The sequence below is a fragment of the Ursus arctos genome, unplaced genomic scaffold, assembly GCF_023065955.2.
Source record: "Ursus arctos isolate Adak ecotype North America unplaced genomic scaffold, UrsArc2.0 scaffold_12, whole genome shotgun sequence".
Lineage (NCBI taxonomy): Eukaryota > Metazoa > Chordata > Mammalia > Carnivora > Ursidae > Ursus > Ursus arctos.
Window position 1 is genome coordinate 22,392,021 of NW_026622786.1, and position 248,638 is coordinate 22,640,658.

At 38.8% G+C, this 248,638-nt stretch overlaps 2 protein-coding genes and 1 long non-coding RNA gene across 13 annotated transcripts; 1 reads left to right on the plus strand and 2 right to left on the minus strand.

Moving 5' to 3' along the window:
• Positions 1-5,657: 5,657 nt before the first annotated feature.
• Positions 5,658-11,350, minus strand: S1PR1 (sphingosine-1-phosphate receptor 1). Of its 4 annotated transcripts, none has more exons than XM_057310429.1 (3): positions 11,154-11,350; positions 9,976-10,200; positions 5,658-8,352 (listed from the first exon to the last, which is right to left on the minus strand). In XM_057310429.1, exon 3 carries the CDS (start codon positions 8,189-8,191, stop codon positions 7,043-7,045), a length of 1,149 nt encoding a protein of 382 aa, XP_057166412.1. In that variant the 5' UTR covers positions 8,192-8,352; positions 9,976-10,200; positions 11,154-11,350; the 3' UTR covers positions 5,658-7,042. The 4 variants fall into 4 exon arrangements, with proteins under 4 accessions (XP_057166412.1, XP_057166410.1, XP_057166411.1 ...); XM_057310427.1 differs by having other exon boundaries at positions 10,607-11,169; XM_057310428.1 differs by lacking the exon at positions 11,154-11,350 and adding an exon at positions 10,444-11,120.
• Positions 11,351-32,719: 21,369 nt separating this feature from the next.
• LOC113254340 (uncharacterized) lies at positions 32,720-205,997 on the minus strand. 7 transcript variants are annotated; one of them, XR_007190328.2, is made up of 7 exons: positions 205,812-205,996; positions 120,282-120,471; positions 82,968-83,059; positions 76,620-76,725; positions 57,430-57,495; positions 40,393-40,483; positions 32,720-34,924 (listed from the first exon to the last, which is right to left on the minus strand). It is a non-coding gene; the product is annotated as an uncharacterized LOC113254340 (long non-coding RNA). The 7 variants fall into 7 exon arrangements; XR_007190329.2 differs by lacking the exon at positions 82,968-83,059; XR_008958759.1 differs by lacking the exon at positions 76,620-76,725 and having other exon boundaries at positions 205,812-205,971.
• Positions 205,998-206,045: 48 nt separating this feature from the next.
• DPH5 (diphthamide biosynthesis 5) lies at positions 206,046-241,271 on the plus strand. Of its 2 annotated transcripts, none has more exons than XM_026497506.4 (8): positions 206,046-206,182; positions 206,408-206,565; positions 213,918-214,042; positions 220,559-220,667; positions 231,453-231,573; positions 234,313-234,352; positions 236,185-236,288; positions 237,843-241,271. In XM_026497506.4, the coding sequence occupies exons 2-8, from the start codon at positions 206,431-206,433 to the stop codon at positions 238,049-238,051; spliced, it is 843 nt and encodes a 280-aa protein (XP_026353291.1). In that variant the 5' UTR covers positions 206,046-206,182; positions 206,408-206,430; the 3' UTR covers positions 238,052-241,271. The 2 variants fall into 2 exon arrangements, with proteins under 2 accessions (XP_026353291.1, XP_026353292.1); XM_026497507.4 differs by having other exon boundaries at positions 206,051-206,119.
• Positions 241,272-248,638: the final 7,367 nt, after the last annotated feature.

Here is a 248,638-nt window from a genome sequence, read left to right on the forward strand (position 1 = left end):
GGCATTCTCTGGGATCCTCCTTATAAAAACTTGAATGTGAGAGGCCTGACTCTGGTTCAGTGGGATTGGTGTGTTAGACTAGGGTGCAGAGTTCTTGGGCTGCTGGAAGTGAGACCCAGCTCCCTGGCAGTAGGCACTGAGACAAACAGCACCCAAAAGGGCCTTTCTCTAGCCCTCTAGCTGATTTGCAATTGCTCACCATTAGATGGATTTGCTCAGAATGATATTGATAATTAAGGATGTGTCATGTTTCCTCTTGATTTGTGCATTGTGGTCTCCTTTCTCTTTCATCCAAGTTAAATAAAGGACACCACCTAAGATGTATTCAAATGTAGGCTTCAGTTGTTCATTTTAACCCAAGTGGCTCCACCCAAGTTCAGAGCAGTGTTCTAGAAGAAAAACACAAATTAAGTGAGACAAAAACTAAAAACAGTGTTGAATGCTTTGATTTCACATGGGGCCTAGAACTTGAAAAATTGAATACAAATGCTGATATTCCCAACAGCATCCAATAACATAAAGGACTTGTCTCCACTCCAAATCTAAAAGTTAATGCCCCATTATCTAATTTTAAGTTATTTAGAGATATTGGTTAAATAGTAGCTGCGAACATGAATCATATTTGCTAAATAAAATTCTTTTACATTGCTTAAGAACTCAATATATTAAGGGAATGGTATAGCAGTGGCAAACTCAGGTTCCCTGGACCCCAAAGAGAAGGAGGCAGTGAGGCATCAGAGCTGGAAGAATGAATCCTGTGAACTCTGGGAAGGCAAGGACTTTTTTAATCGTCTGCCTGATAACCACAGCACATAGCCTAGGGCAAGCATTCTTGGTGAAAGGATAGGTGAATGGATGGGTGTACCCACCACGAGGGGTGGGAGCAGGAAGCCTGAGCCACACCAGGCTTCCTCCATAGGGCTGTTCTTTCTGCCTTGTATCACAAAGGCGAGGAAAAGTGGAACGGTAATAGGATCAGAGCTGACAAGCAACTACCTTCTCCTCTTGGTCATCCCTGGTATCACTGCCCCTTCTTTCCCATTCCCATTTCTCCTCATATCTAATCAGCCTGACCAAGGACCACTGCAGCACCTGAGGCACTTCTCCTCTGCCGAAGCTGAAGGAAGGGATCTTTCGACAGGGCTGAGCGCAGGCAGTGTATCTAAGCCACAAGCTTATAAAGGCCTCAAGAATGTGAGCCTGCCTTCCGTTCATTTTGTGTCTCTTCACATTTCTTCTAAAAATGCAGTGCCTGCACTCCGGACGAGTGTTATTATCTGACTGGATGCCTTTTATAGGTTTGGTCAGGTGGTAAGAAATGGTTTGGCACTCTCCGGTTTGTATGTCACCAATACTAATGGGTGTCAGTCTCCTTGCCAGTGTGTAAAAGCCCATTCTTCATAAGGTTATTTACAGTACATTATATATTACTAAGACTGAAATCTGAATGTTAATAGACTTTTATTGTGACAGTTGCATTACAACCCTAGACTCTTCCAAGACAGAGAAATTCTTTAGGGATTACAAATACCAATACTAAGCCAAATTCTCATCCTATAGAAGCAAAGAGAATATCATCAGGTCACAATTATTTAGCATTTTAATGTTTTGGTTCTGGGACTTAGAAGAATGCTAAAAGAGAAAATGTTCTTTCTGTGGAACACTTTGGAACTTTTGCCATGTTCTCTTGAACTCTTTGGAACCTCATTTCATAGCTTCACAGAGAAAGTCCCATATAACCTTCATATTCAGATGGAAGTCTACCATACTGATTTTTTAAAAAAGTTCATAGGCCTTAATATGGTTGGATAAGTTTAGACAAATGGACACACCCAAGTAAACAACATCCTAAAAATAAAGATACGGAACATTGCTAACAATCTATAAACTTCCTTCATGTTCCCTTCCAGTTTATCCTCTCCGGGAGGCAACCACTGTTCTGATTTCCAGCATCATAGATCAGTTTTGCCGGCTCTTGAATTTTGCATAAATGGAATCAGGCAGTATGTTCTCTTTTGTGGCTGCCTTCTTCAGCTCAATAGAATGGTTTCGAGATTTATGCAAATTGTTGCAAGTATCAGTAGCAGTTCCTTTTTAAATTTCTGAATAGGATTCTGTTGTATGAATTTACCACAATGTGTTTATCCATTGTTAACACAGACGCTGGTTGGGCACTTAATGGTGCTCCAGTAAAAGAAAATGTAGCAATTCTTGTTCATTCAAATATGCAATCCACACATACTTTTGCTAATGATTATACCCAGAGCTAAATCTGATTTTTAATCCTTCAGTCCTCAAAGGGATGAAAAAGAGAGCATGAGAAAAATCACTTGAAAGTCTGATTCTAAGAAGCAAGCACAAGGAGTAAGAGATAGGATGTATTAGGCAGAGTATCTTCAACATGAATGAAATTTGCCCTTGGTCCTTGCTCTTGTCAAGGACTGTGAAAAGACTGAATTAAATGCAGGTCTAACTCTCCTTCACTGTTATCTTCTCTTATCTCTCCTAGCTCTTTTGACCACTGGTTAAAAATTCTTTTTCTTTGTAAACAACCTAAAGGCTTTTAGTAATTCAGGTAGACCTTGCTTGCTTGGGCATTCTGGAAGATGCCTCTAGCTCTAATCAGTGTGGCAGTGCCAGCAATGGCATATGTAAAAAAAAAATATTTTGAGTCCTTTTCCTTGGACCATGTGAAAGACATCAAAAAAGCAGGAAGGTTGGGGGAAATGATGGAATCTATTATGATTTCTGATCATCAAGAACTTACTGTGTCCACAGGGAAAGAGTACTATAATAGGTCCTATGAAAGTTTCTTTTGGTTGTGATTCCTCCCTCAAGATGTTTTAAAACTATTTAGAGAAAACATAGACAAATCTAGTTTGATCTAATTAGTTAAGTGTCTGCAGGAAACGTCATTCCGGCTGAATATGGAGCAAACAATATTAAAGAAAAGAATAACTGAACATTACACAGAGAGCACAGAAAATCATTATTGCAAATAATGTAGGTAAATAAGAGCTCCTAGTTAGAGATTAATTTTTGAGCCAGTGACTACAAGTTCAAATTTAACAGTTTTGTAATTAAATATGTTTTTATTGTGTCACTTGAGTATTATCTCTTGCTTTTCAATTGAATATGGGGTAGCTAATATTTACAATTAAAATTACCAAGTCCTCACTTGGTAGGATTTCCCCAATAGAGCTAATCATCTTTCTGAAGTTGCTTTTTCAGAGTAGTAGCTCCCAACCCAAGCTATATTTGCAGTTACCTAGAAAACGTGAGAGGTCTCAGTGATATAGTGAATGGAGGCATGAAGGGTCAAATCATTCAAAAAGTGCAATCTGGGTTAGAAGTACTACAAGAGTATGACATTGGGCACATCCTTATCATAGGCAGTGTGCACGGCAGAAATTAATCCAATTTGAAAAGAAGCTAAAATCTTCATAAGACTTTTTACATTGGGGGAACATTAAAGATGCCGTAAGTCACAATCAAAGTGCTGATATTACTAAAATAAAATCCAGTCTCTAATTAACATAAATGCAAAATTTCTATTACTATAATTTTTTTATTAAATCAACTTTTATTAAATAATTTAATTTTTCTACTTATAATGAGGCTAAAAAGCCAGAACAAACATTTGTCTTATATAAGAAATCTATTGAAATGTTCTGTAGAATTGTAATCACATTTAATGTTGTTGGAAATAAAGTGTTCTTTTTTTTTAAGATTTTATTGTATTTATTTGGGAGAGAGCGCGAGAGTGCGCATGTGCGCATGCATTGGGGAGTGCAGACAGAGAGGGAGAGAGTCTCAAGCAGACTCTGTGCTAGGCCTGGAGTCTTACACGGGACTCAATCTCAGGATCCTGAGATCATGACCTGAGCCAAAACCAAGAGTCTGACGCTCAACTGACTGAGCTACCCAGGCACCCTGGAAATAAAGTATTATTTGATGCCAATTTGTAACTTTCCTGAATATTTATGAGTCAGAGGCATTTCTACAAGCGTATGTCAGGCATTGCTCAGGTTGCCTGTTTTACTTCTCTTATAAAACACTACATATGTCTTTTAATCAAAGCTTTACAGACATTTGTTTTAGTATAAAAATATGGTTACTGAGTTATTTTTTTTTTCATCCACAATTCTCAGGATACACTAAATTAAAACCAGATATTCATGTTGAGAGAAAACCAAGGATTCCCTTATCTTGGCCAGAGGTAGGACTCTGTCCCACACCTGCCCAGGAAAACTACAGTCCATGACTGTCTAGCTCTCTTGGAATGAAATGCATGGTCTGGAATTTCCAGGAAGAATGCACATTCAATGATTGGATAATGTGCTCACAGGTGGGCAAGTGAGGCTGTCCTTTATGTCATGACTCATTGTCATGATCTCCCCAATCTCCACCAGGGTCAGCTGCCCTACCTCATCTTCCCCAAGTTGCGTGAGTCATTGCTGTACTTATAAAGATAAAACCAAGAGTAGGAACACTTATCTTCCATAGAAACACAAAATGGACATGCTTTTCCATTATGCTTGACTCTGTAATGAAAGCGCTAGGAAGTGAGTGCAGCATGAACTCATTCCTTCCGCCTCAGCAGACAGATGGATAGAGACATTCCAGTTTGTTTCCAGTCTTTTGTCTTCAGAGCATTTTTGGCATTTCCTTCAGGAAACTGGAGGTTGTGACCTAAGGTTTCCTTAGTGAACACACTTCTGTTTCCCACAGTTAACCTTACCCAGAATTGACATCTACACTGTTAGGTGAGGTTTATCTTCATGTCCCAACTGTGTCCTGTGCATATTCAATGACAGTTGAAAGCACAAATTCTGAAAGTAATAATAGGACTAAAGAGTCAAACACACCAAAATCCTTTGACTGAATCCCCAATGAAGATGACAAGAATGTTGAAATAAGAATGAACTATTACAGTAATTCTGTGATGCTTACAAAGTGCCCTTGCTCTCATTGTATAGTTGGAGAAAGTAATGGCTAGGATGTTAAAACTTTCAGATACTATTAATTGAAGGTTTTCAGATATGAGGTGTATACTACTCCACCTACATTTTACAACTTGCTACTTCATTAAAACCATATAGTCTCATATTGTTCAAAGGATACTCTGGGAGAAGCCAAGACAGTGTCCTGAAAAATATTACGTGATTTAATATATTATCTCCCATATCCATATCCCCATTTCCCCAGCATGTTGGTAGAAAGCCAAGGATATAAGCTTTTGTTGATGGGTTTGCAATGACCATTGAGTTTCATAATTTAATTAGATTTGCAACCACACTGTTGTATATATATTTTTTAAAACCCATGTTTTAGGACAACAATTATTATATATAATTTCGTTTGGCTTGAATGCAATTTAAAACTCCAATAATTACATCTACTTGTCAAAGTGGTATTTAGAGGTTGGTGGTTTTCATCGCATTTTTTACTACTCTTCAATGTTAACTTATTGAAGTTTCTCTTCCTGAAAAAGATAGAGTGGTTTTGAACAAACCACATTTTTTTCACACCCTGGTTTATCAAGGTAAAATCCTTTGAAGAGTAATAGAAATTTGCCCATAACTTTGATTCTAAAGAGCCACATAGTCGAATAGAATCTTAATAATTATTTTTTAAAAATGCTCTTCACAGAGGAATATTTAAAAAAATCAGTTTATTAATGTTTAAACGTTGATAAAGCTATGTGCAAAATGATCCACAAAAGTCAGAAACCTATTAAATACTATTTTTTAGAAGACATTTCTCAGTTTAATTGCACTGAAAACCATACTAAAAAGACAGCAATATATCTTTATTTTTTGTAACATTTATACACATCTTTAACTGACTATTTAATGAACAGCTGTATTGAAAAACTTCTGGTATTCCCTATCAGTTAAAGTAATGCTTTAATGGCACAAGAGGGTTGTATTTTCTTAGGAAATACACGTTCAACGGTGTTAACACAAGTTAGAAAAATCCAATAAAATGCTGAAACAAATACATTCAAAAATCACGGAAAAGTACTTTTAACATAACAAAATAACCATCCTGTTGGTTGAACTAATTCACACAACACTCTGAAATAAACATCAACAAAAGTGCCAAAGACAGATGTATTTGTTAGATTCATTAAGAAATCTCTCTTGGTTTACAGTCACCCCACCCCCCAGTCAGTTTTCACCTCGTTTTGCTAGTTTGTTTCTCCTATGACACAAAGGATCCTGCCTGATACCATTAAGATAAATTGGACTTCCTTATGCAGATTTCAGCCACAACGGGTAACAATGCTGTAACATATTTCCTTGTAAAGTTGTTAGAAGAAAAAAAAAACAAAAACAAAGTGACTTTAACCAAATTCCAAAAAACTGATCCAGCTTACATGGAAACTTTGGCCTCAGCAAACAAAACTGCTTTACATCTCCAAACCATCTCCACTCCTCACAGTTTACCTCCTGGACACAGCCTACCTGCTACAGACCATCAAGAAATGGACCACGCCACAACCCCAGCTCTGATGAAGGCCCGGTAGTTGGAATATAAAGTAACAGAATTTTGAGGAGGGGTGTGAAGGGGAAGGGAGAGTGGGGTATGCAGAGCATACCCAGAGAAGCAGAAGTGCACACAATCACTGGGGCTGGAAACTCAGGTGAAAGAAAACATCTCCTCAAAGCTCCCGACACACGCTTTCACACTGGGACGTTAGTCTGTCTTCCAGGAGGGACCAAATGAACCCTTCAGGAGCTTGACGATGCTAGACCTTTGGCTCAGTGCAAAATCAAAGCTCCAGGGCGGGAGGGTGGGTAGGAAATAGATTCCAGGCGACGACCTGATCTCCACCCTTCCCAGTGCATTGTTCACAGGAACTAACCCACCAACACCCCGGCACCACCAGGCTGCTCTTACTCTGCCCGCCCTCCCTCTGGCTCCCAGCTTCAGCTCCTGGCAGCAGTCGAGACACAGATTTTTTTTTTTTTTTTCCAAACACTGGGTGGTGGGTGACCACGCAAGAACTCTCCCCGTGGGTCGGTAGCGCTCAGTCTTAGGAAGAAGAGTTGACATTTCCAGAGGACATAATCGTCTCTGGGTTGTCCCCATCGTCCTTCTGCGGGTGGGAGGAGTTGTCCGACTTACTGCGGCTGAATTCCATGCCTGCGATGATGGGTCGCTTGAATTTGCCCGCGGAGTCCCCGCTGGGGCACTTGCAGCAGGACAGGATCCGGATGAAGGCTCGGCGCATCTCCTTGTTGGTCAGAGTATAAATGATGGGGTTTGTGCCGGAGTTGAGCACTGCCAGCACCAGGAAGTACTCCGCTCTGAAGAGGATGTCGCAGGTCTTCACCTTGCAGCCCACGTCCAGCAGGAGCAGGATGAAAAGGGGCGCCCAGCAGGCGATGAAGACGCTCAGGACGATAATCACGGTCTTGAGCAGCGCCAGCGACTTCTCGGAGCTGCGGCTGGCCTTAGAAATGTTCTTGCGGAAGGTCAGACGCCGGCTCCGAGTCCTGACCAAGGAGTAGATCCGGCAGTAGAGGATGACGATGGCGAGCAGGAGCAGCGTGAAGACAGTGGTGCAGAAGAGGATATAGTGCTTGTGGTAGAGCGGCAGGACCGTGGAGCAGTTGTACAGCGCGCTGATGCAGTTCCAGCCCATGATGGGCAGGCCACCCAGGATGAGGGAGATGACCCAACAGGCACTGATCAGCAGGAAGGAGCGGAAGCTGTTGCTCCCGTTGTGGAGTTTCATTTTCAGCATTGTGATATAGCGTTCGATGGCGATGGCTAGGAGGCTGAACACGGAGGCAGACAAGGCCACAAACATACTCCCTTCCCGCAGAAACCACTGGGCGGGGGTGAGCTTGTAGGTGGTGGCGCCAGACAAGAGCAGGTTGGCTGTGTAAGCCACCCCTGCCAACAGGTCTGAGAGGGCCAGGTTGCCAATAAAATAGTACATAGGTCGGTGGAACTTCTTGGTTTTCCAAATGGTCAGCAAGACAAAGATGTTCTCTAGGATGATAAAACAGCAGATGAGAATGAACACCACCGAGCTCAGTTTAATGCCATTCTCCTTGTCCGCGCTGATATTCAGCTTTCCTGTATAGTTATAATGCCGGACGATGATGTCATAGTTGACATAGTCGGAGACAGGACTGCGGAGGGCCTTCACCAGCGGGATGCTGGTAGACCCCATGGTGCGCAGCAGTCTCCAGGAATCCTTGGGTGGCGCTTCTCCAGATGAACGCTAGAGGGCGAGGGCGAGGCCGAGCGAGCCTTCGCTTGCTGCGGGGGTTCCCTCTGATCCAGGCTTTTGTGTCGCTTTTCCTTGGTCGGAGAGGGCCTCGGAAACCGCAGCTTTAAACAAGTCACAAAGAGGAGAGAGTCAGAGAAAAAGCCACAGCACACTGGCATAATTCATTCTAGCTAAGGCATTGCTCCAGTTTTGTCGTGGATTTGTTTTAAGGAAACTTGGAGAAAGCGCAGAGTGGGATTTTTTTAAAAAATCAAATTCGCATTTCTTATCCAAAAAGGGGGAGGGGGGAAGGAGAGGTAAGGGAGAAAAAACAAAAATTTACCCAAACTGAAAACTCCAACTCCACAAGAGGCACATCCTGTGTCACATCCAAATGGAAATGGGAAAACTAGAGAAGCTAGCCCCATTTACAACCTCTCCTGCCCTCTCCTTCCCCACCTCCAACCCCCTCCAGGCTTCCAGCTTGGAGGTTCTCTGAAGCGTTGGTCCGCTCACCAGTGGGTTCACCACCAGCTCTTGGTCTCTCCTCGGAAGAGACCCAACCGCTAATATGAGGGTGGAGACGTACACCACCTCTGCCTGCCACCACCACCCAGCTAAAAGAGCTGAGAACCACCCCCTAATTGCCTTGCAAGACATTAGATTTGCACGAAAATCATTTGACAGAGTAAGCCATTCTTTGGGCTCTATTAATAACTCTCTAGGAACAGGTGTGCTCAGGGTCCGAGGGGTGTGGGTAGCCAAGCCCTCCCTGGCCTTGCGGTAAACAGGAAAGCTTGCTTCTGTGAAGCAACTGCCTTTTCTTAATTTCTTCTTCTAGTTTTTTTTTTCTTTCTTTCTTGTAATCCAGTGCAGGAAAATATAAAGGTATTCAGTGAAAATCACTCATAAGATTGCAATAAATCCCAAGCATTGAGTACTACATTCATTGATTGTATAAGGAGTACGTTTAGTTACTGTGGGTTTGGCCAAAACACACACAGGCACACACACAAGAGAGAAGTTACACTACTGATGATAACGGTACATGCCACTACATTCCTAATTCCAAGTTCAAGGCTTCTGTCCAGAAACATAAATATACGTCTGGTGCACTGGTGAACTAGAGCCGGCCGTTTCGTTTACTGCCCTCCCCCAACATGTTGCCTCCTCTCTTAGAACTAGAAAGTGTGGAGGGAATGAAACATGGCACTGGTTAGCAGAAGTCTACTTGTAACGTTTCAGATAACGCAGCAATGTGAAAGAAGTGGAGTAATAGAGACAGCGCTCCCGGGACAGTAGAGGCTGCTCGCGCCCAGAAGCTTCGCTTTTCTCCCATCTGATTCCGCACGCTGCTCGCCCCGCAGTGCAAGTTTAAGCCCTTACCCCCCACCTCCCATATTCTTTGTCTGTAGAATTTCCAAATATAAGCGCCTTCCCTCCCTCTGCGACCAGCCGCAATTTCCACTATCCCCCACCCCTGGTCGGGTTTACAATTGGACTTAACCCTTTTCCAAACTTCATAAATCAGAAGAGCCCCGAGAACAATCCGATCGGGTTGGGCTCCTTAGCAGCCCAGGGACGAATGTTTCCAGCGCCCAGAGATGAATGTTTTAAAAGTTTGTTTTGTTTTGTTTTGTTTTTGCTTCGTTCCGGTTTAAAAATTAGTTTCTAACACTGAAGACCTCCTGTAGCCGGGGTCCCCCGCGCCCCCAGCCCGCGCTGGCAAGGCGCGCATCCCCTACCTCGCTCAGGCAGGACGAAGTTGCGTTGGGAGAGCTCCGGGTCTCCACTGCGTGCTCGGCATCTTGCTGCTGCCCCGGACTGACTGCGACGCTCTCCAAACTTACTGGAGTCGGGGTCCCCTCCCTCCGCAGCCGCACACTCCAATGACCAGCCCCGCTCGCCGCGGCCCGCGCCGGCCCGCTAGCTGAAGTCGCCGAGCGCCCCGCTGAGGCTGGGTGGCTTCTCTAGGAAGAAGCGGGGAGGGGTTAATATCTCAACCCCCACGCCCTCCGACAGCGGCTGGGGGCCTCCGGATCTCGGCTGCTGAGACTCACTGTCCAGGAAAGATCTGGGGCAGAAGCGCGCGCGCGCACACACACACACACACACACACACACACACACACACTCCTCCCCCCACAGGCAACCGAAAAAAAAAAAAAAAAGAAAAGAAAAAGAAAGACAACAGAGAAGGGACAGAGGCGGTACCCCTGGATTCTGATGCATAAATCACGGCCCTCGCGCTGCTGTCCGCCACTCCCAGAGACCATTCTCCCGAGTGTTACAAAAGAGAGGAGGTGGGGAGCCTTCGGAAACTTTTCTCCTGAAAAGTCTTAGGGGGCAGAGGACAGCCCGGCGTCTCGCAGCGCACCTCTCTGGTCCCCTACTCGCTGGATCCGAGTCCGGAGACTTTGGCGGGGCGCCCCCGGGGCCGCTTCTGCGCAGGCAGAGAAAACAGGGGCCGAGACCCCGAGAGTCCCGGACGCTCTCTGGGGGAGGAGAAGCTGGCAAGGGGCTGCAAGAGACACGGAGGAGATATGCAGCAGCCTAGAAGGGAGAATGGCCTCGGAGGTTCCTTTACTTCTCCCCACCCCCATCCCGCTACTGCCCTGAAACTTGCGGTCTGAGGGGCAGAAAGTGGCTTTCCCGGGACGCGCGGTGAGAAGGGCCAGCGCCTGGCGAGACGTTGGGTGGGGGTTTCCCTCATTCAACTGGGCGCAAAGTCAGACCGTGTGTCCCAGATTCTGACCAGTGGGAGACCTTTGGGGAGATGGCAGATGCTGGGGCCTGAGAGATTTAAAAAGCTTGGGCAGCTCCAGAACTTCCAGCAGGGAAGAGCCGCTGGGCCCAGCCAGCCTAGTCTGAGGCCGGTGCCCTTCTCTCCCTTTCTACTCGGGAGAACTCGGAGGCCCACAAACCTCAATGCTGCCAACACGCCCACTCTTTTCTTTCGCTTAGATGCTACTTCAGAAGGTGAGACTGGAGGCGGCCTTGGTCAGCTCCGCCTAAATGACAAGCTCGGAGCACTTCTGCCCTGCCCTGCTGCGACACGGAAGATTCTACCCAGCCCCTGGTCGCACTGGCTTCCCATCCTGGCAGATGTGAACGCAAAACTTCTCCGTGTGCAGTTTCAATTGACTGACACACCCTGTACCTGAATGACTCAGAAGGAAGCAAAATGAATAAACAGACCCCTGGCTTCTGGGATCTTATGAGTTTGCAAAAGAAGAAATTAAACGACAGTTAAAATCAAGTTCACAGCTGCCTGAAAGTCTTCATCAACCGAGTTGCACCCAGCACATAGCCACAAATTCAACAGTACATGCCTACAACCTAGAAACTAAGATAACGGTCCTCTAGACTCTGGAATAGACTCTGATTGGGTGTGAAGACTTACTTAAAAGAAGACACATGTTGAGTCTACCCTGCACAACATAAAGTGGGGATTTGGCAAAATCCACCCCATCCACTAATTTATGAGTTCTTTAAGGGAAAGGAATTGAAATGAATTGCACACCCAAACTCTATCTATCATGATAGATTATCTAATTTAGGCAAGCATTTTTGGTCATTTTATTGATGAGAGAAATGTCACTCAGCTTAACCCACTAGATGCCCCAGCTACTACATGGAACCCAGCTGGGTTCCACAACTTAATGCCATGTCTCCCAGAGGTCATGTCTCCCAGCTCACCTTCAGTCAATAAACAGTTAAGGAACTGAAAGGGTATGTTCTCCAAAGGGAAGCAAACCTCTAGCTTTAAAATGTTTAACTTGTACAAATTTCTTGACTATTTATATGTATAAAATGTATACAAATACATGCTAATGAATGTCCTTTCAAAACCACTTATTTTCTGACTATGCAAGTCTTTAAAGACTTTAAAATTTTTTAAATTTTATATTAATTTTTTTTAAAGATTTTATTTATTTATTTGACAGAGAGAGAGGCAGAGAGAGAGGGAACACAAGCACGGGGAGTGGGAGAGGGAGAAGCAGGCTTCCCGCTGAGCATGGAGCCTGATGTGGGGCTCGATGCAAGGGTCCATCCCAGAACGCTGGAATCGTGACCTGAGCCAAAGGCAGACACTTAACGACTGAGCCATCCAGGCACCCCAAGACCTTTTTTAAAGAGTGTATTATTTTTAGATTGATTTGAGAGAGAGAGAGAGAGAGAACACAGTACATTTGTTACATTTGATGGGTCTATGCTGACACATCATTTTCATCCATAGTCCATAGTTTATGTTATGGCTGACTCTTGGTGTTATACATTCTATGGTTTTGGACAAATGTATAATGATATGTATCCACGATTATGGTATCATGCAGAATATTTTTACTGCCCTAAAAAATCCTCTGTGTTCCAGTTATGCCTCCCCTCCCCTATGAATGTCTTTTTTAAAACCACTGACTTCCTGACTATATGTTTCCTGACAAAGTGTATACAAATGTATAGTAATGAACATATTTTTAAAAGTTCTCATTATCTACCTGTCAAATCTAACGTAAGGTTGTACATTTGGGTAGCAGATTCCAAGTATTACACATATTAACTCAAATAATCCTTCCAGTGACCCTACAAATTAGGAATGATTATTACCCTAATTTTACAAACAAGGAAACTGAGTCCCTGGCATATTAAGTAACTTGGTTAACGTGGGCTGTGACCATAGATTGGCTGTAGCCTCTTAACCACGAGTCCAAACCACCACAATAAACCTCAAACATGTCAAAGAATTACGTGTGGAAAATCAGTCTTTTTCTTGTGAATACTGCTGCTGAGGACAACATTCATTCAGTGGTATTAATCCAGTGTTTTAAAAAGCCCAAATACTTTGCAGGTGATTACTTAGAAAAATTCATCCTTAGTACACACCTATAAGACGGAAAATGCAGATGACCACTCTGGCAAAATTAGAAAGGAGGCAAAACTATTTGCAGCAATGGCTTCTCTGCCAATTCCAAGTCTCTGGTTCCCACACATATCTCTTCCCATTACTCTCAGGAGAGACCCTAAGAACTGCATCCTCAAGCTATCTCCTGGCTCTCAGCCCAGCTCCCTTTCCGCTGCTGCCTGGAAGGCTGGCCCAATATCTTACCTTACTTCTCCTGGCAATGAGGTTACCATCTGACGCCCAGTTCATACTGAGGTTGCATCATTCCACATTTCTTATTTCAAAGCAAATTTACTTGGTATTTATGCATGCTTTACAATCTCTTTTTAAGGGTTGCCAGAGAAAAATACCATGTCATATTTGGGACTAAAAAAATTATTTGTCGTTAATCTGCAACTCCAATTTAACCAAGTGAGCTGTGTATTTACTTGCTAAGTCTGGCAATTCTACTCGCTTTCCTAAATGCTCCAGGTACTTTCCAACTCCCTCTCCCCCCACAGTCCCCTGTAAAGATCCAGCCCTCCCCTTCTCCTCTATTCCTAGGAGAGTAACTAGCCTCCTACTTAGTGGAGAAAACAGTGTCACTGAGCTTCCTTTCCTCTAAGTTAACAGCAACTTCACCCACCCTTATTTCCTGCCCGTAGCTTTACTCCTTCCCAAGGCAAACCCTTGCCCATATCACTGTGCTAACTCCCCCCAAACTTTCAAAGACATGGCTCAAGGACTCCTTCTTTCTCTTGTACTTTCAATTCTTGGCCTCTGATGACTTTTTATCTTCAACTTACATTAGTATTTATGTGTTTCCTCTACCAAAAACTCACTGTCTTCCCCTCATATGAATAGGTCCTGACATAAATCTCTCTTCTCTTGTTTGCCACCACTCAAAACTATGCAATGGGAGATGACAGTCTTGGGTTCAGCCATCATTCTTGCCTGGTCCCAGCTGGCTAACTTTGGGCAAGTTCTTTAACTTCCTTCAGCCTCAGTTTCCTAAACTTTCTCTCTTTCTCCACAGTGTTCAAGAATTATACAATAACGTATCTGGGTTTTCCAAGTCCTCTCCTGGACATACAATGGGAGCTGTAGAGTCGGAGAAATTATCCGAAATTATTTCTCTGATAACTTCATTTTCTCTGTTTTCTCTGGTCTCTCTTTCTGGAACTCCTACTATTCAGATTATGGACCATCTAGGAAGTTTTTATATTAAATATTCCTCATATTTATTTTCCATTTCCTATATCTAAATCTTTTTTCTGATTTCTGGGAGACTTCTCAACTTTATCTTTCAACTCTTCAGTTAATATTTCCCTTTGTGTTCAGATTTTCAGTCTAAATGCTCTCTTCTTTTTTTTTCCTAATATTTCATTTTTGCAGAGCCCTGTTTCTGTTTCAGAGTTCCCTTATCTTTACTTATCTCCAAGAATATTAGACTGTCACTGCTGTTGTCAAGATTTTCTTCTTCTTCTTTTTTTTCTTATCATCTCATTTTCCTGTTTGTTTTGATCTTGGTTCTTTGTGTCAGCGGCTTTCTCAACTGTCAGGTGATCTCTGGCTGTCCATTCCTATTTCAGACAGAAGCACTGAAAACTGACTAAAACTCTTTGTGGGCGGTTTGTCAATAGAAGAGTGCTAGGTAATCAGGCTATGTTCTTTTATTGGGGGATCCGAAATATCAATATTTATAGATCTCTAATCCTGGACTGGTCAATTTTGTCAGCAAGGAATTCTAAAATCTCTTGTCTGCCTTCTACTATTTTCTGAAGTGAATCAAGGAAGGCAGGGGAGAGAAGGAGAAAGAATCTGATCATTCAGTGTTTCAGTTGGAACTGAATCACAATGATGGGGGACCTCCATGCACATGCTCTCAGCCCTGCCCGGTGTCCCTGTGTCCAAACACCCTAGCCCATTTAGAAAATAAACCTCCAGCCTTCTGCTGGAATGGGGGATTGGTCCGTGTCCTGTTGTACAGGTTGGAGACAGAGGACTGTAGATTGGTTGCTAATCTTAATTTGATAAAAGAGCATTTTATTCAAAAACAAAAGGAAAAAGAGCAGAAGGTAAGATCTTGAAAACAATGTGTATAGCAGGGTTAGAGAGAGGTGGGGGGGTGGTGTGTGAAGAATCTTCTGTCTACTAGAGTCGATGCTTCACCTTCAGTCTTCTTGTTTTCAGACTGGCATTTACTGCCATGTCAGAAATAATAGAGCTTCCATTTCCTGATCCTATTTGAGGATCTTTAGTGGGAAATTCACTTGTTTCTGGATCCCCCTGCTTCTAGCTTAAGTTTCAACTTTCTCTGGTATGACAAGCCATTTACACACATTAATTTGTTTTCCAAAATTTCATTGCATTTGTCAGAAGCAAATTAACGTTGAAGCTAAATGTAGCTTAAACTTTAGAATTTCATTTCCGAGGTCCTGGAAAGAATCCTAGCAATATGTCCACATGATTATATAAATATTAAAAGTAAGGAATTTTAACCGTGATTGGCTAAGCTTGCAGTCTCTTTCCATTAGGAAATCTCCACTATTTCATTTCCCTGTGTGTAGGGGTGGTTTAGGAATTCTATATGCATTTTGGGATCTGACTGAGGGGAAGTTGAGTTTGGGCTACATTTAGATTGAGTTTAGAAGAATATGTGAGTGAGATTCCAGTTGCTTCCATATTATTACCAGCCACCCTAGTGTGGAAATGACTTTCAAGACTACTTCCACTGCCCCCATGGCTACTGATGCTGTCATGCTATAAACAAGCAGGACCAGTGTCACGTGACTCTAAGCCAGAAGCTAGTCTGGGCAAAGTTACTCCAGGGATGGCATGTGTAAATTGTAATTGGAGAATCTGATTCTCATTGACACCTAGTTTAAGCAGAAGTTCTCCTCTCTCCAGAATACATTTGGTGGTTCAGTATATATAATTATTAAACATGTCACATGTTTTTTCCACTCCTTTTTTTTTGAAGATTTTATTTATTTGACAGAGAGAGAGAGAGAGCACAAACAGGGGGAGCAGCAGGCAGAGGGACAGGGAGAAGCAGGCTCCTTGCTGAGCAGGGAGCCTGACGTGGGGCTTGATCCCAGGACCCCGGATCATGACCTGAGCTGAAGGCAGCTGCTTAAACAACTGAGCCACCCAGGCACCCCTGGTTTTTCCACTCTTGATGGAATTCACACAAAAGAGAGTGATCAGAATTTGTGTATTTGTCTGGTATTTGTAGGGTGTAACTATTGCAATTTGGAAATAAATTTAGGATAATTTCAATAAAGTATGGGAGAAATTACAGACTTCTCATTTGGATATACATATAAAGGATACTTTATTTGTCATCTATAAATTATTTAATAAGGATTGAGAGCAAATCCATTCTAAAAATCATTGAAATATGAAACAAAAGCAATAAAATGAGCAATTAAACCAATGGGAATTATTCTGATGCAGGGAAACAAGTTGTATCAAAAACCTTTCAGATCATACCAAGAATACAGTAGGACAAGTACAATGCATACAAGAGGACAAGTACCAACATCCCCATTCCATTATTAAAAGGAAGATACATGTTTTGCATAGAAGCAATGGATATGTTCTTGGAGTGTTGATAATGCATGTAATGAAGGGGAATGAATCATGAGAACTAGAAAAAGATACATTTTCTGCTGATTTGACACACAAAAAAAAACTGACACAGAGAAAGGATCTATCAAGCTCAAAATATGTCACTATGATGCAAAGACATCAATAACAAAATGACTAATGGTAATCTCAATTCAAGTGTATTTATAATTAGATCATAAGAAAACTCAAAATGTTTTGAGCTTCTACAGCTTATATATGGAAAAAAGTCATGGCAATTTTCCTGAATTTGGCAGCAGTTCTGAAATCTCATATGTTACCAATAATAAATTTGGGGGTTTAGTTTTTGTTTTGTTTTTTTTAGACAGAGAGAGAGCGCAAGCAGGGAAGGGCAGAGGGAGAAGGAGAGAGAATCTTAACCAGTCCCCACACTCAGTGCGGAGCCCCGAGCCTGAGGCAGGGCTCAATCTCAGGAGCCTGAGATCTTGACCTGAGCCAAAATCAAGAGTCTGATGCTTAACCCACTGAGCCACCTAGGCCGCCACCAAAAATGAATTTTGAAGCTGAAAGAAAGTTTCCTAAACCAATAATAAAACACTTTTTTAAATTAAATGTACTAGAGGGAGGACTAAGTTACCTTTCGGTTCACTCTAAAGAAAATGATATTTTAACATTTGATCCTGTGAAGTAGAGATCAAAAGGCATATAGCCAAAGATATAAGAAGAAAAGCATTATAAAATGTTTAAGGCAATTAATAAAAATACTGTTATTTTTATAATTTCATGATATTTGTTAGCTTTTTAAAAGTAGTACTTTGTTGTAATGTCTTTTCTTGTTCTAAATTCATTTTCATACTTACTTCTGTATTTTTTTCTAAATGAGGACCCTCTGTCTCCAACTGCATAAGCTCCTACATGACTCTCCTTTCTTCTTCCATTCTCTTTGTCCTCCTAAATTGATTTATTGCTTTTCGTGGGATTAAGAGAGGAAGAAAACATTTGCAAATCTCCATATTTTGACAGAAATTTTCATTCATGGTTTTTTAAAATAGTAATTTTTATTTAAATCAACTTTGTATACAATCTTTAAATAAAATATTTCTATTAAAGTTATTAAGTAAAAAATAACTTCTCCAATTTTTGCTTCCCAATGGCAACTTACCTCTTTCACTTTTCCTTTGCCTATTTGCCTCCATATTTTCTAATAACACGCTTATGTTAGCTTTTAGATTATTTTCAATTTTAAATATCATATATTGAATTTGGAAATTAGAATCTAGCTCCTTTACCTACACCGCACCCCCACAATTTCCTATCCTCCAAGGAGAGATTAAATTTATTTTTTTTATTATTACAACTATGCAGATTTTACTCACAGCTTAGCCATGTGTGTATATATTTACTTTCCTGTAAATCTTTGGTTTTCCCTAGACTTAAATATTGCCTTTCTTGTTGTTTGCTCTGTTTCCTATGTACTTGTTACTAATCCATTCCCACACTCTCAGGGCATTCAAACACATCAGAAAATGTATCACATTCATGGGGACATCACCCCTGAATCCTCTGTCCTCCTCTCTAGTCCTAATCACTGCAAGGTTGTCATCCTAGGGATGGGGGTGGGGAGTTCTCTTCACTTCTCTCCTGTTCCGAGCCTCAATTCCTGGATCTTCTTCATTCTCCATTTATGCCTTCATATGGATGGAGATCCCAGAAGTTTCCTGGTTAAGGGTATATAGAAGATAAATTCCTTGAGAAGTTGAGTATATACAAATGTCTTTATCCTGTCTTAACTTTTTAGGCATAGCTTGGCTGAATGTAGAAATCTAGGTTGAAAGTTATCTTCCCAGCATGTTTTTAAGGCATTGTTCCATGTCTTCAAGCCTCCAGTGTTGTTAAGAATTTGTGATGTCATTGTCATTCCCCATCCTTTATATATAAGCTGTTTTTGTTGCTTTGTGTCCCACTCCATGTGCCCTTCTTACAGGATAATGACTTACTCTCCCCCCACCAAGGGTGGCGTCTATGTTGCCTCCAGTTGAACCTGGTAGACCTTTGTAAGCAGACTGACGTACAGATGATGCCGAGTAACTGCCAAGTCTAGGTCATCATTAAAGGTGATAGGACTTCTGGTGCTTGTTCTTTTTGGCTTTTAGCACTCACACCATAATGTAGACACTATATGGAAAGATGAGAGAGAGAGAAACACCCAAGGTACCATTCGTCTTTTGTTAAGACTTTTGACACTCCCGCAGAAAGACCATGGAGGCGCTATGTGCGTGAACATGGCTTGTTAGCTGATGGACGTCACTGGAAGATGATCTGGTTGAGTCATTTCATTGGTGGACCCCTAAATGTCAGTCTATGTCGGTTATCTCTTTGGGAGTACTCATACATCCAGAGAAAAAGGTTTCTACTCTTCTTCCCAGAAGATTTAAACCTGGTGGCAGCACCTGGCAGAAGAGGAAGAGAATGAAGTTGGGATGTCTCACCATTCAGCATATGGATTTCCACTTACCCTTCCTGTCATTACTGTGGTGTTGCACTGTCAAAGTCATTCCGTGCACCCTCTCTACCCCCAGCTGTCTTCCCTAGTGGGGGAATTTCAGTCCCTCGGGCTGCTCAGGGCTGGGGAAGGTCATGATGAGGCAGCACGAGGGGGTGAGGTTGAGTCTAACTGCTTCGAAAACAGACCTTCTGTTTTCATCTTCACTCTCAACCCCACTTTCAGAGACACCTAAAATCCCCAATTTCTGGGCCTTTCTGGGGTTCTGTAGAGCAACGCAGCTTGCTGCTGGCCTTCCCCTGTTGTGTGAGTTTTCAGTTTTCTTGGTTGTAGTAAGAAAATTAGCACTCATCCCTCTGCTTTTCAATTGCCAAAATTTTGTTGCTGTTATCTCTTGTCTTTTCTTTCTCTTTGTTTATGCCCAAAGCAAAGCAAAGCAAAACAAAACCAAAAAAAAAAAAAAAAAAAAAAACCTTACTATTATGTCAGTGGAGTGTAGGAGTGGAGGGAAGTGAAAGTGTTCAATTTACCAGCTCTGAACAGAGGTCATTTACATTTCTTTTAAAACATGCTTCTGAAAGCATGCTTCTAAGCCTGCCCTTTCTAAGGACACCAATGACTCCCTAATCAACAGAGCCAAAAACTTCTCATGAAGCCTCACTTAGGGGAACTTAGTGTCACATTCACACCGTTGACCACCCCTTGCTGAGAATCTGCAGTGTGCTCTCTGTAGCAGCGCTTTCTCACGTTCTCTTCCGACTCAGATTGCTCTTTCCCAGTGCTCTTAACTGGCTTCTCTTTTTCTATATTATCTTAAATATCCTTACCCCAAGAATATGAGATAATTATATAACCTGTATTATGTGCCAGGCACTATACTAGATAAGAATTTCCTTTTTTATTTATTTTTTTATTTAATAATATTTATTTTGTTATATTAGTCACCATACAGTACTTCCCCAGTTCTTGATGCAATGTGCCATGATTCATTACTTGCATATAACACCCAGTGCACCAATGAATTCATCCCCTCAACACTCTACACGGGAGGTACTATTAAATAACCCATTTTAGGGACGCCTGGGTGGCTCAGCCATTAAGAGTCTGCCTTCAGCTCAGGTCATGATCCCAGGGTCCTGGGATAGAGCTCTGCATCGAGCTCCCTGCTCCGCAGGAAGCCTGCTTCTCCCTCTCACACTCCGCTTGCTTGTGTTCCTTCTCTCACTGTCCCTGTCAAAATAAATAAATAAAATCTTTTTTAAAAATTTAAAAAAATAAATAACCCACTTTACAGAGAGAGAAACTGAGGCACAGAAAGCTTAAGTAAGTTGTTCAAAATCCCAGCTTTTTCCCATTATGCGTATTGCCTCTTCAAATGCTACATCCTCAGTCTTCCCTCTCATCCATTTGTACTTTCTTGACTTTTGTCATTTACTTCTAGGGCTTTATCTGTCACATACATGCAGACAACTCTGAACTGCACACCTCTATTCCCACCTTTCTCCTAAGCTCCAAACTCAATATCTAAGTATTTATTGGAAACCTCCATTTGTGTGTCTCACAGGCACCTCAAGATCAATAGATCCAAGACCCAACCATGTCATTCTGACCATTCTCTTCCCAGGGCAATTCGGCCCGCTCCCTGCTGTATGTATCAGTGAATGGCATCAACATTCACCTCATCAGACAAGCAAGAACATTCCAGACTCCATTCTGACTGCCTCCTCTCCCAATGTGAAATTTGCTGCCAAGACTCTTGTCCTCTGAAGGGCTTTCTGAATTCATTTCCTCATCCTCACATGCCCTTGTGAGGTCCTTACCCTCTGCTCCCCTTCACAACACTTTCCTCCTCAGGGTTCTCATCTCTGAGCGTCCGCACCATCATCAGAGCTGCTTTCCTAAATGCCTGAGATCTGCTCATTCTACTTACTTAAAGGTGACAAGTAGTCTCCATGAGAGGGAAGGGGTTCCTACACAACTAAGTATAGCGAGATTTCTTAAAGAAACATCTCTTGTATATGTTTACAGATCAGTAAACACATACCAAGAGAAATTAAAAGCTGTAAAATGTTCCAAACTATTGATGATTAAGTACCAATCAGAAACTAAGGTAAAACAACTCTGAGATTACAGCAATAAAAATGGGTGCACATTTATTTATTCAATTCTGCTTGAAAAAAATAGAGCCTATTAAATTTTTTTTTCACTGAAAAATTCCAGAGGCACCATTCGTTGCCTTCGTCTTTGGCTTATTCTCCTGTAGCCAGTCACTTTCGTCTCTCCTGATTCCATTATTTCAACTGCACTGGAGGATGCTAGCCCAGTCTTTTTGGGGTATCCTGGAACGCTCTAAGTTTTTGTGGGTCTCTTTTAAGTCAATCCACTTTAATCCCTCCTATTTTGAGAAAAATCTCTCTAGCAAGTTTTTGACATAAATTGCAAATATTATAGTGCCTGCCAATTTGTTCATATCAACATTGTAAAATCACCTGAATCGTTATCACCAGGAAAAAGCCGAATGAGGTTGCTGAGACATTTAAATTAGAAAGTATTTAAAAAGTAATTTCATCCTAATTCCTTTAAAATCCCCTGGCTTATAAGAATGAGGGTAACCAGGTATTGTTCAGAAGATAGCCTTTGCTGAATGAAGGGAAAAACCAGCTTTCATAGATGTGAGGTAAACACGCTCCTCAAGTGCTTGAGGGATCCTAATATGTTTACTCAGAGCCCTTACGCATTGTGTAGACGCAACCGGATCAGTAAACTTTGTCTTCACAGTTTATTTTGCCCTTGGCCCATTCTCATTCTTTCTGTTGTTTTTTTTTTTTTCTTCTTCTTCTTCTTTTTCTGTGGTAGAAGGGGAACTGATAACTGAACGGAGAGGCAAAAGAATAAACAGATAAAGCGACTTATTTGTTTCCACAATTCAGCCAAGGATTTCCAGCCACTGAAGTTTTGTCTTATCCCTAAATTTGAACTGCTGCAATCTGAGGAATTTTGGGAGGATACATGGAATCACTCTCCTGGTGTCTTGCTTATTCGACATAAAAGGGTCGACTTTAAGTAATAGAAAGAAAAATAATACAAGGCTGTTATTTAAATCTACTCACAAATAATTGTGTGCCAATCCCTCAACTCTGGGCCTTTGAACTTGCCATTCTTTCCATCTGGAATGTTCTTATGATCCTCAGCTAACTCCCACCCTCACTTCATTCGGGTTTTAGATCTAATATCATGTCCTCTGAGAGGTCAGCCCTGACCCCAGGAGCTAAAAATGCACACATTCTCTCTGCCTCCATCTCCTTGGACCTACTGCGTTTGTCTTTATAGCACTTACGCTGTCGCCCAACACGTGATTTTTTGGTAACGTGTTTGTCTTCTCCTACCAGAGTGCAAACTCTAGAAGTGAATTGCTTTGTGTAGCCAGCCCAGAAGAGCCCCGGTGACCATAGTCTATCAAATAGTTGTTAAGTAAATGAATTAAAGTCACAAAGAAATTAGTGATATTTCTCTCTTCTTAGACACCAAATGCCTTTTTTTTATATTTAGAAAGTGAATATTCTCTGATTGAAAGAAAAAAATTCTCATTAAAGACAAAATCATCAAAACCTCTAAAGCTCTAAAGAAAAATCTAGAGCTTTCATGAAAGTGTTTATGGACATACTCAATCTACACTTAACATGGACATTGTATCATCCTTAAAGAGGGAGTATCTGCTAAATTACTACTAAATTATTAAATTCAATCAACTCAATGAAAGAAATCAGTGAAGCTAGTTGTCTGCCATTGCATAGTGAAAACAACTGGCTGTTTGGTTGTAGTTGTTACTATCCACTTGACTTCTAGTAAGAGTACAGGATCTATATGAACAACCCAGTGGCTCAAAGCTGACTTTCTTCCTGGCTCTTCCCATCTCTTCTCATAGCTTATCTCTCTGTAAGGAAGGTTTATTTACATGTTACTCTAATACACGAATATCCAATACTGTATATATGCTAATGCCCGGGGAATAAAATCTCTGGCCCTTCCATGCTCAGTCTAGTAAGGATGAGTGAAATGGACAAGTGTGTACCATGCAGTGTAGTTAGGACATCATGTAATCCACGCATGGTTTTTCATCCCAGATGAGCTCGTGTTTTTATGCACCCAGGTTCCGAGAGCGTTCCTTCTTGCAGGTAACTACTAGAAGAAGAACTTCATACCCGAGCCTGAGCTATCTGAAACTTGGCCTCAAAATCATCAAACCCTCTGTAAGATGTGGAAATAGAGTTGGAAAAACTCATACCAAAACTGCAAGCAATTTTCTGGAGAATTTGACACTTGAGACATTTGAATCAGTTTTATCTTTAATTCTTAAGAAAAAGGGAGGGGGAGGCTACAGTTATGCAAATAAAAAGTTAAAAAAATCCAATCAGGAAAGGTCACTTTGAGAAACTATGGCATTAGAGAGCGAAACTTCTATTTCCACAAAGCAAAAGCAAACAAAAAATAATCTACTCACTATCTCCAGTAGACTACCTCAGACATCTCACACTCAGCATAACAATGGAACTCTTGATTTCCCCTCCCAAAAGCCCCCATGCACCACAGCCACCCCCACTCCCTTCCATCTTCCATTTCTCAGTAAATAGTATCGCTAGTCACCCGGGGGCATCCTTGATTGTCCCTTTCCTTTAACGGCAGATTCAACCCCTCTGCAAGCTCTGTCAGTTCTATCACCAAAACCCATCTGAATCTGTCCACCTCTCCCTTTTTCCGCTGTCACGCTTACGCCGGAGTTATTATCATCTCTCACTGAGTTACCAGGATGGCTCCTCCAACTCCCACTCACCTCCAGTCTGCTCTCCGCTCAGGAACAAGAAGCCGCTTCCCTTACTCCAACCTCTTTAACACAGTAGTTCCATTTTCTTTCCAATTAATACAATTTATTTTTTCGAGCAGTTTTAGGTTCACAGCAAAATGGAGTGGAAGGTACAAGGAGTTCCCATATACCGCCTAGCCCTGTCCATGTACAACCTCCCCCACTCTCAGCAGCCCCCATCAGAGTGGTACATTTGTTACAATCCCTGAACGTACACCGACTCATCACAGTCACCCAAAGTCCATAGTTTACATGAAGGTTCACTCTTGGTGCTGTACGTTCCATGGTTTTGACAAATAGGTGTGTGGTGGTATCTCGTTTTAATTTGTCGTTCTCCAATGACGTACGTTGTTGAGGATCTCTTGAGTATCTTTTCAATGGCCCATTTTTTAACTGAGTTGTTCATCTTCTTGTTGTTGAGTTTTAAGAGGACCTAAGTTTAGGTCCTAGCTGAACAAATGAGTGATCGAAACTTCTAGCCCATAGCTATGTAATCACATATACATTAGAACAATGTAAGTATGGTCCAAATGAGATCTGTCAGTCTTTTCAGGACTAGAATTCATTCACAAGAATAGAATTCATACATAAGGAATAATTTTTTTAGAGGAGAGAGGGGCAGAGGGAGAGGGAGAGAGAAAATCTTAAGCAGGCTCCATGCCCAGTGCGGAGCCCAACATGGGGCTTGATCTCACAACCCTGAGATCATGACCTGAACCAAAACATCAGGAGTAACACACCTAACCTACTGAAGCACCCAGGTACCCCTAAAGAATAATTTTTATATATTTGGCTAGTAATTAGGCAACATAAAACAACATTTTATTCTGGCTTTCTTGCTTGTGAAATGACTACAGCTATAGCAAAAAAGTCAGATAATATTCCTTTTCTCCTTTAAAATAGTTTGCAGAGAAGAAAATTATTCCCAGTTATAATGCTATCCTTAGATCTCATGAGCCTCCTAGAAAAAACTCAGCAAGAGCCCACCAGCCAGCCCTTTGCTGATTATATAAGAAGCAGGGCCCAACTACTACTGAGGTGGTGTTTTTGCCTATGGAGACAGAAAGGGAAACTAGTTCGTGGAGTATGATTTTCTTCATTCTGGCTTTATTTGACTCTCGAATACCTTTTAGATTTTCCTTAGGCATGCGAATGCATAATCCTCAACAAGTTAACTGATCTTTGGAATGTGGATACCCCTGTCTTTTATTTTTAATAAGGATTAAAATTAAGTAGGTATTATATTAAAAAGCAGTTCTAAGGAAACCTTTAGCGTTTTATTAAATGCTGTGAGTAAATTTTTGAACTATGAACTTGAGAAGGTAGAGGCACAGCAAACATCTACTCTTGGAATTGTTCTAGGAATCGGGAGTGGGAACAGATGCCGATGAGGCTCAAATCATGTAGGAATTCGGCAAATAGCTAAGAATATGCTCCCACTGCACAGATTGTTTTTTAAAGCTACCTTTAATTGAACTCATAGAACTAGAGAACAAAGTGACAGTTGCCAGGAGCTCGGGGCTGGGGAGAATTGGGGAGATATTGTTGAAGGACACAAACTCACGACTAAAAGGGAAATAAAGTTTTGGCACAGCATTGTCATTACAGTCAACATACTGTATTATAAATTTCAAGGTTGCTAAGAGATTATATCTTACATGTCCTCACCACAAAAGCGAGATAACGATGTGATATGATGGAAGCATTAGGTAACATTTTGGTGGTAATCATATTTCAATATATAAATGTGTCAAATCAGTATGCTGTACACCTTAAACCTGCATAATCTTCTATGTCGATTACATCTCAATTTGAAAAAGCTGTCTTCAGGGGCGCCTGGGTAGTGCAGTCGTTGGGCGTCTGCCTTCGGCTCAGGGCGTGATCCCGGCGTTGTGGAATCGAGTCCCACATCGGGCTCCTCGGCTGGGAGCCTGCTTCTTCCTCTCCCTCTCCCCTGCTGTGTTCCCTCTCTTGCTGGCTGTCTCTCTGTCACATAAATAAATAAAATCTTTAAAAAAAAAAAAAAAAGAAAAAAAAGAAAAAAAAAAGAAAAAGCTGTCTTCAATAGGAAGTATTATGCTAATGCTTCACTTTAGCAGCATCCTGGATAACTTTCAATATGTTTCTATAATTTGGAGGATAGGGATAGATTGACTTATATTAAAACATTTCATTCATTCGTTCATCCATTTGTCAAATATTTACTTGAAACAAAACATGTGGCAGGTCCAGTTCAAGGTACTTGGGATGAAACGGAAAAAGATCCCTGCCCTGTGGAGATTGTATTCTAGTAAGAAAGACTCCAATTAATCATCAATATAGAAATAAGCAAATTATGTAGTAATAAGCCATTGAAATTATTTATTGAGCACATACTAGAAGCCCAGAAGTAAACAGAACAGGCAAAGATCTCTGTCTCTGTGCAGCCCAACTTCTTGCATGGGGAGATAGGTAAAAGCATAATAAACAAATTATATGGTATGTTAGAAAGAGTTAAAACTAGTAAGTTTAAATCCAAAACAGAAGAAATAGTTGAAAGAGATCTTCTTTCCTTCCAAAAGCTTCAGTTTCTGCATAGTCTGAAAGAAAAACTGCCCACTTTTTAAAGAAATATTTTGCAAAACAAACTGTGCAGCCATCAAATCTATTTTGTTAACAGTAGGTAGACTCATTCAGTCATCAACAGCCTTATTCCAAAAACATACATCGAGTGCCTGTTTGGCACAGAAGATGGCAACAAGCATACAGACGCAATGCCTGTCATCAGGGGCAAATGCTTTATATTCTTCCCAGAATTCCGTGGAGAAGAAGTGGATCTGAAAAACACACGCATCTGTGTAGCACATGTACCCTAAAGTTTATAACTACTCTTTAAAGACTTACTTTGGGGGTGCCTGGGTGGCTCAGTCGTTAAGCGTCTGCCTTCGGCTCAGGGCGTGATCCCGGGGTCCTGGGATCGAGCCCCACATCAGGCTCCTCCGCTGGGAGCCTGCTTCTTCCTCTCCCACTCCCCCTGCTTGTGTTCCCTCTCTCTCTGGCTGTCTCTCTCTGTCAAATAAATAAATAAAATCTTTAAAAAAAAAAAACCCCTAATTAAAAAAATAAAATAAAATAAAGACTTATTTTGTGTTTGTTTTGTCAACCAAAAATCTCCTGAAATCCAAACCACTGCTAGTTAGGAGGGATGGAGAAAGGGTAACAGTCTTTGCTGCGGCCACTCCTACTTCATCTTCACTGACAAGGAAACCTTTGCTGCTTCTTAAAGAAGACGTATTAACTGAATCATGGAGCGAGGTGTCAAGGAAGCTGTTCCCAACTGCATACTTCTCAGGGGGTTCTAGGCGAAGAAATCGTAGTTTCTACAAGAATTTTTAAGAACCACATCTTAATGCCTCCTTATATGAACCCTAGGTTCATGTAATATTCTTAATGTCCCAATGTCCAAATTATGAAAATTATTTAAAGAAAAAAAAGGTAACATATCCAATCTTAATATGTCATAAAATGCTCTGCAGACTTTTACGGTAGAATCTGTTCTTCTCCTGGTTCTAGCACCCCACTTTTCCTTTGGCAAACAACCCCGCTTTATTCCACATGCCAGGACTGCCAATCAAGTGACCCAGCTCCCTTGGCCAAGCAGTGTGCCTGGGACCTGAGCCAGGAGGGGCTGATTCTCCTGGGATTTGAATCCTGAGCAGGGTGACTCAAGGTCAGAAAACATTTATAGCCAAGACTTTCCGATGGTGGAGCCCTGAAGAAGTGGTCCATTCACTCCTGCCATCTGGAGCCCCAAGCTTAACTGAACCTCCCCCATATACCCTTCCAGTAAATTTCCTTTTACTTAAATATGCCTGAGTTGACTTCGGTTGTTTTGTGACGAAAGAATTTTAATATACCTACCCACATTAATAGGTTGGAGAATGGAATGGAAATAATTATTGCACCTTGAAAAAGAAATTTGTTGAAAACGGCAAAAATGAGAATTGATTTTGTTTTTCCTTAAGTGTCATCCAGAATTTCACTCCTCAGGGCACAAAAGCATAGTTTAAATATATATGCAATGAACATGATTTTTCTTAATGCATTGAGAAAAATTTTATTCTTATAGAAAGCATTATTTTAAAGATTTATTTATTTATTTATTTTAGAGAGAGAGAGAGAGTATGATAGAGCAGGGCAGAGGGAGAAGGCGAAAGAATCTCAAACAGACCCCACGTTGAGTGTGGAGCCCAAATGAGATTTGATCCCAAGACCCTGAGATCATGACCTAAGATGAAATCCAGAGTTGGATGCTTAACTGACTGTGCCACCCAGGCATCCCTAAAAAATATTATTTAAAAAAAGGAATTATAAATAGGCTTACCTTTTTATGTAAAACTGTTAATGTTCAAATATATTTTGTCTTGAATATAGACTCCCACCTCCAAAATGAGATCCTTATAGCAAAAATAAAATGAGTCGCTGTAACAGCTGTATGTGGGAGCAACGGCTGTAGTTTCTTCACTAAAAAATGCATATATGTATACATGCGTCTGCACAAAGACACACACACACAAACATATTTAAAAAACAATACATGTTTTGGTTTTACATTTAGGCATCCATTCCTTGAGGATAGTGAGTTTAACTATGATTGGAAATCCTTCCATTCTGTTAACTATTCAGCCTTCTGACCATTTCCTAATTTATAAAGGGGAAGCAAACCCCATCCAAGCGCACCTTATTCAACATTACCTTGATCTGACTTCTGATTTTTAAATTTCTGGGCTGGTAAATATTTAAATAAACCAGGAAAGTTTTGCAAACTTCAGAATATAGTATTGATTGTGAAAATATGACCAAATAATAACACTAATTTGATGACCTATATCCTTAAGGATAGTGCATTATAGTTTTTAAAACTTTTTTCTTACTGTACCCTTCAGGCTCCGAGCAAGAAACAGCAGGTCCTCGGAAAGTTCAGTAGGGAGACTTTAATGAGGAGACTACAGACGTTGTACGCAGGTTGTACACAAGAGCCAACAAAGAACGTCAAGGACGCCAGACTTGCAAGAATAGAAAGACATTATTTCTCCTAGAACCTAAGGGCTAAGGGGTAGAAACAGTGTTACCAGAACTCCATGAAATGTCAAAGCCAAAGAAGAGAGGTCGCCAAGCTGCTGCTGAAGGTGAGGAACGGAAACAGTGAAAGAAGGCAGAATGACCTTGCTGCTTCTTGCTTCCCACCTTCTGATCTACAGCTAATGCCAATCAAAAGCCAGATGGCAAGGGCGTCCTGGCAATGCAGTTAGTAGGAGACAGCAAATCCTTCGGGCACAGAAAAGGCAGACAAGGGGGTCAAATGCATCTGGGGGAAAAATGGAGAATAACCAGCCACATACATTAACTCAGAATAGAACAGGCTCGGAGAGATTAAGTGCCTGATTATATTTACACAGCTCATAATCCCTGATCAGAGACTGAACAAGTCTCCAGACCCACCAAAACCAGTGTTTTTTCCAATATGCTTTAGTTAATGGCTCAGTTGCTCACGATTGAGGAGTACTATGTTGCTTGGGTCAAAAATAAGATTTTGGTTCAAACTGAGCTACCTCAGTGAGGATCCCTAAGGAGATCCTTTGTTGCGGATCTACCATGATAATGGCTCACAAAGCAGATTGTCTGCTGAATCCGGTGAACACAGCAACGATGGCTGTCTTGTCCTGGTGAGGTCAGTGCAGACACTGGGAGTTATGAGAGCAGTCGAGAGGAGAGAGGCAGCAAAGAGGGGGTTCCTAAGGCTGTCAGGGAGGAGCATCTTGGTGTGGGTAAGAGCCTGGCCATAGCAGTCAGCCAGCCTCAGTCCGAATCAACTCTTTCTCTCACTATCTGGGTGGTTGCGGATTAATCTGCATCTCCGTTCACTCGTCTCTTATTGGGGTAAAATACCTACTTCACTGAGTCGATATGAGGACTAAAATAATGCTTGTAAAGTGCTTAGCATGATGCTTGACAAAATAGCTCTAATTAACAGCCGTGTCTACCATTTACTGGGCTCTTGGTGTGCTATTGCTATTCGTAAGACAGTCTTAGGGTGAGTCTTACTATCCCTCATTTTACAAATCTGGAGATCGAGGCTCAGAATGATTTGCCAAAGATCACAGAGCTCACGCCGGCACTGAGAGCTGAATTTAAGAGCACATGCTCCTACTCCATTATCCAGTTTCAGACAAGATGGAGTCCAGTGGTTTTCCTGGTGGGTTTCAAGCCGGAAACTGTTAAAATGTGCCCAAACACACATTTTCTTGAATTTTCCCAGGTTGGTGTAATGTGAGGGGCGTGCATTACACACCCTTTTCTGGTTATTGCTCTCATCGGTTTGTCGTGTCCGTTGTTGACATTTCAGGGCTAGCACCAGCAATGTTACTGTTTTTTAAATAAAGCCCAACGTGCCCTTGAGGAATATGCCTTTCACCGGGGGATAATTGGTTTGGAATCCCAATGCCATTATTTATCATCACGTGGAGGTGATTTGCAAGGAACATGGCTTTGATGCTTGAGGATTGGCTTAGTGCCAAGAAGTCATTGTTGGGGATTCTGGCTGTTTGATGTTAAAATGCAATCTGCCGAGGAGCTGACTGGGCCTATTAATAGGAGTTCAAACACAGTGTCACCAGCTTCACTATGAGGGCCTGGAAAGAGAGGCTGCATAACAATTCTGAGAGAGCCAGAGGTGTCATTGGACAGGACGGTGTGACCTCAACACCATGATAAGAGCTCACAATGGCATCTGAAACATGCTGGCAGTCGCCTCCACACTCACTCTCGCTCAAGTTCACTGCTGTGGGCACGGACATAGCATGGGATGCCACAATTAGGTGTCTGTCTTTCCCACAGGACAGAGCTCCTCAGAGGCAGGGATTATGTCATTAATTCAAACAGCATTCAGTGAGTGTCTCTTGCCCCTGCCAGGCATTGTGTGAGGAGCCAGGAGCCTTATTCATCTTGTACCCAGCACCTCATACAGAGGCTAGCACATGGCAGGCATTCAGTGTTATGGATAAAATATTGGTCACGGAGGGGGCTAAACACAAACACAGTCACACGAATGTGTTGTGCCTTTCAAAATTTGCTGTAACACCCAAGCTTTCTGAATTAGGAAAATCAACTTGTGGCAAATAGAACTATTTAGTAGTTTCTGATTTGTCTTGTGGTTAAAGGCTAAAGAATGCCCGTTGAATATTTGGTTATTTAAGACTTCAGTCCATATGTGATCATAGCAATTAAAAAATAAATTCAATACCTAAACAAAACATAAATCATTCCTTGATATTGCCTAAAAGGCAAAGTGTATCTCACAGCTACCATTAAGGGGACTGAGAGCTTGGATTGATAAATGCTTTCCCTCTTACCGATATTATTTTTTACAGTTAATCAATGATACATAATTATGAGACCCCTGGACTACAGCCAATCATTTAAAAATCATAAAAAAGAACCCTGTATTAATGAAATGTTGTTTGTGAAAGCAACAGAAACTAAGTCTGACTAAATTAAACATAAAAAAGATTCACTTGAAAGATAATGATAAACCATCAATAAAGGCAACCTACGGAATGGGAGGAAACACTGTAAATCATGTGCCGGATAAGGGGTTAATATCCATAATATATAAAGTACTTGTACAACAAAATAGCAAAAAAAAAAAAATCTGATTAAAAGATGGGCAGAAGATCTAAATAGGCATTTTCCCAAAGAAGACACATCCATGGCCAACACACACATGGGAGGACTCTCAACACCACTCATCATCAGGGAAATGTAAATCAAAACCACATTGAGATCTCACCTCACACCTGTTAGAATGACCATATAACAAATACAAGAAATAACCAGTGTTTTTAAAAAAGATTTTATTTATTTATTTATTAGAGAGAGAGAGAGCCTGAGAAGGAGCAGGGGCAGAGGTAGAGGGAGAAGCAAACTCCCTACAGAGCAGTGAGCCCAATGTGGGGCTTGATCCCAGGACCCTGGCATCATGACCTGAGCCAAGGCAGACGCTTAACCAACTGAGCCGCTCAGGTGCCCCTGAACATTACCTTTTATGAATCTCCCAATGGATAAGGTTTATGGAAAGCAGAGCTGAAATTCTTGCTGTAGAAGCTCAAGGGGCCAGATCTTCCTTCCTCCCGTGCCCTGGCATCTGTGCTGTGGTCCTGTGGCCTTAGCTCAGCCCATGTGGGCTCCATGTCACAGAGACAATTCAGACATTCTTCACAGTAGGACAGGGGCAGCCAGTGGCAGCATGTCCCTACAGTTCCTGTGGCACAACCCCAGCTGTGCTTCTTGCTGCCTAATATCCCTTGATTCCTGCCATTTCTTTCCTAGCATGGGTTTCCAACTTTCCAAGAGCTACAATCTTTCTTCCTTCCTTCTTTCCTTCCTTCTTTTCTTTCCTTTCCTTTTCTTTTTTGCTTTTCTTCTTTTCTTTTCTTTTCTTTTCTTTTTTCCTCTTTCTTTCTTTCTTTCTTTCTTTTCCTTGATTTTTAAAAATTGAAGTATAAGGGGCACCTGAATGGCTCTAGTCAGTTAAGTGTTTGTCTTCATGATCCCAGGATCCTGAGATCAAGCCCCAAAATAAATAAAATCTTAAAAAAAAAAAAGGCAATGTCCATTATATAAACTGAGTGATTTTATTTTATTTAAATTCAATTTAATTAACATATAGTGTATTGTTAGTTTCAGAGGTAGAATTTAGTGATTCATCAGTTGCATATAACACCTAGTGCTCATTCCACCAAGTGCCCTCCTTAACACCCATCACCCAGTTACCCCATCCCCTCACCCACCTCCCCTCCAGCAACCTTCAGTTTGTTTCCTATAAAAACTGAATGATTTTTAAAATACTGTTTGTTATAATACCTTGTGATAGAAAATAAATATACAAAAATATAATGCAATAGTATAAAAATAGATAAGTCAATAAGGTTGAATAAGGCCTCCCCTCCCAACCAACGATATCCACATTCTAATCCTCAAAACTTCTGAGTATGCTCTTTATATAGCAAAAGGGACTTTGCCCATGAGATTAAGTTAAGGATTGAGGAGAGAATAACCTGGATTACCTGAGTGGGTCAAATGTAATCAGAGTCCTTATAAGAGAGAATAGAGGGATTAAAGTCAGTCCAAAGATATGTGATGGTAGAAGCAAGAGGATGGAGAGATGTGAGTAAGGGGTCATGAGCCAAGGAATGCAAGAAGCCTTTAGAAGCAAGAAAAGGCAGGAAATAGATTAGAGTGTTCAGAAGAAACTAATCCTGGAGCACCTGGCTGGCTCAGTAGGTACAGAATGCAACTCTTGATCTCAGGGTTGTAAGTTCGAGACCCACACTGGGCATAGAGATTACTTAAAAATAAATTCTTAAAAAAAAAAAAAAAAAGAGAAAGAAACCAATTCTGTTGACACCTTTGACACCTTGACTGTAAGACCCAATTTTGGCCTTCTGACCTACAGCGCCTTAAGAGAAGAAATTATGCTGTTTTAAGCTGCGAAGTTTCTGGTAATTTATTATAACAGCCATAGGAAGCTAACACAATGGGTAAGGGGAAATCCTAGCTGTTTAAACTTTCTAGGAAAACACAGAACTCCATGTAAATAGGAGATTCCAGAAAATGGAAAATAGACTACAAGGACAGTTTACGTTCAGTAATAGCAGTTCTTCATTCTTGTCCATGCCACTGTGGCTTACTTTAGTGTATTCTACCAGCCAAATTCTTTGACAATGCTATCAACATGGTGCTGTTTGGGCTACAATTCCCAGAGCCCATATGTTCCTATGACCTAGGAATATGCCTACAAGCATAGAAGAAAGAAGGTCTATCTATTACCAAACATACTGTGAGGACAAAAATTGAAAAAAACACCATTGTACTATGCTTAATTGTCACCTGGCTTTGATGAGCCTTCTGATATTGTTAAATTTATTTTAAAAAGTTTAAGTTTATAGAATATACTACTTTGAGCATGTTGGGGAAACAAAGCAAGAAGGGTAAATACTTTAACTTCATATATTTTTAAATAACTCAGTGAGTCATAGAAATTAGTGACTGATCATTAAAAGAGATAGAGACCTTTCTAAATATGTTTTTCAATATTTGCAGTTTAGTACAAGTTCTATCATTGGAGCTATTTTGAAGGAAGAAGACTTATAATAAATTTTTTCCCTTTCTCCCCTTAATAATTATTAAAAATGGTTTCCATCCATAAGAATAGGATCCTAGTCATGCTATGCTATCAAACCTCCCTCTCCTCATCTAGATCCCCTCTCAAATAGAAACTAATCATTCTAATTTTTATCCAGCGTGATATCAAAGCCCTGTATTGAAAGTGGTTGAGTCACTGAAGGTAAAACATATCTCTGGCTGCCAGTTCCTTTCCATCATTTGTCCATGTGCCTGGGTTACATGTAAGGATGTCCAAATAGACTTTACCATCTATGGTAGCTGAGTTCAGAGTAAGCACTTTAAGACTTAAACTACTCCTCTCTCTGCGGTGAAGTGACAATAGAGGGTTTCGTTCTTGAAAAGTCATTTGAAAAACTAAATACAATGAAATACAATATTCTGTTATATAGACATAAAAGAAAGACACATCAGTGACAGACATGTATTATATAAAATGAAACAATACTTAGCGCTTTTGAAAAGAAAGAGAACATGTTGATGGGAAATATTCTTCATTTTATGTTAATGAATTTGTTTTCTTGTGAAAACTAATCCTTCGTTTTCCATAATGGGTAGGTGAGACGAAGCAGCTTTTTGTTGCTGTTCAGTGAGTTTAACAATCCCGTGTCCTCTTTTTTGGAAACCCATTGGACATCTGATTCAAAGACAAAAAAAAATGCTTTAAGTTACATTTGATTAGCCAAGTCATGTAACACTCTTTGAGTTATATAGTGGCTTTAATGAGTCAAAGCCTAATGTTATTCTCCCCAAATTGTAACATTTTTAAAAGCACCTAATCACATCACTGATAAAAGTCGCAGTTTACAAAGAATAAAACAATTCTTCTATTTCTCTGAGCAAGACTTTACTCAGATAATATTTTGACTTTTAGTGAATCTTGGAAGCAATAGTTTAGTTCACAGAATTATTATACATTGATATATTTCAATGAAATATAAATGATTACTTTCTGTGGTAGTGAAGTTAACAATTTATATTTCCATGTGTTTCCTTTGACCTGAATACCCTGGAATTATGAGAAACCTCTGGGCGTGCTGGTTCTTGTTCCCCAGAGCTGAGACTCACTCTTGTGCTAGAATCAATCAACTGGGGCAGGCTGTATATGGTAGAAGCATCGATCCCGTTGTGCAGTGAGGCCTGGAACTGAGACTTGCTACGACCAGCCTGTGTATCTGGTAGACCCAGAAGTAGGCCTGGGCACAGGGAGCCTCGGGATTTCAGCATTTCTGGCATCCCTGTACTTGTGACTCATTGTCCTTGTCTACCCGCCACTTAACCACCAAGACCTGGGGTTCAATCCCGAGCACACACTTTGCAGTTACCTATCCTATCAGTCCGATATCTTTGGCTATTGGGGTGTATCAGGAATTTCCAGAGACACACGATACTGCCACCCCCCCTGACGTTTCGCACTGTCTTCCACCTCATCTTCCTTTAGAAGGATGACTTAATAGGTCTGCAGAAGACCTATTTTAAGTAGTATAACTTTATACACTGTTCAATCTGGGTGTTGGGGACTGAACTGTGTTCCTCTAATATTCATATGTTGAAGTCTTAACCCTACTAACTCAGAATGTGGCTGTTTTTGGAGATAGGGCCTTTAGAAAGGTAATTAAGTTAAAATGAGGCCATTAGTGTGGGTCCTAAGCTAATCTGATTGGTGTCCTTATAAGAAAAGGAGATTAGGGGCACCTGCGTGGCTCAGTCAGTTAAGTGTCCGACTCTTGATTTCGGCTCAGGTCATGATCTCAGGGTCCTGGGATCAAGCCCCATATCAGGCTCTGTGCTTAGGGGGGAGTCTGCTTGAGGATGAGGATTCTCTCTCTCCCTCTTCTTTTTCCCCTCCCCTCACTCGCCCTCTCTCACCCCCCCCAAAATAAATAAATAAATAAACAAACAAATAAATAAATAATAAATAAACAAACCTGAAAAAAAGAAGAAGAAGAGGTGATTAGAGCACAGAGCAAGACACCAGGCACATACCCACAGAGAAAAGTCCATATGAGGACAGCAAGAAGGTGGCCCTCTACAAGCCAAGGAGAGAAGCTTCAAAAGAAACCGAATCTGCCAACACCTTAGTCTTGGACTTCCAGTCTCCAGAACTGTGAGAATAAATTTCTGTTGTTTAAGCCACCCAGTCTGTAGTATTATAGGTCTGTTGTAGCAGCTCTAGCAAACTTACATGCTGGGGAACTTTTGAGAATGATCAAAGGGTTGCTATCAGTAATAATGCTGAGACAACAAGTGAAATTGAGATTGTTCTGGACAAATCAGGGTCAACAGTCAAACTAATGCTAAGCTTTAGGATAACCCACCCCAAGGAGAGGATGGGGGAAAAGAAGGGGAAGTCATTCCATGCTAAGGGAACTCTGGAGCATCAAACAACTTGGGCATGTTTAAGAAATGCCATAAGATTTGTGTTTTTGAAAGACCTCTCGGGCAGCTTGTTACAGAGCGATGGTTAAGGAAAGAGGGAGGCGGAAGCAGAAGGCTGCTGCAAGGGCATCGGGAAAAGACAATGGGAGCCTGCCTGAATTCAGGGGGTTACAGCGGGGTTGCGGGGGAGGAGACAAATGCAAGGAATATGGTGCAAATAGAACCAATAGAGCCTAGTTACTGCATATATGTAGGGGGCAAGGGAGGTCCATAAAACAAGTTTGGGGGGGTGGTCATCTGGCTGACTCAGTCAGTGGAGCTTGTGACTCTTGATCTTGGGGTTGTGAGTTTAAGCCCCATGTTGGGTGGGGAGATTACTTAAAAATAAAATCTTTAAAAAAATAAAAGAAGTTTGTGCTTGGGTTACTTTGTCAATGGAGATGCCATTTACTGAGATAGGAAACAGAGAAAGTTCTAGTTTGGAGAGGGTCTTTCTAAAATAGTTAATGGTGGCCCTGGGTATGTAATTATTAGGTTCTGACTATAGACTATGGAATATAATAAAGTTAGAGGCAACTAAAATTAGTTTTTGAAATATTTATTTATTTTTTTAGATGCAATAAAATTTTATTATTCTTAGAAACAACTTTTATACATTTGACTATATATAGTATATTCCATGCATCAAAGTGTAATGAACACATTCCTTCACTGAAATACTGTACTTATCTACATGCACACTTCTTTTTTATTTTTCATTTTTTAAAATATTTTTTATTATATTATGTTTAAAATGGAATAAATCTCCAACTCTTTTTTGAAAAATTTAAATAATCAGTAAAATGATGTACCAATTATGACTTTATATTGCTCAAAATTACTTGTAGACTGTAACAGTAACTTCTATATATGGACATCTCATATTATTGCTAATTGAAAACACTTCACCTCACTGGAAATGCAGACTGTCCACGCTCAGTGCACTGTCTGGCCATCTCAGGTCTTGGCTGTTTGGGGGGGCAGGACGATTTGGTCAGTCAACCTTGAAATCAGTTGTTCCCTTGCTTCTTGGATGATCAGTCACTGCGATCTTCCCTTTTCTGTGCCTCATCAGCTTCCCAGTAACTTTATCAGTAGGAGTCATTGATTTGTTCAAGAAATAAATGTAATAAGCCCACCTGCTACCTGGAAGACACTGATAGGTCTGGGGTTACAAAATTGGAGGGAGATATAACTCAAAATTGGAGAACAACTCAAGTTGTTCAGCATCTCATGGGGGAATGAGCAAGAAAATCGATGTTTTTGGATAGTATGGCAATTGCCTTGATAGAACTATGCGCAGGGAGCTCTACCAAATCCTTAGACTAGAAGTGGGATCATTCCTCACTACCCCAGGCTTACCACATATTCATGGTTTAAAGAATAAGCTCTTAAATCCTCGTGTTGCTTAGTGGGAAAAGAATGATTATGCGTAAAGTTGATTAAGAAGAAATCATATAGACACATTATCTAAAGATATGGAGCTAAGCACTGGAAGAAGTAAAAACAGAAAAAGTTTTAAGCGATTGCCCCCAGGAAACAAATGATGGTGGGGAGGGGTGGAGAAGAAGATCGGTGCTTTTTGTTATATACTTTTCTATTTTACTTTTTTACTGTATGTGTTCATTTGATAAAAATAAGAAAAATAACAAGACAGTTTAGCTCTTTCTCTTCAGTCCTTTCTCTAGCCTCCACATCTATCCCTCCAATGTTGGAGTGGGAAACACACTGATTCAGAAGTTCCCTTGTCAATTGTGTACAATTCCATTCATTTCCACACGTATTTGCTGCCTGCTTACTGTTTGCCAGACATGGGGGAAATGGTGATGGGCAAGAGGGACATGGCCTTGTTCCCGTAGAGCTTGTACTCTTTGCAGAGATGATATAAACAAGTCATTGTTTAAGTTTGGTCTCCTCTTCCTCTCTGCCTAGACAGCTGAGTAGTACGACAATGTCTATCAAGCAGTCCTCAGAAGTGTGTGAGCAGTCAGGAAGACTTGAGCCCAGGGGTAGAGCACCTACCACCACAGTAGAGGAGAAACCAAGAGATATGGTCACAAACACTAAATTATTTAACAGGAATGTGCACAGTTAACAGTTTCCTGCCTCAGTGGATGGGATCATAGAGAGTAGAGTGAGGCCTTTAAGGGTGTAAGCTCTGAAGCCAGACTTCCTAGGTCAGAATTCCAGTTCTTCCACTTGTTAGCTGGAAGTGGGACCCTAGGTATGTTAGCAAACCTTGCTAGGACTACAGTTCTTCATCTCTCTGAAGATGATGATAATAGTAGCTACCTAGTGGTTGTAAGAATTTACTTACCCGAAACATCCGAGTGACTGGCAGAATAAAATGTCAATACATGGAATATTATTATTATGTATATCTACATGCTTAAAATGATTAAGAAATGTTACCAATTGTGAACATTTTATAATATGTAAGTGTTTTTAAATTTAGAATTCAGCATTCTTATCACAGAGCATATGGTAATTCACCATTTAAGAACATAACTACTTATTCATGCAGGGACATGAACGCACAGAAACAGATCTGGGAAGATCTACGTGATGTGGCCGACAGTAACTCCTCCTTTGGAGAACTAGATTGGAGATGGTCAAGAAGCCTTTAGCATTTTACCAAATATTTTATGATGAAAACGTATTCATGAATTAAAAGCAATTTTTAAAACGTAAAAAAAAGTCTTATTAAGAGACATGCTGGTAGCCAGTTGGAAACATAAAGGACAGTATATCTACATTCAGCTGACATGCCCACATTCATGGATTAGAAACTTAATTTACACTAGGCACTGCTCTAGGTACTTTAGTGTAAAAGTCCGTGCAGAGTTGCCCAATCTCTTGCAAAAGCTCATGTCCCTCATTTGTAGCTGCTATGGCATGAATTGGAACTGGACCTTGTGGGATGGCGGTGGGGGGGGTTCATTTGGCGTGTCTAATTGTGGCAGGCAGTGTGTAAGCAAAAGCACAGGGCTAGGAGAGTTTGAGAAATCTCCAGGAAACAGCAAGTAGTTGAGTTTGGACAGGTCACAGGGTACTAGAAAGAGAATGGTGAGATATAAACTTGGAAGGGAAGGTTGCGTTCAGTGTATTGAGAGCTGCACATGCTGGGGGAAGCTATCTGGCTTTATTTCTTTAAATGAATGGGACTCACTGAAGGATTTTAAGTAGAGGACTAACACGATGTTTTAAGAGTATTTTGGCAGCAATAGACAGGTTGCATTCTTTAGGGAATAAGCTTCTTTAGGGAATTTTTTTAAAGATTTTATTTATTTGTTAGAGAAAAAGAGAGCGCAGAAGCAGAGGGAGTGGCAGGCAGAGGGAGAAGCAGGCTCCCTGCTGAGCAAGGAGCCCATTGTGGGACTCGATCCTAGGACCCTGGGATCATGACCTGAGCCAAAGGCAGATGCTTAACCCACTGAGCCACCCAGGCACCCCTCTTTGGGGAATTTTAAATGGTTCACGTAAGAGGCCATGAGGGCTTGACCTGGTGGATAATAGGGAAAAGATGGAAAAGAGATAGATGAAAACAACATGTGAAAGATAAGACAGACTGTTTATTGACTAAAAAGGTCCAAATATTGGCAAGCAATATAGGGAAGGGGATATACAGGCTACTTCGGAGTTTTTAGAAGTACATTTTCAGTAAAAATTAAGTAGATGTGGACTTACCCAATGATGCCATCCAAGAAATAGGGAAGTGACCAGAAGGCAATCTTAGATTTGTTCTGGAATATGTTGAGCGGACTTGCTGGCTGGGCCTCTAAGCAGAAACAGACATCAGTCATTGGAAGATGCACCCTCGAGAGCCACCTGTCCCGAGAAGATAATCAAAGAGGTAGGCATGGATAAGAGGGTTGGCAGAAGGGTAGAAGAAGAGAAGGATGATGACAGACTTGAGGAATGGTTTAATTTGAGGATGTTTGAATATAAGAAAAACTAGTGAGAAACAGAAAGTCATCCACAGAAGCAAGAGGACAAGGGTCATGTTTTTAATGGACTCAAGGAAGAAGAGTATTCTAAAAAATGGAGAAGTCAGAGGTATTCAATGTAGCAAAAGAGTTAAGGAAAATAAAGACAGAGATTGATTCCTTCTCTGTCACCAAAGATGCCTCAGTAAAAGGCAGTTCAAATAGTAGATGAGCCTGAGGACATTTGGCACAAGTCACCGCACATTTTAAAGGTGGATGGAAAAGTCAAGTCAAGGAGAAAATGTGAAGATACAACTGGACTAGAGCTCAGAGTAAAGATAGTAAAGGGTTTAGAACACAATGAAAACAAGGCCACGGCTGCACGGAAAGTTGAGTACCCAGAGCGGAGCCATTTTTCTTTGACCCATGTCCCAGAAGGCCTTGTTAAGGAGTATAGATTGAAAGCACTCTGTACCTCAAACCACAAGTCACATAAACCAACGATTCTGCCGTGGAATGTGTGTACGAGGGGGGGTAGATTTCCTTTAAAAACACAGATTACATCCTCCTTTGGTTGAATCACATTGAATAGCTCCTTGCAGCACACACAGTGCTTTGTAAACTTCTTAGCTTGGCATTGAAGAGACTCAATAGGTTGGGTCCCTCTCAATATTATTTTTCACTGTTTCTCAAAATAAGTCCAGGCTGATCTACTCACTGTCTCCCCAAACTTCTTTTTAGTCCCACGTCTGCACCTTTGCTCACACTATTTTCCTTACCTAGAATCTTCCTCTTCTCTCTGCTGCTGTAGTCAACTAAACACCTAATGCTTAAATGAGTCAAGTGCCATCTTCTCTGTGAAGTTTTATTGTCCGATTTCTGTAACATTTATTTTGGGGTTACTCACTTCACACTTAGATGTTAACTGCTATTACTTCGTATTATACCTTCTTTGCACCATAAGCTTCATGAGGCAAAAAAATTTTATTTGAAAAGCACCTAGCGTAATATCATTTTCCAAATTGAGGTTTTATTTTCTTTTTTTTTAAGTAGGCTCTATGCCCAGTGTGGAGCCCAACACAGGGCTTGAACTCACAACCATGATCAAGATCTGAGCTGAGATCAAGAGTCAGGTGCTCAACTGACTGAGCCAACCAGGTGCCCTCAAACTGACGTATTTTTAAATTGAGGTATCTAGACATATAATTTGATGAACTAAGCACTGCCATCCCAATCAGGGTGGAGAGCATTTCCAGCATGGTGTTTTGCACCAAGCAGTGCTCAGTAGACACCAGGCTTGGCACAGAGAGGAGTAGGCAGGACCAGGAGGATGAATCTTGCCTGTCTAGAAGAGTTGAATCATCTAAGATCAGATGGAGTGAAAATTGAAAGACGGAAGTTGGAGTGGGGGTGGTGGGGACAAGGGGGCAGGATTTAGTAAGTCCCAGCAGGTTCGGGGTGCTGCAATCACGGGCTAGCAGGCAAAGTTCAGAGACTGATGGGCAGCAGTGAAGACATCTGACTGCATCTAAGAATGTATGAGAAAGCTGATAGACTGATGTTAGCAGAATACTTCTCTAACCCGGTGCTAGATTGCTTCTACCTTATATTTAAACAGAGCAGTCATTTATCAGGTTTCAGAAGGCTCGGAGTGCTTACTGAATGCCTTTACCCGGCTGTCTATGGGGCATCTTGAATGTGTTCTAAGCAGAACTCTTGTTCCCTTCTCTCCTGTCCGGGCTTCTCTACATTATTAAATGTCACACAGTTGTTCACACCAAAGTTCTAAAAAGTTCAAGGAGATTGATTCTTGCCTTTTCTTTCATACTTAACATCAGCGCCATCGAGATCTGCCAGCTGCACCTTCGAAATATATCCCCAGTTCGTGTCGCGCACAGAGGAAGCCGGCAAGGTTTGGAGCTAGATCGCGGGGGTGGGACGCTCGGCTCTAAGACTTACAGCAGTGTAAGCTGAGCAAGTGCTTCGGGATCCGCATACGTAAAACAGAGAGGACAATATCATGGGGCTCTATGCAGAAATAATGTTAACACATACAATGTACTTGGAATGAAGCCCCAGTGGAGTAGGTGTGCAATTAAGGTTAATTCTACCTCTCGATCTACCATCTTCTCTCCATTGGATTACTGAAACCATTGACCTCGACTCAGGTTCCCTGCTTTTATTTTCACCCATCTTTGGTCTACACAGCTACCAAAGTGAACTTTTAAAAATATAAATCAGATCAAGTCACGAGCCTCTACAAATCGTTCCAACAGGTTCCCAGCCACAAAGGAAATTGAAAGTCCCTGACGTGGTTAACGAGGTACACCCTGGGCTGGCTTCTGCTGATAGCTCATCATCTCCGGCTCACTCGCTGCGCTGGCTTCACTTCATTTTTCACTTTCCACTGGTTCTCAGGTATGCTAGTCATTCCTTTTTTTTTTTTTTTTCTAGAAAGAGAGAGGGGTGGGGCATCGGAGAGGGGCACAGGGAGAGGGAGAGAAAGAATTTCAAGCAGGCTCCATGCCCAGCACAGAGCCTGGCTCTGGGCTCCATCTCACCGCCCTGAGATCCTGACCTGAGCCGAAACCGTCAGATGCTTCCCCGGCGCTCCATGCAAGTCATTCCCGGCGGAGACCTTTGCCCTTGCTGTCCTCTCCCCAGGAATGCTCTTCAGCAAGCCCTCTGCATTAAGATCTCCTCACTTTATTCATTACAGCTACTTAAAGAAGTCTGCCCAAGTCACCCTATCTCCCCCTTACCCATTTTATATTTCTTTCATAGTTTTTATTAATACCTGAAAATACACTCTAACTTAAATTGTTTCCCTTACTCAGCATCAGCTTTCACAGTCTATCTGGTTCATCAGCATGTCTCTGTGGCTAAAACAGTAACTGAACATCGCGGGAACTCAATAAATATTCACTGAGTGAATGAATGGATTAATTTTCATATCTTCTCATAGTCTCAACCCATCCACCCCTGCTCCAAATTAAACACCACAGACAGCAACTAGCTCAAGGCTCTCATTTCGTACGGGGGAGAAACCCACCAGCCAAGGTGAAGGTTGTCTTGGGACTACCTCCCGCTCCTGTCCCAGCATGCTTCAGTCTATCATGCTGCTGGTCACCTTCTTCCATCCATACTCTGGTGCGTTGGTGCTACTGACAGCACACAATAACCCAGCACAGGTAACTGAAGGCCTTCCACTTTTATGTTCTATCTCTATGAGGTTTCTCCATCCCCTCTCTTCCTTTTCTCCCTCCACCTTTCTTTTAGCTAGTCGTCCAAGTTCCGCTCTTGGCCCACCTTCCTCCTGGTCCCCCGGGTAGTCAAGTCCATTGCTGTGATTTCAACTATCATCAACGTGCCAATGAATCTATCCCTTCAGCCCAGATTTCTCTTGTCATCTCCAACCCACACTTCTAACTGCTTATTAGGCATCTCCAATTAGATGCCCCCCTCCTCCCAGGTATCACACACTCAGTATTTCCAAAGCAGACTTTGTTCTCCATCAAAATAGCTTTTCCTTCACTGCTCTCTAGCCAATGAATGGAAACACGTTGCTCAACCTGGCAACCTCCTCACTTTCTGCTCCCTTCAATCTTAAAGGCATGTTGACTCTACCCAAATAATTACTGCATGTATTTCTCTCATTTCCACTGCTTTAGTTATACCTATCATCTTCTCTTACATGGATTACTGTAACAATCACCTAATTATTTTTCAAAATGTGGTTTGTGACCCATTAATGAGGCATCCAATCAATGTACTGGGGCATAACAAGCTTTTGATAAAATCTTACGCTTACTCCTTTATACAATCCAGAAATTAGCAGGGTCAAATTAACAACAACACAGAAACATTTACTGGCAGCCTCTCCTTCTTTTTTCTTTTCTTTTCTTTTCTTTTCTTTTCTTCTCTTTTTTTTCTTTTCTTTCTTTTTTTGTTAAGGTCAAAATACTCAAAACATTTTCTTTTTTCTTTTTTTTTCTTTTTCAAAACATTTTCAATGAGCACAAAGAAACATCTAATAAAGAAAGCCAGTCTCTGCTCTGATACACCTAACGTGAGTGGAGAAATGCTGTGTATGAATAGCACGTAGTGGATAGCTTTATCAAATGCAGTGGCAATTTAGTTTTACTATGATTTATACATCCAACATGGTTGTGAAAGACAGTTTGCTTCTCTGCAGTGTTACTCTCCAGCAGCCCTACTCCTCACATCTCCTACTCCTTTGCTCCTTGGAATAAATCCTTTCCCCCTTTCTGCATATTCGCTTTAGCAACCATCTTGGATTTGGAATAGTCAGATATTCTTTCTTCAAGTTAGTCCAGTTCCAGGATCTGGACAGGAGCTAAGTTTTTCACTCACTGTGAAATTTTTTCCAATGGCAAAGATCCAAAGATCATGCCCCCCCCTCAAATCTTACCCCTTCCTGAAGCAAACTCTGGATTTGGACAAGAGTCTTTCTTTGCGTCCCTACCATCAGCTCATCAAGTTTCGTGTTCTAGTCCTTGAGAGCAATGTGCATAGGGTATAGCTTCCATGACTGGCCAGCAAAGGATGACAAGAGGTGTCTAATGTCGACTTGGCTTAAGACAGAACAGCCAAACCTGATGTTCCTTAAGCTTCCGGGCCCTTTAGTGTTCTCTTGTGACCTCCATATCTCACTTAGTTGTTTTCTTGGTTGTTGCAGCCGAGCTCCAAGAGGGCGGCAACGGGGGTGGGGGGGTGGGGGTTCACCGCTGTATCTCAAGGGCTTTACCCGATCTACTCCTCCCACTATTTGCATTTCTGACCATCTGCTTTTGTTGTCTGCTTTGTGGCCTCAGAGAAAACAGCCTTCCACTTGTCTCAATTTCTTCCTGTCCTGCAGAGGGCCAGGCAAACAAGCATCCCCAGCAAGGGTACTGCCTTCCTGTGGCAGGGGATCTTTTCGCGTTTTCCAGATCCAGCCGGCCTGCCATTCCTGGGAGACTGGGCCTATCCAGGCCTGTGGCCATGCGGGGGACAGTGTCAGCTCCCCGGGGCCCAGTGAGACCACCAAGGCAAGGACCACAACCAGATGAGGGCACTGAGGCCATGTAAAGACCACACCCTCCACACACAAGCTTGCTGCCAGGCGACCCCTGCCTGAGCTCGTCCCTCGCACCCCAACCACCTCCCCAGGCCCGCTGCCCGGCCCTCCATAACAGAATTTTTAAAAATGTAATATAGAACGGAATGGAGTAGCAGCATACGTGGAGAAGTCTGACTTTTTTTTACGGTTGTATGTGTTCTGGGTTTACAATGTAACACTGTGAATGAGGGCCGAAACATTTGAAAGGTACTATTTCAACTTGTTACTCTGCCTCTATTTTCGTCCTCTTCATATTCACTTTCCGCCCTAGGAATGACCTTTCTGAAAAGTGAGTGTGCTCCAGGGCATCTCCAAGCACTGTATATGGAGCCAGGCAGAGTCTGGCGGTGTGATACCTGCAGCATGGCATCAGCACCCACCCTCCACCTTCTCCTCTTTAAAGTGGCAATAATAGCTTCACGAGTTCAAGGCTGCAGACCAGCCCCAAGCCAAACATCTATCCCCAATCTTTGCAATAATCCCAAGGCACTTATTATTACCCTCATTTTGTTAAAGAAACTGAGGCTCAGAGAAGTAAAGAAACTGAAGTTCAAGGTCAGGTTGCCAATACCTTGCCAAACAAGGATTTCATTTCAAGATTCCCCAATGCTCTTCCCGGTGAGCATGGATTTCTACTCATATAAAGTCTGAAATTTGTAATCCCGTGGCAACTTCTATTGACTTCTCATACATTCATTCAGCTCAATCAATTCAGTATTTATTAAGCATCAATTAAGTACACAGCACTGAGTTGGGACTAGAGGGGAAAGAGAAGAGTAAACTGCCGTCTGTTCTTCTGGAATGTACATTTAACTTGGAGAGAAAACACTGATAGGCACCAAACAGCCACGAGTTTACTGTTGGTGCTGAGCACCTGAAGCCCATGGGACATTTAAAAAATTGCAGCAGGTGTCATTCTATTATACATCTAAATGATAGTTAATGAAAGAAATCAATTTATATTTTATGCAATGCCTAAGGATCCAGAGTATGGATATAATTTATAGATGAGGGCTCTACATGGATATAAATGGGTATAAGTTACTTTTTTTTTTAAGTTTAGCAGAAGACGTCCCATTTTAAAGACTATGATTATTGGACTAACGTAGTCTGTTGCCTTTAAAAGTAAACCACATATATTTGTGCTTGATTTAATTATCAGCATTTTTCCCCCAAATAAATTGGTCTGCTTTGCAGTTAAGAACTAATGGGGAACATTTTTTTAAAGATCATTCTTTGAAGGGCTCACAGGAAGCTGCCTACTTAGTCACTTAGTCACTCATCAGGACAAGCCTCGCCCTTCCACATTTTGTTTACTCTCTCCGCTGCCCCTATTTATTGTTTCCAATCGATTTTCCACTCCCCTAGTGAGAGCACCATGTTCCAAGCAGAGCTGGGAACTTCAGTTTATATACGCGCTACTGACTTACCAGCTTTTCTATCAGGAGTTCTTTACTATGAATAAGGTGGACAGCAGGATGGAAAGGATACAGTAGGAGAACTGAATCCTGAGAATGTCGATTTGCAGGGAACAGCCTGGAAGGCTGCTGTTGCTCTTCTGCAACCCAACCCTATAGTGTGAAGGAGATGGAAAGAGCCAACAATATGCCCTCGGACCTTTGCAGTGGTTGATAGGAAAGAAAGAGTTACACTGGATTTCTCTTTGAAGCATTAAAAAAAACCCTAAAAACTGACATGAGCTATAGCATTACCTTGGTTTAACGTTCACTCAAAAATCATACTACATTGTTATCATTTCCTGAGACTAAACTCTATTGTATCTTAGCTACAACCTAGGAGAACACCCAAAGAGGAAATCCCAGGAAGAATTAAGTTTTTAATTTTCTTCCTTTTAATTTCTTTGTTTGCAAATAAAATTAGTATTAAGGACTCTAGAACAAAATCAGTACTACTCATATCCTGTTTAGGTAAGCTACATGACATCCATGTTTATCCAGAAACCAAAAGTTCCTTTCACTTTTACTATTTTTTTCCGTGCTAGAGTTTCAAAGGATACCAGGATATCTCTCAAATAGATGGGAATTTGCCATGTAGGGGCATACACCCAGAGGTTACATGATAAACGGGGTTGTCTGGTTAACGAACCAAAGGGTTAAAAGTTTTTTAATTCTCTGAAAAATTATCAGATCCATGACAAAATATCTGGAAAAGATCTTTAAAAACATTGTCACAAGTCTGAGAACTAGACAAAACATTTGACAAGAAACAAGACAACTTGAACTATAACACATACAAAAACTCCCAGCTGCCACAATATCCCCAGCCAGCACGAGATAACAGGATTCCATTCTTGTGATGTGTGGGAGTTAATACGTACAAACGGAAACAATGGCTTATGCTTAGTGACGGCACAATATGAAAATTTACACATCACATCATACTTGACAGGAAGATAATACCGATCAGGTTTAATGCAGTGTAAACTTACTATAAGGTATATGTATGAGGCTCGGTGGGAATGTGAAGTAAAGGGCATCCTCTCATAGGGTGTGATGGTTAAACTCGCAAAATAATAAGTCGGAAACTAAGAAATGGAAAATAGACACCCTCCCTTTTCCAAAACAATCTGAAAAGTTCCAGGCTATGCGGAATAGAAGAAAAAGATTAAAATATAAAGAAAGGCACACACATTAGAAAAGCAAAGTAATAGACTTTAAAAAGTTACAATCAGACTGAGCATACGCTATCTTGAAGGATGTGACGACATTGGTTTCTCAGGTATGCCAAAGTCAAGTGACAGGATATCAGAGAAGATACAATCGCAAAGCAGAGAGCTCGGTTTCATTCACTTGGAAAACATACACTGAGGGCTTCCTATGCCTACATCGCTGTGCTGTATGTAAAACAATCGTTTAAAGGTTGAAAGTTGTGATTTTTGTGACCCATTCTAGGGTTTGCATTTTCATATGCACAATCAAATAGTTCTGAGGTTTGAATCCAAGGGTACTTTTTTAAAAGATTTTATTTTATTTATTAGAGAGAGAGAGAGAGAACAAGCAGAGGGGAGAGGCAGAGGGAGAGGGAAAAGCGGGCTCCCCACTGAGCAGGGAGCCCAACGCTGGGCTCCATCCCAGTACCCTGGGATCATGACCTGAGCCAAAGGCAGACACTTAACTGACTGAGTCACCCAGCTGAGGTTTTTTTTTTAGATACTAGTTTTAATTTTAATCATTTTTAGAGGGTACAGAAAATGAAAATGGTAATGTGAAGCAATTGCTGAACTAATCTGGGCTAAAAGTGACGTACGGAGGAAAAAGTGTAGTGTTGTTTGTATCCACACATGTAAGTGAGTGTATGTGCATGCACGTAGGTGCGAATGTGTTGAGGGGGCGGCCCCCAGTTTACTGAGTGTACTAGAAATTCAGCAGACCACCTCATCATATAATCACTGAGTTCGACACCTGAAGCTAATATTACACTATATATTAACCAGCTGGAATTTAGTTACTTATTTTATTATTATTATTTTTTAAAGATTTTATTTATTTATTTGACAGAGAGACAGCCAGTGAGAGAGGGAACACAAACAGGGGGAGTGGGAGAGGAAGAAGCAGGCTCCCAGCAGAGCAGGGAGCCTGATGTGGGGCTCGATCCCAGGACTCCGGGATCACGCCCTGAGCCGAAGGTAGACGCTTAATGACTGAGCCACCCAGGCGCCCCAACCAGCTGGAATTTAAACAAAAACTTGGAATGAAAAAAATTTCAAAGGACAATGGTCTTGGTAACCAACAACGCTTAGGTCTAAGGCATAATGAATCCTTATACTAAAAAAGTTGAGCATAACTTTCCCTGTTAATAGTTACAATGGGTGTGGTAGGTATCAGATAATTAAACACAAAGTTTTAAGATGTGTAACAAGCTTAATCACACATAAAACATTATTTGAATGTTTTACATCTAGTTCTTTAAATAATTATGAAAGAAGCCAAACTAAAAGGTGTGCATGCTGAATGGTTACATTTATAAACAATTCTAGACAATGCAGAGTAATCTGTAATGACAGAAAGTGGATCAGTGGCTGCCTGGGGGACAGGGCAGGGAAGGGGAGTGGTGGGGAGAATTACAAAGAGACACAAAGAAACTTTTGGGGTGCTTGACTGTGATGATGGTTTCACAGATCTATAGATAGGCTCAAGCTTCAAAATTGTATACTTTAAATACATGTAGTCTGTATGTCAATTATACCTCAATAAAACTTTAACAAATCCAACCTTGACTGTCAAGTTATTCCTGCCCAAATGAACTATGAAAATATAACTATATATTACGCAGATCTGGGGATTAAGGTGAAAAATAAAAATAAGAAAAAGAACCACAGACGTATGATTGGCAAGTCAGGTCTTTCTTTTAACGCTGTATATAGAGTTCATGTCTCCAGGGACTTATCACTTTATAAACTTTTCCAGAAACAGTGAACAGTTTGCTTTCATTACCAAAGAAATAGTACTTCCCAAGTCCCGGGGTAACACTATATCTTCTCTCAAGGAGCTAATGCTACAGAATATTTCATAGGATTGTAGCTGCATAAACGGCGGGGGGGGGGGGGGCAGATTTAGGAGCTTTTATCGATAATGGGGAAGGCCAAAGCAAGTAACAATTCAAGAACAGGAAAGAGAGTTTAGTCCCTTTATTTTACCACTAATATCTAAAAAAGGGAAAAGTCTGTTGGAAGAGAGGAGTTGGTGTTCAGAACACCCCTGTTATTCATTGTGTACTGTGGCCAAAGTGGTATTTCAAAACTGTGGGTCAGATCGTGTTGTTCCTGCTGAAAATCCTTCAGTAGCTTCCTCCACACCAATGCCTTTAGGGGAAGGCCTTAGCATGGTTTACCGGGTGCTTCAGGATTTGACCCTTGCCCACCTTTTCGGCCTCAGTTCCTCTCTCGGTCTCCCACTCAATCCACAGCCATCCTGAAAGGCGGTTAGTGCCTTAACTCATCAAAGCCTTTACGTGTTGTAATGCAGTTTGGGTTCTGCAGGAAGCAGCCTCGGGCAGAGTTTAGTGCTCAGGATGTTTATTAGGGAGTGCCCTGGAAATCAACACCCCTGGAAGGGAGGGGGCGGAAGCAGGACTGGGAAAGGGAGAAATCAAGCTGTGAGGCAAGCCCCACAGCCTCAGCCAACTGTGCGGGGTGCTGTGCAACTGAAACGGCCTCTCCGAGGGCCCGGTGTGTACGTGACCTTGAGCGAGTCATCTGTCTGCAGCTGAGGCAATGCCCAAAGGGGCTGCCAGTACTGCCACTGCCTGAGGCAGCAAATCCTTTCTTAAAGGAGGATCTGTGCGGGGCATTTTCATGCTCACCTCTCCTCGGTATTTACCTTGCGTGAAGCTCTCTTCTCCAGCTCACCCCAGGAGACTTCCACCGGTCCCTCGGTGTAGTCCCAGTGCAGTCTCACTTCTGAGATTTTCGCTGGTCTCAGTGAACTCCTCACGTCTTCTTTTTTTTAAAGATTATTTATTTATTTATTTATTTATTTATTTATTTATTTATTTGAGAGAGGGAGAGAGAGAGAGCGGAGAGAGCATGAGGGGGAGTGGGGTGTGGGAGGGGCAGAGGAAAAGGGAGAAGCTGACTCCCCGCTGAGCAGGGAGCCCAACATGGAGGCGGATCCCAGGACCCTGGGATCATGACCTGAACCCAAGGCAGACGCTTAACTGACTGAGCCACCCAGGTGTCCCTAGAACTCACTTCTTTAGAGAGCACTTCCTAAACTCCTGAACCAGCTCAAACTTCCCACACTTCTATAGTACCATCCTTGCCATAATTCTTACCACACTTAATTGTGATTAGCTGAAGATAACTCTGAGAGGGCAGAGCGAGCTTCCACAGTAATCACCTCGGACCCTCAAGCCCTATCACAAGCAGGTATATGCACACAGCAGGTCTCAGTACTGACTGAGTAAGTGAATGAACCCGAGGCCTAAAGAGCGCTGCAAGGAGCAAACACATTGTGTTTGCCAACACATCTAACATACTGACTAGTTGCAGCATGAGGCTGAGACAGACTTTCAGGTTCTGTCTTCACACTGCCCACACCCACCGTCAGTCCCAGGTTGATCACATTCTAGCTGTGTGACCTTGGGGAAGTTAACTAATCTTTCTAAGCCTTGATTTCTTTACTACTACTACTACTACTACTACTACTACTACTACTAATAGCAACAATAGTATTTTCCCCCTAAACCTCTTGGGAGGGTTCAATGACATAATCTATGTGAAGGGTTTATCATAGCTCCTGGAATATAGTAAGGCATCAGCTAAAGGTAGCTAATGGCCACTTATACCTTAAAAAAAAGAAAAAATATTAGAAAAAAATTTTATATTTGTAATTACAGTGCATCAAAATAGTGGAAAAATGGGGCGCCTGGGTGGCTCAGTTGGTTAAGCATCTGCCTTCGGCTCAGGTCATGATTCCAGGGTCCTGGGATCAAGCCCCACATTGGCCTCCCTGCTCAGTGGGAAGCCTGCTTCTCCCTCTCCCTCTGCTGCTCCCCCTGCTTGTGTGTACACTCTCTTTCTCTCTGGGTCAAATAAATAAATAAAATCTTGGAAAAATAGTGGAAAAATTAGAACTTTATTCATTTTCCTACACTTTATGGTTTAGGATTAGTTTTTATTTTATCTATAGGGGATGGAGAATAGCATTATCTTCTCATTTACTTAGGGTCTTCTAAAGTTTTAAATAAACCCTGTTCCTGTCATCTCCTCACACAATCTGGGCGCCTAATTCAGCATACTGACCGTCTCGTGCCTTAAAAATAGTGGGGGAGGGATGTGTGCATGTACGTGTGTGTGTGTGTGTGTAAGAGAGAGAGAGAGAGAGAGAGAGAGAGAAACATGCCTTTACTTATGTCTGGAATGTCTTTTCCTACCTTAGGAGATTTCTGCTTCAGTGTGAATCGACTCTTCAGCTCAAAACACACCTGCTGAACGAAGTCTTCCCTTACTTCTCCCATGCTACTCCTGCTTTTATAGCAGTAAAGGCTTTTACAGGTAAACTGCCATAAAACCATTTACACCCCTGGACCGTTGTGTTAATTGCCCCTGCATCACATGTCCGCACTAGACTGTGGGCTTCTTAACAGTAGATCTTCTCCATCTTTTGTATCTGGCACATTCAGACATTCAATGTTTGTTGAGTTGATTTGAATTAGAAGAAAAATACCAGATCTCTTCAGAAAGACACAAATGATAAAGAGGTTTAGATAATCTGTGATATGCTCAAAAACCAAAGTAGAATTTAAAAAGCAAGAAGTCAAATATTTTCTCTTTAATTGAAACATAACACTGATAAAGAAAAGTGCCCGAAATATTAATGGACTACACAATGAATCATCACAAAATGCACATTTGACCACGGACCAAGTTAAGAAATAGAACATTTAGAAGCCCCTCTTGTGCCCCCCTCAAGCAGCGATCTTTATAGAGCATTTTCTTTTATGTCGGAAAGCTTATCTGAGCCCTTAGAGGTTAAATGTTTCCCCTAATAAAGAATGTAAATAACTAATTGTCCCATATAAATAATTATTTGTTTACTTATGGAAATCATTTGTGGGAAATAAATAACTGTCCTACCCTGCTTTCTTTATGGGCTGCCATGGCAACAGGATGTCAGTCACTTATCTCCATCCTTTCACTGGTGTGTACTTTCACATTCTCTCATCCTATAAAGAAATAACACTCAGCAGCCCACTTCTAATGCCTTTCTGACTCATTTCTGGGGGGTTCTACTTCCTCCATTGTCTCCTTTTACTGTGTGTTCTCTGTCCCCATGTTCTTCCCAATTGAAACTTTTCACCCGGGGAACTGTGACTCGTTGGACCTCTCTTCTTTCTAACTCCACCTCTATTTATTATATGTTTTAAGAAATCTCCAACGGGATTTGAAGTTTTCACGAGTACTTAAAGGAAGGTCCAAATGTGAATTCTTTATTTAATCCAGCATGTAAAGATTAAGAGAGCACAATATATGAAGACGGGTCAATGACATAGTAGAAAAGATGACAAATTTAGAGAAAATGATTTATACCTTTCTGAGTGCGAGGTGTAAGAACATGAAGAGACTGAAACCACTAGCAGCCTCAGAAGGGTTAATAGTAAGAGTCGTACTCAGGATACATATGCCACGGTGATATAAACAACACTACTACAGAAAGCTTTAAGAGGTACAATTAACTGAAAATGTTATTTATTAGTCAGCTAGAAGAAAGAAAATTAATAATCAGAAGAACAGACTACTTCTCTGGAAATGTCTCATTTCTTTATGTGTCATTGCACGTTAGCTTTTTAAAATTATTATTCTTAACGGTTCTTTCCATTTCTTGTCAACCTTATGTCATTTAAAGAATTGGTATTTGCTGAGATTTGCGATTACGAGACCTTGCACGCTTGGAATCAAAGTGCTTCTCTTAAATCTTAATGAGATGCCTTTCATTATGTTCTTTAAAAATATTTAAAAAGTTGCACCGGTATGTATGTTTGAGCTATCCTTAAATATTAGGGATAAGTAACTGATCTGGGATATTTAGTGCTGAGGATACATGGTGACTACAATTAAGAAGAATAAATTCCGGGATCTGACAGCATTCACATCATTTCACAACAGTTCGGTCAACATGGCTTCAACAACTTATTCCTCCCATTTAAAAAAAATAAATAAAGGGTGATGCACTTAGAAAAATCCCACCTAGAATAGAAACCTTTCTACTGTGTCTATTCACGTAAGTGTGTTTCTCTGATTTTGAGACTCTCAGGGAAGAAAATGTGTCTTATTCATCCACAGGACCCAGACTGAAGCCTAAAATGTAGGTGTTTCAAGCCTTCTAACCTAAAAATCTCAGGATCTCTCTCTCACTAACTACTTCCAGCTGCCACAAAATCTTTACCTCGGAAGGGAAATGTCTTTGAAATCTCGTCTTTCTTCACCATCCCAATTGTATGCTAAAGTCTATGCCCTCAAGGTCAATTGCACTGGCTTCCTCACTGGTCCCAATGCTTCTTTTCTCTATCTTCCCTAGTCTATTTTCCTCATCACCCTCAAAGAACTTTCTACACCAAAAGGGAAAAAGGAAACTTTTCAAGTGTCAACTCCTTTAAGCACCATGTCAAGCATTTCAAATACGTTATCACCTTTAATACCCAAAATATGCAGCGAGTTGTATTGCTGTGGTATTTCAACTTGAAGAAATTAAGGGAGATTAAGTAATTCTAGCAAATATGGTTGTTAAGTGCTAGAGCTGACATTTGAACTTTCCTTTCTAACCCTAGCTGTCCTCACTCTCTTGCTGGTCATGTTATATTCTTGCATTAAAAATCACCACTGAAAAGAGTTTTTACTACTAGATCCTACTTATAGAATAAAATAGAAACTCTTTGACTTAACAGGCAGAGAAAAAGAAATCCTCCCCAGTGTAACTCCACTCACATTTCAAGCCTCCTATACATCAACTCCTGTACTGTATAAGAAGCCCTAGCAAGTCTGGACTTCTCAAAATTCCTCAAACTTCCAGGCCCTTCCCCAACTCTGTGCCTTTGCATGTTTCTGTCTGGAATGATCTTTCCTATCTTTGCCTGGCACAGTCAACCTTCAAGACTCAATGCATGTAAAAATCAATTGCTTGGAGGAGATTTCCTTGACTTTTCAGGCAGCTGTTCGCTCTATCCTATCGATCACATGAATATAAAAACATTCCGCATCACATTACAGCCCCTTAGAGAGACCTTGTGTTTCTGACTCTCTCACTGTGAGATCTTTATAGCTATAGGCTGTGTGTTTATTCCAATTGGCATCCGTCTTAGTTCAGGCTGCTATAACAAAAATACCAAAGACTGGGTGGCATAAACAACAGAAATTTATTTCTCACATTTCTGGAGACTGAGATGTCCAAGATCAAGGTATCAGATGATTTGGTTGCTAGTGAGAGCCTTCTTCCTGTTTTGCAAAAGGACACCTTGCTGTGTCCTCACATGCCTGAGAGAAAAATCATCTCTCTTCTGTCTCATCTTCGAAGGACACTAATCCATTCATGGGGGCTCCACCCTCATGACCTACTGGGCTTCTAAAGTCTCCACGGCCAAATATCATCATGACAGGGCTTAGGCTTCAACGTATGAATTTCAGGGCGGGAGGACATAAACATTTTGTCTATATCAGTATCTCTAACACATGGTTTAAAATTTTTGCTGAAGGATGGAAGGATTAAATAATACTAATGGAAAAAAATGTTCCTGACTTTCTTTTCTAAACCCCCAAGAAGCAGCTTAGAAACAAGTTGGTTGGTGAAAGCAATCTGCTTAGTTTTCAAAACGTTATTGCTTCAGTAGGCATTTAGTAAAATCATTAAGAAGACGGTACAATTAGCAAAGAATAAAAACTATTGAATCTAAATAAACAATGCCACAAAAACAGCAGCTAACATTTAGTGCTCAATTACTGCAGAATTGTTCTATTTGCTTTCATGAGCAAACTCATTTAATCTTCACAACAACCCTATTAAGTAGTTATTTCTATTGCGAGCTGCCTTTTGAAACTGAGGAAACTGAGGCACCGAAGGTTTCCCTGTGGACACATGAAGCTGATAAATGGCGTGACTGAAATTTGAACCCACATAGTCGGTTCGAGAGGCGTGTGCTTAGCTTCCACGGTAGACGAATAAAGAGCCACGGAAAGAAACAGAAGTCAGAGAGCGAGATTTTTCAAAAGATTAAAATTTCCCATCTCTGTTCTTAGGGGAAAGATTCAAATAAGAAAGACCTATGTACGAATAACTGGTAATGCTATTTAAGACTAAGCTGCGGGGTGGGGGCGTGCCTGGGTAGTTCAGTCAGTTAAGCCTCTGACTCTTGGTTTCGTCTCAGGTCACAATCTCGGATCATGAGATTGAGCCTCATGTCAGCTCTGCACTCGGCAGGGAGTCTGCTTGACGATTCTCTCTCCCTCACCCTCTGTTCCTTCCCTTCCCCCCACTCGTTCTCTCTCTCTCTCTAAAATAAATAAATCTTAAAAAAAAAAAAAAAGACTAAGCAGACCAGGAAAATCTATGTTTCTACAGATTGTGGTTAAGGAAGGCAAGTAAGACTCAAATTATAAGAATTAAATTAAAAGAATATAACATAAACACGGATTTATCCAGGGAGATTTTACACATACACAGCTAACACTACAGAAACAGGCTTCAGGGATATGAAAGAACCGTAAAATATGATTGCTGCCCCAAAGAACAAACAAACACTGTTGTTGCAGAAGTTGTGACTGTCATACACAAAGTAATTAGATAATAGATAATAAAATCTTAAATTTTGCGGTACAGGTACTAACTGCAATTATAGAACAACAAATGTATGTTAAATAGTCAAGTTATTTATCTTTGAAGGTAATTTTGAAAATTAAACTGGGAATTCTTTTTCTCAAATGCTTCCAGAATCATCCCCTCAACAGCAGTTTTATAAAATAAAATTGCTACTCCTATAAAATTCCATAAAAATTAAGCTTAAGAGACAAAGAACAAAACTGAAATACACAGTTCTAGACTGAATGTTGATTAAAAAAAAAACACACAACAAGCTTTGTTTCATGGTATGAGTAAAATGGAATAGCATTAGGAAAACTGCCTCAGGAAGTCAGAACACAATATAAATCAGTCAAACTTTCCATACCTTTCTAGTTGCAGGAAATCTTAAAATATCACTCCATTCTGCCCGTGTGTGCAGCAAAGACAAAGTCTGTAAGGCATTCAAAGCATTTTGTAAGGTAGAGATTTTGCATTTTATCAAATTAAAGTAGCGACTTACATGTTAACCTTATTTATAAATGTCATTTCAAGGAAGGAGAGTACACTATAAAAGACATAGGAAGTTTGACCGAAATGGAACGAAAGAAGAAATCCACAAGAAAAGGAAATTAACTAAAGTAAAGGGAATAAAAGAAAACAAAATATTTTCTGGCTGTTCGGGATGAAAAGGTTTTAAGCTCACAGAGATGATTATTAACTACAAAATCAGAACTACAGAGATTTGGCAGTATGCCCCTGAGGTGGAGGGGAAGAGGGTTTTAGAGACCCAAGGACTCCAAAGCGGACTGGAAAAACAGGCAGCCTTGAGAATATGATAGATACCTTGGCCAAAAATATTCTGGAACTTAGTTCTTGAACTGGGAAGTCCAGAGTTATTCAGGTTTAATTATCTGGCAATCAGATAGTTTGGAATGGCTTGCTTAATTAGGCATCTCAGGGCAGTCATTAGGTCCTTAACCTCCTGAGAAACCTTGCTAAAATAATTTAATGTCTTTGATTAGACCTCTAGGAGTTCATCTTAATTGTCACCTTAATTATTAAGGTCTTACCTTCACATATTATTTTATACTTGAATATTCATTGTCATTATTTTTAATTTTTATAGGAATATATATATATATATTTATCTCTCTATATTGTGTGCATTTATCCTCCAAATAAATTGTAGCTTGTTTCCAGGATGGCTACCATCCATTTCTTGCTTCCCTGTATCTACTCCCTTGAATCTGGGCTGGTTTGTGACATCTTTGCCTAAGAGAATACAGTGAAATTGAAGCTGCGTGACTTCTAACACTAATTCCCAGGTCTTGATGCCTCAACTTGAATCTCTTGGAATGCTTGCTCTTTAAGTGGTCATGCTGTATGAAGCCAAAGTCAAAAATGTAGAGTGGCCACATAGAGAGAAGGGAGAGAAACGCTCCCTCAGTCCCCAGCTCTTGTAGATATCCCAGCCCAGGAGCAAGACACATGAGTTTCAAAGAAGCTTTCAGATGATTCCTGCCTCAGCTGACCCCAACAGGGAAGTGCCCAGCTTTGTATGTTAACCTCCAGAGCAGAGAAACGTAATAATAAATTATTGTTTTAAGCTGCTACGTTTTGCGGTGGTTTGTTAGCATTGCAATAAGTGGGATGTACAACTAACATTTACAGCTAGAGCTAATAATTCTTTATTCATTCATAACGGTATAAAATTCTACACCACCCTGTCATTCCTAAATGTAACTAATTCTACATATCTATCATATGTTTAACTGCACAATACCATCATACTCTACTTATTTCACTGGGCCCCAACATAAGTTGTTATATTTTGTTTACATTTGTAAGGGCTATAAAATAATACAATAAAAGTGATATATACATGAATATACTCCAGAAGGTTATTAATGAAATATGGTTATATATTCTTTTTTATAAACAGACTTTATTTTTTAGAGTGGTTTTAGGTTCACAGCAAAATTGAGCGGGAAGTACAGAGCTTTGCCACATACCCAGAACTCTCTCTCTATCAGCATCTGCGTCACACTGGTGCCTTTGTTATAAGGGATGGACGTACACTGACACATCATTACCACCGAATCCATAGTTTACGTTATGATCACTCCGCTGTTGGATGACTTATGGGTTTTGACAAATGTACAATAATGACATGTATCCACTATTATGGTATCGTACAGGATGGTTTCACTGCCCTAAAAATCCTCTGTGCTCCGTCTATTTATCCCCGCCTCCCTTCTAACCCTCGGCAACCACTGATCCTCCTTCTGTCTCTATGCTTTTGCCTTTTCCAGAATGTCATACAGCTGGAATCATACAGTATGTAGTCTTCTCACATTGGCTTCTTTCACTTAAAATGTGCATTTAGGGTTCCTCCATGTCTCCTCATGACTTGATTACATATTCTCATTGAAAAAATACTGTCATGTTTTCTTATCTCTGACTCATTCTTTAAATCCTTTTACATTTAGTTTGTGTTTTCAGTCCTCTATGGAACCCCATGCTCTTAAAGGTCACGAAAGATTTTCTAGCTCCAAAATCCAGTCTTTTCTGCAGCGCTGACTGTTGCTGTCCACTATCTCCTTAAGTTCTTGCCTGTGGCTTTGTGGGACTGTTCTTTTCCTTCCCTTCACTCTTTCCATTCTCCTTCCTTTCGAATCACCATCCTACACAGTCTTCACGAGTAGGTACTTCCCAAAAGGCTGCCCTTGGCCTTGGCTGTACTCCCCATTATCCCCTCGGCATCTCTTTCTCTCACACCCATATTACCTTCCACGTAGAGATATCTAAGAATAATCTTTGGTAGTTTCTCTTGCTTCTCACATTCAGCCAGTTACCAAAACCTCTCAATTCTCCCTCCTTGTTACATCTTGCGATTGTTCCTTCTTTCCATTTCTTCAATCTCTCCCCTAGTCGAGGACCTCATTCAGTCCTGTTTAGATAATGGCAATCGAGTGATAGCCACCGTATCTCTGCCTTAAGCCTATTTCCTTCTAGCTCATTTTATTCAGTCCTGCTAGATTAATTTTCCTTGAATGCTTTGCTGATTAATGCCAACTTCAGTGTCATTTGAAGTAAAAATGGATATTTAGGATGATTGTGAAAACTGTTGTTTTTCTACATAATTATGAATACCTTGTAACTAGATAAAAATAGTTAAATAAATTAACACCTGATGAAAATGTAGCAGATGAAATAGAAGGACATCATAGTCGATAAACTGAATATCAGGAGAGGGTGAGTTAGATGACACAAAGAAGAATATTATATCCCTTTTGAGCCAACAAATATTTATAAAATTTTGAATTACATTGCAAGGCAGAATAATAGATATACGATAATTATAATATTTATAATAGTTCCTGTGTACTGGCATTCTAACTTTAATAAAATTTTTGTTATTTTATTCAATTTAGGCCAAGAATGTTTTGTGAAATCTCCTCTTTGGTATTATTCATATCTTGACAGGATGTTTTATAAAGCAAAATTTTATTCCTTCAAAATTTCCTCAAAACATAGAAAAAGCTACAAAGTCATGCATAATATGCATAAATTATCTTCGAGCCCAAATAAAGGCAGGTATAACGAAAGGGAAGTTGAAAAAATTAGAGAAACATCAATATTCAAAATACATTTATAAATTTTGTAAGTATATGACTAATTTTAGTTTGAGTACATGGAGGCTACAAATTTAAATTAAAATCTTGCCAACATTTTATCTTTTTTCTATAGTTGATGAAGACCGTTAGAGATTTTTCTTTTTTCTATAGTTGATGAAGACAGTTAGAGATTTTTCCCAAATGTAAGTGCTAGGTACAAAGTTCCTTCTAGGAAACGTACCAGTGAAAACCTTGTTTCCTTAATTGTATTTGATCCTAACAAAAAGGGTAATGGAGGTATTAAATGTGTTACTTCAGCTTCATGTGCTTCAGATATTTTGGAATGATGAACCATCTAGCAATAAGTTTTAATGGACAGTACGGTATATCAAGGATGAATTCAATTGAACTTCTGCTTTACTTGCTTGCTGAGAGATTTCTTGGTCTCAGTCAACTAATAACATAGTGAGTTGGACTGAAAGAATACTAACAGAATGGAAAATCAGCAAAGAAAATATCATCCAATTGTCATCGACACTGAAACAAACATGATTGTCTGTTGTCAATTTGGTATCACTGCTTTCCCATTTATGATCCATGCATCTCAGAGGAAAAAGAGAACTATAGTTCCCAGAATCCTCCTCCCCAGATGGTTCCAGGTCAGGAGTCTGCCAGGAACAGGCACTTACGTGACATTGGAAAGGAAAGGAGCAGAAGCTATTATTCAAGCAGGGCAGTGACAGATAGATGTGTGGGTTGACAGCAGACATAAGGTTCACAGCAGCTTCTGGATGAGTTCCAGCAAATTACCCTCTTTGGTTCTTTAGACAATTGAGTTGGCTAGTGGTAGCTGCTTGAAAATTACCTGCTTCAGTGCTGCAAGTTTATACAGCTGGTAGAGCTCCTGGAGATTGAGAGAAATAGAGGTTCTCAAGAAAGTTCTTGGAGCCAGCCACCTTGGCAATGCAAACCAAGATTATTGGCACAGCTTCCCTGATCTTTAATCTCCTAACCCTTCCAATGGTTGTGGAAGTTACTAATTTCCATATTAAAACTCTTTGTAGGAATGGGAGAAGATATTTGCAAATGACATTACAGATAACGGGCTGATATCCAAGATATATAAAGAACTCCTCAAACTCAACACTCAAAAAACAAATAACCCAGTCAAAAAATGGGGCAGAAGACATGAACAGACACTTCTCCAAAGAAGACATACAAATGGCTAACAGACACACGAAAAAATCCTCAACATCACTAGCCATCAGGGAAATACAAATCAAAACCACAATGAGATACCACCTTACACCAATTAGAATGGCAAAAACCAACAAAACAGGAAACAACAAATGTTGACAAGGATGTGGAAAAAAGGAACCCTCTTACACTGTTGGCGGGAATGCAAGCTGGTACAGCCACTCTGGAGAACAGTATGGAGATTCCTCAAGATATTAAAAATAGAGCTACCCTATGACCCACTACTGGGTATTTACCCAAAGGATACAGATGTAGTGAAAAGAAGGGGCACATGCACCCCCATGTTCATAGCAGCAATGTCCACAATAGCCAAACTGTGGAATGAACCAAGATGCCCTTCAACAGATGAATGGATAAAGAAGATGTGGTCCATATATACACTGGAATATTACTCAGCCATCAGACAGGATGAATACCCACCATTTGCATCAACATAGATGGAACTGGAGGGGATTATGCTAAGTGAAGTAAGTCAGCAGAGAAAGACAATTATCATATGGTTTCACTCATATGTGGAACATAAGCAATAGCATGGAGGACCATAGGGGAAGGGAGGGAAATCTGAAAGGGGAGAAATTAGAGAGTGAGATGAACCATGAGAGACTATGGATCCCAGGATCCCAAATAAACTTTTGGTTTCAGAGGGGAGGGGGGTAGGGAGAGGGAGTAACAGGGTGATGGATATTAAGGAGGGCACTTGTGATGAGTACTGGGTGTTATATATAACTAATGAATCATTGAACACTGCATCAAAAACTAATGATGTACTATATAGTGGCTAACTGAACATAATAAAAAAAACTATATTTTGTCTACATACAGTAGCTTTTGTGTTTTATATGAACTTTATTTAATACAATGTGGAGGTTACTATGCATTATCAACACTGTTTTGTTAGGGTCTTCAAAAATTACTATGCATTGTCATATAGTAATAGAATTATAATCCCAAACCAACAAAACATACTCCATATGAGAAATTTTTAAACTACCTTGTCATACACTTATACAACATGTTTAAATGAGATGGAGTAGGAGCTATAACGTTTAAAAAGGGTGTTTGAACAAAAGAAAGCTTTGAAAACTTTCCATATAGAAATATTAACATAGCAGGCCTTATAGAACTAAAAATATTGGCTGCTTTCAGAGAAAGTAACCCCTCCGCTGGAATCTCCTAAAGAAATAACCAAACTGATATGCCTCAAGAACATGAATGTTTCTGAGCTAATATGTGGTAAATATTCTCCTATTATTCTACTGCAGATGTAAACTCTAACTTTCTTGATTCTATTGTAAAGGACTTTCTGGACACACTCTCTAACAACCCATACTTCTACTTGCGTCGTTTGAGAATGCCCATTTCACCATATCCTCGCCTACGTTACGATAATTCTTTCCGCTTTTTAGCTTGTAAGATTTCAAAAGCATTTTAAAGAAAGTTGTTTCTTTTGGCCTTTGATTTATCTGGCTTTTATAATATTAGTCTTATCTAGGTAAGAAAACACAAATCTAAAAACCAGGAAACATGATATTATTCTTGGTTCTCTCGTGGATTTTTCAATCTGGCCAAATATTTATGTTTTTAGTTAAAAAAAAGAAATTTTAAAAAAAGGCTTGTTTGCCCTGACTCTTCTTTTTTTTTTTTTTCCTAAATAACCTCTATGCCCGATGTGGGGCTCAAACTCACAAGCCTGAGATCAGAGTGCACCCTCTACCAACCAGGCAGCCTGGGTTGGGTACCATACCCAGCCCTCACTCTTCTTTCTCGAAGTAGCAATATTTGAAAAATAAGAACAGAGGAAAGTTGATATATTTAAATATGTTAACTTGAAAGCACATGTTCACTGCCTTATTTATATTTGTTGGGTCTCACTGGGCGCTGGGGCAGCTTCAAGGACCCGAGGCTGACTGGAGGTCTCCCCATCTGGTGGGGACACAGACTAGCAAGCAGGCGTCAGTGTGGCTCCGCTGGTCTTTGTCCAAAGCCCTTGGGCCACAGGTGTTTCAGAAGCAATGCTCTCTGTGGAGTGTGAGAAGGGTGAAAGTATATATATATAGCATTTAATACATAACACCCTGATAGAGCCTAGGGCAGCCTCCCATAAACAAATACGACAATATTTCTGCAGTAAAACATAACATTATAAATAGCTTCATGTCAGTTCAAGTCAGATTTTGCTGCCAAATAAGACTTGGCATTAATCAGAAAATAAACTTTTGGTTTTCTCAACTGCAGATAAAGGACTGTGGACCTGCAAAATGGCATCATACGTTCTAGAATAAATGTAAGAACAGAGTACTGTGGGAATGTGTAGGTATGGTACCCGACCCAGGCTGGCAGGGGCAGATGCGTTGATGGAGAGAATGAATAAATTGAACCATAAGTACCAATGAAATAAAAAGAAATATAATTTATTATTGTTCCAGAGTTGTGAGAGAAGTTGAGGAAGAGATTATTGACTGATAATGAACTGTGAGAGACTGCTTTTGAGTTTTCTTACTTTATTGTTGTGTTACAAGCTGTCATTTACTTCCTACTGTTGTGTTACAAAGTTAACAGTGAAAACATTATTGTCTGGTCTATTCAATTCTCCTACTGATAGAATAAAAAATATTGCAAACAACATAATTTTTTTAAAGATTTTATTTATTTATTTGACAGAGAGAGACAGTGAGAGAGGGAACACAAGCAAGGGGAGTGTAAGAGGGAGAAGCAGGCTTCTTGCCAAGCAGGGAGCCTGATGTGGGGCTCGATCCCAGAACCCTGGGATCATGACCTGAGCCGAAGGCAGACTCTTAATGGCTGAGCTACCCAGGCGCCCCACAAACAACATATTCAATAGCAATGTCTTCATTTAAACACTCAACTATTTCTTGCATGTCTAAGCCATAGTTAAGGTTTTTATAATTTCTTACTCTTCAGTGGGTCTCTTTGGTCCCAGCCAGGCTCTCTCCTACCCCACCATACAGTTGATTATCTCACTTTGTATGCCTGAAAACTTTAAGAGCTCCCTGTTGGAAAAAATTATCATATATATATATGTATATATATATATAACACACACATATATGTGTGTTACAATATATAACACGTATACAATATATAACACATATATATGATATATGACATATATCATATATTGCACATATATGACACACATATATATATTTACACACACACTATATAGACCAGGAGTGAGACACACAAACTTGGGTAAGAGCACAAGTACTAGGAAGCTTTATCAGGATTGTGAACTGGGTGGTAAAACGGCAGGAGGGGCAAACAGGACAAAGGCCCAAGCTCAGTAGAGACGTACAAAGCACCATGATCCAGGCCACTCAAGAGCTTTTGCTAATGGGGCCTCTTAGAACTGAAGTGCATGGAAAGCATACCCAGAACTAGAATTCTCTTCACATGAGCTCAGAATATCTCAATGTGTGAAATATTTGTGTGTGAAGAGTCATTTCTAAAGTTTGTTTCTGCAGTATTTTTAACATTCCTTTTTTCCAATCTTACTTGCACAAATTATTTGCACTATTTTTCAAGGTGGGCTTTACTAAACAATGCAAATCCAGGACCTGATCAAGTTAGTTATGCCTTAATCAATCAAAAGTATCCATTGAGAATCTATTCAAATTGACCAGCACGTAAGAGAAATCCTGAGGGTGATTGTTAGAAAATAAAATCAGGAAAATTTGGTTTTATTACATTGTCTAATCAGCTTATTGGATGCAAAAAGTATTTTTTAAAAATCATAGAAATCCATAAAACAGCTTAATAGATGTACCTTTAAAATATTTAAAAGCTTTAGGGCATTCCTTGGTTTCTACATTGCAATGTATTTAGAAATACAAAATTCAAAACAACAGCTGTTCATCTTTCCTGGTTGGGACAAAGTGAAGGCACCGAATATTAAAACCTCAAAGCTGGTCATTTGAATTATGACTATGCAAACTAAAGGAGCTTTGCCAAACATAAAAAATGCAAAGTCTGTTTCATTTCTTGTTCCTTACCTCAAACTCAAATCTGCGGGGAAGGACAGAAAGAAGGCATGTGATGCCTTTCCCTTTCCCATTTTATTTGTTTTCACACTAAAAGATGGTGGGCCCTAATTCTGTTAGAGTCTCTTTACTGCTTCCCAACTCTTAGGTAAGATGTTCACCTAATTAGAAATTTATTTCAGTGACAATTTTAAAAAATCCGTTCCAAATGGAACCTAATTTTCCTAAGGTAGGGTTGATATCAACCGTGGATTGTGAGTATGTGGGGGGGGCATATAAAAGGAGGAATTAAATTCCTTCTTTGTGCAAACACGGGACTGCACTCCCTGAAATAGCTTAGTTTTTGAAGACTGTAATAGTCCTGCAAGATAGGTTTTAAAGATTAGGAAAACAAGGCATAGAGGTGGAACTACATGGGAGACTCAGTTTCTAGGAGGCCCAGAGAAAATCAGAATTCAGATTCCTGACTCCTTGCACCGTATGCTTTCACACCATATACAGCAGGAAATGCATTTTCTGAAATGCGTTCATGCATTAGCTCAAAGAAATATTTAGTAAGTAGTAATTAGTCTTTATACAGTCGTACCTGCCGAATGTCAGGCACTGCACAGGGATACAGGAGTAAACAAGTCATACAACAATCCCCGATATTATGGACTACATTTATGTGGAGAAGAGAGAAGAAAAAATAAAAGAAATAAGGAAAATATACAAGAAACCAGATGGTGGAAGTACTATGAAGAAAACTAAACCAAGAAGGGACCAAAAGTACCAATCAAAGGGAGACTGCAGATTTAACTGGGTTGGTCAGAAGAACCACACTGACAACGTGCATTTGAACAAAGACTTGAAGGCGATGAGAGACTCATACGCGGATATCTGTGGGGGAACATTCTGGGGAGGAAAACAAGTGCAAAAAACTCAATGTGAGCGTGTGTCTAGCATGTTCGAAGAAAAGCAAGAAGGGTGGTGTGGGTGGAGCAGAGCGGACAATGCAGGGGGTACAGGAGATGATGCCAAGTTGTGCCAGGCCTGTCTGGTTTTTACTCTATGTGAGGTCGGAAGCCATTGGAGTGTTTTGAGGCGAAGAGTGACAGGATGTGGATTACATGGTCGTCTCATGTTGGTTACTTTTTGAGAATAATCTAGAGGAGCAACTGAAGAAAAAGAAGACTGGTTAGGAATTTCCACAGGAATCAAGGTGAAATGTCAGGGAGGCCAGAGAGACAGGGGAGACGGTCTTGATAAGCTGTTAATTCTGGATAGGTGTTGAAGGTGGGGTAGGTAGGATTTCTTGATGGTTTGCATATGGGTGTGAGAAAGGAGGAGAGGAGTCAAGGATGACTGCAAAGCTTTTAGGTGAGCAACTAAATCACGAAGTTGTCAGTTACTGAAATGCGGAAGGCTGTGAGAGCAACAGGTCTGTGGAAAGACCAGGGAGTTCAGTTTTGTTTTTTTATTATTTTTTAAAGATTTTATTTATTTATTTGAGAGAGAGAGAGAGAGCAACAGAGGGAGAGGGAGAAGCAGGCTCCCCGCTGAGCAGGAAGCCTGATGCAGGGTTTGATCCCAGGACCTGGGATCATGACCTGAGCTGAAGGCAGACACCCAACCACCTGAGCCACCCAGGCACCCCAGAGTTTGGTTTTAGATACGCCAAGTTTGAGATGGAATTTAAGACAGCCAAGTAGAGGTCAAGCAGGCAGTTGAATATACGAGCGTGGTGTACCGGCAGGAGGTCTGGACTGGACATATGGGAGGTCAGCAGCATAGACATGATATTCAAGTTCCAAGACTGTATGAGCTCATCAGGGGAGTGATTATGGATGGAGAAGGGGCCGGGGACTGAGCTCTGAGCAGAGTAGTCCGTGGAGTGCAAGGTGAACTCTTTCAAATGCTGCTGATGGCTCAACTCAAATGAGGATTGAAAACCCGTCACTGCACGTAGCAACGTGAAGGCGGTTGGTGAGCTGAGCAAGTGCAGGGCCGGTGGAGCGGGGGTTCACTGGAGCAGAGTGGGTTTGGGGGCAAGGGCAGGGGGAGGAGGGGGAGAGAGTAGTCAGTTCCTGTGCGCTTGCCCTATTTTTGTGTGGTTGGTAACTATAAAAAAGTTTTAGTAATTATAACAAGAATTGAATTGTTACTGAATGCCCTATTATAGGCCCTGTGCTAAGCACTTTACACATTAAAACAAGAATTATTCCTCCCAACAAAACGTAGTTCACAAATGAGAAAAGTGATAGTTAAAAAGGTTGACTGTCCCGAGGTCCCATGTGTGGCAAGAGGCAAAACTGACATTTGAATTTAGGTCATCCTTAACCACTGTGCAGCATGGCCTTTAACTATTACACAGTTGCACTATGTAGCCAATTAAATATTAAATAGACACATAAGAGTGATTCTTTCCTGAGGTTAAAAACTAGTTTGGAAATGTTAAAAAACAAAATTCAATCAAATAAATGTTAAAGACCTTATTGGTTTCGTTCAACAATTCATGAATAAGGTAGCATACCATCTAGCAAATAAAAAGGAATTCTGAGGGGTATCTGGGTGGCTCAGTTGGTTGAGCATTTGGCTTTGGCTCCGGTCATGATCTCAGGGTCCCGGGATGGAGGCCCATGTCGGGCTCCCTGATCAGCAGGGAGCCTGCTTATCCACTCCCTCTGCCCCTCCCCGCCGCTCCCGCGCGCTCTCTCTCTCTCTCTCTCAAATAAATAAGTAAAAAATCTTAAAAAAAAAAAAAAAAGGAGCTCTGATGGGGCGCCTGGGTGACTCAGTTGGTTGAGCAAAAGACTCTTGGCTTCGGCTTAGGTCCTGTGCAATCACACCCCTCATCGGGCTTTGCACTCATGCAGAGTCTGCTTAAGATTCTCTTGCCTCAGTTGGTACAGCCACTCTGGAAAACAGTGTGGAGGTCCCTTAAAAAGTTAAAAATTGAGCTACCCTATGATCCAGCCATTGCGCTACTGGGTGTTTACCCCAAAGATACAGACATAGTGAAGAGAAGGGCCATATGCACCCCAATGTTCATAGCAGCAATGTCCACAATAGCTAAATCGTGGAAGGAGCCGAGATGCCCTGCAACAGATGACTGGATTAAGAAGTTGTGGTCCATATATACAATGGAATATTACTCAGCAATCAGAAAGAACGAGTTCTCAACATTTGCTACAACATGGACGGCACTGGAGGAGATAATGCTTAGTGAAATAAGTCAAGCAGAGAAAGACAACTATCATATGATTTCTCTCATCTATGGAACATAAGAACTAGAATGATCAGTAGGGGAAGAAAGGGATAAAGAAAGGGGGGGTAATCAGAAGGGGGAATGAAACATGAGAGACTATGGACTATGAGAAACAAACTGAGGGCTACAGAGGGGAGGGGGGTGGGGGAATGGGATAGACCGGTGATGGATAGTAAGGAGGGCACATATTGCATGGTGCACTGGGTGTTATACACAACTAATGAATCATCGAGCCTTACATCGAAAACCGGGGATGTACTGTGTGGTGACTAACATAATATAATAAAAAATCATTACTTAAAAAAAAAAAACAAAAAAAACAAAATGCAAAAAAAAAAAAAAAAGATTCTCTTGCCTCTCCCCCCATGCTCTCTCTCTCAAATAATTTTTTTTTTTTTTTAAGGAGCTCTGAGGAGCTGTACAAAATGAAAGATGTTTATAGGCCGAAGGAGGCAGAACAAGAAAGTTTCTAGCAAAGAGTGGATTGTTCCAGGCAAGGTCACCTTCCTTGGCGGAAGGCAGAGGTCTATCCGACAGATGACCTGACTAGTGCTGACCAGGTAATGCGATAGACTGGCCTAAGATTCCACTCCTGGGAGAGGTTGAAACTGTAATTAAGATAGGTATTAAGTCTTGGTTTGGGGATGTGGGCTTAGCACAAGTGACTCCATTCTAAACCTATTATGTTTTTTTTTAACAGAAGAAGGAATGCAGAACGGTAGACAAGAGTCTCCCTCCTTGTTGGTCAAGGTATTCTTAATCTCTGGCAGGCATGAGAGGCAGAACCACACAGGGCTGCTCCTCAGTTCAGCTCTCAGCCTGCTCACAACGGGTCACCATCTATGTAGCCCTTTTCAGTATACAATGACTAGATGAACCAATTGCAGCAATATTGCTAAACCCAATAACTGGGAAAGAAATTCAGCCCTATGAGCATTAATGAAAAAGGAGGACTGAGGTATGTGTATAAACCTAGTAAAGCAAATAACAAGGAAAAAGAAAAGCTTTTTTCCTTATCTGGTCATTTTCTTTCCTATCTGGTCTTTTTTCCTTATCTGGTCATGCATGAAAAGCAGTGATCCCTCTGCAGAGAAAGGTTTTGGGAGGGACAAATTTCATAATACCCTATATATTCACTCCCTTTCCGCACCCTCCATTAAATTTTGACTAGTATTTTAATTTACCCTTAGAGTCAGCTATTGAACACTCTGGCGTGGGGGCCCAGTGGGATAAGACAAAAGTAACATCAAACAGAACTGTGATGGAACGCCATATGGCTCTCAAGATAAACACCTGAGTGTCTTGACGGTCTCTGTTCTGACAGCCTGAGCTTTATAATTCTGTTGCAGCTTGGTCCAATACTTAAGGAAGAAAGCATTAAAGTATCAAATAGACCTTCATTAGAAATTACTGAAGAAAACAGCATCATGGTTTTTGTGTGTGGTACAAGGGAACGGAAACACTGCAATTCAATCTGATAATCACATATTAAGAGAAGAAAACTGAAAGAGCTAAGTAATAAATAGTAATAAATAATAAAGTGATCTTACAAATTAGGTAACGTAGGTGAAATCATTCTGGGAGTTTTAAAGAGCTTACAGACATGAGCTAGTGTTACCAGGTAAACAAAATCGAGGGGTATCATGGTCATAGCATAGAATCTATTGACCAGGCATTTCCTTTTAGTATTATGGAAATAGAGACTTCATAGTGAAAATATTTGCATTTGTAAAGCCCTTCTCATTCTTTTAAAAAAGCTATATATGTACAAGGAAAGAAATTAAAATATTACATTATAAACTGTGCAGACTATCTCTGGCTGCTAGGCCCTCAATTCTTTTCCTCAAAGGCAACCACAGTTTCTAGTTTCTTATGTAGCCTTTTGTATATAGTCATATTTCTTACCTATATCTCTGGAATAAAAAGAATCAGTTGTCACCTGAAAGTTTTCCTTTACTCTTTCACATTTTGTGGATTTTGGTATAATCATCACACCCTATTCTGAAAAATAAGTAGCATTCACTTTTTTTCCCCTGAAAATATTCAAGCAATTCATAAATACGCAAACATTTAAGTTGCAGTTTTGTCTTCAAAAGTTCACTTTACAATTTCCCAAGGCAACCTGCCTGACCACTATTGGAGGTCAGAACTTTAAGATCAGTGCTTGCCCAGATGAAATCCTTAAATGTTTGCTGCTTAGGGTTCCTGCTCTCACAGCATTCAGTAGGAAATCCAAACATGCTGAGAAAGCAGTGCTGATTAATTTAACCCTGGGCTTTTGAGGGAGCCTGCTTTTCTAAATACACCCCACAGAAGTTGTGTTAGGTGACTTTCCTTTGATTCCAGAGTCTTTCTTCTTTATGTAGTCCTTAGGTATTTTATGAATCCAGGGAAAATTTCAATACAAAACTGAAATACACAAGCTGGAGGAGGAGAAGAAAAAAATTTTTTAATTTTATTTTATTTAAATTCAATTAATTAACATACAGTGTATTATTAGTTTCGGAGGTAGAGGTCAGTGATTCATCAGTTGCATATAATGCCCAGTGCTCATTCCATCATGTGACTTCCTTAATGCCCATCACCCAGTTACCCCATCCTCCACCCACCTTCCCTCGAAAAATTATGTTCTTATATCTTTTGAATATAAAGTTTCAACTTGGGGCACAGAAGTGCACTGCATTGTGTTTGCCATTTCATTTCTTCACTGGGTGCCATGAATGTGTTTCCTCGACTTACCCGGATGCTTCAGCATCCGAGATCTGGCCAGCTGGAGAACACTTGGATGACTCAGGACCTTCCCTCTGACTAATGGTCAGTAGTCTCCCAAAATGTGTTCATTTTTTAATAATAATCTGGTAGCTTTTGAGGTCTTTGGAAAGGATGAATTGCAACCTGTTAGAGACTGGGGAAGGTGGGGAACCTTGAAAAATAAAGACCCACCATATTTATGTTATCGATTTTATAATTTAATGTGAGAAAGGGCAAAACACAACTATTACGAATAGTTAAAATAACAGATTACATTTACACATAGCTGAGGTATTTCAGGAAAGTGTGCGCAGAGCCCTCTGACATAGGACTTCCTCTTATTCCAACGTCCCCACCACCCCCCTTCCTAAAACAAGAAGCCCATTGACCTCATTTGTTTCTGAAATGGCTATTTGTTAAAAAATGAAACTTTCTCACTGAAACCTTTTTGCTATAGCTACATCATGAAAACGCAACTGTCAAGGTACAAAAAAATTCCCAAAATATCCGTATAGGCTGTTGGGGATCAGGCAGATAAAACAATAGCCAATTGAATTTTTCCCTCTTCACCTAATTGTTTTTGGTTGTGGAAAGACATAGGCAAAGCTTGGCTGAGCACCAATCATTCATTCTCTACAGCTACTCTTAAGATTTCACGCTGCAGAGTGAGCTGGAATAAAGAAGTTCAAATTGACATTAGAATTAATGCTACTAATGATAGCATTATAGCTGGAGAAAAGGATTTCTGGGGTTCTGTAAAACTGGAGAAAAAGAACTGAAAATATGGGATGAAATGGAGTTTGTCAGGTACATAGGATATAGGATGAAAAAAGATCATGGACTCAAACAAATATAAAACAATATGAAGGTACTTAAATTAAGTGAAAGAGGGAAAGAAAAGACACAGTCATACCTGAATTAAGACCTCTGCTTCTTGATGCTTATAAATCCAATCCTTACTTAAATACACTACAGAACTAAAACTGGTCGGCTTCTACTTTCCTCTAAACCGAAGACCGTGTACAATGTAGGGAAAAGGCTCATAATTACTGTTTCCTTTCTTTTCTAGAGTACAGCTCATTGCTTTTCACTGCTCAGGGGAAAAAACTACCAGATTTGTGGGGGCTTTTTCCCCCTCACCTCATTCCTAGACCCGGTTTAAGCTTTAATCCTCATCCTTTCAAAGACTACAGCATTTCAATTCATTTCAAAGCAGCGGATTGGTGCAGATGAGAATGGGACCAAAATTGAAAAAAGAGATTAGTTATGCTGAGAAATGTCCATTGTAAATAGTGCAAGAACGCTGAACCAACAAACCGGTGTCTACTGCTATTTCCAGGAAACCGTCCGAAGCATAGCACTCGAGCAGAAGGGAATAGGGTATGTGCCACACACTCTGAAGATGGAGAAAAAATTCATTGTAAAATAAATATCCTTAAAACCTAATTCAAAAACAATGTAAAACCCTATTGTGGCAATTTCAGGGCTCTATTCTTCGACAAGACAGATAATAAGCTAGACGCTCTACCCATGACAGTGAAGACAATTGTTCCAAAGATCTAGTCACTAAATGGTTTAAAAAAAAATTGAAAATAATTACATCAGCATATGGACTCTGGAAAATTTCTTCTACGGTAATAAGTTCAGATGGACATTTCCTGTTTCACGTTTCTAGTACAATTGTCTTTTAGACAATAACAGTGTGAAACAATAGTTTGGCATGAGTTCAATGCATACTAAGAAATGCCCCGGCCCTTGAAGGCTGGGATGAGTCAGCCTCCAATGGCAAAGAGACTATGATTTAAGAAGTTGACACATCTCGGACTTTAATCATTCATGTTTCTTGGCCAGTAAAGCGCTCTTAAGTTTAACATTTGCATTTATACAGACAGCATTTAGTCTTGTGCCTTCATAACCTGGCTTTGTTTTTTTTTTAAGATTTTATTTATATATTTGAGAGACAGAGAGAGAGAGAGAACACAAGCCAGGGGAGCGGCAGAGGGGGAGGGAGAAGCAGGCTCCCCGCTAAGCAGGGAGCCGGACATGAAGCTTGATCACAGGACCCTGAGATCATGACCTGAGCCCAAGGCAAAAACTCAACTGACTGAGCCACCCAGGTGCCCCTATAATCTGGCTTTTTAAAAAAAAATTGTTTTTAAGGTAAAACTGCAATCCTGAAAAAGAATGTGTTGGCAAATCCTCTTAAGTTGTTAACAAGCACTGGCTTTTGCTCCCACTACTCACCCTCCTGCTCCCACTCTGAGCGGAGTGCCCAGGTGAAATGAGCTTCCGTGCCCCTCATCAGACTTGGCAACCCCCTGGCCATCCTTACCCTCTCGATGGGCCTTCCTACTACTTTGAACGCCATGAGACAGAGCCAGCCCATCCTGGGCTCCTCTTAAACTTGGTAGTTAGTTCACACATCCATCTTTTCTGATGCCAGACTGGGACCTCCAGCATGTGTTGGCATCAAAGCAGCCCAGATCAACTCACGGTACTTGGGTCAGTCATTTCCAACGGCACCCCCATCTCTAATCTTCTGCCACTCAGTTAAGAAAGTAGATGAAGAAAGCATTCTGAAGTCGGGCAGAGCAGGCACGGGGCTCAACAGTGGGACCAGCGTTAGGAGAGGCAGAATGGGAGACGAGAAGTTGCAAAGTGTAAGGAACAGCAATGTGGCAGGCAGTGGAGGGTGGCCCTTCAACCAGGGCCAGAGGATTGCAAGGACGAGAGAACCAGAGGTAATCCTTGACCAACCCTTCTCTTTCACTTTCCAAATACAACCACTGGCCATGTTCTCCTCCTTTTTTAGTCCGAAAGACCTGCTGTTTGCTTTTTCCCCAATAATAAAGTTTAATTTACTTAAAAATGATAAATGATACGTGTCTGTTTTCAAATTTCAAAACAGTATAGAAAGATAAAGACAAAAAGTAAAAATCGTCTCCAAGTCTATGTAGAAACAGGCACTGTTTTAATATTTTGTTGAAAAGCCTTATAGATATCACTGTATACATACACGCATGCACATTCCTGCGTATGTGTACAGACAATTCTCCAGAAAGTGAGGCATGTTACCCAAGGAGTTAGAGAATCTTTTGTTTTCACTTACTAGTGGGTCATGGTGTCTATTTCAATTAATATAGCTACATACAATCATTATTAGTGGTTGCATAATATTCCATTGAGGGGATATGTCATAATTTATTTAACAAATTTTCCACTGAAGGAGATTATTATTTTTTTCAATTTTGACTGTTATTGACAGCACTAATGCTAATACCTTGTATACACACATGTGCTATTATGAGACCTTCTTTACTAATCTCATAATAAAAAAATAACTCTCATATTTTCGTTTCTATTTTTTGATCTTTGGTGAGGTTTTAACATTTTGCAGACCATTACATTCTTTGACAAATCGCTGTGTCCATTTTTCTATTGGAATGCTTTCTCTTACAGAGTCATAGATGTCTTTGTATATATTGAAATCAACCCTTTCATCATTCATAAATGCGTCACCCATTTTTTTTCCAGTTTGTTCTTCACCTTTCAGACTAAATTTTATGATGTTTTTGCTGAAACATTTAATTTTTACATAGTTCAATTTATCAGTAATTTAGTTTTTAGTTTAGCCCTACTGATTTAATCTCCTAACATTTCTACCAGCATTGATCAGATCCTTTGTTTTCTTTCCCTCAGATAACTAGAAGAGTCTGAACTAGCCACCCTGCTCTCTGTCTCCTGGAATCTGCACTCCACACAGCTGTCAGAGTGGATTTTTTCAATGAAAATCTAGCCAGGTCACTCTTCTGCCTAAGACTGTTCAGTGGTGTGTGTCTCAAATTGGCTATCCATATAGTTCTTCCAGGAGTCAATGAAATGACAACTAACTGCAGCAAATATTCCTGGAACATTATTTATTTGTGAAGATGTTTGAAGAAAGAAAGCACAGTATTTTTATATTAAGAAAAACACAAATATATGATGGAGCAGGATTCAAAATTCAAAGGAATTTTAAAAATAAACCAGAAGATTTCAAAGGAATCAGAATTTAAGTGGCAGTGGTTTAAAGGCAATGGGTACGGAGGACAAGGCTTCATCTCCTTCACATTTGCAGCAGGGAGTGCCTCAAATTCACCAAGATCCATTGCCTTTTCCTTCCCATCCCATAGCTCTCCCCGCCTCCCTTGAAGTCAGGTGTGACTATGTGCTTGAATTCCAGCCAGTGGAATGTGGGAGAAATTAGGGTGATCATATGATTTCTTGTCCAAATCAGGACACTGCTAAGAGTGAAAGAGGATGATATGAATTGTTGCCCTGGGAATTCAGGCATAAATATGGGCGTATGATCACTGCAGAAAGACATGAAGTGTGCCACTGCAGGGTGGGTCCAGGTCTAACTCCCCTGGCCTATCTCCAGTCTGCTGGTAGATGCAGAAGGTGCTAGCAGAAGACTCAATGCCCTGGCCAGAAGCAGGGGGCGGAAGTCTCATGCTAACTGTTCCTGGGAGTGAGAACTCTACTTCAGCATTTCAGACCCTTGCTCGTGACAGCGGTTCTTATACCACTAAGACAACATGGAGCACAGGGCTTCCGGTGGTGTGGCCTCTCCCTAGCCCTCCAGCCTTACCTTGCTTTTCTCTCTAGCTGAAAGGAAAGCTCTAGCAAACTGAATGGCTCTCACTCATACATTTTTAAATACCTGTTTAGGTGTCAATCTCTCCCACTACTCCGAGAACTCCCTGACGGCATCATCACCGTCATCATCATCATCATCAGAACGACATACTGCATGGAAGATCTTACATCTGCAAAGACAGGTTCAAACTCAAGACTTTGGAGAAATAAGCTACATGTTTTTGTAGCCCTCAAATATGAATGCAAAAATATTCTGCCTCCTAGCCTTCACCATTCCTTTATCTTCACCTCTTCCCCATCCCTTATACAAACACACACACACACACACACACACACACACACGTGCACACATGCACACATTTGCTTACTTCCTGGGGGAATATTTGACTTAATTAACAATAGTAGAATAAGTTCGAAGGAAAAGAAAGAATTAAGATTTTAAGTTCAGATCCTCATGCTGGCCAATAATCCCTACATGAGGTGCTTCGGCTCAGCAGGGGGATTTACCACTCCTGCTCCCCAAGATGATTAAGAGCTGACGTATAATTGACAATGAGGTACACTAGAGCATGTTATCACCTCAAGAAAGGGGCTTTGCCTGCATGATTTAATTAACATTAATGGTAGTTACGCTGCACACACAGAGCATAATGTTCTCTTTGCTCTAAGAAAAAGGAGGGGCTTTCACTGCCTGGATTATGAAATAGTGATTAACTCATATATACTCAAACATCCATCTAAAAATGGAATCATTCAAGCTGTCAGTCCTTCCCCCTCACCCGCATACAGAAACATAATGGCAGTTGTGAGAAGAACAAGAGTGTTGAGGGGGTGGAAATGAGGAAGGAGGGAAAGAGCAAAGAAAGGAAAGCACAGCAAACGAATATGTTAAGCTCCACCCATAGACAGACACACCACACCCACACACAATCACACACACACACAACACCCACTCTACTAATTAATGCAGCTTTGCTTTCAAGCCAAATATTAGGGAAACATTAATTAGAGAGAAATCTCATTAATCCATTTCCCAGTTCATTAATTATGCATCAATGCCAAGTTTGTGTTGGCCTGACATAAGGTAATCCTATTCCAATAAAGATGTCATGCTGCATATTACACAACAGCTACAGAGCTTTCCTGACTCTTTGGGATGGTATTTGGGATCTGCTCAATTCATATGTTGTATATATTTGTGTCCCCTAATAAGTATTCTGTGATTAACAGATGTCTGTCCTTTAAGCTGACTGTGATGACTTCTTAGCTAGTATTTCATCCATCTTTGTCACAGGCACATTAGGAATTCTGTTCAGCTAGAAAAAAAGTGATACAACATTGTGAATGTACTTAATGCCACTGAATTGTACACTTAAGATGGTTAAAATGATAAATTTAATGTGATATATAGTTTACCACAATAATACTTCTTAAAAAGCAAGGGAGAATAACTGTACATTTTTGAGAATGTTAAATGATAGGAGGACTATAAATGTAGGGGGGGGGGGAAGTAGTTTACAACAACAACAGTCTCAAAAGACCTAAGAGTGTATTTTCTTTTGTGCAGAGAAAATATTATGAGATGAACTTCAGAGCCCAGACAAGCTCACATGTGCTGTTTGCAAAGAGATTTTGGAAAAGCAAGGACGTCTGAATGGCCTCAGCAGCATATGTGCACTGAGTACCCATAAGATTTCTAGCACAGTACTAGTTAGTCTGGAGTTACCTACTTTTAATTAGGTCTAGTCTCCTGACATATTATTCCCTCTATTCCCAGCTCATTTCTTCATCAATGACAGGACGTCACCACTCCCTCTGACCCAAGTACAAGGAAAAGTTAAAAGGTTTACTAAACTTGGAGTCGTGAGTAGACAGAAGTCACGAGTTTCTTCCACTGATGGACGGGGTCACCCTTTCTACAGTAAGTTTCACTTTTGAGGAGGGTTTCAGATCCATAAAGTGCCACGTGCTTAATAAATACTACAGGGTCACACTCTCTGTGGGTACACAGTAAATGTCAGCTGACTCAGTAACCTTTCCCAACCTTTTAATCAAGGTCTTCGGTATTAAATGTCATCAAATCCTGTCTTCAAGGTGCAAACTGATTGACCCCGGCATCTGGAGAAGAATTTTCTACTCAATATCACACAACTGAATTTACTGCACCAGGGTTCTGTAGCATCAATCTGAAGCAAGATTCTGGCCGGGAAATCACAATGAGTGTGAAATAAGAAAGAAAAAATAGAAAAAGATACAGTGAAGTCTCTGTTAAGAATTCTTTGATTCTTCTAATTTTTCACCATGGAAATATTGCTAATTGATATTTTTATGAAAAGAATGTTGTACACAACCCGATGTTAAATCCCTCTAGTCACTTTTCCTTAACCTTCCCTAATTTAATGTCTTAATTTTGTCTACTGTATTTACTGAACAGGCTGACTGACTTAAGGTCTCCTGTTCGTGTACATATGTACCAAGTCTGCCTTCTCCAGTGAGGGCTTGTTTGTGATCAGTTCGGTCGGCAAGAGACCAGGGAAGACAGAAGAGCTTCTTGCACAATACCGTATCACACTTGGAACGAGAGAGAAAGCAGCGAAGATTATCTCAGGAGAGGCTGCTGAGAGAAGTACCTCTCAGCGTCCAAATGCTCATCAAAGCAAGGGGGGCCTACCGAGGTGAGCGAAATCCTTGCTGGGGAACCAAGCTGTCAGAGAACAAGAAGCAACAGCAGGTCTGAATGGGTGGGCTGCATTTTTGTACATTTCTTAGCATCATGCTCTGTAAGCAGACCCAATTTGTTTGACCAAGAGGGTTGGGACAGATGACATTCAATACCCTCAACTAATGGATCAACTAGTATTTGTGTAGCAGTTTTAAGTTTCCCACGAAGCTTCACGGGTATCATCCCAAATGACCCTTGAATCAATCCTGTGAGATAAATATTAATCTTACGCACATTTTACAGATGAAGATAGGAATGAAGACTGTCATTCCCTCATAGAAACAGCATCCGGAGCTCTGCTTCCACTCACTGAGTCACCTAGAAGCTACCATGACTCTGTCTAGATGCATGTCGGAGGGGCCAGGTCTATGGGTGTGTGGCCTGCTGACCACCTACTGACTGGCTAGTCAGAGAAGCAGCAGTCATGGGAGCTGCACTTGGGCTGAGAGGACAGTGGGATCTGGGAGGTCTTGGTGAGCCTTTTGAGATTTCAATTCCTCACTTAGAAGGTCCTAGAGGAAAGGAGACCTCGTTAAGTTGTCCACTTATCAATCTCCAATTTTTTTTTAAAGATTTTATTTATTTATTTGACAGAGAGAGACAGCCAGCGAGAGAGGGAACACAAATAGGGGGAATGGGAGAGGAAGAAGCAGGCTTCTAGTGGAGGAGCTGATGTGGGGCTCGAGCCCAGAGCACCGGGATCACACCCTGAGCCGAAGGCAGATGCTTAATGACTGCGCCACCCAGGCACCCCCCAATCTCCAATTTTTAAATCGAAGATTACCGAGTGATTTGGGGCATATGACTCAGAAGTAATGGAAAGAGTTTAAGTATATTCTCGTTTAAACAAACAAAAAGTCCTCCTTCCAGAGCTATCTACTACGTACGTGAATAAGGCTTCTTAGGATAGGCACTACAAAAATAACATTAGAGGTTTTATTGATGCTAAACCTGTCTCATTCCAGCAATAAGAGCTAACTCTTCATGAAGAGATACATGAACTCATTGTAAAACAAAATAAAAGCCCCAAAACAAAAGGGGAAAAAAGGTAGAATTTAAAATTCACCTCACATCCATCTCACTGACATGTATCTCTAATAAAATTATGTTTACTTTGAAGACAAACAGTATAACATTTTCTGCTCAACGGTGTATTAATAATAATTGTAGTGGTGACTCACTTCAGAAAAAGTTTGAGCTTCATGGTTACAGTAAATATTTTTCATTTTAAATTTCAATTTATATAAATATTTTTGTTGAAGTAAAACATAATAGGGTCATCAGTAAAAGATAATCAAGCATAAATATATATTATATTAGAATAAAATTCCATGGGTGAAGTGGAATGAAAACATAAACTTAAGGGGAAAAGTGACATAAATATCTGTAAAGAAAGCTCAATGATTTACTTTTTAAGGGGATTGTGGGAGCATTAAATTGCTACGGTATTTAGATCCTATTAGTTACTAATAAAAAAGGCAAAATAGCAGATTTATTTTTCAATAGAATATTTACAACAGGAAGAAAATTACATCCTCTGCAACTATTTGTACTCACCATAAAAATTTTCAGCTGTAACAATATGCAAGAGGGACACAAACTTTTTCAAAATCCTATTAGTCTCTATGTGAACTGTAAAGTTTAAAGACCACTATGCCATAGGAACAGAACACATCAGTATGTCTAATATGCATAAGAAATGCAGGTATTTCTAAAATCTACTGTAGAAGGCAGAAGATCTACCCAGAGAGTACAGTCTCACCGCAATTCATTATTAAAGCAAACATAACCTATCGACATTCAATGTCTCCTACAACTGTCTGCCTGATTCTTCTGTGTATACATTTTTAAACCTACTGACCAGCTCATTGCGTATATCAGGAGGAAATAAGAATGGAGGAAGCTGATATAAAATAATTATAATTTTGTGATCTGTAGTGATAAGTCACACTGTGATAAATGACAATTCTCTTACATAATAAAGGAACACACACACACACATGATCACATAATCCTTCACCCCTAACATAGCTCACCTGGCCGACATGTGCGATTATATTAGTTTTCCAAGAGTTGCTCCTGATGACTAATCAGGAAATTACTTACCCCCATGGAATGGCATAAACGTAAATAAAAAGGCTGACATTGTACACAGGAACAACAACACATTGAACGGGAAATGACAATCTCTCTACGTGTTTTAATTTATCTTTGGGGCAAAGTGACAATAAACCATCAACGTTAAAACAGAACTGAATTTTAATGAAAATTCAGGGGGAAAAGGATTTAAAACAACTTTGCTGGGGCCATCAGAACATGGAGTTCTATTACAAAAGTGTTCGGAAAAAGCTTTACAATCTAAACACATTGAAACTCCCTAGTGTAAAACTCTCCAGGCTAAATTATGGGAAAAGCCAATGTCGTATCAGCACCAAACAATCGTCCAGCATCAGAATGAAAAGAAGGAAATGTTGTTCTGAATAGCTTGCCAAGGCTAAAGAAAAGTAGAACAGTTGCCGAAGACGGATTGGTTGTGAGGAACAGACTAAAAGGATGCATTCTAATTTGTGTTTGCCACTTCGATTTTGAAATGGGTCATTCTCTTGAAACTCGCAGTAAATATAGCTGCGTTAGAGAAAAACAGGGAGAGGGGAAGAGAAAGAGAGGGAGGGATGAGAAAGGACTTAACAGGTGACAGTGAGAAAAGCATTTTAACTTTAAGGTTTTTCTCAATCAATATATCCTATAACCCATTATAGATGCATGAATGCTGTTTTCCCTTTTTTAATTCTTGGTGTGACATAAAGATTAGGCTAAGTGTAAAGACAGTAGATCTGGATACTCCCAGAGTAAACAAGTGATCGACAATGTATCTCTGGTGTAGTCTTTAGTAACCTATTTGATCTTTGCCTTGAACAACTTGACTGCTTCAGTATACAATGGAAGAATTTGTAACCAAATTACTTGACAATTTAATATAAAGCAGTGGTTCACAAACATTTGGGGTATAATAATTTTTTAGGTTATTTATAATAAGATAAATTTTCAAAAAGCCCCACAAAGTTAAAGGGAAGAGTATACTAAATCTCCATGTATCCATCATCCAACTTTATCAACTCATGACCAATATCATGTCATCTGTACCTCACCTACTCATTCTACCCCGGCTTATTGTGAAGCAAGTTCAAGATATGAGATGATTTATTTTTGTTTTTAATATGAAACATTTGAGGGTGCTCCCCTGTCGCATTAGAGTGGTTGAATATTTAAGATCACTCAATTAAGAAAATTGACATGGATTATTGCCCACCCACTCCCACTTCTTTGCTGACTCTGTGCCCCCGCTCCCCATCCCAGGGGTCAGCAGCCGGTGGTGAGGAAACTTCTGGCATAATGAAAATAGCTGGTAACATCGCTTCAAAATGTGCTTATTTATTAGGACTTTTACATATGCTCACAACACAAATACAGCTAATATTTCTTATTTCCTGGGAATGTACTTGTCATTACAGGTTTACAAGCAAATTAGAAAAGATAGTATTTGAATTCTTAACAGAACTGTTTTCCTCTTCACCCACTAAACTGAGCGTTTCTCTGCTAACACAGAACAAAGAACTAACACAGGCCACTGCTTTCTAAAAGTTGTTCCCCCCAACAGCTGTTTAGGGGCCTTTATGACATTGACATTACCTATGAAAAAAAGTCCAGATCTTTGTGGGCTGGAAATCCTTGCACAATACAGCTTGAGAGTTGGCATGCTTTTTGGCAGTCTCCCCAAGAAGCTAAGGAACAAATGAGCAAAGGCTGTGTTCACACACTTGGAAATGACAATTCCACACCAGAAGCCTTGGTACACCCTGTACATTTCCTTTGTATAAAAGACTCATATTCAAAGCTATTTAGCCAGAACTCCTCTTACACATGAAATTCTCTTTCGTAGGAAGAAAGAAAAAAAAAAAAAAGGAAAAAAGCTTCTCTTTTCTCCGTATGAGAGGGATTTCTTTAGTTTTCTTGGTAAAGGGCACAAAAGCAAATCTTCCCTGATTTCTGCTTGGTGCACACATGTAGTACTGATTAATGCTAATGTGATTCACATATTTTAAACATAGTATATTGTATCTCGTGATTATAAATATCATTTAGAAAGTTTGTGATTGGATTATTGGTAGGCACTTAATCCAGGTCAATTTCACCTCTTAAAAATTTGTGTTTAAATGAACAGAATTATTTCCATTAAATCATATTTAACCCTAATTTTAGCTATATAAAGGGAAAAAATTATAATACTGTTACATTTATACTTTACTAGAGAAAAGCAATCAACTCAAAATGAATTCTTTTCCTAGTTTCATGTAATATTCTGTTTTGTAATTATAAATTTCTGAAAAAAAAATGTCATCACTTGAAGATTCTAATTTTGACTTTATTTTTCTAAACATGTCCATCACGGAGCTGAGCAAATAGAATACATAAGATAACGAAGCCTTGCTTACATAGGACAATGGTTTTCTAAAACATAGTTCAAATGTGAAAGAAGGCAATCTAGTTTTCAACCAGGGAAATTACTATCTGCTTCATATGTACCGTATTAATTAGATTATCCCCAAATCCTAGTAGTTTGCATAATTGTATTTAATTTGCCAGAGGGGTGAAATTATAGCATTGGGCCTCTACTAAGAGGTAAGGCTGTTCAGTCAGTGAAAGCATATCACATGCTAAAGAAAGTGAAATGCATCTGTAATTTTAGAATAATAAAATGTAGTCTTCTTTTCAGGTCCCAATTTGAATAGAAACCCCACCCCCCAACCCCCGCCAGAAATGCACCTGGCTAAATATTTAAATTCATGAAATATGGTTAAATAGTAATTAGTAGCTCATTTATTGCAGCCCCTTCCAGTTTTCCTGTCAATTCCTCAAATGTATTTTCTGCTCATTTAGCTACAGTATCATTAAAATACAAAATTTTAGACATTAAGCTTTTGTCCATTACTTCTTATTATACTTCCTTCTCATGGGATTAATATATTTTCTCTGTATCAAGTAAATCTTTTCACTCCTCACTTTCACCCCTCAAAAATAGAAAACCCCATCATAAACACATTTTCTATTGTTATCTCAAGGGAAAAAAGAAAGCAACTGAGGAAGAAATTTTAGAACTTGCTTATAATGGAGAAAAGAGGAAATGAAAAAAATTGTAAGAAAAAACAAACATGCCATATAAGAATGTCAGGATGTTTTGGTAAAACAACGTTCTTCTAGATTTTATTGAATTTTACTTTGCTCTTAGACCAACAGTGCCCGAGCAAATTTTGTGATCTTGGTATTCAGTGACTGTGGCCTCCTCTGAGCTACCTGGTCTTCCACCAGCCACCCTGAAAATCATGTCAGTTATGCTCAAAATCACTAGCCATCAGGGAAATTCAAATCAAACCACATTGAGATACCACCTTATGCCAGTTAGAATGGCAAAAATTGACAAGGCAGGAAACAACAAATGTTGGAGACAATGTGGAGAAAGGGGATCCCTCTTACACTGTTGGTGGGAATGCAAGTTGGTATAGCCACTTTGGAAAACACTGTGGAGGTCCCTCAAAAAGTTAAAACTAGAGCTACCCTATGATCCAGCAATTGCACTACTGGGTATTTACCCCAAAGATACAGACGTAGTGAAGAGAAGGGCCATATGCACCCCAATGTTCATAGCAGCATTGTCCACAATAGCCAAATTGTGGAAGGAGCCAAGATACCCTTCAACAGACAAATGGATTAAGAAGATGTGGTCCATATATACAAGGAATATCACTCAGCCATCAGAAAGAACGATTACCCAACATTTGCAGCAACATGGACGGGACTGGAGGAGATAATGCTAAGCGAAATAAGTCAAGCAGAGAAAGACAATTATCATATGGTTTCACTCATTTATGGAACATAAGAAGTAGGAAGATCGGTAGGAGAAGAAAGGGAAGAAGGAAGGGGGGGTAAAAAGAAGTGGAAATGAACCATGACAGACTATGGACTCTGGGAAACAAACTGAGGGCTTTAGAGTGGAGGGGCCGTGGGGGATCGGGATAGGCTGGTGATGGGTATTAAGGAGGGCACATATTGCATGGAGAACTGGGTGTTATATGCAAGAAATGAATCATGGAACTTTACATCGAAAACTTGGGATGTACTGTATGGTGACTAACATAACATAATAAAAAATTTTTATAAAAAAATAGAATAAAATAAAGAGCCAGGTCTACTGTTTGGCCCAATTCTGGGTTAGCTCTCTGCTGATGTAACCCCCATCTAAAGCAGTATTATATTCAGATATAGATTATCATCAGAATCACTCAAGACACCTTTGACAAAATACGTATTTCCAGAGAACCAACTCAGGCTTATTAAATTGGAATCTTAGAGGTGGAGATTAACATGGCGTTGGGGGGAGGCAGAAGCCAGGAATCAGATTTTTTTTTAAAGGTTTCCCAGAAGATTTTTTAAAAAAGATTATTTATTTATTTATTTATTTATTTATTTATTTATTTATTTATTTAAGAGAGAGAGAGCAGAGGGAGAGGGAGAAGCAGACTCCCCACTGAGCAGGGAGCCCAACGTGGGGCTCGATCCCAGGACCTTGAGATCATGACCTGAGCTAAAGGCAGACAATTTAGCTGACTGAGCAACCCAGGCATCCCCTCAGAGGATTTTTAAAAAGAGCCTTATTGAGATATAATTTGCACACCACAAAATCACCCTTATAAAGAATATAACTCAGGTCTTGATCCCAGTGTTCTGGGATCGAGCCCTGCATCAGGATCCCTGCTCAGCAGGAAGCCTGCGTCTCCCTCTCCCACTCCCCCTGCTTGTGTTCCCTCTCTTGCTGCCTCTCTCTCTGTCAAATAAATAAAATCTTTAAAAAAAAATACAATTCAGTGGTTTTTAGTACTTTCACACATACATGCAGTCCTCGCCACTGTCAATCTTTGATCATTTTTATCACCTCACAGAGAACCCCATACTCTTTAGCTACTATCCTATTTATCCCCAATCCCCACCTTCAGCTCTAAGACACCATTTCTGATTCTATAGATTTCCCTGTTCTGGATTTTCATATGAATGGAATCATATATGATTTTGTGTGACTGGCTTGTTTCCCTTAGCATAATGTTTACAAGGTCCAACCAAGATGTTATTAGTACTCTATTCCTTTATTGGCCAAATGATATTCCATTGCATGGATGGAGCACATTGTGTTTATCCATTGGTCCGCTGATGAACATTTGGGTCCCCAGAAGATTTCATCTTTAGCCATATGTAGTGACCATTGATAGGAGAAGACCGAGTGTTGGTCTCAGGCAGTTCCAAGCTCTCCTCAGAAAGCAGCTGAGTGTTTTACACTGCAAGTGCAGAGAAGAGCATGGCTGGAAAAGCAGGACTTAGGATGGCGTTCTGGCTCTGCCCTTAGTCATATGACCTGGGCAGTGGCTTTCATTCTCTTTATCTCCACTTGCTCATTTGTAAATTAGGAATAATGATTCTACTTCAAGGAATTGTTGTGAGGATACGTAGGACAATCTGAGTCATGTGCCTAAAACTGCCTACAAGACTGTTTTATTCTATGCATTTGGTATTTTATACATGACAGCTATTCTTCTTATTCTTATTTTCCTTGTTGAGTAACAGAGCTCAAGCTCTTAACCATGACACTTGCAATATAGTTTTTCTTCCATGTGGTTGTATGTAAGATAATGGAAAAGATATTGTTCATGAACTACAAAATGATGTTTTTGCAGCTTGAAGGAGGCTTTGACAGTTACTCGTGAAATCCCCTTGATCTACAGGTGAAAAGACAAAGCGAGGCATTGAAGTGGTAAGCCCGGTGTGTTTATTTCAGTCTCCTGTCTTCCAGTCTAGTCTGCACCGCAAAACACTGTCCAGACAGCAAGGGTCCATGTTGTTTTTTAATGGTAATGTAGTATTAGAACGCCAAGCTACATGTTTAGGATAGCTACACTTTTATGTCTGCCTTAAACATCCTTACTTCACCCTCCTGCTGGAAAATTCCCACCCATTTTTTTTTTTTAATAATCCAAAAGACAGTCTTAACTTTAACTGATTTTCTATAAAAATATTTTTCCATATTATTTTTAATTCTTTTTTAAAATTTAAATTCAATTAATTAATATATAGTGTATTATTAGTTTCAGAGGTAGAGCTCAGTGATTCATCAGTCTTCTATAATATTCAGTGCCCATTACATCACGTGCGCACCCATTCTTAAGGCTCAGCTCAAATGGAATCTTTTCTATGACAATTCCTTTTCTCTTACAAAGTTCGGTCCTAGTTTCTTTCTTTTTGTTCCCAAAGTATGTGGCACCCCTTACACTATTGCATTTTGAACGCCGTTTAAAGATCCAACCAGAGAACAACAGCATGGTACAGTGCACTGGTTTTCAAATGGAGTTCCGTGGCGCCTCTTCACTGCAGACCCAGGGATTTGGGAAGGAAGGAGCTCTAGGCTTCACACTTTTAATAAGCAGTTCTGCTATTATCTATTTGGTTTATCTTCATCTCAGCATTGATCTATTTGGCTTATTTGCATTTCAGTAATTAGATTCTTGACAGGAAAGAAACAATTTAAAAACTCCTGGCATAGTTGAGAGACCTTGAGCTTTGGAGTCAAACAGGCCTAACTCTAAATCCCTGTTATACCACTGCTATCCCAGCTGTATATCCTTGGTTCAAATACTTAACCACTTTGGGCTGTCATTTCTACGTCTGTCAAACAAGGAGAGGACTATCTACAGTGCGGGGGGGGGGGGGGTGTCAATAAAATGTGTGTAATAGAATAGTGCTTGACCCATATAAGCTGGATAAATGAATTCCCTCCCTTATTTATCGTAATTATTTCTTTATTTCCCTACAGTTTGTAGGATCTTTACATTCTTTCTACCTAACATAACCTACTTCAAATAGACACTTAATGCATGTTTTATTGAAGGGAAGCAAATGTGATAGGATACTAGAATGTTTTCTTTTTCTTTCTTAAAATAGCTTGACTTAAGTATATTGGAAGGTTTTAACGTTCCTGTCTCAGTAATTCATAAAAAGAGGAAAAATTAGTAAAGAGATTGGATTCTAGAACAAAATAGGTTCAATATTGAGAATAGAGGTGGATGACAAAGAGCTTTGAATGCTTTACTAACATTTTAAACTGAAAGTTTTGAAAGGTAGAGGTGTGACAATATTTACTTTTTAGGAAAACAGATAATGTAGTACAGTGATCCTTTTTTTTTTTATGCTGTATTAGTCACCATACAGCACTTCATTAGTTTTTGATGTAGTGTTCCATGATTCAATGTTTGTGTATAACACCCAGTGCTCATTTCAACAGAAGGTGCTGGGGTATAGTTTGACTTAGCAGTTCAAAGTGTGGAATCTGCATTCAAATCACAGCTGTCACTTATGAGCGGGAAAATGTCTGGAAGGAGATTTTACTGAAAAAAATGCATAAAGTACAGTTGTCTTCTAGAGCAATATTGTGTGGCCCCACCCATGTGCTTCCTTATGTGTGGTAGGCAGAATAATGCCCATCACTTTACCCCCAAAGATGACTACTACATCCTAATCTCTGGAACTTGTAACTATGTTGCCTTGCATAGCAAAAGGGAATTTGCAGTTGTGATTGAGGTTATAGAACTTGAGTTTGGGAGATTATTCCTCCAGATTACCTTGGATAAACCAGGTGGACTCAATCTAGTCAGAAATCTTCCAGCTGTGATCAGAAATAGCAGCAACAGGGGCACCTGGATGGCACAGCGGTTAAGCGTCTGCCTTCGGCTCAGGGCGTGATCCTGGCGTTGTGGGATCGAGCCCCACATCGGGCTCTTCCACTGTGAGCCTGCTTCTTCCTCTCCCACTCCCCCTGCTTGTGTCCCCTCTCTCACTGGCTGTCTATATCTCTGTCGAATAAATAAATAAAATCTTTAAAAAAAAAAAAAAGAAATAGCAGCAACAAAGACTTCATGTACCATTGCTGGTTTGTAAGATGGAGGAAGAGGGCCATGAGCCAAAGAATATGGTGGCCTCTAAAAGTCAACAGTGGCCCTCAGTTTACAGCTAAGAAGAAAATGGGGCCTCAGTCCTTCAACCACATGGAATTAAATTCTATCAACACCTGAATGAGCAAGGAAGTGGAAACTCCCTTAGAACCAGAGAAAGGAGTGTAAACCTGAAGAAACTTTGATTTTAGCCCAGTAAGACCCGTACTGAACTCCTGACCTACGGAACTATAAGACAAAAAATTTCATTGTAAAAAAACAAAACAAAACAAAACAAAAAACCCAGAAACTTTGCATTGTGTTAAACCACTACATTTTTGATAATTTTTATAGCAGCAATAGAAAAACTAAATTTCACATTACTAAATTTTGGAATAAAAATGATTTCCAATGGGCTGTGGAAACATAGAAAATGCAATTTAAAAGTAGTTATTTTGTTTTTTATTTTTATTTTTTTAAAGATTTTGTGTATTTATTTTAGAGAGAGAGAGAGCACACAAGTGGAGGGAGGGTCCGAGGGAGAGAATCTCAGAGAGTCCCCAGTGAGTGTGGAGCCTGACGGGGGAGTCTCAATCCCAAAACCGTGAGATCATGACCTGAGCCGAAACCAAGAGTCAGAAGATTAAGTGACTGAGCTACCCAGGCACCCCTAAAAGTAGCTATTTTCAATTAAATATTAATCTGTTATTGCTACTAAGTGTGACTCTACTTCATTTTAATTAGCTTATGGGACTATGGGGAGCTTTTAAGTGTCAGGAATAGGTTTGTCTTGTTTCATGGAACACACTCATAGGAGGCAGGCCTACACCCTTCTTCTGACTGTTAGGTTAACTCAAGTTAAGAAACAAATACCCAGAGGCGCCTGGGTGGCACAGCGGTTGAGCGTCTGCCTTCGGCTCAGGGCGTGATCCTGGCGTTCTGGGATCGAGCCCCACATCAGGCTCCTCCACTAGGAGCCTGCTTCTTCCTCTCCCACTCCCCCTGCTTGTGTTCCCTCTCTCGCTGGCTGTCTCTGTCTCTGTCAAATAAATAAATAAAATCTTTAAAAAAAAAAAAAAAGAAACAAATACCCAAATGTTTGAGAAATGGGATGTAACTGAAAGGATTAATTAGGACAGGGATTCTTGTGATAGTAAATAGCTACAACACGTATAGGCTTAAGCAACAACACTAATACATTGATGACCATATTCAAAATGGTGACATGACAGGAACATGAAAGGCAAACAAGGACACTCAACAAAGTGAGGAAAGTAATATTTGGGGTACATATGGACAACTTGATTTTACAAGCCATGATTGGGAACTGCATAGGACTGTAATTTTTTACCTCAAACACGGCCAGTTCTTACTGCTCTTCCTCTCTAGTATCTCACACCCCCTCTGCACAACACCTTATACAATGAACTTTAAGATACTATCCCTGTTCGGCTGATAAAGTGTAGCAAACTTGATTTTAAATAGATGGCCTGTCACTCCAAGATTAGATTTCGATTTTCTTCCATAAAGGATTTCCTTGAAATAACATTTATTGCAACAAAATCTGAACTATAATGCTCATTCAGTTCCATAATACCCAGCGTTACAATTCCCGTATTTAATACAGTTGACATTCCGAATAGAATTCTGTCCATTTGTAATAAATATTCTATCATGGATTCGATCTCTGCTTAAGCTTATTATCTGATCATAGCTGCCATTCTAATCTGCCTGTGTATGTCCCCACAGGACTGCTATGCCCAGCTTCCCTTTGCTTATTCTGAGAGGAAGATGAGCAGTGCAGAGCCGGGAATGAATTGTGTAATTGGGTAAGGTTCTCCGTCCTGCCTCCAGGCTGCTCTGTCCCCTTCCAAGGGCCCACTGCCTTTTTGCCCTGCAACTCTCCTCCCCTATCAAAACAGGAATGAGTGTGATATCATCTTTTCTAACTAAGACTGATTCAGATATTTGTATTTTTAAGCGTCTTATCTCTAATTGTGGAATGAAAGGATTTATCAACAGTTAAAGTGATTTTTTTTTCCTTTTAGGCAAACAGTGGAAGGGAAATGCTGGGTTGAATGCTAACCCTGAAGGCAAAACAATTTTAGTTATAGTAGAGTGCAGTGTGTGTTGGGGGAGGAGGAAGTTGTAGTGAGAGAGGTTTGTGTGGAGAAAGACGATCAGATATCGGGAAGAACACCAGGCTATGTAAGAACCTTTCTTATTCTGGGTCTTCTCTCCTTTGAGCCTAATGTCTCTCCTTTCATTCTTTGGCTCAAGAGTCTCAAATTTTGGGGCTCTGGGGTCCATTCATTCCTCAAAAGCAGAGCCTGAGCATGAATTAAGGTGATTAAGTTTGTATGGGAGGTGCAATCCCCGGGCAGTGAGAGTGAGGGAGAGAGAAGGTAACAGAAGGTCACCATGTCGGTCACTACTCCATAATAAGCCATGGAGAGACTGAGACAATCACTTGGTAGTTTTCACCTGCTCAGCCACCCTGGGAAACTGTGCCTGAGAATGCATGAGAGAATTGATCAGTCTGGCTCCCTCTCGTCTCCCAGCTTCCACTGGTTTAGGATCCTATACTTCTGGATATAGCATCTGACTGATCAGGAAGCCAAATCCCATGCCCTGCGGTGAAGTGTTTCATCTGAGCCCATAAATGAGAGAAGCAGCCAGAGACTCCGGACATATGGGTGGTTACCTGGCTACACAGCAATAACCAAAGTGAAAGGCCAATATTCTTGGACAAGCAATTAGTTTGACTTCAAGGGGTACTATAATTTTAAAGAGAGTTAGCAGGGAAGAGCAAGAAGCAGAATTGAGCAAGACAGGAAACACTCAGCAGTTTAAACTGGATTTAGTAAAGAATCATGTTGGACTAGAGACTGATCAAAGAGCTGAGGGAGTCTAATTTTCCTGGGATATGGTAACAATGAAGATGCTAAAAATCAGGTGGTAGCGCATGATGGCTCCCTTGGAAGTGAGGGATAGCTAGTACCCCAGCCAGCAGTTGATGATGTAGGAGACAAGATCCAGTTCCCAGGAATGGAGCACAGGGTACAAAGATCCAGCCATTGGATGAGTGTCCATAGTAGGTTTCAGTTCCAGGCAGGCAACTGGAATTTTTAAAAAAAGGGGGACACCAAGACAAGGGGCCTCATAGCTGGGCTGTATAAACATGGCAGGATTTTTACAGACGGATGAAATTATTAATAGTATTTGTATTAATACCAAGAATTTGTAGTCGGTAGTGATGATGTACACTGGCTATTTCTCTATATTACTTAATTTTCCCAACGGCTCTCTTCGATAGATACTTTTATTATTTCCATCTTACAGATGAGGAAATGAAGAGTCAGGAAAGTGAAATAACCTGTCCATGGTCACACAGCTAATACATGAAGGGACTAAGACCTAAACCCAGAGGAGTCTGTCTATTCCGGAGCGTATGCCTCCAAGCACCATTGAAAATATCCAATGAATTAAAGCTCACAAAGTTCTTTTCTTTTCTTCTCACGAAGTTCTCAGCAGTTTCAGTCATATAGTAAGTACTCAGTGAATACTATAGATTATCAGTTATCATTGTTACTAGTAGTAGTATTTAATAGGAGCAGTACTACTGACTGTAGTGGTAGTAGTCAGGAGGTCACTAGTGCTGGGAACCGTCCTCAGGAGTAGGGTCCGAGAGTCAGGTGCGAGGGAGAAGTCCAGATACAGGGACGCACAATGCAGAACACTGTCTTTCTAACAAATGGAATTAAGAGGTCACATAGGATAGGAGCTAAAAGCATGGACTTTAGAACTACAAAGGCCTATGTTCTGTTATTGATTAGCAGCGAGACCTTGGGGAAATTACTCAACAGATGTGAGCTTCAAATAACTCACAACTGTACCTGGCAGAGGACACAGCATATAGTAATAATTTAAGCAAAGCTTGTAGGATAAACTCACTGCTTCATTTCCACACTTTCCCACTCAAGAAAAAAACCAAAAAAACAAAAAACCCAGGGGAGCCTGTTTGGCTCAGTCCATAGAGCATACACAACTCTTGATCTCGGGGTTGTGAATTCAAGCCCCATGTTGGGCATAGAGCTTACCCAGAAATAAATAAATAAATAAATAAATAAATAAATAAATAATCACTACCTTTAAGCAAGCAGTAAATCACTACTGTCTCTTAAAAAACAAAAACAAAAACAAAAAAAGCTCAAAGTCAAACCAAAAACTATCCTCAGTACACAGCTGCTATTTAAACTCGTAAATACCAAGGTGAAGTCATCCCACTGAGTGTAGCTAGTTTTTCAACAAATATAATTTGTCACCCACATCCACCTAACATTTCAGTAGCCTCCTAATCTGTGCCCCCCAACTGTCGCAGGACTAAAGAAAAATGTGTGATGTGCTGTTCCTCTCATCCTGATTCTGCATTGCCACAGCATACATTCTAGTGTTATTCATTTATCTGAAGCTATTCTGATTTGACAAGCAGGAGGAAAATTACAAAGAATGCATATTTATCCCCCCCCAAAACAGGTAACTTTAAAGAAAATAACTCTCATTTTAACTATGGTGCAATTATACATGAAAATAAATATATATTAAAAGGAACAGGTCATCTCTTTCATTAGTAACCCTTCACTGCAAATTTGAATTTCACTTCCTGGGACTCAAAGAAAATAATGCTTTAATTCATGAGGGAGGGAGAAAGGAAGGGAGGAAAAGGGCGGGGTGGGGGGGGGGGAAAGAGAGAGAGATTGAGAAAGAGAGAAAGGAAAAGAACGTTACTGCCACCTCTCGCTCACTTCTCTAGAAATGAGAAAATGCCCAGAAACCCTGGCACTCGCTTGCCAAAGGTTCACACAGACAGTCTGACTTTTGTTTTTACTTCCATGACCTTTGATGGGTCTGAGCGCAGTCAGACCAGCTTTGCATATATATTGACACTATGGAAACCACACAGATAAGCTTTGGGTTTGTGTGCTGTGCGTACTTTGGCACTTAACAATGATACACATATTTTCCTGTTAGAGTTCCCAAAGGCTTTGTTCTGATCTTGAGTTGCTTTTCTCTTTTATTCAGCTTTTGAATTTCTTCATAATTACTTCAAAAATGCATGTATTTTTAAACTGGTGTTTTCCCCCCCTCTCTCTTAACTATAGTTCCATTTTGTTTCGGAGTGCATTGTATGAATGCTTGCTTTAACAGAATTAGGAAGGGTTCTGTTCAAGCTGAGAAACACACACTCTCCCCCTGAGCTTCTAGAAAGATACAAATAAAGGAGTCTGAGTCTCTGGAGGAGGGTCACCTTCTCAGATACAGACATTCTCTATTTCTTTCTACCCAGGAGTTTCTGAGCTCTGGTTGACATCTCTGATTGTCTTTTAGAACTGGTCCCTCCTACCCTTCTGGCAAAATATCACTTGCTTCGGTTAGTTGACACCCCCTCATTGAGTGTATCATTGAGGACAAAGTCTGCACTCCTGGAACTTTACAGAGAGACATTTCAAGAATGACAATTTTTATTAATCTGATAGATACATTCTAATTTTTAAATTGTAGTTTGCTATGGACTGAATGTTTGTGTCCTCCAAATTTCATATGCTGAAGCCTAAATCCCCACTATCGGGGCATTTGGAAGGGGGGCCTTTGGGAGGTCATTCAGTCCTGGGGCTGGAGCCCTCATGAATGGGATTCATGTTCTTATGAGAACAGACAGGAGAAAGATGATTTTTCTCTTAGCCATGTGGGGATACAGCAAGAAGGCAGTTGTCTACGAGCCAGGAAGGGGGACCTCACCAGACACCAGATGTGCTGGCACCTTGATTTTTGGCATCCTCACCTCCAAGAACCGGGAGAAATAAATTTTTATTGTTTAAGCCATCCAGTCTATATTCTTTTTTTTTTTATTATTTAAGATTTTATTTATTTATTTGACAGAGATAGAGACAGCCAGCGAGAGAGGGAACACAAGGAGGGGGAGTGGGAGAGGAAGAAGCAGGCTCCCAGAGGAGGAGTCTGATGTGGGGCTCGATCCCAGGACCCTGAGATCAGGCCCTGAGCCGAAGGCAGACGCTCAACGACTGAGCCACGCAGGCGCTCCAGTCTATATTCTTTCTATTATAGCAGCCTGAACTGAGTAAGATATTGTTTAATATGTATAACAAAATTTACTCTTTTAACCATTTTCAAGTGTACCGTTCAGTGGCATTAAGTGCATCCATATTATTATGAAACCATCAGCGCTACCCATCTCCAGAACTTTTTCATCATCCCAAATTGAGATTCTGTGCCCATCATAAAATAACTCCCTATTATTCCTTTCTTCCATCCCTGGCAACCACCATACTACTACTTTCTGTCTCTATGAATGGGATTACTCCAGGTACCTCATATATAAGTGGAATCATACAACACTTGTCCTTCTGTACCTGGCTTATTTCACTTAGCATAATGTCCTCAAGGTTCTTCCATGTTGTACCATGTGTCAGAATTTCATTCCTTTCAAAAACTGAATAACATTTCATTATGTACATATGTAACATATATTGTATATATATCCCACGTTATATATATTCTAATACATATATTTACATACACATACATATTCACACACATGTACAGATATACATATCATTTTGTGAATGGACAATATCAATGGACATTAAGGGTATTTCCACATTTGGCTCTTGTGAATATTGCCACTATGAGCACGGGTGTACAAATATCTGTTCTAGTGCCTGCTTTCAATTCTTTTATATATAGAGCTAGAAGTGGAATTGCTATATCGTATGGTAATTCTATGTTTCATTTGTTGGAACTGCCATAATATTTCCCACAGTGGTTAGTTACATTCTAACTAATGGTGCACAAGGGGTCCAATTTCTCTACATTCTTGCCAACACTTGGTATTTTCTGTTTTGCTTTGCTTTGATAATAGCCATCCTAGTGGATGTGAAGTGGTATCTCATTGTCATATTCTGACTTTGAATAAAATAAAGGGTGTGGTCTAAATCTCCAGATGTTCTTACCAAAGATTTGAAGTCACCACTGACAATTTTATAGCAAGCAAAGAGTATTTTATAGGATTCTTAAGATGGTGCCATTTTACTGGAATGAATGAATAATTAAAGAACAATTAGCCAAATAGTTAAAGAACCAGGCAGGATAGATGACTATGGGAAATCGTCTTGAAGAGTTACTTTTGTAAGATGTGCAGGACTTCATGTCTAATTGGATTAGAAGAGGGAAGAACATAGAAACTCTTTCATGTTTCTGATATGGGCAATTGATAGATGGTAGTCCTATTTATCAAGATATGGAACACAGGGGTGAGAAGGACTGCTCTGGGGGAGGGAATTACAACAAAATATGCTGAGTGTCCAAGTAGACATGTTCAGTATGCTCATGAGTCTAGCAAATTGGAGAAAGCTGGGGGAGACTAAGAGATTTTGGGATTATCACTTTATGGTGATGCCATCAGCTTCGAGACTTCATTAATATGCAGGCTGAGAAGGGACAGCACAGGACAGATCAGTGGGATGCACGAGTAGCTGAGAGTGGGCAGAGGAAAAGTCAGAAGAGATGATTCTAGAGTGAGGAGAAATGAATGGTTCCATGGAAACCAGGCAAAAAAAAAAAAAAAGAAAAAAAAGATTTTAGCCCTAAGCGTCAAAGCTGCAGACAGATTAGATAAATAAATGATGAAAACTGCCTACTGGATTTGGCACCTAAGGGCCACAGAAAACATTCATAGAGCTGTTGCAGTGGAGTGGGGGGGGGGGGGGCAGGAGCCTATGGGGGTAGGAAGAAAGTGGAGAAAGCAAATAAAGCCCAGTCTTTCAAGAACCCTGGGAGTGAGTAGGAGAAATTCAGGGTGGCAGCTTAAGAAATGCACTTTTTTTTTTTTTTTCAAACTGAGAAAGACTTGAGCTTGTTTACAGGCTGAAGGGGAAGAGCTAAAGAAGAAAAGGAGGTTGAAGGGACAGGAAAGAAAAGAGACGGCTGATGGATCCAGGTCCTGAAGGAGGTGGGAGGGAATGAAAGCCCAAGCACGGGTGGCTGGATTAGGGGTTTGAAACCTCTCCTTTTGGAACAGGGAAAAGAGGCTAAGTTATAGCATATGCAGATATCTTTTTAGAAGTGGGGGGAAGGGCAGGAAGTTCAGAGTATTCATGCATGATATAGCCTTTATGAAATAGGAAGTAAAGTTATGTACTAAGAAAGGGTAATATTTTAGAAAGTCAATATGGTAGAATAGTGCAGTATATGTTGAATGAAGTAAGAATTAAAAGGAAGAAGGCAACTACCATAGCTGTCTAGGTATGAGGTTATATGGGACTTAAGCAGAGTGATAGCAATGAGGTTGGAAAAGTGAGATAGACAGCATGCTCTTTTCCCCTCATTTTCTTCTGAAAGTTAGAAGGATTACTTTTTTTCTGATGAACAAATCCCAGTAGACAAAGCCCATGCCAAGGGAAATGCTATATGACACCAACATTTAAAAACATCAGAGCTGGAACAAAGCATCCCTGGAGCGACAAGACTTTCTAAAGCCAAGTTGTTAGATTACAGAGATGAATACCAGTATTAACTTGCCCTACCTATTTCAATCTCGGGGCTGCTTATCTTAGCACCTTCCCTCCCTCTCCCTCTCCTCTCTCTGTCTCTCCTTTCTCCCCTTCCCCACATTCTTATGTCTGTACATATACACAGAGAGTAGAACAATTGATTTGGGAGGAACTAGGGTAAAGGCACAAAAAATCCCGACATAAATAAAATCCTATTGAAACCAACAATAAAGATCATGATTATGAATAACCCATTTTTTAAAATTGTGGTAAAATATACACAACATAAAATTTACCATCCTAAAAAATTTTAAGTGTACAATCCAGGGGCATTAAGTACATTCACATCATTGTGCAACCAATAACACTACCCATCTTCAGAACTCTTGCATCATTCCAAATTGAAATTCTCTTCCCATTAAACACTAATTCCCCTCTCCCCACTCCCCAGGGCCGCTGGTAACCACTATTCCACTTTCTGTTTCTATGAATTGAACTACTCTAGATACCTTTTATAAGCAAAATCATAAAATATTTGTCCTTTTTGTCTGGCTTATTTCACTTAGCATAATGTTTTCAAAGTTCGTCCATGTTGTACCACACATCAGGATTTCATTCCTTTTTAAGGCTGAATAATATTCCATTGTGTATGTATGTGTATATATATATATATGTATATACATATATGTATGCATATATATATATACACACACACATACATACGTACCACATTTTGTATATCCATTCATCCATCAAAGGACAATTAAGTTGGTTCCATTTTTTGGCTATTATGAACAATGCTGCTGTGAACATGTATGTACAAATATTTGTTCTAGTCCCTGCTTTCAATTCTTTTGGATATATATCTAGAATTGGAATTCTTGGATCATATGGTAATTCTATGTTTAATTTTTTGAGTCACCACCATACTATAACAGCAGTTACACCATTTTTTTCCCCCCACTGGCCATGCACAGGGTCCCAAGTTATTTACATCTTTGCCAACATTTTTTATTTTCTGTTTGTTTGTTTTTAATAATAGCCACTCTAATGGGTGTGAAATGGTATCTCATTATGGTTTTGAGTTGCATTTCCCTAATGATTAATGATGTTGAGTGCCTTTTCATGTGCTTATTGGCCATTTGTACATTTTCTCTGGGGAAATGTTTATTCAAATCTTTTGCCCATTTTAAAATCAGCTTGTTTGGCTTTTTTATTGGTAAGTTATAGGAGTTCTTTATATATTCTGGCTATTAATCCCTTACCAGATATAATTTGCAAATAGTTTCTCTCATTCTCTGGGTTGCCTTTTCACTCTCTTGATAGTGTCCTTTGATGCACAAAGTTATAAATAGTTCATTTTGACTCCAGTTAATACAAAGTGGTGTACTAAAAAGAGAAAATTTCCTTTGGAAGGGTTGTGAGAGATGGTACCTGACATGAAGTTCCAGACAGCTGGCCCTCTTGCCAGCTGCCTCACATTGAGTTCTTGCAAAAGCTCCCCTTGCAAGACCCTTTGGGGGCTGTTCTGCTGCCCTCAGGAATAAAAGCCTCTATGATCCAGAGTTGCTATGCACCAAATTTTGATGCCTTTTAAATACCTTGATGCCCGTAGCACTAGAAACGCTTTCCTATTTAAAATAAAAGTTAAATTTTAAAATAAAAATAAAATATAATAAGAAGTTCTCTGAAGTAAATTTGAAACAAAACCTTTAGTTACCATATATTTATTGAATACCTTATTTGCACCAAAAAGACACTGAACCTCTTTCTAAAAATTTCTACAAATATGGAACAATTTTTTCATTCATTCATTCATGCACTCAGTGAATATTTATTGAGCCTTTATTTTGCCAAGTCTTTCTTGTCATAAGCCACTGGCAGAAGATGGCAAAGAAACCACCCTAATGGGGGTGCCTGGGTGGCTCAGACATTAAGTGTCTGCCTTCGGCTCAGGGCGTGATCCTGGATCACTGGGATCGAGCCCCACATCAGGCTCCTCCGCTGGGAGCCTTCTTCTTCCTCTCCCACTCCCCCTGCCTGTGTTCTCTCTCTTGCTGGCTGTCTCTCTGTCAAATAAATAAATAAAATCTTTAAAAAAAAAAAAAAAACATCCTAATGATCTCCTTATTAGGACACAGTATTCTTCAGTCAACATGACCCAAATTATCTGCCCCAGACTACAGATGCCTCCAGACTCTGGCTTCCTGGGTTTTCTTGTTCTGGCAATAGCATATGATAGGCTGAAGAGAACAATGGCCAAGAATCAAAATAGCTTAGCTGGTTTCTATCATGGTAAGTCCTGTGGAGGAACTTTTGCTGTTCCTCCTGCTTTCCAAAAATACTGATACTTGACTAGCATTGAAAATCATGGAGGGGCCCCAGGGTGGCTCTGTCAGATAAGCATCTGCCTTCAACTCAGGTCGTGATCCCAGGGTCCTGAGATTGAGCCCCACATTGGGCTCCCTGCTTAGCTGGGAGCCTGCTTCTCCCTCTCCCTCTACCTGCCACTCCCGCTGTTTGTGCTCTCTCTCTCCCTCTGTCAAATGAATAAATAAAATCTTAAAAAAAAAAAAAAAAGAAAGAAAATCATAGAGGGAAAACTAGCCTATATTTTTCATCCTTGCAAATGTCTGACTTGACTACATGATATTTACAGATGTTTTATCCTGCAAGTGGACACCACACTGGGCAGGAACCATATTCCTTCTTGCCACCATATCAAAAAAGTTACAAAAATCTGGATTTCAGGCTTCTCTTGAAAAAGTAGAAGACCTGGGGGTGCCTGGGTGGCTTAGTTGGTTGAGTGTCTGCCTTTGGCTCAGGTCACGATCCTGGACTCCCAGGATTGAGTCCCACATCGGGCTCCCTGCTTGGCAGGGAGTCTGCTTCTCCTTCTGACCCTCCCTATTTTCGTGTGTGCTCTCTTTCTCTCAAATAAATAAAATCTTTTAAAAAATTAATTAAAAAGAAAAAGTAGAAGATCTGGCAACCCTCAGTCCATGTTCTCACCTGTCAAGAAATATATCTTTTTCTTTTTCTTTTTTGTTAACTGGATGACCATTTGTCCATTCATTCATGTTGAGTATCCACTCTAGAGAAGTCATCGTGCTAAGCATCAGGGATTATTAAACATTGTCACTGTAGAATTTGCTCCAGGGTTTTTGGGAATGGGATGAAGCAGAAACCAGATCTGGCTGACCCTCGTCAGGAAAACTAAACTGGCTTTAAGTTCAGCCTTCTTTAACAGAGTGACAAGCGTTTCAAACTGAAAGATTAGGCCCTACGTGGTTGAGCACTGGTCTTTAAGTTGGGGTACAAATATGAAGAGGAAGAAAGGAAGAGTGTTACAGGTCCTGTGAAATCCTCCCATTTGGGATAGGCTTCCCAGACAAGTGGATACAGATCCAGTTTCCAGAGAGAAAGGACTGGCAAGTAAAGATATTAGGCTCTAAACTAATAGGGATTGTTTTGGGTGGTGGTGGGGGCAACAGCGGTGGGCAGTACATTCACAGGTCGGTCTGAACTCACTGCTGGTTGCTCCATTGGTAAAGATTAAGCCTAGAAACTGAGCAGAGCTGAGCCTGCAAACTGAAGGCTCTCAGTTCTTACACCTGAGCAAGGTAAGAGAAAGGCATAACTGATTTAGTAGACTTGTTTATGAACTACTAGGTATCACAGAGAAGAGAGTTCCCCTTAACCTGCTGGAATCAGGAGGTTTTTCAAGGTGATATTTTAACCATTTTAACCTTCAAGGATTAAGCCAGAGTTTCACAGATTGAGAAGAGGATAAAGGAACAGGTATCCAACAAACACACATTAACCACCAACTGAGGACAACATGCTGGGTGTATAAAGATGAATAAACTAGGTACCTACTTTCAAGTAGCATAGTCTTGTGGGGAGAAAAATATACAGCAATCCTTAGAATAAATTAAAATTAGTGTAATAACATAAATATTAATATAAAGTAGGAAGGCAACAGAAAAGCAAGAGAAAAGAATTCTCCTAGTAGGAGTAAGAAGAGGTTCATACAGGAGGGGGGTTTAAGTTGGGTCCTGACAGATGTGGATGAATTCACCAGACAGACTGTGAGGGCGTTCCAAGCTGAAGATAGAGTGTGATGGAGCACTGGACCTTGAAAGTACATTTCAGAGAGTTGCAAACAATTCATCATTGCTGAAGCATAAGGTAAGAAGAAGGAAGCAATGAAGATAAAGTTGCCGAAGGATTAGGGCTGGAGGACATTGGCAGGTTGGAAGAATGCCAAGTAGTCTGCAGTGGCTGGAGTGTAAGGTGCACAGGATAGAATGACTTGCTGATGTTACAAAGATAGTATAGAACGGATTATTAAGGCCAATATATGTTATGGAGCTGTGGTTTTTAAACTTTTCAGAAACTATAGTCCCCTTTAAGTTTAGATTATTTCTGAGGACCCACTCCCAGAAACTAGGGAGGATCACAAATATCCTGAAGTCCATATATTGCTCTCCCAGGGTTCTCAGGTCTCAGGGAAGACCCCTTGCTTTAAAGAGGTGTTTCCAAACCTTCTCAGTAGAGGCCCAAATGAAAACCGGTAATATTTGAATAACATACTGGGGTCACCACAGAAGAAAGCGCTTGAGGTTAGAGATGATGAACTGGAGATCTGGCTATGCCCTTCCACCCAGGTATCTGAAGGCTATAGTGATCTTGTCACACCAGTAACCCATGTGGTGAGCAATGAACTACTCACTTTGGGTTTCCAAGTAGAATAAAATGATCAGTTCTGCATTTAAAAAGATACACTAGGGGTGCCTGGGTGGCTTAGTTGGTAGGGCGTCCAACTCTTGATTTGGGCTCAGGTTATGATCACAGAGTCCCGGGATCAGCCCCCTGCTGGGCTCCATACCTCCATGCTCAGCAGGGAGTCTGCTTGAGGATTTCTCTCCCTTTCCTTCTGCCCCTCCCCCCCATTTGAGTCCTCATACATGCTCTCTCTCTCTCAAATAAATAAATCTTTAAAAAATAAAAAGATAACTCTAGCAGCAAGGTAGAGAGTAGGCAGAAGGCAATTGGGTCAATTAGAAGTTTTCCTAGAAGAGCACAGGGAAATGGCTGCAAAGGCCCATCATGTACCATTGGTGGAGAGGAGTCTAGAGACTTTAAAAGACAAAAAAACCCAAAGATCTGGTGCCACTGATAGCTTCAGAATTTCCACACAGAAGGAGTGTGGGGTGTCCGTTGGGTTAGGAAAAAGGAGCAGGGGATTTGCAGAACCACCAAAGATGCTTAGGTACATTGCTTACTGCACAAGTCAAGTCTTACTGGTGTGTGTAAAATAATTTACCTGAAGCTCATGTTGTTTTAAAAAATCAAATGTAAGCATGATAAAAATCACTTAAGTCCTCTCTTAATATAGATGGTTCAGAAGATTTCAGCTTGATGAAAGGCAACTTGGTAAGCAATAACATTGTTTAAAATGTTACAAACTTATTAAGGAGTCTGTTAGATTTCCATTTTAGATATTTTATGTCTTATAAATCCTTCTAAAACACTGGCTGATGAATATAAGGGTTTTTTTTCTCCCTACATCATCATATTTTAGGTTTATCTGATCAAAAGGGTGGGGTTCACGATCCACAATAACCACAAAGCCACCTAAGACACAGCAGCATGGCATGTAAAAATCATTCAGGTGTGCAGTAGTGGGTATAAGTCTAGTAAATTATGTTCCGTGCTCTTGTACTTGATGCTGTAGATTTTAATAATCTAGTTAAAAATGTGGTTCAAAATGTGTCCACCAAGTTCTGCTCTTGCATTCTTATTTTTACTTGTCACCATGAAGGTAGTATAGGTGTGATTTTTTTTTTTTTCTAAATAAAACCGTTGAGGGGATTTCCTACTTCTTTTCTCCTTTACTCTTTTTTTTTTTTTTTTAAGATTTTATTTGTTTATTTGAGAGAGAGAAAAAGAGCACAAGCAGGGGGAACAGCAGAGGGAGAAGGAGAAGCGGACTCGCTGAACAAGGAGCCTGATGCGGGGCTCCATCCGGAGATCCTGGGATCATGACCCAAGCCGAAGGCAGAGGCTTAACCAACTGAGCTACCCAGGCATCCCTCTGCTTTACTCTTCAACACAAAAGTTTAGAGATTTTTTTTTTTCCACAAATGATTACACGGGTACTGTGAATTTTAAACCGATTTTCTTTTTCTACAGAAATCAAAATATCGTCACGTTTCCTTGAACTCTGGCTGTTGAGAACCCAGGGGACCCTCAGAAGAGCAGAGTACAGCTTGGGACGGGAAGGACTGATCACAGCGCTCCACAAGCCTGCACTGTGCTTACCTCCTATAGGCACCTGCTGGACGTCTTGCGCACAATTCATTTGAAAACTGCAAAACACATGCTGTAGTCAGGTGCGTGGAAGGTATGGCTGACCACGTCAACCGAAAGAATGGATATGAGCTAGTCTATATCTCACTAGGAGTGAAAAAAACAAGGCAGGAAAACAGAGTGGTTTCAGAGAGATTCCCACCCACCTTACTGCCGGAAGGAAACCCAGCCCTCAGAGACCCAGAGAGGAAAGGTGCGTTGGCTGGATTCTCCCGGGCAGAGTGCCCACGGGTACCTGCAGAGAGCGAATTTGCATAGATATACAGTGCAGGGCGTGCCGCACTTCCGCCTCTTATCAAAGCTACGGTGAGGCTGTGCTTCTCTGCCAAACTAATTGTGGCTGCTCTGCAGGTGACTCAAGAATCAGAGGAGAGAGGGGTCCCCACACAGAAGGAAGTATGACGCGGCTTCCCCAGCCAAGGCCAGTGTCAGAACAGTTACCATAATATTGCCCAGAATCGTGTCCTATCAAAAAAAAAAAAAAAAAAAAAAAAAAAAGGCCTGAAAAATCTATAGTCTTTAAAATCTAATATTGATCTAATTATCACTTGCACCCCTGGATTTTCCAAATTTGCCAATATAACACCATGGTTGGAAACACATTTTTGTTAAGGGATCTGAGCTCAGTCCTAAAATAATTTCACCTGGGCTTCAGGATAGGATTAACTTCCATCAGAAATTCTTGGTGTTGGTGATACAGTTAATTTTCTTAGAAGCAGTGAGATATTAGATCTATGTTCATAACCAGGTAATATATAACTAGTAATAGTACAAGCTGTCAATGTATCATAACCAAATCATCATTTCACTGCAGTGGAAACTCAAGTTCAGTTTTCCTCCTATTTTCTGGTCCTATTTCAGCATGACCAGAATGAAGGTCAGCCATCATAGCCAGTAATACAAATAAGGATCTGATTTTTGTTTTTAAGGAGAAATAAGAGGGGCACCTGGGTGGCTCAGTCTGTTAAATGTCTGACTCTTGATTTCAGCTCTGGTCATGATCTCAGGGCCATGGGATCAGGCTCTGTGCTCAGCAGAGAGTCTACTTGGGATTCTCTCTCTCCTCCCTCTCCCTCTGCCCCTCCCCCAATCTCTCTCTATCTCACAAATAATAAACAAACAAATCCTTAAAAGGAGAAATAAGATATAATTTCCTTAAGTGGTACATGTCTAAAATCTTCATATTGGAGATTTATGTACTAAAATATTTAAAGCTATATTATAAGTATAATTTTTTCATTATAAAAAGAGACCTAGAAATATAGTATGTGATATGTACAATTTGAGTTTTCTTCCTGACTAACCAAGAATTATCAATTATACTTTTCACCTAGAAAATCAGGATATTTTACTTTTTTAAAGAGTTTTTTATATTATTCTTAAGCAATCTCTATACCCAACATAGGGCTCGAACTTATGACCCTGAGATCAAGAGTCGCATGCTCTACTGGCTGAGTCAGCCAGGTGCCCCAAGATATTTTAATTTTGTTTTAATATGACAAATATGATTCAGAGTTAACCTTGATTAAAATCATCATGTGTTAAGTAACTCCACAGTATAAAATTGTGGAGAGAGTTAGGGGAAAAATGACCAAGAGGAAGTCTGAAATATTAGTGTAGACTGGATAACTCTGGTATTTAAGCTTTTTTTTTTCCCCCCCCCGAGAGTGAGGGAGAGAGCGCACGTGAGCCAAGTGCGTATAGGGAAGGGAGGAGCAGAAGGAGAGGGAAGACAGGGAATCTCAAGCACGCTCCCCATCCCGCGTGGAGCCCAACGCAGGGCTCGATCTCACAACCCTTAGGTCATGTCCTGAGCTGAAATCAAGAGTCAATGCTTAACCAGCTGAGCCACCCAGACGCACTTGATAGAAACTTTAAAAATTTGAATCACATGTGTTTTTTACCACTACATTTAGGAAATAAATTGTTCGGATTGAATGAATATTCTAGTTTACTGAGAATAAGAAAACTTTTTTGTTTTGACCTACGTTGTGGGAAACTTGATAAAATATATTAGTTTACTATCTTCCCTGAGGAGGAAAAATATGACAACCGTGAGTAAGTGACTCTGGATCTTAGAATGCTGAACCAGGGTTTTACTTTTCCCCTTTATTAATTCATTCATTTGACAAATACTTACCGAACATCCACTATATGCCAGGTACGATGCTGGGCAAAAGCTCTATTTGGTGGTCATTGTACATGCAATGGAAGAGGTATAGACAAAGAGTTCAACGTGTAGAGACTCCAAGTTATACCTTGGAAACTGTTAAAAATTCCTGTCAGCTTGTTTTTGGTAATATCGAGATTTTGCCTGAAAGATTGCAATGTCTTTTCGCTGCATACTCTTAAAATAAAATCTGCTTAAGTGAAATTTCTGGTTAATCACATTTTTACAGTAGTACAAGATAATTCTATAAAGCATTTACTACGATGTTATGGGAACCACTAATTGTTTACTTGTGTATGACTGGCAGGAACGCACTGGGTACCCAGTAGTCTTTTCTCGATGTCCACATGAAGAGGCTGTTTCCTGATAGAAAGGATAGGCCATGGATGTAGAAACAGTACAGCCTCAGAAGTCAGACAGACCTGACCATTCAACTCTGGGGTAAGCTCTTCACGTTAGCCTTAGTCCCCTTACTTGCAAAATGGAATAATACTGTCTAACCTAATGTTATTCTGAACATTTGAGAAGATAATTCATTCAACAGATATTCAGCAAGTGCTTTATCCTGAGCAATGGAGAATCATCACAAGGTCCTAAACAGAAGAAGCAAGATAATTAGATTTAAACTTTGGGAATATCACTCTGGCTGCAGTATGGGGAATGAAGGTGAGGCAAGATGGGAGGGAGGGTAACCAATTAGGAGCCTATTATTAGTCAGAAATGAGTGTAGCCTTCATTGAAGTAGAGGCAGTGAGGATGAAGAGAAGTTAATGGGTTTGAGCATTATTAAGAAATTAAAGGTACAGCATAGGGAATGTAGTCAAAGGTATTATAATAGTGCTGTGTGGTGACAGATGGGAGCTACCCTTGTGGTGAGCACAGCATAACATACAGAGTTGTCCAATCACCATGTTGTCCACTTGAAACTAATGTAACATCATGTGTCAACTATACTCAAATTAAAAAAAATTAAGAAAATAGCATCAAGAAGAGAAGGTGACATGCTGCATGTCATGGTAGGAGTGTAAGTCTAAAGGCACATCTAAGTGGATATCTTGGGTATCTTACTTGGATCTCTGAGTGGACGGAGGTGACATTAACTAGAAGAGAAAACATTAGAAAAGCAGCAGGTTGTGGGAAGAATGACAAATTCTGTCCTGGTTAGGTAAGGTCTTCTGAGGTGCCTTGGGGGGCCCAAGCAGTGACGGACAACATGAGTTTGGAAATACGGGTCTGGACATAATGCAGGGGAACGTGACAGAGAGTAGAAGCTCAGTCATCAATGACTATTACTGAACAGACCTCCTAGATGGTGGAACATATCTCTGCTTCCCCGAGTGGCCTGGAAACATCCACTTCTCAGGGACTATGAGCTACTCATCCTAGTGCAGCATAAGTAGTTCATCATTTGGAAATTTTCACAACTGCTTGCACTACCTGAATGCCCCATCTAGATTCTGTCTCAGCCTCTCAGTTTTCCAAATGCTGTTCAAAAAGAATGACTCTATTGTTTCATTTTCAGTGGACTATATGTTAGTTTTCCACTGTGATTTCTGAGAACTTCAAGCTTCTGGAACTGTTTTCAAGATGCGTTAGAGTACATACATACTCTCCCTCATTCTGGTTTCCCACACAGCCCTTGTGTGTACCATGTTGGAGCACATAGATAGACGTCATAACTGGGGAACAACATTCACCCCGGAGTGGAGAAAACACAAGGAGCCCTAAGAGAGAAGACCAATGTGCATTCCAGACCAATGTGCGCGATGGGGCAGCGAGGGGACAGTGCTATGATATGACCCTGGGGAGGCAGGCAGGAGTCCGATCACACTTGGAACATGCAAAAGTCCAGAGGTGAGAACGTCACTTGTTCAGGGAACTGAAGTTTCGGTAATTCGGAGAACAAAGAGGTGAAACTGCAGAAGCATTTGTGGGAAGAGGTTCAGATCACGCAGGGCCTTATGAACCACATGAGGAAGTGCGGACTTCATCCTGACAGCAGTGGGAAATTATTGAAGTTTTACAGGAGGGAGATTTGCAGTTTAGAAAGACCACTGGGTTCTCATGAGGAGGATGACTGGATGGGCGGTGGCAGCCCAGAGGCTGTTACAAAATGCCAGGGGGCATAGAAAGGTGGCCGAATACATGCCAGGGAACCAGGGGAAAAATGAAGCACATACATTCAAGAACTACTGGAGAAGAATAATTTGCAGACTGGTGAATATCTGAATGTGGGGAGTCAAGGAAGGCAGAAAGCATAGTGACTGTCACCCAAGTTTCCGGTCTGGGCAACCCATGGCGGCATCATTCTACTCTGTCCCTCTTTCTTCTACAGACAGAGCTGTCTGCGGGCGGAGGCCATTGCTCTCTTTTCCTCCAGGGTGACTGTAAAAATACTTATGTTTCCAGTCAGTGGATATTAAGTTGATACTGAAGAAAATGCCCACCTGCGGCAGCTGCTTCTCATGGAAGAAGATCTGCCCTAAGGAGTCAGTGACAAGCGGAGGTCTAGAAGGGAGGTTAGCAACAACCCGTCCGCTCTGCAGGGACACCATTCAGGACCTCCTCCATACTGATGTTCCCGGGTGGTCTCATTTTGAAGGAAATAGCACCAAGGGGGCCAAACCTGGTTCCTTAAGAATTTAAGTTCCCTACTCCTTCTGCCAAAGTTTAACAGATGGAGTCACAATTTCTTTAAAGTGATCATAAAGCATATTCCTTTTATCATACAACTGTAAAATTCTACAAATCGGGTTACCATGTAGCAATACCTGTACTCACCAATTCTAAGATTTGATTTATTGACACTCTAAGCATTTCTAATTCTTCATACACTGACCACTAGCAGGAACCACAACTTTCTGTTTAACAAGTCTTTTAAAAACTACTGTGGCTTACCACAGCCCCTTGAAGAGGTGCTTTTTTTTTTTCACTCTAATATTATTATACTAAAGCTTATCATCTGATATACTCAGAACATACCAGAACTTTTAGTGTAAAATACTTTTAAATTCAGTTACCCCGAAGCTCTTGCTTTTAGTTTGATAGTAATTCTGCTTCAGACAGGATGTACTTCATTTGGGGAGGGGGGGGGGAAAGATCATAAAGGAACTTCCAAGAGTTTATTTCTCTGAAACCATTTTAAGAAGTAATAAAGATTCACTGCTTTTTTCCTGAGAACTGAGAATAGTTTTTAGTAAATGCCGTAAAGAAAATGTGCATAATTTTATGAAAACACAGTATTTTAGGCTATATTAGTTAATAACTGAAGGTATTTGAACATTTTTAGTGAGGAAGAAAAATACCTAGGGGAATTTTAGGTGAACCAAGAAATCGAAACAAGTTGATTAAATTAGGTTGCAGATTTTCCTTTCTTCCTTTTTAAAAATGTTTATGTACAGTGTTAAGTATCTGATAGATGCCTAACCAATACATTTTTTTGACTAAAGGTCCTGCGTTTTTCAGTCTTAGGAGGTAGCATATTTCTGTTTAATTTTTGCGTTGCAACTGGAATTTACAGGTCTTACATTTGTTTATAAACACAACCAGGGCCCTCCTTTAGTCAATCAACACCATCATCAAGAGTCCTCCTTGCACAAAAGCATTTTAAGGAACACAAAATAAATGCTATTTATTTGTTTATTTATTTATTTATTTTTATTTATTTATTTGAGAGAAAGAGCATGAGTAAGGGGAGGACCAGGGGAGGGACAGAGGGGGAGGGGGAGGGAGAACAAGACTCTGCTGAGCAGGGAGCCTGACAAGGGACTCCATCCCAGGACCCTGGGATCATGACCTGAGCTGAAGGCAGACGCTTAACTGACTGAGCCACCCTGGAGCCTGCCTTTTTTTTTTTTTCATTCTGGGACTACAAAGCAAAAAAACCTCGAAGCACTTTATTTCCACTGAGAGCAAATACGTCACTTTAGAATCTTTTTACTTTTTTTTTTTTTTTTAAAGATTTTATTTATTTATTTAACAGAAACAGCCAGTGAGAGAGGGAACACAAGCAGGGGGAGTGGGAGAGGAAGAAGCAGGCTCCTAGCAGAGGAGCCTGATGTGGGGCTCGATCCCATAACGCCGGGATCAGACGCTTAACCGCTGTGCCACCCAGGTGCCCCAGAATCTTTTTACTTTTTAATCACTGCTGAGTTACACTGGAATAGAAAATTTGACTTTGCTGAATGTAATACGTAGTTATCCCAAATTTTAAATATCAAAAATTAAAGGTCTTTTCTTATTTGGAAAGGAAACCCTTCTAAGTGTTCTAACTAGGAGTAGATTTAAATATATTACATAATTTATATTTCCCATATCACTTGGCATTGCTTCCAAAGGATCTGACATCAGAAAATAAGTATTTTATCACAAAGAAATAACTGATAGGGGGCGCCTTGGTGGCTCAGTTGGTTAAGCGTCTGCCTTTGATCAGGTCATCATGAGCAGGGTGCCTGCTTCTCTCTCTCCCTCTGCCACTCCCCCAGCTTGTGTTTTCTGCCTCTCTCTCAAATAAATAAATAAAAACTTTTAAAAAAAGAAATAGCTGATAGTTGAGATGATTTCCCCTAGTTTGGTCTTCATCATGAGAGTATATGTTAAAGTGCCTTACATTAATTTTCACCCTTTTTAATAGAGTGTTTTCTCTATAACCTTTGATTTCTCTAATACATAGCAGAGCCTAAATACCTATCCACCAGTTAGGAGCTCTGTATATGGGATTCCGAGCACTGAAAAGGAGGTTTAACTAGGTGATCTTCCCTAACATTCCACAATAACAAGGAGAATGATGATAAAGTTGTCACGTTACCTGATGTACTCTCCTGACATTGCTCTGAAGTTGAGGAGTAAGTACACTTATTCTCATCTTACAGCTGGAGAAAAGAGCTGTAACTTTCTGTAAATCATACTATTCTCTGTAGATCTGGAATCGAAACCTCAGTCTTCTGACTGTCTTTCCTTACAGAATAACCAAAGTTGTTTATAAACAACTTGTCTTTCTGTTTTTCTGAACCTTTTTAGATGACCTCTCGCTTTCTAAACTCTGCAAATTCTTTTTCTCAGGAGCGGTGCCAGTTCTCTCATATGCTGACAGAGGTACGAAGTTGAGCTAATCGCGGGGCTTTAGGTGAATCGTCAAAGCAAGCCAGTGGGAACATGTAAAAAATAAATTTTAAACTTCAACTTAAAATCTGCATGGATAACCATTCAAGTAAATGATTGGCCACATTTATTAGCGATCACTGGCTTAAATCCTCATGACAGTTAACACCGTATATTCTTTTGATAAAACAACATTACATTTTGGAGTTCTTTACCACAAATTTGAAATTGAAACATGTGGGGCTCCAAGGTGGCTCAGTCAGTTAAGCGTCTGCCTTTGGCTCAGGTCATGATCTCATTCCTGGGATTGAGCCCTGTGTCGGGCTCCCTGCTCAGTGGGGAGTCTGCTTCTCCCTCTGCCTCTCCCCCTGCTCATGCTCTCTCTCTCTTCCGCAAATAAATAAAATCTTAAAAAAAAAAAAAAGGAATAGAAACATGTAAAAATGGGATTTCCAGGATCAAATGAGCTATAGGGGCACCAAAACACATTGCGGGATGCTGGTTAAATGTAGTTTTGGCATAATTTTACAAATATAAACTATTTGAGAAACTGGAAGTTCTTTATGCATTATCTTCCAAAACTTAAACATTATAATAACAGAATAGCAGTGTTATTCTCTTACAGAGAGAATTTTGTTTGTTAGGAGTTAGTTGTTTTACTATCCCTGGAGATATATCTGGAAAGAGTCAAGTTCACAGTAAGAGCTCAATAAGTATAAGTTGAATGAATAAATACACGAGTCTCAAGTTCTAGAGAGAAGTCTGAAATTCAGAAATAGATTGAGGGCCACAGCTGACAATGAGGGAGCTGCATTTATGTCAGATGGAAGAAAGACGAGTGTGTAGAAGAGAAGTTCTCATGAATGCACACAGATAAGAAATATGAAGTTGGATAAGAGATAAAATTATTTTGATGATATCATGTCATCTATAATTGGAGTTCAATAAGGTAAGCAGTACCAAAGAAATATATAAAAGTCAATAACTGTTAGACACAGAAAATAATCTGGAAAATGTAAAGGAAATTGTGTCATAGATAATACATAATATAATGAATGGGAATAAATTTCACAAAAATATATAGAACTTACATGAAAAAATTATAAATATCCACTCTGAGACATAAAAAAAAGATTTGAATAATGGAGAGCTAATCCCAAATTAGATGATAAACTTGACAGTCAAGATTCCAACTGCCCACTACGTACCTATTAGAATGGCCCAAATCCAAAATACTGCCAACACCAGATGCTGACAAAGATGTGGCACAACAAAAGTTCTCAGTCACTGCTGGTGTGAATAGGAAAAGGTACGATGATTTTGGAAAAGAGTGTTTTGTAGTTTCTCACAAAATGAAACATATTCTTATCATACGATCCAGCAACTGTACTCCTTGGTATTTATCCAAAGGAACTGAAAACTTATGTCCACACAGGGGTACCAGGCTGGCTTAGTTGGTAGAACATGTGACTCTTGATCTCAGGGTCATGAGTTTGAGACCCACATCGAGAATGGAGATTACTTAAAAATAAAAACATGTCCACACAAAAGCCCAGACATAGGTATTTATGGTAGCCTTATTCATAATTGTTAAAACTTAGAAAAACCAAGATATCTTTTAGTAGGTGAATGGATAAATAAACTGGTATATCTTAGATAATGGAATATTATTCAGTGCCAAAAGGAAATGATCTATCAAGCCATAAAAAGACATGGAAGAACCTTAAATGCATATTACTCAGTCAAAGAAGCCAATCTGAAAAGGCTACATACTGTGTGATTCCAACTATATGACATTCTGGAAAAGGCAAAACTATACAGACAGTAAAAAGTTCAGTGGTCATCAGGGGTTGGGGGACAAGGAAGGATGACTAGGCAGAGCACAGAGGATTTTTTGGGCAGTGAAAGTATTCTGCATGATACTGCAATGATAGATACATGCTATTACACATTTATCAAAAGGCAAATGTATAATACCAAGAGTGGACAACATACATTCCAATGTACGATACTAAGAGCAAACCCTAATGTGAACTATGCACTTAGGTGATCATGATGCCTCAGTGATGGTTCATTCATCATAACAAATGCACCACTCTGGTACTAGATGATGGGAAGGTTGTGAGTGTGTGTGTGTGTGTGTGTGTGTGTGTGTGTGTGTGTTGAGGGAGGTCATGAGTACATGGAACTCTGTACTTTCCACTCATTTTCGCTGTGAGCCTAAAGGTGCTCTAAAAAAAAAATAAGTCTATTAAAAGAATTGTAACAGCTTTAACAAAAAACTTGAGTGAAGATTATAACATTTATATTGTATAATAAAAGTACAAAAATTTCCAGGAAAATTCTGCAACGGAAGAATTTTGGGGAGTGAAGAATTGAGCAGAGAACTGGTCCCGCAAAAAATCAAAGCATAATGTAAAGCTATGTTACATACAGCAGTATGGTGCTGGTATAGGAAGAGGAAGCTGGAACTCTGGGTCAGAACAGAAAGTCCAGAAAAGGACTCAAATTAATATAAGAATACCAAACATGATGAAAAAGGCATTTGAAATCAGTGACTCAAAACCAATTTATCATTTAGATACTGTGGTGACTGATGGCCAGTTGGAAAAAAAAACTGAAGCTGATGCCTACCTAATTTTTTAAACCAACTATAAATGGATCAAAAAAAATTATACATTATTGTAAAAAACATGTAACATAAAATTTACCATTTTAAAGTATATAATTCATAATGTATAACCATCTAGTTCCAGAACATTTTTATCACCCAAAAAGGAAACTCTGTACCCATTAAGCAGTCATTCCCCTCCCTCCAGCCCCTGACAATCACTAATCTGCTTTCTGAGCCTATGGATTTGCCTGTTCTGTACATTTCTTTGGGGGTGTGTGTGTTATCTTTTCATCTTTTTAAAAATTTAAAATCAATTACTTAACATATAATGTATTATTAGTTTCAAAGGTAGAGTTCAGTGATACATCAGACTTATATAATACCCAGTACTCATTGCATCATGTGTCCTCCTTAATGTCCATCATCCAGTTACCCCATCCCCCCACCTCCCTCGCCTCCAGCAACCCTTGGTTTGTTTCCTATAGTTACGAGCCTCTTATGGTTTGTCTCCATCTCTGATTTCATCTTGTTTTATTTTTTCCTCTCTTCCCCTATGATCCTCTGTTTCATTTCTTAAATTCCACATGAGTAAGATCATATGACAACTGTCTTTCTATGATTGACTTACTTCACTCAGCATAATACCCTCCAGTTCCATCAACATAGATATACATGGTAAGATTCCATCCTTTTGATGGCTGAGTAATATTCCATTGAATATATATATATATATATATATATATATATATATATATATATATATATATATATATATATACCACATCTTCTTTACCCATTCATCTGTCAATAGACGTCTTGGCTCTTTCCATAGTTTGGCTATTGTGGACATTGCTGCTATAAACATTGGGGTGCAGATGTCCCTTTGGATCACTATATTTGTGTCTTTGGGGTAAATACCCAGTAGTGCAATTGCTGGGTCATAGGGTAGTTCTATTTTCAACTTTTTGAGGAACCTCCATACTGGTTTCCAGAGTGGCTGCACCAGCTTGTATTCCCACCAACAGTGTAGGAGGGTTCCCCTTTCTCTGCATCCCTGCCAACATCTGTGTTCTTGCCTTGCTAATTTTAGCCATTCTGACAGGTGTGAGGTGGTATCTCATTGTGGTTTTGATTTATATTTCCTTGATGCTGAGTGATGTTGAGCACTTCTTCGGGTGTCTGTTGGCCATCTGGATGTCTTCTTTGCAGAAATGTCTGTTCATGTCTTCTCCCCATGTCTTGATCGGATTATTTGTTCTTTGGGTATTGAGTTTGATAAGTTCTTTATAGATTTGGATACTAGCCCTTTATCTGATATGTCATTTGCAAATATCTTCTCCCATTCTGTCAGTTGTCTTTTGGTTTTGCTGACTGTTTCCTTTTGCTGTGCAAAAGCTTTATATCTTGATAAAGTCCCAATAGTTCATTTTTGCCTTTCTTTCCCTTGCCTTTGGAGACATGTCTCCAAGAAGTTGCTGTGGGCAAGGTCGAAGAGGTTGCTGCCTGTGTTCTCCTCTTGGGTTTTGATGGATTCGTGTCTCACATTTAGGTCTTTCATTCATTTTGACTCTATTTTTGTGTATGGTGTGAGGAAATGGTCGTTTCATTCCCCTGCATGTGGCTGTCCAATTTTCCCAAAACCATTTTTTGAAGAGTCTGTCTTTTTTCCATTGGATGTCCTTTCCTGCTTTGTTGAAGATTAGTTACCATAGAGTTGAGAGTCCATTTCTGGGTTCTCTGTTCTGTTCCATTGATCTACATGTCTGTTTTTGTGCCAGTACCATACTATCGTGATAATTACAGCTTTGTAATAGAGCTTGAAGTCTGGGATTGTGATGCCACCAGCTTTGGTTTTCTTTTTCAACGTCCTTTTGGCTATTCAGGGTCTTTCCTGGTTTTATACAAATTTTAGGATTATTTGTTCCAGCTCTGTGAAAAAAGTTGATGGTATTTTGATAAGGGTTGCATTGAATGTATACATTGTTCTAGATAGCATAGACATTTTAACAATATTTGTTTTTCCCATCCATGAGCATGGAACATTTTTCCATTACTGTGTCTTCCTCAATTTCTTTCATGAGTGTTCTATAGTTTTCTGAGTACAGCTCGTTTGCCTCTTTAGTTAGGTTTATTCCTAGGTATCTTATGGTTTGGGTGTAATTGTAAATGGGATCAACTCTTTAATTTGTCTTTCTTCTGTCTCATTGTTAGTGTATAGAAATGCAACTGATTTCTGTGTATTGATTTTACATCCTGCCATTTTGCTAAATTCCTGTATGAGTTCTAGAGATTTTGGGGGGGGGGGGTCTTTTAGGTTTTCCACATAGAGTATCATGTCATCTGAGAAGAGTGAGAGTTTGACTTCTTTGCTGATTCAAATGCCTTTTATTTCTTTTCATTGTCTGATTGCTAAGGCTAGGACTTCTAGTACTATATTGAACAGTAGTGGTAAGAGTGGACATCCCTGCCATGTTTCTGACCTTAGGGAAAAAGCTCTCAGTTTTTCCCCATTGAGAATTACACTTGCAGTGGGCTTTTCTATATGGCTTTTATGATATTGAGGTATGTTCCCTCTCTCCCTACACTATGAAGAGTTGTAATCAAGAAAGGATGTTGTACTTTGTGAAATGCTTTTTCTGCATCAGTTGAGAGGATCATATTGTTCTTGTCCTTTCTTTTATTAATGAATTGATAAAAGATAATTTTAAAAAGATAGTAAAACTTAATGTATCAGTGTATCACATTGATTGATTTGCAGATGTTGAACCACGCTTGCAGCTCAGGAATAAATCCCACTTGGTCGTGGTGAATAATCTTTTCAATGTACTTTTGGATCTTATTGGCTAGGATCTTGTGAGAATTTTTGCAACCATGTTCATCAGGGATATTAGTCTGTAATTCTCCTTTTTGGTGGGGTCTTTGTCTGGTTTTGGGATCAAGGTAATGCTGGTCTCATAGAAAGAATTTGGAAGTTTTCCTTCCATTACTATTTTTTGAAACAGCTTCAGAAGAATAGGTATTAATTCTTCTTTAAATGTTTGGTAGAATTCCCCTGGGAAGCCATCCAGCCCTGGACTCTTGTTTTTTGGGAGATTTTTTTATTACTGCTTCAATTTCCTTACTGGTTATGGGTCTGTTCAGGTTTTCTGCTTCTTCCTGTTTCAGTTTTGGTAGTTTATACCTCTCTAGGAATGCATTCATTTCTTCCAGATTGCCTAATTTTTGGCATATAGTTCCTCGCAATACGTTCTTAAAATTGTTTGTATTTCTTCAGTATTAGTTATGATCTCTCCTCTTTCATTTATTATTTTATTTATTTGGGTCCTCTTTTTTTTTGATAAGTCTGGCCAGGGGTTTATCAATCTTATTAATTCTTTCAAAGAACAAGCTCCTAGTTTCATTGATCTGTTCGACTGTTCTTTTGGTTTCTATTTCATTGATTTCTGCTCTAATCTTTATTAACGCTCTTCTTCTTCTGGGTTTAGGCTTTATTTGCTGTTATTTCTCCAGCTCCTTTATTATTTTTTTTAAAGATTTTTTTTTTTTAATTTATTTATTTGACAGAGATAGACAGCCAGCGAGAGAGGGAACACAAGCAGGGGGAGTGGGAGAGGAAGAAGCAGGCTCCCAGCGGAGGAGCCCAATGTGGGACTCGATCCCAGAATGCCGGGATCACACCCTGAGCCGAAGGCAGACACCTAATGACTGCACTACCCAGGCACCCCACTTCAGCTCCTTTAGGTGTAAAGTTAGGTTGTCAATTTGAGATCTTTCTTATTTCTTGAGAAAGTCTTGTACTGCTATATACTTTTCTCTTAGGACTGTTTCAGCTGCATCCTAAAGATTTTGAACAGCTGTGTTTTCATTTTCATTTGTTTCCATGATTTTTAAAAATTCTTCTTTAATTTCTTTAATTTCCTGGTCAACCCATTCATTCTTTAGTAGGATGCTCTTTAGCCTCCATGTATTTGAGTTCTTTCCAAATTTCCTCTTGTGATTGAGTTCAACTTCCAAAGCATTGTGGTCTGAATATATTCAGGGAATGATCCTATTCTTTTGATATCAGTTGAGACCTGATTTGTGACCCAGTATGTGATTTATTCTGGAGAATGTTCCATGTGGACTAGAGAAGAATGTATATTCTGTTGCTGTAGGATGGAATGTTCTGAATATATCTGTGAAGTCCATCTGGTCCAGTGTGTCATTCAAAGCCCTTATTTCCTTGTTGATCTTCTGCTTAGATGATCTGTCCATTGCAGCGAGGGGGTGTTAAAGTCCCTTACTATTATTGCATATTATTAATGTGTTTCTTTAATTTTGTTATTAATTAGCTTATAAAATTGGTTGCTCCCATGTGAGGGGCAGAAATATTTACAACTGTCAGATCTTCTTGTTGGATAGACCATTTAGTTATGATACAGAGACCTTCCTCTTCTTTTACTACAGTCTTTGGTTTAAAATCTCTCTGAGGATTGCTACCCCAGCTTTCTTTTGATGTCCATTAGCATGATAAATTATTTTCCACCCCCTCACTTTAAATCTGGATGTGTCTTTGGGTCTAAAATGAGTCTCTTTTAGGGGTGCCTGGGTGGCACAGCGGGTAAGCGTCTGCCTTTGGCTCAGGGCGTGATCCCGATGTTATGGGATCGAGCCCCCCATCAGGCTCCTCTGCTAGGAGCCTGCTTCTTCCTCTCCCACTCCCCCTGCTTGTGTTCCCTCTCTCGCTGGCTGTCTCTATCTCTATCAAATAAATAAATAAAATCTTTAAAAAATAAAAAATAAATAAAATGAGTCTCTTTTAGACAGCATATTGATGGGTCTTGCTTTTTTATTCAATATGATACCCTGTGTCTTTTGATTGGGGCATTTAGTCCATTTACATTCAGAGTAACTATTGAAAGATATGAATTTAATGCCATTGTATTACCTGTAAAGTCACTGTTTCTGTATATTGTCTCTGTTCCTTTCTGGTCTATGTTACTTTTGGGCTCTCTTCACTTAAAGGATCCCCTTTAATATTTCTTGTAGGGCTGGTTTGGTGATCACAAATTCTTTTAGTTTCTGTTTGTCCTGGAAGTTTTTATCTCTCCTGTTATTGTGAATGACATCCTTGCTGGATAAAGTATTCTTGGCTGCATATTTTTCTCATTTAACACCCTGATTATATCACATCAGTCCTTACTGGCCTGCCAGGTCTCTGAGGATAGGTCTTCTGCCAGTCTAATGTTTCTACTCTTGTAGGTTACAGATGTCTTGTCCCAAGCTGCTTTCAGGATTTTCTCTTTGTCTCTGAGATTTTCAAGTGTCACTATTATATGTCTAGGTGTTGACCTATTTTTATTGATTTTGAGGGGGGTTCTCTGTGCCTCCTGGACTTGAATGCCTATTTCCTTCTCCAGATTAGGGAAGTTCTCTGCTATAATTTGCTCCAATATACCTTCTGCCTCTCCATCTCTCTCTCTCTCTTCCTCCTCTTCTTCTGGGATCCCAATTATTCTAATATTGTTTTGCTTTATGGTATCACTTATCTCTCAAATTCTCCCCTCATGATCCAGTAGTTGTTTATCTCTCTTTTTCTCAGCTTCCTTATTCTCCATCATTTTGTCTTCTATATCACCAATTCTCTCTTCTGCCTCATTTATTAAAAAGTTGTGAGAATAAAAATAATTCAAAGAATATTCATACACTATTCATCCAGATTCACTTATTGTTAACATTTTACCCCATTTGTTATGAAACCAGATTATGAACCTAGGTTTTTCCATTCCTCAGTTCACTATAACAACAAAAAAAAAATAGTCTAAGGAACACAGTCCATGATGATGATGATGATGATGATGATGATGATATTGATGACACCAGTGATTGCCACTGGGCAGTCAATATCATGTGTCAAGTGTTGTGCTAGATGCTTTACATAGTTTTATGTAATTTGATCCTCACAGCAATCCTTTAAGGGTTTCTAAATGAGTAAGATGAGGTTAAGAGAATGTAAGTACCTTGCCCAAAGTCACAATGGTAATAAGTGGCAGAGCCAGAATTAAAGGGGAGGATACTCAGACTCTAAAGCCATGTTCTTTTCCCTATAACAGCTGAATTACCTCTCAATAAAATAGAAATAGAAGGAAATGTCAATAAAATACATACCTTGAAAGAAAAGTTGATTTCTAATGGTAAGAAGTTTAGTGTATCCAGATGAATAACGTATAATTCAAATGTAAGAAGCACGACTCGTCTTGTTCATATAATTGTGCCAAAAATCTCCATGTTTGTACTTGAGCTTCACAGCAACGCTGTCCAGTAGTTTGTCTTCCAGGCCAATGTATCAAAGAAAGATCTAAAAGCAATATAAAATCACTTTTGCATCATTAAAGGGCTCTCAACTGGCAAAAAAAAAAAAAAAAATTATCCTACCCTGCATGCATATGAGAAGATTACATATTTGCACTCCACATTCCTCTGTAAAAGCTAATCTAAGCTTCATTACTGTCAAGCTTGTGAACATTTACATAAATGATAGGTTTGTTATCACTTATTACTGGATTCAGCAGATTACTTGCAAAATGTGCAAAGACACGATTAAAAAATCTTTGATCTTTTAATCAAAAGAGTAAGATTTAATTCATTTTGGCAAGTGTGATACATATACTTTATTATAATACTATTTTGCATTTGAGATTACCACACTACAATAATTACTCTTCATTAACGAAGGTCTGTTGCTATGTAATTTCACTGTGGCTCTAGGCAATAAGATCCTTTCTAGAGAATTAGTTAAATTTGCTGTGAAGTTATTTTATAAAACAATCATATTCCTTATAAAATATAAATTTTACCATCATGGTATTTGATTCTGTAAAGCTCAAAGACAGAAATATCACTGAGAACTATGTAGATGGGAAGAGTGAACAATCCTCAAACGGAATAAGAAGTAAGATTCAAATTCAAAAGCCTAGTATATTTCTGTCAGTATTGATTTTGTGAAGCCAAAAAAGAAAAAAAATGCGCACATCTAATTGCTGCCCTCCACTAACAATGGAGATAGATGTAGACATAAGTAATTATAACACAAGAAGGATGCACATTAATGTAAGGAAAAAAGAAGTGGCATGCTAATTATTCCTAGAAGGATCCTGGAAGACTTCATGGAAATGGTATAGGAATTCATCTTTGAAGAATGGGTAGGATTAGGAAATAGTGGAGGAAAGGAGAGAGGTAAGTAAGATGTAAAAGGCAGAGTCTGAATGCCAGTCTAAATGTGAATCTATATTCTCAATAAATAGAAAGTACAGGGATTTGAGCTCAAAAGTAATATGATCAGAGCTAAGAGGAATACTCTGAGGGTACCGTGAAAGGGACGGAAGATTAGGAGAAAATTATGGGCCACACAAAGTTATTTCAGTGATTGACCAATTGCCCAGAGAGTTGTCACAGGCTTCTCCGGGCAGCTACCATGTTTTTCATAACTATGTTCTCCAAACTACACGTATTTAGCAAGTATGCTGCTGAGTGCATAGATGCAAGGGAATGAGTTCTTGTCTATGGCTATGGTGGTGGGAATGAAGTGAAAGAGACACTAAAATTGAGGAGGTGGCATTGCAAAGAGATGTCAGCTGGTTAGACGTAGATGCTCAGGGAGACAGAGGAATAAAGTCATCACTCAGCTTCCCCCAGTAAAACTTTACTGAGCACTTATCATGTGCCAGAAGTGTGGGAGATGTTAACTATACAAATATGAATTAATGTCTGGTCTTTACTATCAAAGAAATAGGGATAAAAGTTAAGGAAATAGATAATAATATAGATAAATAATATAATATGCAATAATACATGTGTATATACATATACATGCAATAATGCGTGTGGAAAGTTCACAAATAATAAAGAAAGAAGGAATCTATTTTGTCTAGGGAAAGTGAGGGAAGACTCCATTGAGCAAAAGATGGTACAGTAGGACTTTGAAGAATAAATAGGAGTTTTCAAGGAAAGCAGGTGCAGCGGGCCATCTTACAGGGAGGAATTAACATTTGAAAGTATGTGGAGCTCTTAGAAACCTTCGTGTGTGTGTGTGTGTGTGTGTGTGTGTGTGTGTGTGTGTGTATGTGTGAGTCTTTTGGGACTACAAAAGCATAAATTGCAAGAGAGAAGAACTGGGAGTTAAAAGGAAATGAGAATGAGGACAGAGAGATAAGTAGGTGATAAAAAGGCTCTGCATTGCAAGCTAAAGAGTATGAACTTTATTCTGTGTGTGGATGGGAGTCAGTGATGGTCTTTAAGCTGCATAGTAACTGGTAGATCTATCTACCCTTTAGGAGAAGCAGGTTCATGAAAGCCTGGTGAATACATGGGTCACACGGGAGGTGAGAGCGGGTGAGGAGAGAATGGTAATAGTAAAAAGACTGTTGCAACAGGTCAGACAAAAGAGAACAAAATCCTACTAAGACAACAATAAAAGAGAAAAACTAGATAGAGTAAACTCAATATATATTCGTTGATAAAATTGCACAAGCTCAGTGACATGGGAGGTGAAACAGCCAAGTCCCAGGTGTTTTGATTGAACTATTCAAGTTGAGAGCTGGGCCACCCAATGAAGATTCCGTCTAGGATAGGCAGATTCTGAAGCATCGTGGCATACCCAGAGGTAAGGTTTCTAATGGACAGTAAAATTTACGTCCACAACTTGGGAGAAATGTTAGCACTAGCATTCCCATTTCACACGTGAATGAATGGTGACATTATTAATCAAGATATGGAAACAGGCAGGGATACACAACATCCTATAATCTAGAGTACAAATTATAATTTTGGGCTTTTGATGGTTGATTTTGACTAGCTGGTGGGATAACCATGTGAATATGTCCATAAGGAGTATAGAAGTCTGGTACTTCCATGCAATGGAATACTATGCAGCCATTTAAAAGATTAGCTAGTTCCATAAACATCAATGAGGAAAGATATTCATGATTTGTTATTAAGAAAAAATACCAGTTGTAGAACCATATGTAACATGATCCAACTTTTATAACAAAAAATATATATGTAAATACATATATGTGTAAATATATTACTATATTAATATATATGTAAATATAAACACACACACATATATATACAGAATAAATGTATGGGAGAAGGGAAAGACAGCTAATCTTTTACTGGATAGTCTACTGTATTCTTTATACTGTTACATTGGACATTCATTATATTTTTTTAAAGTTCTTTTTAGGGTTAAAAAAACTGTAGGAAAGGGGCGCCTGGGTGGCGCAGTCATTAAGCGTCTGCCTTCGGCTCAGGGCATAATCCCAGAGTCCTGGGACTGAGCCTGGCATCGGGCTTCTGCGCTGGGAGCCTGCTTCTTCCTCTCCCACTCCCCCTGCTTGTGTTCCCTCTCTCGCTGGCTGTCTCTCTCTCTCTCTGTCAAATAAATAAATAAAATCTTTAAAAAAAAAACTGTAGGGGAAAAAACTGTAGAATAAAATAAGTTTTCAAGTTAGAGTATAGAGGGAGGAAAGAAAAGGGCCAAAAGACAGGAACCTGAGAAACGCACAAAGCACAAATACAATTTTAGAGTCAGGGAGGAAGAGGATGGAAAGATAATCTGAGAGTTAAAGTTAGAAGAGGTTGTTGGTGTTAAAGACTTCGAAAAAAGTGGATCGAAAGATGACCTGAGAGCGGCAGATGGGGCTGGGGGATTGGCCAGTTCTGATGAAGCAGTTTTTTGACGTAAGGGTCGGATTGCATTTGGTAAAGCATGAGATTAAACAGGGGATGTGAAGAAGCAGCACGGTTAGTTACCAGAGAAAGCGTGTCAGGCAAAGGAAAACTGGAGCATGTTTGAATTCAAAGACTGGGGAACCAGTGTTCTGATAAAGGCTGGAAACACAAAAGGAAGAGGGAGTAACTGAGCTATTTCATCAGATATATTTACATTTCTTTTAAAAAGGAATGAATACTGGGGCTCTTGGATGGCTCATTTGGTTAAGCATCTGCCTTCGGCTCAGGTCATGATCCCAGGATCCTGGGATGAAGCCCTGCGTCTGGCTCCCTCCTCAGCAGGAAGTCTGCTTCTCCCTCTGCTCTCCACCGCCACCTCCCCCCCCCCCCCCCCCCCCCCGCCGGCTCATGCGTGCGCACTCTCTCTCTCACTTTCTCTCTTTCTCAAATAAACAAAATTTTTTAAAAAATGATAAAAAATAAAAATAAAAAAGAATGAATACTGTATGAACTTTTATATTTGATTTCAAAACCAAGTATGCTTTTGTTTACATTTATATGTGACTACAAAGAATCACACCGGGGGCTGTTAGAACTAATTTTTAATTCCCAACTTTGCCATTTTTCAGACAAAAACAGGAACCGGAAAGAAGCGGCTGGGCAGGCTGTCTGTAGTGTGACGCACGCTGCTGGCGCAGAAACCTAGAGTAGATGTTGCCTTGGTTCTCATGAAATGCAGTCTTCTAACGTTGGATCAAACAAACTTAATTGTTCAAAGTGACAGTAAGTGTTACAATAAACCACAACAACTAAATCCGTTGGCAGTAATAGAACTCCACCCAAAGGTTGTTTCGAAAATACACTTTGTGAACGCTGCCTATTGCATGTTTCATAGACCTCTCCGGTATAGGAGTTAGACTATTTTTCTGCAAGCTGTTCATATCTTGACTTCACATACACAGACACACACGAGAACAATGAAAACAGCTCCTTAAACATATATTTGTTTGGGGATTATGCAAGACAAATTTTAGTCTTCAGACAGTTTCCTTCCTTCAGAAACTTATCAACATTGGCATATGGTTAGAAAAGGCATGCTAATTTTAAATTTTAAATGCTGACAGCCTGAAAAAGGGAAAATCTGTAAGGTATACCTCTTAGGTGAGATGAGAAAGCAGGAAAGCAAAAAAACTGCATTCTAAATCTAACTATGCATGATTTTAAGATTATCTGTGAAGCTAAGATTATTTACCATTTGGGACGATACATAATGCTGGGAGGAGGTTGACTATACTTCAGACAAAGCTGTTCTATCAAATTTTCTCCCCCAAATAAATCAGCCTTCCTAAACTTGAATTAAAATAAAATAAGATAAAAACTAAAATTCCCGATGAACATCTTCTGTGGTAGTGTCACCTGTGGCTGGAGTTTAGAGGGTATAATTGTATAAAGAAATAAGAAAACAAAGAAAGAAAGAAGGTTGGAAAAGTGGGGCAGGTTATGGAAAGCCTTGCATGAAATATTTAGAACATTTTTGGATTCTGTCAGGCACTAGATGTCACCTTAAAATTGCATACCCTCTCCTCTGTTACCGTTAGACCTGTGCACATTTATTTTGACATATTTATTTTTTAAAGTTTTATTTACTTATTTTTAAGTAATCTCCACACCCAATTTAGGGCTCAAACTCATGACCCTGAGATCAAGAGTCACATTCTCGTCCAACTGAGCCAGCCAGACACCCCTTTATTTTGACACATTTGCTCTGTATTTTATAATTATCATTCATAGAACTCTCTCTCCTTCCCAGATTATGAGCAATCTGAAGAGCAGGGAAAATATCTTCGTTCTAAAATCTTTTTATCCCAGAGCCTAGCGTAGTGATCAAACTCAGTAGGTGCCCAAAGAAATAAATGAACAGAAGGATGCGTGCATGAGCGCACATGTGTGGTACGTGTACACAGGGCTGTGAAAATTAGGCTTTACGACAAACAGATGTTTCCAGATTAAATTGTCAGGTTTGTACTCTGGACTTTCTCCCATGACTCTACTTTTCTTTTCTTTTTTTTTTCCTTGAAATTAGGCTGATAGTCATTGTGGCATTGCCTAAAATATCCCTTTCTATCCTCAGGCCTGACCCCAAAAGCAATGTGGATTATGAGGGTCAACCAACACTGAGGCATGGTCCACGGGTCAAAGGCCAATGCAGGGGTACAGTCACTTGGAATAGCAGAGAGAAAATAGAATAAACTCCACGTAAAGAGATTTACAACAGAATGGAGCCAAATAGTTGTTAGGTTTTTCAGCAAGTCCTGGGCTAGAAATGGAAACTGCCTTAGTTTGTATTCTAGGTAAATGTAATAAGGTAACAAGAATTGCGGATAACAAGAGAGAAGATGGCCCAGCACTTAGGATGTGATGAAGGCTGCTTTCCAAAATTTCTCCCCTGTGGGTACAGCCAGGTAGCTGGGGTTACAGGCATGACAAGGCCAGGATTCCCAGGCACCCTCTCGGCTTGGTATCCAGAGTTTGCTACGGTCTCATCTTCCTCTATGCGTCTCATTCAGTGAAGCATGCCTCACCTGTTACCATTGTGTTCATTTGGTCGGCCCTGGTGTAGCCGGCACTAAACGAACGCACTAAGTGAGAACACACAACCGTGAATGAGCCACAGTCACGGCACTCAAGGAGCTCCCAGTTCAAAAGGAAAAATAGACATATGAACAAATCGAGACAGTAGGTAAATAGTCTAGGGAAAAACGTCCAAGTGCTACGGAAGCGCAGGGGAAATGCCCGGGTCCACCTGAGGATGGTGACAGTCGGGATGGCAAAGTCTTCAGGAAAAATTTGAGTTTGGTTTGGGATCTACTGAGCTTGAGTTAGTAGGTCCAAAATTAAACCAATGGACATGGAAAACCATAGTGAGAGGCCAATAGGTAGTTGAAAATATGGTTGGGTCATGGCCCTAATGAAACTTCCCTCTGCTTCTGCCAAGATGGCAGATGCATTCTTGGCTTTTGATTCTGACAAGCCCATGTCACACATGACTTATTCACAAATGATCATTATATATTTCACTCTTCAATGAGAATATGCACCTTTTTTTTTTTTCTTGTTTAATGCCTATGTCAAAATAAGAGTGTTTGGCTAGAGGAAAGGTAAAGTCCCTTCTAACGTTCAGATCTCTGTGTCTGGGTAAAATCTGTGCCTTTAAACAAAATTCTAAAAACAAGAAAAAGTGAAAACACTCATTTCTGCTTTTCCCTGTACAAATGCAAAAGACATTTTTGTTTTTGGCTTCCCAGTATTAGTACCTCCAGTTTCCTTCTGGGGAATTAACTGTGTGTAGGGTTAATGAGAGAATTAAGACTTGTGCAGTGTTGCACGTGAGCTAGGTTAATCAGAGGTTTTCTCCTGGGCAATGCAAGGACAGGGGACAGTGGCAGTATGGTGGTGGCACCTTGTGTAGGCCATCCACTGAGGAAGCAGGGACTGTGGGACTGCATCTGGCTTTTTGACTCTAGTGACCTTTTGGTTCCTGCCTGTTTCCAAGCCTCCTGTGTTCAGTGTCCTCTTTGTTCTGTGAGCCTGATGCCCTCTCAATAAATTCTCTTTGCCTCAATTAGCCAATTAGTCTCTACCACTCTTGATAAGAAACCTGGCTGAACATCAGAATAGATTAAGTCATTTGACCAAAAAGAGATACTGGATATTTATTTCCTAATTAAGTCTCTAATTGAAATAAAGTAAAGATTAGTATTAAAGGCTTTGCATGTAGCCCAGAATCAGAAAACTTTAGTGGCCTATCATTAATTCATGACTCAACATTTTCCTTCCTGTCTGTCTAGTTATATGGTCCTTATAGAAAGTTCACCATAGATAGGATTTTTTCTAGTAAAAGTTGACTGTGGAGTAATTTTAGTAATTTTTATTTTTCATTTGGTTTTAAATTATAAAAGACTTATTTTCTGAAGGTAAGTATCTGACTAGGAAAGGGATATTATTCTTACTAATTTGGTAACATTTAATGAGTGGTTATTGCATACAAAGCAATGTGCTAGATGTTGAAAGGGTATGCTCTTTCACCATTTTGTATTTTTAAAAAATATTTTATTTATTTATTTATTTGAGAGAGAGAGAGAGTGCAGGGGTGAGGAGGAGGGAGAGGAGAGGGAGAATCTCAAGTAGCCTCTGTGCTGAGCGCAGAGCCGAACGAGGGGCTCCATCTTATGACCCTGAGAGCACGACCTAAGCTGAAATCAAGAGTGGACACTTAACAACTGAGCCACCCAGGTGCCCTTCACCATTTTGTATTTTAAAGCATTCAGCATACTGATGCTTATATAGTAAGTTCCTTCTATTCTCATGGGTAGGAGCTGAGATGGTGGCCAACAATGAGACCATCTCAGGTACAGTGGCCAGGGAAGGCCTCCCCAAGGTTGGGACTGATACGCTTACACCCAGAGGCTGAGAAGAGGCTGCTGTACAAAGTGTGGAGAAGCATATCCTGGTTTCATCAGTTACAAATTGTGCCTTTGGGGACCTTGTTTAACCTTTCTGTGTCCTTGTTTCCTCGTCTGTAAAATGTGGAGGATGATAGTACCTATTCCATCCTGCTGTTGTGAAGATTAAATACGGAGGGCGCTTAGAACAGTGCCTGGCACATAGCAAGAGAAAATAAACTCTAGTCATTCTTACTATTCAAAAAGAGGGACCAGAGGTACCTGGGTGGCACAGCGGTTAAGCGCCTGCCTTCGGCTCAGGGCGTGATCCCGGCGTTATGGGATCGAGGCCCACATCAGGCTCCTCCGCTATGAGCCTGCTTCTTCCTCTCCCACTCCCCGTGCTTGTGTTCCCTCTCTCGCTGGCTGTCTCTATCTCTGTCAAATAAATAAATAAAATCTTTAAAAAAAAAAAAAAAAGAGGGACCAGCAGGTGCTAAAGCCTGAGGCAGTTAAGACCTTTGGCAAATGAATTAAACTGAAATAAGATTCTAGTGGCTAGAACAGAGTGGGTGGAGGCCAGTGGCATGAGATGAGGCTGAAAACAGAGACAGAAGAGATCATGCAGGGCTTTGCAGTTCATAGTACAGAGTTTGGCAGGTTTTGTTGTTGTTGTTGTTTCTGAGTGACATGGGAAGCCACTGAAGAAGTTAAGCAGGAGACTGATGTTACTGGATTTATATTTAAAGATGATCACTTCATCTGCTATGTGGAGAACAGATTGACCAGCCAGGAGGGTGTTGTACTGTAGTAGGGGTGGGAGAGGGTGATGGCCCACACTGAGGGGGAAGGCGTGGAGAAGAAGAGAAGAGAGTGGTTTCAAGATATATTTTGGAGATAGACTTAGCAGTATTCATGAATGAATTGAGTTTGAGAAAACCGAAAAAAAGAAGGAAGATCAGAACAGGGCTGCCACATGCGGTTGTGAGGGATGTTCACTGCATAAGAGCGCCTAGCTGTCAAGGGCATGTGGAGCTGAAATCCAGTATGTATTTAGCTCACAAAGTCCCATGCCCTGCCACATGCTACATGCATGTGCGAGGGGTGCATTTTTCTGATTTCTACAAAGACTAGAAGCAGTCCTACCCTTTAATTCTGGCTTGGGTAACTAGGTAAATGGTGTTGCCACTGACAGAAATGAGGGCACTAGGATGGAGGTGAGACACATTTTAGAGGAAGAAAGTCAAGGGTTTGGGCCCTGTTAACATCGAGAGGACTCTGAAATACCTACATAGAGATTTCAGATTGGTAGTTGGTTGCCTAATACTGATTTTCTACTCATCGGCCTTGTTTTTTCCAATCATTTATCTGTAGGTGCTTTTGAAGTTTCACTCAACACAAACACTATTTACAAACAATGGCAATTTTATTAATTCCTCTCTAATCCTTACTGACCCTGCTCAGACCTCCAGAACAAGGTTGAATATAAGGGGTGATGGTGGTCATCCTTGCCTTATTCCAGATCTCAGAGATAAAGCTTTTAGTGAATCTCCATTAAGTATAATTGCTAATTGTTTCTTCATAGAGATCCTTATCAGATTAATGACGTTCCTTTCTATCCCTAGTTAGCTAAGATTTTTTTAACCATAAAATAATAAATTTATCAAATGCTTTTTCTGCATCTGTTGAGATAACCATGTTTTCTCTCATAATTTTTCTTTCTTCCTCATAATTATCATTTCCCATGATACCACTGGATTTTGGTAATACAGTTATGTTGGCCTCATGAAACAAGTAGCTCACTTTCTAGTCTTTGGAACAGTTTCTGTTGGGATAGATCCACCTTTTCCTTACATTTTTGATAGCATACATTGGTAAAGTTATCTGGACCTGGGCTTTTCTTTGTGGAAGGGATTTTGAATATGGATTCATTTTCTGTGAGACTTATGACTCCAGATTTTTCTACTTTTCTCTCTTTACTTTTAGTAAATTGTGTTTTCCTAGGAATTTGTTCATTCCATCTAAATTTTCAAGTTTATTGCTGAAGGTGTTTAATAATATTAGTGATAGTCTTTTCTTATCTCTTTAGAAACTCCATTGTTATTTATGTCTTCTTTTTTTCTTGGCCAGTCTAGTCAGAAGCTTATCCTACAGAAACAACTTTGGGGAGTGACTGATAATAGTGCAGGGTTTCCTTCCGGGGTGATGATAGTGTTTTGAAATTAAATACTGGTGATGGTTGTACAACTCTGTGAATTTACTAAAACCCACCAAACTGTACTTGTTAAAAGGATGAATTGTATGTATATGCACTATATATAATAAAGTTACTTAAAAAAAAAAATATATATATATATAAACAAAATAACATGACCTGTATAACCTGTACAAATATCAGTGAAGTTTATAATATTAGCCTACATTAAGGCTTCCAGGATTATTGCTTATCTTAGTTTTTGTACACTGTTAGGTTGTTTATAGCACATAGTCGTTGACAAATTAACCATGTGAACAGTATTGCCCAGAAGGTAAGAATCATTAATATATGACTTCTTTAAAATCTTCAAATTTTATGGGTGCCTAGGAAGGCTCAGTCGGTTAAGCAACTGCCTTTGGCGCAGGTCATGATCCCACAATTGAGGGGGGAGTCTGCTTCTCCCTTTGCCCTCTCCCTCTGCCCTTCCTCCCAATTGTGCTCTCTCTCTAATAAATAAATAAAATCTTTTTTAAAAATCTGCAAATTTTAAATAATAACCATAGTCTCCAGAGAACTCTGGTACATGTTCTGACCATAGAGACCAAACCAACCTAAGGAAAGTAGGTCAGAGAACACAATCCAATTCAAACTTGGCACAAGATGATGTAATGTTTTTTTCTTCACATAATCATGATGTTCTAATCATTCTATGATTCTGACCTTTAAGTCAGTGGGTAGTCTATTATTACTTGTGGCTGCTGAATCCAGAGTCAACATTTTGGAAGCTAAAGAATGCCCATCTTCTTTCAAAATCTTTTGGCTTACTGCAAGCTGAGCCCAGCTAAAAACTTTTGCCAGACTTTAGTTATTTCATGCACATGAACTAAACAACAAACAGAACACAATTAGCAGAGGATGAAAAAATAGAGAATACATTTATTTTCTAATATATTAAAGATGTTAAAATCACATTAAATACATTAAAGCCCTTAAAAAGAAATTACCATGAAGCACATTATAGTCTTAAGAAATTATAAATCAAATTTTCCTATTTCTCAAAGTGTGTTATTCTATTTTCTATAGATAATAGACAAAAATTTTTAATAAAATAGGAAAAATTAAATTTTAGAAATTTAAGTAACGGAATATACTCTATCTACAGGCTACTGATAAGACATATTCCCTGCTTCTAAAAGATATATAACCCATAAATTTAAAAGGAAAAGGAAAGAAAATTGTCTATGGTTCTAACTCAATACCTCTTGCAAAAGTGTGTGTGTGTGTATGTGTGTGTGTGTGTGTGTCCTTTTTGTTTTTTGTTTTTGTAAGAATAGAGTGAAGCAGTTTCCTCTCCAAAAAGAGTAATTATTCATTTATATTAGTACTATATAAAGTGTACGTTATTTTTTAAAAAATTGTTAGTTTTTCTAGGGTCTTTATCACCCCTCTATCATGTCCAAATTTTTTTTCTTAACCAGATAATTCCAGAAACAGAAAATACAAAGAGATGTTTAGAGGTACATATTAGAACACTTAAGAAAAATGATTTGAAGTCTTGACTCTTAACTCTAAACTAATATAATTGTCCCTTTACTGAGGAATATATAGTTTCTATATAGTGATTTATTCGGTATAGTAATAAATTCCCTCTGTCTATGAGAATGGGAAGAATTAAGTGCAAATGACTTAGTATGCAGGTGTATATCGAGGAAGGGAAACAAAAATGACAAATACAATTTTAGATTCAGTAATCTGTGTTCCTTAAATAACCTTTGCTGTGAAAGGTTAAAATACTGTGAGAAAATGGAAGTGTGAAAAAATGGTTTATTAAATATTCATTTTTGAACTTCAAGGCATTTATGCCTTCATGTATTCAATGATGCATAAGAAACTTTAAAATCATACCCAAAAGAAAATCCTTATGACTCATAACAGACAAAAAATTTATACATGTTTTATAAAGAATTCCTGCAAAGCAATAAAGAAATATAAATCAATAGAATAATGGCTTTTGGGAATGAACAATTTACCAAAGAAGTACAAATACATAATAAACATATGAAAAGATGTTGAGCTTCATCAGCTAAAACATATAAGTTAAAATAAATAATTTTTTTCTACTCAAATTAGAAAAATGTAAAAGATTGATATCAGCCAACTGCTAGACAGGTGTGGGGTGTGGAGAAATGAGCTCTCTTTTATATTGTTGGTGGAAGTATAAATTTGTATAAACTTTTGGAGGATAATGTAGTTTTCCTATTAAAATCTGAAAATTACATATCCTATTACCTAGTAATACCACTTCTAGGAATTCATCCTATGGACAATGGTTACATGATAATGTAAAAATAAAATAGAGGATGGTCATTACAGTGTTATCAGCAACAGCAGAAATTTAGGAAAAACTTAAATATCTACTGATAAATGAAAAAATAAAGGTATAGACATAAAATCATTGCACCCATTAAAAAAAAGAACTGACAGACAGGATTTCCAATGTATTGGCAATGTTCTTTTTCTAAACCCAAGTAGTAGATGTAGGGATGTGCACTGTGCATATATTTATACACATATATATTTGGATATGTTTTTACATGTGTCTGAATTTTCACAAAAAAATGAAAAGCAATGAATGAGGATAAAACTATACGAATTAATCTAGTAAAAATATATATAATATATCAAAAAAAAAAATACTAGGCCATAAACAGTTCAGAGAAGGTAGACACTGTTGAGATATGAAATGAAGGAATTTGGATGTGTAATGTGGAACTGAAATTTGGTTTGCAAGGGAGTGAAAGAATCACGGAGTCATAAAAGAGGGTATTTTACTTTTGTTTTTGACAAATAAAATAAATATAATTATGATGCTATTTTACCTACTTTCTTGGGACTGTTGGAAAATCACTAAAATTATGGAAGTACATTTCGAAAAAGTATCTCGCACTCCTCAGTAGGGAAGGTTGCTAGTCTTTTAAAACTAATCATGTGCTAATGTTTGAAAAAACTGTTCTTCCTTTTCTTTAATCCAAGCCAATTAAATGATGAGAAACCCTTCCTTTGTAATCCTTTTATGCATTAATTACTAGTAATTAATTACTGCTTCTTTGACTTTAGTTAGACAAACCCAAACAAATGCATAGATAGTTGATTCCTAGTTATCATATATACATTCTACTAACAAGAAATGTAAAAGTCATTGGTCCAAGTTATTCAGTAACAATCAGGGCTTCTAACTTTCATTTCAAAGCTTCACCATACTCTGGTTCTCTTGGCATGGAAATATGAAAGCAAAAACACCAAGAATCTGGACTCTCAAGTGAATAGTGGGATGTGGAAAAAGAGCAGGGGACTACAGTGAGTCAATTCCCAATTCCTTAAAATGCAAATATCTGTACCGGGAAAGATCATCTAAGTAAAATACTTCATGCTGTAGAAGAGGAAAGGAAGTTGCATGGGAATTAGCTATTCAGGAAAGGTCAAGTTAGAGACAACTTTAATGATGGAACTGCAAGGAAGTGGTTTAAGAATATTTCCTTTAAAAAAAAGTCAGAGCAACTACTTTTATTATCTTTAATGAGCTCCTTGGGCCTTATCTAATGTTTTCCCAGAAATCCTCTTGTAAATACTCAAATTTACAGAGGTTCTTAAAGAACTCCCACTCTTCCCACTATATGGGGGAACAAAGAGTCTGTCATATTGCAGGGAGGGGAGGACAGGGCAGTGGGTAGGTACTAGTGCCAACAGACTGAGCGCTTGTCTCAAAATAAATGCCTGGAAAAAATCCAAACTTTCAGTCATCAATATTCCGTCCCTATTCCACACAAGCAAAAAGGAACAAAATACACAGTAAGAAAAGCAGACAAATTAAAAGAGAAGCTATCAGAGACTCCCCAAAATGGTTTGTTTTTAAAGTGGGTTGGAGAAAAAGGTCAAGGTCAGTATATCTTTCTATACTGATTGTCCTTCTGATTAAGGCTACAGCAAAAGCAATATGGAGCAGTAATCAAAACAATCACAAAGGCAGTGGAAGAGAATATTGTTTACTAAGTCTGTCCATATTTGGGTCCCTCAGGAAACTGAATAATACTGAAATTTGAGCACTGGGGCATGACCACAAATGCAAATTGCATACTAAAATTTCCAGCTTGAAATTTTCAAAATTAGTTTTTTGAAATTAATTAATTCAATTAATTTTTAATTAAATTAGAACACTCAAATCAGCAATTGGGCTTTTTTCTCTGCATGTGAATTTTTCAATTAGGTTTATACCATTTCAGTCAATGAATGGACAGCTTGATTTTTTTGAGGATTGGAAATAATACATTATTACCCAGTAGCTAGGTCAAGAGTATAGGTAACAGTACTATTGTTTCCTTGAACCCAGCGTGTTTTAAGCTGGGTATAGTCTTTGTCTACTCTTCCTTCCAATATCTCCTCCTTTCCAGAGGGAGAGAGAAACATTACCTTATCTATAAACAATAAAGTCTTCTTTGGTGCTCATGCCCTTCTCTCACTTGTACAGATGAGTATGTGTCTACAATGGAATAGGAAAAACAATTTATCAAACTTGATTAATAAAATGTAAGATAATATACTTCACGATGAGGCTTAAAAAGGTTGGTGAACAATACAATAAAAAGCATAAAGAATACGAACCCAGGAAACTAGTCCGCTGTCTAGTTTTATTACCATGTATGGATGACACTATCTTAGCCTTAGTTTTGTCATTTATGAACCTACTTTAAGAGTGGTTGTGAGAAACTAGATGAGATTAAATCTTAAATACTGAACTGTATAGAAAAGCAGGCTATTATTATTCTATCTTACTACTCGTCATTTAGCATGTAAATGCAGTCTCATGAAAAGTGCTGACCTAGAACCTAAATTGAAACTACACTGACCCTTTTTATCTATAAATAGGGAGTAATGCCAGATATAGTTTCTTTGGTAAAATGCTATTGGTAGGGTCTAGTTATTTGTGGCAAGTAAGCTTACAGGGACTCTCTTCAAAATTTCAGATTCATTATCTGTATTGGCTAAAATTCGGTGTGGCATCCAATGACAGAAACAATAGCTTAATAAAGATGAAATCTTATTTTTGTCTCATAGAAATGTCCAGGAAGCAGTTCATGACTGACAAGGTAACCCATGCTGCCAGGAACTCAGGACCCATTCATCTCCCCATGTTTTGTCCCACCAAGCTTCAAGCTCACAGTCCAAGACAGTGGCATTGCATACCAGAGGAGAAAACGAGAGTGACAGAGTATACAACCTGCTGTCTCCTGAGAAACAATCATGAAAACTGCCACAAGACGCTTAACCTATTTGCATGTTATTGGCCATGCCTGGTTGCAAGCTGGAAATAGAGTATCCGTTGTGAATGGTCACAAATCGAAGACCCTACTATCATGGGAACTACTACTAGGGTTAGCCAGCTATTTCTGGCATTTATCATTCCATTTAATATTTTAGTTTAGAAACTTTTTCTTCTTGAAAGAAGAAAGAGAATGGACAGAAAAATATGTTAGAAAAGTGAAATAAAGCCACTTCGGGAATGTATATCATTGTCTTTTTAATTTTGAAAATTAGTAAGCTCCAATAACATAAAAGATTTAAAATGCTGACTTTTATCATTATGTAATTATTATGTCTATACTTCCAAATATCTAAAATGCTTATTTCTCTGACTTCGCATTGACCTAAACTATACTACATAAAACTAAAAATAATTGGGCACCTGGGTGGCTCAGTTGGTTAAGCGTCTGCCTTAGGCTCAGGTCATCCAGCTCCCTGCTCAGCAGGGAGTCTGCTTCTCCCTCTGCCCTTCACCCTGCTTATGCTCTCTCTTGCTCACTCTTTCACTCCCTGAAATAAATAAAATCTTTAAAAAACCCCTAAAAATAATATAATCATAAATGATAAGAACCCTATAACATATAAAGCAGATAAAGGAACCCCTAAGGGGAGGCAGTATGAAAACATAGCAAGAGCACAGGCTTTGCAAAGAAAGTCTTGGGATGAAAGCCCCCCATTCATCCACTCATTCATTCACAGCATCCACATGCATATGTTTCAGGTAGTGTGTGTTATGTATGGAATTTACAATTTATTTAGAGAAACAGGAATAAGACCTATAATTTTACAAGTACTAACTTAAATTAAAAGTGTGGTAAGTAATTCAAAGTAGGAGTATAGGGTACTGTGAACATCTAAAAGTAAGATCTAGCAATTAAACAGAACTGGAGAATTTATTAGTCGAAAAATCTTCTACACCTAAAAGTTTAGATACACTATAAAGTGAAAAAAAAGAAAAGAAATTGCAAAATATTGTGAGCCATACGATTCAATTTCATTTAAAAGGTTGCACCCAAAATATTATTACATGTAAACATATTACATGTAAAAAAGTATAGGATACATGCAATAGATACGTTTATATTTATATTATATTTATATAAAATACATGCAATGAGTGTGTATTGCTTTTGTGCTTGGAAAAATAAATAAATAAAAATGTATTTAAAAATAAAATTTAGGAACATAAAACTGACTGCAACATCAGTCTGGCATTTGGACATTGCCCTGCATCTAGTAAATGCTCAGTGGAAGCTTTAATCACATTGGTAGAAAAACATATTAACACATACATACACACATATATAACATTCTCCAGTAAAACAAAGAATGTTTTGAAATATATTAACCAGTTTATTTATTTAATAGTACAAGTTGAAAATTTGGTATCTATCATTAAAGATAATTACATTTTCCCACTTACAAGACAGGGAGAATAAATCCTGATTTTCCTTAGTTTTCAGAAATACTGAAGGAACTAAAGTAAAGATGATTTTGGCTCTCAACAATAAAAACACACACATTGAGAATTTATTATGAACAAAACACCATGCGTTTGGAAAAATACTGGTAAGAAATAGTTTACCAACTCAACAAATATATACTGGGTACCCATTCTGTACCAGGTCTTGTGCGATGCTCTGCGGGTTCCAAAATGAAAAGGACATAGACTCTGCCTTGAAAATACTTTTGAGAGGCACCTGGGTGGCACAACGGTTGGGCGTCTGCCTTCAGCTCAGGGCGTGATCCTGGCGTTATGGGATCGAGCCCCGCATCAGGCTCCTCCGCTATGAGCCTGCTTCTTCCTCTCCCACTCCCCCTGCTTGTGTTCCCTCTCTCGCTGGCTCTCTCTAACTCTGTCAAATAAATAAAATCTTTAAAAAAAAAAAAAAAGAAAATACTTTTGAATTAGTGGTAGAGACAGATATGTAAATAACTTTCTAAATAAACTACTAGAAAAATCAAATAACCATAGCTAATTTTTTTATTATTTTTTCAATTTTTTTAGAAGATTGTATTTATTTATTTGACACAGAGAGAAAGAGTGCACAAGGCAGAGGAGAGAAGCTGAGCAGGGAGCCCAATGTGGGACTCAATCCCAGGACTCTGGGATCATGACCTAAGCCGAAGGCAGATGCTTAACCACTGAGCCACCCAGGTACCCAACCATAGGCAGTTTTTAGATCTACACATAACTCTAACATGCTAGCACATACACATGCCTTCACAGAGTGGCACAGAGCTGTACACTCTATGATCAGGGAAAACAAGGGCAAAGAGCTTCAATGGCTTCTCTTGTTGCAAAAATGCAAAAAATACAGAAAAAAAGAATTTGGGCTAAGGGGACAAGAAAAAGGAGAAAGACAATTTTTGCTCAAATATCTATCACACTTGGAAAATTTGGTGGCTCCTTTTAAAAAAGTCACGTTCCAGGCTTTAGGAAGTGATCCTGAACTGTGAGATAGTTTAGCTGCTGACCATGTAAACCATTATGGAAAAAGTCCTTCTCATATCTCAAAAAAGTTCTGCTTTTCTCTTTTTGTCAGTTTTTCTAGTGGTGACTGTGGTAACAAAGGAAAGCCTTAGATCCACAGTGATAAGACAGAGTGGTTATTTTTCTTTCTTGACAGTCAGCATGGACATTTACACTGAGAGTTCACTAATAAGCATTTTCATTATCCGTGTAATGAAACTCCGTTGTAATGGTGTTTGGAGACAGAACTAGCTCTCACTGAGACATCCAATTATTCATCCCACCAACACTCTTCTGTCATCTAGAATGTGCCAAATAATTGCTGGGCCCTGGACAGTAAGAGGTGAGGAAGGCTTGGTCCAGGCCCTTGAATTCACACAGAAGTTTACTGTATAGGTAACAAATTTCCTATCATCTGGCATTCTGTGGTCAACAGAATTAACTATACACCCTTAACCATATATCTTCATTTTGTCATTTAATAAATACGTATGGAGTCCCCTCTAAGTACCAAAAACTATGTTCTACATAAGATACCTGTAAAAAACAGACATAACCTCTGTTCTAAAAGAGTACATGGTCTGTTTGGGGCAGACCGAGACCGAAATTTACACAATTTCCATTCTCCCTTCTTCTTCTTTAAAAGAAACCAGATTCTTGTCTGGGGAGCAATATGTCTAGTTCCAGACAATGGATCACGATTCATCTAAGCCCATGATTCCCAAACTGTGTGCCCAGTCTCCAAGGGTGCCAAAGTAAACTCACTGGGGGGCCACAGCATAGTTTAATTTTCAAGAGAAGCAGTGCGACTCAACATCTGTTGGACGGTGTGCAAACTACTAGCATAGGGTATTAAATCACTACATTCCTTTAGATTATGCCGTAGCATTGCAAAGCTGGGTTTTCAGTGGTTGCTGTAATTAAAAAACAAACAAACAAACAAACAAACAGGTATGGCATGAAAGGCATGGAGAGCAACAAATGGTGCTGTCCAATCCAACGTTTGCGAAGTTGCAGAGTGCCCGCCGGTGTATCCATCCCATTGTAATGTGTGGTTATTTAAACATAGAAAAAGTACTACTTTTCTTTCAATTTATGTGTATAACTTATTCAAAAGACCAAAAGCTGTAATGGGACTTTTATGTATTTCTTTTGGCACCATGAGAAAAATCACTGAGACCCCAAGGGAGCTGTGTACCAAGAAAGTTTGGGACCCTTTGCTCAAAGCCAATCATGTTTTTTTCAATCCTGTTTCCTGCTTTCCTAGCTTCCTTCCATCTAAAGGTGACCGTATGACCCAATTCCAGGCTAAGCAGAAATGCACGTGGAGGTGAGAAAGGACAGTGCTGAGAGAGCATTGGCTTTCCAGATAAAAGGGGACAATTTCAACAACTGTTAATTGTCCTTCAAGAGTCCAATTCCTTTCATAATACAATCCTGTAAGTTACAGGTACAGCCTCCTTTCCAGCTACATGTGACCAATTGACTAAGCTCTGACCAAAGGTACATCAGCAGAAGAGAGACATGCAAATTCTGGATCATACTCCTAAAAAGAATGAGCATGCTTTCTGCTTCTGTCTCTTTCTTGCCAGGGCCCAGGAAATTAAACAATTATCCTCAAATACACATAGATAATATCAGCAGCATTCTGAGATAATAATGTTAGGCCTCCTTATTTCTAATCCACTGCTTTTTCTACATACTACACTCATTGAGGTCTTGGAAATCTCTGCAAAATTCTATATGCTATATTTAATATGTTAATATGAAGTCTTTTTGATATGATATCATATTATTTATTCAAATAATAAGATAAATTCATATTATTATAAATACATAGACCATAGTATTTTGGTTAATAAGTAAGATTTAGTTAGTGGGTCAACCAAGTTTCTTAATCTGCATAGCTAAGAACCAGACCCTAACTCATGCATGGTAGGTTCCCTCTAGAAGGGGCAGATCACATGGGAACTGGAAGAGCTGCAAGGCAGAGCTTTAGCCATTGTTCTGTGAAGTAGGACTTCTCTCAGTCAGGGGTGGGAAGATGAAAAAGTGATTGCTTTTTATGCCACAGAATGCAGGGAGTTCTAACTCTAGTTTATGTGAAGTAGCTGAAGTAAACACGACATACAGAGACATAAAGACAAATGGACTCTTAGGAACAGACATGAATCACAAGATTATAAAATGCAAAAGAATTCATTAAAAGATTAGCAAGAACTCAGACATGACATCTGAAACAGATGACTTTGTAGCTTAGTCGTTGGGAGTTTGGTAAGAAAACACCTAGAGGGATTGCAAAGCATAACAAAATTCTATTTCTTTAAAAACATACAACTATTTCTTTTACCATCTGCCATGCTCAGATTCACACCACATACAAAATTATCTAATTCCTCAAGATATAAAAAACAACGGTCGAATTCCTAAAAAGACGATAATGACTGAAGATATCTACAAAGCAAACCTACATCCAACCTACTCCAGGTTGTCTACAAGACCTCAGACAGAACTGTGGAGTGCTTGCAAAGCCAGAGTCACTGAGCTACAATACTGTGGCGACCTAGGGATCCTGACATTTCATGGCGCTGTCCTTGATGGCTTCTCCCAAGAGACGTAACACCCATATCTTTTGGCTGTGCCGGTGTCAAGAGCACTGCATTCTTCCAGTGCATATGCCACAGCTTTAAGGACTAACCACCCTTAGGAAGAACCTAAGAGAACAAAAAAAAAAGGAAGAGGATGATCACCAACATTTTGGAAGGGGTATGTTTTAATATTATTTCCTACAGACTTTGGGTCCCTAATATCACATGTTGATGATTTCTTTGTGTAATTAAAACTTTAAAAAAATATATGAGGTTGAAAATGAATGTATGGTGAGTTTATCTAACATCTAACTGAAGAAATAGGGACATCCTGCCTCTATCTGTGTAAGATAAACATACAAAGAAAATACACATCAGGCTCAACAAAGCCAATGTAGGAGAAATACAAAGATGCATTAAAAAAAGACACTTTAAGCAAAAAGTGGCTCATTTCTTTAGCTTATAATAGTCTTAGTGACTCATTTCTGAAAATGGCTTAGTGCATGTGCGTTCGTTCTCCCAAGTGTGAAGCAATCCCACTGGAATGGAAAAAAGTTCTGAGTGGAAAAATGAAGAAGAGTTCAGTAACTAGGCTTAGCAGCAAGAGTATTAAGAAGCTGGAATCTGATCTACTGCATCCTAATTTTCTGCCCCATCTTTAGTCCTCATTCTCTTTCCAAACCTGAGGATGGGCCTAGACACATTAACACTTCCTATGTTTTGGGAGAGGGGACTCCAGAAAATGGCTTCATTTGTTAATTTAAAAAATTATTTTGTAGCATGTAATTTGCTTTTGGGTTTTGGTGCATTTCTTTATGCTTGCTGAACTGTGGCAGTCAGTATTTGCCAAATGACATGTAAGATGAATTCAGAAATAAGATGGAGAAAAGAAATCCATTTAATGATCAAAGAAGTAAATACATCAGCAAAGACTTCTTTACTTGTAAATATTGGCCCATATTATTAATAATAATATAGTTATTAACCTCAAGGTAGTACCCAAGTGACTTATAATTTGGTATCAACAATAAGACAATTACATAAGTAACTATAAAATATGACAGAATATAGGAAGTGAGCATGTGTTACAAGGTTTAATGAGAAATGAGATATGGGATTCACCAACCAAAAGGTTCTCCCCTTGACTCCTATTATCATTCTTTTTCTTCAAACTCATTAGAGTCTCCAGGCATTGTTTCTTCTACTCTCTCCGTTTTTCTCTATCTTCATTCCTTACTTTATTCAGTTCTAATCCATTTTCGATCCTATGGGTCATCAATCCGTTTTGCTAATATCTCAATTTCCCCTGTCCTATTACTTATGTTACATCCCATCTGGCTGTCCATATTGGCTTTCTCTTGGTTCTTCATATATGCCATGTTCATTTCCACCTCAGGACCTTTGCATATGTTGTTCCCTATACTTAAAACACTCTTTCTTGTCTCCAAATTCCTTTAACCCCCTGCTACTTCTTCTAGCTAACACCTCTTCATTTTCCAGATCTTTGTCTATATTGTGCATCAGAGAAGCCATATTTGATTCCCAGCCCAAGTTGTACCCTTTTAAACTTGTACAGATCCTTTAAAAACCCATGACAAATGATATTAGCTATCAAGTCTCCTTTTTTATTAGATTATAACCTCTGCATGGGTGGGGGGGGCAATTCTGTCTTAGCCATTGTTAAATCCCCAGTGCTGGTTTATCAGCTGATACACATTAGGCATAAATATTCGTTCCATACAAATAAATGAAAGCAGAAAGAGACTCTAGAAACTCAGCTGAGATGACCAAGGAAGGATTTATGGGGAAGAAGGCTTGTGAGATAGACTTTGACAGGCAGTGGGAATAGCTGGTGCTGAGGCTTGGAACAAGAGAGTTAGTGGGCTCTCAGAGAAGAGTGGGCAGTTCATTTTGTAGAGTGTGGTTACATAAGAGAGTAGGAAAGATTAGGCTGGAAAGGAAGGTCAACATAATACGGTGGGGGAAGGCGTGACTTGAAAATCAGTACTTAATTTCATAGTTGATAAAGAGACAACGAAGGAATCTGGTATACGGGCTAAGTGAAAGGGGAAAGAGAGTGCGTGTAGGAAACATGTTCATGACCTCAGTGATAGTCCAGGCAAGAAATAATAAACAACTGAGCTGCTGACTGCAAGAAACAGATGGAAAAGAAAACACGGTGGTAGAAAGAATTATATGTTTAAGGTGGATTGTGTGGAGAAAGACTAAAATATTTAACCGAAATATTTGGGGGAGACAAGGAAAAGAGATAAGCCAGTGTGCCTCCTGATGTTTCCATGAGAATTACTGGAAACACGGTTAATAGGAAAGCTGGGATAAACTGGCTTTAGAGATGGTGAGGGGAGGGAAGTGATGAGTTTATTTTGTAACATTATTGTGCTAGATTTTTAAAAAAATCATCTAGAATAAAGTATTCTTTGGGTGTACACTGTGATCAATGGTTAAAGATTAATGCAGAATTTCTGCTCTCATAAGATTTTATATTTATATTTCTGGTAATTCCCTTCATCACTTCATAAACTTTTGTACCGGGTTGCGGGGGGGGGGGGGTATGCTTCAAATAGTAGGATTAACACAGTGTGTCTTCTTGGAGAAATTTGTACAGAAAATTTGAGACAATAAACCACCAGCCAACTTAATCCCCTTCCCCAACTTAAAAATATTTTTATCTTAGAAGTACATTATGGATGAGAATACAAGATCCACATGGATTTTTAGACACTCTCAAATTCAAAGAAATGCCATGCTTGGCAAACTGCTTTAGTGTCTATGTTCCTTATCCCAATCTCCGCACCCCTCAGTTGTAGTTTATTTTGCTAAGTAAGTTGTCAAAATAGTTTGTCCACATTCATACAGCTGGTAAGTGATAGAGCAAGAATTTTTTATTTATTTATTTATTTTAAAAGTTTGGAGTCACTCTAGGTGAAAATCGGAAAAACTTCTTTCCTTTTTTTTTTTTTTAAAGATTTTATTTATTTATTCGACAGGATAGAGACAGCCAGCGAGAGAGGGAACACAAGCAGGGGGAGTGGGAGAGGAAGAAGCAGGCTCATAGCGGAGGAGCCTGACGTGGGGCTCGATCCCATAACGCTGGGATCACGCCCTGAGCCGAAGGCAGACGCTTAACTGCTGTGCCACCCAGGCGCCCCTAGAGCAAGAATTTTAAACCAGGTCTCTATACAGCCTGCTCTCTAACCTATTTCATTAAATTAAATATATACTATTTATATATAATATTCAGCTAATATTATATTCAGCATCACTAACCAAGTAAATGACAACATAAAGCCAAATACTGGCAGCTGGTATTTTTCAATTCTGAATTTTCAGAGTCTCCAAGAATGCAGTCAGAACAAATGATTTTTCACAGTGCTTGGGGAAGAGTGAAGATAGGATCATCAAAAGAATTAGTGTGCTTGTTTCCTAGTTCACTGATGATTAATCAGATGAGTATGTTAAACATTCTTTTAAGGCTCAATCCATCCAACCTTCAAACTTTTAAAACAACGAACTGACATCACCTTCCTATTCAAAACCTTGAAAGCACAGTTTAGAAAGTCCTTCACAATCTGTGCCTAATTATCCCTCAATTATGAATTCCCATACAATTTGCCCCAAATACTGTAGATTTTAAACCATGAGTTAATACAACTAAAAGTGTTCCTGAAAAGGTAACCTTAAGGTTAAGACTTCAAAAGTAAGTAAAAGTGGGCCAGATTAAGAGGTGGGGGAACAGGGCTGGGAGATATAGAGTTCTCGGCAGCAGTATGCAGAAACAACATCATGTAGGAAGAGAGAGCCAGGCCCACTGAAGAAGGCAATGGGAAACAGTGAAGAGTTGTGAGCAAGGAGTGACATGCTCAGATCCAACTGTGATTAAGAAAACTCACTCTAGGAGGACCTGGGGGGCTCAGTGGGTTGAGAATCTGACTCTTGATCTCAGCTGAGGTCTTGATCCCAGGGTCATGAATTCGAGCCCTGTGTTGGGCTCCATGTGTGGAGCCTCCTTAAAAAACTACCCTAGACACCACTGGAAATGGTATTGACACACATGGAACTGTCGCCATTACCTCCAGATGTACATGTTCCACTGATGTAGAACCACGTGTTCGATGGGTAAATGTGGAAGCTGATTAATGGATTTACCTAACAAAACTGTAGTTTAGAAATCTATTCAGATTTTAAGATACAGTAATTAAACACAAAGGCTTTCTTCTTAAAGCCTCACGGTGCATGTTAGTGTCCTTTTATAAACTTTAGTAACCACAGTAAGCAAATGTGACTTTGGAGCACTATATTTTTAAAATGTTGTTCAATGAGTGAAATGTGATATTACAGCATTCCCAAACCACTTAATAATCTTTTTAAAAAGTGCTTATTTAAATACACAAATGTGATCAATGAATATGGAATTACATAATCACCAAGAGAAGTTGTTAGAGTTTTCATAATGGTCTCTTGGCTTTTCCTCTGCTGATATCGGCGCCAAAGAAATTAGGTTATAACTATTGTTTCTCTGTGTCGAAAGAGACATTTCCAAGTACAGAATGAATGGAGTTCATTCAGAGGCCTTGCAAATGGGCTGTGGCCCCTTTTTATGCATGATGGGCCCCAGCAAGGATATTTAGAACAAAACCAATTTTTACTCTTTAACTCATTGACAAGGTCCTCACATTTTAAAGGAGCTCCACACAGTGGATTTACTCAGGTTTATCTTTTCTGTCATCACAATTTCTAGAGAAGAATACTAAGGATGCCAGACACTCTTCCACTCAGGGAAGGCAGCTGAATCTTCTGTTTTAATAACAGGGTAAATCATATGTTGTTTAAAACCTAAACTACAGAGGACGTAGGAATTTCCAATAGATTAAGCTTGACACAATGACATGAAATCATAACATTTGAGAAAAAAAGAGAGCCTGGTGGAGAGAGCAAGTGCCTATGGAAGGAAGAGAGGTGAAAAGTCATGCATCTTTCTATAAACCTATTTGTGTGTGTGTGTGTGTGTGCGTGTGTGTATGTGTGTGTGTGTGTGGTTACTATTGTTCCTGAATACATCAGGGCTGCATATATTCTTTTTGAACTGATTTTTGTTTCAAAGGCAAGATGAGACTCTACAGTTGGGAGAATAAGAGGTTGTAACCCACTTCCTCCACACCCTCTTGATACTTTACCATCCACCCTTTGTGTGGTCTTTGGCTTCTGCAGTATCCTGTCTCATTATGACTGGACTATAAAGAGTCAAATAACTGTCATCAACAATGGAGTATCAAATTTTAGGTCTCATTTTTAAAAAATGTATTCATTTTGTCAATTTACCTTTTTTCTCCCTCCTGTTTAAGCCGCAGAACCACCCCCTGCCAAGTTCACAGCTGGCAAAGTAACAGAGAAGTAAACTGTAATCTAATGCTATGGTCTTAGAACAACACAGTCAAAAAATGTTAATATGAGAGGAAAGTAATTTCCAATTATTTGACCCATGAGTTCAATATTTAAAGGTTCACTAGTACTTTTTCCTATCTTAGCAAGGGAACTAATTTATTCCTAGGTCGGCCCAAGGGCGGATCTCTCCTTCTCAGAGTAATTTGTGGGTTGGCCTACAAAGGGCACACAGAAATCCAATGAAAAGGGGTAGAAAGAACGCGGGTTCTTGGCATCTGCTCGCCCTTGAGCCTGTATTTCTGCCAGCGCGGATTCGGGCGAGACGGAGCGCAGCACCCTGAGGCCGGCGAGGACCTTGTCTCCTCCGCACTGCACTCAGCAGCACGGGACCAGGAATGCGCCTTCACCTTGTGTCCTTGGGAAGCACTTGCGAGAAACGCCTAACGATTAAAGAACAATCCTGAGACTGAATCATTCTGAGAGGGAAGAAATCTAAGTCGAGTGACATTATCTCTGACAGAAGTTCTGCTAAAGAAAGACGGCTCCTCTCCAAAAGAAGATACACGCTCTTCAAGGGTTGAAAGCAGCAGAGGGAAAATTGCTAATTAATCCTTTCATGTTTCATGCAGCAAATATTTCACTTACCACCTATCCCAAGCCATATTTTTATTAGAGAAATAGTGTATAATGGCTGTGCACGTGCTCTAAGCATTTTATTACATAATGGTATGACATAATTACAGTGGAAATAACAGTACTATCTATCTTACCAGGTTGTGGAGAGGATAAAATGAAGTAATAAGAATAAAGTGCCCATAAGCCATACTCCCAGTGCCTTGTAATTGCTCAGTAAATGGTCACTATTATTACTGCTGTTATGGAAACTCCTTATGTAAAGCTTCGTTTCTTGGTCCAGCTAGAAATATCTATTAATGGAGATATTAGGGGCTAAATACTAACTCTGAGTTTAAGCAGGATCTGGAAAAAAAAGAGACATTTTTGATCCAGTGGCATTTATAAGGTTTTGAACCACCACAAGACTCAGGTTTTCTGTAGTTTCCATAATTCCTGAAGTTTCCGAAGAGATACACACTTTTCAGAAGTTAGGCTTTCACATTTAATTAGGGAATTTGAATCCTGGCTCCATGACTTAATCTCTCTGTATTTCAGCACCCCTCCTTCCTGCCCCCCCACCCAAAATGGAACTAATAATTCTACCTACCCCTCAGGGCCATGGTGAGGATTAAAGAAGACCATATGGGTAAATGCTTCAGGCAGTGCTGGGAATTTAGGAAGTGCTAAACAGATCTTAAATCACTACCATCCTCATTATCACCAAACGGCAGGAATAGGCAAATGGGATTTATGTCTCCTTGCCTGAGATTATCTTTGATTTTCTATTCTCTTTGGTGTGTAGAATTCTAATTTCAATTATTCTGTAGCTGAACATTCCAAAATACAAGGTCATTACTAACCTTCCTGTTTATAAACTGGAGGGATATCTTAGAACACAGAGGTTGCAAGGAAAATAATCATGCTGAATCAATAGGCTAAAGAAAAGGAGGAGAAACCAGCAGGAAATGAAGCCACCTCGTTAGTTCCTCAGGGACCTCCAGGCCAGGCTTATCCTCATCTTTGCTTTTCTCTGTCAGTGCCCTTGGCTTCCCCTGCTTCCTCAGCAAGGCTCCAGCCTCGGTCTACATGACTTTTAAGCCCAAAGTCACTCATTCTTTTGTGTAGGGGGTTTTGTCTCTAAATTCACATTCTTGAGAGAGAATCTTGGTTTCTTAGTCTGCCCTTGACAGATTCCTATAGTAATACTTGGTTTTGTTCTGTTTGCCTTTTTGTGACCTCTCTTCCCACAGCTCTTACCTTCCAATTTCTGATTAAAAAAAAACAAAACAAAACCAAGGAACCTGTTTCCTGATTATACGACTGGACTCTTCAATCAAGTTGGTTTAAACGTATTCTTAGGAATTTGAATCTTGAGTGGAGGTGCCTGGGACAAAGGGCTCCTGAGCTCCTGATTGGAGTCCTTGGAATTGTCCTGGTTTCTCACCTCCCCGAAGCTTGCTTGTTCAGAGACGCCTTCAAATCTGTGAGCTACTCTAGTAGTTCCCCTTTTTAAAGATGGTCTCTGTTTCTTAAGCACTTTTCTGGGTTTTTTAGAACTAAAAGACCTTCCATGGCTGAGTTCTCTCTGGGGAATCTAACCAGCCACGGTCAGTTAGGCACTTGGGCAAGCCAAATGAAGCTAGAGGAGATGGCAGGTGTAGTAAGCAATTTGACATATCCATCACAGGCGAAAATGGGTTATAACAGAACAGTCACATTTGTATCAATATCTACCAAAGCCCTAGCAGGGTATAAAAAACCTCATTTAACTAAATTCTATTTAAGTCAATAGGCATTCACTAAATAAGAATTCAGGGGATATTTAAATGGGTAAAGTTAAGTCTTTGCTCTCAAGTAATGCCCAGTCTGGGGGAAGAATATATGTACACATATAACTGTAATATAAGGCAAGGTATCCCAACTACTATGCTAGATGAAATAAGATTACAGAGAAAAGAACAATTAATTTGGGCTATGGGATCAGCCAAATGGATCAGCCTGTGGAGAGACTCAAATATTGTGTTGCAGGCCGCCAATATGAAGCAGAGAAGGATTCCTTTTCCGGAGCTATGGCTCTTTGACATCTTAAGCAATATACAAAAGGAAAAGGATTCCCCAGGCTTGTGGGCACTTGGAAGATTTTATTGCTTTCCCACTCTCAAACTCACTTAGGCACAGGTCTAAATAAAGGCCTATAGTGTCAGAACTTCCTTCTCCCCAACAAAGTGCTTCTCTCCTCTGTACAGCCCTGGGTTGGAAGGAATTATTGCAATCCATGGTCCCATTTCTCCACCAAGGCTGTTCTCCATGCCCGAGTTACGTCAACAAGGAGAAAACCTGAATTTATGGTCCCCACACCTTTGAAGTGGAGGTAAGTACGTCATTCTTCTCAGATCTTAGATCTGGTATCTCAGCACAAATTCTAGCCACAAAGGCATCTGCCAACCAGACTGAGTATCCATTGTGTCAAGGATGAGTCCTGGATACCAGTATAACCTCTGCCTCCTTACCTTCTCTTCTAACTGGCCCTGTAGGACTGAGATTCTGTGCTGGATACAGCCCTTTTTACCTGAGAACTAATTCTTAACATCTGTCTCTCTGGTTTATGGTTCTGGAGTCTGGGTGCTGTATTCTAAACCCTAGTCCAATGAGCAATTCTTTAAGAACCCAAACTGATAGCCTCCATACTTTAGAGCAGGGGATGACAGACTTTTTCTATCAAGGGCCAGACAGTAAATATCCTACACTGTGAGGGCCAGAGGTTCTCTGTCACAAGCACTCAATCTGCCATTGTAACACGTAAGCAGCCACAGATAATACTTGAACAAATGGGTGGGGCTGTGTTCTAATAAAACTTTTACAAAAAGAGGCAGTGATTTGGCCTCTGAGTGTAATTTGCAGACCCCCTGCTCTTAAGCATCATTACCTATGCATTCAGGATTCCTTAATACCATGATCCATCTGTTGGAGAGCTAGCTCACCTCATCTTTCTCAATCCCCCTTTATTTGCAAAGGTCGAGGATAACTCACCCCATAGTTACAGCACCCAAGATGTCTATACACTTTATTTCGGTGTCTGGGATACTCCAGAGCCTACAATTAATATCTGTGTGTACCCCATCTTTCCCTCTAGAGTCAAAGTGAAAAAAAGAGAAACAGAAATGGAATGGAATGGGATATGTATATAGTTTATATACATATAAACTATAGTTTATATGTTTATATATATAGTTTAAAACCGTGTGTGTGTGTGTGTGTGTATGTGTGTGTGTGTGTACACAGTTAAAAACAACAACTGAAAATAACTTAAGAAGCCTTAAAAAAAAAAAAGTAACTGGTCCTTAATTCTGGAACAATAGGAAGGGAGAAAAGTAATAATCTGTTATATCCTGCAGGGAGCAGATACCTTGGTCAAAAGTAAAGAAAACTGGTTGGGTTACTCCCTAAAAAAGTGACAAGGAAACTGAGGCTCATAAAAATTAAATGAGAATTCCACATAGATATGTCATGGAATTACACATTATGCCTATCTTGAAGCCAGGGGAGGGGATGGACTGCAATATCCCAGATTGGAAATCTGAATATATTTTCTGAGTAAAGTTGTGAAATAGAGTGATTTTTAAAAAAATGGTGGGCTTAACAGGATTTTGTAAGTGACCTAAAAATACATATGATAATAGTAACAATTGCCATTTAGTTAAAGGCCAGTGTAGTGGACATTTTTCTGATCTTGCCATCCAACATCCATTCTCCTTTCTCCTGGTAGTACTCCCTATATTTTCCTCTGGGGAACCATGCCTCCCGTGCTTTCGGTCCTTATGCTTTGAATTCTGCTGAAATCATCCCTGATTCAAGAGCTGGGTGTCTGATCTAGGTCTGGACAATCAGAACACTGAGTTTCCCTGGACTTACAATTGTTTCAGGGATGGAAACATGTAAAAGTTGATTTAATCAAAGTGAGGCCAGGACTTTTTTAGTTGTTTCTGAGGACGGTTGCTCTTTTTTTTCCTGTTACATTGGAAACCTATAAGATGTAGATAGGGAGTTGGTAAGAGTTGGTAATAAGCAAGAACTTCTTTCGTAATAAAGCAAATATCAAGAAAAGCAAGCCAGAGAAATGCGGGGAGATCAAGTCCTGAGAATAGAGTTGAATGCATAATATTTTAGTGATGAAACCAAAGCTAATGTTTAAAATTCTAACCAATTTTTTTTCCTCCCTCCATCTATCTTTCCTTCTCTCTCTCTCTCTCCCTCTCTCCCTTCCTTCCTTTTCCTTTATAACTGTAACTGAGAGTGCTAATACAGTCTATTTTGTATATATATAGTATATATATAGAGAGAGAGAGTGAGAGAGTATATAGATTTTCTTTAACCAACAAAACAATCTTATGGGTGAACATAATTATTCTCATCTTCAGGTCAGTCAACTGAGGAATTGCATAGTATGCCCATGGCCATGTACCTAATATGCCTCAAAATTATGATTCACCCTCAGGCCAGTCTGACTCCAAAGCTGATGGTTGGTTCTGCCTGCACTCCCTGTTCTCAGGGGACAGGGCTCCTAAGGGACCAATCCTTAAGGTTTCAACAACTCACATCTGCTTATCATTTAGGGGCCATATCTATATTAGAGGCATGATGATAACACACTTTCTCTGGCTTGTGATGTGAAAATAAATTATTTATGTTTGACAACGTAGCGATCCCCTGACCAGGCCACAGGTGTCTTTTAGAATACTCATGAAATGATTGTTACAGACAAGTCATTTATAAAAGGTATTTCACTAGAGCAAATTGCACTTTCCACTTTTAGACTAATGTCAGATGTATGCCCAAGACAAAACTTTTATACTCATTCATCCTACAACAGACATTGAGAGACGCTGAGACATTTAGAGCATACTAGGCACTAAGTCTAGCAATGGAGTAATGGTACTGGGATGCCCAGAACTAAAATATGGTAGAGGAAGGGCATCTTTAATTAATAAGGCATCTTACGTTGCCAGCATCTGCCTAAAGTGGTCACGTTCTGAGAGTCTGGTAATGTAACACTTTCCCCGACATGTCAAACTTCATAGGGAACCACTCTTTCCAAACACAGCACAAAGTCTGAGATGCAGGGGGCACCTGGTGCCTCAGTCAGTTAAGCAGTGACTCTTGATTTCGGCTCAAGTCATGATCTCAGGGTCCTCGGATGGAGCCCCGAGTGAGGTCTGAGTTGGGCTCCGCACTCAGTGGGGAGTCTGCTTGAGGATTCTCTCTCTCCCTCTCCCTCTGTCCCTCCCCTTGCTCATCTCTCTCACTATTTTAAAATAAACAAATCTTAAAAAAAGAGTCCGAGATGCAGTACTGAACAAACCTCTCCGTGCTTCAGTCTCCTCCTCTGTAAGATGAGGATGCTCATAATAGCACCGTCACTGCTTGTACACCATCCTCTCCTAAGTTCCTCAATTAAATGAACTACTGACGTCCCATCTAGTTTTTAGGTTTAAATATTTATAGATTTTTCATAGAATATGATTCACTTTTGTCTCTTTTGTGCTTTCTCTCTTTCACACACACACAGATGCTACATAAATGACCTCCAAAAATGAGGAAGTTGTAATACATGCCCACAATTGTAATTTAAGTTAAATACTTTTTGTTAGGAACAACCAAAGATTATTACTCTATAGTACTGAATAAGGAAATATATCAAGATAAGTTTTCATTATAAGCATATATTCTTTTAAAATACCTCCCTTCTCAAATTTTCTATTAATGTTAATGTAGCCACATGGCGTATATAAATTATAACAATATGGAAGTCAATTATCTTGAACCATCTAATGTATGGTTACTTCCGAGCACTGATATGATTCTCATTTAAATAATGCTATGTTTTGTACACACATTCCATCTTTACATCTATTTAGAAGAGAAAGAGTAGACTGAAGCAATAGGAAAATTTTTCAAATAAGTTTAGAAATCAGAGACATTTCCCTTTACTCCTTTCACCATAATACATTAGGATAGGTCATTGGAATCTATTTCAAATAAATCAAAAGTCTCCTAGTGCTTTTGAGTTGCAAAGGCCAAAATGTTGGGGCGCCTGGGTGGCTCATTCGGTTAAGCGTCCACATTCAGGTCAGGTGTGATCCCAGGGTCCTGGGATGGAGCCCCGCGTGGGGCTCCCTGCTCAGTGGGGAGCCTGCTTCTCCTCACTGCTTGTGCTCTCTCTCGCTATCTCTATCTCTCAAATAAATAAATAAAAATCTTTAAAAAATTGTCATCTCAGCAGCAGATAGCTAAGACAACAAAAGCACATTTCTTTCTTTTCCTCACCTTTACTAAGGTATGATTGATAAGTAAAAATTGTATATATTTGGGTTGTACAACATTATTTTTTTAAGGTATACAATGTGATGATTTCGTTTAGTATACATTGTGAAATAGTTGTGGTAATCAAGATAATTAACACATCTATCACTCACATAGTTACCTTTGTGGTCTGTGTGGTGAGAATGCTGAAGATCTAGTTTCTTAGCAAATCTGTATACAATATGGTATCATTGACTATACTCACCATGATGTACAACTGATCCCCAGAACTTATTTATCTTATAACTGGAAGTTTGTACCCTTGACCAACATCTCCCCATTTCTCCCAGCCCCTGGAAACCACCATTCTATTCTCTGGTTCTACGAGTTCAACTTTTTTAGACTCTGTATATAAGTGAGCTCATACACTATTTGTCTTTCTGTGTCTGTCTAATCTCACTTAACATAATGTCCTCCAGGCTTATCCATTTTGTTGCAAATGGCAGAATTTCCTTCTTTTTCTATGGCCGAATAATATTTAAATATATAGTATATATGTAATAAGATTACATATATATGTTATATGTAATACATATATAGTATATATAATATATATAGTATATACATAATATATATGTAATATAGTATATATGTAGTAAATATATAGTATATATGTAATATAATAGTATAATGTAATATGTGTATGTGTGTGTTTATAATATATATGTTATATATTATATTTTCTTTATCCATTGTTTCCATATCTTTGCTATTGTGAATAATGTTGCAATGAACATGATAGTGAAGATACCTCTTTGAGAGACTGATCTAATTTTCTTTGGATATAAACCCAGGAGTGCAATTGTGGATCATATAGTTGTTCTAGTTTTAATTTTTTGAGGAAGATCCAAACTGTTTTCCATAATGGCTGCACCAATTTACTATTTCCATGAGCAGTGCACAAGGGCTCCCTTTGCTCCACATTCTCACCAATACTTACCTCTTGTCCTTTTGACAACAGCTATCCTAACACTTATGTGGGGCTATCTCATCGTGGTTTTGATTTGCTTTACCCTGATGATTAGTGATATTGAGCACCTTTTCACATACCTGTTAGTCATTTGTATGTCTTCTTTGGGAAAATATCTATTCAGGTCCTTTGCCCATTTTTAAATTGGGTTTTTAGTTTTTTGCTATATTGAGTTGTATGAGTTCCTTCAGTATTTTGGATATTAACCCCTTATTAGCTATATGGTTTGCAAATATTTTTTCCCATTTTCATAGGTTGCCTTTTCATTTTTTGATTGTTTCCTTTGCTTTACAGAAGCTTTTTAGTTTCATGTAGTCCCAATTGTTTATTTTTGCTTTGTTACTGTGCTTTCTGTGTCACATCAAAAAAAAAAAAAAAAAATCATTGTCCAGACCAATGCCAACAAACTTTTCCCCCTGTGTTTTCTTCTAGTTTTCTCTATGTTTTATGGTTTCAGGTGTTACATGTAAGTTTTTCATCCATATTGAGTTGGTTTTTGTAGAAGGTCCAGTTTCATTCTTTTGCATAAAATATACATTTCTTTTAGTGCCCATACAATGCTGAATGAAGCCAAGTGGTGTAATAGGTAAAGAACAAGGACACTGGTGCCAGGCAACTGTGGGTTCAGATTCTGGTTCTGGATGAGGTTCTTAGATTAAATGCATTATTTTGTGTAAAGTCCTTAGCATGGATACTGGCATTCCATAAGCACATGCATATGTATAGTAATGTTAGATTTACAAAATAAAAATCTTCATAGAAAAGCTTTCAGTGATAAAGGAAATATTAAAAGTAAAAACCACTATATATCTTTGAGGTTTCTTCACTAGTAACATATAAAAAAAACACAAAAATCAAATTCTTAATATAGTTTTATGAATTAAGAGTTAAATTACTTGGGCATATACAAAGGACTAGTTAAATGCTAGGGAGCTGCTGTACTAATAGAAAATAATTTTTTTTTTTTTTTGGATGAGAAATGGTTTATTAAGGGGACTCACAGACAGAAGTGTGCCTTGGGTAGCCACAAGACAAAAAGGTTTCCACAACCCCATGACCCTTAAGATGTGTTATAGCCCTAGAGCCTGGGAGTACATACTGGGGTACCACACAAGAGGAGAATGTTTCAGAATGGATGTGTGCCACAGTCATATCTCCAGGGTAGGTCAAAGACATTATGCACTGAAGGAATACTTACAGGTGTGGTTAAACAAGGAGAAATAATTTGGGGGTTGCTGTGCTCAAGAAGAGCTGAAGTCACAGAATTGTTCTCAAGGAGGATTTGTCCAAGGGGCACTTGGGTGGCTCAGTAGGTTGGGCATCTGCCTTCAGCTCAGGTCATGCTCCCAGGGTCCTGGGATCAAGCCCTGCATCGGGCTTCCTGCTCAGCGGGGAGTCTCCCTCTCCCTCTGGCCCTCCCCTTCCTCATACTCACACACATGCTCTCTCAAATGAAATCTTTAAAACAAAAACAAAAACAAAAACAAAAACAAAAACCAGGAGGATTTGTCCAAGACGGCATTGTGCCTTGGGGAAAATAAAGAGAGACTTTGAAACCCTCTATTATCATTGGGTCTCCTATCTTCATTCCCCAGTGAAGATTGATGGAAATGATACTTTATTAAAGCCAGCACATATGTGATAGTGTAGAATTCAGTGACCTTCAACTTTACCAAAGAGGAAGAGACTTTACTACACCATCAGAGAAACCTATACTGAGAATTGATCTGGAAAGTCATGGTTTTATTTCACGTGTACGTACACTTAGACCTCAAGTAATGTGATTCTTCCCTTGTGAAGGCAATAAAATTAAGGAGATTATGCAGCAACTCTACCCCAAGTACACCTAACAGGAACCTGACATACAGAAGAGCATTCTCTGGTCGACTTCAGCTCCTCTTAGATGAACCAGAAGCACGACTGCTCAGGCTCTGACCTCAGGACTCTATATTGTGCAGGCAGAACTGAAAACAGAATCTCTGAAAAAGGGCATTAACAAGGACTGATCATGGGACATATCCCAGACCACCATCCTGCAAAGCTGAGGGTAAAGTGTGCTTGAATAATGTGCTGAGTGAACCAAGATCATTTCAGAGCAGCTGAGGAATGTAAGTGGATAGGTCCATCGCCATCCCTCTGGAGATCAGGTTATTGGGAGTTGGGTTCATATTAATTAATCAAAAATATTGATTAGTAATGGAGAATAATTCTTTTATTACTATGTAACTGCTTTAACTATATTTAACCATATTGCCCAACATCTTATTAGTTCAAATGCAATGTGAAACGCTATATTGTATGATGTTCTATACTTGATTTGCTTAGTTATAGAATTTGGGGTTGTTTGTTACTTTTTATAGACTTGCTAATGAGCTGAACACTTAGTTTCGCTTCAGTTATACAATTATAAGATCTTTTTCATCACACAATTATTCTTTTAAAATTGAATGTGGAAGTACAAATGTCCAGAGTGTAGACAGCTGTTCAAACAATAAGAACTCTATGTATCAGGACAGGTGCTGTTATTATCCCCCAAATCCTTAACACAAGTGTTGGGTTTATAAAAAATTTGGAGGAAAAAGACATAATAAACAAAAAAGACATAAGAGGGAGAAAGTAGTAAAAGCAACAAGTTTCCATTTATTCCATGCAGAAGCATCAAAGAATGGTCAATGCAAAGTTCACCGAAAAGTATAGAGGATTATCCACTGCTTTGGAGGTATTTTGATACCACAAAATAATACCAAATTGGGATATTTATTGTAGCTAGCTAAGCCCAAGGCACGGCTTCCAAGTGTTACTAAGAATCACCGGGCACACTTACAAATCCTGAAGAATCAACTTAATTTGAAAATTATTAGACTATGAGTTATTTCGGGGCAAAGTCCAACTTACTCATCATGGTTTTGCCAGTACCTCACACAAACTGGGTAATGATTAAATGAAGGAGCACAGCCAACCGAAGACCTACACCTACTGGAAGAAAAGCCATACCGTCAAATGGCACCATCCCATAGGCTGAAATCCAAGGCCAGATGATCAAAAGCTGTGGTTCTCAATTAGGGGAGCTATTCCCCCCCCCCCCCGAGGACAATTGGCCACGTCTAGAGTCATTTTTGGCTGTCACAACTGTGGGGGTGATGTCATCTGGAGGGTGGAGGCCAGGGATGCTGTCAAACATCCTATAGAGCACAGGACAGCCCCCCACAACAAAGAATTATCTGGCCCACAATGTCCATAGTGCTAAGGTTAAGAAGCTGTGATCTAGAAGTTAACTGACTATTCACAGTAGCATCAGCCCTCCAGAGCAGACTCCACTAAACCCTACCTTGTTTAATTAAAACGTCTCATTCTATAATTCACTACTCATTTTCCAAAAAAAGAAAAGCTGCTGAAATGGATGGAAACATGGAAGTAGAACGAAAAGGCTTCCATTTTCTCTCAGCCAGTAGAAAATTTTTCATAGTTTTGTGTTTCTCACTACAGGTGATTGTTAGGAACCAGGGATGAACGTGAATGACAAGGGTATGTTTGCACATAATATTGCTTTTCTCCTAGAAAATATATTGACTTTTGTTAGTGAGACATTTAGAGAGGTCAAATATGGAAGGGCTAGATTGGTGCTCAACATTGGCATAAGAATACTGAAATAGTAAAGGTAAAGGCAATAATGATCAAGAAGCTAGTTAACATCTTTTGAGTGCTTTCAATCTGCCAGGTACCATACAATGTATTTACCTTTTCATTTAAGATCCATCAATTTTAGAAATGGAGGGTTCCAGAAAGAATATTATTTTCTCATTTATATAAAATTTTATAATTTCTCTTTGACATGTCCCTTTCCTCCCCTAGACCAAGACCTTCTGGAAGATAAGGTCTCTTGCCTTATTCATCATTGTAAACCCGAGGACCTGACACTTTAGCACAAAACAGGGCATTCGTTACCAGTTTATTACGTGAACAAGGGTATCACTGCTCAGTGAGACATAAGTCTAGAGAAACTATCTGAAACCCTCCAAAGCTGGAGAAGAGAGGTTGTCACAAGTCTAGTCTGTGAGCTCCTTCAGGAGTAGGATATCCCATTTATCTTTGCATTCACAGTGAATTCACAGCTACTAGAGAAGAGCCTAGCATTATATAGGCACTTGGAATATTCTGCATTGACTTGATCTGGAGACTGTAACTATTTTCAGAAGTTCTTCCAAGTCAGGGAAATGTGATCTACTCCTTTACTCGGATCTTGACTCAGCAAATACAGTTACTCCTGTTTTTCACGTGGGCTGGTTTACGGCTCTTGTGTGGTTCTGCTTCTTACACGTTGAGTCTGATAGTAACAACTAATGGCACTCAGACAAGGGCAAAGGGAGGAAGTATTTCACTTGGGCAATTTCTTCACCCGGCTATATATTTGTCAGTGTGAGCTGCAGAGTGTTTACATAAGTAAAGGCAAATATTCCTTTCTGAGTCTAACACAGAGCCATCCGGCTGCCCAGTTAGATTGCTGCCTTATGTGGGGAGCCATCTGTGGTGGTGCGGTGGATGCTGTGGGAAAGGGAGGAAGAAAAGAAGGAGAAACAAGTTGAATGTGCTGAGGCAGAAACTATATGTCTATTTTGGGCATATCCCACCGTCAATCTTACCCTCCTGACATTTTATCAACAAAGACAAGAATGACATGTCTTCTGTTTCTCAGCCACTCAAAAAAGTGTTCATTAAACCTCAAAAATCAAGCACATTGGCATAACAACAACTGTAAAGTATTTGTTTGCTGTTCTTTTGTTTTTAGAAAAGACGGGTTTTTTCATTCTCTTCCTGAACTAATGTTTATGAAATGCTCTCATATACATGCTTATCTGTCATCAATTGCACCGAGAAAGAGAAGTTTCTGCCCTCTGAGTTTCTGTATTGCAGGGAATAAGGGAGAGTAGAAAAGAAGGTCATATTCCCTTCCTCTAAAATGTCATAACTCAAAATAGTATATAAATAAATGTTTATTGTACCCAGGCAAAACTGACAGTAGTACAGATCCCAGCAAACTGAATGGAGACTACATGCCCTCAGAGCACGGAGTGGGTAAGTAAACATTAATATATGTAACACTTTCCAACTTCCCTCAACACAACTTCTGCATTTTGTTGTTTCTGAGATGAGAAAATGAGATTATCTGTTGGATAATCTCTGATCACTTCCCATCCGTCTCCAACAGCAGCAGAGCCCTACTCAATCTACTCCTCAGGGAATGGAAAGACCCCACCGTGGGCCACCAGAGAGCTGCGACACATGCACAGCCCTTGCAACCCTTCTTGTTTTCTTCGCGTTCCTGTTTCCATTGGCAGAATTTTTTTCCCTGCCCAAAGCAGAGCTGCAAATGAAAGCAGCTGCCCAAAGTGGAGGAAGTTCAAAGACCAGAGAAGAAAGAGAAAGGAGGTGGGGGTCAAATGAGGAAAACAACTGAGGACAGCAAGAAGACTCCTGGCAACTCTGCCTTGTACAAAAGTCTAAAACAGAAAACATACGGGAAACAGATGGACTGGTGGCGGCCGTGGGCAAAGTGATGCACCCATAGACTTTCAAGTGACAACCGAGTATTGTATTTTACACGGACCTGCAAACTTTTAATGCTCCTAGGGCAAGAAATATTTCAAAATATCTTCCTCTCAGCTTCCGGTGGCCACTTTTTGGGTTCCTGTCATATATATTCACTCATTCATGTTTCTGAATTGTGCTGCAGATGAAAACCTATTTACAATTATTGCATGAATTTCTCCTTTTGATTTCATTACTTAGGGGTTATGGAGAAAATATTGGTATGGTTATTTTGGAATCTGATTTCAAAAGATCCATTTAGAGGAATTAGTGTATCTCTAGCATTTATTTTTTAACTACAAGGTTTTAATGCTTCATTAGATATTAATATTTAATCTTGAAATTATTATAAAAGGATTACAGTTAAAACGTTCCAATTAGTTGCTTTCTTTTGAAGAACTTAAAAGAAGTAAAATAAATACAACTTTTGAGACCTTTCGGAATACATTTTAAAAACAGATTTAAAGAATATAGACGTGCCCTACTGTATTTTAGGACTTTTAGAAAACTTTTTTGCAAATTAATTTTATATAGTTATGATTCAATGTTAACTATACATGAATTCTAGCATGTTGGAATTCCGAAACAGATTGGGAAACTCAATGGACTGCAGATTCTGGGAGGAGACTTGTTTGAATATATTCACAAGTTCAAGCATCTACATTTTTAGCACAAACATCTTCTATTGCTTCTTTAAAAAATACATTTACAAAGCAAGGATAACTGCAAAATAGGACCTGCAAATGTTTGATCTATGTAGAAATTTCAGGAACGTAATTGCAGAACAGTAAACACTTTCTACAGACCGACTGCCAAATCTACAAGTCTTTTCTTTCAGTCAACACTTTCCCACCATCGTGAGAACCATTTCTCATTAACAACCAAATTGTTTTCAGATGCTGTGCTATAAGGGGTTTCCTTAGAAACCATTTGGTAAAAGACTGTGGCTTTCTTCCATAGAATCTCAAGCAGTGAAAAGGCAGATTTTCTGGCATAAATCAAACCCAATTTCTAGGGTTCACTAAACCCTTTCTCCTCAAAATAATGTTTTGTGACTTGATCTTAGCAGTTAATAGTACATGCAGGAGAGCTGGTGTGAACCAGTTCTGAATGAATTTTATTCCATTTCTTTTGTCATTCAACTGAAATCACTTCCAGGGCTTGTTATACCTTGATGAAGGTTGAACTGCACAACAAATGGACAAAATAGCACATTTTATTGTATAGCAAAATCTGTATATTTTTTCCTACTAAGTTTGCTCAGGTGAATTAATCTTTTTATTGATAGGATAATACCAACTGTTCTGACTTCAGAGTTGTTCTTGCTGATAAACATACTTTTTAAAAAAGAAGTTGGGCAACAAGGAAGTTTATGTACTAAAAATATAGACACTTCATCTGGCCAAAACATACAAATATATACCAATAATGTTTTAGGAAGTTTCTAGATGCATATAAACTCATAAGAAATCACTGAAAAGAAGCATTTGTATCAATAATTATGTCTCAAGTGTGGACTTGGCAGAATACCTTAAATAGAAATCTAAAATTATTACTGGGATGGAATCATGATTTTCCATAACTCCATACCTTTTGCACACATTGTTCTTTTTCCCAGCAATGTGCATCTGCTTCCCTGACAAATCTTATTCCTCCCTCAGACTCTGCTTGACCATCTCCTCATTCATTCATTCATTCATTCACTCACTCAATCATTTTTTACTGAGCACCTACTATATGCTAGATGCTGGAGAGAACAAGATAATGCCCTTTCCTCACAGAACTGATGGTTGAATCTGAACTGGTCATCCTTCCCTAACTTCAGACAGAGTTACCATCAGCCATTTAACAAGTATCTAAGAGCACTTAGTAAGTACTAATTCTACACACTTGCCATATCACATTGCAATCCTTTCTTTGTGAATCTACTTCACCTATTTGACTATGAGCTCTTTGAGGAAAGAGCTTTGACATATTTTTTGTATTCCCAATACCTAGCACAGTTTCTGGAACATGGTAGAAAAAAGGTAAATTTTTTGATGAATAAATGACTAAAGTAGACTAAAATATTCTAGCTAATAAAACAGGCTAACTTCTACTTGAAAACTATCAATAATATACCATAAGTTTATAAAAGTATTGGTCCTGATTTGCTAAAAACTTCAGCCAAGCATTTTAGAAAAGTGAAAGATGGAAATCTGACAAATGGACAAACTGCTCTAAGAAGTTTGGCAACTAGAGATCCTGCCATATTTCCAGGCAAGTCTTTCCCAAGATTGAATTAATAAGCTTATAAGATGATCCATCTAAGTTCAAAAAATAATTCAAAATAGAATTTCTTCTCCTAATTAGATGACACAAGTCTTGTGGCAATTTGGTTTGAGGGTATTTGAATTAAAAAATTCAACTCTTTGTTTCCAAAGGCATCTCACTGGGAGTAAATGCCCCAAATCTCTACTTTAACCTATAAGGCCCTTTAAGATCTGGCACCTTGCCCCCACCTCTCCAACCTCATCTCCTACCACTCCCCCTTTTCCACTTGCTCCTACCAGACTAACTCCTTGCTATTCCTTGATATCCAAACAATTTTGCCTCAGCAACTTGACACTTGGTTCTCTGCTGTCTGGACAGCTCTCCCTTACATACCTTGAAATCTCATTTTCTCCTTCCTGAGCACCTTTGCTCAAATGTCACTTTTTTAGTGAGGTCTTCCTTGACACCACATCTCAAACAGCAGGCCTACCCTCTCCATTTCCAAGCACTCCCTAATCCCCTTACCCTACTTTAATTTCTTCATAATATTTAGCACCATGAAACATAGTATATATTTACTCTTTTTTTTTTCTTTTGGTCTGTCTTTTCTAGTAAAATGTAAACTCTACAAAGCTGGGTATTTTGACTTATTGGTTAAGTGTGCCTTAATGATTAGCAGTGATTAGCAGTGTGCCTTCCACACAGAAGATACCCTATAAATATTTATAGGGTGAATAGATTTGATTAACCCATCAAAAACTGTGTCTTTAGCATTAACTCTCTATGTTGTACTGTGCTAATAACTGTGGACTACAAATATGGTAATAGAAACCCCCTGACTTTGTGGATTCAGAATTTACTATTTTGATCTGATTTGCACCCTGAAACTGATTCAGAAGCCCAAACGTACCTAGCACAACTGCACTGCTGCATTTTCTGCCCCCCAAATCTTCTTGTCTCAAAATCACTACACTGGAAAAGGGAATTTCGTGAACACCAACAGATTGATAAGCATTTCCTAACTGTCTGTGTGAAAATGGAGATGAAAGTGGGGACATGAGCCTTCCCACAAAGTAGTTTTAATCTAGTTGGGAACCTCAAATTGAAAGTATCATTTTCTCTACAGCGAAATTCTTGTAAGAAAGTTTCAAGCATAGCTAATTATTTCTAAGTGCAAAGAAAAAGCTTTAAATTAGGAAACTAATTTCATTGACTACCGAGGGATCGTTTCCCATTATAAAACCATCTATGGAAACGAATCAGTGGTTGTAGTGTGCTTAGTCAAAGTCATCAAATGCAAGAAAAGATTATCATAAAGTTGTCAAGAAAAAGAATATAAAAATTTCTAAGATATTGAAGATGCATTAAAAAAGTCAACTGTCCACATGTTCTAAATAAAAACATCTAATCACCTTTCTTTCCCTATTTCTGGTAATTATCTAATGTATCTCATAATTCCCTGTAAAATATTAATGTATTAAGTTAAAAGTAACCAGTTATCTGATTTGGGTTTATATCAGATACTATCTTATACTAGATCCTTCCAGAGATGTAATAAAAAGCATCAAGGGCTTACTTCAAATTTGTGATAAATAAAATTAAGAATATTCTATTAAGTAATTCTCCTAGTTATTAAGCTTACCTATTATTATCCAGTTACTACCTTAGTTCTACTGATTTTTCCAAACATTTTTCATAGCACTGAAGCCTCCTAAACCAACATACACACACATGTATGTATACGCATGCACGTACACAGGTACACAAACACACAGGGAAAGAAATCTTAGTCAGACCCTACTTTTCAGCTTTACCTATGACATCATATAACCTCTCACTCAAGTTATTTGGCTTTCTTTCCTGCTCCCCCAATTTTTTTAAGTGGCAGAGTGTTTTCATTTGCCATCTAGTGTTGCTTTTAATTTGAAACTGGCTTGGCATTCTCCCTCGGTTCTCATTAATACACTTCAGGAACTCAGCTCTCACATACATGATATCTTTTAACTCTTAAAATATTCAGGAGACCGTTAAACTTGGGTTAGGTTAACAGCAGATATGTTGAGTCTTCAGCAACAAGGGCTAGAGGTACAGGGGAGAGGTCTGGACTAGGCCAGTGGTAGGATGGCCAATTCATTCTGCTTTTTTTCCCCCAGTCTACCACTGAGATTCCCATGTCCCACTAATCCCCTCATTCCTAGGCAAGCCAAGACAGCTGGTCGCCCTCATGGATGACAGGCTGAAGGAAACTGAACTGACGGGAGCCTGATCTTTTAGCGCAGCCCAGTAAGCTACTTCGAAAGGAATAGTAAGTGTGGCTGTGGCCCGAGAAGAGTCAGGCCAACGGAATCTAATTCAGTTGGTGAAATAGGAAGAGCGATGCCTGTAGACAGATAGCAAGAACTGGAATCTAATAATCTGGTATTGGGTTAGTGTGACCTCATGGGTATTTATGGAGCACAAAATACAAAGCCCGCGGTAGGAAAGCTAGCCCAGGCTCCGAAAATCTGGTAATAGTGATGGTAGTGAAATGCTCCCTGACCTCTGGGAATGAGCTCGCTGGTGGAGAACTTCCCATTACACCTGCCAAATCAATGGATGAAATTAAGGCTCGAATGGGCACAGGGTTACATAGCTAGGAAGAGGCAAAGCTAAATTTTAAACTTAGATCTTTCTGCCCCCAGGTCTGCTGCTTAGGCATTTAAATAAAGGCTATAATACAAATTTTAATCATGGAATTCCATTTTCTTATAGTAAAAGTGTCCATGTCATTCTCTGTTTTCCAGATTGTTAAATTCTATGAGGGTAAAGACTAGCCTTCCTTTATCTTTGTAACCTTTAATTAGCAAAATACTCAGGAGAGAATAAACTTTTGATAAATGTGGTTAAATTAGGTAAAATTAAATGAGACTTGCTCATTCCTACATGTTACCTTTATTCTTATTGGGTGCTTTTGCTTGCCTCATGGAATGTCCTTTAAATTCTATTTAACTGTCAAAGTCCAGCTTAAGTTCTAGAATCTTTATTTGAGGTCTTGGGGACCTCTCCCTTTTCTGAACTCTACCCCAGCATTTTATCTTTTCATGTATTTAATTCTTATTATTCTCAAAGGTGTTATTAGCTTGTTTGTACCCTTCACTCTTGTGCTTAATCAACACTGGTTACTTGAAATCCAGAAGAAAAAGTCTGTCAGTAAATCTGTTCTCTTAATCAACAATTCAAAACAGGAATGAACATTCAAAACAGGAAAAGAATCCTAAACTTCCTAACAGCAGCCAGACATTACTATAGTCTGGGTGTTGCTATTTAGTATACAAAAGAATTCCTTTTGTCCTTTATAAGGAACTTAGCTTTACTACATTTGAAACATGGAGACTGTCAGTATATTGATAAGGTTGTTTTAAAAAAAGAAGAAATCATTTCCTCATGAAAAGACATTCTCAGCATTTTCTAAAAGAGAAAAGTATTAATATATAGTTTGTATCAATGCTGTTAAAAATAGAATACTTGCAATAAAAACTAATAAAACCCAGTTACTGTTGAGGAGCTACATTGCAACAAACCTAGTTGTGAAAGTCAAGTTTACAGCCTCATTATTTTGAAGTGATCAACTGGGGGAAACAGATGAGACAACACACATATGAGAACAATACCACTTACTAAGTATAAAAGTAAAAACAATACTTTCTACTTTGAACCCAGACTTTTGCTTACATATTTTTGTTTTTGTAATCATTAAGATTCAGTATTACAAAAAGGCTGGATTTTTTTTTCCTCAACCCAAATCTTTAGTAAATCCATTTTTCCTCTGGGGCTGGGGAAACTTAGTTTATATAATTGATTGTTGGCAGCATCAGGTAACTATGAGGTAGGAGTCACAACAAAAACATGTTTCCTGCTTCCCATTTTTAGTACCTAAAAAAATAGATATTTTTTCCAGTTCAAGATTATAGTTCTGAGTGAATAATTCCAAAACCTCCTAATTTATCTGTGATACAGAATGATCATGTGTTTGAAACACTGGTGGTAAAACTGGAGACTGAATCACTGTGAAGCTAGGGAAGCACGAACTCCAAGGACCCTTTGCACAGTCCCCTTCCGAGGCATCGAGAGGGACTCCAACGATGAATTTCATGATCATATACTTTTGTACACTTTTTGAAGTAAAACACATTAACTACACTTAGTTAAGACTACTGTTTCTTGTCACTAATGACTTCTTCAGCACCTTTCTTCATGTTAGGTGTGTCACAGTGGCCATGTGCATCTTGGGATCCAGCTAAGAGGAAAGTGGCTTAGGAATATATGTAGCCTGGATTTAGTGGGATAGGCTTATGTGGTCTGCAGGGTTTTATGTATAAGTAGATTATGACTGGCCAAGCAAGTTCAAGACTGGCTTCTAGCAATACTCCACCATCTGTGAACCGATTTCTCTGTAAGCATGACATAATGATGAGTCCATATTATGGCATGAATGTATCCTATGATGCCTGGTACTAGAAGTATGTAACTAAGTCCAAAAGACATTTGAAAGAAGTTTTCTCAAATTAGACAACAATATTAAAAAATTTAGAAGATTAGGGGCACCTGGGTGGCTCAGTCAGTTAAGCGCCTGACTCTTGATTTCAGCTCAGGTCATGATCTCAGTGTTGTGGGACTGAGCCCCACATTGGGCTCAGTGCAGAGTCTGCTTGAGATCCTCTCCCTCTGCTACCCTCCCCCACCCTGCTCTCTCTCTCAAATAAATAAATTAATCTTTTAAAAATTTAGAAGAACATTATTAATATCAAGATAAATAGTGAGTTGTACACTAAAAAGAGCTTTTCTTCTAACTTAATAAAAAATAGGACTTCTAACCCTACTCATGAAGGATTATGCCTTCCCACTGCAGACAACTAAAAAAACCAGACAAAATACATGAAATGTGGCTTTCAAATATTGCACAAAAGGCAGTGCAGAATTGTGATCTCTGAAAGAAGGGTCATGAATTGGGAGTAGTGCCAAACTATTTCCAGAATAGAGGCCTACAAGAACAGGGCTTAAAGGCAAGCCTTGAAAGGATAAAGCCAATGTATTGAACTGTACACTGGAACAAGTCCAATACTCTTTAAAGAAATGCAACAAAATTCAGTAACCAACCATAAATCCAGTACTCAATAGTAAAATTGACAAGGTCTAGCACCTTGTAAAGTATTAGGCATGCAAAGAGTGAGAGATTATTATCCATATTCAGTAGAAAAATTAATCAGTTAGAAACATATCCAGAAACATAGCCACAGACTAGGAGAAGATATTTACAAAAGACATATCAGATGGAAGACTGTTATCCAAAATGTACAAAGAACTCTTAAAACTCAACAATAAGAACACAAACAACCCAATTTAAAAATTGGCCAAAAAAAAAAAAAAACTAAAACAAAAAACAAACAAACAAAAAAAACCAAAAAAATAAAAATTGGCCAAAGATCTAAATAGAAATCTTGCTAAATAAAATAGATATCAAATAAACATGTGAAAAGATGCTCCACATGATATGTTATAGGAAAATGCAAATTAAAACAACAACGAGATACTACTACATACCAATAAGAATGGCTGAAATACAGAACACTGACAACACCCAATGCGGGTGAGGAAGTGAAGCAACAAGAACTCTCATTTGTTGCTGGTAGAAATGCAAAATGACACTGCCATTCCGAAAGACAGTTTGAAGGTTTCTTACAAAACTAAACATACTCTTACCATATGATCTGCAATTGTGCTTCTTGGTATTTTATCCAACGGAATGAAAACTTACGTCTACAAAGAAATCTTGCCCACAAATGATCACTGCAGTTTTATTCGTAATTGCCAAAACTTGGAAGCAAACAAAATGTGCTTCAGTAGGTGAATGGATAAATAAACTGTGATACACCCAGACGGTGGAATGAAATTTTCAGCACTTAAAGATATGAGCTATCAAGCCATGAAAAAACATGGAAGGAACTTAAATGCCGATTACTAAGTGAAAGAAACCAATCTGAAACAACTACATACTACATGATTCCAATTATATGACCTTCCAGAAAGGCAAAACTATGAAGATGATAAAAACCTAGTTGCCAGGAGTTAGGGTTTAGGGAGGGATGAATGGGCAATCTACCCTAAATGGTGATATATGTTATTAAACATTTGTCCAAACCTAAACAATGTACAACACCAAGAATGTACCCTAACGTAAACTATGGACTCTGAGTGATAATGATGTGTCAGCATAGGCTCACTGATGATAACAAATGTACCACTCTAGTGGGGGATGTTGATAATGGGGAGGCTATCCATGTGTGGGGACATGAGGTATATGGGAAGTCTCTCTACCTTCCACTCAATTTTGCTGTGAACCTAAAACTGTTCTAAAAAGTAAAGTCCATTTAAGAAAAAACAATTAAACCTAAACAAACAAACAGAGCATCAGTAACCTGTGGGACAATATCAAGCAATCTAACCTATGTATAATCATAATCCTAGAGGGAAGTGTGGGACACAAAAATATTTGAAGAAATAATGGCTGAAATGTGCGCAAATTTGATGAAACTATAAACCAACAGAATTTCAGTAAGTTCAGATAAAAAGAAACATAAAGAAAATCAAACTAAGGTACATCACAATCAAATTGTTGAAAACCAGTGATAAAAAGAAAATCTTAAATGCCCAGCAGAAAAAGACACATTGTACCCGTAGGGACAAAGAGAAAGAGTCAATTTCTTATCAGAAGCCATTCAAGCAGAAGACAATGGAAAGACCACTTTAAAGTACTGAAAGAAACTATCAACATACAATTCTAAACCCAGCAAAAATATACTTTAAAAATGAAACAGACTTTTTTAAATGAACAAAAGCTGAGAGAATTAATCATTAGAAGGCCAGTACAAAACTAAATGTAAAAGAAGGTGTTTAGCCAGAGAAAAATGATATCAGATAGAAATCTGGAATTATATCAAGAAATGATGAGTGCCATAAATGGCAAATATGTGGATAAATAGACACATTTATCTCACTTACAATCTCTTCAAAAGGTAATTGTCTGCTTATATTTATAGTAATATAATAAAGTTTATAAGACATATAGAATTAAAATGTATGAAAATAAGTATAAAAGATAGGGAGGAATGTTATTGCATTATTTGAATCTAGAATGTGGTAAGTGAAAGATATATATTAAAAAACTTAAAGCAACAGCTAAGAAAATAAAATGAAACCGGCCAATTAGTGGAGATTAAACAATTAATAATTTTTTAAAAGCCAAAAAAAAAAAAAAAAAAAGAAGGGACATTAGATGGGATAAATATAAAATAAATAGTAAAATGGTAGATATAAACCAAGTAGCATTAATAATTACATTAAATGTAATGATCTAACACTATAATTGAAAACATAGATGTCAGACTGGCTTTTTTTTTTTTTTAAAGGATCCAGCTATGTGCTGTCTACAAGAAATCCACTTTAAATATGGAGATAGAAATAGAGATAGAGATAGGCTAAAAGTAAAAGGATGGAAAAATATATACTTTGAAAATACTACTCAAAAGAAAGGTGTAAGAGTTATATTACTAGTAAGGACATTGAATTAGTAGTCAAAAAGCTCTCAACAAAGAAAGTTTCAGAACCAGATAGCTTTACTTGTGAATTCTATCATTTATAGAATAATTAATACCAATCTTTCTCAAATTCTTCCCATAAATTGAAGAGGAAGGGATACTTCCAAACTCATTTTACCAGGCCAGCATGACCCTGATACCACAATCAGACAAGGATACAACAAGGAAAGAAAATTATAGGCCAATATCCCTGATAAACATAAAGGTAAAAATCCTCAATAGAACATTAGCAAACTGGATTAAAGAATACATTAAAAGGATCATATACCATAATCAAGTGGGTTTTATTCCGGGATTGTGAGGAAGGTTCAACATCCTCAAATCAATCAATGTGATACACCACATTAACAAAATGGAGGATAAAGATCATATGATACAGAAGAAGTATTTGACAAAATCAAACATCTATTCATGATAAAAACTCTCAACAAAGTGGGTGTAGAGGGAACATACCTCAACATAATAAAGGCCATATATGACAAGTTTACAGCTAACATCACACTTAATGTTGCAAAGCTGGAAGCTTTTCCTCTGAGATTAGGAACAAGACAAGGATGGCCATTCCCAATACTTTTATTCAACATAGTACTGGAAGTCCTAGCCAGAGCAACTAGACAAGAAAAAGAAATAAAAAGGATCCAAATTGGAAAGGAAGAAGAAAAACTGTCTCTATTTGCAGGTGATATGATATTATATATAGAAAACCCTAAAGACTCCACCACAAGCTGTTAAAACTAATATACAAATAAAGAAAAATTGACGAAAACATAATCAATACACAAAATCAGTTTTGTTTCTATACAATAATAATGAACTATCAGAAAGAGAAATTCAGGAAACAATCATATTTATAATAGCACTCTAATGAATAAAATACCTAGAAATAAATTTATCCAAAGAGGTAAAAGATCTGTATTCTGAGAACTATGAGACATTGATGAAAAGGACTGATGAAAACACAAATAAATGAAAGATATTCTGTGCTGGAAAAAAATTAATATCATTAAAATGTCCATACCACTCAAAACAATCTACAGATTCAATGCAATCCCTATCAAAATTCCAATTTTTCACAGAAATAGAACAATCCTAAAATTCATATGGAACCACAAAGGACCCCAAATAATCAAACCAATCTTGAGAAAGAAGAACAAAGCTGGAAACATCACACTTCCACATTTCAAACTATATTACAAAGAAATTGTAATCAAGTAAGTATGGTATTTCCATAAAAGCAGACACATAGATTAATGGAACAGAATAGAAACTTCAGAAATGAACTCATGCATAGAGGGCCAATTAATTAACTACAAAGGAGTTAAGAATATACAATGGGGAAAGGATAGTCTCTTCAGTAAATAAAAACCAGACAGCCACATGCAGAAGAATAAAACTGGACACCTATACCAAAAAACAAATAACCCAATTAAGAAATGGCTAGAAGACATGAATATACACTTTTCTGGAGAAGACATCCAGGTGACTAACAGACACATGAAAAAATGCTCAACATCATTCATCATCAGGGAAATACAAATCAAAACTATGATGAGATACCACCTCACACTTGTCAGAATGGCTAAAATTATCAACACAGGAAACAACAGCTGTTGGTCATGTGGAGAAAGGGGAGCCCTCTTAGACTATTGGTGGGAATGCAAACTGGTGCAGCCACTCTACAGAACAGTATGGAAGTTCCTCAAAAAGTTAAAAATAGAACTACCTTACCATCCAGCAATTGTACCAGTAGGTATTTACCAAAGGATACAAAAATACAGACTCTAACTATATGCATCCTGATGTTTATAGCAGCATTATCAACAATAGTCAAATTATGGATAGAGCCCAAAGGTTCATCAATTGATGAATGGATAAAGAAAATGTGGTATATATATATATATATATATATATATATATATATATATATATATAATGGAATATGTGATATATATATATATAATGGAATATTACTCAGCCATCAAGAAGACTAAACCCTTGCCATTTGCAACAATGTGGATGGAGCTAGAGTGTATTATGCCAAGCAAAATAAGTCAGTCAGAGAAAGACAAATACCATATGATTTCATATTGCCTCATATGTGGCATTAAGAAACAAAACAGATGAACTTATGGGAATGGGGAAAAAAAGGGAAAAAAAAGAGAGAGAGGGGAAACAAACCATGAGACTTTTTTTTTTTTTTGAAGATTTTATTTATTTATTTGACAGAGAAAGAGAAAGCAAGCAAGAGAGGGAACACAAGCAAGGGGAGAGGGAAAGGAAGAAGCAGGCTCCCAGCACAGCAGGAATCCCAATGCGGGGCTTGATCCCAGGACCCTGGGATCAGGCCCTGGGCCGAAGGCAGACGCTTAACGACTGAGCAACCCAGGCGCCCCACCATTAGAGACTCTTAACAATAGAGAATAAACTGAGCATTGATGGAGGGAGGTGGACGGGGGATGGGCTAGATGGGTGATGGGTATTAAGGAGGGCATTTGTTGTGATGAGCACTGCGTGTTGTATGTAAAGGATGAATCACTGAATTCTACTCCTGAAACCAGTATTTCACTGTATGTCAACTAATTAGAATTCAAATATAAAAAGCAAGAAACATGGAGTTCATAGAAGAGAGAACAGGTCTTGGGGATCAAGATTTGGGAAATGACCTGCTTGATGCACAGACCAAGACCTTGAGTGGTGGGAAGATGTGCTAAGCAAAGCCTGGAGGGTGAAATGACATATAAAGTAGGCAGTGGAGAATACTTATGATTTAGACATTGGTGAGTAAAGAGTGCTGCAGGAGGAGGTAACTGCTAGAACAGAAGTAAGGGGGAGCAAGGTGAGAGCACTTACAGGGAAATCTAGAGCAGGAATCCTCAGTTACCAAATAGCAGAGGCCAGCATCAATGCATTCCTGGTCTTCCTGTCTCAGAGAAGAAAGTTCATGAAGTATATTTTCAACATACCCTTTCTTGATGTACTGAAATTGTAGACATCTTGAAAGATAACTATGAGATTGTTAAAGCCAAGGCAAGTAATGGAGCACATTATATTTCCTATTCTGTATCTTATACTTATTTCTAAGGCATCTATTACTTTGGGCTGTTAACAATAGAAGCTATAAAGCTACAATAAAACCAATACAAAGGAACAACAACAACAACTGCACACCTATATTACACCATACACAAAAGTCACTCAAAATGGACAAAGACTTGACTATAAGACCTGAAACTTCGTAAAATTGCCCTCCAAGAAGAAAACATGTCTCTTGACATTGGTCTTGGCAATGATTTTTTAGATTTGACACCAAAAGCAAAGCCAAAGAAAGCAAAAATAAACGAGTGGGGCTATATCAAACTAAAAACTTCTGCACAGCAAAGGAAACCATCAACAAAACGAAAAGGCAACCTACAGGTGGGAGAAAATATTCGCAAATCATATATCTTATAAGGAGTTAATATCCAAACTATATAAAGAACTCGTACAACTCAATAGCAAACATTCTGATTTTAAAAAGGGCAGAGGAATTGAACAGACATTTTCCCAAATAAGACATACATATAGCTAGTAAGTATATGCAAAAGTTCTCAAAATCACTGATCATCAGGGAAATGCAAATCAAAACCACAGTGACCTATCACCTCACACCTGGTAGAATGGCTGTCATCAAAAAGGAAAGAGATAACAGAATTGTCAAGAATGTGGAGAAAAAGTCAAAGGGAAGGTGGGTGGGGGGATGGGTAAATGGGTGAAAGGGGAGTGGAAGATACAGGCGAATAAGTCACCAGAAGAAAAGGCACAGCATAGAGAATATAGTCAATATCGTAATAGTGTTTTATGGTGATCGATGGTAACTACACTTGCAGTGAGTATAGCATAAGGTACAGAGAAGTTGAATCACTATGTTGTACACCTAAAACTGATGGAATATTGTGTGTCAACTATACTAAAAAAGAGAAAGTGAAGAAAAAGGAATCCTTTTGTATTGTTGGTGGGAATGTAAATTGGTGCAGCCACTATGGAAAATGATATGGAAAAAAAAACAACTAAAAATAAATCCAACAATCCTATTTCTGGGTATATATGCAAAGGAAATGAAAAAGGGATCCTTAAGCGATATCTGCACTGTCATATTCATTGCAGCATTATTTCCAATAGCCAAGATATGGAAACAACCTGAGTCCCCATCAATAGATGAATGGATAAAGAAGATATGGTATGTATATACAATGGAGTATTTTTCAGCCATGAGAGAAAAAGAGATTCCTGCCATTTGAGACAACACGGATGTACTGTGAGGGCATTATGCTATGTGAAACAAGATAAGAGAAATACAAACAGTGCATGGTTTCACTTGTATGTGGAATCTTAAAAAAAAAAAAAGTCAAAGTCATGGAAATAGAGATAGAAAAGTGGTTGCTGGGGATAGAGGATGGGGGAAAGAGGTAGAGGCTGGTAAAAGGGTACGAACTTTCAGCTATAAGATAAATGAGGTCTGAGGAACAAATGTATAACATGGTGACTATAATTGATAACACTATATTATAAAACTGAAATTTGCTAGGAAAGGAGAACTTAAATTTTCTTACTAAAAAATTTTAAAAGAAAATACTTGCTGTGATGGATGTGTTAATTCCCTAGCTGGTGGAATCACTTCATCATGTATACACACCAAATCTCCACAATGCACACTTTACATGTCTTACAATTTTATAAGTCTATGATACCTCAATAAAGCTGAAATTTTAAAACTCTTATAGGTTAATACAAAAAAATGCATGTAATCTTTTCAGAAAAGAGCCTCGCATTAAGGATCCACTATCTAAATAACGTGATTGTTGTTCACTCTGGGTAACCTGCTGCTTTTTCCTGAACCATCATTTTTTAATCTGAAAAAAGGCACAAACAGATGGCCTCGAAGGTCCCTACAACTCTAAATGCCAATGTTTATGAGCCATAATATAATGAAATAGAAACTATATGTTATCTCAAGATACCGTACTCTGTTAAATTTTTATTTATATCTATTGTTATTTAACAAAGCCCAACAGTGTAAACAGTGTAAAACTATTCTAATGAGAAATAGTTTTATTAAATTCTAGTCACTAAAACAAAAAACAAAACAAAACAAAAAAACAAACAAAAAGTTGGGCAAGTCTGTACAATAAAAAGCCAGAAAGGAAGTTTTTACAAATAAATGCATACTATGAGTACATTTAATCTCCACAGATGTTTATTTAGTCATTGATCTGCATAAAGGAATAAAACCAAATCAAGATCTACAGAAACAAAGTCATTCTATTATCAGGAACCTTCATTGATTTAAGCTCTCCACCCTCTTAGAGGATTCCCACAAAAGGTGATGTCACACTGCAACCATGCAGAGGAAGAACCTGAAATAACACTTCAACATCATCAAAGCTTTGAACTCCATGTGCCAGCACAGACATACATCTCTTGTTATTGGCCAGGATGGAACCACATAGGCACCTTTTTTAAAGGGTTTTTAAAACCCTTTTTTAGTATGCTTACTCTTATAGTAGGAAATTATAGGTTCCAATCCTGGTGTACCTAAAATGATAATCTCTGTAAGAACACAAGAAAACACAATATGAATTCAAACTTGTTGGTTACATTCAACTTTAATTATTGGCGATTCTTTCAGGATTTGCTTTGAAAACAAATAAGAATCTCTTTGAGAAGTATATAACTGACATCCACAATGTGAAATCAGACAGAACAAAAAACAATGTGAAATAGCGGATACTATTTTAAAGAAATGTATGATTAATAACAGTCATTTGTTTCTCAGGCTGTTACTGCAACTGCAAAATAGTGTCTGTCCTCTTATCTCAGAGGAACAGTCGTCCTGTCTCCCTTTCAACTAACCCCCTCCACTGTGCTTGATGACCTTCCCTAAAACTACACATAAGTTTAAAAGCTATATCTGTATCTGTGTCTGTATCATTATTTCTGAATCTATCTTTATTTCTCTGTAATTTATCACCACATCTATCTTTCTCAATGCAGTTTTTGCCTTAAACTGCAATCCTATTTCTCCTTTACTGACAAATTTCCAGGAAAAAAAAGCAGTTTCCGCTTTCAGTGCTCACTAACTCATTCTTTAGGGCCTTGCAGTATAGCTTCCTACCTCACTACATCTCTCAAGTCGCTAAAATCCTTTGTAGTGGGTTGAATAGTATCCCTTCCCCTCAATTTATGCCCACCCACAACCTGTGAGTGTAACTGTATTTGGAAATGCGTCTTTGCAGATGTAACGAAGTTAAGATGAGACCATACTAGAATAGAGTGGGTCTTAATTCCCATAACGCTTGTCCCAATAGGAAGAGGGAACTTTGGACATTGAGACGTAGACACTCAGAGGGAAGATGGCCGTGTGAAGAAGGAGTCAGAAGTTGAAGTGATGCAGTTACAAGTGAGGAAGGCAACGGACTGCCCATAACCACCAGAAACTAGAAGAGGCATGGAAGGATTCTTCCTTAGAGCCTTGGAAGGGAGCATGGCTCTGCTGACACCTTGATTTTTGGGCTTCTGTCCTGCAAAAGCGTGAGAGAGTAAGTTTCTGTTGTGTTGAGCCACCCAGTTTGTGGAATGTTGTTATAGGAAACTAATACACCCTCCTCATCAAAAAATCCAATTGTCCCTTCCTATTCCTCATTTCCCTTGGTTTAAGGAAGGCTTATCTCTACCTTTTATGGTGAAATTCCTTCACTGAATTTGAAGACTCCACTAACATCCTCATGAGCTCTGTTCTCTCCCTTTTCACCTTTTTGTGGGCTTTCTCCAAAACTCTGTCCTTTTCATTCCTTCTCCTCTAGGCCCACTCCTACTCTCGTGATTTCAACTACTGCTTCAATATAGATAACTTCCAAACCGAAATCTTCAATTCTGACCTATCTTGAGAGCTTTAAAGTCTATGTTTTCAACAACGGTGATTTTTAAATTCTGTACTTTGTTTCATTTTCTTCTTATTTTTACAGGGAATTTTCTAGTAAAAGTGCATAGCCACTTATATGTGCTAAGCACTTGACATATATTAGCTTGCTAATAGTCACGACAACCTTATGAAGCCATTACTATCATTATGCACTTATAGGAGCCATCACCATTATTAAGATGGGAAAGCTGTGCAGGGCACTGCGTGGTTACATAACCTGTCAAGGCCCTGCGGTAAGTTGTGGGGCTGGGATACAGACCCACGCGATTTCACACAGTGCAGCAACTCGTAAGCATCTAGGCAACTCAAACGTCTTTGAGAATTCGCTGAAAACTGTGGTCATTCTCCATAGAAAAATTGTTTCCCATAAAATTTTAGAGAGTTCAAGCACCTCTTAGAAGTCCACTTATGGGGGCACCTGGGTGGCTCAGTTGTTTAAGTGTCTGACTCTTGATTTCAGCTCAGGTCATGATCTCAGCGTTGTGAGACAGAGCCCCGCATCGGCTCGGTGCTGGGTGTGGAGCCTGCTTAAGATTCTCTCTCTCCTTCTCCCTCTGCCTCTCCCCCCATCACTTGCTCTCTCTCTCTAAAAAGAAGAAAAGAAAAGAAGTCCACTTAAGGATCTCAAGTTCAGAACACCTATATTGGAAAAAACTGGATTATCACAAACATATTAGGAATAAGAAGAAATAACTGGATTCAACAGTCTAATTTGATTCATTAATTTGATTCCCTGGAAAAACAGCAAATTAGTAGATCTTTATCATAAAGAAAATGGTGAACATCGTGCTTATTAATTCAACACAAATTAATGAATGGCTCCCAGTTTGGAAGACCAAAATATGTAAACAAAAAATTACAATAAAATGCAATAATTATGGGGGCGCCTGGGTGGCACAGCGGTTAAGCGGCTGCCTTCGGCTCAGGGCGTGATCCCGGCGTTATGGGATCGAGCCCCACATCAGGCTCCTCCGCTTTGAGCCTGCTTCTTCCTCTCCCACTCCCCCCTGCTTGTGTTCCCTCTCTCGCTGGCTGTCTCTATCTCTGTCAAAATAAATAAATAAAATCTTTAAAAAAAAATGCAATAATTATGACAAGAACAACAGCCTTTGTGGATCTGTGGAGAATAATATAAAAGGACAGTGGTGAACAAGAAGATCAGATTTAAAAAATCATTTTAATTAGGTTAAAAAAATCCATGCAGGAGATGATTAAAGAGATTCAAACCTAATGCAGTGGAAATAATCTTCCTCAACGGGCAAAAAGGAATAGATTCAAGGGTTACCAACGAGAAAAAACTGTCCAAGTAAGGGGCCAATTAGACATACAAGACGACACAGAGAGAGAGGAATCAAAGACAACTCTGAGATTGCTAAATAGGATGACTGGGCACAGAGATGCCGTTCACTGAGACAGGAAATAAGAGAGAAGAGTTGGGGTGAGGAGAAAAAAATTCCATTTGGACATGCTGGTTTAAGATTAGAATCAGGTGTAGAGATGTAGAGATGTCTAATAGTTAGAATACAATGAAGAGTTCAGATAAGAGATGGGGTGAACATTCTGGAATCAATGATATATTATGACATAGATGAAATGAAATGGATGAATTATTCGAAGCATAATGAATAAATAGCAAAGGGATATGTAAGCCATCAGAGTCCTACAAAGAAACAGAATAGGAGGTGTGTGTTTGTGTGTGTGTGTGTGTGTGTGTGTGCATATCCTAAAGAGATTTATTTCAAGGATTGGCTCACATGATTGTGGGGGCTTGGCATTCTGAAACCTGAAGGGCACATAAGTCTGAAATGTTTAGGATGAGCTGGCCAGCAGTCTAGAAACTCAGAAACTCAAACACAGGTTGATATAACAGTCTTGAGGCAGAATTTCTTTTTCTCCCAAAAATCTGTTTTTGCTCTTAAGGTCTTCCAACACTGGATGAGGCCTGCCCACATTATCTTCTTAAAGTGAACTGATTTTAGGTGCTTGCCAACATCTAGTAAATACTTTGTATTAGTGCTTGATTAAATAACCGGATACCATAGTCTAGCCAAGTTCACACATAAAACCAACCATCACAGGAGGGAAGACAGCACCCACCAGTCCATGGGAAAATGAAAGTATAATGACAAGTAGTCAGAGAGGTAGAGAACTTGAAGACATCACAGAAACCAAAAATAAAAGATAATCAAGAAGACGATCAAAAGTGTCAAGCACTATTTAGGAGTCACATGAGATAAGAGCTGAAATCTCTTCCTCAACTTTGACAATTAGTAGTTAATTGTGACCCCAGTGACATCTATTTTGATGCAGTCTGGGGGGATGGGAGGAGATTGCAGTGGATTGAAAAGTGAAAGGGAGTTGAGGAAGTAAAAGCCTAATTGCAACATGTTAGTAGGAATAATAATTGCAATGCTCCAAAAGGCATTTTCCCTTTTTTTCAGCTGGGGCCTCCTCACCACCAAATTATTTGGGTCTTCCCCAAGGCTAGAACCAGTCCCTGAGGGGCTGCCCCAGCAACAGGTGCAGTCACAGCTATTTAGATGCCAAGCATTATGGAAATTAGCTTCATGTCACGGATGACAAAGTAGACATTACAAAGGAAATTCTGGTAATATTTTTAAGAGATAAGAGAATACTTAAAAAGTTCTAATTTTTTTGTGTGTGGAAAGAAATGCAAATATATTCATTAATAAATATTACTTTAAAAAATTCTGGGTAATCTATATACTTTTCTGGTATCAAAAGAGATTCCAACAATCTGTTACATGTCCAGTTTTATTAAGTGGTCATACTTAAAGTTTGGATGACTACAGACAAGCACACTTAATAAAGAGGGCATTTATAAGAAATAGGTGCATAGAATCATTTCATCATGATAGTTAAAGAAGAACTTAGGTTGATGTTTATCCAGGTAAGTCTTAGTCTGTCCCAAATAAAGTCAAGGAGAGGTATTACTTGAAAAGAAAAGGCCTTCAAAAATACTTGAATTTCTGGGGCACCTGGGTGGCTCAGTCATTAAGTGTCTGCCTTCAGCTCAGGGTGTGATCCCAGAATCCTGGGATTGAGCCCCACATCAGGCTCCTCTGCTGGGAGCCTGCTTCTTCCTCTCCCACTCCCCCTGCTTGTGTTCCCTCTCTCGCTGGCTGTCTCTCTCTGTGTAAAATAAATAAATAAAACCTTAAAAAATTAATTAATAATAAATAAATAAAATATTTGAATTTCACAACTGGTAGAAAGTTGTTGACATATAATCGTAATACTTATTTGATAAAATAAGAATTTTAATGTGTGTTTCTTAATCAAAAATATATATACAAATTATCTGGGCCTCCCCAAGGCTAAAACCACTCTCTAAAGAGCTTCTCCCAGCATTCAGGAAGAAGATCATTGGATCTACGAATTAAAAACAAAATTCTACACAATTTTTTTTAACAATGATATTGGGGTAGAGGCCCTATACTTAATTTATAGACAAATCATGATACATATGACTTTACTGTCAATGAATACTTTACCTAATTTATAAATATTTCTGCAGACCCAATACATTCAAATACTTTGATAAATGAGCTGCCTCTTCTATTTCCCATTTAAAAGTAAAGGATAAAAGGCTAAATAAAATAAAATTACTGAAAAAAAGAAGAGAAATATTTTTTAAAGGCAACAGTGAAAACAAATTATCCAGAAGCACAACCAAGGGCAAGGCAAGTGCCCCTGTAATAAAGAACAGGACACCTTATCAAGCGGACAGTTAGAGAGATGACACAGGAAGGACTTTTTTTTTTCATTATTCAAAAACATTGTATTATAAAATTTTAAATTCCATACATCACCCAGCGCTCATTCCAACAGTGCACTCCTTAATATAGCACCCATTTCAACCATTCCTCACCCCCACTATCCCTCTGATAACCATCAGTTTGTTCTCTATAGTTAAGAGTCTGTTTCTTGGTTTCTCTCTCTTTTTCCTTTGGCTGTTATCTTTGTTTCTTAAACTTCACATATGAGTGATATCATATGGTATTTGTCTTTCTCTGACTGACTTATTTCATTTAGCACTATATACTCTCTAGTTCCATCCATGTCATTGCAAATGCAAGATTTCACTTTATGGCTGAGTAATATTCCAGTGTGTGTGTCTGTGTGTGTGTGTGTATCACATTTTCTTTATTCATTCATCTATCAATGGACACTTGGGCTGTTTCCATATTTTGGCTATTGTAAATAAGGTTGCAATAAACAGAGTGCATGTATACCTTTGAATTAGTGTTTTTGAATTTTGGGGTAAATATCCAATAGGCCAATTGCTGGATCATAAGATAGTTCTTTTTTTTTTTTTTTAAGATTTTATTTATTTATTTTAGAGAAAGAGACCACACGCAAGGGAAGGAACAGAGGGAGAGGGACAAGCAGACTCTGCACTGAGCATAGAGCCTGATGTAGAGTTCAATCCCACGACCCTGAGATCACAACCTGAGCCAAAATCAAATCAGATGCCCAACCGACTGAGCCACCCAGGCACTCTCCATCAGGTAGTTCTATTTTTAACTTTTTGAGGAATCTCCATATTGTTTTCCAGAGTGGCTGCACCAGTTTACATTCCTACCAACAGTGCAAGAGAGTTGGTAGTTCTCCACATCCTTGCCAATATTTGTTGTCTCTTGTATTTTGATTTTAGCCATTCTGACAAGAGTGAGGTGATATTTCATTGTAGTTTTGATTTGTATTTCCCTGATGATGAGTGATGTTGGACATCTTTTCATGTGTCTGCCGGCCATCTCTAGGTCTTCTTTGGAAAAATGTCTGTTCATGTCTTCTGTCCATTTTTTAATTGGATTATTTGGGGTTTTTTTGGTGTTGAGTTATATCAGTTCTTTATTTATTTTGGATACTCATTCTTTATGGGACGTCAGGTGCAAATATCTGACACAGGAAGGACTTCTTCCTTTTTTATTTTAAGATTTTATTTATTTATTCGACAGAGAGAGAAAGAGCACAAGCAGGGGGAGTGGCAGGAAGGCAAAAGGAGAGAGAGAAGCAGGCTCCCCCAGAGCAGGAAGCTCAATGTGGGGCTCGATCCCAGGACCCTGGGGTCATGACCTGAGCCGAAGGCAGACACTTAACCGACTGAGCTACCCAGGTAACCCCCCTCCTTTTTTTAAAGTAGGCTCAATGCCCAGTGTGGAGCCCAACGTGGGACTTGAGCTCATGACCCTGAGATAAGACCTGAGCTGAGATCAGCGACCAACTCTTGATCTCAGGGTCATGAGTTCAAGTGCTGAGATGAGATCAAGAGTCAGTCGCTTAACCAACTGAGCCACCCAAGCACCCCAGGAAGGGCTTCTTAATCATAGCTCAAATTGTCTGAAGATTCACTATCATAGAGACTAAGACTTGGCCTCTGAGGAAGGACTGTGCAATCTGTTTTTACTGCAGACCCGTGCATGGGCAGGCAACATGAACTGTTCTTCCTCCCATCCTTCTCCTCATCCTCCTCTGCAGGGTCAGTCTTAACCCCAAACTCTCGGTTATCATCAGCTCCTCCACATTAAACAGATGTGTTCAGATGAAAGCCTTGAGTGTATGTGTGTGTATGGACACACACACAGACACACACAACACATAATTTTTTTACAAAGCAGAAATGACTATTTTTGAATCTTTTCTACCTGCAGTGAGTCAAAAATTACTGTATGGGTATCATGTGCAAAATACCATGCTAACTATGGTGGAAAGAGGGAAGAATGGTTTACCATGGTGAAAAAGTACAATTTACTACTTCTCCTTAAGATATTTTAAATTTATTTTTGTTCCTTTGCTTGAGTTCAACCAAGCTTAAAATGTGCTTGTCATTGGAAGTTAAAGAGAAAATTAAGACACTCATCAAGTCCTCTGACTTTCAAGGATTCACAACTAAATGTCTGTTTGTTGATCTGATACAAGGGAACAGAATCTTAGCATATTGAAGTTGAGGACCCATAGACAGATAACATAGGGGTTTAAAGCTTTGGAATCAAATGCAGCCAGGGTCCAATCCCAGATCTAAACACTCTGAATTTTAGTTTCCTCATTTATAAGATAGGTGATGTTAAATATATCTCAATTATACAAGAAAACTTATTTCAAAGCATCTTGTAGGGTTCCTAGCATATGGCAGAAGATTTTTAAAAGATAGTGATTATTATCGAAATATATAGTCTAAAAATCTCTGATTTAATAGATAAAAACACTGAGACCTCAAAAGACTATCTAAGGCTAGTAAACAGATCTGCTATGTCTAAAACTAGTGACCAGACAAATTAGGTCTAAACCTGAGAATGATTTAACTGTGAGAACAAGACTTTACTCTGAGCATCAAGCATTTCTAGAAAGTGTGCTAAGTTTTCACATATTTTACAATAGTCTAAGTATTCAAAAATTTTAATCAGATGATACTACTTTTACTAAATTAACAATAAGCCACAATTTTCTTTACTGCTTTTTCAAGAACTGCACAATCATAATTCTTTTCTTTGCTTTGCACTATAATATAGGTTTTTTTTATTTTATGAAGCTAAACTTTATAGGAAAATACACCTGTTTCAATATGCTTTCAGTTGCTTTGATTTACTTCCTCTTTTGGCCTTTCTCTGCTTCTCTCCTCTGCTGTACTTTACTACAATATAGGGGCACAGTACACTGCTCTGCTTTTGAGGACTGCATTACACTAACCTATCTTCACTCTTCACCTTGGCCCTTCTCTATTTCAGTATTGATGACTTGCTCTGGTAGAGCTGTAACTGAAATACTAACTAATGGGACAGCCCTTGACTTTCATAGCACTCACAGGGGACAGATGAGCTACAGATTACTCAGAGGCCTAGGTCAGGCGATGAAAGAGATAGGGGCAGCCACCTAGTCAAGATGTTGGGCCTCATTGGAGTGACCGATGCACCAGACTGTATTTCAGCCTGCAAATCTTTTTTTTTTTTTAATGATTTTTTTATTATATTATGTTAGTCACCATACAGTACATCCCCGGTTTCCGATGTAAGGCTTGATGATTCATTAGTTGCGTATAACACCCAGTGCACCATGCAATACGTGCCCTCCTTACTACCCATCACCGGTCTATCCCATTCCCCCACCCCCTCCCCTCTGAGTCCCTCAGTTTGTTTCTCATAGTCCATAGTCTCTCATGTTTCATTCCCCCTTCTGATTACCCCCCCTTTCTTTATCCCTTTCTTCCCCTACCGATCATCCTAGTTCTTATGTTCCATAGATGAGAGAAATCATGATAGTTGTCTTTCTCTGCTTGACTTATTTCACTTAGCATTATCTCCTCCAGTGCCGTCCATGTTGTAGCAAATGTTGAGAACTCATTCTTTCTGATAGCTGAGTAAAAATCCATTGTATATATGGACCACAACTTCTTAATCCAGTCATCTGTTGAAGGGCATCTCGGCTCCTTCCACGATTTAGCTATTGTGGACATTGCTGCTATGAACATTGGGGTGCATATGGTCCTTCTCTTCACTACGTCTGTATCTTTGGGGTAAACACTCAGTAGTGCAATGGCTGGCTCATAGGGTAGCTCAATTTTTAACTTTTTAAGGGACCTCCACACTGTTTTCCAGAGTGGCTGTACCAACTTGCATTCCCACCAACAATGTAGGAGGGATCCCCTTTCTCCACATCCTCTCCAACAATTGTTGTCTTTTGCCCTATTTTTGCCATTCTAACTGGCGTAAGGTTCAGCCTGCAAATCTTAACCATGCTGCTCGCCGTCCCTTCCTCACTGACCTCTAAAGTTGTGGGTGCTGGGAAGAAGCTTAAATTTTGGAGTCAATTGAACTAATTAAGTTCAAGTCTGGTTTCCACCACTTCCTAGCTTTGTGCCTCTGATTAAGGTCCTTAACTTTCCTAAATCTTGACATGCTCATCTATAAAATGGGCCTTACCCCTATCACCAGGATTGTGGTAAGGGGTAACTGATACAATGAACATAAAACACAAGTCACAGAAAGCTCCTAGCAAGATTTTGATTTCACAGTTAGATGCTGATCTTTATTCTATCTGACCTGCTATTCTTTATTTTTTATTACACATTAAAGACAGGTATTTAATTTATGATGAAGGTATACTGGAGAGAATATGATTGGGTTACTGTTATTTTTAGATAAGTGACTTTCCATTAGGAAAATAATTTTAGATCTTACCACATAACATAAAATGTCACTTTGAAAAATAATACATAATGTATAATGGTATATACAGAGGTGTTAAATAAAAAAATTGCTTGGATTAGTTTTTTTTTTCTGATTTTATTTATTTATGTGAGAGAGAGAGAGAACAATCAGGGGGAATAGCAGGGGGGGGGAAACAGACTCCCTGTTGATCAGGGAGCCCAATGCGGGGCTCAATCCCAGGACCCTCGGACTATGACCTGAGCTGAAGGCAGAGGCTTAACTGACTGAGCCACCCAGGCGCCCCATTTGGATTAGTTCTAGGGATGTTTTCATTGTAAGTTCTGGGTGTGTCGGGTTTTTGTTTTGTTTAGTAAATTTATGTACAGTGAAATACACAGATTTTATGTGTAAAATTAGATAGGTTTTGACAAATATATACACCCATGTAACCAACAACCAATTAATCACCCCAGAAAGTTCCCTAGAGCACCTTTCCAGTCCAACCCTCATAGGCTCATATCACCTACGATAGTTGTCATAGATTTATTTTGCCTCTTTTAAAATTCCACATAAACGGGATCAAGCAGTATGTATTCCTTTGGGTCTGGCTTTCTTTTGGTCAATATGTTTCTGATATCCACCTATCTTGCTATATGTACCAGCAGGTCATTTTTGAATTGCTTATAGTGTAGTATTCCATTGTATGATTATAACACAGTTATAAAAATCCATTCTCCTTTTGACGGGCACTTGGGCTGTTTTCAGTGTGAGGCTTTTTATGACTAGAACTGCTACAAAAATTCTTGTACAAGGCCCGTCGTGGGCATATGTATTCATTTCTCTTGGATAAATACTAGGAGCCGAATGGTCAAAGCATAGGTGCACATTTAACCATAAACAGACCTCCAATGTCCCCTCCCCACTTCACACTCTACTGGCAACATAAGAGAACCGAGATGCTCCACATCATTGCCAACATTTGCTGGTGTGAACTATTTGCTGGTGGTGGGGAACAACTGTATAAGACCCACGGGGCATCTTTTGTTATACTATTTGCCCTTTAGTCATCAGTTCCTGAAATTCAAGCTCCGAAGCCATAAAGGTAAAAGGAGTATCTTGTCATTAACAACAAGCCCTTTCTTTTTTTTTTTAATTTTTTTTATTATATTATGTTAGTCACCATACAGTACATCCATGGTTTCTGATGTAAACCACACCTGAGTTAATGTTTAGGAGCTAACTTTGTAAATCCCAAAGGATGAGGGCCACTTGCCAGGGGAACCAACCATGATTAGAAGGTTGGAACTTTCAATCCCATCCCCCCCAACCACCAATCCCCAGAAAGGGGAGAGGGACTGGAGGTTAAGTCAGTCATAGTGGCCAGTGATTTCATCAATCATGCCTATGTAATGGAGCCTCCATAAAAACCCCAAAGCAGACGCTTCAGAGAGTTCCCAGATGGTGAACATCTGGAGATGGTGAGAAGTAAGCCCAGACAGAATGGATGCTCTGTGACCCTACTCTCGCATGTTGCCCTACACATCACTTCCATCTGGCCATTCTTGAGCTATTACCTTTTATAATAAACCAATAATCTAGTAAGTAAAATGTTTCTCTGAGTTCTGTGAGCTGCTCTAGCAAAGCAATCGAACCCCAATACAGGGTGGTGGGAACCTATCTACAGTTACTTGGTCAGAAGCACAGGTAATAACCCGGACTTGCGATTGGCATATTAAGTGGAGACAGACTTTTGGGACTGAGCCCTTAATCTGTGAGATCTGACACTATCTCCAGATAGTGTCAGAATGGAGTTAAATTGTAGGACATTTAGTTGGTATCCACTGAGAACTGGAGAACTGCTTGGTGTTGGGAAAATCATACATCATACCTGGGGACCTACTGCTTGCGATTGGCCTCTAAAGTGTGGGGCAGTCTTGTGGGACTGAGCCCTTAACCTGTGGAATTTGTGCTAACTCCGGTTAGTGTTAAGAATTGAACTGATGGTAGGACACGCAGCTGGTGTTGGAGAACTGGCTGATGTGGGAAAACCCCACACATCTGATGTCTGAAGTACTGTGATAGCAGTGCAAGAGTAAGGAGAAATAAGTGGTTTGCCTTAAAAGAAAGATTTAGGGGCACCTGGGTGACTCAGTTGGTTGGCCATCTGCCTTAGGCTCAGGTCATGATCCCAGGGTCCTGGGATTGAGTCCCATGTCAGGCTCCTTGCTCAGTGGCGAGCCTGCTTCTCCCTCTCCCTCTCCCTGCCGCTCCCATTGCTTGTGCTCTCTCTCTCTTTCTGACAAATAAAATCTTTAGAAAATAAAATAAATTTTAAAAATTTAAAAAGAAATCATTTTCTTAAAAATGTATTTTCTTGATTCTTCAGTTTCAAAAAGTTAACTGTTAATGAATAAGAATATATTTCAATTTTAAAGATATTAAAATTCAGTAAAATATTTTCTCTTAGGAGTTTGCATTGTTTCATTGGTTTAAGATTTAAACACAAACAAATTCAAAATGGTCACATAGATTGTCGGAACTGAAGGAATTTAAGTTCTATTTCTTTGCCTTTATTTATTTTTAAATATTTATTCATTTAAGAAATCTCTACACCCAACGTGGGGCTCGAACTCACAACCCTGAGATCAAGAGTTGCATGCTCTTCCGAGTGAGCCAGCTGGGCGCCCCTTCTTTTGCCTTTAAATTACTGCACTATCAGTTATTTCAAATCTACTATTTAACAAAAGACTGTGCAGTATCACATGAGTTAGAGATATGAGCTACACTTGAAGAAAGCTCAAATGATTTCTAACCATTATGAATCCTAAGCTTTTTCTGTAAAGGGCCACATAGTAAGTACTTGATGTTTTGCAGGCCATGCATGGTCTCTATTGCAACTACTCAACCCAGCTGTGCCAGCATGAAAACCACCACAGATAATATGTAAATGAATAAGCATGGCTGTATGCCAATAAAACTTCACTTACGGACACTAAAGCTTGAATTTCACATATCATTTTCATGTCAGGCAATACTGTTCTTCTCTTAATTTTTTGCAACCATTTAAAAATGCAAAAACCATTCTTAGTTCACAGGCTGTACAAAACAGGCAGCAGGCAGATTTTGGTACGCAGTTTACTGACCCCCAGTCAAGGGAATGTTTAATTTTTGTTAATATTCCTTGCTGTCCCCCTTTGTAGGACAGGTTTGCATGTAGTTCACCCTTACACTGAAGGTATAATCAATCCTAAGTAGAGATCTCTTTACAACAGAGGTCTCTTATTAGGCTGGCCAACTCCGGTAGGCTGTAATTTGTCTCCGACCCTTGGTACCCTGCATTGTGGAAATGGGGCTCAGGGTCCGAATGCTTTTGCACAAATCCCTGGGACAAAAGGCAGCTTGAGTGCTACTTTATCTCTCTGGATTTCTGTATTCACATTGCTTTTGGACTCTGAATTTTTAAAATTTCTTGTCAGCTCTGTTAAACAGTTTACCCACCATCAACTGCAGTTTTGAGTAGGAGTGTTAGAGGATTTTGCTTCTGCAGAAACAGAGATCCTCTAATCATTTTTATTCACACTAGCTAAAAGCACTCTGTCATTTTACCCTCTTTCCTTACTTTATAATTTCTTAAAGTTTTGAGGCTAAAGTCCTAGGGAAACTTTTAGATTTCTTCCTTGGAGTTATACTTCACTCCAGGCTAACATCTCTTAATAAGAAAGAGTGTCAATATTGGTACAATGTATGTAATACTGTTTGACTATTTCAGGTACCTGTGAAGGTAGGCAGGAACTTTAACCAAGATTTAATTACTGTTTATAAACAAATCCTGGATCTATTATTAAGTGGCAAATAGAATTTTAAGTTAAATCAGTAAGAAATACCAAATGGAGAAAATAACATTTCTATGTATATTAGTCTACTCAATCTAACTTAAAAGATGTAGGACCCTAACGAGATTTCACAGGCCATCAGCTTTATAAGAAGGATCATTCAAGTTTCATTGTTTATATGCTCTGAACTATCCACATTAATGCAATTGTTGAAACATATTCTCTAAATGAAGTTGAATAATCTAATTCAGAAGTATATCCTGATTCTGATAAAACTGTTTTGTATGGATAGACTCTAACAGACTTTACCAAATGAAAATGTATGCTGTCAATTCAGTTTTTAAGTGTCAATCTGTACATGAATTCCAAATTCCTTGCCCTCCTGTTTTTTTGGTAAGAACATTGAAGTTTATTATCTAAGCAAATTTCAATTATATGATACAGTATTACTATAGTCACTATATTAGATATATTAGATCCCCAGACTTCACCTTATACCTGAAAGTGTGGACCCTTTTATGTACTATTAGCCACCCAAATGCCCTGTCAGCCCCTGGCAATCACTATTTTAGTGTTTCTATGAACTTGGCTTTTTTTTTTTTCCTGTTGAACATACAAATGCTACCATCCAGTATTTGTCTTTCTGTCTAGCTTATTTCACTTAGTACAATGTCCTCAAGCTCTATCCATCTTGTTGCAAATGGTAGAATTTCCTTCCTTCTTGTGGCTGAACGATGATATTCCTATACATGTATGTATGTGTGTGTGTGTGTGTGTGTGTGTGTGTGTGTATCACATCTTCTTTATCCATTTATCCATTGATGGACACTTGGGTTGTTTCCATATCGTGGCTTTTGGAAATAATGTTGCAATGGACATAGAAGTACAAGTATCTTTTCAATATCCTGCTTTCATTTCCTTTGGACCATGGCCCTTTCTTGGTATGATTAAAACAAATTCTGGACTATCAACATCATTCAGGTTTTGCACACGCTTCAGTTTTGGTAACCTGGTTTATTTTATTTTAGATGGCCCAAGGCTGTTGGATTAAGAATGTGGCTGGCCTTTGTCTCTTTCCTGAGGTAGCCTCTAAATTCTTGGAATTCCCCAGTGATAGGAGTGACATTGTTAATCATGGTGGGCTTCAAGAGAGTTTCTGTTAATGAGATGAATCAGGATAGGGGCTGGACAAGCCAGAAAGACCAATCATGTGATTAGAAGGTTGGGACTTTTGAGCCACATAATGCCACCTCAACCACCAGGAAGGAGAGGTGGGGACAGAGACTGGATTGAAACTCATGGTCAATGATTCAATCATGCTTATGTAATGACACCCCAGTAAAAATTCTGGACACTGAACCACAGATGAGCTCCTCTGGTTAGCAACACTCTATGCACTGTCCTACATCAATGGGGGTGGGGGGAATGTTCTGACTACCTGGGGAGAGGACATGGAATCTTCATATTTGGGGCCCTCCCAGACTTCACTCTGTCTTTTGGCTGGTTCTGACACGTATCTCTTTTGATCTAATAAAACTATAATCTAAGTATAGTGCTTTCCTGAGTTCTATGAGTTGTTCTAGTGAATGATCAAACCTGAGGGAGTTATGGGAACCTCCCAAATTTTTAACGAGCTTGTCAAAAGTGAAGGTAGCCCTAGGAATTCTCAAGTTTGCAGCTGGGATCTGAAACGAGGGCAGTCTTGTGAAACACTGTACCCTTAACCTATGAATCAGTCTGGCCTAACTCTAGGTAGTTAGCATCAGAATTGCACTACAAAGGCTTTACGATATTTACTGCCACATATATTCCTGAGCTACTTCCTGTCTTTAGGTTCTTTGGTTCATATAGGAATGACCATTTGTAAAGAGTAAACCTATTTCGCATTTTCAAAAAGCACTGTAATGGTAGATAGTAGTGAATATTTCTGAAGTAATCAGAAATCAGACATTTTTTTTTAAAAGATTTTATTTATTTATTTGACAGAGATAGAGACAGCCAGTGAGAGAGGGAACACAAGCAGGGGGAGGGGGAGAGGAAGAAGCAGGCTCACAGCAGAGGAGCCTGATGTGGGGCTCGATCCCATAACGCCGGGATTACGCCCTGAGCCGAAGGCAGACGCTTAACCGCTGTGCCACCCAGGCGCCCCCAGACATATTTTTATCCAACAGATTTTTATTAAGTATATTCCATTGGTACATTCTAGTTAGCAGGATACAAAGATGAAACACATAATTTCTGCTGCCAGGGAGCTCACAGTCTACGGAAGACTCAGACAAACCATTATAGTAGAATTAATCAGTGCTCTAAAGGAAACATGAAATAATAAATACGGCATGCCAAATGAGTAGATGAAAAAGAGAAGCAAGAGGCTTGGAAGACGTGACATCAAGACTGAAGTATGAGAGCTGAGCAGGGAATAGCCAGGAGGAAGAGGTTAGAAGGGTAAAAGAAGGTAACATGGAAGGTGCAGAGTAGAGCGCTTCCTGGGACTGAAACAAAGTTGAACTGCATATAGGAGGTAAGAGTTGTGGCTAGAGAGCAGCACAGGGCCAGGGCAGAAGATGCCTATGTACACTACACTAAACAGTAAGGACTTGGAATTAGGACAGAAAAAAGGAATTAGAACCAAAAGACATAAGAAGATAAAATTGTATTGGATTCAACTGAATTTGAGGGGTAAGCACTGGGAAGACATCAGGGTTTAGTTTCAATGGTGCTTCTCTTCACTAAAGGGAATTCAGGAAGAAAATCATCTATGGTGGGAAAGAGTAAAGTTCACTTTTGCTCATATTGAGATTCTGTGGAACAACTAAGTATAGTAGACACACAGCTGAATGGAGGAGAAGATAGCTCAGGAGAGAAATTGCATGTGAAAATACAGATTGGAGAGTCATAACTTTAAAAGTGATTTTGGAGCCATGGGAGCAAATAAGATCATTAACTAGGAGTTTGTAAAGAAAGAGTAAGACCAAGAAAGGAATTCCGAAAACACTAATATTTGAGTAGACGAAATTAGAACATATAGGAATTCCAGAGAAAATCGTATTTGCATCCAGTAGCAGAATGTTCCCTGGTTTAATAACATGCAGGTCACTAGAGATCACGGCAAGAATAGTTTCACTGAAAGAGGGATGGAAGTCAGATAAAATGGATTAAGAAAATAGAGGGGATGAGGAATCTGAGATGACCTCTGATAATATTTTCAATATGCTTGTGTGTGAAAGGAAGGAAAAGTATAGGGAAATAGCTAGATGGGGGCAACAATTAGAGGAAAGCTGCTCTGATTATTTTTAAGATGTATACATTCTGATAGGCTTAAGGGAAAAAGCCAGCAGGGAGAGAGAAGTTGAAATTATGAAAAAGGTTAATAGGTAAAGCAAGGTCTCTGTGAATGTAGGAGAAGAGATTCAAAGCAATTCAGACAAGGGGTGGAGGGATACACATTTATCAAACAAGATGAGGAATACTTTACTCTGAGTGGGGGGGAAAAAGAAACAATGGTAGGGAAAGCACTACAAAGAGAAAACTGAAGTTACAACTCAAAGATAAACTATTTACAGGACAGGGAATTTGGGGACAATGGAATTCCAACTAATTAGCAGGAAAGCCTGCTAATTTTTGAAAATGATACACAAGTTAACAATTTATGTACATTCTCTACAGAGGAGTACCATGCAAAATATCAGGCCCAAGGTATAAGAAGTATTTCCATGCCATGTTTCCTTTGTCTGAGGATGCCAGAAATTAGCTATTGAAATGAATACCTAAGGGAAGATTCCTGTTTCTGCTGAGTACACAGAAAGCATGGCCATACCGCGGAGGGGTATTTACAACATTTTTTTTTTTAAAGATTTTATTTATTTATTCGACAGATATAGAGACAGCCAGCGAGAGAGGGAACACAAGCAGGGGGAGTGGGAGAGGAAGAAGCAGGCTCACAGCAGAGGAGCCTGATGTGGGGCTCGATCCCACAACGCCAGGATCACGCCCTGAGCCGAAGGCAGACGCTTAACTGTTGTGCCATCCAGGCGCCCTGGTATTTACAACATTTTAAACTAGTAATTACTATTCATTTTTCTAGGGTAAAGTTTCATAAAAACAGCCTACAAAAACTGACTGAATTAATCTTCTAATTCAAATTTTACAATAGAACTTTGGCAGTTTGCATAAAGAAAAAAAAAAGCCACTCTGAAATGATGATGTTAAGTAGCTGGCTAGAATCCTCACAAGGTGAGTCAGTCATTTGCAAACAAAACCCACTGCGCGCCTGATTGACATTTATGCCTCTGCAAAGTAGAAATTACTTTATGTGATGGACCCTCAAGACTGCTTGCAAATTAGGAAATCAAATCCAGAATACCAAGTATCTATTTCATTCATTTAATAAAGAAATAACTATGTCCCAGATGCAAAAATGAGAAGAACACTGCCTCTGCCTTCCAGGAGTACAAATTCTATTGGTGGGCCTGAAAACAATGAATTACTATAAGAGGGTATATGCTACTAGGTGTAGGAATGAGAACACAAAAAAGGCAGTGCTTTAGGTCTGAGAGTATAAGAAAGGTTTCTGAACCAAAGAATATATAAACTGACTCTTGACAATAAAGGGGAGTCTACCTGGAGGATGGCTGTAGGGGTTCTCCAGAGAGTGGGAACAAAAGCAAAATGGTGACCACAAGAAAAACCTGATTTCTAGAAAGTGGGTTTAGCATGGCTACAGTCAAGGATATAAAACAAGAGAATGGAATAAGGATTGGAAAAATAGGGGAAAATCCAAATTAGGAAGTCTGTATATTATTCTAAGGAATTTGGACTTTTATATGTAGATATGACAGAAGGACTGAGGAATTTTAAAGAGATTACTATGAAATTTCTTTTTCAAGAGCACACTACTGCAGTGTAAAAGATGGGTTGGGGGGCGCCTGGGTGGCACAGCAGTTAAGCGTCTGCCTTCGGCTCAGGGCGTGATCCCGGCGTTATGGGATCGAGCCCCACGTCAGGCTCCTCTGCTATGAGCCTGCTTCTTCCTCTCCCGCTCCCCTGTTTGTGTTCCCTCTCTCGCTGGCTGTCTCTATCTTTGTCAAATAAATAAATAAAATCTTAAAAAAAAAAAAAAAAAAAAGATGGGTTGGGGCAATACTTGAGATAGGGAGACCAGTTAGGACTACTCCATGCGCAGCTGAGAAATGACAAAAGCTAGGATTAAAGCTTGAGCAGTGGACAAGGAGAGAACTGGAAAGACATGTGAGTTATTTAGGAGCCAAAACTAACAAGACATGAAGAGCAATCAATTAGGGGGTAAGAGAGAGCATTCTTAGTGTTAGTCTATTGCTAAGAAACTGGCATTCTGGGTAATCTGGAAACTCCAGTCTGTAAGGCCGAAGTCCACCTGCAACAAGCTGGGACCCCCGGACAATACCCCATCAAAACAGTCCCCCAAACTGCGACATAAATAAACTGTGATTATCTGGAGAGCGGTCAAACATCCAGAAAGAGCTTCCATGTGTTACCTAGATACTATAAAAAGTACAGCATTAGACGAAGCTATTAGAGCAGTAACCAGTACAATTACTCTCTCCCACTCTGTTTTCCCACTGTATTACTTGTACCTCTATTATAGTATGTATCACTGTATATTATCAACTTGTCCCTATGGAGCACAGCTATTTATGCTGTTTTCCCCACTTGAATATAACCTCTAGAGGGTACAAATAGTAACTTACACTTTTCTTTATCCTTAAGAGTACAGAACACATAGCCTTATGCATGATAGGCACATAAATATTTTTTGTATCGGAGCAGGCACAATTACAGCCAATTAGGTATTACAGGGCTTCAAATTAGTTGTGGAAGGAATTAAGCTAAATCTTTGCATGTGATGAATACTCATGAGTGTGCAGGAATCTGTCAAAAATGTGGTCCTCCAGAAATAAGTAAGTCTAGCTCTCAGGAGGCTTTCTGGAGAAGGGTGTAAGGATATTGCCCAAAGATCTGCAGAATTGAGTAATAACCTCAGCTCCCTCCATGCCTAATATTCCTGTGTCCAGTTGGTTACAAGAGGGTAGAAAAATCCCCAACTCATTCTAGTTCTGTTGAAATCTCACCATAAAGTGGGGTTTTTATTTGTAATAATCCAATGTGATGACAGCCCTAGAAAGGCTAAATGAGAACTCTCCTAGGATCTATTTCTTCATGGTTTTAACATCGAACTGAATGTAGAGCGCTGTTAACATAGATCTAAATTTATTTTTATTTTTCCGACAAAACTTCTAAATGTAAGAAAGTGGTTCCAGTTTGGATTGATGTAGGTTCTTCTTCTTTTTTTTTTTTTTTTTTTAAGATTTTATTTATTTATTTGACGGAGAAAGAAGGAGAGAGAAAATACAAGCAGGGGGAGAGGCAGGGAGAGGGAGGGGGAGAAGCAGGCTCCCTGCTGATCAGAGAGACTGATGCGGGGCTCGAACCCAGGACCCTGGGATCATGACCTGAGCCGAAGGCAAATGCTTAACCGACTGAGCACCCAGGCGCCCCTGATGTCAGGTTCTAATCAGTCCCTGCTATCCTCTCTCCCATTTAATTGTGCTCATGGTCATCCACATTGATTTATATATAAATCAACACATTTCAACTTACTTTGCCATTGAGTATATTCAAGACTGATTATCACCTTAGACATACATCACTATGCTTCCCTGTTGCCGGCCTCTATCCTCTTCATTCCATTAAGCATATCATTACTTGACTGCTCTTGTCAAGCAGCACTTTCACCAAGACATTTTACAAATATTCAGTTAGCATCTATGATGAGCAAAGCACTGATACAGGTATTACAGAGAAAGTAAAGACAAAACATTGTCCCTTTCCCTTAAAAGCTACAGTCTCACCAGAGAAATAACCTAAGATATTAAAAGAAATCAAAGGAGGAAGGAAAAAAATTGCAGCTTAGGTGAGGTGGGAACATACCATAGATGAGGGGCTTCTAAACTACAATTTAAAGAGTAAGACTCCTGTGGGATAAAATAGGAAAGGAATATTCCAGGTGACGGCAACAACACTGAACAGTGGGTGGCCACTGAAGTTGAGACATGGTATCAAATAATTAAAGAAGACTATAAACACTGGGGCATGAATCTTAGCACATGTTGTCCAGTGAAGACCACTCTTCAAAGTGCTATTTCAGCACGTAATGATAGGGCACGTATCATTTAAAACAAACAAAAAGTCAAGTAACACCAGATCTAGGGTATCTCTCCAAGCAGAAACACAGCAGGTGGAAGAGTTTAAGAAAAAGGCAATTGGTAACTGGGCCACCATGATCAGTTGAGCAGGCTGTATGCAGTCCATGTGAATGGCACTTCCTAAAGTTGCTCAGTGCACAACCTGTTCAAAAGTACTCACTGACCCTGACAGTTTCAGACAGGTAAGTACTTCGTTTTTTGGAGGTCTTGCTTTGCAAAAGGGAACTCATTTAAGGTGAGATGGAGCTGAGGGCAAGAAATCAAGTCTCTCTCAGAAGACTGAAATCAGCTGTATGGTTTGATCTCCTGAAACAACAAGGCAGAGATGCATGTAGTGATGGGGGTACAAGACAAGGAACTCTATTACTGAAAAACACAGGGAGGCCAGACAGAAGCACAGACGAACAGAAAGTGAATAAAACATGTTGAGTGATGCCAATATCAAGATTATTACGATTCTGAATGTAATTTCTATGGCTCCAGAGTATTACAAAGCCACGTCCCCAAAACTGCCAATCTACCGATGGAGTTTTAACTGGCCATACAACAGAATTATTAGTCACTAAAAAATGTCATCACACATTATTCAGGAAAAAAATGTTCAAAACTTACTTTTTTAAAGTTATTAATACCACTTTCTTCTTTTATTACAAATAACATTTCAGCTACATTATGATTTTTAAGAGCTTCAAGCATTATCCTGGAAATCCATGTTTTCTGAGTACCAAATATTCTAATTGCAAATTCACATTTTTTATGGGGAGGGAGAATGCAAGTGCAATTTTGCCTGAACACATAGAAATTGTGTAAAACCAACTGACCAGAGGAAATCTTTGTTCAGTAGTAATATTACCCAATGTTAATTGGTTACTAAATTGCAGGTCTTTTGACATATGTTTCACTCATATTATTATATTTAACCCTCACAAAAACCTTAAAGACAGTAATATTTATAATGGCAACTAACATTTACTGAGAGACTACTAAGTATAAGACACTGTTAAAAATACTTTATATGGACTATTTCCTCATTTAATCCACATGACAGTCCTATGAGATAAGAACCCTTATCATCTACATCTTACACATAATGTAACTGAAAATTTGGGAACTTTCCTAAGGTCACCACTGCTAGTAAGAGAACCTAAAACTCAAGTCCTATAGTCTGACTCCCAAGCCCAGGCTCTTGACCACAGCTTTTTACTGCTTCTGCAATTGGTATACATGGAATAAATAATATTTTTGACACTACTGTTAGAATTCCATTAAATATTGTTTAATGAATACCTCAAAAGGAACAACAGCCAGAAGAAAAGACAGGATTAAAATTGATTCTATATGAGCCTGGATCCCAATAAGCCATTATTTTCAGAAATTTTTTTTGAAAATTTTAAAAAAAGATTTTATCTATTTGAGAGAGAGAGAGGGAGAGGGAGAGAGAGCAGGAGCTGGGGGAGGGGCAGGGGGAGAAGCAGACTCCCCGTGAGCACGGAGCCTGATGTGAGGCTAGATCCCAGGCCCTGAGCCAAAGGCACTCGCTTAACCAACTGAGCCACCCAGACGCCCCTATTTTCAGAAAATTTAATGAGCTCTGACAGTGAGTTAAAAAATGCTAAAAAGAAACAATGCTGGGGTGCCTGGGTGGCACAGTCGTTAAGCGTCTGCCTTCGGGCTCAGGGTGTGATCCCGGGGTTCTGGGATCGAGCCCCACATCAGGCTCCTCCGGTGGGAGCCTGCTTCTTCCTCTCCCACTCCCCCTGCTTGTGTTCCCTCTCTCGCTAGCTGTCTCTGCTAAATAAATAAATAAATAAAATCTTTAAGAAAATAAATAAATACATAAACAAACAAATAAATAAATAAAAAGTAACAATGCTATTCACAGAAACAACAGACAATATTACTACAACAAACCAGAAACCACATAAAATCCAGTAAAAATCAAGGAAATAAGGTTAGGATAAATCATATCCTATGCCCGCCTAGGATTTAGAAAATGCAAACCAAATCCATTCCAAGAAAATTAAGTTTGTGGAAATTCTGCAATTTCACATAGACAGGGGTTTAATTTTGGTTGAAAATGTTTCTAGATTTATTGTGGAAAAAAATCACTCTCTGTAAGTATGATAAGTGACCATACTGCTAAATTTGAATAACTCAAGGTCTACACAGTTTATTAATATACATATTTAATCACAACTTACATGGTTAAAAATTTTTTAATTTTAATATATACTTTTAATTTTAATATATATTTATATGTATATTGGTTACATTAATTTCCAGGCTTAAGGAATTATATTGCTCCTTCTCATATCAAATCTTTTAAAAGAGGGAAAGTAGGGAAGGAGGAGGAGGAGGAAGAGACTTACTGTAGGGGTTTAGAACAATTAAAGCAAAGGCCACGAGGTGCAAAGAGCCCAGGTTGATTCCTGATCTAGAATGCTTTCCATTCTAACCCGCTTCTTCCACAGAAGGAAGTTTCTGAATCCCATAATGTGTGTTAGAAACCATTTAGCTTAAAGCATTCATTTTACAGATAGCAAAACCAGTTGATTTACATAGTTACTGGTAACAGAGCCAGAAGAAGTGGGCATCCTGACCATGGGCATTCTCTTTGGGAATAACTATATTCTTTAAGCACATGGTCACTGGTGCACACATCTTAAGACCCATTTAGAAAATAGGTTTGGGGCACCTGGGTGGCTCAGTCATTAAGCATCTGCTTTCGGCCCAGGGCATGATCCCAGGGTTCTGGGATCAAGCCCCGCATTGGGCTCCCTGCTCTGCTGGGAGCCTGCTTTTCCCTCTCTTACTCCCCCTGCTTGTGTTCCCTCTCTCGCTGGCTGTCTGTCAAATAAATAAATAAAATCTTTTAAAAAAATGGGTTTAAATTACTTACAAGTACAGATTCAGCAGTTAAGTAACACTGTGGAGTAGGAAATAAATATGTCTCCTTTTAAAAAATAAATTTACTTAGAAATGTTTTCAATTAACACTACCTTTTCCATCAGAACTGCAAATTAAAACCGTGAGATATCACTACATACCTACCAAAATTCAAAAAATTCACAGCACCAAGTGTTGGCAAGGACATGGAGAAACTGGAACTCCCATCAGCATCTGGCAGAAATGTAAATTGTACAAGTACTTTGGAACATTGTCTGGTACTATCTACTAAAGTAAAAACACATATCCTATAACCTAGCAATTCCAATTCCTGCATAATGTCCCAACAGAAATGAGTGTTTGTGTCTAATAAAAGACAGATACAATATTTATAGATTTACTCATATTGGCCCCAAACTAAAACAACTTAAATGTCCATCAACAATAAAAAAGATAGTGATATGTCCATAAATGGAATACTATTCAGCAAAGAAAAAGAACGAACTATGCAACACCAAACAACATGGATGAATCTCACATAAATAAAGGTGAGCCAAAGAAGCCAGACATGAAAAAGGACATACACATGATTCCATTCATAAGAATAGACAAACTGATTCATGGGACTAGAAGTCAATTTATGGTTACCTTGGCGGGGGCAGTGGGCGGGGGGGGGGGGGCGGAAACGACTCATTTCCTGGGAGGGGATAAAGGGAATCTTCTGGGATGCTGGAAATGTTTCCTATCTTGAACTGGGTGATGGGTACCTGGTTGAACACAAATTTAAGAATTCATCCATTGTACACCTACAATTTTGAGGACTTTGCTGTATGTAAGATATACCCCATCTCCACAGCACTCTTTGGCTCAACTTTCTTTCTGTGAGATTCATCCATGTTGTTTTGTGTTAACAGTAGTACATTCTTTCTCTTTACTGCATAGTACTGTATGAGTGTACCAATGTACCACAACTATCCTTTTTATTATTGTTGGGCCATCTGAAAGTTCTTCTAAAAAGACAAAATTTAATTTTTAGATACCAAATGAACATCTTCTCTGTTCACTACATTTCATTTACTAAAATATTATTTGCATATTAGCCATCTTTAAGTATTAACAAACTGCCAGGCAACACTTATTTGGTGCTAACTAAGTCTAGAGTGAACTCTGTGACAGAATGATAGAAATAAAGACAGGTTTTCTCAGAAAGAGCACCTCAGAGTATAACAATGTTTGCTTAAGATGACCTTTTGTGAATCAATAACATATGGCATCTAATGGATTGGTCTTAAAAGCAATGAATAATTACTCATGTAATTATTTCGCAGAACTATTGTGAAGAGGGAAAAAGAATAAAAACCAATGTAAGTGGGATGGAGAAGGCTAATTCTCATAATCTTATGGACTCTGTAGATAACGATAAAATTAATTTCAAACTCTATTATCAGTCAACATTTATTGAGTTTTTACCAATTACCAGGCACTATGCTAAGCCCTTTTTATGTATGCTTTCATTTATCCTCACAACAATCCTATGAAAGGTGGTACTATTATCTCTATTTCATAGATGAAGCAACTTGAGATTTAGAAAGGCAGTAAGGAAACTACTGAGTGGAAACTCGTGGACTTAATCCAAGGTCTCAATGACACTAAAATCTTAATTCTTTTTGGGGGTGGGGGCAGAGAGAGAGGGAGAGAATCTCAAGCAGACTCCCAGGTGAGGTTGGAGCCTGATGTGGGGCTCAATCACAACCCTGAGATCATGACCTGGGTCAAAATCAAGAGTCGGATACTTAATGGATAAGCCACCCAGGTGCCCCTAAAATCTTAATTCTTAGCCATTAAGTAAACTTTCCTCTGCAGAGTCATTCCCTTATAAATAAAAGAATTCATTCATAATTTATTTACATATATAATTAACTTACATATGTAGATGTGCATTCATTCACTCAACATATATCTATTGAACATATGCCAAACACTGTTCACATTAGTAAACCAAATGGACCAAAAAAAAAAAAAAATTCCTGCCTCTATGGTGTTTCTATTCTAGTAGAAGGACACTGACAATAAAAATGGACACAATAAATAAGTAAATCACACAGTTATGTTGGAAGGCGAACAGTGCTATGGGGGAAAAGACAGACGAAATAATTGGAAGTATAAAGGTTTTTCTTTATTTTTCCCCCCACCCCAGTAAACCCAGCTCTGGAAGTGTACAGTTTTATAGTTTTTGTAGCAGGAGGTGAGTTCAGAGAAGCAGGGCAGTGATGTAGTGAGTGGGAGCGTGTGGCTAATATAGAGCCTGGTGGGTCCTTTTTAAAAATTTTGCCTTTGAGTGAAGGGGAAACCACCCTCCTTCTCCAACCAAATCTTGGCTAATTGTCATATGCCTCCCTGAATATACCTTAAAAGGGCACTGTGTAGTTGTTTAAACATAGGAAGAGTGAAACTATTTATCACTGAGTCTACCTTTTTAGCAACAGACTTTGGAGGAAGGAATCACCAAATACAACTTCTCCTAAAGCAATGCTATCTTTAATTATCACTATTTGTGAATTGATATAAAACAATGACTATCAATCAATTTGGGGTCTTTAAGCTCTAAGAATATTAATCAAGATTTCCTCTAACAATGAGGCAATCTTTGGGAATATGTAGGTTAAAGGCCGGCTTCAGAGTAAAATAATATTCTCCATTCACAGTGAGGTCAGACAGAGTTTACCCAGTAGCCCTGATGTCTTCTTTTCAATAGACAAACAATTAACTCAAATCAGAAAATTGAAGGATGACCTCTTTTAGATATAAGTTAATTACAATTTGTTCATAATGTAATGCAGTGTCTCAACTGTTATCACTTTAAAATGTAACTACTATATGATGTGTTTATGACAATGGAATGGAAAAGCCATCAGTATTAACTTCTTATGACTATCTACATCTTTCACATTTTATGACTACTGCCTGAAGGTCACAGATTAGATATAAGGAAGAATTTCTGACAGTGTGGGTACTAAAAATGAGTTACTGACAAAGGTTATGAAAACAGCTTAAAGATCTTTCAGGAAAAGCATAAATGTTCACCCTCAGGGATGATTTGGTACTCTCCTACCTGCAAGCAGGAATATAAAGAAGAAAACTCTTTAGGCCTCATTTGCCCTTGCTATTCTCTAAAATAAAAAGGCTTTCACTTTATCCTTTTTTTTTTCTCTAGAATCGCAGTTCTTTATAACCATCCCCCTCTTTTCTGCTAGATGTGAGATTCAAATTTGCTTTGACATTATAAATATGTATTCTGACTAACTGCTTTCATTATCATCAAAATAATGCTACCATATTGATTAAAAACTGTAATTGTTTTAAAGAGAAAATCTCAAAGCTCTGCCTAAATCAGGTGAAGAACTGGTATCATTTAATTAGCTATATTCTTAGCTATGTTTTGTTAATCTGTTACCTAGATGAGGGGTTTATCTTTCATGCAAAATGCAAGTCATATGCCTACCTACGCCTGCAACTCTCTTGGAAATGCATCAAAAAATAAGATGGGTTGAGGGCTGGGTGAATGGATAAACATGTGATAAAGCAAATACGGCACAATGTTAACAACTATAGAACCTAAGAGGTGACTATATGGATGTTTACTGTAAAACTGTTTCAACTTTTCTAGGTATTTGAAATTTTTAATAATAAATGATTGGGGAAAATGCAATCATATTTGAAAGTGTTTTAAAGTATGGGAGAGATGTCCAAATCACAAAGAATAATTCTGCAAAAAACACTATGCAAGACTTTGCTGATTATTTTGTTAACTGCGGTGGGGGGGGGGGGAGATTTCCCTAACACCTTTATCTGTCTCCAGAAAAGTCCCCCAAATCTATTGAGAAAGGTTTAAGAACTCTACAGGGAAAGTAGTTCCTTTGACTGAATTCTGAAGAGTAAAAACTGAAATTGCTTCTGTATCTAAAAAGAATATTACCTTACCTACCCAGAGTAGCTTTCATTCTTTTTTTTTTTTTTTAAGGTTTCATTTATTTATTTGTCAGAGAGAGAGAGACAATGAGAGAGGCAGGCAGGCAGAGGAAGATGCAGGCTCTCCGCTGAGCAAGGAGCCCAATGTGGGACTTGATCCCAGGACCTGGGATCATGACCTGAGGGAAGGCAGACGCTTAACGGACTGAGCCACCCAGTCATCCCAGAACAACTTCATTTTCAATACCGATTTCCTGAAAGAAGATAAACTACACCTTCTTTTCGATTAATTACTCCTTTTGGCACTGTCCTTTCACTGTAAATCTACCTGGAATTACTCAAAGCAAATCTGACAACAAAATCACATAAAAAATGACTACTATGTTGGAAAATTTACCTATTCAACAGGGTACATATGAGGTATATGTGAACTGTGTCATAAACCTTTTAACGTAAATAACTTTCTGAAGTGGCATGAACAAGGCATGTTTTTGTTTGACACTCCATCAATGAATGACTTTTGGTAGTCATCTAAAACATAGCACACCCTGCATTTCATAAAGACAGACATATACATCATAACTCAAAGAAATTGCTGAGCTACTAGTGTATACATAATGACCTATTTAACAAACATTTACTGAAAACTATGTGCCAGACACTGTGCTAAACCTTAGGGATGAGAATATATGATACAGGACCTAACTTTATGAAATTGATGGTTCGGTAAAGAAGATACACAAATGGACAATTCTAAAACACTTAAGCCGACTGATAAGTATATGCAGAGTATTACTGTAATTAAAAGGAGATACCTAACCTAGCACATGGATCTCTGGAAAGGCTTCCCAAACTTAGTCTTTTTTTTTTTTTTTTTTAAGATTTTATTTATTTGAGAGACAGCGCACCCAAGTGCATGAGCAAGGGTGGGGGCAGAGGGAGAGGGAAAGGGAGAAGCAGCCTCCCCACTGAGCGCAGAGCCCAGCATGGGGCTCGATCCCAGGACCCCGAAATCATGACCTGAGCCAAAATCAGATGCTTAACTGACTGCATCACCCAGGTGCCCCCGAAACTTAGCCTTAAAGAATAAGTAGCAGTGATCTAGATAGGAGAGAATGGGAGAGAGTATTCCATGCTGATGGCAGCCTAAGTCATAGAGACACAAAGAAGAATGTTGTGAGCACAGAAGAGTACTGCTAGAGAAGAAGCTCATAGTATGGAGTGGAGAGACATGAGGCTAAAGAGAGGTAGGCAGTGGTCATTCCAGGGAGGATCCTGTGGGATACGTTAAAGAGACTGGACTTTGTCTTGTCCTCAAAAGGATTTTTAGAGGGGAACGACATTTTCAGACTGCATCTTAGCGAGGTCTCTCTGGCCCCTGAAAGAAGTATGAATGTGAAGGAGACTGCGGGAGTGACATGAGGACCTAAAGAAAGACTGTGACGGTAGGAATGGTTTCTATTAAGAGAGGCAGATAGGTGAGACTGGATGCTGGGTAACTTCCAAGTGCCTGGCTTGTGTTAAGTCTATAGATGATAATGCCTTCCATCTAAAGTAGATAATACAGAGGGAAAAGCCAAGTTGAAAAGGAAGATGATGGATTCAGCTTTGGATGTGCTGAATGCGGTATGCCTCTGGGTTATCTAGGTGATTTCCAGCAAAAAGTTAAATATAGCAGGCTGAAGGGGAGGTCTGAATGGGAGGCTAAAACTTGAGTCAGCAAAATACTAGAGATAGCCAAAATTATGAGAGTGAACATTCAGGATTTTATTTTGTTATTGCTTTCAAATTCAGCCATTCTAGTATCTCGTTGTGGTTTTAATCTTTATTTCCCTAATGTCTAATGATGTTAAACATCTTTTCAAAGCTTCTTTGATTATTCATGTATCTTCTTTGGGGATTTATTTATCTTATTCTCTCTGAGATTCTTGTCCAAATTATTTGCCTATTTAAAAAATTAAGTTGTTTTCTTATTTCTGCCTTTTGAGAGTTATTTATGTATTCTTGATACAAGTCCTTTATCAAATATATGCTTTGCAAATATTTTCTCACAGTATGTGGCTTCAACAATGTCTTTTGAAGACCATATGTTTTATATCATTGAACTTCAATTACTCAATTTTTTCTTTCCTACAACATGCTTTTGGTGCTGCTCCTGAGAAGTCTTTGCCTACATAGAATCACAGTTTTATAGTTTTATATTTTCCATTTACTTTATGATCCATTTTGAATTAATTTTTGTTTATGGTATGAAGAACGGATAGGTATAATGATACTGGATAGAATCAGTCATAAAGAATGTATTGAATGAGAAGTGCAAAGGGTAGATGGAACCTAGGAAAAAACATAAAATTAAGGCTTAAGAAACAGGTGTTGGGCAAAAAAAGACTCAAGGCATTGTCTGAAAAACAGCAGGAAAATTCTGAATAATCAACACTGCCTACTAAGGATAAACAATGGAAATTGTCTTTTTAATTTGGATGAGGTCACTAGTGACCTTACCAAGAGCATTTACAGTCAAAACAAACCATTCCGATATCGGAACTACATCTAACCAACCACTTTATAGGAATTCCCCCTGTGGAAGCAATTGAAATCTGAAATTCCTGAGCACTCTTAAAGGTCACTTTTCTAGGCACAGGAGCATGGCGGGGGGGGGGGGTGTCTGCGATTCCCGACATTGAGGATGACTGAGGCATATCCCAGTCACACCCCTTGGGGCACTCCGGAATGAGGTCTTGGGGTTGGGGACAAACCCCAAGCATCACCGCCCCGCTGGGAAATCAACAGAATCACACTGACGGCCAGATTTGCTAAACTGCCTCACCAGGGAGGCAGCTGGTTAAACTACAGCAGAACGCAAAGGCGAGTTTGGAAATATGTGCACTCGGGCAATCCCGGGCAAATTAGAAAAGTCCCTCCCACCCGCCACCCATTCATATGACTGGAGGAGGAAAGGCGCATGGCGCCGGTCTGCGCGGCCCTACCTCGGGTCCAGCTCCTCCCGGGCGAAGAGCTCCTGCACTTACCCTGTCCTAGGATGGGGATGTGTAAAGCCACGGGCTAAGGGAATCGCGGGTACTCCTCGTCCTTTCCCAGAGGCCATGCTGGGGGGCTCTGGATGGACTCCCCTGGCCGACTGACCTTTCCCCTCCCCGCCCCAGCAGCCGGCAGGTCACTTCTGGTCCAGGTCTCCCCAACCCCACCCCCACCCCCAGTAGCAGGCTTGCCCGCCCCTCCAGCTAGTCGTAAAGTGCAGTAAAGGCGCCAGCGTTTTGCGGCACCGTAGGTGAGGCGGGCGGCGTGCGTGTTCGCTCCGCGGGAATCCACCTTTTCGGTAGCTCCTTTTTCGGAAAGGCTGCAGTTAGCAATTTGGGGACCCAACTACAGTTTTCAGAGGGTAACTGCTCTTAGTTTGGTGTAACGAGAAAAAGCGGGGTAGGGTTGTTTAAAAACACTCATTCCATTCCTTATTTAAGAGGCGTGACGTAAGGTTCTCAGACCTTGCTTGTGACCTGCCGTCCCTGCTTGTACTATCTTGATTTTCATTTTCATGTTCATCGCTAGATTTTACGTATCTTCGGTGTAGCTGACCCTTGTTTTTCTTGTTCACTTCGTCCTGCAGTCTCCCTTCCCCTGGACTTTGAAATGCTTTACCTGATCGGCTTGGGCCTGGGCGATGCCAAGGACATCACAGTCAAGGGCCTGGAAGTTGTAAGACGCTGCAGTCGAGTGTATCTAGAAGCCTATACCTCAATCCTGACTGTAGGGAAAGAAGTTCTGGTAGGTGCTTAAGGTTCTTCAGTCCCTGGGAAGAAAGCTGTCTTAACAGCTGATTTTCATTACACGAAGCTGAACCCAATTTTTAGGTCTCCTTGTTTAAATCCTTTAAAACACATCCCCTGCTCATTAAGGATCACAAGAATGGGAATAATACAAGAACCAAGTGACTTGGAAAATGAAAGGGTGCTTTGTCTTACTTTACAAGTCTAATTTTGAGGCTTTCTCCAGTAAATAGGGAAGTTATTTTACACTCCTGGGAATAGTTATCAAAATCCCTTATTTCATGAGATAGTCAAATTTTTTCTTATTTGAGTGCTAATGAGGTACTGATGTAGCCTTAATGAGTTGGTTATGTATTCAGAAACCAAGCTGAAAGCTTCTCCCTTTGAAGTATTTCCATAGGGAATGGTAATCGCCTTTCTGTCAGTGTCCTATCCAGAGAGGTCTTACCTTTAAAAAGACTGCCAGTAAGGCTAATACAGGTACTCTTGTGTGTATTGAGTGAGCCTGGGGCTTGGTAACTTTAGGATTTGTTAACGTGTCATACATTTAGCTTGCTCTTGTTAAGGGCTCAGTACATTTTGGAGGAGGGGCTACGTAGTTCGGGTTCATTGTCAAACTCCAAATAGAATGTAAATTAAGATAGAGTGGTGGACATGTTATAGGAGGAGGGAGAGGATTTTAGAATTGTCTGGTCTGTCAAGGCTTCTGAACAAAAAGGTGACCTAGAGAATTTCAGGTCTTCTGGTCTCTCAGATTCACAGCCCAGAGAATTCTGGTCTCAGAGTTACTTTAAAATCTTAAAGAATTAAAGATTTGAATCGAATTGGCCATGCATTGATGTGAAAGTTGTGTCTAATGGCCAGCTTTGATTTGTTGGGTTGGAACCAAAGTATCTCAGCTCAAGATAATAAATATTCCTCTCTCACCAGTGATCAAGGAAAACTAGAATGAACTTAAATCCGTCCAAGAGAGTAGAGACAAATAACAAATCAGCGTTCTTATAGAGTAAGATGTCAGAACATGGCATAGAGGAAAGTTGGACCTGACTTTAAGCTTTCTTTGTTACATGTTACCATGTCATCTTGGACAAGTCTTTTAACCTTAGTTTTTTACTTTGTGAAATGGGGATAAAAATGCCTACCTCATAGGTTTTTAATGTAGTGCCTGTAGCAAAAATGTTCAGTAATCATAGTTGTTAATGGACACATTTCCAGATTTCTCTAAACCTCAGTAGCTTCATTTGTAAAAATGGAGATAATAACCAATTGGAGGGTTATATGGGGTTTTATTAAGATGACATATTTGAAAGTGCTTTGTAAACTTTAAGTGCTAGCCAAATGGTAATTTTGGTTGCTGTAATTTTTACAAGTATTTTTTTTTTCCAAAAACGTATTGTTGGGGCTGGGCCCAACCTCACCTACAGGTAAATTATATGTACTTTGTTAAGATGCTGGAGTATCTGGTCCTCCACAATAGTAAGTGCTAATACTTATAGAATACTTAGTGTGCACTGTTCTAAGTGTTTTACATGTAGAACAGGATTATTACTCTATAATTGCTGTTCACATTTTACAGGCACAGAGAAACTTGCCCAAGGTCCTACAGATAATAAGTGATAGAGCCAGAATATGAGCCAAGAGAGTCCTGAGTTGAGAACCACCACTCTTAACATTTATACCATACAGTGTCTCTCTATCCTCAGGGTTAGATCATAACTTCACAAAATAATGATTTTAGAGAATGTCCACAGAGAAGGTAGGATTCAAGCAAAATGGTCAAGCTTGAATCCCTCCTGTCACAAAGTTCCATTGGTCTGCTTTTCATGACCTCTTCCAGGTCCTTAGTTCATGTTTTTCCCTGAGCAACTTGCTGTGCAACCTCAGCCACCTTTAATGACTTTTCTGGAATAAAGTAAGGTATAAATAAATACATTCATGCCTTATATTGCCTAGTAAAATCTCAGAGCCACTTTCTCTTCAGTGACCTCCTTTCTATTTCCTTTCATTTCTACCTTTTCGTTTTTTAAGCAAATTGATTGTTAAAAATTGTTGACATGTGCTCATACCTATATATAAAATCGGGTCTCAATAACTAGATAATTATCATATAGTGGAAAAAATTGGAAAAATCTATTTTCCTCAGTAAATATGTGCTTTCTTTTGTCAATAATCACACAAAATGGTATTTTATAAAAGGCACATATGGATGTTGCTAAAGAAATCTGGAATTTTGGGTTCCTGGGTGGCTCAGTCAGTTAAGCATCAGACTGTTGGTTTTAGCTCAGGTTGTGATCTCATGGGTCCTGAGATGGAGCCCGTCATGCTTTTTGCTCCATGGGGAGTCTGGTTGAAGATTCTCTCCCTCTGCCTGCCCACCCTCATGCTATCTTTTGCTCGCTCTCAAATAAATAAATAATTTTTTTTTTTTTTTAAGATTTTGTTTGAGAGAGAGAGTGAGTGAGTGAGAGACAGCACAAGCCAGGGGAGGGGCAGAGGGAGAAGAAGGAGCAGACTCCCCGCTGAGCAGGGAGTCCGATGTGGCACTCAATCCCAGGACCCTGGGATCATGACCTGAGCCAAAGTTCGGACGCTTAACTGACTGAGCCACCCAGGCGCCCTCAAATAAATAATTTTTTAAAAAAATATCTGGAATTTATCTGTTCTTACATTGAAAGATGTTGTTTTCAAATTGCCAAAACGGTAGTATTATTTATATGTTCTGTATTATTCAAAAGTGTTTTTTTTTTTTAAAGATTTTATTTATTTATTTGACAGATATAGAGACAGCCAGCGAGAGAGGGAACACAAGCAGGGGGAGTGGGAGAGGAAGAAGCAGGCTCACAGTGGAGGAGCCTGACGTGGGGCTCGATCCCGTAACGCCGGGATCACGCCCTGAGCCGAAGGCAGACACTTAACTGCTGTGCCACCCAGGCGCCCCTGTATTATTCAAAAGTTAATTAAACTAGAGACATTGCATCCCGGAAGGAGTTTTAGTATATACACTTTGAATTTCTTTAGGCACTTTCTGTGAATAAATTATGATTTTATGTGCCATTTTGGTGTAATACACCATAGTGCCTTAATACAAGAGGTATAAGCTATGATCTTTGTTTTCAAGTGGTTCATGATTCATTTGTGTTATACTTAGGAAAACTCAGTAATGAAAGATTTAAATAACAATTTCTGACAACAGTGGCAAGAAGAAACTAAAATTATATTGCTGAAAAGAACTTAGATGATCTTACTTAAGTCAATACTCTTGTTTTCATGAATTAAATAGTAGATATTATCTCAAATAATTACTATTTATTAATTCCAATTGAAATACGTATGAGAAGATCAGGTTGTGGTGGTCAGAGAATACTATGGAATAGATGGAATTTGAGCTATCTTTTAAAATAATGCATCGCAGTCTTTTTGTTTTGTTTCTTTTGTTTTCATGGTCTAGATAGAAAATGGTAATATTTATACAGCTCTGTTGGGTAAATAGAGGAAGCTGCTTTGGCCAAAGGGGGCTAACCTTGAGGCTTTAGCTATCCCGCTTTGAAAGCAGAGGAGGTCACTAAGCTCTGCCTGTCTGTGCCTCATTTGTTTTTTTGGTCTTTTCTTTTTTTTTTTAAGTAGGCTCCATGCCCAGTGTGGGGCTTGAACTTGCAAGCCCCACGACCCTGAGATCAAGAGTCGTGTGCTTTACCAATTGAGCCGGCAACGTGCCCCTATGCCTCATCGGTAATACATGTAAAGTTTTGCAGTTAGCCGAGGTTCTGTGACCTTGGGCAATCACTTAACTTTGTGTTCTTTTTTTTTATCTGTAAAACAGGGATAAAAATAGGGGCTATCTCTAGATTGTGATGAAGATTAAATGAATTCATATGCATAAGTTCTTAGAACTATGCCTGAGCTCAGAGTGATCTAATGTAAATGTATTGTAGATATTGTTATTATAGATAAGACTTGGTAGAGGGAGGAGAAAGAGTGTTCCTTACTGAAGAAAAAAATAATGGTGAGCAAAAGCATGGCGATCAGCACAATAATTTGCTGTACTTGTTCCTGGGCATCACAAAAATAACTTTCATTTCCTCCCAGTGTTATCTTTTTCCCTTTCTTTTCTTCCTAATCTACTTCATCTGGATACCAGCTCACTCTCTTTCCTTGTCCTCCTATCCAGCTGCCGTGTATTGGTAGTGGAGGGATGGACTTCCCACTGAGAAAGATGAGGCAATCATCTGTGACCTTTATTAACTTCCCATTAGTTCTTCCGCTAAATCTGAATGTCAGATTCGGATCCCCCCTCCCCCCCGCCCGGTCCTTAGGAAATGACTTGTTGGATGAGATTCTCAGCCTGTTGAAGACAACTCTACTAGGTGTGTTTTTCCCATACCTCTTCCTCTGAAACCTTATTCCCATGAATTATTCTTTCTTTGTTATGTTTGGTCTGTGTTAACATCCTTCTCCCCTCAGCCTGAAACCATATTCAGATATTGTCCATTCTGAAATCTCTCCCCTCTTCTCCATAGTTACTACTGTTTCTGTCTCCTTTATCCAAAGCTTTTTGAAAAAGCAGTGTGCTTTTATTGTCCCCACTTCACTCATAGCTCAGACTCCTGCAAGCAGACTTCCATTCCTCTGAAATATTTGTTTGTTGAACAGTTATTTAGTAGCTGAGAATGCCACAAGATAGTTTTCAATTCTCACTTGTTTTACTTCTTCTGACATAGTTGATCACTCCTTGAAACTGGCTTCCATGACATTACTTTCTCTTGGTTTACTTGTACTTTTCCATTTTTTTCAATCCTTTTTGTAAGCCCTTATTTCTCTGTTCCTTCTTTCACTGTTAGTGTGTTTGGGTTTTTTTTTTTTTTTAGTTTTGCTTTCTTGTTTATGTATCTTACTTCTAGCCTCTACTTTTCTGGTTTTTTATAGGTTATACATTAAGTGGTATAAAATTCAAAGGATATTAAATATATGCATTGAAAGATTTCTATCCCAGTTCCCCTTCCTAGAGGCAATTATTGCTAATTTCTTATGTAATCTTCTGGAAATACCCAAAAGTAATTTTAATTTTGAATTTTTATCCTGTCCCCCTTGAAAAATGTGCCATCCTAAAGCAGGAATGAATTTTGAGTTTTGCCTTCATTTTCATGAGTGGAGAAGATTAGGGCTGATGCGTACAAAAATTGGCTTATCAGTCATTGGATGATATATAATATAAATGTAAAATTATTTGTTAAATAATCCCGCTTTTTTCCACCCCCTTCCTTTACTCTTACTAGGTTCCATGCTTTTATAGCACTTAATGATATGGTAGATAATCCCCCACTAAACATGATAAACCACAGGACGAGGGCTACATATGTCTCATTCACCATTGTTTCCCAACATCAAGCATAGAATTTGGTGTGGATGTTGTGCCCAAAAAATATTCTTTGAGTGAGTGAATGAATAAATAACCAAGTGGGTAAATGAAAAAGAACGTAATACCAGTTTCTTACCGCTTTTGGTTGTTCTTCCCTTTTTTAAGTTTTCCCCTCTCCCCCTAAAAGGATCAGCCATTTGTTTATACTGGAGTGTTTGTGTGTGTGTACACAGGTGTGCATATGTGGATAAGTTTTTTTTAATAAACGTGTTTCAATTAAATAATGAAATTTTCTTAGAATAAGTAATAAATACAGAGTGATACAAGATAGAAGTCTTGAGAGTGGGGTTTTCTATTGTTAAATCATTTATAAAATACTGGATAGGATTTAGGATTACTGCTAGCATTAAGCTAGTAGCATGTGACTTTTTGATCTTAAGAAATGTTAGTTCAGGGGTGCCTGGGTGGCTCAGTCCATAAGCGTCTGCCTTCGGTTCAGGGCGTGATCCCAGAGCTCTGGGATCGAGCCTGGCATCGGGCTCCCTGCTCTGCTGGGAGCCTGTTTCTTCCTCTCCTACTCCCCCTGCTTGTGTTCCCTCTCTTGCTGGCTGACCGTCTCTCTGTCAAATAAATAAATAAAATCTTAAAAAAAAAAAAAAATGTTAGTTCAGGAAAAAATACTGTTTCCTTCAGTTTTCAATAATCATACATGTGTCTTAGATATATGTGAATGTAAATGTTCTACCACTAATAAGTTTTCTGGGCTCACGAAATTAAAGTAAGTTATATACAAATTAATGATTAAGAAAAAATGTGAAAGTGAAAATAAAGAGAACATTTTTCATCTGTAAAAATATGCTGTCATTGGGAACTTCTGGAGCATTATCTCTGAGAAGATATGCTGAAAAAGGGAAGGGATCTTTTTTCACATTTCAGGGACAGATTCTAGTTAAGCGTTAGGAAATAATTATCAGAGTGGAACTATGGCCTTTATCTTCAAATGCTTAATGATTTGTCTATTTACTCTTTTGCTTGACAGATACTATCAAGTACAGCAATCCTTGTAATGTTTGACATCTGATATAATCCTTATAACTCAAACAGACTTCTCAGTATGTAAGAAATAGTATTTGTCTATGTATTCACTTTTACTATATTTGAATTACATATTACTCCACAGGAAATCAGTTAATAAGATTCATGACCTTGCATGACGTTTGTAACCACCACCACAGGACAATTAGCACACTAGTTCACGCTCTGTACTTATATCCTGCCACCCCAGTTAAGGTCAGCCTCCTGGGTTTATTCTCTAGAGTTGAACTTCAGGGGATTGGTTCACAAAGCACTTTATATGGAGACTTCCTATATAATTAGAAATTTTTCTTTCTTCTGAAACTCTGTCTTTTTAGCAGGAACTAGGAAATACAGTTTTAAATTAATCTTTCCTGCAATTATATAGGAATGTTTGCTGGTTCTGTAGATAACTAAATCCTAATTTTCTATTATTTGTCATTGAAATTGCCTTTATTTTAGCCAGGGTCCTATAGGTTTTCATATGGAAAATTTAATAAAACCCAAATTACCATGTATGTTTATAATTATTATTTATCATATTCTGTATTACTGTGTTTCTGAAATAGAGCTCAGGCATACATGTTCTCTGTTCATTCTATAAAGTTCTGTCTGGTCTATTAGACTCAAATTTAGAGGTAAATTTAAAATGCAGAAAGCCTCAGATGTTAGGAGGTATACCTCCTCTTGGGATATTAAGATAGCCCCAAAGACAGAGTTTAATTGCAACATGATATAGAGTGCTAGCTCACTGAGGAGGCCTATTCAATGATCTGTGTTTGGATGGTTGCCAAGATTTGCACCAGCCCCAGACAGAGATTGGTGTGTGTGTGTGTGTGTGTGTGTGTGTGTGTGTGTGTGTATACACATGTTGAAATCGTCACCTGTGTCTCATTTTGATATTTGATTTAAATCTGTAGGAAGAGTTTTATGGAAGAAAATTGATTCTTGCTGATAGAGAAGAAGTGGAACAAGAAGCCGATAATATTTTAAAAGATGCTGATACCAGTGATGTTGCATTCCTTGTGGTTGGTGATCCATTTGGGTAAGTCAAAGCTGGTATTTTGAATTTTAAGTTATTTGCTTTTTAAAAAAAATGAGTAAGAATTATTCTATTATATTTAAAACCTTTTACTTTCCAGGTCCTAATAAAGGACTGTGTTTACCTAGGCTCTAAAATTTCATAAACTTTCATTATCTTTGAGATTAATGAAGAAATTCTGCTTGATCAGGATGTCATCATATGTATCACTTAATATTGGTTATTAAGTGTCAGTTCTAAAGTTTGTATCATTGCTCCTGCTGTTCTTTTAGAAGGTAACTTAGGGCATCAAATGACTTTACTAGTGTATCATTATTAATAAGTGTATTACATTATCAGGAGTCATATCTACAATTTATTTTGCAGGTAAATCGCAAGCATCTTCTGCTTCTTTGTCATAAGCTCTTTTTTCTTTTTTAATCACCTCATATTTAGCAATATTGTCACTTTACTTGCCTTGAATTTAAAATCTGTCCAGCCTCAAATTTCAGTTTCTTATATCCATCAGGAGCTCTGTTCTTCCCCATTACTAAAAAGATGCATTTCTACTTGTCCAGTTAAGTATCATCAATCTCTTATGTCAAGCCAAACAGAGGACTTCTTTGTTTCCTGCTGGTGACCCAAGATTTATGTCACAGATTTAAGGAACATAAGGACAATTAAATCACAGTGAACTCACCACCAAGGATGTTTTTCTAAAAGAATGGAGTTACATGTGCATGTGTCTGTCAAAAAAAGTAATTTACATCAATGTGGTGTGGCAGAGATTGTGTTTCATTATTATACTTGGTTGCAAATGACATTGTGCAATCACGTATTTTAAAGTATCCAAATTGTTTTAACCTCTGACATTGTTTTCTGTAAAAGTAAGTCTTCCTCCAAATTAGCAGTACCTATTGTGGTTTTTTTTTTTTTGAAGATTTTATTTATTTATTTATTTATTTATTTGACAGAGCACAAGCAGGGGGAGCAGCAGGCAGAGGGAGAGGGAGAAGTAGGCTCCCTGCTGAGCAGAGAGCCCAACATGGGGCTCCATCCCAGGCCCCTGGGATCATGACCTGATCAGATGCTTAACCAACTGAGCCACCCAGGCACACCTCCTTTTTTTTTTTTTTTTAAGCCACAGCTACAAAATAGTAAAAGGTGTTGAAAAATCCTATATATAAAATGTCTTGGAATCCTTGTAGGATTTTTGTAGGATTTTCTCATTGCACTGGATTCCCGTTAAAATCCCATTTTTATATTTTTTATAGTGACACCTTCTGAGCTCACCAAACTTCCTTACTTGATGGTATCACAATTCTTAGAGTTACCTAAAAGAGTAATCTCAGAGTCACTTTTGACTTTGATGGTATCCAGTCACTGACAAAGTCTGATAAACCAGTGCTACTCAGCGTGAGGTTTACAGACTGGTGCCAGCCCACAAACTTACTAGTCCATGATGAGAATGACAGAAATTGAGAGTAAGCATTTAGAAATTTGATAGCAGTTTTTAAAAGTAATTTTGTCTCTGCTGTATCTCATAATCAAAATTTGGAGCTTTTATTTTATTTTATATTTTATTTTTCTAATCACTAATTTTGATTGCATTTTACAAAACTGTTGTTCCATTACAATTTAGAACTTAAAGTATTAGCTTTTCACTAGTTTGAGAAGCACTGCTTTTGACTTTCTTTTTTTTTTTTTAACTTATAATTATTGTTTTATTATATAATAAGGGATGTAGTAAAAGATACAGAGGAACAACCAGATGAAGAGGTACATGAAGTGAGATCCAGAAGGGTCCCAAGCATGGGAGTTCCTGTCCTGGAGTTGAAGTGGGCCACCCTTCCAGCACATAGATGTATGTGTTCACCAACCCAGATGCTCGCTGAATGCCATAGTTCAAGGATTTTTTGGAGGCTTCATCATATAGGCATGATTGATTATTAACTCAATTTTCAGCCCCAATTTTTATATCGTTCTATGCCCTAGTTTAATATCGTAGCCTTTCCCTGGTCCTGATGCAGACTTTTAATTCATTACCTATGTTGCAGTCAAATTTGTATTTGTGAAACCATAATTTGAAAATCTTATTAGAGCTCAAAATGAGAGTTACTAGCTCCATCCAGATACGAAAAATACTATACAACCTTCCCTTCTACCTATACTCTATCCTTCTTGTCCTAAAGCCCACACTCATGCCAACCAGTTTGCCCTTCCCCCATCATCTTGCGTTCTCTTTCTGTACATCTGGTCAAACTCTTTTCTTCATCTATAATGCCCTTTGCTATATATCTGATTGTCAGAAATCCAGCCATCTTTTGAAGCCTAACTCAAATACCACATTCTCAGTGATGCATTCCTTTATTAACCTGATCAGAAGTTATATCTCTTCCTAACTGCTGACACATCATTCATGCGTTTTCATACATTGCCTCACAGTATATTTTTTTTAATAAATGTATACATCTACTCTTTAGGTTTGTAGGCTGTCCTTCACACTTTTATCTCTCTAGCTTCCTTCACAATATAGTAGATATCAATTAAATACTAAGGGAAAGAGTTGTTAATATTTTGCCTGGGGTCACAAGGGAAGACCAGGCATATCTTAGACTGACATTTATCCATTCAACAAATATCTTTGGAATGCCTATCTCCTGACAGGCACTCCTAAATGCTGGATATGTGTTAGGTGATAAAACACAGGGTTTATAGTTTAGTAGAGGAGGTTGACATCCAAGATCAAGGAGAAAATAACAAATTTAAAATTTTGGTAGGCCTGTAAGGGAAGAAAAATAAAGACTAACAGGAATAGACTAATTTCTGTGGGGTCATGTGGGAAATCCTTTTTGTTATATTTTAGGTAATATTTAAGTAGGTATCTGAAAAATAAAAGGAATAGCAGAAGGAAAGAGCATTGTAAGCAGAGGGAACTGCAAGATGTATTCAGGGACCTGGAAGAGCATAGTGAGTGGGCGCAGAGAGAGACTGAGAAGGAGTTAAAGAGGTAGGCGGGACCCAGATCATGTAAGGCCTTGGAGGGGGTAGGGATTTTGTTTGAAGTATTCTGGTAAATCTGTGAAGGATTTTAAGCAGGAAAGAATCACAATCTGATTGACATTCTTAAATGGTCACTCTAAATGGTCGCATGAGTGGATTTTAGGGAGGCAGGGTGGCTTTGGCAGAGATGAGAAAAAGGCAAAGTGGGAAAAATTGAGAAGGAAGAATGCCAATATGTATGTAGTAGATGAGGAAAAGGAGACAAGCAAGTTTTCTAGAATTCCAGCTTTAGGAACTGGATGGTGCCAGTTGTTGAAATGAAAACTCATAGGGAAAATAATTGGGTAAGACAAGAATCGGATCTGGAAATGTTTTAAATTTGAGATGTCATGTAGGCAATTTGATATCTACTGCTGGCGCTCAAGGGAGGGGGATACCCTGGATATGTGGTTTTTGAAGTTATGAGTATGTATCAGGGGAGAGGGAGAGATAGGATGTTTAAAGCCAGAGAAACGGATGAAATCACCAGGAAAGAACAAGAGGAAGAGAAAATCAAGCCTTAGGAAACACATTTTGTGGTCTGTCAAGAGCCAGAGGAGGAAGAAAACCAAGAGAATGTGTTGTCACGGAAGCCCAGAAAAGAGAAGACTTTAGAGAGGAAAGAGTGGTTAACTCTGATATGCTGCTGAAAGGTTGGGTTGAGGATGAGGACAGAAAAGTGTACATTTAAAGGCATAGAGTTTGGAGTTTTTCATTGGTGGCTTTATGGAGGAGTTGGTGTTTGAGTTGGGACTGGCTAAAATTCAGTAGGTGAAAATTGTACACAAGGTTGGCAGGGGATGGGAGGGGAAAGGTGAGAATTCCACATAAATGAAGAATCAAGGCCTACCAAAAGTGCCTCGATGCTGTTACTACCCTGCTTAAAAACCTTAAGTGACTTTTCATGGCCTAAATCTTTTAACTATCTACTTTTTACTTTGGCTACTCTTCTTTTTGACTATGCTAGAGCCCAGTTGTACTACTTTATTATTCACTTTATTCACTTGTCTTCTTTGGGCTTTTATGTAGGTCATTTGATTGTTTCCATTCCACATAATGCATTTGAACAGCACTTGGCACCTAGTAATTATTGAATAAATGTCAGCATTATTATCATTAGTCCATTTATTTCTCCAATATAAGTAAAGTTGCCGTGTATGGATTAATGTATATGATCCTTTTCCCCTCCTTCCACTCTTTCTTCCCCACATTTTGGATTTTTTTCTTCAAACTCAGTTTATAATACCCAGAAAATCAAAAGTTTTGAATATGGGTATTTTCAAGCATATATTGTCAAATTACTTTTCAGAAGGATTGTACCAGGGCGTCTGGGTGCTCAGTTGGTTAAGCATCTGACTTCAGCTCAGATCATGATCTCAGAGTCCTGGGATTCGTGCTCAGCAGGGATGCTGCTTGTCCCTCTCCCTCTGCTCTTCCCACTCCCGCCAACTTGTGCGCTCTCTGTCTCTATCAAATAAATAAATAAAATCTTCTTAAAAAGAGGACTGTACCAATTTATAGTGCTTCTGGTGGTTTATGAGAACATCACTTTCACCATATCATTACAAATATTAGTGAATTTTCAGATCATGAGCCATAGGACTGTCAAGTATGACAGTACTATATCTGTAAACTGTTATTATAAAATAAAGTTTGTTTATTTATTTATTTATTTATTTTTAAAGATTTTTGTCTTTTTTTTTTTTAAGATTTTATTTATTTATTTGATGGAGATAGAGACAGCCAGCGAGAGAGGGAACACAAGCAGGGGGAGTGGGAGAGGAAGAAGCAGGATAGCAGAGGAGCCTGATGTGGGGCTCGATCCCAGAACGGCAGGATCAAGCCCTGAGCTGAAGGCAGACGCTTGACCACTGTGCCACCCAGGCGCCCCTGTTTGTTTATTTTTGAGTGGGCTCCACGCTGGTCATGTATACACACACACACACACACACACACACACGATTTTGGATAGAGCCGCATGCCCAAAAATAGTAACAAATTTGTCTTTACACACACACACACACACACACACACACACACATTTCCAGTCGCCATAACTGAAACGTTTGCATGACCCTGGACTAGAAGGAATGTCCAGTATAGTGTTTTAAGCCTGTGTTTCAAACCAATTTTTTCTTTATCATGAAGCAATATAGTTTGGGTAATTGTGATGATAAAATACCAGTTTTTCATAGCAGAAATCTGAGGGGCTTATTTAATCACATTTATGGCAGCTTCACAAAATGAAATCATTTTGCCAGGTCATTAAATCTCCATAGTACACCAACCATATCTGGTCATTTTAAATGAAGTTGTGATAAAGAGAGATATAATTTTAAACCAGGTTTTCTTTCTGCTCATCTATTCAAATGACTCACCAATAACTAATTCAGTTTTCCTTAATCTTAGTGTTAAGTAGTAAAATTTTGTTGAAGATGATATTAAAAACATTCTTTATAACTGGCATTTATATTATTTTTTAAAAGCTTACTCTAAATCAAATTAATGATTGTTTTTCATACTAGTTTTTATTTTATATGTGATTAAAAACAGACTTCCCTGGTGGGCATTTGTTAATCTGTTTCTGACTGCCTCATGGGGTGAAAGCCCTTGATCTTCCTACTTGGTATGCATTGACCAGTTGACAGGTTCTGCTGGTTTGTATGTAGTTTCTCAAACATGCTAATGTTGTTTTCCCCAGCAGGGTCTGGAGTTTTCATCAAGGGGAAAAAAGGCCTTTAATAATGCAGTTCTAAATTGATGTGGGGTTACATTTCACAGTATCCGTATTTATATTTACATACAGTCTCTCTCCCCACGGTCTATCTAATTATAATCATTAGATTTATCCCAAAAAAAGGAAAGGCAGCAGGCAGGATATGCACACACATACACATGCATACATACTAATTATATATACAATAACCAGACTGAAAACAGTTATAAATAAAGCCACTGCTAGACAGATGTAAAATCCAACTATGGTTATATCAGATAGAACCCTAATATAAAGGCAAAGAATGACAGGCTACAAAAATGCTCTGTACCATCTGCCTTGTTGTATTTCAAAACACAAAAAAGAAACCTTTAAAATAGAGCAGAAATCAAAGAGTAGGTCTAATTGTGCCATAATTTAGAACTCAGACCAGTCATTTTGAGAGTTTAAAGGGGCCCTAAGACCAAAAAGTTCGGGAATTGCTGCTCAGGAGTTTCGTCGCTGAGCTACATTCCACAGATGTCTTTGCAGGTATTGACAGGACCAAGAAGAGCAAGTAAAACTTCCCTTCCTCTGTAGCTGCCAAGGCTGCTTTATGAGTGGAACAAGTGCAGTTCAGCATTATAAAGGCCATGTGGAGACTTAACAGAAAGCCCTGAAGTTGAGGAAAAGCAGCCCCCATAACCCTTTCATTGACTGGAACTCATGAAATATTACACCTGTACTGTCTTAAAAAGTCAGTGTTGGCTATTTTAATCCAACTTGGTCTTTTCTCTCTACAGGGCTACCACACACAGCGATCTTATTCTGAGAGCAACAAAACTGGGAATCTCTTACCGAGTTATTCACAATGCTTCCATAATGAGTGCTGTAGGCTGCTGTGGTTTACAGGTAATACTACAAAGAAGGTGTTCTTTTTTTTTTTAATGGTAGTCAGCAAAAGTGTTTTGGAAAACTACAAACTGCAGGTAGATTTTGTTATGTATCATGGATTTTAAGATGTTACTATTTTATATAATACGTTAGTGGGTACGGAATTTTTTAATGCTGAATTTTTTATACTGTTTTTCTGTAACTTAGATCTTTTATCTCCTCATTGGAATGGACCACTGAGATTTAGCTACAGAAACATTTTAATCTCATATCCAACTTTTGCATACAAATACAGGGAGATTTAATCTAATTAGTTAAGTTTTCCTAAAGCCTTTTCACATTCTTCTAAGTAACTTACTCTGCATTGCTGAAGCATGTTTTTCTACACAGTTATAATTTTCTGTGCCATAAACAGCATTGTGATGCAGCATTTCTTAAAAGAATGTGTAAAAGAACCAAAAGCCAGTCATGTTAGGGTTTTAAGCCACCTTTGTAATTATTGCTGTGTAAAATTGGTTGATTTTAACCTAACAGTCTTGATTCTGAGGGGTTAAAAGAGTGCCCCATAACTGTTTTCCAGGGTTTTCTTCCAAGCTGCTGATACTCATTTTCCAAGTTTGATAATCTGTGTTCTGATGTTCATATATATATGAACTATGACAACCATGACTGCTCCTGGCTAACACTGGCTTTAAGACTTAATTGCCTGTTAGGACACGTTCCCATTTCAGATATATCATAATAGAAGAAAAATGTGCATCCTAGAATCTATGAAATGAGGTATTCCACAATATGTCTTCCTGGAATGTATAATTTAAAATAGATATTTACAACAAGAATATACATTAGCATTGGACAACAATGCTGTGTCTGTAGCTTTAGAAATACAGAAAATACATTTTCTGTATTACCTAGGAAGAGTATCTCAATTTAATTGACATCCTGGCCAGTCATCTCAGAAATACTGCCTTTGATTCTGAAGAATCAGAGAAAAGGTATAAATGATTCACCTTTCAGTATTCATCACTTGCTCTTAGTTTATTACATTTAAAGTGGCAAAAAATTTTGCTGTCTTTTGTCTTCGAATAAAATGCATACTTTAAAAAACCTTGCCAATTCAAGTCTGCTTTCGCTTTAAAACCGTTCTGAGCATTTCTGTGTTAGAGAAAGGAGTTTCTTCATTCTCAGTCCAGTGTTCTTTTTTGTAGACAGTGTACTTTTTAAGAACTGATGGTTGCCAGGAGAAAGGAAAAAGAGAGGAATAAATGAATCTTGTGATAGACAAAGATGTGTAATAAACCTTAAGCTAATAGAGTATATATGTTTTTCATATTGTTTTTTTTTTTTTTTCCTGGTAGGGAAAGTTAACCTAGCCCCTTTCCAACATATTTTGGTCTAAATTATCATAACTTATCAGTTAAAGGTTTTTGCTTCTTTTTAAACATAAAATTTTTTTAAAAGATCCTTGTCTTCATCACATGTATATCTGTCATTCAGACTGGCAAGAACTAAACTAGGGTGATCCTGTCCTGATCCTCTCGACTGGTAGAGGGGTGCGGTGTTATTGTTTTCATGTTTAAAATAGATGAAGGTATTTGAGAGGAAATTTACTGTGAGAATTGGCAGTCTCCATTTAAGTCCTTAGGATCATACCCACATGGTACATAGATTATTTTTTAAAAATGTAGCTTTCTCTCAGTCTTACATAGAATTTCTCTAGGCAGCCATAAAACATTGTTTCCCCATCTTGGTTCTATTCTCTAATCTGGATATGAAAATGACTTACTACTTGTGTGAAAAACAGGAAGTGCCTTTTTAGGTTCTGTCTTATGTCTTTGATGAAATCTCTATGACAGTATACTTTTTTGTACCACCCGAGTTATTTATATTCCAGGAGAAAGAGGTAATTATTGATACCTTTCGTACAGTTTTCTAAGATAAAAGGCATTAAAAATACAGTCAGTATATTCTTGGCACTTTTAAATTTTAAAACAAATGTATGGATATCCTGCATAATACATAAACTTTGGCAAAGTCCCCTTCCTTAATAGTAGCTGCTCTTTTTCTTTTCAGTATTTGGATCAGCATTTATGGGAAAAACAATAACCTACACCACTGGTTCTCAGACTTTGGTATTCATCAGAATTACTTAGAAGGCTTGTAAAAGAGATGGCTGGCCTTCCCCTCAGATTTTCAGATATAGTAGATCTGGGGTGGTGGCCTAAGAATTTGCATTGCTAGCAAATTCTCAGGTGATGTTGAAGCTGCTAGTGTAGGTACCCATTTTGAGAACCACCAATCTAGACAGATAAAAAATTTCTTAGAAAGTTAAAGAACTGTACTGTCTTTCTCTTAGCATGGCAGAATTGGAAAAGTAGATTTTAGTTCCCAGAAATACACTTGCTAAATGTAGAATGTATTACCTTGCCATGTTCTCTTTCTCAATTTTTTAAAAGGGAAGTGGGCACCACTTTCGAAAGACATTCTGTCATCTCTGTGAACACTTTCCCATGAGTTACTGGGAAAACAGCCATCAAGTTATTGAACAGAAGTACTGTGATAGACCTGAACAGTACATGCTCTGCAACATTTTTTTTTTTTTAAGATTTTATTTATTTGAGACACAGTGGGGAGAGAGAGAGAGAGAGCATGAACAGGGGTGGGGGCGTAGAGGGAGAGGGGGAAGCAGACTCCCCACTGAGCAGGGAGCCCAATGCAGGGTTTGATCCCAGGACCCTGAGATCATAACTTGAGCTGAAGGCAGATGCTTAACCAACTGAGCCACCCAGGCATCCCTGCAACGTTTTTACATTAGGTTAAAGAGTACTAGTACGAAATTCATAACCTGGAACTGGGCACAGCTTTTTTTTAAACTTATCAATTTGTTAACCCCTTTTGAGTTATCTTACTGTTGTTTTCTAAAGCAGCATAGAGAGCTCAGAATTGACTGTTGAGTATTTTTCATTCACTTTGTAGGTTATTAACTAGCAAAAGACTCCTTATTATCGGTTTAACGAAGGTAAGTAGTTGGCATAGACTAACACTTCTAATTCTGTTATAGACATGCCATAAGATAGAATTTTTATTGCAAACCCCATATCCCTATGAAAATTTTCCTTGTTAAATGGATTGTGTGTTGGTGACTGCTAAGTTAGACATCATTAAAAGGAATCGTGATCCATTTATTTAACAAGTATTGTTTGCCTACTTATTGTTTCTCTACTGAGTGTCTTTGGATACACTGATAAACCTTCCAAGAAGGTTCCTGCTCTCAAAGAGCTTACATTCTAGTAGGAAGGAAAGGCAACAGCAACAGTATCAGGTAGTGGGAAGTGTAAGAACTTCAGGTAGACTGACAAATGTTAGAGAGTTGCAGTTGGATGGTCAAGGGAGGTCTCTCTAAGTGGTGTTATTTAAGATTAGATATGAATCAAGAAGGAAGTAGCATATTCTAGTCACAGGGAATGGTTTATGTAAAGAGTCTAAAATGGAAATTACCTTGGCTCCTCGAAGGAATCACAGAAGGGCTTATTGGAGAGTAGTAGGCAGGGGAAAAGTGATCTGAGGTCAGATAGGTAGATAGGGTTGGATCACTAGGCTCTCTAATCCAATGTCAGGCGTTTGAATTTTATTCTTAGTGAATTGATCACGTAGAAGAGTATGATTAGGTTTAATTTACTTCCAGACTCTAAAGTCTCTCCTTTTGTCTTGTGAAGAATTCGTAGTCCTGACAGAGATATTAAGTATGTGTATATTAAGTGAAAGAAGCATGACACAGAAGACCATGTATTGTAGGATTTTGTTTATATGAAATGTCCAGAGAAAGCAAATTTATGAAGACAATAATTAATTGTCTGGGGCTGGGGGTGAGAAGAAATATTACTTATTAAAGGGACATATGGGATCTGATTGGAGTGATAAAAATTTTCTAAAACTATATATGGTAGTGGTTGCACAGTTTGGTGAATTTACTAAAAATCATTGAATGTACACTTAAAATGGGTGATTGTTATGGTATGTAAATTATATCTCAATAAAGTGGTTTTAAAAATGAATTACAAGAGGTTTGCTAGATGAACAATAAGGTAAATACATTCCCAACAGAGAGAACTATTCAGTTAAAGGAGAGAGTCATGGAAGCACTTTGGAGAATCTAGAAGGTATTACAGAAACACACACACACACACACACACACACCCCAGTGAATACATACATACGTACCACAGAACCTTGGCTCCTAGAGATTATTTAACACAAGATTGCGAATATATATGTTGGATAAAAACGGACTATATATTGGGTAGAACTGGCAAAGGATAAGTAATAATGGGAAAGGTGTAGAGTTTAACTGCAAATTAAAAGGGCTTGGTTTTACTTTTGCTTAGGCAGTAACTAAGGAGTCCTCTAACTTTTCTGGATCTGGATAGTCAGGTTTCCTAACTGAAAGGGGATGAGATGGGGACAGGGAGGAATGCTGGACAAGATCAGTGGTTTTCATAGTGTACCAGAATCTATGAAGATGCTTCAGCAATTCTGCAGAAAATGAAGTACTTGAGACCAAAGAGCAAAAAATAAATCCCTGAGGAGTCCAGGCTTTATCTTTAACCCTATTGATGTTCTGTTTAAGAATTTATTTGGACGAAGAGATTTGGCACTAAAAAGTATGAAGAATACTAAACTAGATAAATTTTAATGTCCTCTAGATTTAGAAGCCAAAAAGCTGGCCTGTTCTCTAACTTTAGGCAAAGGTTACTTTGACTAAGATACATTAGATACCCAAATTTTCATTAAGTAAATTTTTGGATTTTTTACAATTTAAATATTATTTATAAACAAGTATACTTTAAAATCATGTTCTTTGAAATTCCTAAGTAAGAGATATTTCTAACACTTGTATAATTTGTATTTTGAGGATTTCTCTAGTCAAAGAAAAATCTATTTGTGAAGAGCCAGGCAAGTTGGTTTTATTTAAGCATTCTGATTATTAAAAATCAGGGTTTTTTGCCAGTACACAAAAGGCAAGAAGAACAAAGTCCTTTTTCTTGAATTCTTCAAGTTAAGCATTTAGTACCTTAATCATGTAGAATCAGAATTGCTTTCATTCACCATTGTTTCTGCTTTAGAAGAATTGTTTTAAAAAATAACTTTATTTTCCTTGATAATCAGTGACATATATACTCGTAGAAAATTGGGAAAATACAGTAAGTGTAAAGAACATGCAAGCATCCATAGTCTCACTACTTAGAGGTAACCAAAGTTAGTTACTAGTTTGGTATATTTTCTTTCAGTCTTCAACTCTTGTTGAACCTGTATACACTGACCTGAAGGTGACAAGCCAAATAAAGAAGAAATTACAAATTGTAGCATATTTTCTATGTTCAGTATTTATCATTTCTTATTATCATTTGTGTGAATCTTTTTTTAAAATGTGGTGACTAAATATGTGGTGACTAAAATTGTGTTTGAGACATTTTAAAGGACAGATAAATGAGACAGTTCAGTGAAACCCAATAGCAATGATTTCTGCATAAAAACTGCTTTATCAGTTACGGCTGACTTCAGGGAAAAGGTTGTATAATTTTCTCATCATTATGAAATGCGTCCACTTTCTCTGTTGCGTGAGTGACCTTAATTATTGCCATATGTTTCTCTGTTTATATAATACATTTCTACTTTGGAAAAAATGTATATTGCTTTTAAAAAGTAACAACTCATTTCCTTCCTTTTTTTCATAATACAACACTCATTGTGATAAACAGCATTGTTTTGACCTTGTAGTAGTTCTTACTGGTAGTTTTCAAAAGCATTGAATTGATGTCATTGTTGTCCAGGAACTAATGTAGAAATGATAAAGCCTAACCTAGTACAGAGAACACTAAAGTAGGTAATAAGGAGATCTGCACTCTACACTGCTATGTAACCTTAGAAGAACTCATCTGAGTAAGCTTCCAGTTCTTTTAGTCACTTTGGAATTATTTTGACCACCTGCTGAATCATGGGTGTATTAAAAATGTTTTTCTTTCCTTTCAATTTCCACTGTAACTGTTTTTGTTTTGTTTTTTGCTTTTAAGATTTTATTTGAGAGAGAGAGTGCACAGGAGCAGGGAGAGGGGCAAAAGAAGAGGGAGCCCAAGCAGGGCTCAATCCCAGGACTTGAGATCATGACCTGAGCCAAGGTCAGACGCTTAACCGACTTTGCCACCCAGGAGCCCCTCAACTGTAACTGTTTTTAGTCAATATTTTAATAGCCACCTTACCATCATTCTCTTCCACTTAATAGTTTTCTTTTTAAATTACCAATGTGATGGTACCATTCTTCTACTCCCACATTCCTGGCAAATCCTCATCCTGTACACAATATTCGGTTACTTTATGTGTTTATATGTTGGGCATATTATAAACTTCTTGGTTTACTCATCTTCCATTGCACTTTATCACGGTGCCATGCATATAATCAATATGCAACAAACATTTGCTGAGTTGAATTGCTTATTATCTTCCCCACCCCACCCCAAGCTGATTTATCTTTAGAATTAGTGCTTTAAATTAAAATTCTTTCATTTAATTCATATGTGGATTCTCTCATATGTGATACTATAAATTTTGTGGCTCTTTTGTCTTCAGTTTTATCTATGTACCTAGTATATGGCCATGTGCATAATCTTTCTTAGTGTCAGCAGATCAGTGTTACATCCATGTGAAGAAAAATACATGTGGGAATTAAAAAAAAACAACTCCAAGACCAATATTTTGTATAGAAAACTAGTAACACTTGAATATGTGGTTTTGTGGTACGTTTTTTGACAACTCTGCTGGGTCAGCTTTCTTTTACTTCACAGATTGAACTGATCTGATTTAGTATTTATGTTTATATGTAAAAGGTACATGTAGGGCTTCACAAAGTTCTTACTAGCAAGTTAAATTTTCTAATTTTTCTATATGTAAAGAAGATTTTTCAAAAGATTTATCTTGTATTAGAGACAGAGCACAAGCAAGGGGGAGGAGGAGGGGCAGTGGGAGACAGAGAGAATCCTCAAGCAGATTTTCCACTGAGTGCAGAGTCTGACGTAGGGCTCGATCCCAGGACCCTGTGATCATGACCTGAGCCAAAACCAAGACGCTTAAGTGACCGAGCCACCCACGTCCCCCAAGAAGATATTTTTTAACTCAAAAATCACAAACTATTTTTTATTTGAATATAAAATGACAAAAGCATTAAAACCTAATTATAAAATGAATTTTATAAAACATCTATGCTTCTGGAAGGAAGTATTGATGGAGTGAGATGAATTAGAAGATTATTAAGGTTGTTCAGGCAAGTGGCCATGAGGACTCAAACTAAAGTAGGGGTAAAAGAAATGAAGTCAGTTCTAGATAAATTATAGAGCTGGCATTGACAGGAATTGTCACGTGGAAAGCCTGTCAGGAATTAAATACTTGTTAAAAGCAAGTCAGGCAATAGCTATTTCTAGATAATTGCTTAATGCCATGCTAAATATTGCCCAAGTGTTCCCACGTCTGGTAGGTTGTTCATACCATCTTGCTCTTTCCCCATGATTAACTTCCTCCATCTTACCCACCCTTTAAGATCGAGCTTATATCCTATCTTCAGAAGTTGTCTTCAGGTGCTTTCCGCGTGGGGGTAATGCTCAACTCTTTCAATACAGTCTGTATCTCATTTTTTATAATTATTATTTACTACCTAATATTTGTCTTTCTTGTGCATCTTCTTGCTTTAGATATTGCCTTATCTGTAATTAAATGGGTCATTTTGAGTTTTTATCTTCAATAGATGAAAAACATAATCCAATATCAAGTTCGATAAACTGCTTTCTTTATAACTTACTTCAGGTTAAAACCAAAAAAGACCCCATATTTATCTACTGTTCTCAGAAAACAGCACTTTTTGTCGTCTCTAAATTTAGATTTGCATCAATAATGTTTTGGGGGAAAACGATCACAGCACAAAGGCTCACATTTATAAGACAGTGCTTAGACTTCTGCAGCGTCATTCTCTTCCCTGTATGATTTTACTTCAGTTTCTTTATGGTTTACTGGTAAGTCCTTGGATTGTGAAACACAAAGGACTAATCTTTATGTTCTTTGAGGGGCTGACATCTTAAATGGTGAAACTGTTTGCATAATGTTCCAGAATTCATTGAAGAAGTTTGCAGCACGGCCATGAGAATGGTTACAGTCTATAAATCAGGGTCATAGAAAGCAGTGCTTATGTGAGGCTTTCTTTAATCCCCCAAATTAGACAATTCCAAGAAGCTTTTCCACAGCATGCTGCAGCTAGTGTTTATATGTGACTAGCATCTCAATTCTCTCTTAAATCATCTATCCCTTTCTCTCTGAATGAAGAGTTTACCTTCATGAGTATATTTCCATGACTCTTAAATATTGAAGACCCATCTAAAGGGTGTACATATGGTTGCATTTATAATTTTCTTTAACTCCGTAGTTTTCTTTTTTACAGAGTAATACTAATATTTCAGAATCTGATCAGAGATGCCAAAAATCCTTTTTAGAACACAAATAGTTAAACTTGTCAGAATCAAATCATACAACAACAGTAAACATCATGTCAAATATTTGGTAAGGAAAGTGGTTGGATTATAGCAAGACACAGCATTTTAGGACATTTTCATATCATCATTATGAACATATTGTTATTATATTGTCAAATCTCTAACATTTATTGTTTTTACTATGTGCAGTGTACTAGGCATTCTACACACTTTGTCATTTAATCCCTAAGAAAAAGCAAATTATTAGCTTTATAGTTATACACATTTTACAGGGGAGTGTCTTGTGAAAGGAAGGTTACTTGTCCATGATCACCCACCTGGTAAGAGCCAGAGCCGTGACTCCAGAGCTTTTGCTTGCTCTGTGAGGTATAAGCAAGACTACATTATCCATGAAGGCCAGAGCTCTGGTTTGGTTCTCACTTTTATACCTGTGCATAGCATAATGCCTGGCACATAGTGGATGATCTATAATAAATATTTTTTAGATAAAGTTGTCTCTTATAGAACAATAACAATAGCAGAACCCTCCAGCGGGGCTAGGCATAGTCCTTGTAGCTTGGGTGAATGTATTCTAGGAATTCCACATTGGAACACATTGGAACTCATCAGTTGGACGCATTTTTCACAGAGAAACATTATATGTGGCAAGAAGATTCAAGACTCTGAATTCTTGAATTTACATGGGTCTTTCTACACTGATCTGAGAATTCAGCTGCCACTGGATGGCGTGGCTTCCATAGACTTTTTAGACAGTTTTCAAGTGGACTTTGGGAGTAAAGCTCATTGGTAGGTAAGTTGGAAGTGGTGGCCATGTAAGGGACATGATGAGCTTAAGAGTACTGGTTATAGTTTTTAGGACCTCAGTGTACAAAAAATGAGAAAAGTTGAGCTTTTCTAGGGATGGAAAGACGGAGGACCCTGAATGCCCCAACTTTTCTGTTTCCTTTCTTTCTGCCTCCCCCTTACCTCTTACAACAGCTTTTTTTTTTTTTTTTTTTTAAGATTTTATTTATTTATTTGACAGAGATAGAGACAGCCAGAGAGAGGAAACACAAGCAGGGGGAGTGGGAGAGGAAGAAGCAGGCTCATAGCGGAGGAGCCTGATGTGGGGCTCGATCCCGTAACGCCGGGATCACGCCCTGAGCCGAAGGCAGACGCCTAACCGCTGTGCCACCCAGGCGCCCCACAACAGCTTCTTAAAAGTGATTTGAGAAGCCTTAGGATGATAATCCCTTCCACAGGCTTAGAAAAGTTCAGTGATGTCCTGCAGTTACACACCTATTCCAGTCACAGTTTGTGGCAAACGACTAGATTAGATTTCCCATGGTTAGTGCTTTCCAGCTCTATTATCAATTCTTGCAAGCACTGTTTAAATTGGATAATTAAGGCTTTATGTAACTTTAGTGGCATATTACTTCTGAATAACTTTTTACATGTTCACAACCTTATGAATAGGAACGACAGTATGTTTTTACTCTTCCTGTTTTGGAGATCAGGACTCGGAAAGAGCCATGTCACACAGCTAACAAGTTGCAGAACCAGGACGCAAAACTGGATTTTCTTAGCATGAGATTTGGAGTTGGGCTCACTTAAGTGAACTGTGCAGCCAGACTGGAAGATAGCTGGAACCAAGCAAGCCTCTTGGTTGTGTGATGGTCAAATGGAATGGGTGGGCTACTTGGGAAAGGAGGACGTTCCCTTTCATTGAGCTCTCAGTGGAGGAAACAAATAGTGGATAAAGTAAGGGGGTAGGTTTTGAGAACTAGCTACAATGAGTATACAACCTGTGAATTTTACTGAGTTGTCAAGGTGGAAAGGAGCACTTCCTCGGACCTAGGTTTGAGTCTTTTTCATTACTCACTAGCTGTGCAACTCTAGTCAAATCAGCTTGATCTTTCTGAGCCTTGCTGGTCTCATCTATAAAGTGAGGATAATAATATAAACCTCGTGAATCCTGCTCTGACTGCTCCAAAGTCTTTGTGTCCTTCTGGGTTTTTTCTGTGTCAGTGTTTTTAGCAGCTACATAGCTGAATCATGAACTGGCTGCATACATTGCTATACTGAATGCCAAAACACTGGAAGCACTGCTGGAAGGGCACCAATGAGACAGACCCCAGCTGCCAGGGACGGAAGAGAACATTTACTACTTCTGTGACAGATCTGATTCCCAACCCATCTCATGTCTGGTTCTCATTTTTTGTTTTGGTGGTTATCTTTGAAATAGTAAGTAGTGAATTGTTCCATCGTTAATTAATGTTTTTATTTTTTCTAGTTGTATAAGTTTGGAGAGACAGTTTCTATTGTTTTTTGGACAGACACTTGGAGACCAGAAAGCTTCTTTGACAAAGTGAAGAAGAACAGACAAAACGGCATGCACACATTATGCTTACTAGGTAAGGGTTTGGGAGTTTTCTTAAAGTCACTATATATGGAGTTGTCTTACGATTCTCATTTTGTTTTGTGGGTGACTAGCTGGAGGTAAGAAAGGACCCAGTCTAGCCACTCTGTACACTACATGCTTTTCCATACTCTCTGGGAGGTACGCATTTTCTGCTCCAAACGCCACGTGGCTATTCCTGCATGCATACCATAGTTCATGCTCCTCCCCTCTTAAGTCCTAGTGGATACTCTCCACCATTCTATATCTTACCCATTTATCCATCATTCAGTTTACTGCAGTTCAACAGACCTATATTAAGCATTTACTCTTGCCAAGCATCATCCTGTATCTTCCTAGAGACGTTCTTTGAATACTAGAGTGTTGATACTATCAGAATTACAGATGTGAAAGAGACTCTGGAGATCATCTTATTGAAGCCCATTTTATAGATGAAGTTGAGGCCTAGAGATATTAAATCATCTTCCCACTGTGTTACCCAGTTTTATTGCTGGCAAAATTGAGATAGCCTGTCATTCATAGTTTTTTTACTGTATCTTCCTGTATTTGATGTCCTTTGTAGAGTTAGGTTTTTTGGAATACTAAGGAAGTATTAGACATGGGTCTTGCCCTCAGGGTTTTGAAATCTAGTTGCTAAGTACACGAAAGTTTAAAGAACAATTAAGTTCTGTTATATGGAGAGGCAGGAAAGACAAACCAGAACTTTGGCTCTTGAATTCTCTTTCTAAGAGCTGCCCCTTTTCTCAGCTTTCCTGGGAAAAGGCAAACAAGGTTAAACAATATATCTTCCTTGCTCCATGAACAAAAGCAGGAACAAGGTGTGAAGTATAAGATATCATGATTTCAGATCCTCAAACCATAGGTCTTGTCATTTAATCATCTGGAATTCTCATCATTTAAATTAGTATATATTTATTGGATGCCTGTTATGGTCCAGACCCTGTAGGGATTAGTGAGAATATACCATGTTAGAAAACTACAGAGAATTTAAAATGTACTTGGAAAGACAAGATAAGGGTATGATACAATTAGAGATGAACAAAATATAGTAATAACTATATAGGTATTTCAAAGAACAAAGAGCTTTTGAGGGGAAGTGAACATAGGTTTATGAAGGAGTTGGGACGTATGCTACTTAAGGGGTGGTTTAAAATGGGCTGGTGGGTGGGTGGTAGAGCTGCATGCATAAATTTATTCAGTAGACATTTGTGGAGTATCTTCTGGGTATTTTGCATTATTCTAGGTGCTACTAAGGTGAATAGGACATGCTTACCTTCTAGCAAGTAGAAGTAGAAGGCAATCATTGTGGCCTGTGTGAAGACAAGTGAAAAATATTAAGACTGGTCTGGCTTGAGATTAAATATTCAATAATGCAGTCTTTAAATGCAGTTCAATCAAAAAGCATTTGCCTGTAAAAATTCTCCCCAACACTCTTCATTTTTAAAACCAAGTTGTGTAGAACATATTATTTAAAAAATTAAAATATTAAACTAAAAACTTTACTATCACAACATTTTAGAACCTCAAGGTGAATAAACTAATAAATGTGTTGACTTAAAAAATCTTAACAGATACCACATAAAGGAAGTCTAAGTTGACATACACTGTTAACCGTACTGCAGTCCATTTTCAATAACCAATATGAACTTTTTCTTCTATGTGCTAGACAAGTGGAAATATTAAATAATTAATGATATTTTGAACCCGAAAAGTACATTCACCGCTGGTTCCAAGAACATTTACAGATACTTATAAGGATTAACCTCTGCTGTATTTTCCTAGGAAACTCTTTTAGTCTTCTTTATAAGAACAACTGTGATAATCACTTAGGAAAGCTGTAGAAGTCTATCAAAAAGACCCCCCAGTTGCACTGTATTTATTTTTGCAAAAGCAAACTTTGGCTGAACCATTTGTTTTTAGCATGTAGAACAGGAAGCAGCTGTTGCTCTTGCTGTTGTATGCTGAGTTCCTGTGAGGATGTAGAGTGCTTGTGCTTTTTTACCTTTTACCAGATTGTTCAGCTGAGCATCAGTGATTAACAAGTGTAAAGAATCAAATATTTGTGATGCTTGCATTTCAAGCTTTAGGGGAGCAGAAATTATGTGCGTTCTGGCCTCTGTGGTAGCCCCATCTCTGGCAGTCAGTGCTTGGGAAAGCCCTGTTGAAAGTATGATTGATTTTAAAGTGCTTATTTGTAAGTTATTAGTCCTGTCTTACCCATTCACAAGAAAGCAAAGGTTTCTTTTCAAAATGTTGTCAGAATTTTATTCTGTTATGTTACATGCATTAAAGCTTACATCCTGGTGCCTGAAAAATAGGTAAAGGATAGGAACATAACAAGACTTCTCAGTTGAGTCTGTGGTTACCAGCTAGTCGAAATGAACACAATGACTTTGATTAGCTGTTAGGTAGTGTATATGCCAATATTTATCTAACTCTTTCCTGTGTCTTCTTTTCCAAGAGGAAATTGGATCCTTTCAGGATGGTCTCAAGGCCAACCTCATGTTTGTTTTCTAACTAATGATCTTTACACATAACAAGCTTCCATTCTTCTCGATATTTCCATAAAAAAGTGGCTAGATACAAGTGTGAGGGAAGATTGTCATAAGCTCTCAAATGAGCATTTGGGAGACTTGAGAAGAATGTTTTCCCAAAATTTAGGTGACTCAACTGAAGTTTACACACAGGGTTTTGGGTAGTTGATTAAAAGAGAACTATTTTTTGCTTCCTACAGACATCAAAGTAAAGGAGCAATCTTTGGAAAATCTAATCAAGTAAGTTCTTATTCTGAGAATGTGTACGTCTATTTTTAATTCCTTGAATAATAAATTCTACTTAAACAACATGAGTTCTAAAGATTGTTGAAAATCCGCTTTCAGAGACACCTGGGTGGCTCAGTCTGTTAAGCGTCTGCCTTTGGCTCAGGTCGTGATCCCAGAGTCCTGGGATCCAGTCCCGCCTCGGCCTCCTCACTCAGTGAGGACCCTGCTTCTCCCTCCGCCTGCCGCTCCCCCTGCTTCTGCTCTGTCTCTCTCTCGGACAAGTAAATAAATAAAATCTTAAAAAAAAAAATCAGCTTTCAGTAACAGATGCAAATTAAACACTTAATCTTATGAAAGATCTTAACAGTGTAATAGGGCAGAAATAGCAGTAGATCTCACAGATTCAGTACTGAGAATGGTGTTTGGCACCTAATAGGCACTCTGTAAATATTTGTGGAATGAATTAATGAATTGGAAGTCGGAAGACATAGATTTGAGTCCTGAGTCTGTCTGTGGTTATGTGCCCTTAGGCAAATTACTTCGGTTTCTGAGTCATATTTTTCTCATATGTATAATGAGAATTTTAATCCTTTTTTTGCCTATGGGGCAGTGTGCAGTAGTACAGTAGCTACTACCCACATTTGACTAATGAGCACTTGAAATATGGCTACTGTAACTGAGGAACTGAATTTTTATAATTTAATTTTTTAAAGATTTTATTTATTTATTTGTTTGTTGGAGAGACAGCGCACAAGCAGGGGGAGTGGCAGTCAGAAGGAGAAGCAGGCTTCCTGCTGAGGAAGGAGGCCATGCAGGACTCAGTCCCAGGACCCTGGGATCATGACCTGAGCCGAAAGCCGATGCTTTAACCGACTGAGCCACCCAGGCGTCCCTATAATTTAATTTTAATTAATAAAAATAATACTCAACTTAGTTATTGGAAAAGTATATTTAGAATAACTTCAACATATAAATCTACTTTTATAACCATGAATTTTATGAAATTTAAATGTAGATTAGGTATTTCTAATGAAAATGTAATACTTGAATTATGTGCCATAAGTATGAAATAGCAGATGTCAAAACTTAGTACAAAAACAATCTCTGTAATAATTTTTATAGGACTAAATGTTGAAATACATTTTGAATATATTGGGTAAAATAATATTAAAGTTAATTTTGCCCTTTTTTAACCGTTTTTAATATGGCTACTAGAAAATTATGTTTGTGGTTTGCATTATATTTCTCTTAGACAGTGCTGACTTTAAAGAGTTGTTTTGAGAGTCAGTAAAATATATGAACTGTTTTGTAAGCTACAAAAGCAGTATTTTTATTATGCTCATTGGGCAGACATGGTAGGCTTCAAGCCATCAGAAGTAAACCCATCCAACCCTCCAAGATCTTCAGATACTTATCGCTTTAGTTTACTTTTCTTAGAGGAAGAAGTGAAAAGAGGAATATGTGGCTTAAACATAGTAATAAAAGTGAGCACTATAGAACCTGATTAAGCAAGGATCTAGAACAAATTGCCACTTAACTTGAACTATTTTTGCCTAGGGTATCACTTTAGATAAAAGTAACTTTGACTTGAACATTTATCATTAAGTCGTTGGACTTTTATTACTGCCAGCATTTCAGTGAGATCAGAGGACAGTTGAAGTATGACAATGAAAAAAGCTTAAACTTAAAAAATCAGGGTATTCATGCTTTAGTGGGTAATGTGCGAATGCTTCAAACAGACTATGGACTGTAGTACTTAACTGTACCTGGGGGAATAATTGCATTAAAAATGTATTATGTAATTTCATGTCTAAGGACAGTGGCATCTAATTTTATATTTACAGAGGAAGGAAGATCTATGAGCCTCCTCGGTATATGAGTGTAAACCAAGCAGCCCAGCAACTTCTGGAGATTGTTCAGAATCAGCGAATACGAGGAGAAGAACCAGGTACTCAAGGCCCTAAAAGGGTTCTCATACTCCCTACTGCTGCACTGAGATGTGTACATGGTATAACTTCGCATACACACACAGCCCACCACCGCCGCCAGCACCACTGAAACGAGAGTCAGTGTGTTTGCATTGTACTTTTTCTTGTCATTTTTTAAATCAATTTTAACTTAAATTTCATAGGCTGAAGGTCGTACTGAAGGAAAAATAATGGAATTCTTCCTAGGAAAATTAATACCATTCCAGAAAGTGAGGATTTTTCACAAATTAACTGTAAATCAGATTTTATGTAAATATGTTAATATATAAATACGTAGGTAAAATGCAGAACTTCCTTTTTAGCCTAAATCTGTGTGTGGTGAGATCTATCCTGCAAGAAATATACTTCTGCTTTTTCTCTTTCACAACACTGAGATCACGGATAGTTTTCTTCAGGATAAAAACAAGAGAATTTATCCTTATATTCTTAACACTTTGCTGCAAATGTGTACTGTGGACTTGGGAGGACCATTACACGCCTTAATTATCACAGGAGACAGCGCCCCTGGAGATGGAGATGCTAAGTGTGTTTTCCATACCAGACTGTATGTGGTATATAATGAAGTGTTGGTCATCAGTAAATCTTTCCTGGGAGGTTCTTTAATGAAACTGTCATAACATTCTCTTACAAGGTGTTGACTGCGTTTGAGTACCTAGCTCTTGGTGGAAAAAGATACATGAAGAGATTCTTGAATGAGTGTTCCTTATTTTTTTCTCATTAGTAGGACTTGTTAAAGTCATGAAATCAAATAATTTGCAACGGTGTTCCATATCCATGATTTTGTACACTGAAGCCCAAACTTGCATGTCTGCTGGTCCTTGTAGATATCATTTGCCCCGTTTTGTTCATGTTCAGTTGGGACAGCTTTCCCAAGTAAACCAAACCATGAGAGGGTCAGCACTTAGAAGCATAAGTAATGTCTTAATGCCTGTTATTTTCTTCAGGGCTCTGTAGTTTACTAAATACTTTCATGTCTGTTGTCTTACCCCTTACAACCACCATTTAAGAAAGATAGTATTCTGTTTTTAAAAATGAAAAAACTGAAGTTTGACATAGCTGATTAGGTGGCCAAGCAAAATATCAAATCTGTGTATTTATCTCATAATCCCCTTGTTTTTCTAGTATATCTTGGTCAGTGTGAACATATCTCAAGCAACTTATTAAAAATATAGGCAGGTAGTAAACATTGCTCACTCAGAAGCTAAATATTTAAAGACAAATGTTATGCAGTCGTAAAGAGTATGGATATACATAATTGTTTATCAAGTCCTGAAAACTTAAACTAGGAATTCTGAAAGAGTGAAGTTAGGAAGTACCACTTTATATGTCAGGTAGTTCATATAATTTAGAAAAGCCTTAGATAAACCAATAGATAATTGGTCTGTAATGAGTGACTAAGGAGATTTAAGATATTTGGGGCTTCTTTAAATGTTCTTTTGTTACTAATGTTAAATGTTGGACAGGATAATGCATTTGCTGAATTGAATGGCAATATCTTTTTCTTCTCTTAATAGCAGTCACCGAGAAGACACTCTGTGTTGGCTTAGCCAGGGTTGGAGCTGAAGACCAGAAAGTTGCAGCAGGCACTTTGCAGCAAATGTGTACTGTGGACTTGGGAGGACCATTACACTCCTTAATTATCACAGGAGACAACATGCATCCACTGGAGACAGAGATGCTAAGTCTGTTTTCCATACCAGAAAATAGCTCAGAATCCTGTTGATGGACTTCGTGAACATAGACATTTTCTATTGTTAGATATTAATTTCAGTCATACATGCACATACACTTATTAGTATAATGAACATTTCTTTTGGTTTACCTAATAATTATAAAGAAAGTGACCAAGAAGAAAGATGTTGATTCAACAATACTTCATTTCCTGTGGCAATGAGTTTCTTTTTCCCTATGACATTATCAGTTGTTGCTATTTTGGTAATTTGTCAGGATGTACACACATGGAGCAGACCAAGCCTGAAAACTTGCAGAGACGTTCATAAGCAGAGTTGTTTAAAAGCAGTTTTTACTTATGAAATAAGGTTATACAACATGGAACTTTCTTCTTTCTTAAAAAGCCAGCTGTCCTGACCACAAGATGAGTTGTCCTGATAGCAGTTGGTATTAGTGTATAGAGGCAGAGGTGGGAAGAGTAAGTCCTACCCAAGAGTCCTACTTCCTTAAAGCTCAGCTGAGCACATGCCACAAAATGACATCCTTCTGAACTGCCTTGTCTTGTTTAGCTGACATCCTAATTATGTGGTTCATATTCTGCTGTATTTTGGAGGTTATATAATTGTTGAATTATAAATGTTCAGCCAGCCATGTACAGTTGCTGTTTGGTTTTAAATAGCATCTTTCACATCCAAGTTGACAAATGGAAAACTTACTAACTACAGAATACAATTTTAAAAATTTAAGTTTGGAGGCAGTGGGGGGGGTTAGTCAAGATTTGTCACATCACTTAACTCAGTTGGTATGCCACTGTATGTGTGCAAGTAGTTACGTTCTTTGTCCCAGTTGTAAATAGCACTCCATTTATTTTATTTCATGACTGTAGAGTCTTATACTTTTTGTTAGTTCATAACAGAAATAGCCTTGCTATATGCTAGTTTAGTTGGTCTAACTTTAAATATTTCTGTGGTTTAATCAGCCATAGCTTAAATTTCATTAAATTCATTAGAAGTTGAACATAGACTTTACTACTTCCTGGGAGCATTAATTAATACATTATTTTGACTTTTTTCTTTTCTTTGTTTCTTTCTTTTTTTCTTTTTTTAAAAGTAGTCTCCATGCCCAGCATGAAGCCCAACACAGGGCTTGAACTAACGACCCTGAAATCAAGAGCTGAGCTGAAATTAAGAGTCGGATGCTCAACCAGGTGCCCCTGACTTACTTCATTTGAGATAAAAAGATATTTTATATATGTGAAATATTCCATTTTTAGTCTGTTACACAAAAGAGGAGAGAACCAAGGACATTTAAGTGCTAAGTCTATGTTGTTTTCTTCTGAGGCATTAAAGCAAGTATTGAATAATTATAAAAGGAAAGACTTCTACCTTTGGTAATGGTGGAATAGCTTGCAATGTACAAGCCTTCCCAATTAATAAACACTGGACAAAATATAACTGGCTAAAGACACTGGGGAATGACCAAAATGCAGGCCAAGAATTATGCTTATATATAGCTTTTTCCCTTAGGACATTCCCCAGTCTGTCCAGTAAGGGATGGCTAGAACTCAAGAGAAGGTTGCAGTCTTACTGACTTGAGGTGTCAGAGAAATTGGGGGCTGCTAGATTACCTGTATATTGAGGAGGAAATTCTAGAAATGAAGGTGGCACTGGAGGAGGAGCAAGCCTTCCAGTATGCACATAAATCTCTCAGCTCTTTGGCTAACTCCTGAATTGTACTTGTATAGGGAAGTCTCCATGAACCTGGTGGAAAGCCAGAGCTGGAAGGCTGAAAAATCTGAGCAGAGCTTGTTGTTCTGTATTACAAGAGAAAACAGAATTTTGAGTTTGATTCCTGACAAGTTAGAAGGCTTGGTAAGCATTTTAGGCTTTCTGTCAAATCCCTAGAATGGCCATGTATTAGAAAAGACTATGCCCAGGATTAAGGATTTGCGCTGAAACTAGAGACAAAACCTTTAACGTAGTGTAAAAATCAATCCTCCATAAAACCAAGGTGAGTAGTCAATAATGTAACTGCCTTCTGGAACAAATATTAACACTTCCAGGGCATGATAACAAAATGAGTCTCTTTAGCATATCAACAGTGACTAGAATATAATACCATGACACATTCAAAGAAACAGGAAAATGTGACTTATTGCCAAAAGGGGGAAGGGACAGTAGAAAGAGATCCTAACATAATCCAGATCTTGGAATTAGCAGATGGGGATTTTAAAGCAGCTAGTAGAACTATGCTCAAAGATGAAAAGGAAAAATGGTTGTTATGAATGTACATAGATGGATGCTCTCAGAGAAATGGAAACAAAAACCCAAGTGGTCGGACTTAACAGCAAGAGTGCAGGTGGCAGATGGGTAGAAATTATCCTCTCTGAGGAATAAAGAATCAAAAAAAAAAGATCGGGTGGAAGGAAAACACAGAACCTCAAAGCCATGTGGGGTGATATTCAGCAGTTCAATGCATATGTAATTGGATTTCCAGAAGGAGAAGAGAGAGAAAATAGGGCAGAAAAAAGATGGGTAAGTAAAGGTCAAAGTTTTCCCAAGTTTGGTGAAACTATGAATACATAGATCCAGTAAGCTCAGTGAACTCTAAGCAGAATAAATACAGAGAAAACACCTAATACATTATAGCTAAAACTGATGAGAACCAAAGATACGAGAAAAATCTTAAAAGCCACCATGAGTGGTAGCAGGGAACCCACTACATACAGGGGAGCAATAAATGTTGGCTGCTCCACCTCAGAAACAGCTGAAAGAGATCTATAAAGTACCGAAATTAAAAAGCAAAACCAAACCAAAACCTGTCAGTCCAGAGTTCGATATCCAGTAAAAAAGGTCCTTCAACAATGAAAGCAAAATAAAGCAATCTTCATAAAAATAGAATTTGTCACTAGCAGACCTCTTAATAAGGAAAGCTGAGGGAGGGTTTTTAGGCTGAAGGTAAATGACATCAGATAGAAGGAAATAAGTATGTGAGTATAAAAAACTCAATTTTTTCTTAATGTTTTTAAAAGATAACTGACCACTTAGCATGGTACGCTGGTGGATAGTTAGATTTCAACAATAATATAGGTTACAGGGGTTAAAGGGTATTACACAGTGGCAGTACTTACATTTTATTTAAAGTGGTTTAATACTAACTGTAGACTGATAAGGTTATGTATGTTATGTATTGAAATCCCTTGGTAACCGCTATAAAAAAAAGTAAGGCAGAAGTTTAAAAAAAATTAGGGGAATTAAAATTGAATACTGAAAGAGAGATGATTTATCAAAAAAAAAAGGCAGGAAAGGCGGAAATATAGGTAAAAAATATATAGGACAAATAGCAAAATGGTAGACCTAAATTCAACCAAACTAGTAATTACTTAAATGTAAATCAAACACTCCAATTAATAGAACTAGATTTTTTTAAAGGCCCAACTCTATGTTGTCTACAAGAGTTAAACTAATTAAAGACAAGATGAGAGTGAAAGAATGGGGGAAAAATAGAACATACAAACTGTAAGCACAAGAAAATAAGTGGCTATGTTAACATAAGACAAAATTGACCAAAAGGAGTATACTGGAGATAGACTTTTCATAAAAAAGGGGTAGTTCATCAAGATGTAACCCTAAATGTGTCTTCCTTGAATACCAGCTTCAAAATACACCAGGCAAAAACCGACAAAAGAGGTACAAGGCAAGTCTACAATCAGTCGATTTTAATGAACCTCTTAGCAGCTGATAGACAAAACATTAACAAATATATTGATGATTTGAACAAAAACCATTTGGACCAAATTGATATGCTGGATCAGTACATGCAATAGTGGTAGAATAGACATTCTCTTCAAGCATGTATGAAACATCCAGCGAAGTCGACCATATGCTTGGCTATCAGCCACAATGGAGATAAGTTTAAAATCACTAAGAAAAGGTGTCTAGAAAAGTCCCAAATATTTGGAAATAAAACAGTACATTTGTTTTTCACTGAGTAAAAATAAAAACATAAAATGTGAAAATTTGTGGGATGCAGATAAAGCAGTGCTTAGAAATTTATAGCTTTAGAAACCTATATTAGAAATGAAAGAAGTTGGGGTGGGGGAATGGGATAGACCGGTGATGGGTAGTAAGGAGGGCACATATTGCATGGTGCACTGGGTGTTATACACAACTAATGAATCATCGAGCCTTACATCGAAAACCGGGGATGTACTGTATGGTGACTAACATAATATAATAAAAAATCATTATTAAAAAAAAATAATAAATAAATAAATAAATAAAAAGAAATGAAAGAAGTTTTAAAATCAATGATCTGTTTCCATCTTAGCTAGAAAAAAGAAAAGCATATAAAAACGCTAGAAGGAAGGAAATACTGAACTTCACAGCAGAAATCAGTGAACTAGAAAATGGACAAACAATAAAATTAACAAAGCCAAAAATGTCATAGGCTAACAGCAGTAAAAGTTGCAAGGATATGGAGTGACTGAAATTTGCCTGCTGTTGGTAGGAATATAAATTGGCACAACTACTTTGGAAAGTAGTTTTAGTTTCTTATAAATTAAATCCTGTGAACTAGCAAGATCAGTTCTAGGTATTTACCCAAAAGAAATGAAAACATTGATAAAAGAAATTGTACAAGAATGTTTATAACTGTATATATATATTCATTCATAGCACCAAACTAGAACCAAGCAATATGTCCCATAGAAGAATGGATTTTAAAATTTTGCTATGTTTTTACAGTGGACTATTACTTAGCAATAAAACAGAACAAACCCTTGACTCCTACAACATGAATTTAAAAAAAAAGTGTAAGAAGCCAGACACAAAAGAGGACTGTACAATTCAACTTACATGAAGTTTAGCAATAGGCAGAAATAATCAAAACAGGGTTTGCCTGTGGAGAGAATGAAGATTGGCAAGGGACAAAAGAGAACCTGAAAGTAATGGAAATGTTCTGTATCTTGATTGGATGTTGTATGGATATAAACATTTACCAAAATTCATTCAAATATATAGATTTAGGATCTGTGCATTTTTCTGTATAAGGATTGCCAGATAAAATAGGGTACCCAGTTAAATTGAATTACAGATTAAATTGAATTACAGTTAATCTGAATTACAGATTACAATTGAATATATATACAATGAATATATATTCATGATATATATTATATTCATTGTATATATATTATGGATCTATATATGTATATCCCATTCCATATTTGGGACACATTTATACTAAAAGAATGGTTATTTATTTGAAAAATTTAACAGGGCTCCTTTATTTGCTAATTCTGGTGACACTATTCTGTGTATAATTTAACTTCAATTTAAATGAAATTGTAGGGGCGCCTGAGTGGCTCAGTTGGTTGAATGTCTGATTATTTTCAGTTCAGGTCATGGTCTCAGGGTCGTGAGATTGAGCCCCACTCCAGGCTGAGCATGGAGCCTGCTTAAGATTCTCTCTCTTCCCCCTTCTACACCTTCCCCCACTCCCGTGCTCTCTAAATAAATAAATAAATAAATAAATAAATAAATAAATAAATAAATAAATGAAATTGTAAAATGAAAAGTGTGCATTATTCATCAGCAGAAAAAGGAACAATATAATTTTTGGTCTACGGTCATGAAATCCTAGTGTTTAGTAGTTAAATTAGAAACACTTGAATACTACATCTATTTGTTTAGTAGTTTCTAGCTCTTTAATAGTAAATTCTCTAACAGTGAAATCACCCCTATAATCTAGACACACAGTTTCATCACCAAAAAAACTTCCCACTGTGCCTTTATATTCACGCCTCTACCCACCCACTTTTTAGCAATTATAGAGTTAAAAGATTCACATTCAGGTTTTTATGTGACTTGAGTTTTTATTTTTGTAGAGTAGATATTCAGGAGTGGGATTCCTGGGTCATGTGGTAAGTGCATATTTATAAGAAACCGCTGAAGTGATTTGCAGAGTGATGCTATCATTTTGCATTCCCATCAGTATTGTAAAAGAATTCCCATTGCTCTGTATCTTTGCCAGCATTTCATATTGGCAGTATTTTTTATTTTAGCTATTCTGATGAGTGTGTCGTGGTATATGTCATCATAGTTTTAATTTGCACTTTCCTAGTGACTAATGATGTTAACATCTTTCACTTGCTTACTTACATTTTCTTTTTTAAAGATTTGATTTTATTTATTCAACAGAGATAGAGACAGCCAGCGAGAGAGGGAAACAAGCAGGGGGAGTGGGAGAGGAAGCAGCAGGCTCATAGCGGAGGAGCCTGATGTGGGGCTCGATCCCATAACGCTGGGATCACGCCCTGAGCTGAAGGCAGACGCTTAACCGCTGTGCCACCCAGGCGCCCTGCTTACTTACATTTTTATATCCTATTTAATGAAGCACCATTCATGTCTTTTAATTTGGATTGTTTGTTTTCTTATGCTTAAGTTTTGAGCATTCTTTGCATAATCTGGTTACAAATACTTTGTCAGATAGATACGTGATTTGCAAATATTTTCTCCCAACCCATAGCTTGTCCTTTTTTATTCCTTTAACCATGTCTTTGGTAAAGCAAAAGTTTTTCATTTTCATGAAATACAGATTATGAGTTGTTTCTTGTGTGGATTATGTTTTTGTTACTATGTCTAAGAACTCATCATCAAACTGAAAAGACATGTTGATTTTATCCTATGTTTTCTTGTAAAATTTTTATAGTTTTGCATTTTACATTTAGATATAGTTTGAGTTTATTTTTGTATGAAGTGTGAGTTTTAATATCAAGGTTCTTTTTTTGCATGTAGATGTCCAGTTGCTCCAACACCATTAGTTTTTATTTATTTATTTTTTCACCATTAGTTTTTAAAAAGACTATCCTTTCCCCACTGAACTGTTTTTGCACCATTGTCAGAAATCAGTTGGCCATATTTGTGTGTATCTTTTTGCTGTTCCGTTGATTTATGTTTCCATTCTGTGATACCACACTATCTTATTTTGGGTTTATGGTAAATCTTAAAAATAAGTAGTGTGATTCCTCTAATTTTACTCTTTTCAAAATTGTTTTACCTATTCTAGTTCTTTTGCTTTTCCATATAAATGTTAGAATGAACTGGTTGGTATCTATAATAAAGCTTGTGAGATTTTGATTAAAATTATTTGATTATGATGCAGTTAGGTGTGGATATTTTGGGGTTTGTCCTTTTCGGAGTTGGCTTATAGCCTCTTGAATCTGTAGGTTTATTTGCCAGGTTAGGAAGTTTTCAGCCATTATTTCAAATATTTTTTCAGCACTGTCTGGTTCAACATAATATGCAGAGTCATTTCTTTCCAGGCCTCTGATAACGAATGTTAGACATTTTTTACTGTGCCACTGGTCTCTGAGATCTGTGATTCCCTCCTCCCCCCACCCCCGACCCCCACCCGGGTCTATTTTCTCTGCTATTCAGAGTGGATAACTTTTATTGATCTATCTCCAAGTTCATTAACTCTTTCCCCTGCTCCATTTGCTGTTGAATCCATTCTGTGTGGTTTGGGTTTTGTTTGTTTTGTTTTGTTTTTTTAGTTACTGATATGAAATTTCCATTTGGTTCTTTTTATATCTTCTATTTTGTTTTAATATTTGTTGCAAGATTATTTCTGATGGCTTATTCAAGTATTTTTATAATGGCTACTTTCACGTCTTTGTCAGATAATTCCAATATTGATGTCATCTCAGCCTCATCTGTTGATTGTTTTTCTTCCACAAGGTGAAATTTTTTGTGGCACTTTGTGGAGTAATTTTTTATTGTAGTGTGGACATTGTGAGTATTATGAGATTCTGGGTCTTGTTCAGATTCTATGGAGAATGGCAATCTGTTCTAATAGGCAGTCAGCCTGGTTAGGTTCAGAATGTAATTACCAATCCACCTTCTGTGGGCTATGGTTCCAATGTCAGTTCAGTTTTCAAGGGTTGCAGTTTTCTTTGGATCTGTTTCAGGTTTGTGCCCCTCAGTAGGGGATCTAGACAGTCTGGGACCTAGTTGATTGGACAGTTTAGTTCTGAAGGTGTTTTGGGCTGCTAAGTAGGATCAGATCCAAGCATTAGTGACTTGAGGGCATTCCTTGGGATTCATAACTTTATGAGGTTGTTTTCCTGTGCCCCTCCCATTCCACAATCTCTCTGCTGCTTCCTGGTTCCCTAGGTTCCGCTTTTCAGTCATCTGGCCATAAACTCAGGGTTCTTGTTACTCTCCACTGTCACTCTGTCTCATACCTTCATTATTGAGCCTACATCCTGACCCATGTGGAGGGACAGAAAGAAAAAAAACAAAGGGGCTTGTTCTACCCTTTTGAAACCATAGCTTCACTAAACAGAAAAATTCCCTCCTCTTGTATGTAGCTCTTGTGGGTTTCCAGTTTCTGGCCACCACTGCAGAATTGCTTGGGGGAAGTCTTTGCTCTAACTAATAGAACTACAAATGTAGTACCTTTGTTTTGTTTTGAAGTTCTGTAGAAATCTATGACCTGTGTACAAAGTATTGCTCAAGGGGAAGTAGTATGAGACACAGACAGGACAGATAACCCCTGTAAAGTTCAACAACGGTTTGATCTAACTTAATGCCTATGGTGGGAGAACAGTAATGGCTCATCAGACAGATACCATTTTATGATTTGGAAGTGGTATATTTTCAAAAGTCCAAGCTAAATGGTCGGGTTTTAATTGCTGTGAGATTGTACTACGATTAGTTGTGAATGTGAATTTCTTTTGTTTATACAGTATCACCCTTTTAAAATACTGTTATCTGCCTACATTCAGGAGATACTCTTTTGAATGCTTTTTTTGTATTTTTTGTTTTACCAGTGGCTGTCTTAGAAAAAGAATGGAGTTTACTTTAACAGTGCACACAGAACCATTTTCCAAGGAGGAATTAAACTTCATATTAAATTCATCCAATTTTTTCCAATAAATTTTGATTGCCTAAAGTTGTCAGACTCAAAGCATTTGAGTATTACCTTACTGTTACCTTTATTACTTCTCATGGTTGTAGGAATTTACAGATAAAGTTGAAATGTACATTTAAATGTCAGTAGCATGTGCTAAGCCTGAACTTTATGGTAGAGTTTGTTGTTGTTGTGTTTTGTTTTGTTTTGTTTTGTTTTTAAACCTGGAAATAGGGCTGGATGAGCTAACATTGTTTGAACGAACTGGAATCCCAATGAAATGCTGTATTCTTTTTCTTTCATTTCCTTCCTTCCTTTTTACAGAATGAAAAATACTAAATTGCTGTCATTCTGTCTGCATCTACTGGACCAGTTGGTCCCTCCCTGTCTGCTCTGTGCTGCAGTGTAATGATCAGTTTATTGTGGTACTGTGCGTCATGAGATTGGATAAGGAGGAGAGGAAAAGCACTGTAAGTTTCTGAAGTTGTGCAGAGGAATTTGCATTTGATTAGCATTAGGGAGCCGCTCCAGATTCCTGAGCTGGAGGACTGAAAGTGAAAACTGAGCAGCTTACTTACTCTGTCAATACAACATAGGGTGGCTTCTATGGGGAAGGAAACAAAACTCTAGATAACGATTAGGTAGTAAAGTATTGTGATAAATAACTTGCTTAAACCACAATGTAAACAGTAGAGGCTGCTCTGGAGGAGTGGTGATGGGCCTGCCGCTGTCGAGTTCCCTTTGGCCAGAGGCTAATTCTAGAGAACACAGGAATGGCAGGGAGTCCCTGGCAGGTGCTCTAGATCAAGCAGGTCAAAGTCCAGTGTGCAGAGCGGCCCGCGGAAGGTAATCAGGAAGCCAGGATAGAGGAAATGTTTTCAGAGTGCCTGGGCAAAAGTCTGATTCAGCAGAAATGCCTCATGCTTCCTGCCTCAGGCCAGAATTGTTTGTGCTCATGGTTGGGGGAGGGGGTGCCATGGAGGTGGCTCAAGCCAGGCTGGACGCTAGAGAGTTCCACATAGTGACTGCATGCAGTCATCAGTGACATCCCAGAATAAGGCCTTGGGAATGGAAAAGGTGAATGTGAAAGATTTCAAAGGAACGAAGAGAAGGATTTCGCAATAGGGAATTTAGGACATGAAGGGGACAAAGGCCATGTTTAGATTTCCAAGAATTACATAAGAGATTCTGACAGAAATTGGTAGTTGAGAAGCGATTTGAGTGGGAAAAATAAATTATTTTCTCTTTGTTGATTTTGAGATGTTAGTTCTGCCATGGATGTGACAAGAAGTAAGCCACTAAGGGCCTTTGATTAACTTCTACAAAATAAAAAGGACTGAGCCATATTAGCAGGAGCTATGAAAATGGTTAGAAAGGACACATTAGAAGCACATTCAGACCGCACATAAGGTATTCAACAGCAGACATACCAAGTATAAAGCCCTTATTGTGTGACAGAGATTGAGTAAAGAGGTTGCTTTGATAGAATATGTTTGAGAACGTGGGACGAATGGGATTCGGGGTTCTGTGAAGTTATTTTTTTTTTTTATTGCTTCTGATTAGAGGGGAAAAAAAATCTGGAAAGGTAACAGGCTCATGTCTGGTTTTGGTCTTTATTTCCTGTAAGTTGAGGTCATGTATAGAGAATGAAGTGAAAAAACAATTTGGGGTTAATGCAAGGATCTGGAAATAAATACCGTGAGATGTGTTTATAAGGTAAAATAAT

Bases quoted from the DNA above. Each gene is read 5' to 3' on its own strand.
- DPH5 (XM_026497506.4), top strand. From the start codon at position 206,431: ATGCTTTACCTGATCGGCTTGGGCCTGGGCGATGCCAAGGACATCACA. The intron at 231,574-234,312 runs GTAAGGGTTTGG...TGCTTCCTACAG, and splicing joins GCACACATTATGCTTACTAG to ACATCAAAGTAAAGGAGCAA. The intron at 236,289-237,842 runs GTACTCAAGGCC...TTCTCTTAATAG, and splicing joins AATACGAGGAGAAGAACCAG to CAGTCACCGAGAAGACACTC.
- S1PR1 (XM_057310429.1), bottom strand. From the start codon at position 8,191: ATGGGGTCTACCAGCATCCCGCTGGTGAAGGCCCTCCGCAGTCCTGTC.